Genomic DNA, 243793 nt, shown 5'->3' with positions numbered 1-243793 from the left:
CTACGCCTGCGCGTTGCGCGGTGGGGATTCGGTGCCCGTGGGGATAGCGCCAAGCTCCTGACGTGTAGGCCAAACCGAGTTCTTAGCGTAGAAATACATACATCAGAATAGGTGTGCGTGAGGTCCGAAAAAATTCAGGAGTTTTATTGGTCAGAACATTGATTCTTTCTCGATAGCTTCAACTCGTATTGGTCTACGCACAGCTTCGTAACGCACACTATTACGCTAAGAATAAACAACAGCCACTCGGCTTCTCGTTCTCGTTACCCCACCATACCCTTCGGGGGCCCAGCAACTTCAACTACCAATCTACGATCGTCAGGTGGTGGTGGCTGATTTCTCCTCGTGCGCTGCTCGTGAAACCGAACTCACCGGCCAATACATATGAAATTGACTTTAGGTGGTTGGATCAACTGCTGGTTCCGTACAATGGCATACTTTGATTCGCTCACCGCATCGGTACGAGAAGACTGTTAAATTTGGAACGGCTTACTCTCTCTTTCTCTCTGTGTCTCTGTGTGACCTGGAGGGGCCTGCGATACAAGATGTTGAAGCACAGGATACGTCGTGCGGTACACTTTTGTAAATGTCGGTATGAAAGGTGGATTTAAATAGTAAAACGCAAAATATAAGAACTAAACGAGAAATGGTTTAAATAAGTAGGATTTAAAAGAGTCTCTACGGGGACTGAGTCTTTTCCACGGTCCCTACACTCGATGGAACTCTCGCTCAACGACTATTTCACAATAGTTATGTCCCTCGGACGAATCGAACGAACGAACGCAGGGTAGGCACGAGCACTTGGGACTTTAGACAAAGAGCTTCAAATTGCTGAGCACGTATTTCATGCATACGGCCCACTCCGCCGTCGCTTCGGACCGTTTCCATCCTCTTAGTGCTTGAGTTTTCAAACCTTAACGCATCCGGTATTCTAGGAACATTGCACGGCGTTGCAAGATTGATGTCGACAATCCTACTTTGGAAAATATGCCGTAGTGTATCAGGCTTCAAGGAATTAATTATTACCGTAGAATTTCGGTTTGTAGACCATTGACAATTGATCGAGGGATATCCCGTAACATACTAGGTGGTTGGATCAATTTTCAATGTCTTAATAATCGAATTGCAGAAAACTTGAAAAAAAAAAGAGTGGTCGGCACGCAACATTAAAAAATATTGCTCGCATAAGTGTGTACCATGATCGGATGCGCAAGATTCCACTTCCCAGAATCGTTTAACACGTTGGTGCAGCTGGTCGTTAGTAACTAGATTGCAATGTAACTGTGACTCTGCTTCAACTACTGGGGGACTTAGTCTTTCTGCCACAACCCATGCCCCACTGGTCAGTCGGTTCTCCTAACATCTTAAGGACAAATAAGCTATTAATGGTGTCATCAAGTAATCATCGCAGTCCTAAAAACGATTCCTTTGTCAGAAGATAGGCTATGCCGATTCTGGATCAAGTGTTAGCGAGGGGGTGAGGCGGGGGAGGAGGGGGTACCGCACCGAATGAATGACGCCGGCCTAGCTCGTGGATGAGGGGGATGACGTTACAGAGGCGGAGGATTTCAAAATTTCATAATTTCCAAATGGCGTCGCGTGCGCAAGTCAAGTTCGTAGGGGAGGGGGGATAACGTCACAGGGGTGGATTTCAAAATTTCAAAATGACGTCGCGCGCATTTCCGATGGGGAGGGGGTACCGCACCGAGGGTGAATGCGATGACGTCACAGGGGAGGGGGTTTTCAAAATGGCGTCGCGCGCGCAAGCGTGGGCGGTTGTGGGGGTAATTGGCGCGTGCGGGGATCGGTGCGCAAGCGTGAAAGATAAGGCGCGAAAAGATGTAACGCGGACGCTGTGATTCAACACCCTCCACGCGATAACTATTCGATATCAATTAACCTACATAGCGCAACCGCCTCATGATCGCCACAAAAGAATGTAACGTCGCATTCGTATAAACATCTGCCGACGAAAACATAGAGCGACAATTATTCGGGTATCGCTCCGAATATTTCAAAGATTGGGACCACCGCGACGGGTGTATATTTCTGGAGGATCGACAAACGAAATCATTGGGTGGACAAACGTGTATTAGTCGTGGACAATCGTACCCCTCTTTTAAAAAATTGAAAAGAGTTGCTAGAGTTAATGACAAATTTTCTTAATTTCTTCATAACTTTTTTTTTAAGGGTGGCCAAATGAAAATGTTTGGTGTACAAACGTGAACTAACGATGGAGAATCGTTTTTCACTGTCAAATCATTGAAAAGTTTTCATGGGGGTGCTGGTGAAATATTTTTTTTCCATAACTTTTTGTGGACAAACGAAAATTTGTATTGGACAAACGTAGACAAACGATGGACAAACGAATGCCGTCGAGTTTTTCCAAAAATTCGAACTGGGGGTGCCAACTTCACAGACCTACATAGAAGCTATATAATATATATGTATATTATAGCTACTACTACGATTCTGCACACAAACGTGTCGGCGCGTTCCTCACAGATACATTATATACCGTTAAATCTATTTTTGGCCCTACTGGCCGATACGTTGTAGGATCATTGCCAGAATGTTGCAAAAATAACTCCTGCAATATTCCCGAAAGTTGCAGGAATATTTTCTGCAATATTGTACAGGGGCGGACATAGGAATGTTCCTGTAACGTCTCGGCAATATTTCGCGTAATATTCCAAATCTTGCACCGTAAGATTCTTGAGACATTCTTGCAATGTTATGTACTGTAGAGATAAAGGATCTTTTAATGAAAGGTCGGTGTCTTTGCCAATTCTTTTGATATTGGCGTAATATTTTAAAGGTATACCTTTGAAAACCTAATTGTAAAAATCACAAAACAAAATCAATTTTGTGTCCCGAAATACGAGGTACACCGTTCAAATTTTATACTACCCTTGCTGATGTAACAATACAGTCAAAAGAATTCTTTTTTATTTATTTCTTTGCGGGCGCGTCAACCAATGAAATAGGTTATCAGTGATTCACAATAAAAGAAAATACCTAGTACACGAGGATAAAGTGGTCCAAGTGGGTTTGGCTTATGATGTATATTAAATGCACTTACAGTAATAATGTTCAATAGTACAAAGATTATGATACTTTTCTCAAAAATAGTATATAAAAAATTGTAACAATCGTCCAACTACACCATACACTGTGGGTTATCCCGAAACCAGGATAGTTTTCTATGAAAAAATTAAATATACGTATTCATGTTTAACAAAACTGTGTGTTTATATTTATTGTGATAACAGTTTATCTTTTATTTGTAATTTTAGCCTTCTTGTTGCATCAGCTGCAATAATTTTTGTACCTTATACAGCTTTTAATGTAGCCAGCGTTCACAATCATCAGGTTTATCAGACTGTTTTCTTCTAATTAATATTGCTTTAGGAATGCCGAAAGTTTTTGCAGCTTTGTCCAAACCCATAGCCTTATTTTCTACAGCATCTATTCTATATCTGAATTGTTCTTCCGTCCAGTTACCTCTTAATGTGATATTCTTTCGTTTATATTTTGTTGGCATACTGAATAAGTCACTGTATATGGTGGTCCAATTAACCCCTTCTCATCGGGTTCAACTGTCGCATTTTAAGGGTGAAATGAACCAGCCTGTAGTTATTTACAGTTACTCGCAAAATTGAACGTACACATAGGTTTGTAATGAAAATTGACGAAAAAATGAATACAAACACACGTATTCAAAAATGAAAACACAATACATATTTTATTCATATATTTTACTAAATAATTCTTAAAAAATATCTAAATAAAATTGACTATTTGTCTATATTTAACAGAAATTGTAAAAGTATACGTATTTTAGTGACACAAAATTGAGCGTACACGTAGGAATTTTCACATTACGTAGGTCTGTATTGATTAAACGTTGGTACTATTGAAGAGGAAGTCCCGTGAAATGTCTTTCAAAGTCCGGTTGCTCAGGAACCAGCAACAAAAAACCATCTGTTATCCGTAGATTGACGATTATAGTAGCAGCATGGCTAATAAGAGGAAGCAGACTGACATTTCAATACGAAATCTTATTGTAAAATTATATTCGCAAGGTAAATCCTTTCGTCAAGTAAGGAAAATAGTCGGCAGAACACATTCTACCGTACAAAAAATTATGAACAAATTTCGGTGCGATGGAACAGTCCGAAATATACCTGGCCAAGGAAGAAAGAAAATATTGTCGAACACTGATGAACGATTCATTTGTCGACAAATTAAAACAAATCCGTGTACAAGTGTGCGGAAGTTAACGTTAGATGTTTCCTCACGTATAAATAAAGACATCTCGGTTGAAACAGTTCGTAGAACATTAAGAAAAGAGGGATATAATGGCCGAGTCTCTAAACCGTATATCTCCAAAGCAAATAGGCATAAACGCATAGAATTTGCGAAAACGTTTGTAAATTTTGACGAAAGTTTTCAGGAAAACGTTAGATTCTCTGACGAGACTAAAATCAATTTTTTTGGACGGGATGGAAGGAAGCAAATCGTATGGCGACAGCCAAATACTGAGCACCACCATAGAAATACATGTCCAACGGTTAAACACGGAGGAGGATCCGTTATGTTATGGGGATGTATACATAGATGGCATAATGGACAAAATTAAGTACTTAAATATCTTAAAAAAGAATCTAAAAGATTCAGCAGAAAAATTAAAAATGCCGCGGGTGTATTACTTTCAACAAGATAATGGCCCAAAACATTCATCATATATAGTTCAAGTATGGTTGCTGTATAACATCCCAAAGATGCTAAAAACACCTCCCCAGTCACCTGATCTCAATCCCATCGAGAATGTCTGGGGAGAAATAAAATCCAGGATGGCAAATAACAATTTTACAAATATAGAAGATTTCAAACGAAAGTTGAGAGAAGAATGGGAAAAAATTCCCCCTTCTTTAATAAAACTCCTAATTTATTCTATGCCACGTCGCTTACAAGCCGTAATTGATGGCAGGGGATATGCGACAAAGTATTAATAAATGAAACGATATAGTATAAGTTTGTAAATAGTATTTTAACAAGGTGTACGCTCAATTTTTCGTCACTAAAATACGTGTACTTTTACCATTTTTGTTAAATACAGACCAATAGTCCATTTTATTTAGAATATTTTTTTACGCATTATTTGGTAAAACATACGAATAAAATATATATTGTGTTTTCATTTTTGAATAACTGTGTTTGTATTCATTTTCCCGCCAATTTGCGTTACAAACCTAGGTGTACGCTCCATTTTCTGAGTAACTGTACATAACACAGTATACAACGACTTTTAGGTTAGAAATTAAAAATGCTTCAAATTAATATGCTGTACAGCCAAACTTAATATAACCTGTGTCCATTTTCACATATCGCAAAGACGAAATTATAACCAAAAAGTTTCTACATCCAAGTTAAATTAAATGGGCGAAATGCTTGCATTTTATGTAAATGCAACGCAATTAGGTAAACTTTTTGCGGGAAGTACCACGTATAGAGGTATATGGTAATGGTCGTAAACTCTAACCTGAATTTCAAAAGTTACGTAGGTGATCCATCTCACACATACAGTACCTGTTTATTGAATCGAAACATTTTTTAGACAGAAGTTACTCATCAGAAATGAAAACCCTCAGCATTCGAGTATAGTAAAATTCCGCCCCAAATAGAATATTGCAATACTTGGCAAATATATTCGTAACAGTCCCGTGAGTACTTATGAAATAGCTGACTATTGAATCATTCGAATAGTAGCAACCCTAGGCACTATGCGCGCAACGTAGGCCACCCCGTGCTGTGTTTCCACGAGTGGAGGCAAAGTTTGATTTCGCGGAGGGCGCACGCCCTGCGCCCAGCTGCACAACCGACACTGGCCTCTGAGCAGTCACGAACGAGTCCTCGTTCGTCGTAGCCGCAGGAAATGCAAGTATTTTTCGTCGCGACACCCTTTTTTTCTTTCCCCAGTGAGAAACGACAATTTCGGACTTGGCGCGATACAAATTACGCGTGTGTTACACTTGCTAATCAGTGCCAGTGATTCCATCTTCGCTGCATCTATCGACTCCACTGTGAACGAGATAATACTGGGAGTGGAAGGCCAGGGCTGTCTCATGTAAGTTCATCGCGAGTACACCCTTAGTTGCAAATGCGTTCCATGGGACATTTACAGTGGTTGGATATGCGCTGGCTTAATAGATTCATATAAAAGTGACTCTTTGATTGATGTGAACCTAAAGAAATGCAAATTTATTAAGAATTTTAGGATGTTAGATTCTCGAAGCTTAAGTGCTAACAGATTTAGGCGAGCTTATTGAATCCAGCTAGCAGAACGAAGATTCGCGAACGGGATATCGCGACAGGTTCGTGAATTAATGTTTTAAATATATGGAACACATTAAGGATTACGCAAATTTGGTGCTGAGGGGCTTGTTAATGCATCGATACATTTAATTGGAAAAATTTTAATAAGCACTAATAGATTTTCCTGGTGCTAGATGAAGCCTGTAAGCTTCAATTTAAAGTGTCGAAGATCAACTGTGTGAAAGATAAAGTTTACGATGTCGAAGTAAACTGTTACAATAGCTAATGCCAAATAGATAGTTCTGTTAAGTATTAATCGTGTTACTAAGCCTGTATTTCATTACCCATGCAACATGTTCTCTGCTTTAAATTGTATGTCGGTCACGGAAAAATGTCTGCGTACTGTGTATGGCATGGAATTATTATTTTCCAATTCTGCGTGATATACTTGGAATAATATCAGGCTAGTATAAAAATCATGTAAATTATATATTTCAAGGCAATGCAATTTGTATGTGCAAATGTCTGTCATCTAGTGGGGAATCAAAATTGCTGATAGAAGTGCAACGATAATGTATTTTTGCCCAAACTCAGACACTGTTCTTAAAAACTTTTAATTATAGAAAAATCTAATTTTACGAGGCGTACTTTAGCCTCAAAATAATAAAGCATACACATTTTTGTTTCATTCGTTAGTTAGGTAGATTCGGGTGTTAGTGTTAATATTGGAGGGAAAGTGTTGGCAAATTTTATACTTTTGGAATATTTTGCTGCGTTAAATATGTGAAATGGGGTATAGTAAACACATTTAGTTTAAAACAAAACAGTAGTATCATTAACAAGTTTTTGGCAATTGCATTGTTTAATAAATATACCTAGCTGGCACGTATATGTTCAATGTAGTACATATTTTCGTTGGCGTTTAACCTCCTGCGAAGCTTTATTTTCATTTAACCCGAAACGTTCATCAAGCTCACGCAGTTAAAGATAGATGCCACTTACTATCATCAGCGTCACTTGATTCCAAATTGCTTCTATTATTGGAATTATAATTTTCCTCTCTAGATGAAGGTACATACTATGACTGTCCACAACAATAATATAAAAGCATATTGTATCCATAATAAAGCAATATCCGAGCAGTAACGGGGAAACAACAAGATCGATATCACTTAATTGTGCTATTAATACTAATTTATTGAACACTAAAATCAATGTGTGCACCCTATTTTATAACTAATTTGAATTTTTTCTTCGTGTCCACTAGTAACTGGTATTATAAATTAAACGAAGCGTGATAGATGAAAAACAATTATCGAAAATGGGTTAATTACGGTCAGTTAAATCCCAAAAGGCCTTCAAATTTTTAATAAATTAGCAGTAAATTTGGACTCTTTACATTGATTTCGTAACTGACAAAACTGGTAAGACAAATCGATTTCCCTGAGAGATTTTTAAAAAGGAAACATTAAAATTTCTATAATTGGAATTTCACTGCTTCGATTGCACCTATCTAAAATTGAAATTACCTATGGTTTAGATCGAGGTTAAGCTGTTTTATATTTTCACTTTTACTGTATTTTGAAATATACATTTTAACATTGAAAATACGGCAAAATCAGTTATTCTACGATCTGCACAGTAACTTTTCTTTCAGCTTGCAATTTTAACAGCGTTAGATTCTTAAATTAGGCTCTTTGCAAGTTTATTTATTTTGAAAAATTTTAAATAAAAATGTTTTTAATAGGCAATCATGCTTGGTATAAGAATTGGTCTAGTGTAATTTATGGAACAGTTACAATTGAACGTTTTAATATTAAAATACAGTTTTGGCGGTGTGTATAAACATGTTATGCTACCATTAAGATATGATCTTCTAACTAGTTAAGGTTCTGCAACATAAATTGTGCAAAACTACTATGATGGAGAGCCATGTTATAAATAATTTTGCCTAGGAGTATATTCTTGACAGTTTAAGGTTTTTGTTAAACGACTCCATTTAATCTAATTGAAAATCTAATCATTCTATAAATAATTTAATTCTTCTAAGTGATGCAATAAAGTAATAAAACTAATTACTCGTGGTATACAATTATCTATTTGTCATAAAGACTAATATAAATATACTTTCCTTTATTTCCGTGCCAAAATTGAACAAGTAGCAGGCGAATATATATGTTGTTCATCTCAACATTAAAATAAAATAGAAAACGCATGTTCGGTATGTTATGCTGTTCAAGTTCGTAATAAAACAATACCATAAGTTTACTGTTAAATAATGGAATAGTATCTATTACTACCCAATAGAAAATATTAATGCACTTGAAAATACTCAACAACGAATAATTCATTCTTTTTTGCATGATCATGTGTTTGAATGAAGCAACGTTCATTTTTTAACAGTTCAGCTATAAAGGAATAGAAAAAAATAATATAGGTAGCTATATATTTATAAAAAAAATCATTACTTTCATTTGTGTACATAGGGTAAATCCGGGTGAGTCGGTGTGGTAGGAGAGTTAGTCGAGTCGCTGCTATATTCAGATTTTACACGTAAGAGCACGTTATGATATAGAACAATAGCTTCTTTAGGAACCAAACTACCTAGCGTTATTTCGCTTCCTACTATGTTTTTCTGGATTTATATGCTACAAAAGGTAAGTTGAGGTTACATTTAACATCTTTTATAAAACAGTAGTGTACAGAATCGTATTTAAAATATACTTCTATGTTAATTTTCGTTTAATGTTTTGGATAATAAAATAGTAGAGGTATTGAGGGACAATGCAGACCATATTAACCCATCCTTTCAAAGCTATCAAGGAGAGTATCTCTCCCTACAGAAAGGAGAGACGATCGGGTTATGATTCGGATAAATGGTTCACTTTTAAACTGTGGGTGAGAGATGACTCACTTTCTAAGCCTTTATTCAATCAGTTAAATTTACAATATGCTTCTCAATTTTTTATTTTTTCTTTTTATTATTTTTGTTTACTTATTATATATATTCACTTTTGTATTCATTTGCTTTGCTAATCGCCAGTAAGTAGTTCGCTTTCTGTTTGATATGTTTTTACTTGTTTAGCGTAAACAAATTAAATATCAATAAATCTGTCGTAGTGTTCACTCGTAAATAATTTTGCTTTTTGCTTTGTTATTTTTTCATGAATAATTATGTGAGTAGTCTCTCCCAACGACGAGGTGCCTGGGAAGATGGTCAGATGTCATGACTTCAGTTTTCAACTCGATTTTCAGCAAATATTGTCTGAAGCAAATATCGACCAGTTTTTCCGAATCAACAAAATTCTGAACGCATTAAGTTTATTCTGATAAAATAAGTAATATCAGTATTAGTTTTAACAGCCATTTTATGGTATAGTCACATGTATCGTGATGCATTTCATGCGAGAAATTTCGAAAAATGAATACATATTTGAACATGTATTTCATATGAATAAATCTTATCTAAGTACACTATAATTTACACAATTTGTTTACGTGTATTATGACGATGTTTTCCTTACATTTTCGTTAGCACGAATATAGTATCGCTGCACATGCACAAATAATAAACCTAAGACAAATAGTGTTTCTAATATTGAAAATAATATTATTCAAAATCCAATCACCTTACTTGAATAGAAAGACCCATAAATAATGCAGTTTCCCCACTGTGTATATAATTTCAGCTAGCCAAGCGCAACCGTAGTTGCTGAAGAACTGGCTCAGAAACTGAATGTGACTCATTCTATAAAACAGTTCATTAATTTTTATGGAGCACAGTTTTGTCTCGTTATAAGTCCGACTCTCGGGGGACAGGTCGAAACTCGAAGGAAACGGTACGCTAGGCATTTCACTCGCCTTTGTTCTTTGCTGTTTTCTTTCAGTTAGACCAGCGATGCCCCGATGGGCGGTCCGAGGGCGCGAGTATCCATAGCGTTTTCTACGAGCCGCGCGGAAGGGGGTGCTCGGAGCCAATAAAGCGGTGGGCATACAACGGATAGGGAAAACTCTAGTAGTGTGCCCTAGGCCCTAATGCTGAGTTTACACTTGACGAATGTTCGGCTGAGTGAGCCCACTGAGCCGAGCACTCGCCCAGTTTGAACGCATATTCTAGTACTCGGCCGAGTAATTCGGCAGGCAAGATTTTCACTCGGCCGAGGATCAGACCGATGACTCGGCCGAGTCACTCGTCAGGTGTAAACCTACCTTAAAGATGCAATTCCACGGCGCATGGCTCGTCGAGTCGGCTCGGCTCGCCCAGTCGGGTCGCGAGTCCGCTTGGGGAGCGCGAGTCGCCGAGCCACGCGCCGTGGAACTGCACCTTAAGGGGACTAGGCAGTCAGATCGCTCGAAAATCAAGTATTTTTTGCGAATTAATTACATGGAGATGAATACAAATTGTGACTAGTACTTTTGGGTAATGTTTGTTAATACTATAAACAGTAAAAAAATTATTTGAATAATATATACATATGTTTGACAGCGCTACAGTTGCCTGATATATAGGTTTTTTTTGGAGCCGCTGTAATTTTGCACTGATTCTGGCCGTAAGAAATTGAATTGTGAAATATCCTCTGAAATTGATACTTTGCCCTGACCCCCATTCTTCCCTGAACCTATTGGAAAAGAAAAAAAATCAAAATTATAAAAATGGCGGCTGTAAAACGGCAAATTTTAAAGAAACTTGATTTTTCGCTAGGGAAAAGAGCCATTTTAATTTTTTTTTGTCAAAACAGAAGTTTTCACAGACTTACGCTTAGGTTCAGGTCGTAACTAGACATGTTTCACATATGCTGAATTTTTTTCAAATCGACTTGTACCCCCATTTTTCCGCAATCACTGCAAAACGAAGAGGAAATATGATTCCGAGAAAAACACGAAAGAGGAATTAGTCTACCTGCATGCGCGCAGAAACTGTTTATGAAGCGCTCGACCTTTTCGGCTGTAAAATCCTTATTTTTGAGAATTTTAACATAAACCAAACGGCATTTTACTCGGGAAGGGTGGTACTTTCGAAAAATACAACAACAAAAAAGTCAAGTTTCTGACTGCCTAGTCTCCTTAAGGGTACGAGCCTACACGCACACTACTAGAGTTGTCCCTATCCGTTGCATGCCCGCCGCTTCGTTGGCTTCGAGCGCCCCCTTCCGCGCGACTCGTAGAAATGCTATGGATGCTTGCGTTCTCGGACCGCCCATCGCGGCATCGCTGAGTTAGACGATCCCGCCGCTATCTTAACCGAAATTTATAGCTTGTGGCTGCCGCATGCCTTCTCACTCATCCTCAGTCTGTTGGACTCGCTGCGGCAACTACAAAAGAAGCAATGAGGACAGAAATGTACTTCCAACGAAACAGCAGAGCCGGGATTATAACGGGACAACACTGTATATTGCAATGACTTTGAAACATGAACACTGGGCCTACTGCAGAAGTGTTCTGCAAACATGTGTATACAAATTGCACGGCATCGACGGGAACATAATATCGTGCGTTTCGTTTTCCCTACGAAAAACAGCACGTTTCAGTTTGCCACGTAAATAAGCACATTCTATAATTTCTGACGAATATTAGCACATTTGGTCTTCCGCCGCGAAAACTAACATAGGTATTTGACTGCTTAGCCACGGAGAGTAGCACATTTCGTACTTTGCGGCGAACACTAGCGCATTATCCTATTTCGCATCGAAGAATTCAACTTTTGAAAATATTGTTTAATTAATAATAATCCCATTTAATCTCCAAAAGGAAACACGTATGAAAAATTTAATCTACATAATTTAAGTACGGCATTTTAATGTTTAATAAATTACTGACCTAGTACTAAGTAAAAATCGCGTTGGAAGGTATTTAAGTTGACGCACACGTTGTTTCGTAGCCTACCACCGAAATGTGCTGCTTTTCGTCGCTACAAACGGAACATGCTACTTTTCGTGGCAAACCGCTCAAACATGCTACTTTTCACAGCGAAAACCGAAACGTGACACTTTTCGTAACAACGAAGACAAACGTGCTGTTTTTCGTAAGAAAATTGAAACGTGCTACTTTTCGTAACGCACGTCGATATGATGTTGAAATGCTTATTTTAAATAACCTATTTCTTTACGAGCTATGATTGTGACCTTTTTTTTAAATGGAATACGTACCTTCTTCTATCAAAATTTAAAAGAGCTGCGAATTTTCTACGAGGAAGTAGCATGCTTTATTTGTCCTAAACCTAATAATAGTAACAGTTACATGGATGTCAACGGAAATCACTTTGAGCCATTTACTGTAACTAAGGTAAGTAGTGAAACCATGAACAAGGTTTTTGCAAATATCTCGCTAATTTTTAGGTTAACAGTCATTAACATTATGAACTATTACCTCGAATTCGAATAATATTTAAGAAGGAGCTTCATTATAACAAGACCATTTTTAGTTAGCATTAGAAGAAAAATTAGTTTTGTAAATTAGTTTTTTGTAAAATAGTTTACAGAGTTTTGTAAATTACAAGATTCATAACTACAAGCACCTTACGACGTTGAACAAAATTTTAACACAACAATAAAGCAATTTAATAAAAATGGGATAACGACCTGTTATAACGGTGAGAAGTGTTGAAAATGTAGAAAACGAGGGAAATTATATACTGAATTAATCACCAAGGCAACATTGTTTATTCATTCCTCGAATTCCTATAAACACATGTTCATTACGTAAAGTATAACTGAATATGTGAGAATGTGTTTTGAATAGTATTCCAATCAGATGTTCTCGTAAACCAATTTAAACAATGTAACCAAATTGTGGATGTAAAAGAAATATGTAAGTTGTATTGTTTTAAATGAAAGATGCCTTTTTTTCTATTATTTTGCCATAATAAGCATGCATTAAGAAGTTTATACATATAATACATGCAATTTAATGTTTAAGATGTAACATGTAATTTAAAAGTCCAAGGATTTGAGTTAAATTGTTACCCACACATAATGATTAAAAGAAAGGCGTCAACTTTGGAATTTTATTTTAATAAACCTTTTGCTTCTATGTATTAATGCACCTTTTTTATTTAATCGTACGTAAGTGCTCTTCAGTAAAATTTGACTGAAAAATTTCTCAAAATGTTAAAGGTATAGTCAACACTGCCGATGTCCTCTTTTACAATAAAAATGTTTAGTTAGTATGGGTGGAAAAATGAACTGTTTCAGAATTCCAAACCATGTTCGGTTTGGTAATGCAAAAGAATATGGTTGCTTCCAATTATCGCACGCAGTAAGAACACGAAAAAGTATCTGATCATATTATTAGACTGGCGTTTCTACAATAAATTCTACCTGTTCTTCTTCCGTTACTAACCGATATTAACAGAATGGTACGCTTTAAACGATGTAATCATTAATTGCAAAGCCCAATTCGGTAAAAATTAGAATAATATTGTGGTAAGAAGCTGTAAACATCGCAAGTTGTACACTAACAAGCACATCACTTGAATTGAGGCAATGGGAGCAAAAACGGACAACATAACCCACATTTTTTGCGAAATTGAGTTAGTAGCAATAATATATTTCAATAGGCAGTACTAGTCATATAAAATAGAGAAAATTAATTTTTTTCCAATGTGAGTTATTCCGTTGTGGCTCAATTACAAAACTGTAAATCGCACGTAACTCTGAATGGGTTGATTTTCGAACACACGTTTGATCATTTTTTACAGTTTAGTAAGCATTATCTAACCTCTAGGTCCTGGCCATTTTTGTTAACACCTTGTATATTCTATTTTATCGTATATAATGATTCCTGATTTAACAAGCTACACGAAGATATGTATACCCACGTATAATAGCAAAAGAGAGTGAACTATCCAGGGGATGTAACAGGATTAAATATCCTGATAGGACTATTGACTTTTCACCTAAAGAGCGCGTGTGCCTTCAAGTGCTGATTCGTTTAAAAATTGATAACTTACCTAATTATGTATATTTTAATGTAATATTTTAGAAAATTGTTTAAAAAACTACGTATTATAAGAAAACGTAAAAATAGACATGTTTGATTTTTTCTTAACTCCATAATATATGATTCACGAGAAAATGAATCACTCATTGTCTATTTATTTCTTTTATTCACTTAGTTAACGATAATCTTATAGAACAACTGCAAAAGTTGATACTCAGTTTCTGAATAATTATCGGAGAATATTAGTGTCCTAATATTCATTTTAACACTGAGATAGTGTTATTGGTAATATAGAGGTAGAAGAATTAAATTTTAACATCACATAATACTTAGTTACAGAGGAACTATTATTTTCTTCAAATTTCTTTAAAGAATATTCACCTTAGAAAATGTTACAACGAACGTTATAACTAATGCTATAAATGCTATACATTTTATTACGAGAGTCCACATTGAAATGTTAATGTTCCTTTAGGTATATCTGTTACGTGTTATTTATTGGACTACACTTAAGTAAATAGGTACCCCAATGCGCATCACAGATCACAACTATAGTCCGACCCTGCAATCAGTTGGAATTGCCATCCTTAATTCACCCGGAATTCCCACCGCTCTTTTCATGGTCAATCATGGTCACGTGAACTGTCCAGAGTTCATGGTAGTACTAAGTTTTTTAGCCCCACAATTTGCCCCACAAATTACCGACATACCACCATTACACAGCCGATCCCATCAATAGAGCCCTGCGCGAGGCAAATCAATGTCTCGCTGACATTGTCGGGATCTCAGTCTCTCTCAATACCCTCCGAAATTTATTGCACAGTCGATTTGCCGTACGATTGACACCTGAGTAGGTGTGCTTAAGGGGCCATCGTACTTTGATCAGCCGAAAAATTAAGATATTTTTAATTTTTTTTTGAATAAATACAACATGTAATGACATAAATCTTTTTGGAATTTATTAAGCCACTCTTATATTATACAAAAAGAATTAAAAAGATTTTTATTAATTCGTTTTAAATGTGTTTTTATAGCGACAATATCGTATTTAAAAAAGGTGTGTTCTTGGCGTAGGTGATTTCCCGGCTCAGGCTTATCTGAAACAAAAAATTCGAAAGATTCTTAATTTGTATGGGTGTCGCTATCGCCCGTAGCTCAATTCGCAATTTTTGTCGATAAATAATCCAGATTCTTTTCAAGGAGCACCCGAGAGAACATTCTTTTGGGTGTTCTGTCAAACTTTTTTTTCAAACCGCTGCCATTTTGTTACATTTCAACAAAAATTGTTAAGTGAGTAACGGGCGATAACGACACTCATACAGTTTAAGAATCTTTTCGAATATTTTGTTTCAGATCTGCTTGAGCTGGGAAATTACCTGCACCAGTAACTCTTTTTTAGGTGCCATATTGACACTAAAAAAATCAATTAAAACAAATTAAAAAGTTCTTTTTAATTTTTTTTGTATAATATAAGAGTAGCTTAATAAAAACCAAAAACATTTTATTCATCGTATTTACTGAGGAAAAATCTTTATAAGTTGCTTAATGACAATGTTAAGGGTACTAGGCAGTCGTTTCTGTCTAGAATGAAGCATTTATGTTTCAATTAATTACAAAGGAACAAATTGAAACTGAGACTTGTTCTTTGACATGAAATTTATTAACATCATAAGCTTTAAAAAACTTGTTTGTTTAGTCAAAAATATGCATTGTATATGACGCTACAGATGGATCATTAAAGAGACTCATTAAAAAAAGGTTCTTTTGTTTTGCAGTGATAACTGGAAAACGGAGGTTCCAATCGATTCAAAACAAATTCGAGCATCTTCACAAAATGTGTAGTTTTGAACCAGACCTAAATTAAAGCTAATGAAAACTCTTATTCTTTATGAAAAGAAACTAAATCCCCATTGAATCCCCATTGATGAGGTTTTATCTCCCAATCCCCAAAGGTTAAGGTCTTAGTTTATTTTCATAAAGAATAAGAGTTTTCATTAAGTTTAACTTAAGTCTGGTCCGAAACTACACATTTTGTGGAGATGCTCGAATTTGTTTTGAATCGATTGGAACTTCCGTTTGTGAATTATCACTGCAAAACAAAAGAAACCTCTTTTAAAAAGCCTCTTTAATGATCCATCTATAGCGCCATATATAATGCATATTTTTTACTGAACAAACATATTTTTTAAAGCTTATGATGTTAATAAACTTCAAGCCAAAGAACAAGTCTGAGTTTCAATTGGTTACTTTGTAATTAATTGAAACAGAAATGCTTCATTTTAGACAGGAACGACTGCGTAGTACCCTTAAGTCCCAGAGGGGATTACCGACCTACGAGCGTACAGCAACTGTTATACAGCAATGGAAAGATTTCGCCAAGACCTCGAAAAATGTCTTTTAATTTCGAGATTTTGCGGTTTTGCACAAAAGAAACCGGTAGTAAAATCCCATCCGGCCCAAGGGACCGCGGGTAGACACCTGAAGAAAAACCGAGGGATATAAGCGATGTTCTAGCTGAATGGGGCGGCAAATGTGCCTCATGACCTTCATTTCAGGGCTGTGTTGGGCCTGCATTTGCCGCATGGACCTTTCCTAATGCTTAGTACGATATCGCCAATGGCTCAGTGATTCATGGGGTAAACGCAGGTCCATCACGGCCCTGAAATGCAGGTCATGAGACACATTTGCCGCCCAGCCTGCTAGAGTATTACATCCGCCGGTATTTCCTAAAAAACTATCAATGACCTTTAAAATAACCTTAAAAGATAACGTCAATCAAACGATCTGTTTATGTCATCATATTTGTCCCCTTGAACAGTACAAGTTTCCTCTCCGACATTTTCTCCTATCTTCAATCCTAACAGAGATATTTAGGTGCCCTGTTTCTCGTGACTCACCCGGTACGAACTATTAGTTATCGATAACCTGTTTGTGGACCATATTTCTCTTGTGAACTGTGTTATCGTAATATAATGTTCAATTATCATAGTTTCCATGTTTTATGTACTATAAGATTGAAATAAAAATGTCGAGTTTTATATAAAAAATGCAAAATAACCCCCCATTTTCCGTTAGATGCTACGTAGTCAGTTTTATCCGAAACATTTTTTGTCTACCGGACAAACTATCGGGCGTAGCTTCAAACATCGTACTAACCAATATATATGAGGATTATCCTCCATATACAGGGTGTTCAGCTACACGTGGGAATAAATTTAAGGGGTGATTCTAGACACCTGAGTAAGATGAAAATCAAGAATAACGATATTGCGGTTGAGGCTTCGTTTGTTAGTTATAAGCGTTTAATGATATATTCGAAAGGCGGCAATCCGCGTGCAGCGGTTCGCACGGGACTGGTTAGGCGAGGGGTCGAGCAGTGGTGATCAAAACCACTGTTGCATGGGGTCACTCACCTCAGAGAAGCTACGACCAAATTTACGACAATTGCCACGAAAACACGATTCTGCGACACTTCATCTAAAATTAAAGGTTATCGGTGAATTACACCAGACCTGCCTACACGCTAAAATACATTGTTTTCATTATATCCACCGTGGTCCATTGTGCTACCCAGACACACACGCGCAGAAATCACACAAGACATAGAATCGTACACCCCCCCCCCCCCCAAGAAAAAATAAAAGAAATACAGAATTGCCTGCTGTAAAGCGTGTAAAGTAACTTAAAAAATAACATCGATTGTTGTATATTTCGTTACAGCTGCTCTGAGATGTGTGACCCCGTGCGAAAGTGGCTTTGACAACCACTGTTCGACCTCTCGCCTGACTTGTCCCGCGTGCACCGCTGTACGCAGATTGCCTGCTTTTAGGCATATCGATCGTTAAACATTTATAACTAACAAACAAAGCCTCAACTGCAATATCGTTATTCTTGATTTTCATCTTATTCAGGTGTCTAGAATCACCCGTTAAATTTATTCCCACATGTAGCAACACCCTACATACAGGGTGTTCCACGTATATACACAGCCATTTATAAGTATTACAACTACTCTGCGTGAAACAGTTGTGAGAAACGTTGCAAATTTATTGATGAATTCTAACAAATTTTACTTTATTCATTAATTTATATTAAATCCAGAAAATAGAGTAGTGAAGAAGTATTCAATCTGTACCAAATATCACATTTTGTGCAAATACAGTACCTGGTCTAATACTTATAAACGGCAGTGGAAGCGTCGCCACGATATCTTGAATTTTACAAAAACTTATTTTATGTGAAAGTTGAATCATATTCGCGTGTGCATAACTTCCATAAATCAGAATTTCTTTGACTGTAGTTTTTCGGAGATATGGGTGTCACCTTCTATTAGTCAAATGAAACTATTGCATTTTTTAAATATTTTTTATTAGAACAAATCGTGATAAATCCAATGACTATACGTAAGTTATATAAAGACACACGTTACGTATAAAAAGACAACTGCACTTGTGCAGGGTCACGGTACCTCTGAACATACGATTAGAATGAAGTGTTCGAGTTGCAATCCATTTTGGTGTATGTAAACATGGGTCCGCTCGATGGACCGCATTTGTTACCGCCATGATGCTCTCACGGTGAACTTCTTTCATGCTATACGGATTCTTTTCTTTAAAACTTTTATATTTTTAATTGGAGTAGTATAGGCTATGGATTTGGACGTGTATCTTTCGTTTTTCTAGTGCCCCATCAAACGAAAAATTATATCGTTTCAGAAACGAATGCCTTGATAAGTACAAAGGTAAGTCCGGGTGAGATGGTCATACTTTCGTTTGGAGCCTCCTACAGCCAACCTATCTGAAATAAAGCAACGAAAGTGATGTAGAACAAACCTACAATCCTTTGTCTACATATCCGTTAATATCAATAAACGAAACATTATTACTTAATACACAAATAAAAAAAAAGGGTCATTGCCCATCTCTCCCTTAATGTCGGGGAGAGGTGGGCATATATACCTTTCAGGCTAACAAGTTGTGGATCTTACCTAGTTATCACAGATCCTTTCTAGTTTTTGTTCACTTTTGTTTCTGCCCGCTCAAAACTTCTTTGGCCTTTTGCTGTGAGTCGTCTAATCCGCATGTTTCACACATAGTGCCAAACGCTGTACAATTTTCATGGGCCCACTAACCACATAACTTACATCTTAGCCAGTCTTCCTTTTTTTTCGTTTCAAAATAATTTTCTCCGCATCCTCTGCAATTATTAATGTCAAAGGCAGACTCTTGAACGGAATCACATTTATTGCCAAATTTTATTTTCATAGAGGACTTTTGTTGTTTTAATTATTTTTCTGCCTTTGCCCTGTCTCATTTTTCGAGTGTTAATATGTGTTTGAGACGTGAATAATTTTCCCGGTTGTTTGACGCGATTCTGAGTAGGGAAGTTTTGAACGGCACAGGAACGATATCTTCCCAGACTTGGGTTGGTGTACATTCTTCATCAATTTCAACAGCAAGACCCGTGGTACTTGGTTGATTCAAATGTACATTCGGTTTCAAATTAGTAAAGAACATATTAGAGGGAGCAGGATCATTGCTAGGACCATTCTAGGCTATACCTACAAAAACAACCTTGAAAATATCTGAAATTACATCAAATACAGCTATGCCCATTTCTCCTGGAGAAAAATTGACCATCTCTCCCTTAAAGATGATAAAATGATCATTTCCATTTCACTGAGACTAACAAACGGAACTCTGAATACTTAACGGTTAAAAACACTGTAAACAATACACTATCGAAAATACATCTTGAGAACTAAAAATATTCAGTATAAATAACACAAGCAAGGTGACCAAAATATAGATCAAACATTTCGAAGCACTAGCTTAAATTTCACAGTGGATTTACAAACCTTTAAAAACGTTCTATTCCAACAGTTTTAACTAAGAATGTTGCTTGTCTATAACACTTTGTACCCGCGTGGACGCAGCGCCATCTGGCGTTTCGTTCTAAAAAATACTGTCCCTGCCTATCTCTCCCGCATGACCATCTCACCTTGACTCACCCTATATATATCCCGCGTGATTGCCCAACTTCGGTTGACTTTTTATGTAATTTGTGCTTTTTTGGTAACTTATGTATAGTCGTTGGATTTGTTATGAGTCGTTCTAATAAAATTAAAAAAATTATATACTTTCACTTTAAAAACCGATGGAAAAAATGCGAATAAAAAACTCTGGTTTACGGAAGTTATGAGCACTTAAATATACACTTATTTTATCTAAAACAATTTGTTGTAAAGTTCAAGAAAAGTCCTGAAACTTTGTGGCGACTCTTACGCGGGACACTCTGTACATATATAGAGCTTTCCGTAATACATAGAAAGAATTGTAATGTTGGCGTCAGGGCATAAACATATAAACATATGCCCGGCATAACCTTGTTCCTTAATTGCAATCTCCTTATGTTTCAATAAGTATTAGTCTATCTTCAAAGAAAATTCTCAAAATGTCCAAGATTAGTGTAAAGACTTGTGTAAAAACACCAGATAGTTTTCGGATTTGCTGGCCACCTTGTTTAATACACAGATGAAATATTTTGATATTATCAATAGGCCCGTTTACACGGCCGCTCCAATTTGTAGGTTTGGACATGTCGCTCCAGAATGACGCGCTGGAGCTCAAGTTAGGAGTGCACGCTCGTAGCGCGGGATGTATATATATTTAACACTCCAAACCTGCACGCCAGGTTGTAGGTCTGGAGTGTACAGTCCAAAATGTGCCAGTGTAAATAAAAAGCGACCAATAACACTTAAGCATCACATTACCACGGCACCTGTTCCGCAATGGCTTCCCCCACGGAGTGGTAGCTCTCCTCCCCCTTGGTCACAACCAGCAGGTTGGTTTAGCTGTGTAAATGCCTTGGAAAAACCAGGGCCTGCAATCCAAGCATGTGAGTGGGGAACGCGTTCCGTTAGGAAAAACTGCTGCAGTATATAACGCATGTGAATGATTTTGTAAAAAATTGAAATAGATAGTTCCTACGAATTTTTTACCAAGAGAAAAGGTCCTATGAAGTTGTTATCAGAAATACCTGCATGTACGGGGATATTAAAGTGTTTCAAAATAAAAAAACCTGTAACTCTGTTACTTTTTGTAGTTTGTATATATTATGTATGTACATATGCGTACGTTACCAGTAAAGCTATTCTTTTCGCCCGGGTACTCGGGTACCCGGTTACCCGATGAGACCCACGGGTAGACAAAATTACCCGGGTACCCGTGAGATACCCGGGTAGACAGAAATTACCCGACTACCCGGATACCCGTGAGACACCCGAGTAAATGAGATAGTTGAGAATTCCGATTTGACAGCCGATCGTCTTTCGACTTTCGATCATTTTCGGTTAACATCAGTAATGAACTTCAAGCAATTGAATGTGGTGTTGTGTGCGCGTTACAATTATGAAGGGCGCCTTTTATGAATAACTGTAAATTATGTGCAGTACACGAAATGCTGTATTTTAAATTCTCTAATAAATTTGCTGATGCATTCATGTTACTTGCATTGTCATGTACCACAGCAATTAATTTATTTGTAATCTTATAATCGGCATCCACCACGATGCAAACGAAAACCCAGAACGAGTGCATTTTTCAAGGATTTTCCGAGTTTTGCTTTGCATCGACTGAGTTGGTTGGTATTAGATAAAACTGACTGCTCTATTCTTAAGCTAAAAGGGGGCAGGCACTTTAATAGGGCGAACTTCCCTATTGTAAGTGCAAAGAACGTCGACAGTTCGCAATTTTCACATTCTGATCAGAAGGTATTCTAGGTATCATACCTAGTCATAATTTCATAATCATACGGCGCAGACAATATCACATTTAATTGCTTGAAGTTTATTCCGTTCATTAGTGATGTTAGCCGAAAATGATCGATAGTCGAAAGAGAATCGGTTGTCAAATCGGAATTCATAACTAACTCATTTACTCGGATATGTCATGCATACCCGGGTAGCCGGGTAATTTTTATCTACCCGGGTATGTCACGAGTACCTGAGCACCCGGCGGGTCGGGTTGTAACAGCTCTAGTTACCACGATGTAGAAGAATCTTTTAGATGTTATTCTCATGAGATTCAATGCCTACTATATTTCAACGTGCGTTACGAAAAGTAGAACGTTTCGTTTTTCCTACGAAAAACAGCACAAACAAATCAGTTTGCCACGTAAATAAGCACATTCTATATTTTCTGACGAATATTAGCACATTTGGTCTTCCGCCGCGAAAATTAACATAGGTATTTGACTGCTTAGCCACGAAGAGTAGCACATTTCGTACTTTGCGGCGGAAACTAGCACATTATCCTGTTTCGCCACGAAGAATAGCACGTTTTGGGTTCTACTGCAGAAACTATCACGTTTCGACGCGTGGTTAGTTTAAATTGTTGAAGTGCATTTCGCATCGAAGAATTCAACTTTTGAAAATATTGTTTAATAAATAATAACTCCATCTAATCTCCAAAATGAAACACGTATGAAAATGTTACTCTACATAATTTAAGTACGGTATTTTAATGTTTAATAAAATACCGACCTACTACTAAATAAAAATCGCGTTGGAAGGCATTTAAACGGAACATGCTACTTTTCGTGGCAAACCGCTCAAACATGCTACTTTTCGCAGCGAAAACCGAAACGTGCTACTTTTCGTAACAACGAAGACAAATGTTTTTCGTAAGTAAATTGAAACGTGCTACTTTTCGTAACGCACGTCGATTTTATGTACCCATAAGTGTATTTTTTAACATTGTATTACTTGTCAAAAGTTTTAAACCCACAAGTTAAAATGGAGCCAATTAGAGCTGCAAAATACTTAAAATTCAAACTATTTCAAACCAAGTTTTAACACTGTTTTTTTTTGCGAACCGAGCCAAGTACTGGATTATTCAAGTAATACTACAAATATCTTGAATATTGGAACAAGCTTCATGAAATTCGATCTTTTTAAATGATTTAAGGGGTTATACCTAGTCAGGCGACCGAAAAGAGGCGATGTTTGTGAATTTTTTTTGAGGAAGCGAAAACATATTTTTATAAAAGTTAAAAGAGCAATATTTAAAGAACATTTGGTAATTTTTTCGTGGAAAAATATTTAAGTTTATAATAAAGTAACGACCGACATCCAAGAAGCATTTTCAAAAATTTGGTTTTGCGGTGAGCACTGCCATTAATGTATCTTCCGATTAACTTAGGGAATTTCCGAAATATTAATTTAAAACAAAATGGTGACTATTTAAAGTTGAAATCATGATTTTTTCGTGCAAAAAATCCTGCGAAAAAAAACATCAGGATTTCGACTTTAAATAGTCTCCATTTTGTTTTAAATTAATATTTCAGAAATTCCTTCCGTTAATCGGAAGATACATTAATGTACTAACGAAATCATTTTTGTTTTTTGAATTTAGATGATCTGGTTACGAATGGCAGAGCTCACCGCAAAATCAAATTTTTAAAAATGCTTCTTGGATGTCGGTTGTTACTTAATAAAGTACCAACTCCCCCCACAAACATGGCTCATGTACGAAGGAAGCTACTTCCCTTCAAGGGGTTACACCTAGTGAGGCGGCCGAAAAGAGGCAAATGTTTGTGAATTTTTTTTTGAAAAAGCGGAAGCATATATTCTTACAGAACATTTTGCACATAAAAGAGCAACATTTAAAGAACATTTGGTAATTTTTTCGTAGAAAAATATTTACGTTTATTATTATAAATTATTATTATTATATTTTTTCATGACCTTAGAAAAGATCTGCAGTTTCAAATGAGATGCCAAATGAAAAGAGGAGGTATTATGGTTTAGGGAGCGATTGAGTATAAAGGAAAGGCGAATATTCGGTTTGTAAAAGGAGAAATGAAAAGCCCAGATTACATGAAACTTATAAACCAGGAAATAACGTTACATGCATGGCGAATAAGTGGGGAAAATTCATATTCCAGCAGGACAATGCAGCCGTGCATACTGCCAAAATTGTAAAAAATTATTTTGATACTCATGATATCAAAGTTTTACCATGGCCGGCAAGATCACCGGATTTAAATATTATCGAGAACGTATGGAGGCAATTAACTCGTTTTGTATATCGAGGTGGAAAAACAATTTAATTCCTTGGAGGATTTAAAAATCGCTAATGAGGAAGGCCGGGATTCCATTTCAACAAAATTTTTTAAAAAGTTATACAAAAGTTTGCCTAAGAGGCTGTTGGAGGTTATAGAACAAAGATGAAAATGTACCCATTATTAAAATTCAAATAAAACACTTGCTTCTGACTTACATTATCCTTTTTCTTCAACATGTCCTATCATTTTGTCGCACTCGTTTTTCTGGTAAATGATTATAATTCTTTAAAAATAACTTATACAGTTGCCGTTCTTTTGCACGTTGCTAAGAAAGGGGTGCTTTATATAGACCTATATACAAAATCTTTGCACACATCATTGGTTTTGAAAAACACGAAAAATCCAGGGGTGTCCTATCATTTTGTCGCGGACTGTATGCGAGAAGCGTAAGTTATAGAGGTAGGAAATAAAGAAATGTTTAAAGACAAGCTGCAATCAAAAAATAAGAGTAAAGTTAAACATAAGTGTTGAAGTAAACAACGGCTGTTGAGCCCGTTTCGACTACCTTGACCTTAAACGAAGATAATAAACAGAGTTTAAAAAAGGCTTGCCCACTTCTTCTATGCAACGCTTGATTGTCAACAGACCGATATCCATCGAGGGTCGTTCTATCCGGTCTATCGATTTTTCCTGAAATCCGTTGTTGACCTTAATAGCTGGCTGTCCTCGCTCGACGGCCCAGCTTACCTTCGAACTCTACCCATAAAGCACTTAATATTGCAGAAACATTGCTACAATATTGCAATTTCACAGATGCCATTGCAATATTTTTACAATATTATTCAAGTATTACCGTACAATGTTGCATTGAAAATATTGTATAAATATTGTAGCAATATTCTGAAGCAACTATGAGTTCGACAAATATGTACGTGACGTCGCGTGAGTTCTACAGTGTGTTTCTTTTAATTGGATACGCTAGAATATCTCGCAAGCAGTTGAAAATATAAAAAATTGTTATTATGAGAGTTCCTTGGTATGGAGGGGGACATTATGTTGTGTAAATATTTTTTGTGTATGAAATTGTCGAGGAGACTTGAGGATCAATTTAAGTTTCTTAAATGGAATACTATACATTATTATATACATATGTAGAATGACACTTGGTGGAAGTTGTAGTATGCACTTACTGTTGCAAAACTCTAATGGGGTTTTTCAAAATGCTTCTTCGTATTTGAAAGATTTAAGTTTAAAGTTTTTTTAAAGTAACACGTTAAATATTTCAAAACACATACCAGCTATTACCACAAATTTTGGATATATGATGAGAAATGACATTTGGCAATATGATGAAAAATCACATAAATGAAAATATACGACACCCATGTCCTAGCAGTATAGATACGCAATGGGCATGTATAGTGAACAAAATAACTTTTCGATACTGTAAGTAACTTTTTCTTACTGACTTAAAATTGTAATATAAACACTCCCTTTTCAGGCGTGGTTTTTCTTTCTTTTTATCTTTAATCTGATCTTTGTTAACGTCATACTGATCTTTACTTAGCACTTTTAAGCGTCTCGTTAGTCAAAATTTATAATTTAAGTTCAAAAGCATCCCTTCCGATAGCAGTAGGTAGGGGAGCCTGGGTTCAAAACTAACAGGGGCGAAATTAACATTGCAAATAGTTGAAAATCTATTATAGAATAATTTTACATATATATATATATATATATATATATATATATATATATATAAAATATAAAATTATTCTATAATAGATTTTCAACTATTATACATACAATTGAAGTACACAGATTCATGTCCCAACAATATAGATACGCAATTAATATATACATAGTGAACAAAATGACTTTTCGACACCCTACAGCAGGCCTGCCCTTTTACGGTGCAAATGCCTACTGAAGTTCTCGGACCCGGGCAACAGCCGGGCGCGTAACTGTTCAAATGCTACCCGTTGCGAGAGCTGTGAGAGAACTGCATGAGTGTGCGTCCATGTACGAGCCTGCATGGACGGCCGCACACCCATGCAGTTCTCCCGCAGCCCATGCTGTGGCTAGCAACGTAACAGTCCCGCGCTCGGCTGTTGCCCGAGTCCCAGAACTTCAGGAGGTATTTGCACCGTAAAGGGCAGGCCTGCCCTACAGTAACTTTTTCTTAGCGCGTTAAAATTGCGACATAAATGTTCATTTTACAAGCACCATTTTTATCTTTAATTTAACTCGTTCGAATGTAATACTCGAGTATGTAATCGAAAATGAAGGCTACTGTCAAGGCATTCTTCTATAATGAAATGTAATTTTCTACAAAAAATCTTTATTACCCTCTGAAAATACATATATTTAACTAATATCTTATGCTCCTAGATTGAACAAGTTTTGAGTAGTACGGCCACAGCATGCGATGACGTTAGGCTCTGCAAAAAAAATGTACATAACGGGCGGTCGTGTAACTTTCCAACGTGTGCTCTAAATTGAAAAATTCTGATGTTTTCTTAAAGTATATTTCAATACCTTCAGATAAGCGTATAGATTTAAAAATATATTATTTTTGAAGAAATGACGGACTTCGAAAGAAAAGGTGTAAAAAATCAGCATGTTTTTCAATGTTACGATTAAATGAACTAATCAATCAAAACACTTGTACGGTTAACTGAAGATAATTTATTACGAATATTCCCTGAAAATTTCAAGTAAATCCGATAAAAATTGATTGAGTTATTTATCCGCCCGGGTTGAAAAATGCCGTTTCGAGGTAATCGCGTTTAAAGTTTTGGCAGAAGTTCTTTCTGCAGCCCAAAGATCGCAGATGTATACAGTCTCCTCGTAGCCAGAAATTCTTTATCCAGTTCTAAACAATAGATAAGCGCATAATCCCTTTTAACAGATATATTTGGATGCTTAGACATAAACTTTTCGGGCGATTGACATCAAGTTACCGATGCATGTAGTAGCACAAAATATTGGTTAAATATTTTTTCCAAATATTAAAAAAATATTTTTTTAGCCATACTTTTTAATAAGAAAAAAATTTTGATTCCTAATATTATATACACGTACTGAAAATGTGAAATAAATGTTTAAGAAATATGAACTAAATATTCGTGGAATATAAAATAAATATTCAGAAAATATGAAGCAAATATTCTGGAAATGTGAAAATATTCAGAATTCCAAAAAACAATATTTAGGAAATGTAAACTAAATATTCAGGAAATGTAAAGTATATATTCAGGAAATGTAAAGTATATATTCAGGAAATGTGAAATAAATATTCAGGAAATGTAAAATTAATATTTAAAAAATGTAAAGTAAATATTCAGAAAATGTGAAATAAATATTCAGGAAATGTGAACTAAATATTTAGGAAATGTAAAGTAAATATTCAGAAAATGTGAAATAAGTATTCAGGAAATGTAAAATTAATATTTAAAAAATGTAAAGTAAATATACAGAAAATGTGAAATAAATATTCAGAATTGAAATTGTGAAATTAATATTTAAAAAATGTGATTTAAATATTCAGACAATATTGAGTAAACACTTGAAAAACATTTAACTGAACATTAATTTTACATTTATTTAAACACTTTAAGACCACTATTATACATAAATCTATATAGAAACACACAACACATTTGTTAAGTGGAGATAACATATATTTTATTTGACACTACGTGCTGTATTTTTGTATTCTTAAAAAAAGGTATAGATACATTAAGGTGGAATCAGACGGCGCGTGAATCGGCGAGCTTGCTCGGCTCGCCCAGGTTCGGCGATTCGGCTTGGCGAGCACGACTTGGCGATCCATGACCGATCAGATGGCGCGCGGATCGGCGAGCTTGTTCGGCTCGCTTAAGGTGCAATCAGACGGCGCGTGAATCGTCGAGCTCGCTCGGCTCGCCCAGATTCGACGAGTCGCCTTGGCGAGCGCGAGTCGACGAGCCATGAGCGATCTCACGGTGCGTGAATCGGCGATTCCCGCGCAAAGATCGCCGATTCACGCGCCATCTGATTCCACCTTTACATATTATGTTGATGCTTTAGCCTCGATGTGGCTGTTGTCAAAAATAAACTCACGGTATGCTTGATCTCCACCTCCTGATCATTGTGAACTTTAATTGTGAATTAACAGTTATTCAGAGCATGAAATAAATATATCGCATATGTAAAAGGACTTACCTTTTCTGCGAATGACAAAACGAGAGATAATCAATCTATTAATAATTGTTTCTTGGCTCACTATCTCACAGTATGATGACAATCTGGTGTCGAGATTGACGAAGCCACTACACAACCGTATTGTTTCTACACAATCAGTCGATTGTCAACTGTTCAGTCGCTAACGCGATATATTTTTCCATAATATAAAATAAATATGGGAGAGTCCTACAGTACCGGCCACTCAAAGTTTTTGTACCATAACTTTGGCTGTTGTTGGTAAAAATCAAATTTGATAAAAGGAATTTGTAGTATAAATTGTGCTTAATAAAAGAAGATAAACGTTTTTCTTTTTTGCTTTATAGTAGCATTTTCAAAGCCGCATTCACATCGTTCTGCGTCCATTCCCTTTTTTCTGTTTAATTTCGAATATTTTTCTGCAGAAAAACAAATAAGAGAAACCTAAGGACTTTAATTACAGGAAAAAATTAAAACAAATTTGGCCGGTACTGTAAAACTATAAGGTGGCCGGTACTGTAAGACTATATGGTGGCCAGTACTGTACGACAAGCACGTAAAAAAAGTTTTAGGTTTGATGCGTAATATACAAGCAAATTGCAAAACCGGGGCATTTATGTATACCTAACAATCTAAAAATAATGTACGTAATATGACAGAATTATTTAATTACCTGACAAATAAGATATCAGCTATGAAAAATAACTTTTGTCGTGCGGAGAACCAGCGTAAACGTTAAGTATCTTAGAACTCTGGTAATACTGATGAAAAAAGAATGTCACCGGAATACGTTGCTCAGGACTTTGGTATTTATTTATTTCTCTATCGATAGTGCAGTTCACTAACATTAGAAGCGAAATCTAGCTTTGGTACTGTAGGACTTCCCCTATTTCCTGAACATTCGGACAAAAATATTTCTTTTCTAACATTAAATAAATATTTACTTCATATTTGGAAAAAAATATTTTGTTTCTACCATTAAATAAATATTTACTTTATATTTGAATTTTTTTTTTATAATATAAAATATTTCCCGAACATTCAGAGAAAAATATTTTGCTTCTAATATTAAATAAATATTTTATTTATATTTGAACAAAAATATTTTTTTTCTAATATAAAATGAATATTTCCAGTATATTTGGAAAAAATATTTGCTTCGTAATCTAGAATAATTATTGTATGTATATTTAAATATCAAAAAGAGATTGAACCTCTTTTTAATATCGGAAGTATGTGTATTCAATATTTTGTGCTACTAGGGTCGGTTCTGAGCTTTGCGATACCTATACAAAATCTACCATAGCTCCCAGAGTTTTTCGAGATCGACTTTGAAACTGAGCAGGTATATTTTTGAGGGCCCAAACATTATGAAAAAGTATTAAAAAAAAATCAGAAAAAATTTTCACAGTATCTTCTCCCAGGAAAAATAGTTTTTCTCCGGAATTTATTTCTAAGAAATTATTTGTTTTATCAACTTAAAACCTTGTGTATTGTTTATATTATATTTGGATAATATTGCCTATCTTTTTAAATAAATATAAAAATTTTATTAAAAGTTGCAAATGAAGAATTTCAAAATTGGCGGCCATGATATCAGGTGTCCAAGTTGTCTTAAATCAAACACATTCAAAGAGATTATTAATCTATATAGATTATATGAGTCTGGTAATCGTGCGAACTAGAATAAAGACCTTATTTGCAAAATTCGAGTTTTGCAACACAGAAATGGTAACTTCAAATATAAAGGCCCCAGGAAAAAATTATACACTTTTTAAGCATATTTTTGAAAGGACATGGTACATCGAAATGTTAACCGAATCAAAAAAGCAAAAGATTCATCTTAAAGAGGAAAGACTGATCTTTCTACTGTTTTTTTATGGTGATTGCATCGCTTGCTAGAAGCAACTAAAGTAAAAAAAAAACGATTTTTGTTTCAAAGTTGAATAACTCGGCCACAAGAAATGAATTACTCTGTTTTTACACAGGAAATTGGTCGCTTTCAACTGGTGTAAATGGAATCTGTGTAAAAAATTTCAAACTCCCCGTGGAACATCGCAAAGTCACAGATTTTTTTTTTAAATTTACCAAATGCTCTTTATATCGCTATAACTTTGTCGAAAAGCAATTCAGCTAAAATCTGAAGAAAAAACAGCTGAAAGCAGAGATTCTACGCTTTGAACGATATTTCAAAAATATCGATTGTTACGTCTGAAACCGAGATGGTGATTAGTGATTGATTCCGGAACGTAAAGAGGGATATCTTGCCCCGTCGCCTCCGGCGTAACCGTAATCCCTCGGGCCGGTCACGCTTTTTGGAGTACTGTGCGGGGCAGGTGGATTGGCATTAAAGATCGAGGAGGAAAAGAAGAGAGATGATGTGCCGCCGTGTTTCGTCTTGGGACCGTCAACCAAACTCTCATCAGTAGGGTTATAGCTGACGGCTTTTGACCTAGACACCCGCGGACTAAAAGGAAATAAACTTGGAACTTGTATATGTACGAACGAGAGTGGACGATAGGACTTGCGAGAAGAGTAGACCTCTAGCGGCGCCGGCGGAGACTAACCAGCGTGACCCATGTGGTGGGGCCGGGACGTCACACGATACAACTTTTTTTGTCGGAGTTATGACCATGTGTACTTGCCCCTATTTTCGGGTTCCTAGAGGTAATCCTTTAATTGAGGCAGTGTGACCCACATTAAAAAATATTTGTTTCCATTTTTTTATATGATTAGTAGAGCCTATTGGAATACATTATTGTTACTAACATAATTTCGAAAAAATTTGGATTAGTCCGTTATTCTGTTGTGATAAAATAAACACACTAGAGATGATTAACAACGATTTAATGGAAATGAAATGAATGATATAATTATAAAGGTATAGTCCGCCTTGCACAACAGGCCACACTCTCATACTCTGCGCACTCTGCTTGCACACACCTCATGGGCTTCTCCAACCGCCGTACATACCCACGCGCATGCACAACCACACGTTTATGCTCACATACCCCCCTTTGGTTGCGCTTACAGCAGTATCTATATATTACATCAGTCGCTATCTTGTGAATCTATTACCCCTATTAGTATAATAATAGCCCACCACCTACTTGTACATTTTCCCCTTAATTTCTAATATTAAGCCTACGTAAACAATTCTTTATTCTGCCGCGCGTTAACGACTTGGTTAATATGTCTGCATCTAACTCCTCGGACTTTACATGGTTTAAGATTATTTTGTGTGTCCTTACTTCATCTTTAATAAAATACTATTTCCTATTTATATGCTTCGTTCGGTTTGTTCCCCTATCCTTTTTCACCCAGTCCATTGCCGCCTTGCCATCTGTGTTTAACACGATCGGTTGATCCTTACGATCTGTCTCGAGGCTTCCTAGGATTCTCTTTATCCATTGGTTCTCCTGTACTCCCTCATTTATTGCGATAAGCTCGGATTCGCAAGTTGACATGGCGACCAATCCTTGCTTTTTGCTGTTCCAACCTACTACGTTTTCTCCTATCTTAACTAAGTAGCCTCCGAACGATTTCGCGTCTATGGTAGTACACCAGCTTGCATCAGTACCTATTGAAACTCTACTGGAACTCCCTCCATACGCCAGTTTATAATCTCCTGGTACAGCTCCTTATCTCCTGGTTGCGACTCCTCATCGGCATCTAGGTTCTGTTGGGGGTCCATCGGGGTGTACGTCTCCCTACTCTCGTGGATGTTAAATTTATGCAATATGCTGTCAATATATTCAGTTTGTGACAGCTCTATCTTTCCGTTTCGCCCAGTCACTCGTATGTTTAGGAATTTCAACTCTCGGGATTCTGTCAATTCGAAATGTTTACTCACGCCATCCATGGTTTCAGTTATTATACGTGTGTCGGTGCCTACAACCAGAATATCATCGACGTACAATCCTAACCATAATCTTTTATTTCCCTTCTCGATCGTATATAGGCAGGGGTCTTCAGGTACTCTGTTCATCCCTATTGATTTTAAGACCTCGTTGATCTTTGCGTTCCAATCGTCCCCCGCCTGTGTTAATCCATATATGCTCCTTTTTAATTTGCATACTTTATTTTTGTCTTCTACAAAAACTTCTGGTTGCTCCATGTATACTATTTCCTTCAGCGTTCCATATAAGTACGCTGACTTCACGTCATATTGCCTGATTTTCATCTTGTGAATACTCGCGAGTACCAGCATAATCCTCACTGTCTCCAGTTTCAGATCGGGGGCAAACGATTCCTCGTAGTGGAATCCTTTCCATTGGTAACATCCTACTGCAACTAGTCGGGCCTTGTATTTCGGCGTGCTTTGTTTGTCTAACTGCTTCAAGTTATAAATCTATTTACTTTTCAGAGTCTTCATGCTTTCTTCTCTAGGGGCGAAATCCCATATTCCTCGGTCCTTCATCGTTTGTATCTCCGCCTTCATCGCTGTGGTCCATTCGTCCGAGTCACCCGAAATTCTGTGGTATGACTCGACCCGTTGTCATGTAATTCGTCTGTTCATGTTTTTCCTTGATCCTCCCTGATCGTTGCGCTCCTTGGCCTTGTAGCTGTTTCTCTCTGTCTTCTAATGCTCTTCGTTTCTCTTCTTCTATTTGTTTCAACGTCCTTCTTTGTTTCCGTCCACCTTTCCTCCTTAGTGTATCCTGGTTTCCGTCTGTTCCCCTGATTTCTTCCTCACTTCCTTCTGTTTTTTGCGTCTCTTTGTTATTATTGTAATCCAGTGTCTCTAAATTTACCTCATCTTCGCCTTCTGGTATAGAGTCTATTCGGTATTTTATCTCTTCTAATTTCTGCTATCCCTCTGATTTCTCGTGTATCAGTAGAGATCCTTTCTCTTCTTCATTAAATTTCGCGGTCCGGGTCGCGTATATTTTGCGTTTGGTGGGGTTATGTATTCTATATCCCCGAATTTCACGAGAATACCCCACGAATATTCGTTTTTCGGCCTTCGGCTTGAGTTTGTTTCTATCGACCTTAGATACATAATAATAAGCCATATATCCAAAAGCTTTTAGGTACGGTATCGTTGGCTTTCTTCCGCTCCATCTTTCTTGTGGTGTTTTCATATCTAGTGTTTTGACTACCGTCAAGTTTTTCACGTATGTAGCAGTCTTAATGGCCTCCCCCATAAATCTGCAGGAAGCGCTGCGTCAATCAGCAGTGTTCACGTCTTGCCCAAGATGGTCCGGTTGACTCGTTATGCTACGCCATTACTTTGTGGGTTGTGTGCCACTGCCCTCTGATGGTTAATACCACTTGCCTTAAATAACTCTTCAAATTTCTTATTCACAAACTCTCTGCCATTGTCTGATCGAACATTTCTTATTCTCTTTCGAAGCAAATTTTCGCTTTTATTTTTATATTCAAGGAAATAACAGTAGGTTTCCTCTTTGGTTTTCATTAAATATATTGAAGTATATCTACAGTATTCATCTATAACACAGTACAACAAAATGAAACTTTTTTTCTGTTCCGAAATATCCACTGGGTGATTCTTATAGAGTTTTTCGCCCTGAATACGAGTCTGCAAGCAGAATTGTTCTATCACCCTCAGTTTTTGAAAAACATGCGTTTTTGTAAAAACGCGCGATTTTGAGCAAAAGTGAGGTATTGCGTGAAAACTAAGAACGCCAGAAAGTTCAACTTAGTCTAAAAAAATAGAGAAGAGTTGCCTGAATATATCAGTGTATGTAGTTATTAAATTAGAATGTTTTGAATGGTTGTAAATGACCATCAAAGTTTGAAAAAGTGTGCATCGTTTCCAAGCAATATTTTTGCATTTTTACGAAAAATTGTTTACCTAGCCCAAAAACGCTACCCAGCATCGGATTCTGTAGACATTTTTGAAGAAGACACCATCCAGGAAAAGTGTTGGAACGGTTTTTAACTCGAACTGGTAGAGAAAATATCCATCGGCAACGCATTTACCGTGTTTTGCCGCCTGGTGTCCATTGCTCGCCTGGCGCGACTCGTCAGGGCCGTCGCTACTTCGCTGGTCTTCGGCCTTACTTGTGGGAATGCGCTTGAGTGCCTCCCATACCGCCCTCGCTTTATTCTCCGTCAGGAATTATCCTGCTTATGCATCCGATAGTTGTCGTGACTATTTAGGATCCCGAATGCTTCGTCGTTTTTCGTCTCCCATTTCAATCTCTTCTTAGCGGCTTCTGATTCCGGAGTTGGGCCTCGTGGGTGTTCCTCGCCCTCGATAACCTTTGCGAACAATTTCCTCGCGCAAAGCACTGCGCTCACTTTCAAAGCCCACAAATAGTATTTTTTATCATTCAGCGGTTCTATTTTCCTGAATAGTATTGCCGTACCTTCCGACATATTTGCCTCCAAGTTTTATCTCTTTTACCTTTTCTATTATTCTCCACATGCCTCCTGGCGCCACGTGGTTTTACTCCTAACCTAGCTTTTCCTTTTCTCAAAAGCGTTATATTATAAACTCTTCCCATAAACCACGCTCTGCTGCCATATTGTTGTGATAAAATAAATACACTAGAGATGATTAACAATGATTTAATGGAAATGAATTGAATGATATAATTATAAAGGAATAATCCCCCTTGCACAACAGGCCACACTCTCATACTCAGCGCACTCTGCTTGCACACACCTCGTGGGCTTCTCCAGCCGCCGTACATACCCACGCGCATGCGCAACCACGCGCCTATGCTCGCACATTCGAAGGCAGAGGAAATGGGAAAAGCAGACGATGGGGAAACAAAATTATAACAAATGGGGAATGTAAGGAGTGCAGGAACCGTGTGAAGCTCCAAGAAGATTGCATTACCTGAGTCGGAAGAAAGAAAATGTATAAATCGCATGGAATACGATTGAGAAAGAAAGTAGGTTAAATTGACTGGTGGAAACGTAGAAAGCATGAGCGAAATGCAATAGGTTGAGAGGAAAGGAGCAAAAGGGAGACCTCTGGGAAAAACATCTAAACCAGTCGTGACATGCTGTAGAATCATTAAGCCGGGTCTACATTTGTTACCGCATGGCGTTCCGTTACCACGACCTGTTACCTAGCTCAGGTTGGGTATTAAGTGCTCTTTTCGGCCGATTTTCAGAAGCAACGCTTTCTTTCTCTCACCGCGCGTCTTGGCCACCGCGACGGCCGTAATGCTCGAACCACCCAGTGATTGGATTGGGGACGGGTTTTCACGCGCATGCACGGCGTTTGCAGTAACGTATCTATGTTGGGGCGCAACTAATAGGTATAGTGTTATTGGCGGGAATGCAACAGGGTGATCAAGGTACCCCATATTATCGAAACTTGTACTATACTGATGCTAAAATCGCTGCGTATGCGCGAGAAGCCGTCCCCAATCCCATCACTGGAGCCACCTCAATCACATACCACGTGAACCGCGCGTGGCATGTTGACAAAACCAAAACGCATCGACAATCGCGCTCTCTGGGACGATGTGAAAACCTATTAATACGAATGTCGCCCTAATGCGCCACGCATGGTTTACGTGGTACGGGTTTGAGGAGCTCCGCGCATTACGACCGCCGCGGGGGCCAAATCGCGCGGCGGGAGAAAGAGGGCGTTGCTTCTGAAAATCGGCAGAAAAGAGCACTTAATTCCTAAGCCTAACCTAGCTAACTGGTCATGGTAACAAATGTAGACAATGTTCTGTTACTACATACTGTGATTCGTTACTTGGTTCGGCCGTTCCACTGAATGTCGATAAAATGACCCGCCGTGGAGCAACGCGTTACCTTTTGAATTTAGATTGGACGTCTTCGCGTGCCAAGACTCGTTACCATCCGCGCAAAACGCAAACATAATTACATCTGTGTACAAGTTTTTATATTGGCCGCTAATTATTGTTTGAAATTTTATATTCGATAATAACGTCGCACCACTAAAAACATTACTTGTAGCATATAATTGTGTTTGCCACTATCTGCGCGATTTCTTTTTATAAATATAAGTTTAGGCTGATGCAACCACTTTTAACTCCATGTTTCCACTTTGAAAGTCTACACATAACTGGAATGCAATGAAGTAAAATTGCAGAGTAATGGGTGCCGGTAATAGTAAACAGATTCGGAAAGTGGTCCTGCACCGAACCACGTTACAACTAAATACAGTAAAGCAGTAACAGAGCAAGATGCGGTAACAAATGTGGATGCGGCTTTAGAGAAAAAGGTGTATGAATATGAAGTCAACACAGAACTGTATACAAATAAAATAAGATGAAAAATAAAAAGATAATGGAGAATGATACGATTACAAAGCCACCTAAATCAACTAGCAGTACTAATTCTAATGAAAGTTAAAAAGAAAGTACTAGGTGACGGAGAAAAAAGATAAAATTAAACAAATGAAAAAGTATTGGAATATTGATATTAACCCGTACAGATCTCATAATTTAATAAAAAGTCAGAGGAAAAATATTTCCGATAATTTCTGATAAATTCTGAACTGAAATATTTAACAACGATGAACAAACAATTATTTAAGAAATAGCGAAGAAATGACAATAAGGGGCGGCATTTAACTTTGAACTAAAAATAAACCGAGATATTAAAGTGATAAACTACGGTGGGGAAAATGTATCGATGCAGTCAGATAAGCACATACAGGGTCATCGGTTAAAACTGCAATATACTAGCGCGCGAACAGACGAAAATGGCAACACCGCCTCACGGACGTATTCCAGTCCAACCATTCACCGGCCCGGCGCGGCGTTCGGACGGCTGCCAGCGACTGCTGGACTGCAGTGATGCCCGAGCTTCGAAAATTTTAGGATGGTCTCTTTCAAATTAACGTCGCAAAGAGCTATTTCACATTTGCCGGCCCGGGTTGAAGAATTTGGGGCCTTTTTCGTATAACTTTTGAGCTATAAAAGATATCGGAACGCAATTTGCGCCGAAAAATGAGGAAAAATTATTCCCTCTTAATGGGGGATAATTTAAAATATTTTACGTTTACTTAATTTTTCTTTTATCAATTTTTTAACCATAATTGTTGTGAAAAGCTTTTACAAACCGTTTATTTGAGACTGTATTTAATACTCTTTTTAAAATTCATGGTGTTGATAAACAATAGGCTAGTTGTTTCTGTATCATTACTTTCATAAATTGAGAAATTAAATTTTTATTCAATTATGTGATAATTCTGCAAACCTCAGAATGTATTGATCTGGTTTTCTTTTTTATAATTTTATCCTTAATGTAGTGCATGCATAGATCGGACGTAACGGGTAACTAATTGGACGTGACTTCGATTGTAGCGGTTTTTGAATTTTTTTCTACAATTTTTATGTCTGAATGTTTTAACCTTTTAGCTACTCAACGCAGCGCCTATACCGGCTTCCGTTAATGTCATTTTTTGGAACGACGCGCCATTATTGTGGCTTTTACATTCAGGTGACGAAAAATCTCTCTGTAGCTAAAATTGATGAAATTAAGACGGGTACGAGACCAGTCGACATTGTTTTCAAACCTCATTACAGTAATCTGGAGTGCGAGTGGTAAACCGATCATAAAAGCGGAGCGCGCGGCTCGCTTACCTGGGCCGGGAAATTCCGCACAGCTCTTTACGACGTTAATTTGAAAATTCTAAAATTTTCGAAGCTCAGGCATTACTGTTGCCCAGCGGTCGCTGGTAGTCCTCCAAACGCCAGGCCGGTAAATGGTTGTAGTGGAATGCGTCCGTGAGGCGGTGTTGCCATTTTGTCTGTTCTCGCGCGCGTAGGTTGCAGTTTTAACGGATGACCCTGTGTACAGGGTACTAATAGAAACGTGGGACATTTCTTCAGGATCGGTTCTACTCATTAAAATAATAAGATGAGTTGGTATATGCATATGTATGTCCGATAATGCTTAGTTTTGCAGTTATAAGCATTTTTATATTCCGTAAACCATCGGCCCGATATGCCTACTAAAGGGTAATCGGCAGAATGGCGCGTTCGTCAGTTAACCTGATCATTCATATCCATTCCTTCTCGCCTTTGGAAAACAAAGGCGAAATGATAATCAATATATCGATCCGCGGAAACGCAGCTAGGCTTCGTTAATGCCACTTTATTAGACGTTTCGGTCCCGCGTTTTACGAAATATAAAAATGCTTATACCTGCAGAATATAACATTTTGGACATCCGCATATACCAATTTTTTATACATATTATTCTGGCGAGTAGAACCTATCCTGGAAAAATGTCCCGCATATTTATAAACACTCTTCATAACGTGTAAGATAGTTTGTGGACAAAAGTACGAAAGGGAAGTAATGAAATTGACGTTGGGATTTGGTATGTATCTACAAAAAGTACATATATCTGTAAAATAACTGACTTAAAGTGCAGGGCAAGGAAAAAATGGGATATGCCTAGAATAGTGAAGAAAACGAAAAGAAAAATAAATATCAAACGGTTAATCAAGACGGAACGCATCGAGGAGAAGGAACCTAGCGAAGTGCGATCTGGGGGTGGCTGGTTTGCCGGTGGCTGCATCGATCGTCCCTACTGCGCTGTAGAGCTCCCCTCGCGCGCACGATGCGTCCTCTGTTCCTAGAAAAATATCATAATTCTCAATAACACATTACTCGAAGTAGTTCGCGTCCATTTTTACCGTTGCACTGTTAATATGCGGCATTTGCACGACTACAACGATCAAAACTAATGAGAACGTTAACAGTGAAACTCAATTACTTGCATAGTTGGAAATCTATGGATGATTGCAATCCCTTTTAATTCTCTCTGTTAGGTATATAACAAAATTTTTTATAGGTTTACTGTAGTGAATGTAACACTGCATACAGATATTATTATTAAACACACTGATAATATTACATCATTATAATCGTTTCATTTCTACATACGAAATATTCGGCGTCAAAATATATATAAAATTGTAAGATACAAGTGTGAAATTAGAAAAAGTAGGTAGAAAAGTACTCCAAACAAGTTTTGAGTACATGTTTGTCTTAGGTTACTTTTCAGTATTTGCGAGTTTAAAATCTGAGAACAATTTCGGTTCTTGTTAACTTCAATGTGTTGCAATTAATTGCCAAAACATTTGATTTAAATGTTTATCATGATTTCATTAATTATTAATAGTAATCTCTTAGAAAGAGATATATAGAACAATCAAAAGAATGAAGACTTAATATTTGTAGAAGAAATATTTGCAGCTTTTTTATTTTCAATAAATTTAATAGAAAACATTATGTTTATAAATAAATTTTGTTTATGAATAAAGCTATAGCTGTGTTCCATGGTACATACTCTAAATATGGTACTTTTATATGCCTCGAAAAACGGGTTTAGCATTTTGCGGCATGTGTTTGAAATGCATACGTTTTATAAAATTTATAACTTGCAAAACGATTTGTAAGGAATATGCGAAATTGCATCGCACATTTTAAAACTGCTCTCGCACTTGAGAGTGAGTTCAGTGGGTGCTGCTACTTACTCTAACAAATAGAAGGTGTCAAAACCAAACAGATACAGCACCGGTTTTCTAGAAGCCCGATTTTGATCCTTATATTCTTGGAAATACCACTTTTCCCCCCTCAAAGTCGGGATCTTCAAACTCCGACTGGTCGCTGCGGCCGGCCAGGGTCCCACTAGTGCAACGGAGAAACAGATGCATACTTTTCCACTGCACTACTGGGACCCAGGCCGGTTGCAGCGACCAGTCGCAGTTACCCCCCGGCAACTGGGAGTAATACAGTGTTCTTGAACTTCCGTATAAAATGGATTAGGCGATTCTAAGGGTAATTCTAAACCATAAATGTTATGTGACCGACATTGCTATATCGCAGTAGCTAAGTCTAGCCGATTTTGACGTGTCTTGGATCCTTTTAAAAATATTTACTCCCAGAACTACATATTAACCATGCTGATATGCTTCTTGTTCCGTTTTAATAAGGAAGTTTTGGGCTTTCTAAGGAATGTTCTCTTAAGAACTAAAGATATTTTTACAATGCGAAATTTTTAAATTAGTTCTTATTTTACAGATTTTAGTGCGGAATCCTATTTCCAAGAATCCGAAAGAATATCATCGTTAAATCGTTTTGTTTTCTCTGTAATACATTACTTTCGTTTATAAGGTTTATTTGAAAGTCACTATCATATATGTACAGGTTGTTTAAAAAATTGTGGAGCTCCTTGGAAGGGGTGACTCGTGAGGTGATTTGAAACAACTGTTTCCTTAGCGAAAATGTTCTCCGAGAGGAATACCTGCTGCGCTTGGGTTAGGTCGTATAACTAAGACCAGCTGTGTACTAGGCGCGTCCGTCGATAACCAGGATCGGTGCAGTGAGCTAGTGATACAGGGTTTCAAGCTGCAGGTGAATTGTTACGTCTGTTTCATTTGTTATTCTACGCAATCCGATGCATGCCGACTTACCGCGGAGCTCTTGGCAACTCCTTGGATACATGTTGCAGGCGATTGCTGCCCAGTTTATACGTAAGTACAAGCGTAGCGCGTAGCCACGCTACCGCGGGAGCTCGGTCGGCCAGCTCGCACTCTGATTGGTGGGTTTTTTTTGTTAGTGTCTCGTTAAGAAAGCCTCGGTGAACATTTTTACTAAGATTGTTTCAAATCATCCCACGAGTCACCCCTCTTAAGGAACTCCACTATTTATGGCTAACCCTGTTAGTGCCGACCCAAAGAAAAGGCTCACACGCCGGTTTCGAACGTTAGTCGTTCGCATCCCTCGTAAGCCGGTTTATTCGAATACTGAACCGGTAGACTTAAAAAATAAATCAACCAAATCGTGTTTTACAATCATAATAACTTTAGTTAACCATTTTTGTTCAATGGACATTTTCTATCTCTAGGGTCACTTTGACGGCCGAAGCCTCTACTTTCACGTCCGTATGTTGACTTTTTCCATATGATGCTTTTACACCAGAAGGTCAGGCAGGAAAGTCAGGATGTAAGTTTTCTAAAAAATTTAGAAAAATAAACACACTCTGCGGTGTTAAAAAATTAGATTTCGTGACTCAAATCATCACTAATTTAAAGATGGAAGCCTTCCCTTTACATTGATCCCTTAAAAGTTTATGTGTGATTTTTTTCGCTATTGTATTTCATTTTGAACGTAATATGTATCGCCGGCATTAGAATAATGCAAGGTACATCGCGGGGGATTGCACAGCGTAACAGGATTGAACAAGGATTCTTGCTTATGCAAGATAATGCTCGTCTTCACACGGCACAAAATACCCGTCGCTTTCTCCGGGCAAATAACATCTTCACCCTTGACCTCCCACCAATGAGCCCAGACCTCAAACTCATCGAACATGTATGGGATATTCTTGGTCAACGACTGCGAAGTATGGAATGACGTCCTGTAAAAGTGTATTCCCATGGCGCGTAACTCTGCGGGCCTAGTAGCTTTGCCAAATCTGTTTAGCGAGCGTGAGTTGGCAAGCCTTGAGCATTTTGACGGCACGGCTAGCCCAAACTGACCATTCCCACCTTAACATTGGATGCAATGAGAAATGCACTGCGACGGCTTTGAAATGGTATTTACCAACACTTAATGCTACGATACATCAATATGCTTGGACGATGCCAAGGAGTAATAAGCCAACGAGGTGGTACAAGGTCCACCGTGCAACCACATTATGGTGCACCTTAGGTTATTCTAATGCCGCCGGCATACTTTTCATTCAAAATACAATAAAACCGCGAAAAAGAACGCACATCAACTTTTAAGGGGTCGTTGTAAAGGGGAGGCTTTCATCTTCAAAATCATGGTGATTCGGGTCGCGAAAATAAATTTTCAAACTTCGTACAGTAGCTTGATTTTCTAAAATTCCTGAGAAAACATCTTGATTTTCCTGCCTGGCCTTCTAGTGTAAAAGCATCTTCGAGGAAAAACAACTTATGTTGGTACAAGTAGAGGCTCCGTCCATGAAAGTGACCCTAGGAGGATTATTTTATGATTTTCCTTCATAAAGTTATAACAGTTCAAAGATCGACCATCACGGGGCGAAAATTTTGTGATCCCTTAATTTTGACGTCGAGTATAAATATATTTATATACAGTGTGATGTTAGTTGTACTTTCTGTATAATGTTACTTGTATCTATCGGTTTGTGAAAAATAAGTTTTAGAGGTTAGGGAAGCAATCATAAGACATTTGCTTGATACAAGGAGTGTCTCCCAGGTGTCTGCCTCCGAATGTTTTGATTTTTGGATATGTTGTAGAGGACCGAAAAAGAAGTAACTGGTCTGTTTCTATTTCGGCCTGTTTGCATGTTTAGTCAGTGAAAGCACCCCTCAGAGTTATAAGATTTTCAGGTGTTGGTCTCCGATTGCTTTGGTTTTTGGATATGTTTTTGAGGACGGAAAAATAAGAAATACTTGTTTTTTATGTCTCTTTGCATGTTTAGGGGGTGAAACCACCCCTCAAAGTTATTAATTGTACCATAACTGGTACAAAATTGTGGTGAGTAAAACTTCATATGAGAATACATATCCAAAAACTAAAGCAATCAGAGGCGGGTACCATATATTCTTATGCAATTTGAGGGGTGGTTTCACCCTTCAAACATGCAAACAGGCCAAAATAAAAAGACACTTGTTCTTATTTTTCGGTCTTCTAAAACATATCCAAAACCCAAAACAATCGGAAATAAGCACCTGAAAATCTTACCCCCCCCCCCATAAACATGTCTCATGTAGGAAAGAAGCTAATTCCCTTTAATTCTCGAAAAAAATTAAAAAAATTCAGATGCAACGATTGTGAAATCAATTTTGCTAATTCCAATTGTATACAAATCAATTCAGTGCTCAGATTTTCAGCTTCGGTTTTAAGTAATTAGCGGGCCGTATGAAGATCATTTTACCATCGAAGATAATAAAAACTTGGTAGAGACTAATTTAAACGAATCAAAGTCAGTAGTGGATTAAGAGAGATGCGGATTTGTTTCTTATACAACAGCTCGCTAATTACTTAAAACCGAAGCTGAAAATCTGAGCACTGAAGTGATTTGTATACAATTGGAATTAGAAAAGTTGATTTCACAATTTTTGCATCTGAACTTTTTTTAATTTTTTTCGAAAATTAAAGGGAATTAGCTTCTTTCATACATGAGTCATGTTTATGGGGGGGATTTCATCACTTTTTTCATAATTTGTGAATTTTTCTTGTGATGTATTAGATAGGCATGTAGCTGTATTATTTAAAGTGGTTATCTGCAAGTGAAATTAATATGGGAAATAACTACATACAGGAAATAGAGTTAATGGAACGCACTAACTTCATTTGGCGCTATATTCGAATGTTACTTTAGCAAATTTTTCCATTAATTATTGCCACTATTGTGTATCGGCAATCATTGTTCGCTTTGCTGTATAAAATTTGCATATGTTCTTTCGATTCGTCTACTGGAATTATTGCATCTGGATATTGTAGTAAAAGTGTATCTATGGGTTCATAACCAAGAAATTGTCGCAGAATATTGTGAAAATGGTTTATATACGTGTCTTTTAACCACTCCTCTATCTAAATGATGTTTTCATCTTTTTCTGACAATTCCATTTTTCTCAATGTCATCGATCGTTGAATTGTTGTAGAGTTATTTGCTCTCGAAATCGAATGCTTACGAGAACGTCTCAAATCAGTTTTACTATTGCATAAATTATAAATTCATTATCATCGACATCATTATGTTTTCTTCTTTTTGCTATTATTATTTGTGAAAAATCAATTATATTCAGAGCATCATTATTCTCGGCATTGTTTTTTGTGAATCAGTTTGTAAAATTTGTTCCGCCATATTAGAAGAAGTCTTAATTAATTCGTTATCAAAGTTTCTTTGATCATTACCTATATTGAAGTACAGGAAAAATGTCTACAACATTATTTTTTAACATTTTGATCAAATGGTCACACTTTATTTATTCGGATTTTACATACAGATAAATCTAACGTAGAAGTACAAATAATACTCTTTTTTGTCCTCGACTTTTTCATGTACTTGAGGGGGGTAGAGCAGGGGAGTGAGATTATAAGATTTCTGGAAACAGGTTTTCGGAAAGGACGGTTTTCAGGAAAAAAGGAATTAGCTTCTTTCAATAATTAGTCAATAAATAGAATTAATGGTACGCACTAGCTTCATTTGGCGCTATATTTGAATGTTACTTTAGCATATCCTTGCATTAATTATCTTTCTTTCAAATTATTCTTTAGAATTCTACAAAGAATGAATCTAAATTTTATTGTATTCGAGTGCTAATCCATACTCTAATGTAGAGAAATACATATTTTTAACAGTAAATATGGCGTACCTTGGATTCTATGTTTATTAAATATTCTAATTAATCCTACATTTAACATTGATTAAGTATGTAAATTGTGTTATACGTATTCAGTGAATTGGTGGAATTGGTTTAAATTTGAATTTTCAGATATGAAGCAAATATACAAGAAGCAAACAGAGCATCGAAGCTGAATAAAATCGTTTAATAAAATCGGTTAATTAATATAATAGTATGTCTCAATTTATATTTTTTTCTCCTCTAAATTATACAATTTTCCACATTCGTAATAAAATTCGATTTTATACATACATATTTCTTAAAACTTTAAAATAAAATTATGCATGAAAATGTGCTTATTGCATTTGCTCGGGCAGCAGGGCTATTTTCTCTTTCTCTTCTGCTTTGGTTATCTGTAAATATATAAAAGCCACATTTTAGTTACAACTTAACGTAGAATTTATAGAAAAAGAGTGGCCTTTTGCTATAGTAAGTGTAGAGACTACATAATGTGTTCAAAGGAGATGACAGCGTATAGCGGAAGGTCTAGTTGCAGGAAATTTAAATGCTAATGGTAATTTAGCGAAAATGAACTTGGAGATCCCATATATTTTTAACGCACAATGACTATAATAAAATTAATAATATTAATAAAATTAGTAAAAAGATGCTTCTCCGTCGAACCTTCTCCGGACAAGTTCCAAGTCTGTGCATCCCCTTCGTTTCTATAAGCTCTACATAAAAAGTCTATTAAAAAAGTTGAGTTCTATAAGCTCTACATAAAAAGTCTATTAAAAAAATTGGGTTCTATAAGCTCTACATAAAAAGTCTATTAAAAAAATTTGGCGACTTACCTTCTTAATTGAGACAATAATTCAGTGTCCTATATGCTGTAAAAACTCGGGACATTTAACAAATTTTGACAACTTACCGTATTTGACACTTGGCAGGTTATGATTGATTGACACTGGTTAGGTGACATTTACTCGCGACCCGAACCGCGGCTTTTTGTCTTTTTCGTCAATTGCGCAACCGCATTATCATCAAAACCATTCCTAATTGGATAAATTCTTCTCTAGAATGGCGACATCTACTGGCGTCAAGTGTAGAAGTAAAACGTGACGTCACGAAAACTCTGACTGAAAAAAGTATCATTTTGATAACTATTAATTGAGAATAATTCTTTTATCTTTGAGAAAAACAGCTTGATACATTATGTAAAATGACAAATGGGTTAAAAAAAAAAATTATTCGCTTGATCATGTTAAAACACCGAAACTATGTTTAAGATAAGATAATAAGGCCAAAATAGCTGCGGAGTCGTACCCATTTCGCTAGCATTCCAGTATAGGGACATGGTCGCTCAGTGGGCCTATGAGTAGAGGGGGAAGGGGAATTAGCTTCCAGACGCGATCATCCTCTGTTGATAACTTTGAGGAGTGGTTTCATCCCCTAAATATGAAAATAGGCCGCTATAAAAAATACGTAAATCTTATTTCCCGGTACTTTAAAACATACCCAAAAATCAAAGCAATGGGAGGCGGACACCTGAAAGACTCTCCTTGTTAGTTTAATGCGCGACACAGAAATTAGAGCAGTTGTCACTGATGTTTGTGCGCGAGAGAACACAAAAGAAATATAGAATAGAACTGAAATAATTATTGTGACGGATATAAAGTAATACAGACCGTACAGACGCGTGTGTATACCGAAACAGAATAGAACGATCTAAAAGAGGAAACGGAAGAAGCGAGGGCACGCACCCCCACTTTCACTATAACTCAAGATGGTAAAAGGCGCCAAATTTGAAAACTTAACAATAAGTTTTAAGGAATAAATATTTTTACTTTAATGCAAGAATACCTACATCGTTTACGCAAACTTCTTATTTTTTTAACTGTGTCAGTGGAGGTCCGTTTTCATTTATTAAATGAATATGATGACGCATATTTATATAAGTGTAAGCAAATATATATTAACCTGTTAATAGTCAAGACTGAAAAGGGGTGTATTTTCTAAGGAAATAAATTGAAACTGTTATTAGAAATAGAACGTTTGATTGCCCATATATTATATTCTTTTAATGTTATAATGACGGGTATTATTATTTATTCCTGCAAAAATTGCTAACGTAATGCAATAAAACAATGCACAGATTGCGCTGCAACGTAGTCGCCAGAAAAAAAGAGCAGGTACATATATACTACCTTTCCACATGGATTGACGCCGTTTCATCGATTTCCATTATTTGCTAAAAACAAAAGCAGGTGTCGAGTCGGTATACAAAGGCAGTGGATACCGCGCAATTTTTTATGGTCGTGTAGTATCGTTTATTGCAGTTGTTACATGAAACTTGCCTCAGCAAAGTCAATAACTTTGGAATCAATTTATAATAAATGCAGAGTAGTTTCGGTATTTCTGTTAATAAATATAATATTTTATTTCTTTTTGATATTTAAATTTCTCATATAATAATTATAAAGCAGTTCTAGTTGTAAGAATGTACTACTGAGTACATTCGGTAATTATTTACTTCAGGGTTTCATCACTGATTTGGATGAAACTTAGATATGTTGTCGGGCGCATGATTCTGAACAACTTTTTCCTATACAGTATACATGTTACCGTCGCTCGGCCTTAGTTTCCGAGATATTTGCAAAACATATTGTTTACGAGGACACATGTGGTCACGTGAGTCGAAAATGTGTGAATTTACAGAAAATAAAAACGTACTGTCACGTGTGAAGATGGTGATGTGACCTGATACGCTCAAATCAACGATGACCCACCTCATCCGCCGCGGGTACGGGTGAATCGGATAAGCGCTCGGCGGCGTCGGGCGGGCATGGGCGGGTTAGCCGCAGTCATCGCGGGTTAGTGAAAGTTCGGGTCCGGGCGGTTCGGGCGCATCGAGATACAGTCGGGTGACGGGCGGATCAAACCTGCCCGTTGCCAGGCTCTGAACCATACACCATTTAGATTGTTGAAGAATTAAGCATACAATTTTCTATTTATGTAAAAAATTTTAAACTAGCAATACGGACCGAGACGTACCACGGTGAATACCATAATACGTGCGGTCATGAACAGGATTCCTGAGGGTATCGAAAGTAGTTCGAGGTTTTACGTTGATGAATCCAATAATTCTTTATAGTGAGAACCTTGGCTATTGATCTTTAATTTAGTATATTGTAGAACTACTCTCAATGCACATATAAAAAGGTAAAATAAAATTGAAGGTGGAATAAAGAGTAACGAGATTATAAAGAGAAGATAATCAGGTCGCCCGTTTGGAGTAATTTGAGTCTCATTTTCATTGTCTCATTCGCTTAGATAATACAATTAATTGTACGACATGTGATATCCACTACGAACCCACCCATACCATTTTTTTTTAAATATGGTCACCCCTTAGCTCGGGATGAATATGCGTGTGTCAGGGCGATTGGTGTCGGAAGAACCTGAGTCGTTCCGAGTCGCTTCGTCAGGCCCTTCGATATCGTGCGTTGAGTTAAAATCGATTTATATTATCCGTTCAGACACGGAACGTTATGGAACGTTTCGGTTCAGGCAAACATTGTTGTGGGTTATTGGATACGAATATTTATATGCAGCGTCGCGATCAGTTACAACATGTTACGCTTCGGGCATACGACGATCGACATTCTCGAAAAGAATGTTTTGACTGAAACGATACGTGACTGAAGTTGTTGGAATGTGTTTGAACGGAGACTCGTATGATATTGTTGCGCTGGGACGTTTCCACCGCAAGCCACCCCGATGCAAAAGGTACCGCTGGGAACCCGCTGATCCGCGAACTGCTCCCGGGCGTCCAGACTCCAGCGCTACCTCGTTTGCAGGCAGCCTCCTCCAGGAGGACGTCCGACGACGTCTCCGCGCTCCACGGCGACGTTACGACTTCCTCTGCACGTTCTCCGCCCAACGGTGCACATTCCGCCAGCGCCACACTCAGCATCATTCACCCTGACGTCCCTCTAGTCATTTCGCCAGCTTGGAACTCTCTTGTAAAAGAAGCAGAAACATTAACATTCTCTCTCATACGAGAGAATCCGTTGGAGCCGAAAGAACCGGGAAGACGGAAAGGCGAGACGGAACCGAAAGCAGAGGATCACACCTAAACAATGAACATGCTATCGGCCCGTTCCCCGATCAATCTGCCCAACGCTCCAAGCTCATCTGCATTTTCTTTCTTCTTGCCCTCTTCTCCCTCTCTCAAGCCAGCGCGTCAAGATGACTCCATTCTTCTTTTAAGCTTCTGGTGCTACTCCAGGGGACCGTCCTGTGCCACTCGTCAGCGGCTCAGTCTCCGCGATGCCTCCCCCCCCCCCCTCTGTGTGATCCGTGAAACTGCGTCGCACGTCCGTCCGGTGAATGGGGACACCATTTCCCGTTTGCTGTCCACTCCTTACATTTATTCTACCTGGGGATCCCATGGTATCCTCCATGCCGGAACTGGCCCCAGGAGGTTGTCACGTATGTCCGCGCTCCGCTGCGGACCACCACGCTATTGTGGCACATTCGGGGAATTCAGGGTCACATCCGAGTCGCGGGGGCAGTCCCCCGACACCTTGTCCCTCGTCGTGGGGTTTCGTGTTTCCTGAAACAACTAAAAAAAAGTGGCTGGGCTACGAAGGTAGCCTCCGCCGACCAGTCCACTGATTAGCTTACAACTAATCTTCAGATTCTTCGTTAAGATCTTCAACCAGTCCTCGAGCAAGAGACTTCCTTGATCTTCGGTCGACGAACGGCCCATCTCGATTAAATGACTCCACTTTTCGGGGCTCTCTCTCGGGGGTTTGGCGATCCTGCGACGGTATTCGACCTCGAATTCCTTCCGTCGCGACTTCGCACTGGGCCTTTCAGCGACGATGTTCGCCCTCGAACTCCCGTCGTCACAGCTCAGCAACTCCGCGCACTCCTGGCGCCTCCACGTTGCTTCGGTGCTGCCCGCGCTCCTGGGGACGACGCTCGCCAGTAACTCAACTGCATGGATCCCTGACTGCCACCCAGAGCTGTTCACCCACCAACCCTTGGTGTGGTCCGTGCACTCCCGGACGTCTCTGCGTCCCTGCAGGAGTCGCACCTCCACCACCAACACTCCGACGTTCCCTCTATAGCGTCCTATCTCGGCCTCTTCTGATGACGATTCCCCGAACCCGACGAGCCCCTCGATTCTTTTTGCAGCTCCAAGTCGAATCGGCATTGCTGAACGTTGTATCTGGATGGCGTTCGATGACTCACGCCGTCCTCACGGAAAACCGTTTCTTTCCGTCTCAGGATTGACGTCAAAACGTCAATGTGTCAAAATGTGAATCTTGCTCGATACTCGCGGGAGAGCCAACTTCAATGGGTACTCATTTCCATTTGACGTACGCTCGCATTACTCTTAATGGCAACCGTCCCTTGCCGTTTTCTACGTTATACAATGAGAACGATACAACCAGAATTAAGATTCCTTCTCGTAAGCCAGCATCTCGACCTTTCAGAGCCGACCCCGCAATGACCTCCTGAACTCCTCCTTTTTCGGCAGCATCCTCGCCAAAGCCTCGAAGTTGCTCCGATGTCGGCGGGCCCCGACCGCCGTCGCCGCTGCTCCTGTGGTTGTCCCTCGTTGCTGCCGCTGCTGCTGCTGCGGCTGCTTCCCTCGTTGGTCAGCTGCAGGCCGAATCCTCTTCTGTCCTCGAAGAGGGAATTGCGTGTCGCACGCAACGGCTCCTTGCGCATCGCACGCAACAGCTCCTTGCGCATCGCACGCAACAGCTCCTTGCGTCTCTTCGGGATCCGCGGCTACTTCTGGCTACGCGCATCCTACTTCTGACACCAGTGTTGCGCCGGGGCGTTTCCACCGCAGGCCACCCCCACGCAAAGTGTAGAATAATGATTAGACGAGCGCACAAACGACTGAACTATATTGTTACACAGACCAATAGTTTACAAAGGTGCGACCCGTACGTCCGAACGCACTGGCGTTCGGAGAAGACCATCTTCTTCTCCATAGCTGATCGTCCTCTTCGATAGGGCCGACCTTCTTCTATCTTCAGCTACAACCACCAGCAGGCAATGCGCGGGCCTATACCCGGTGCTCGCAACAATATGTATATATCATTCTGACGCCTGTCGCCTGTCGTTGCCGAATGTGAACTGATGATAAATACTACGTTGTTGTTGTCTGAACCGAAACGTTCCGTGTCTGAACGGATAATATAAATCGATCTTTAGTTGTGCATATTTGTTCCATATGTTTTTTCCCTAAATATATACCTATCGCATGTTTGCAAACTTCTTCTTTACCCAAATAAAAAGAGCTTCGGATGTTAAAATCGCTCTGATTGGGTCGACTTGTAAACCATAACGTGTTGCCTCCCTTTTTAAGGTTGCTCTACTACCGCCACATGCTCCTTTTCCATGTGTTGTAGCATGAAAGTGCCATTCTGCTTCAAGCAAATCCCAAATCGTCTTTATGCTTCATCAGATTACTCATTTGATATCTGTTTTTTAAGTGCTGCTTCGCACCATCAGAAATATAAATAATTTTCTTTATCGTCGAATAAGTTTATTTAATTTGAGGTATAACCATTTCTTGCAACGGGTAAATGCAGTAAAAAATCCGTAAAATATGGTCGACTATTTACCAGAAAACGAAAAGACGAAACGACAAGACTTATCTCATTAGGAATATGAGATCGGATTGTCAAGCATTAAACTGGCACATCCAATATGATGAATCCGCAAAGCAAAAGTCTTAAATATGTGGAAGATGTAGCCATCTACTTGATTTTATCTCCGCCTGCTTTCTTTTACGCTTCTAAAATCCCACGCATGCAAGAGCCCTTACATTCTCGGCCGACGCGTTGGTATCAGATCCGCTATTTTGAATTTTGAAAATCTGCCAGGGGGTTCGTAACGAACTACCAATGGAATCACTACATACAAATTTTTTTTATATATATATATATATATATATATATATATATGTATAATTATAAAATTGCATTTGTTCAGAACAAATGCAAAATAAATGGTCAAAATTTTTTTTTTTTTAAAGAGAAATAATTTTGATTAGGGACTCTTATGTCTCCACTGGAAGCTCCCAAAAACTCATTTTTATCAGTTTCTTAGTTCAACAGTAATAATTTATTGAAGAAAGGTCAACTCTATATCTCAACGAGCTGTACGATCCACGAGATACATTTATACAGGGTTATCCGTTAAAATTGCAACCTACGCGCGCGCGAACAGACGAAAATGGCAACATCGCCTCACGGTCGCATTCCACTACAACCATTCACCGGCCTGGCGCGGCGTTCGGAGGACTGCCAGCGACCGCTGCACAGCAGTGATGCCCGAGCTTCGAAAATTTTAGGATGGTCTCTTTCTGATTAACGTCTGCTGTCCAGCGGTCGCTGGCAGCCCTCCGAATGCGGGACCAGTGAATGGTTGTAGTAGAATACGTCCGTGAGGCGGTGTTGCAGTTTTAACGGAAGCCCTGTACATCACTAAAGACTACAATATATGCGAGTTTCACCCTACTCGCGAGAACCATTGTCGTACGATGGCTCGCAACGTCTTTGTACGCACGATAAGCGAAATCGAACGCTGTTCTTTCGCCGCGTTGATACTAGACGATGGGCCGGAAGCACTCGTCGCACCGATGCATCTAGTCTCGGAATTCCGCGACGGTACGCAAAAGTGCGGACATCCGAGACTGCATTCTGAACATCCTCGTGAACAGAGTTGCCAGGCTTTTCCCTACGTGTAGTGGAGGGGGAACACCTACAGGAATGGCAGTACACGTGTGTTGGTGACGCGGTGACGTACTAAAATTCATCGTACGAAGCATCGCGCATGGTGCGATTGCCGAGCACAAGTCGTATTAGTGTGTATAAGTCTATGTGACGTTACGCGTAGGGAATTTCCTGGCATCTTCGAGGTTTTCTGCTCCATACTTGCATCTGTCACACAGTGTTCTCGATCTTAACTTTGCGACGACTGGGAGAACTGTCTTATATACATATAAGATACCCTTACCGAGACACAAAGTATATCATATTGTGCATACTTTTGCAATGCAGTAGCGTGATCGGATCGCACGACCGGTGCGTCATTGCTGTACAATTCTTGACACGGCAAAATTACATTAGATGTAACTGAAACTCGGTTAGGTATCACTTACATCTCCGTTTTCGTTGGTGATTCGTGCAAACATTGCGGTATATTTTTTTTTAAATGATCAGGAAGGCTATGCGAATTACATTCAATCCAAATACTCGGAACGAGACCTCTGGTCATTATCGCTTCTATCTATATATTTCCATTGGCGGTTCGCACGAATGCTACCCCGATTTTTTTTCTCCCTCTCTTCCACCTTATTATACCGCTTCCACTTACCTACTATAAACACGTGAAATATGTAATTTAGCGTTCCCCTTATGCCGAGGTATCGAGGGTGTCGAATTACAGAACATCCGTGATAAGAAGAGCGCGTGCGAACGCGCCCGACGCGTACGTCATGTCGCGCACGGTGGTAGTATTATGCAATCTTTTGTAATGTTGTAGCAGTATTAAGGATATGTAGCAAATACGCGAGTAAGACCATCGTCAAACGGTGCGCGTAGTGGCGCGTATCGATTATGTAAGAAATCGATCAGCAGAAGCTCGATCGCCAGACGGCACTGGCTCAGTCACGACTGAGTCACGAATGAGTCATTGTTACATAAGAGCACTCTGGATACAACCGCGGTAACGCACGCGTCTATTAGTACCGCTGAACCATTATTTCGCACGCGCTTCAAACATTGTACAGTTAGGATTTAGAGTAGCATATTAGCGTTTAGTATTAGTTAATAGTTAGTGCGTTAGTTTAGGTTCGTGTGTAAGATAGCATATAATCAGTAGTTAAGGATGACACGTAGTCGTCATTATATCAAGACCACATCAGATAACGCAACAAAATCATGAGAAAAGTGGAGCGAGCGAGAGAGAGATGGAAGAAACAGAGCACACGCTTCCGTGCACCGAAAACGTATGCAAGCATATTCCTACTCCTGTCCGTGTGCATTGCCTGTTGGGCTGCTGAGCACACGGACAGGAGTAGGAATATGTTTGTTTGCAGTGCGATGGGAAGAAAGTGGGAGACGACGATAGGTCATAGTGGGGGTAAGCATTTGTCCCACGTCCCACGATTCTGGCATCGCTGGATACGAGTCTCAATTACATTCAGTACAATTGTTACCATTAGACTCATTGTAAATAAAAGTAAGAAAACGTATTTTTTTTTCATTTAGGCGGATCGTGTCCTCAAAATGAATGGTTGCTGAAGGTGGTAAATCATCGAAGGAAGTTCACAGGTCCATCAAGCGGAATGTCGAGAGTAATAGAGGGAGTGGATGAATGCCCCATCGACCCGGGGCTAAAATTCGGCACCACTTGAATGCGAAAGAAAAAGGTTGGTTCAAATCTGAGGAGCAACTCTTCATGCTTTTAACTAGTTACGTGTACAGAGTGTTACAAAGTTAAACGATCAAGCTTCACCAGTATACCCTATTAATTAAAATAAGAAAGAAATGTTATATACCCATACATCTGCAAACGCTCTAGGAAAAAGTTATGATAAAAATATGAAACCTAAAGGCAATAGCGGGTTTGCTGTTGATACAATACCATGTAAGAAAAGGCCGAATTTATGATGACACGTTGCTTGAACTTTATTTTTTACCGGAAAGACTGACTACATATTCGTTTCCAAACTTTTTATACAAAGCTTTACCAGTATTTTTAGAAGAAGTTCCGCGCCTTTATCGTATGTGCTGCCCAGCATATTACATGAAACCTGTTTGAGCATTCATGCACAACAGACGAGCTCCCGCTTCTCGGTAAACGGTCTCGTAGTGGGGTATCCTGTTAATTAGTGTACAGATCGTGGGCCGCTACAATTGTGTATTACATACACACTCTGTTGCCGAACTCGTTTGGCCTTGATCCTTGGACACGCCTGTAAAAAGTCCCTACGATCGCCCACGGACAGCCGCGCCCGCCAAGAGGACAGTTGAAGTTCTTACCTGACCTTGACATTTAAATTGGGTTGCATTCCATTTCGCACATTGAGTGCATAGACTGCAGTTAATGCGCTGCGCGCATTCATACCCTTCCGTTTCGTTATTGCGGTTCATGCGCTGTTGGAAACGGAACCTTTGTCGATGCGTTTGATGCTCATGAGGTTGCGCGGGAATGTTCAAACTTACTTACAATTAGCTATGTAGCTATGGATTACTTTAAATTTAATTCGAGACTTTTGGACCGTGGTTGAAGCACGTTTCCTAACTACATCGGTTACTTCGTCCTCAGGATCGGGGACCCACTTCTAACGAAATTTTATAGCTTTATTGGTTTCCGGATTTTCTCAACCCCAGTTTTTCGATTCTTATTGAACAGCGGCAATTATTGAAAGCGAAGACCATATGTTATGAGTTTTAGAGGAGCAATTGCTGCTTACTCAGCGAAATTTGGTAAGCAGATGTGTAAAGGAAAATGAAGTTATTTATTATTCGTGCCCGAGGTAAATTGCAGTTTTGAAGACTATTGAATACAATCGCAGGCTTTCGTACGTCTTTTGTATTATAATATAGCTGTAAAATTAGCATTATAAGAATACGTTCGACAAATTTAGGAGTACATGCCTTTGGAGGTCGTTGAGTGCAGTAGGTAAGGTAGAGGATCGGAAATGTGAGGAGTGCCTTTCATCCCGGGTCTGCTAGAGGACAGGCCAGTAAGGTTACCCAGCAGACCCTGTCTCAGACGCTGGGATGTTAAGTGCTGGGCGTAACGGGTATATATACGGAAGTGAGGTTGAGTGAGGACTTGCGAGAGGGAGTCGTGTTGAGTGCGCCTCTGACGGAGACATCCGGCCACGTCGCACGAGACCGCCACAAGCCTTTAAGACATAACAATGCGCGCCACGTATTTGCTTCCTTTCTCATGTTCCGTTTCGACTCTTCCTAAAACCTTCCAGATGTGCTATTCGCTGCAAGATTGGATTCGTTGCATTTCAGTGCATAGACTACATAACCTGATTCGTAGAATTCCGTAGAATCCCCCAACTTCTAGCGTATGATGCGTGCAGCAACTACTACAAATCGGACTAGAGGTATCCGATGCACATAACGTGCGCATGCGTATTTCTCCCTTTACGTGCGCTTCTGTATTTCGAATTCGAATACTGTAAATACGCGTGGTATCATGTTCTTACAGTACACCTGTACGTATCTACGAAGTACAGACAGTTTCTCCACAAACATAATCTTTCTACGTGTTTCGTTTATAATTAATCTATGAATATAAAAGAAGAAGTAGATAATACTTTTTAATTGGTATATTTCAACGTGCATCTTTCTCACGTGCGTCGGGACGAAAGCGAGCTCAGACCTAGGCAAAAATTCATTCGTTCTTTACGATCGATAATTTATTATTTTCCCAAGAACATTTCGACAACATCTGTTTGCCAGATGTTTAAAGGGCAATAAAAAACGTGCTGCCGTCTTTCAAAATTTTAGACATTGTTCGGTCTGACAAGGGGAACGCACACCTTTTGCAATCGGTCCTGGAGTGAGACTGGGTGGACATTGTAGTACACATCTAGTGTTATAAAACCGCAAAGGGTTTTTGCAAAGTGGGCCTTCGTTTTCAAGAAATTTGAGTTTGCTTGCGCGATACTAGTAGTTCAGTTGCGCAAACAATGATACCAAGCAAAGGTCGTAGCTGCGATGGTAAGGTGTTCGGGAGGTAGCGCAGAAGAGTAGCGTCGAGACGGTCAATTTCTCCATCAGTCTGTCCGTTTTTTGCGTTGGCGTCTGCTTTTTGGCGATTCGGTTCGTTTGTATCGGAGTTAATAGTGGGTGACAGTGTTTAGCCAGCAAAGGGCATTGAAATTATACCCCCGATCAATTGCAAGATCGGTTATCACGGTGGGGAAGGCCCCAACGACGCCTTGCTCGATGGCGTCGTCCCAGGGCTCGAAGCGGGGCTTCTCTCCAGAGGCCTCTGAGAATGGAAGAGCAACGGAAACATTCCTGAGATCAAGAGAAGCTAAAACACCGAAGCTACATTGGCTTCAGTTAGATAAATTATACAAAAGCTTCCTAAATGAACATGTGGCGAAGAAGACTACGAGTAGGTTGCCTCTGAACCTCCAAAGTGCACGTTCGCCAAAGACCCTAGCGCTCCACGCTGACGACGGCCAGGTGGCTACTTCTTCGCACGACTCTACCTTACCGACTGTGAAATGGGAAACGCCCAGGAGAACCTTTAAACCTCTAGACGGTCACTCGAACGTCGCAACTGAAAACCCTAGCGCGACGGTCAACAGATTTCTCCCCTTAACAGGAAAAGTGGACGACAGAATGGAAGACGGCTCCCCAATTCCAGAAATACCGTCCAAACAAGCCGAAAAATCGCCCAAGCTCCCGCCTATTTACACCTTGGGCACTTCATTTAGGACCGTAATTGAACTAGCTAGCACCTTAGTCATTCCTAAATCTAAATTCACCATTAAAGAGGCTGATCAGGAAGGCCATACTATTTACACTAGCTCACTTGAACACCACCAGTGCCTGGTTGCTAAACTGGCGGAATTGGGCAACCAAATTTATACGTTTACACCAAAGAGCCGCAAACCAAAATCCATTATTATCAAGGGCATCAAGAGCAACATTGACCTTGACTACATCTAAAAGGAAATCGCCGACCTGCGTATCCTCAATGTGGAAATCCTCAGCACCTCCGAGTTCTCTTTTGACAAAGCAAAACCCGACAAATTTCACCACCTGGTCCAGTTATCAGCGAAGAGTAAGCCTTCTGAGTTATTTAAGGTGAAGACCCTGGCTCACCAGCGTATTAAATGGGAACATCTACGTAAGCAAATACTGTTACAATGCAGGAAGTTCCTGAGGCTGGGGCATGCAAGCAAAAATTGCCACCTTCAATGTAGGTGTGTCAAATGCGCACATTCACACGAGCCTGGAAAGTGTGAGATCAGCCTCCAGGCTGAGAAAGAAGCCCTCAAATGTGCTAACTGCGGGTCTTCAGGGCACCCAGACTCGTATAAAGGGTGCCCCTTCATTAAATTCGCCCTCAGCAAAAAAAGGAACATAAAGCGAGACAATTGCACAACATTTTCCAAAGAATGTCCAACATCTCAACGCCGGTGAGAAACAACGTCTCGTTTGCGCAAGCTCTTTCTGGAAGATTACGAGCCAGCTTCCTGAAAACGGGAACGGGTCGATGCCGAGACCGGAACTAAGGAATTTCAGTGACCCACCTGCCTTCTGGTCCAACCCTGATCAGCACAGCAACCAATCCACCTCGAGCCCCCCTGTTGGGTTGGGGAGCTGAAGAACGAAATCGCAGCCCTTGTTAAGTTAATTACAAGTGGCAATAATAACTTGTATATCGGTAGCGTAAACGCTAAAAACGACAACAGGGACTTATTTATTAAGGAACTAAAAGTACTATTCGATGGCCTTAGGTTACAGAATTCTAATAATTATTATATAATAGCGGGCGATCTCAACGTGAGAAGTATGGCGTGGGGCGACAGGGCCGATAACCAGCGAGGGGTGTATTTGGGCTGGGAGTTAGGGCAGGGTTGCCAATTTAAACTAAAGATCATTACACCTTCAACTCCGACCTTGAAGCCGGCCCAAACTTATCTGGAAATATGCCTGGTGGGCGCAAGATTGCAACTCACCAAAGATGTCGCTGGCAGGACATGCACGCTCCCGTATGATAGTGATCATACCGCTATCTCACTCAGGTTTGCCCTTAATAATGATAGTATTAATATCTACCGCTCCTCCCCTGCATCTCATCGGCTTAACTTTAAAGCCACCAAATAGGAAAGGTTTGTAAAAGGGGTTACATCTCTTGATCGCATTGACATCCCTGATGATCATAATCTGTTTATTCTCGAGATTGATGAGAGTTTGCTGAAAATCAGTGCCGTCGCCATTGGAAAAGCAGTGCCAAAAATCTCTGCTAACAGCAAACTATGAGGTACGTCAATCATAGGATAAGAAGCCTCCATAAACGGAGAGGCCATTTAGTCTCCCTGCTGCACTACCTCCACATCGCGGACTCACACGCGAGACTCTCGGCTACTCGATTAGCCAAACTATCTCTCCAGTTTGTTAACAAGGAATTGCAGTCCGAATTCAAACTGGCGATTGAAAAATGTTGGACCAAACTAGTTAAGAAGATAGATCACCGAAGGCCCGATTCCCTTTTTCCAAAGATCAATGCCATGTTCCCAGCCAGGCAGAGGAATGGGGTAGAAGACCTTCACATTAGCCCCGATAACCGGACTATTATTTTGAGGAGCAAATACAACACCATTAACGCCATTGTTTCTGACAATAAGTACATCTTCTCTGACACTCGTGACAACATTTGCCCAGCAAAACTTGTGACGGACGTCACTCCGGAAATGAGGGTCAAGTCGGTACGCCAGGGTTCAGTAAAAACCTCCTTATACACGGTGAAACCGTTGTTTATTTATTATTTCGTTTATCACTCGTCAATTTATATACATCTATGTACAGTAGGTGCGGCGTTATCGTGCCGCGTAGGTTTCGCGGCGTCTACGGCACAATAACGGAAAAGACTTCGGGTTTCTCGTTAACGGAACAGCACCGTCGCCTTATCGAGGCGAGGTCGCGTCGTGTCGTCGTGCCCTGTATTGCGGCACGAACGTGATCGGTCGGCCGCCGCACAGTGGTACATAATCACACTTTTTGTTCAAATCACCGTACAGGTCGTAATTTTTGAGTAATCGTGACGATTTTTTTTTAAATTCTTTGCAATTAAATTCTCTATGGATCCCTCCGGCCGGAATTTTGAATTTCGTTGCTGTTTTTTTTTTTATATTTAGCGAAATATACAGCACTTTTAGAAAATCGATGTCTGTGGGACTTTTTGGACGCCGATTCCGAATTCAAATTCAAATTTTCTAAATTGTAGAGCTTTTTAACAATGACAACTTCAATATATCGAAGCGAAATTTCAGAAAATGATCTTTTTTGGAAAAACTTAGTGTGTATAGATTTTCGGGGTGCTATCTTATTTCATAATTAGGTTTTGTGCTTCTGCATGCAAATCTTTAATTTTATGTTTATGTACGTGTCTTAAACTCGAGATGTACGAATCGGAAGATATTAAAAGAAAATGTATTATGTCCTCGTTGGTATGGATAGGTGTCGATATATTATTTTCTCTACACCTCTTATGTCTTTGTTCCTCGCCTCTTGTGCCTCTTCCGATAACTGCCCAATAGGGATTAAAAATGTCTCTATTACATCCGACCCATGAATTAAAATCATATGGCACGAAGAAGGCATTGGGTACCACATATATTTATTCACATAAATTTTCGCCGTATCCATGCAATACTTTTTAACTTCATTTACATCGATCGGTTTTCCTGATGCCATTGCTTGCATAATTATGTACAGTCGTTTTATGAAATGTTGATCAATGCCAGTGATTTCAGCAACCTTATTATAATTTTGAAAAAACTTCCTTACCGTATTGCCGTCATTTGTATTTCCTGCACCTTGTTTTACTGCATCCACAAGTAAACCCAATTTATCGCGAATGCCTGTTTGAATCTGGTGTTTAGTATTCTCAACTACTTCTTTTTCTTCATCGCGATTCGCAGTTATCGGAAGAGGCACAAGAGGCGAGGAACAAAGACATTAAGAGGTGTAGAGAAAATAATACACGTAAATCGACACCTATCCATACCAACGAGGACATAATACATTTTCTTTTAATATCTTCCGATCCGTACATTTCGAGTTTAAGACACGTACATAAACATAAAATTAAAGATTTGCATCCAGAAGCACAAAACCTAATTCTGAAATAAGATAGCACCCCGAAAATCTTTCCAAAAAAGATCATTTTCTGAAATTTCGCTTCGATATATTGAAGTTGCCATTGTTAAAAAAAGCTCTACAATTTAGAAAATTTGAGTTTGAATTCGGAATCAGCGTCCAAAAAGTCCCACAGACATCGATTTTCTAAAAGTGCTGTATATTTCGCTAAATATAAAAAAAACAGCAAAGAAATTCAAAATTCCGGCCGGAGGGATCGATAAAGAATTTAATTGCGAAGAATTTAAAAAAAATTCGTCACGATTACTAAAAAATTACGACCTGTACGGTGATTTGAACAAAAAGTGCGATTATGTACCACTGTGCGCCGGGAGCCTTGGACATCTCTCTAACGGGACAGGAAGAGACCGGGCAACGTCCAGGCGTCTCTGTATGGAACGGTAGAGTTCCGCTCGCACCGGGCAGCATCCAAGCAGACAGGCTGGTGGTGGGGATCCGTAGCCCCACTTGACTGTCTTGCCTTTGCGGCGCTGGGCTTATGTCCCGATTCTCGGAAATTATCAGCTGCGAGAAATCGACGCGATCTAGCGGTGCGGTGGGGAGTGAGTGTCATCGAGGCCGGCGTTCTGACGCGTCGCGAGGCCGGCGTGATTTGATTCCGCTCGGTTCGGATCGGTTGCGGTCGCGCGGCCACTCGGCCTGTCGCTCACTCCCGGTCGCACCGCCGCGCGCTCGATTCCTCGCAGCTGGGACGCTACGTCATAAACTGTTAAGGACTTAACGATCTTGTTTAATAACGCCCTTAATCACAGCTACTTTCCCCAGGCCTGCAAAAAGGCAAAAGTGCTCCCCATTTTAAAAAAAAGACAAGGACCCCCACAACCCTTCAAGCCTATAAGCCTCACCCCCGCCTTAGCAAGGTGTACGAGTCTGTTATTAATCTCCACAAAATTACCTTTTTTAAAAAAGGTACAAAAAAGTGCGCCAAGTATACGCGCGCACGCAGCGAATGAAAAAAAACTGTCGTAAATTTATTGAAAGCTATATTTAGCTTTACAAAACTAATGATATACAAAAATTGCGCCAATTATAACAATTGATATTTATACAAACAAAAATGTATTAAATAATATTAAGCAGATATATTTTTATTTTATACAAATAAATATTGCAATACCAATAAAGATTGTATTCTAAATACTTGGCGCTGCGCCCCGAATTGGTGTTGCTAAACTGAATAAATATGTATAAATTGCATTAATCTTTTTCTTTCTTTCTTGTGTGTGTTGGCGCGTGTGCATGGGTGCGCGCGTGTGTGTGCATATGCTGCACGCTAAATGCATACATGTAGAATAAATATGACTGCATTTTTAACATGTATATGTATATGTTTATGTATTTTAGATTGTAAGGGAGTTATTGTAAATTAGTAATACTAACAAGGGGAAGACACCATGAGGTAGACTCCGATTTTGATGAGCCTTGGCACGCTGGACCTATGTCGAAAATAAGTAAATAGGTGTTCGAGCGTTTTTGCCAATGGGCCTTAATAATAGAAATATTTACATGGAAATTATTAAAAAAATCATAGTGGCCGTGGGGTTTTAATAGGTAAAAATCCCACACTACCTTGGCGGCCCCGGGAATTCCCCTCTGAAGGAGTCGGGGTTTTGTAGATTCCCCCAAGTTAAAAAAAATTATAGAAAATATTAATTTATAAAAAAAATTATACGGCCACTATGAATTTTTTAATAATTTACATGTAAATATCTTTATTATTAAGGTCCATTGGCAGAAACTCTGGGACACAAAGAAACAACAGCATTTTGTCGCATTTATATACATATAATATGGATTAGAGTTTACAATACCGACGTGACTTTTCACGTTTATCGTGAACTGCCGTTCATAAAGTGTACAACTCATCGTTTCTGAATTAGCCTTGTATCCTTCCAGGATAGGAATAAGGATAAATTCTGGACAGACAAGGTTTATTCGGATTAGGTCGGAAATGGTCTGGTTGATAGGACGGGGTTATAAATTTCGGAAGACAGACGTTGCGTTTAGCTGAGTTTATACAGTTTTACAAGATTCTACTGTGCCGACAGCACGTGACTTTATTCTATTGAGGCGTCCAGGAGTTACTCTGTACTCTCCCATTCGGTTGGCGTCCAGGTATTATCGCCGAACTCTCCACACCGAACGGGCGTCCAGGAATAGTGTCCCGTACTCTCCTCTCTAATTTTAACGAGGCGTCCAGGAGTTACTCTGTAATCTCTCGTTCGATTGGCGTCCAGATATGGTCGCCGAACTCTCCATATCGAACGGGCGTCCAGAAATATTCTCCCATACTCTCCTCTCTAATTTTAACGAGATGCTCTGTACTCTCTCGACCGATAGGCGTTCAGGTATTATCGCCGTACTCTCCATATCGGTCGAGCGTCCAGGAACAGACTTTAGTGCGTACTCTCTCCAGCAGGTGTCCAGGTATTATCGCCGAACTCTCCTGCCGGAGTCCCTAAGCTGTCCGAGAGCGGCCGTTGGTCTTACCTAGACCTCTCTCTAGGAGCAGCGAAGAAGGAAATGCCTTCGCGGGCCTCTAATTTATACCCAATCGTTGCTATCCGCGGCCGCAGAAATCAACAGACGCGTCGTCAAGCGCGGGCCTCGCGAGCCGCGGTTCCGCGCCCGCACGTCTCTGCTCACGGGCGGCCTATAAGCATGCTCGCGAAACTTCTCGATGGTCAGCGTTTCTCAATCTTCCTTTTCTGCATGCTACAGCCTGTTATAAAAGGAAAAACATTTAACTTATTGCTGAAATTCCCAGTATGATATATGTTTATTATATACAGTTATTACCCCTATGTACTTATTTCTTTAAAAAATATTGTCAAATAATAATTCTATACGTGGTGTATGTCAATATTTTTTAAACCTGTATCAGTGGCTCTGTAAATATGTTGAGGAAGTTAAAAAAAAACGTTCAGGAAATAGCAAAACAAATTTCTGTGCACATCATCATACATCTGAGCAAAGCTGGTTGCTAGCTTTAATGAATGGGCCTGAAACTCCTCACTCACGAACACTTCCCACCAGGGCACTGTTGCTCATGAAGGCGTGGTATAGCGCTTACGACGCTCTTTCCCCACCGCTGTCGAAAATTTTTGCCCGACGAGCATTCAGCCGTTCAGGACTGGTGTATTATGTCACTGCTACGTCCGAAACCGAGATGGTGATTGGTGATTGATTCCGGAACGTAAAGAGGGATATCTTGCCCCGTCGCCTCCGGCGTAACCGTAATCCCTCGGGCCGGTCACGCTTTTTGGAGTACTGTGCGGAGCAGGTGGATTGGCATTAAAGATCGAGGAGGAAAAGAAGAGATGTGCGTGTTCTGTTTTACGATCGTCAGCCAGCCAGCCACCAGACTCATCAGTAGGGCTATAGCTGACGGCCCCTGCCCTAGACACACGGAGACTAAGATGAAATAAACTTGGAATTTGTATATATACGAACGAGAGTGAACGATAGGACTTGCGAGAAGAGTAGACCTCTAGCGGCGCCGGCAGAGACTAACCGGAGTGACCCACGTGGTGGGGGTCGGGACGTCACAGTCACTAAAAATATTAATAGAATAAAAATATAACTAATTCAATAAAGGAAAAGAAACCAAAACGACAGTATTATAGTTTAACTATAACTATAAGTCTGCCTTATAACTATTAATTTCTTGTTAATTACAATACACACAAATCTTATTCATATACACACTAATCAAAAGTCTCTACTTTCCGTACATTGAACCTTTGTTGCGTGGAACGCCGTGGAACATATAGTAAAACACTGTTCTAATAGTGATGCAGAGAAAGCTAATTTCAAAAAAACTGGTTTTAAACTTAAAAACTCAGAAATTACAGGAATAGACATAATGTTATAATTGATAATTATAGTTAAAGTACAATACTGTCGTTTTGTTCTTTTTCCTTTATTGAATTAGTCATATTTTTATGTTATTGATACTTTTAGTAAAATAATAATCTGTGGTACAAATCAGGTTTGTTTTCTAACAATTTGAACCCCATATAAACCCAATACCGCGAAAAATAATTTTGTCCAGCTAGCATGTAGTATATTCGAACCACTGTGTGGGGTAGCGTACAGTAGGAGAAAATGCGATGGTCGCAGTAAAAAATCGATTCCCACGCCAAATCGAAATGAAAATCAACGAAACTTGGTATATTGGGGTATTAGGTATCGCTGATTACGAATCCGTTGCATTGTTTTTGAAAAAAAAATGGCGGATCCAATATGGGCGCCCAAACTCGGCAAAAACTAGTAAAATAGGGATCATGCGAACGAAAAACGTTGTTTATTGAAGTCCTAACTTTAACGTCCTAGCTATAACTTTATAGTTTATGAGTCTCAGAAGTTGCATTATACTGTACAGAATGCTATACTAAGGAATAATTGCTAAAAAAGTGGTGGATAACAATAAAAAAACCAACATTGTTTACTAATTTTATCATTTCCGCGGCAAATACTGCAAATGCATAATTAATCTAACCATTGAATATCTATCGGAGAGGAAAATAAAGATTATTGACATAAAGAAATGTTACTAAAATTGTTTATCAATAATTTGTTTAAACAATCTTTCAACGAAGTGACAGTGAAACCCATTTCATACAATCAAATTGATCATATTTTGTCGGAGACACACAGAAGCAGTAATATTCGATAACGATAGGGTGACCGTACCTAATATCGCCCATGTTCCTAATATCACCACTCGCAATATCTCGCAAAGTAAGCACTACAATTTATCGGTTATGCACTGAATTAGTACCTAAACCTATGTCGGAAGACATACTGTAATTGCAGCGTCATGTGATCAACAATTACAGAAAGAAAAGTATTTTAAAGAATCTTAATAGTGTACAAATTTATTGGACTTCCGCAATTTTACATCACATTCGGAGAAAGCAAGTCAAATAATTCTGTGAATGCAAGAATATCTACTAGAAACACCTAATTAATGATGTACTGAAGGAATGAAATCGATTCAAATAATTCTCGCAATGAAAATAACGTTTTTCTTTTAGCAGTGTGCGTGTTCTCAATACCGCCTACCGGAGAACAATGGTTTCGATGCAATGTTTGTTACAGGTGGGGTCATGAAATGTGCGGAGCAGCCGAAACAAACTTTATTTGTCCAATATGTACATCCGAACGTAAAAAATAAAATATTTTAAAAATCCTATTTCTATATTTTTTTTTAAATAAAAATAAAATCAAAGATAGATTAAAAACATTTATACAGCAAAAAATAATAAAAACATATGTGAAAATGACTTTAAAAACTCATATATACATGAATTAATCAATATTTCTTGAATAGGCGATATTAGGTACACATTTTCAGGACCGGATTTTTGCATGTCTTAGGTTTTTTAATTCCTAATTAAAAATTTACAGGTTTCAACGATTCTAAGTTATGCTACATGAAAGATGAATAATTACTCTTTACTTTGAAACGAATTGCATGCAAAAATATCAATTATTATTCAATTGACAGCGATTTAAATTTTGCTAGGCGATATTAGGTACGGTCACCCTAAGCGACATTTGAATGGTACATTGATTTTATGACGTAGGCACCCACTAAGCAAGGATTCATGGAAATTTCATCCCCAAGGGGGTGAAAAGGGGTAAAATGTATTGTCTCGAACTCCTTAATATTTCTTTGACCCGATTAGATATCACCTTGGTTTTCACTTACAACGGATGCCCACACAAATGCTTAAAACCCAATTTCAAAAATGTCTCCAAAATCAGGAGACACACAGAAGCAGTCGAAACAAATAATATACAAAGTGTATCCTTCTTTAAAGCCTTGCATGGAAGACACAGCGATATATTAAAGAGTGTAGTGAATACGCCACAGCTAACGACGGCAGAAGCATGTGGTGTTTCGGAAAGAACTGTTCGCCGAATTTGTGCAGAAGGAGATTACCAGGAGCCGCCGACGAGGATGCACCCAGCACATCATTTTCATCCTCCAAAAAGGGGGCATCGACGTTGTGCAACGACCCATATTGATGATGAAAAGAAGCAATTAATTCGACGCACCGTTTTGGAATTCGACGACAGAAAAGAATTCCCAATGACACAGAAAGTGCAGACCAAGTTACGCGAGTCCGGCGATTTTGAGGGCTCAGTATCTTCGCTAAGACGCGTTTTAAAGAATTTGGGATTCCAGTACAAAAAAGGGAACGATGGCAGAAAGTTTTTGATGGAACGAATGGACATTGTAGCAGCAAGGATATCGTTTTTGAGAAGAATGAACAGAATCCGGACATGTAAATACCCTCGTCCTGTTATATACTTGGATGAGACTTGGGTTAATAAGAACCATACGAGACAATATGCATGGATAGACTCGACGACCAACAGTGGAGGTTTACGCGTCTCAACAGAAAAAGGAAGACGCTTAATCATTTGCAACACAGAATCAGCGCAACACGGATTCTTGCCACAAGCGAAATTAGTTTTTCAATCTGGTAACACCGGCAACTTGATCGACAAGAGACTGGAAACCTTTGTTGTTCGCCGCGACCAAGTACGTATGAATTCATACATGTATATCCCCGTGTACCTCATGGTCGTCGGCAACTTGTCGCAAATGCGCAACGGGGCTAATGGTGGGATTTTTATATTTGTCAACTAGTACTCTTCAATTTGTCAAAACACATGTACGTTCGGCAATATTTATGTTCATATCTTAAATGTTTGTTAAGGAAAATTTATCCCAAAATTGGATCTTTCAAGTAAATCGAAGATTTCACCTTTTCCTATTTATCTACCCAAGAAGATATCAAGAAAGCAGCGCTCAAAGCTCAACAGTCAACAATACGGGTGAAGATTATGGAATGACGAGCTTATGAAAAATAAAGCTCTACGGATAAGAAAATGTATTTGATTTTTTTTTAAAGTAAATGATAAGTTGAAGTACTAGCGTCTCGCCTGGGGTGGTATGGTTTTCCCCTACTTAAGGGGTTACGCCACCCTGATGCGCTCGAAACAGCACTAAACTAGGCGAATTTGTTTTACTGATACTCTGAGATTGAAAATTATTTCTTTTCTTCTTATGTGTAGAACATGTATTAGTGCATATATTGTATAAATACTGTACAAAAATATTAAAGAATGGCTGAGTTAATTGTCGTCCCGCGAAGCTCGTCCGCCGTTACACGCGTGAGTGATGTACCAAATTATAACGCCCAGATTCATCTGAAATAAAAAACATGACGATTTTAGTGTTCCTTAATAAAATACCTACAATGTAGCTTATGGATTTGAGGAAAAAAAACTTTATTGCACAAATGACAGCAAGGTGAAGAAAATTATTCGTTTTTCACAAGACAAAACAAACTTAAAACATTTATTACATACGAATGGGTGATCGCATAAAAAAAAATGATATGCTACATTGAAGATAATACTATTAAAAATATATGTATATACTATTAAAAATATATGATAATACTATAAATAAATATATCATATGCATCATGTTCCAGCGCGATTTTCTTGTTCGCCTTGTTACGCTTCCAGTGATACAAAATCGGAACTTTGTGTTCGTTCTGCACCAGACCATGCTGGTCGCAGTAAGTAAAGGCTTGCGGGGCGACATAGCCGATAGCAATCTGGCGTTTAGAGACTTCGTCACGTTGCATGGAAGAGGACGGCGTTGTCAATGTCCGGGAGACCGCTAAAATAGTCACGAGTTAGCCCAGGGTAAACGAGTCAATCCTAGGGATCTCCGCCTTCTCGGAGGTTGTTTGGTTTCGTACATAATGCTGCCAGTCCGAATAGTGGGAACGGTATAACCCGAGGCAGGCCCTGAGGCATCTACGTTCGAGGCACCGGAGCTTCTCCATGACAGTATGGTTGCAGTTCCACCAGATAGGGTCTGCATATGTTAGGATGGGACGGACTAGCAGCATGTATAGGATGGCTTTGGCTCTGTTGGATATGTTTTTGTTGTGAAAAACTCGGCTGTTGGCTATGAATGTTACACACGCTTTATCTACTTGCGTATCGATATGCTTGTTACCCCTAAGGAGGTAATCTTACTGCACGCCTAAGTACCTGACCACCTTCTTGTGCGGAATGTTAACTCTACTGCTGGTACCAGAGCTGAGCGTCTAGATTTGTAATTTATCAGCCCTTGCTTTAGAGGAGAGAAATTCGACAGGCTTTCTAAACAAGATAGGTTCGCATTTACCGGAATTGAGTCTAAGGTTTCATGTCACATAGTATCTGTTCAGCTTGTCCACTAGGGATTTAAGATAGTTATGTACCGTCGCTACCCTGTTACCAACAGTATAAGTTATTACATCGTCAGCGAACGCCAATGCCGAGGATATGCCTGTATTTAGATCAATTAGTTATTCAGGTCACTCGTGAAAATGTTAAAAAGAATCGGTGAGTTGACCGTGCCCTGCTGCAACCCCTCCGCGATCATGAACTCCTCCGCAGAAATGTTAAGGTCGTTCCAGGTAACGAACGATTTATTCCTGATCATGTCCCAGATCGTAAGCACCAACCACTTCGGGAAATTCTTCTTCAGCAATCTGTATATTAGGCCATTGAGCCACACAGAATCAGAGGCCTTTTCCAGGTCGAGCAATGCCGCGCCGACGAGCTTGCTATTGCCCACCTGGGTGTTTAAATCAGCCAGCAACTTATGCACCGCATGGACCATCGAGTGTTGATTTTTAAAAACAAATTGGTAATTAGGGTTGACTTTGTTGTCTGAACGAAATGAAGCTATGTTGCCATTAATGATCGATTCATATACTTTGCTGAGGCTGGGGGTAAGACTAATTGGGCGGTAGCTAGATGGATCGTGAGGGTTTTTTCCTTTTTTCAGAATGGAGAGTACTTTAGCTTTCTTCCAGGCTATTGGCAAGTAGTTGTGATTGATGGGGTACATTATCCTGAGAAGCGAGGTTGCTGGCCTTATTGTTGCCATTAAACTGGGTGGTCGTAATGAGTTGCTCTCTCCTGGTACAGAATTCAGATTTAAGCTCTTCGGCTGCATTGTCAACGACCTGTTTGAGACGGGTACCAGAATTCAGGGGGTGGGGGAAATTTATTGTCTCATAAAATGCACCTATGATGTTTAGCTTATCTTGCGAGTCTGAGATTATGTAATCATTATCTAAGATAACTGACTGGGAGGTGTCACAGCTACTTCTCTGGGATAATGGCCCCATTGTCGCGGCAATGTGGTCTTTCACATCCTCCAGATGTTTTGGTCTAAACAGGGTATTGACCTTTTGGAAGGAAGATGCCGGGTTACGGTTGTCTAATTTTTTTATAAGGCGGTCCAAAATTTTTCGATGGCCGTTCCAAACTCCGACCTCAGCTCTTTGACGGTATAGTTAATTCTCTTTAGCTTGTCGCGAAGCCGGGAGTCTCAAACCTGGATCCATGATGTGGATGTAATAAAGCAGGGAGACTAGCTGACTTTTACGTTTCCGTAGCTTTCTGATCTTTCGGTTTATGTACCGTAAAGTATTATTATTGGACTTTTTTTCGGCACCACTATGGAGGCTGATTCAGAAATGAGTGTACTGATTTTTTGTACGTATTCATAAATTTCCGGGATTGCTAGATTGTATTCCCAATCGCCTTAGTATTCACTGAACTAAAGCAAGATACATATGAAATTCGGAGGGTGTTAAATTCAATCTCCCTACGATGTCAGGTTTCCATTCGAAACTGGGGATGGCATTTTGAAATGGAAACATAAATTAACTTTTTTGCAATGTATTGTGATAATAAAGCGTTTGCGGACCTATGTGGATAGACCACTTTTTTGTTATACTCATAGAACATACTGGTGGAGTTTCATCGTTTAACTTTATAACACCCTGTATATTTACACACCTCCGTTAAATCTTATGGTGGAACACTTACGTATATATATGTATATATATATATATATATATATATATAAGATTATATATATATATATATATGCGTAAGTGTTAATATATATATATACAGGGTGTCCCAAAAATGTCGGAGTTCCTTGAAAGGGGTGACTCAGGGGGTGATTTGAAACAACTTTTTCCTTAGCGAAAATATTGTCCGAAGCTTCGTTAACGAGATATTAACAAAAACCCCCGACCAATCAGAGCGCGCGCCTTCCGCCCGAGCTCCCGTTGTAGCGTTGGCTACGCGGCAGGCGGCTGCGCTTGTACTACGAAGGTATGAACAAGCAAGTCGGCATGCACCGAAGGAAATCGCGTTACACAGTTTTACTTTAAAGCGGAATCTTAAATAATAATTGTTTGAAGTGAGAGGATAAGAAATACGCAAATTTCGTTTTCAAATAAGGCATAAACGAAAAGGTAATGTAACAAAAAAGTGTGACAAGTGATCATAATTCGTTATTGAGGTAAAAATCCGTAGTTTAATCACGGCCAACATAACTAAATTTAAAAAATAATATTAGGTGTATGAATAAATTCTTTCAGACTGGATTTACATAATCGGTATAAAGCATCCAAATTTCTATCGCAGTGATATTCGTAAGCTATCAGAAATTTGGCAAAAGGTAATTAACAATAATGGAAATTATTTCGATGATTGAGTTGTTTTTATTTTATTTTTTTTAAATCAAACTGTTATTGAACCCTAAAATCGTACAGAATTTATTTCTACACCTAATAATCACTAATAAATTAAATAATACTCACCCCTATGGGCATTCCTTTCCTTCCTTTCCTTCCTTTCCTTCCTTTCCTTCCTTTCCTTCCTTTCCTTCCTTTACGGAAACCTGTGTCACTAAGTAGGTCACTGTGCCGATCCTGGTCATCGGTGGACGAAAAGATTTATGGTAGGGTTGCGCCCACTGCTCAGCTGATCGCAGGTATAACACCACCCGAAGGTAAGGATCGCAACGTCAAGTGCATCCGGGTTAATGTACCGAATATTCACTTCACTGCACGGCCACTAACACTGATCACTTAATTTACTTTTCATGGAACGTGTTGTTCCTACGTTATAAAATTGGTGGCCCCGAAAGGGGCCGATTACTGTTATTTGAGCAGTTGCTCGATGTGACCACCCTCAGCGTCTATGCACGCCTCAGCGCGTACAATCACTTGCCTTTGGACGGCCAGCAATGTTTGCGGCGTAATATTTGCTACTGCTGCGTGAATTCGAACAACTATGTCTTCCAGTGTATCCACTGGCTGACGGTACACCTCATCCTGAAATGATTGTTGTACAACAAATACAAAACGTAAGTAAAAAAAGAATACTTATAAGAAAAAGTAACAGCAATAATGAAATTACCTTCAGGTAGCCCCAGAAGAAAAAATCCAGCGGGGTCATATCCGGTGACCGTGGGGGCCACGCAACAGGACCGCCGCGGCCGATCCGATCCACCTGTCCTGGAAGGTTTGATTTAGGTAGTCGCGGGCAATTGTGGCGTAGTGAGGTCCAGCCCCGTCTTGCTGATAGAACATGTTCCGTCGGATCTCATTTGGAATATGGTTCATGAGATCCGGCAGAACATGCTCTAAAAACACTTTATACGCTGGGCCGTCCATCCTGTCTGGCAGCATGTACGGCCCAACGATGTACTCGCCACAAATGCCGGCCCATACATTAATCGACCAACGGACTTGTGCTGCGCGTGTCCGAAGCGCTAGTGGATTCTCGTCGCTCCACAAATGCCGATTGTGGGAATTGAAGCACCCTTCCCTATTGAAGAGTGCTTCGTCCGTCCACAATATGTATTTGCAGAACGACGGATTCCGCTGCACTTCTCCCAACAGCCACACTGAATACTCAACCCGCTGGTCGCCATCCCCGGGGTGCAAATGTTGCACCCGTGCATAGCTGTACGGATGCAACATGTTTTCCCTCAGAGTTCGGTGTACCGTCATTCTGCTGGCACTAGAAGAAAATGCAGAAACATCCATTATTAGATAACATTTGTTTTCCTCAATTAATAATTGCTGCAGTTATCTTGTACTGTGACTTACTCTAGGCGGCGGCTCAAGTCGCGCACGCTGAGGGTTGGATCATCATTTATGGCGTCCAACACGTTCTCTTCTACCGCAAGGTTCCGCGCGGCTCTGGGTCTACCCACGTTACTGCCTCGCGGCATCATCGACCCCGTCGAGTACAATCTTGACGCTAAACGTCGAATTGTACCCTCGCTGGGGGTTTGGATGTGCGGGTATTCCCGTGCAAATGCACGCACGGTAGCACTTGCGTCCCCGTTGTTCCGGGCGTACACCCAGAACATCGCGTAATATTCTTGGGCGGAGAACATTTCTAGGACGAGATTGCTAGCTGACTGATAGGATTTTTTCAAGCAACTTCCTCTACCCCCAAGTAGTTTCTCTCGTTCCATTATGAGTTAACTCCCACCAGGACAAGAGGCTTTAGGTAAAAAGAAGCCACCACATTTTCGAAACACACGTGCTTTGCAGAAGTGCAACGAACGAACCATCCTACACTTTCACAAAAGCCCGTGCTCCGTCCTTTTACTGCCAATGTACCCGTTGCTTCGAGATAGACAGCAGACACCACGTGTTTCGGTTCGAAAGGGTCCGAAGAGAGGAGAAGCAGAAAGTCTTCGAGTGGCTATAAAGAAGAAAATGCATACCATTCCTGTTTCCGTTTTCCGATACCTCGAGTTCACGTCTGCTACGAGGCGTAACCAATTATGTCATAAATTGTCCAAAACTGTAGGAAACAGTTCTCTACCGCCGACTAGCGGGACAATACGGTCATAAACCGCGACCCTGGCGAAATGCTCTGGCCGATCAGCCTGATTAGTTTTAAATACGCCTCGCGGAGTGGCACAGGAAGAAAGGGGGTAACTCGCTGACTGCGCGTAGTCCCACCTGCTTCGTCCTTCCTTCCAATTAAAGGCAGGACCCTTATCTCTCGAGTATAAGCACGCGCTCAAATTTCAAAACAAAAGCACGCGTTGACGTATTCCGTGCGAGAAAAGGTGGGCATGAATTCCGATTGGTCGTAACCTAACCAATCTGCCCTGCATCCCTCTCAAACGACCACTGACTTGAAGAGGCCCTCTTCACAGCTATGTCTCCTCCCTGAGGCCCACCTTCTCTCGCACGGCATACGTCGATGCGTGCTTTTGTTTTGAAATTCGAGTGCGTGTTTATACTGGTGGGTCTTATGGAGGAGACATGGCTGTGAAGAAGGCCTCTTCAAGTCAGTGGTCGTTTGAGAGGGATGCAGGGCAGATTGGTTAGGTTACGACCAATCGGAATTCATGCCCACCTTTTCTCGCACGGAATACGTCAACGCGTGCTTTTGTTTTGAAATTTGAGCGCGTGCTTATACTCGAGAGATAAGGGTCCTGCCTTTAATTGGAAGGAAGGACGAAGCAGGTGGGACTACGCGCAGTCAGCGAGTTACCCCCTTTCTTCCTGTGCCACTCCGCGAGGCGTATTTAAAACTAATCAGGCTGATCGGCCAGAGCATTTCGCCAGGGTCGCGGTTTATGACCGTATTGTCCCGCTAGTCGGCGGTAGAGAACTGTTTCCTACAGTTTTGGACAATTTATGACATAATTGGTTACGCCTCGTAGCAGACGTGAACTCGAGGTATCGGAAAACGGAAACAGGAATGGTATGCATTTTCTTCTTTATAGCCACTCGAAGACTTTCTGCTTCTCCTCTCTTCGGACCCTTTCGAACCGAAACACGTGGTGTCTGCTGTCTATCTCGAAGCAACGGGTACATTGGCAGTAAAAGGACGGAGCACGGGCTTTTGTGAAAGTGTAGGATGGTTCGTTCGTTGCACTTCTGCAAAGCACGTGTGTTTCGAAAATGTGGTGGCTTCTTTTTACCTAAAGCCTCTTGTCCTGGTGGGAGTTAACTCATAATGGAACGAGAGAAACTACTTGGGGGTAGAGGAAGTTGCTTGAAAAAATCCTATCAGTCAGCTAGCAATCTCGTCCTAGAAATGTTCTCCGCCCAAGAATATTACGCGATGTTCTGGGTGTACGCCCGGAACAACGGGGACGCAAGTGCTACCGTGCGTGCATTTGCACGGGAATACCCGCACATCCAAACCCCCAGCGAGGGTACAATTCGACGTTTAGCGTCAAGATTGTACTCGACGGGGTCGATGATGCCGCGAGGCAGTAACGTGGGTAGACCCAGAGCCGCGCGGAACCTTGCGGTAGAAGAGAACGTGTTGGACGCCATAAATGATGATCCAACCCTCAGCGTGCGCGACTTGAGCCGCCGCCTAGAGTAAGTCACAGTACAAGATAACTGCAGCAATTATTAATTGAGGAAAACAAATGTTATCTAATAATGGATGTTTCTGCATTTTCTTCTAGTGCCAGCAGAATGACGGTACACCGAACTCTGAGGGAAAACATGTTGCATCCGTACAGCTATGCACGGGTGCAACATTTGCACCCCGGGGATGGCGACCAGCGGGTTGAGTATTCAGTGTGGCTGTTGGGAGAAGTGCAGCGGAATCCGTCGTTCTGCAAATACATATTGTGGACGGACGAAGCACTCTTCAATAGGGAAGGGTGCTTCAATTCCCACAATCGGCATTTGTGGAGCGACGAGAATCCACTAGCGCTTCGGACACGCGCAGCACAAGTCCGTTGGTCGATTAATGTATGGGCCGGCATTTGTGGCGAGTACATCGTTGGGCCGTACATGCTGCCAGACAGGATGGACGGCCCAGCGTATAAAGTGTTTTTAGAGCATGTTCTGCCGGATCTCATGAACCATATTCCAAATGAGATCCGACGGAACATGTTCTATCAGCAAGACGGGGCTGGACCTCACTACGCCACAATTGCCCGCGACTACCTAAATCAAACCTTCCAGGACAGGTGGATCGGATCGGCCGCGGCGGTCCTGTTGCGTGGCCCCCACGGTCACCGGATATGACCCCGCTGGATTTTTTCTTCTGGGGCTACCTGAAGGTAATTTCATTATTGCTGTTACTTTTTCTTATAAGTATTCTTTTTTTACTTACGTTTTGTATTTGTTGTACAACAATCATTTCAGGATGAGGTGTACCGTCAGCCAGTGGATACACTGGAAGACATAGTTGTTCGAATTCACGCAGCAGTAGCAAATATTACGCCGCAAACATTGCTGGCCGTCCAAAGGCAAGTGATTGTACGCGCTGAGGCGTGCATAGACGCTGAGGGTGGTCACATCGAGCAACTGCTCAAATAACAGTAATCGGCCCCTTTCGGGGCCACCAATTTTATAACGTAGGAACAACACGTTCCATGAAAAGTAAATTAAGTGATCAGTGTTAGTGGCCGTGCAGTGAAGTGAATATTCGGTACATTAACCCGGATGCACTTGACGTTGCGATCCTTACCTTCGGGTGGTGTTATACCTGCGATCAGCTGAGCAGTGGGCGCAACCCTACCATAAATCTTTTCGTCCACCGATGACCAGGATCGGCACAGTGACCTACTTAGTGACACAGGTTTCCGTAAAGGAAGGAAAGGAAGGAAAGGAAGGAAAGGAAGGAAAGGAAGGAAAGGAAGGAAAGGAATGCCCATAGGGGTGAGTATTATTTAATTTATTAGTGATTATTAGGTGTAGAAATAAATTCTGTACGATTTTAGGGTTCAATAACAGTTTGATTTAAAAAAAATAAAATAAAAACAACTCAATCATCGAAATAATTTCCATTATTGTTAATTACCTTTTGCCAAATTTCTGATAGCTTACGAATATCACTGCGATAGAAATTCGGATGCTTTATACCGATTATGTAAATCCAGTCTGAAAGAATTTATTCATACACCTAATATTATTTTTTAAATTTAGTTATGTTGGCCGTGATTAAACTACGGATTTTTACCTCAATAACGAATTATGATCACTTGTCACACTTTTTTGTTACATTACCTTTTCGTTTATGCCTTATTTGAAAACGAAATTTGCGTATTTCTTATCCTCTCACTTCAAACAATTATTATTTAAGATTCCGCTTTAAAGTAAAACTGTGTAACGCGATTTCCTTCGGTGCATGCCGACTTGCTTGTTCATACCTTCGTAGTACAAGCGCAGCCGCCTGCCGCGTAGCCAACGCTACAACGGAAGCTCGGGCGGAAGGCGCGCGCTCTGATTGGTCGGGGGTTTTTGTTAATATCTCGTTAACGAAGCTTCGGACAATATTTTCGCTAAGGAAAAAGTTGTTTCAAATCACCCCCTGAGTCACCCCTTTCAAGGAACTCCGACATTTTTGGGACACCCTGTATATAAGATTATATATATATATATATGCGTAAGTGTTAATATATATATATATATATATATATATATATATATATATAAATATAAATAAAATATGGTTATATAGTAACTGATTTAGTTATATAGTATATAATTTTTCTTTTCTGTCGCCCAAGTAACGGAATAATAACAAGATAAATAATAAAGAGTATTTTGGGTTGTTTAGCAAAATCAAATGAAAATAGAACATTAAGTAGTTTGTTCTTTTTCCGTACAATTGAAAATATTCGGTTCTTTTATTTGGAATGGCATAAATTCTATGAATCAATAAAGATTAAACTAACGAGAATATATTTATTTGTAAGTACAAATGAGCAGGACGCGGGATGGGCAAATCTTGGCTTTTGGCCCTGTTTCCTGCGACGATGACGACAATGACCATGATGGCGTATTTCACCGTGACCACGGCTACTCCAACGTCGGCGTCGCCCCCTTCCAGCACTACCAGCAACGATGTTTTCCATACAAGAAGGGTAAATATTTGTTGGATCTGAAATCTATCCGACTTTTTCAAAATGTATACAGCGTGCCCGGTTATTCACTGGTCTCCTCGAAGGAGGTGATTATGGAGGTGAAATGAAGAAAAAAATGTGAATATATGGGAACTACAGTCTCATTAGTGAATTTTGCAACCGCGCTCGCGCGAACAGGTAAAACAGCAACAGTGCCTCACACACGCATTCCACTACAACCATGCGCCGATACTTCCGCCATCTATGAGCTGATGATGAAAGTGTACGATCTTTTTGATGCCAGAAGAAAGCGCAGGGTGCTTTTGGCTTTCCCCAGAGGATATTAAATTTGACGTAGCACACGGTGAAGAAACGGTACTCATTTTAAGAGTGCGATCGCACCAATCCCGTTCGGCGTGGAAATATCTACCTATGCTACGGTTCATCTCCGGTATTAGACCACGCAGACACGTTAGTGGCCCGGGTTGAAGAATGTGGGGCCTTTTTCGTATAACTTTTGAACTATAAAAGATATCGGTATGCAATTTGCGTCGAAAATGCGGAAAAATTATCCCCTCTTAATGATGGATAATTTAACATATTTTTGGTTTACTTAATTCTTCTTTTATCAATATTTTAACCGTTTAGGCCTCTTCGCGCCTCAGTTTTCATATTCATTTATTTGCGACTTCGGTCACACTCGATCCTCGTCGCGGGCAGACACCCGTTGCCTGATTTGCTCGCGCTTGGTATCCGGCCACGTTCGACACGCGTCGCGTCACTGACCGGAGCGCGTCGTTCCAGTGCAAACTTCTTCAAATAATAATAACATGAATAGAGACAAGAAGTGGGAACTGATTCTTCCATAATTGTTATGGAGAAAAATTTTAACATGTGAGCCATTCCACGCCAAATCGCTCACAATTCGCCACATAGTCACCATTAACCGTTAAATTCGAGATTCTTTGAAAGTAGTACGTGGTCGGGAAGAGTAGTTAAATCAACTACAAATAATACATATATTTTTATTTAAACGATATATGTTTTCATCGCTGGAAACATCGACGAAAACACAGTCAAAGTTGAAATGATAAATCTTTTGTGAACTTGCATTTTGTTAACTACAGTTACCAAAGGATTGATGCCTTATTTTAATTAATAAAAGAAAATTAATTTTGGAAGTATATGGAATAGAATTTTAGTCCCAGTAAGTCTCAATGACAGTTGAGGTAAGAACTCTACGAACGCGGGGCCGACGACGTGACCGGTCGTTGGGCTATCAGGCAGTTCGTAGCACTTGGTCACCGGAGGCTCATGAACCGGAGCTTCGGAACGGGTTGGAAAAATTCGGAAGGGGTCGGGCGAGATCTAGATACTCTCCAGATTCTCTTCGAATTCCGGACGAAAGTTTTGAATCGCTTCGACTGTTATACGAATTAGGATGTTCTGGGAAGTCTTATGGCAGGGTCCCACTAGTGTAACGGCGCGCCGCGCACGTTTTTTTCGACGCGCAAGGCCGATTTGTTGCAGAAAGACGTTCCCACTGATGCAACTGCGCGCCGCGCACGGGTTAGATTTACGAGTTCCTTGGATTTTCTAGCGGTTTGGAGCACTTGAAAGGGTCGACTTTTACGACGCCGCGCGCGTCAAAAGCGATCGTATGCGCGCAATACCGGGATTTCTCTGCCACGCACGCACGCGAATGCACGCCGCGCATCTCCAAAAACACTGAAAAAAATGTGTGTTCTTTAACGCAAATGTACTCTTTATTCCTACATATCACTTGCATATGTGTATTTATGGTCTATTATTTAGTTTATATGTATATTAAAGCAAGCAATAACATGTTAATTATTACTGTAAATAGCAACAATTATGCTGCTGCGATAGGTATACTTGTTTCTAGATATTGCATAATTGTAATACATTATACAGGGTCATCCGTTAAAACTCCAACCTACGCGCGCGCGAACAGGTAAAATGGCAACAGCGTCTCACGGACGCATTCCACTACAACCGTGCACCGGCCCCAGCGTTCAGTGACAGCAGTGATGCCCGAGCTTCGAGAATTTTAGGATGGTCTCTTTCAAATTAACGTCGAAAAGAGCTATTGGGAATTTCCCGACTCAGGTAATCGAGGCGCGCCCTCCGCTTTTACGATCAGTTTACTACTCGCACACCAGATTACTGCAATAAGGTTTGAATACAATGTCGATTGGTCTCGTACTGGTCTCAATTTAAAAATTTTTAGCTACGACAGGGTTGACCGCGGCGCTATACCCCTGTACGGGGAGATTTTTCGCCACCTGCGTGTAAAAACCGCAATAATGGCGCATCATTCCAAAAAATGACATTAACGAAAGCCGGTGAGGCGTGCCGTTGAGTAGCTAACGGGTTAAAACATTCAGAAACAAAAATTATAGAAAAATCCCATTAGTTACCCCTTATGTCCGCTCAATGCATGCACTACATTAAAGATAAAATCATAATCAAGAAAATCAGGACATTAGATTCTGAGGCCTGCATAACTAATATATAATTGAATAAAAATTTAATTTCTCAAATTATGAAAGTAATTGTACAGAAACAAGTACCCCATTGTTTATCAACACCATGAATTTCATAACCAGCATTAAATAATGTAACAAATAAACAGTTTGCAAAAGCTTGTTACAACTATTTTATTATGGTTAAAATATTGATAGTATAAAAATTAAGTAAACGTAAAATATGTCAAATTATCCATCATTATGAGGGGATAATTTTTCTCCATTTGCGGCGCATAATGCATTCTGATATATTTTATAGTTCAAAAGTTATACGAAAAAGGCCCCAAATTCTTCAACCCGGGGCACTAACGCGTCAGCGTGGTCTAATACCGCAGCTGGATCGTGGCATAGGTAGATATTTCCACGCAAAACGGGATCGGTGCGATCGCACTCTTAAAATGGCTACCTTTTTCTTCTCCATCTGCTACGTCAAATTGAATATCCTGTGGCGAAAGCCAAAAGTAGGGGAGACCAGGGCTAACGAGGTTAGTTGACTAATTCCATTTAATTGTAGTATTATGATATAAATTATGCTGCGATTCGCGATATTTAAGCATATGAATGACCAGCTTGCCATTTAATGTGTTACCGTGACAAAAACTTGCGTGTTCTATCAGTGAGAATGAAACATTTAAAAAGGTCGGCGGGAAGTAAATATTTCTGTTTCGAGTATTTATGAATTTTTGTCCACTAAGTATTGCTTGATGTTTTTTCATGAATATTTTGTGGAAACATGATACAGTGACTATAATTTAGGGTATTTTATTTTATCCGGTGCGTGGAGGTTTTGTACGTACGACCCTTAACATATTGGCAATGTCGGACGGGGTTACTTGACTAAGCTAAGGAATACCACTAAAAATTGCACTTTTTATCCTGAAGATGCAGTCGAGGCAATGGGTTTAGCTGCACAAATCCACTTCCCCCCCCCCATAAATCCCTCCAAACTCACCCCTACCAGTTTTAATCCCTATCCTCCCTTCAAACTCTCAGGCCTTCCAAATAGATCATAACAAACAAGTACAAAATAATTACAGTATCTAACACCATGGTACGTAATACAAAAAATAACAGTGTGAAGGACTGAAAACAAATAAAAAAAATTGATTTGGCTTAGGATATATATGTACGCCTTTCGTATACTATATTGATAGAATTGGCTGCGTATATATATACGCCTTTCGTATATATTGATGGAACTGTGACAGCGTATATATATACGCCATTCGCAGGCAAAGAGGTAAAACTGAAAAGTAAATGTCAAGTCAACTAACCCCATCATATTTGTTAACTAATCCCACAGCCGGGGTTTGTTGACTTATTCGTATCACCACTCTAAATATAATCCCCATAAAAAACTTCAAAAAAGTAAAAAAAAATACGCCAAATACATGAAAAAGTCGAGGACGAAAAAGAGTGTCACAAAAAAATAGAAGATAATAATAATTACAATATAAAAAAAGATGTGAAATCAAAATGAGCTGCAAATACATATTAATCATACATTCCATTTCTCATAACGCGGACATTTTAATCCCATCAAAAAGAATTCCTTTTAAAAACATTGTCATAAATTAATAGCTTTACAAAATTATTGATATACAAAAATTGCGCCAATTATAACAATGGCTATTTATACAAAGAAAAAAAATGTATTAAATAATATTAAGCAGATATATTTTTATACGAATAAATATTTTAATACGAATAAATATTTTATTCAAAATACTTGGCGCTGCGAAACCGAAAAAATGATACTTGATTTATATAGTATTAATAATTTACAATAACTCCCTTACAATCTAAAATACGTAATATACATATACATACTAGAAACGCAGTCAGATTTATTCTACATATATTTAATTCTAATATCATACGCAGCATATGCACACGCACACATATACACATTCACGAACGCACGCACAACAAAAAGAGGGAAAAAGATTAATGCAATTTATACATATTTATTCAGTTTAGCAACACCAATTCGGGGCGCAGCGCCAAGTATTTTGAATAAAATATTTATTCGTATTAAAATATTTATTTGTATAAAAATATATCTGCTTAATATTATTTAAGACATTTTTTTTCTTTGTATAAATAGCCATTGTTATAATTGGCGCAATTTTTGTATATCAATAACTTTGTAAGCTATTAATTTACAACAATGTTTTTAAATGGGACTCTTTTTTATGGGATTAAAATGTCCGCGTTATGAGTAATGGAATGTATGATTAATATGTACTTGCAGCTCATTTTGATTTCATATCTTTTTTTATATTGTAATTATTATTACCTTCTATTTTTTTGTGATCCTCTTTTTCGTCCTCGACTTTTTCATGTACTTGGCGTAATTTTTTTACTTTTTTGAAGTTTTTTATGGGGATCTCACTTCTTTTTACAAAGATAATTTGCATAGTAGGGAATGACTTCAGGTAATTTTTAATATTATATTTATTATTATCTTCTATCGTTTGTGATTTATTTGATTTGATTTTTTAAGGGGATTTCATTTGCTCGTGCAGCAGGGTTACTTTCTCTTTCAGCTGTTGAAATAATTCTCTTCGTCTGTATTGTTAACTGAAATAGGACATATTTACTAATTATTTATAAATTATCACACGTGCTCATATGTCAAGATCATTGAATGAATAATTACGTATGGAAAACCCTACCTGCAAATTTGTGCGTATAGTCTGACGTAGATTACACTGCATCATCTTCTGCTTCGATTATCTGTAAATATATATATAGAAAAAGCTACATTTTAGTTATATACAAATTAAGTTAGAACTTACTTATATAGAAGTTATATACAAATAGAGTGGTCTTTTATTATAGTGAGTGTAGAGACTACATAATGTGTCCGAAGGAGGTAAGAGCATATGGTAGAAAGTCTTGTTGCAGGAAATTTAAAAAATGGTAATGGTAATTTAGCGAAAATGAACGAAGAGATTCAATATTTTTATTGGTGAATTGTAATATTGTTAATGGGAAACTAATAAAATTAATGATAGCGTAGCAACTACTGTGGATTTTATTAAAGTATTACGAATGTCTTTCACAAAAGATTGAAAGCATCAAGGGTGATGTGTTTTCAGCGTACTTTCTTCACTAATGTGTCTTGCTCTACATTGCAACAAGCAGTCTACCATAATTTTCTTAATTCTTAATGCTATGTCTGTTAACAAATTTTGTTGATTTTCCTTATTTGACAAATTTCAAGAAACTTGTGCGAAACAAGATGCTCTGTCTATCTAATCTTTTCCGGACAACCTCCAAGCCTGTGCATCTCCTTCATTTCTATACAAGCCTGTGCTTCTTCTTCATTTTATCCAAATATTGTGCATCCCTCTTCATTTCTATAAGCTTTACATAAAAGCTGTAAAGTGCTGGTATAAAAATATCTGGTAATTTAAATGCAATGCAATTTGTTACAATATATTATTTTGTACATGCATGGAACAAATTTCCAGAAACTTATGCAAAAGGAGATGCTTCTCTGTCGAACCTTCTCCGGACAACTTCCAAGCAGAGATGGGCATTATCTAGATAAAAAATTATTAAAATAACGTGTCGAATAAAAGATACTTTATCTTTATGCGTCATTCAAATCTTCGAATAACACGGTTTACGTTTATTCGTTATTCGCAGCTTTGAATATCACGATTTATCTTCATTCGAAACATCACGGATAAATAAATTTATTCGAAGTGAATTTATTCGACGAGTGAAAGATAATTTTTTTATTCGAAGTGAATTTAGTCGAAAGATAATTTCTGTCTTCGAGGATCTTTTATTCGAACTGTCGAATAAGATTTTCATCTTTGTCCGTAGTTTGTTCGACTTTTATTCGAAGACTTCGAATAACTTTTGACGCGCGATCTCGCCTCGAGCTGAGGTCCTCAGCCTGAGGACTTGAGCTATTCGGCGGCGGCTTTTGATTTTGATTCGAGCCTCGGCTGGAGAGCCATACAATCTTGCTTGCGGTGGATTATATTTATATTAATAGGATGTATGTAACATCGTCATTTTTTCACAATCTATCTAAAGTTAACCAATAAATAAATTAATGTCCATCAAACTTCCAAAACCCTAGCTTTTTTATAATATTCGAAATTTTTCCGACGAAGACTTTACCGACTTTTAGAATTTATGGATTGTTAATAAAGTTGCGAGATCCATTCGATTGAAAAGAGTTAAAACACGGTATAAATTGGATTATTTCTAGAACTATAAATAATTAAATATGAATGTAACATTTCTAATGTAATAATGCTAAAAATAATCCGATTTATATCGTGTTTAAATTCAGTTCCATCTAAAAAATCTGAACAGTACCTATGTTACTGAAACGTTCATGCCGATACGATAGAAAATGTGAATGTGTTACATACATCCTATTAATATAAATATAATCCACCGCAAGCAAGATTGTATGGCTCTCCAGCCGAGGCTCGAATCAAAATCAAAAGCCGTCGCCGAATAGCTCAAGTCCTCAGCTCGAGGCGAGATCGCGCGTCAAAAGTTATTCGAAGTCTTCGAATAAAAGTCGAATAAACTACGGACAAAGATGAAAACCTTATTCGACAGTTCGAATAAAGGATCCTCGAAGATAGAAATTATCTTTCGACTAAATTCACTTCGAATTAAAAAATTATCTTTCACCCGTCGAATAAATTCACTTCGAATAAATTTATTTATCCGTGAGGTTTCGAATGAAGATAAATCGTGTTATTCAAAGCTGCGAATAACGAATAAACGTAAAGTATGTTTTATTCGAGTATATCTAGATATTATCTTTGCCCATCTCTGCTTCCAAGTCTGCGACTCTAAATAAAAAAATCTATTAAAAAATTTTGGCGACTTACCTTGTTAATTAAGACAATAATTCAGTCTCCTATGTATTGTAAAAACTCGTGACATAACAAATTTGGACAACTTACCTTATTTGACACTTGGCAGGTTATGATGGACTGGCACTTGTTATATATAGGTATGTGTACAACATGGACCTAAGAATTAAATGGACGGAGCAAAAAGCTGAGGGGCCTAAGCTCGTATAAGTAAAGGAGGTGCATGATACTGCGCATGCGGTTGTGGACGATCGGTGATTGGTTAATGAAAGTGACATATCATTGATAAGAGGCATTGCCTCTTTTATATTTTTTTATGGTTAAGTTTGTCGTTAAGTTTGAAATGTTAATACGTAATTGCAACATTATATTTTGGTGTCTTAAGACTTGGTAAAGCTTATGCCACTCGTCAATTGAGGGGCTCATATGTAAGTACATATAAATAAGTCATATATAAGTATACATATATATGTATAGTTTTATACATATAAGAATATTTTAATACACCCTACATAAGCATTCCGTTTCAAATAAAGCGCGACGCATGCGCACTACTCCGCTAATCACAAGTCGTCCACCATGACTTCTCTCTTCCTGATCGACTGGCTCGACCCCCTCGTCCATGTTGAGACTTCGTGCTCCGTCCATTTAATTCTTAGGTCCATGGTGTACAATGACGGGCGACTATCCCTGCCGAATAATCTTGAGAGTCGACGAACGAATAACGAAACATGTGTTAGTTTCGTTTTGGCTGAAGGTGTGCGTGTAACGCGTATATACGTATTATGTCGACGAAAAATTTCTTGGAGAAGAAGAATCAGACGAAAAATCTTACCGTTTCTGACAGACCCATGGGACAATATTACGATATCTCTGTCATGCGTTGACCGATTTTATTGAATTTGGTATTGATCGAAAGCTTATATGCGATTTACATCAGAAAAATGCCTTTAAATTTAGAAAATATTGCAGGCATGATTAGATATTAATGAAATAAGTTTCAGGTTAGGTTGGAATAGGCGTGCGACGAGTAAATGATAGCGGTAGCGACAGTCGACATATACAGGGTGTCTTTCATGTACTTGGCGTCGAGACTCTACCGCGTCTCTAGATAAAAACTACGACCTAGACTCAATTAAACAATTTTCAAAATTAAGCCTGTATACCTAATGAAATTTGTAAACTTTTGGTGCGCAACAAGTTAACAAAATACCCTACCATGCGCTCTCTACTGACATCTAAAAGACCGTACATATTCATCATCAGCTCATAGATGGCGGAACTATCGGCGCATGGTTGTACTGGAATGCGTGCGTGAGGCGCTGTTGCCGCTTTACTTGTTCGCGCGAGCGCGGGTTGCAAGATTAACTGACGGCCCTATATTACGTAGTACTGTAAAGAAGTTGAATGTATACTTATTTGTATTGCTCTGTTTTTTTTTACTCATTTTAATTCAAAGGCGGGCATCGAAGAAGCTCTAGATGTGATAGAAGCAGCATCGACCGGATCATTGGGTGAAGATTGTGCCGCGACAGCGGGATTTAAGTCCTTGCCGGTTGCTGCAGCACTGGATCCTCGACGTTACGACACGGCACGCCAGAAAGCTGACATGACCGCCCTGATGCTTCAAAATTTTGGCACTGTTGAGGCATCGAAGCAACATGGTAAGTTACGAATAATTATCACAATTTATATAGGAAATAGGTAGATTTTTTTACACATCTCTCGATTATATTGACAGCTTTTCAGTATTTACCACTTTTGCGCATTTGCTGCAGAAGTACTAACAAAAAATTGAACTAGACAGAAGCATCACTTTGAGTCACATGAACGTTACTCAATCACAAAACCATACACTGGAAATTTGGCTAATAACAATAATAGTTTATACATTTTTGAACATTCACTTCAGAATGGTTGGATTTAATAACGTTGCTGCACTTTTATGACTAACATCAAACAAGAGAGACAAAAGCTCGCTAAAAGCAAAGTATAACTTCATAATCGGTACTTCTTTGTACTCCGAACTGAAATAATGGAGATGAAACAATTTGTTCTTAATTAAATCACTAACAAAATTGAAAATCTTAGGAATTTTTACAAAGAAAAGCTACAAAGAGATTATTTCGGTTGTCATAAACACATTCAAAATATTGTGAAGATACAGGTGGTCATTCCGCGCCAAATCGATCACTTTTTGCGAATGATGTTGGAGATTTTGATGAAACTGAAATATGATGTAATCTATGTGTAATTAGGGTGGGGTGAGGTTTAGGTATTAGGTAAATAATTAATTATTTTGCTCGGTTCGAATTTGTTTAATAAATACAGACTATCAATGTTTCCATTTGTTGCTCATTATCGTGAAGTTGAAGTGTCATTCTTCTTTTATTTTAATCAGCAAAGATTGGTCTGTTACGTGTCACGCCCTCTAGTGTTCGAGCCGCACAATTTATACACGCAAATTCTGATTAGGGGAATCCCACAGTCGGATGACTATCAGAAATTGTTGTATTGGGTGTAATTTTAAGAAGAGCAATTAAGCTCGCCGCACTCGTAACAGTCAATTCTCTTAATGTTTAAAGATCTAAGCATCTTATCAGAAGGATAATGGGTAGGTTCTGGGATCGCTGGCGCTCTAGTCCCATACGGATCCTTTCAATGGAATCAGATGGGTAATGAACGAGTAGAATTTAATGATAAACAAAACTTTAATGTTGAATTATTGGATGGAAGCAAAAGATCACAACAGAATAAAATAGAGAAAAAATCAATCAACCGTTTCATAAAATATTCCCGTATAATCGCACATAACTCCTGACTAGGGGAATTCCACAGTCGATTGACTGTCAGAAATTATCGTTAAGTACGCATTAAAACATAACAGTGACAAATAAAATGAATAAGGTAAAGACACCAGTTGTTGACCAGTTAAGAGAAATTCTTCACGTAAACAATAGTAACTACTTTCTCTGTCATTAAATAGTGACAGTCGCTGCCTAAAGATACTCTTTAAGTTTTCTAAATTATGTAATGAGAACGATTTTTTAAAAAAGCTATGTTATACAAATTTTAGAACCATTTTTTAAAGTTCAGTAACTGCTTCGGAAGTTGACCATTCTTGAAAATGAATAAGGTTTTTGGGATAAATTGTCCTTACAATATGATAGCAAACAATCATTTCACACATTAACATTGGATATGTTGGTGAATAATTCCGTTTTCACGGCAAATTGAGCCAAGGCCGTTTATGGTAATTTCTACTCAAACCATTACGGTGTCACGTCCTGGGTGGTGGGGGGTAGGTAGGATAATGACGAGAAGGGAGTTTTTGCCCCGTCGCCTCCAACGTATCGTCGCGCCCTAAGGCCGGCCGGATTACGTCGCAGTGGAGTAAACTGTGCGGGGCAGGTGGATTGGCGATTTTTGAGGATCGAGGAGGAAAAGAAGAGGTGTGTTTCGTCTTGGAACCGCCAGCCAGACTCATCAGTAGGGCTATAGCTGGCGGCCCCTGCCCTGGACACGCACGGGGACACAGAGGATATGATTTTGGAACTTGTATATATACGAATGATATTGAGAGATAGGACTAGCGGGAAAGATTAGAGACCTCTGGTGACGCTCGTTGACACTAAGTCACGTGTGGTGGGCCGCGACTTGTCACAACGGAGCCCGCACACCCTTAATCAGTGACGTTTATATATTTTTCGTAAAATTACTCTCCAATTTGTCAATACATATGTGCGCTCGGCGATATATATGTTGACGTCTTATATGATTGTTTGCTATATTATGCTAAGGACAATTTATCCCAAAATTGGATCTTTCAAGTAATTCGAAGATTTCATATTTCCCTGTTTATCGACCTGAGAAGATATCAACAAAGCAGCGCTCAAAGCTCAAGAGTCATGAGGACGGGTGAAGAATGGGGCATGACTCTGATGGACTCTGAGGACGGGTGAAAAATGCGGTTGAAAAGTTTTTTTTTAAAATGTAATTGAAAAGTTGAAGTACCAGCGTCTCGACTGGGGTTTTGTGTAGTTTTTCCGTAAATAGGACTGTGGGCGAATGTCGAAACGTTTATTATTTAATTGACGCCACAAAAATTTAAAATTTTCGTTTCTTCTTTGCATTGCGTTTCCAGGCTTCACTGCGATCCAAGAATACAATTAAACAACAATAATAAAGAAATAAATAAAATTAAAGTGTAATTTACTGTTAAATTTTTCATTACAAATTATCTTCAGCAAAACAATGTCTATAAAGTATTTATTTGCAAGGAATTCTGACTCGCTCTCGTACCATCTCGCTCGCGCATTCGGCAAGAAAGAAGCGAGAAATGATCGCTTGATATTGATGGCGATACAGTACCTATCGATATAACGGAATATCGATACTTTCCAACCAATCTATCGATACTTTGTATCGCTACTTAATGTAAACATATATTGCTGTATCGATACTTAACACATGAATATCGATATCGTTATAACTGCAGCGCAGCACGGATGGGGACACTGGCGGATACCACGCCGACGCCATCGGCATTCGGCACGATTTTGTTAGCGTCGCGACGACGCGTCGTCCAGCCTCGTCTACACTGTATTCCATATAAGAGCATACCAACGCCCCTACCGATTTGCGACCAATCTGCGCAGCTCCCACTATTACCCACGGTTTGAACCGCACGCGATTGGTCGTGGTGGCTTCCAAGCTGTGATGCCAGATCGGGGACGGGTTCCCTCAAGAATTTCCCCTACCTCGCGCACACAACGCCGGAGCTGCGTGTCTGTGAGTTGGACTCCGAAGCGCCGAGCTCACGGACACGCTGCTGCGGCGTAGTATGCGCGAGGTGGGGGAAATTCTCGAGGGAACCCGTCCCCGATCTGGCATCACAGCTCAGGCGGTATCCTGGCGGTTCGGGTCGCTGGTAGTGGGGATCCGTGGCTCCACCCTTGTCCTAATTCTCGGATATTAACAGCGGCGAGAAATAGACGCGATCTAGCGGCGCGGTGGGGAGTGAGCGTCATCGCGCTGACGCGTCGCGAGACCGGCGCGATTGGGCCCGGTTCGGTTATGTTCGGTTGCAATCACCCGAGCGCTCGACCTCTCGCTGACTCCCGGCCACGCGGTCGTGTGCTCGACACCTCGCGCTGGGACGCTACGTCACACCCCCCCCCCCTTTCTTCGGAGGATGTGTATGTAATAAATCGCGTTTCGTTCGCATTTTCGATGTACGGTTTTGTTTTATTGGTACACTGAACCTTATGCTCCCTTTACCTATCTTATTCTATTATACCTTATGCTATCTTTTCCTATCTTATTCTATTGTACCTAATGCTACCTTAACCTACCTTATACTAATTTAAGTCTAATGTTGCCGCCGACGAGGCGACGGAGATGGATGTTGCGCTCGGGTCCGTGGGCACTGATCGCCGGACTGGGACTGGGTGAAACCGATCTCACCGGCCAATATATCTGAAAAGGACTTTAGTTCGTTTTGGCTGTGCGTGTAACGCGTATATCCATATTATATTGACGAAAATTTTCTTGGAAAAGGCGGAGCAGGACGAGAAGAAGAAGAATAAGAAAATCTTACCGTTTCCGACAGATCCATAAGACGATGTTACGATATCTCCGTCATGCGTGGACCGATTTTATTGAATTTGGTCTTATTCGAAAGCTTATATGCGGTTTACATAAGAAAAATGCCTTTAAATTTAGGAAATATTGCAGGCGTGATGAGATATTAATGAAATAACTTTCAGGTAAGGTTGGATTAGCCGGGCGACGTGTAAAGGATAGCGGTAGCGACAGTCGACATATACAGGGTGTCGAACATGTATTTGGTGTCGAGACGCTACCGCGTCTCTAGATAAGTACTGACAAAAGCGCGAAACAAAACAAAATGTAATAAGCGAGTAAAACGCGAAACATTAAGGAACGACTCACTGGGCATGCGCCAGCCCGCCAATATGCCAGTATAAAAGGAGGCGCACGCAGCACCGCGGCGCATTCAAACTACATTTGATAACACGCTCCTCAGTTGATGAATGTTCAGCCCTAGAGGAAGCTTAAGTTGCACCCAGTGAGATTCAGTTCACTCCGGAGACGGTAGCGGCGGATCTCTAGTGTATAAAAGATACTGGTGCACCTCTTTGGACTATCCATTTTAAAACTATAGAACCTCGCTTTCACAAAGGCATCGAGTTCGCTCCGGAGACGGTAGCGGCCGTACTCTGCAATATATATAGATACATAGCCACGTAGCATATATATATTATAATCATAGCTGTAGGAAACATTGAATTATTATTACTATTTTATCGGTATTGTTATTGTTATTAGAGTTAAGTGTTGTTAAATAAATAGCCATTGTTAAGTTAAAAGCTTGGATTTTAATCCTTAACTCTATTACCAGCGGATCCCCACCTCTCCTACACTCGAGGGGACGCCGCTCTCCTCTCAACGCCTGCGATATTCAGTTGCCTGTCGACAACGGAACGTTACAGCATAGCAATGAAGTACTTGCTGCGTTCTTCTTGTTATGTACGATCGAATCCACGACAGTGCAACGTCTGTTATACCCAGTTTATGTAGTTTGGCTAGCAGGAGGTCATGACCTATATTGTCGAATGCTTTCGAAAAATCTATTGTTTCTATAAATACATCGCAACGGTCAAAAACAAAATAAATGATGAAGCTAATGAAGTTTTCGAGATATTCCAAGTTTAACTACTGTTTTCTGCGAATACCTTGAAAACTAACGCAGAGAGGCGGTGACATGTACCTATAGGGAAAAAGTCAAATTGGCTCAATTTCTATTCCGTCATGGTTTTGAGCGTAGGACTATGATTTGCAGATCAAAGAGTTGATATGAGCTAGTCGAGTATGGTTTCAAAGTGTTTATTTAATTTGTTATAACCAACACAGGTCTATGATACGAAATGTAGCTCACATAATTTTTTAAAATAATGCTGGATGCATTTTTTAAAATCGTATTCGACTAGCACATTTCAACTGTCCGATCTCAAAGTCACAGTTCTATGCTAAAAACTGGCGGCTTAATCAAAATTGAGCCCATTTAACTTTTTATGCGTATTCTTAATATTTAATAAATCGGAAACAGAACCTCAAATGCAATTTCGCCATTATTGATTTTCGTCTTATATTGGCATGTAGAATCCCTCTTTAAAGTTTCTGACACCTGTTACCGAACATCCTGTATAGAAATACTGATCTTTCTGGTGCATCACGTACCTATTAAGAAACACCGTGTGCATATGTATGCACTCTCTTTCACGACTCTCTATTAATCCAATCGAACATTATACAGTGCTTTCAGATGCATTAGCGAAGTCTCTTCTAATGTCAGTGAGCGACGCCGTAGAGACAAGGATTATCGCGTTAAATGCCTCCACGGGTACAGTGATCAACGCGATCTGGTTAGAAAGGAGTCCAGGAAGCGTTGGTGAACCGAAGGTCGAGACCCACGGGCTACAACCAGGGTCAACGCCGAATCCAAATTTACCATGGTTTGAAAATTCTGGGGCCTCCACGGAATTAAGGTTCGGCTAATCTGTCGTATTGATTTCAAAGTCCACTACATTTGAATCCGTTTCATGCACCCTCTCATAAAGTTCTATATGCACCAATTGCTTGAAATCGTGTCACTTTGTGAAGTTTCATCAGTATAACAAAAACATTCTTTTTAGCACTCACAAAACAACAGTTACGTAATAGTCTTGAGATTTGAATATGACATTTGTCTCGCACATCTGATTTTCAAAGACAGAGGCTCATTCTTTAAATAATATTATTTCTTCATATGTTGATAATTGCGGCCACGACTTGCCAAATTAAAATATATTCTTTGCTTTAAATAGTTCCAAGGTAATTGCCAAATAATTGAGTCAAATGTCTCATTGAGGAGACTTCACAGATTTTAATAGGTACTTGAAAAAATTATATTTTCATTCTTGTCTGCATAAATGTACAACTGATTTTTTAAATCTGTTTCAACAGTTCTTACCTGAATTATGTTAATACAAAAGGTTTGTGGAACAATGAATACCGAAAGAAACAAATGCTGAAAGTAATTGTCAGGTACCTCTTCCACTAAAATTGTCAGGGTCCTTTTTCTCTCCAAATTCTTATTAGAAAAGGTGCAACTTTAAAAATACACGTATTAAATAATTTACTACCGTTATATAATCTTTGTCTTTGCAACAATTATTATTATGTTTTCTGAAAAGTTTTCTATAGTTTTTATTGAATTTTGCACGTGGAATTCACAAGCACGAGTCTTTGTGTAAATGTAAAGACAAATAAAAGGTTTATTCATAAATCTTATATAAAATATAGTTTTGTTTATAACACTAAAAAAAACTTTTTTGTAATTATACAGATGAGGAGCCACCGCATCGATTTCAATAATTTTTTAATAAGTTGTCAGGATCATGATTTTGGACAGTTTTTTCTGTACATATAACACCTGCTCGGCTTTAGTCTTCGAGATATTCGTGAAGAAACTTTTAAGAGGCTTAACAGACAGAGCTGCACAAACTAAAATCGGAGAACTCTACGATTCTGGGCGCCGGGTCAAAGCCGAGCGTGAAGTTGTTACGTTGCTAATCACGGCATTGGTGAGGAGAAATTGCAGTACTATGCGTGCAAGCTCGTACCACACACAAACTACTGCAGTTCCCCCACCCATGCTGTGCTTAACAACGTAAAAGCACCGCGCTCGGCTCTGATCCGAGCGGCGCCCAGAATCGCAAAGAGTTCTCCGGCTCCCAATTCGACTTTTTGTGCACCTCCGCGTTACGCGCTGACCGCCAGCCCCGATCCGTGAGCCCATAGGGAGAGGTTACTGTACAGGGTCAGCATTTTATGATGCAACCCGCCCTCACGCAAACAAGAAAAATGGCAACAGCGCCTCACAGACGCATTCCACTACAACCATGCACTGGCCCGGCGTTCGGATAGCTGCTAGCGACCGCTGGACAGCAGTGATGCCGAGCTTCGAGAATTTTAGGATGGTCTCTTTCAAATTAACGTCGCAAAGAGCTATTGGGAATTTCCCGGCCCAGATAATCGAGCCGCGCGTTCCCCTTTTATGATCGGTTTACCACTCGCACCCCAGATTACTGTAATGAGGTTTGAAAACAATGTCGACTTTAGAATTTTAGCTACGACAAAGTTGACCGCGGCGATATACCTCTGTATGGAGAGATTTTTCGTCACCTGCGTGTAAAGACACAATAATGGCGCATCGTTCCAAAAAATTACATTAACGGAAGCCGGTATAGGCGTGGCGTTGAGTAGCTAAAATGTTAAAACATTCAGACACAAAAATTGTAGAAAAGAATTCAAACACCGCTACAATCAAATACGCGTCCCATTAGTTACCCGTTACGTCCGATCTATGCATGCACTACATTAAGGATAAAATCATAATAAAGAAAATCAGAACATTAGATTCCGAGGTTTGCAGAACTAACACATAATTTAATAAAAATTTAATGTCTCAATTTATGAAAGTAATGATACAGAAACAACTAGCCTATTGTTTATCAACATCATGAATTTTAAAAAGAGCATTAAATACAATATCAAATAAACGGTTTGCAAAAGCTTTTCACAAAAATTATGGTTAAGAAATTGATAAAAGAAAAATTAAGTAAACGTAAAATGTGTTAAATTATCCAAAATTAAAAGGGAGTAATTTTTCCTAATTTTTCGTCGCAAATTGCATTCCGATATCTTTTATAGTTCAAAAGTTATACGAAAAAGGCCCCAAATTCTTCAAGCCGGGCCGGGAAATACCGCATAGCTCTTTGCGACGTTAATTTGAAAGAGACCACCCCAAATTTTTCGAAGCTCGGGCCGGTGCATGGTTGTAGTGGAATGCGTCCGTGAGGCGCTGTTGCCATCGGACCTGCTCGCGCGAGCGCGGGTTTCAAGATAAAATGCTGACTCTGTATTATCAATCTTATATAAATATTTTCCTAATACTATTTCTTAATTTATGGATTGGCAATTGTATAAAAAGAATCTAATACAGATGAATTTTTTTTAAACGCATTTTTACAAAAATGTAACTTATGATTACACTGTTCGACACGATTTTTGGTCCGCAATTCCTGCTGGGTGATTCTTGTTGATTTGTTCGCCCTGAATACGAATCCGCAAGCAGAATTGCTCTATCACCCTTAGTTTTTGAAAAAACAGGCGTTTTTGTAAAAACACACGATTTTAGGCAAAAGTGAGGTATTGCGTGAAAACTAAGAACGCTAGAAAGTTCAACTTAGTCTCAAAAGATAAAGGAGAGTTTCCTGAATCTATGCGTGTATATAGTTAATACATTTGAGTGTTTGAAATGGTTGTAAATAGCCATCAAGATTAGAAAACATGTCGATGTGCATGGTTTACACGCAATATTTTTGCATGTTTACGAAAAATTGTTTACATAGCCCGATAACGCTACTCAGCATCGGATTCTGTAGACATTTCTGAAGAAGAAACCATCCAGGGAAAGTGTCGGGACGGTTTTTAACTCGAACTGGTCGAGAAAATATCCATCGGCAACGCATTTACTGTGTTTTGCCGCCTGTTGTCCATTGCTCGCCTGGCGCGACTCACCAGGACCGTCTCTACGCGTAATCGACGTCGGTGGTATATGTATACCGTTCAGTGGGCACCAACTTTCCATATGTATCATCATTATTTTTTTCGTGTATTCATTATTTCATTATTCCCAGAATTGTATAGAACCTTCTAATCAATTTCAAATGGTGAAAATTCTGACTGACGCTCAGTTAGAAACATTTTTTAAATTTTGTTAAACTGCAGAAAAAATGAAAAATGACCTGTAGCATCGCTGACGCAAACGAGTTTAAAAGTGTTTACGTGCTGCTTTACGTTTATATGTCGCGTCCTTCTTGTCGTTCATAAGCGTCCAATAATTGTCCGAAAACATTGCAACCATTGTAACGTTCTCTAACGAGGCGTTGCCGTTAATTACAGGAAATTCCACGAATAGAGCGGTTACCCGTGGAATTGTGGGATTTGGTTCGGTTGGCGTGCGATTAAGAAATGAATTTCAAGAACCGAGAGTCCTCCGTTTAATAATAATAACAAAAATAGTTTATTCAAAAATAGGTTTTGACTCTAGGTCGAAATGGAACATAACAATACTACACTGAGTCTTGTGAACTATGATGATAAATTAATTGAACACAAGATAATTACGTAACGACGTATCGGTCGGTAATAAAGAATACCTTTTGATTTCGGTTTCGGCGCTAAGTCGGTAATAGAGAATATCGTTTGATGTTCGGTAACGACGCTAAATCGGTAATAAAGAATATCGTTTGATTTCTGTTACGACGCTAAATCGGTAATAAAGAATATATTTCGATTTCGGTTTCGAATAGTTAATTAATATTAATCTTAGTATAAGTGTACGATACCAAATCGCAAATTGAACAGAAATGTCTCGACATGAAGTTTGTATAATGTGTAATAGAAGAAATGACGCTTCGGTCGATTTAGAATGTTAAGTTGAGAAAATTGAGAGGATTCCTTCTCTCGGAGTTGTATTGGCTTCCTGTTGCCTATCAGCTGACCCACGCTTTCTAGGATTGTTGCCAAGGGGCTAATTAAAGGGGCCTCGTTATGCTGCTGGTTCGATGGCAGAACCAAGAAGTCTGCTCTTCACTGCTGGCGGGACTATATTTATACTCCTCGCTGGTACTTGGCCCACACCAATCACTCGTTGCGCGATTACGCGCACCAATTGGATTTTATATCCGGTTCGCGCCACTCGCGCACTATACAGTATTTCCTCGTTAGCGACTCGATTTTGTGTACACGATACCGACTCTTCGCTATCCCCACCACTTTTGTCTCACTCTTGCCCGGCGAAAGCTGGAGCGAGATGGAACGAGAGCGAGCGAGAGGCACTGAAAGCGAGCGAGGACGGTACGAGACCGACGACGCATTGATGTTTTGTCTCGCTCCGTCTTTCGGACGCCTGACATTCTGTCCTTTGCGCTTGCGCCCATCGCGCACGCTCGCCGCGCACGCAGTGTTCCATCTCGCTCCCCCCTCCGGCCAGAAAGAAGCGAGAAACGAACACTCGGAATTAGGGTTCTGTTCACGATACCGACTCAACGCCGGTCCCGACCAGCGAGTCGCTAACGAGACAATACTGTACTCAGTTTATTCGGCGTCCGGTTGTCGTATGTTCCGCGCACGCGCGCACTATCCGTTCGCGGCACACAATTTCACTTGTCGAGTGAATGGCACTGCGCATGCGTTCGCGTCACTCTGTTCGCAAGCTTCCGGGTGTTTAACTTATAGCTAACATTGAAAAGCTTAGGTATAATATAAAGATAATTAACAATTAATGTAATAAGAAAGGAAAAATTGACGGTGGTTCGTAACGGTACGTTACACCATATCCTTACCCTGGTATCACTTTTCCATTTTGTAAACATCTTGATGGAAATGTTCTCCTTGTTCGTCGCTCACATCACCAAGATTTGACGGGAAATTTTCAGATGGGAGTGTAAGAAGTGCATTTTAACGACATATTACAGCCCAGATTTTGACAGGATTTTAAAAGTTGATTTACAATAGAAACATAGTTCTTTTATTTCTGTTTACCGAGGAAATTATCTGTAGTTTTTTTAAAACAGCACCATACTTTTCTTTCCAAAGTATTTAATTTCGTTGGAAAATTTTCATCTTTCAGTAAAGTCCTGATCTGGGGTCCAACAAATATTCCTTCTTTTCTTTTTACATCAGGTACGGAGATTGTTTAAAATAGAGACTGATCGGGAAAAGTTTGTTTAAATCCGTGAATAGTATCCATGAATACATGAAAAAAATGAGGATGATACATATAGAAAGTCTGTGCCCACTGAACGGTACCGTTGGCGTCGATTATGCGTAGTGACGGCCCTGACGAGTCACGGCGGGCGAGCAATGGCCGCCAGGAGGCGAAACACCGGGAACACGTTGCCGATGGATATTTTCTTGACTAAGGTCGTGTTCAGACATATTGGCCGGTGAGTTTCGTGAGGGGTATTCTCCCATCACACCGCTTGCCTGCCTCGGTGCTCCTTTTCTCTACGTTCTCACTCTCTCTCGGGCTAGGCCTGCTCGTCGCGTGGTGGGGATTCGATGCCCGTTTCTTTTTTGCTCTCGTTCCATCTCGCTCTCGCCTTCGCAGAACAAGAGCGAGTCAGAAGTGGTGGGGATAGCGCCAAGCTCCTGACGTGTAGGCAAAACCGAGTTCTTAGCGTAGAAATACATACATCAGAATAGGTGTGCGTTAGCTCCGAACAAATTCAGGAGCATTATTGGTCAGAACATTGATTCCTTCTCGATAGTTTCATCTCGTATTGGTTTACGCATAGCTTCGTAACGCACACAACTACTACGCTAAGAATAAACAACAGCCACACGGCTTCCTTCAGGCGGATCCGAGCAGCGTTCCCGTTACCCCACCATACCCTTCGGGGGCCCGGCAACTTCAACTGCCAATCCACGATCGTCAGGTGGTGGTGGCTGATTTCTCGTCGCGCGCTGCTCGCGAAACCGAACTCACCGGCCAATATATCTGAACACGAGCTTAGTGTGGTCCTTACATGCAACTTTCGATTTTTTGTGTCTCATTCCTTAAAAATATAACACTTGGTAAGAAAATAGTTTCTACAAAGTTTCAAAGGGATTGGACAACTGGAAGCTGTGCCGCATTTGTGTTAAAATTCTGAAATTTTAGTGATTTCACGTCAATTTTGCACATCATTGTGTTCTGTTATTATACAGTATGTCCGCGAGAATACTAAACAACAGGATATCTCCTAACGTATTGGAGATAAAGGGGGGGGGTCAAGGGGTCAAATTTATTAGCGAAGGCGATTTTTTTTCTGATTATTATTTAAAAAGCTATGATGGTCAAGTTCGATTTTTTAAATGGAACTACTTTTTTTTTTAGAAAATCTATTGATAGTGCGTTCCAAGACAAATTCAATAACCTTTAATGTATGCACCTTATTTCCACTGGTTTCCGAGATATTGCGCTTGCAAATTTACTGATTTTCACTGGAAGAAAACCCGCTGGAATAGCAAGCACGGCGAGTGGTCTTGTTGGTGCCACGGATTGCACGCGTTGGGCATTGCCTGTTGAAACAGATACCTACCTGTCAAAGGTCTACGCCAGGAGTGGGAATGCGAATTTTTATAAAACAAACGTTTTTGTCCACGTTTGTCCAACAAATTTTTGGTTTGTCCACCCGTCAAAAAAAAGTTATAAAGAAAATAGAAAAAATGCACAGCACTGCCATGAAAACTTTTTTAATGATTTGTCAGTAGGAAATAACTGTCCACCAAAGTTTTCGTTTAGTGAAACAAGTTAACCTGTTCGGTTTTTACCCAAATATGCCAGATGTGAGAAAGAGGCCACCAATATAGCAATTGCACATCTACCACCAATACACCCCGCGGAGAGGCACAGGAAGAAAAGGTGTAGCCCATTGATTTCGCGTGATCCCGCCTGCAAATTACAGACGCATCCCTTATCTCCTAAGTATAAACACGCGCCCGAATTGCAAAACAAGAGCACGCGTTGACGTATTCCGTGCGAGAGAACGGTGGGCCGGAGAGTGGAGATATTGCCGTGAAGGGGGCCTCTTTAAGAGAGTGGCTGTTTGGGAGTGATGCAAGGCAGATTGGTTATGTATGGACCAGTCAGACGTCAAGCTTGCGGAATACGAGAATGTGTGCTTCTGTTTTGATATTCCAACGCGTGTTTATACTCGAGAAATAATGGCATGCGTCTTTAATTTGAAGTGAGGGCCATGCAGGCGGGACCACGCGCAGGCAGCGGACTAGCCCGTTTCTTCCTGTGTCTCACCGCGAGGCGTACTGTTGTACCAGTGTACATCTTCAGAGTAATTTCTTTTCCTACTCCATTGTCAGGGAAACATTTTTCGATCTACCATAAAAACATCTTATTTTGTTAGTGGAGGAAAATGCCACATCTGATTCTCACAAATTAATCAGGCTGATCGGCCAGAGCAGCGATGCCCTGATGGGCGGTCCGAGGACGCTAGCATCCATAGCGTGTTCTACGAGCCACGCGGAAAACGGCGCTCGAAGCCAATGAAGCTGTGGGCATGCAACGGATGGGGTAAACTCTAGTAGTGTACCCTTAGTCCCTAAGGGTGACGTTCCACGCCACGTAGCTCGGCGAGTCGGCGAGCCACGCGCCGTGGAACTTCACCTTAAGGTTACGAGCCTACACACGCTCTACTAGAGTTTTCCTTATCCGTTGCATGCCCGCCGCTTCGTTACCTTCGACCACCCGTTTCCGCGCGGCTCGTAGAAAAAGCTATGGATGCTCGTGTCTAACCCAGGCCGCCCATCGGGGCATCGCTGGGCCAGAGCGTCTCGCCAGGGTCACGGTTTATGACCATATTGTCCCGCGAGTCGGCGCGGAGGTTAACAACAGTACCTACGTGCTGGTCCGAAGCTATCGTACGTACTACCCACCGACACAGCAATATACGGATTAAGGGGTAGATACGGGTAATGCAGCGCGCTGTATACCGATACAATCTGGCCCGAAAAATGGGTTTGGCAAATTACGTTTTTCGTCCTTATGTGACCAGATTTTAGGCTGGGTGAGGTCTCATTGGATGAAGGAAGATTGAATTCAGTCCGCTCTGGTCATGGCTTAACGAGATTGTATTGATATCTAATAATACGAGTGCCCAAAGTAGAGAAAAAATCGACAAAATACACTCGCAGATTCCAAGTACTTATAGGTCACTAAACATCACTAAAAGAATTTTGTGATGCAAACGATGGCCAGAGCGGGCTGCATTGAACCTTCCTCTTTCGAATAAACCTTTATTCAGCTGAAAATCTTGTCATAAATGGTCGAAAAATTTAGTCAACGTGACAAATTTAGTTCAGGTAGTGGATACGAGATGGTGCCTACTCGGGAGAACTGCCAACATGGAATCAGCAAAACTGAAGTGTTAGCTGGATGCATGTGCCACATTAAACGCGTGATATAGACAATGTATGCATTTTCGTACAATTGTAGGTTAGGTTATATACATTTTAGGCATACAGTGACTAGGAATTGCTTGGAACTGTGTACATTTACTAAATTAACGCTTTTATTGTAACACATACGTCACTTGAAATCACTGTCGAATTTATGTTATAATTATATGGCCACATTTTTTAAAATAAAAAAAGGAGAGATTCGAACTTTTTTACTAATTCTGGTAAATATTGATTTACTGATATCATATTTTCAGAATGTGGAAGTTACAGCTATTAGTCGCAATTATTGCTCTTATTATTCTTCTTCCGACTATTGTATAAAACATATAACAAGGAAATGTCTACAAACCGGTCAACAGTTGACTCCCTGATTTTGTTTGTAATTCTTTATGGTCCTATGCAGAGATGGGCATTATTTAAATAAAAGGATATACTTCCGAATGGCCCCAGTGGCCGATCGACGCGAGTTTTGGGGGAGAGGTGGGGAAGGGATGTGTGCCCTAAATCTAAAATTCTACATAGCTTCGGGTATTTATTAGTTCCCTTTTGTTTATTCGAAGGCTTTTCATCTTGAGCTTCGAATAATTTTTCATCTCTCATTGTATCTTTATCGTAAGGTCGTATTCAGATATATTGACCGGTCGAGTCGTTTTCACAAACAGCGATCGAGAAGAAATCAGCCACCACCATCTGACGATCGTGGATTTGTTAGTGGATGAGTTGCGTGGCCCCCAAAGGGTAACGGGAATGCTGTTCAGCTCCGTCTGAACGTAGCCGTGTGGCTGTTATTTATTCTTATTGTTAGCGTAATAGATGTGTGCGTTACGAAGCTATGCGTAGACCAATACGAGTTGAAGCTATCGAGAAAGAATCAATATTCTGACCAATAAAGTTCCTGAATTTTTTCGAACGTAACGCACACCTATTCTGCTGTATGCATTTCTACGCTAAGAACTCGGTTTGGCCTACACGTCAGGAGCTTGGCGCTGTCCCTACCATTTCTGACTTGCTCTTGTTCTGCGAAGGCGTGAACGAGATGAAAGGGGAGCATGAAAGAAACGAGAAAGTGTTGGGGATGCTTTACTCTGTATATACGTACCTTACGGGCACTGAATCCCCACCGCGCAACGAGCAAGCCGAGCCCGAGAGAGAGAGAGTGAGAACGTTGAGAAAAGGAGCACCGAGCAGGCAAGCGGTGTGGTGGGAGACTACGCCTCACGAAACTCACCGGCCAATATATGTGAACACGACCTTTTGAGGTATCACCATCTATAACAGAGGTGCAAAAAGAGCCGCTCGGAACCGGAGGTCTCTTTGCGATTCTGGGCGTCTTGTCAGAGCCGAGCGCAGAGCGGTTAAGGTTTATATCGTCGTCGCGAGGATTGCACGCGAGGCACGCCTCGTTTCATTGGTAACCACAGCATGCATGGGAGAAACTGCAGTATTGTATGTGTGTGGTACGAGCCTGCATGCATATACCGTCGTGTAGAGCTGTGGAGTACTCGGAAAAAGCGAGCGGTTCGAAACAACCGAGTAGTTCGAAGAAAGCCGAGAACTCGAATTTTTTCGAGCGGCTCGAAGAGAACCGAGTGGGCCGAAAGAACCGAGCGAGCCGAAAAACCGAGCAGGCCCACAGTGCGTTGCTCAATGGACAAAAATCTAAAAATCAATATTTTATTGCGATGATTTTTAAGATGACCGTAATCCAAACTCTTTATTTGTATATGAACACTCGAAAGAAAACAAAATAAGAGCCCTCAACACTCAGAAAACACGTTAGTATTGAGAGAATCTATTTAACGTATTTCCATGATGTATTTAGTTTAGTTCTGGCTTATACCTCAAAGCCACCTACATTATTAACATTAAACATAAATAAAAATAATTTTCAATGGATCATTTAACTGAAGGTACTACATACTCGTTATTTTGATCGTGAAACGATTTTTTTTACTTACTTTAAATTCAGTTTTATTGTCTCGAAGTTACACATCTAATAAATTGCTGAATTATATGTTTCCAAACTTTAACCTTACTTTTCTCGAAAAAGGTAAAAGACGTCTTGGGGTTTATGTTGGAAAAAATTTCTGGAACAGTCCTTAATATTATCATACAAAAAAATTTGCACATGTTTGCACTTTGTTTAGTTATAGTATTTTTTTAGAAACACGTTCAATGAGGATAAACCAAGAAATTTTTGAAAAGTTGTTTTGTTCTGCACCAGCAGACAAACAAATGGAAGTTCTAAACATCCGATCTGTTTTTTTTTCAATTGTTTATATGATACCTATCATTTGACTTTTCCATCCTGGATACTGACTTCAGTTTTAAAATAACTGTCAAACGCGGTACACGTGAAACAAATAATTTGATACTAAAATGTTTCGAACAAAAGTTAGTCAGTATTCAGTTGACAACAAATTGCAAAAGTAAATATATTGATAAAAAAAACTTTTTATTCAAAAAAATCGAGATCACCTCAATTTTTTTTAATGCAACTGTATATTTTTTTCTACGCCAATCAATGCATCTATATATTCTGGTTAAAAAAGTATTGGGATATATAGGTCGAAAACTGATTAGTTCAGAAGTTATGATTCTTGTCCCGACTTCCCATTCATTCAACGCACTATGGGGCCGAAAGAACCGAGCGGGCCGAAAGTACCGAGTGGGCCGAAAGAACCGAGCATTCCGGGTATGTCGAATAGTTTGAAGCTTGAATATTTCGAATATTTTTATATAATATGTTTATCTACTGGATTATGGTTCGTAATTAAAATGTAAACTGCAAATGAAAATATTCTGTAACTATAGAAATTCATTTTTGCGTATGTATGATTTAATAATATTTCTTCTTGCGCTTTCCTTTATTTTTCTTTCTTTTTTGCCTTTTCCACATGGATTATATTTCTGTTGAGTCACAGTTAACAAAGGCTGTTACCCGTTAAAAAAATGAATAAGTATAAATAAATAAAGAATTCAAATAGTCAAAATTAAGATTATCAGTTTTTCCATATGGGTCTAGATGAAATCTGAATGTTTGCTAAATATGACAACTGCACGGCGTGTACTTTAGAAACAAAGCGAGGTGGCCATTCATGATGTGTCAAAGTTTTTGTTGGACATTGCCCACTACTGAAGACACTGCTGAATTCGACGGCCTGGACGACTTCGAGGATGACATTAATGAAAATTTTTAAAAAATTAATCTCCACACCTTTCCGTAGAAAAATAGTTACTATTATTAATTCCCTGTCTTAAGTTACCTACTATTTCCATATTCAATTATTATTTTGATTAAAGTTTCTTAGTGTGTAACTAAAGGAATGAAAATAAATTTTAATTTTGACTCTGTGAATTCTTTATTTATTTATACATATTCATTTTTTTAACGTGTAACAGCCTTTGTTAACAGTGACTCGACAGAAATATAATCCATACGGAAAAGAAAAAAGAGAAAGAAAAATAAAGGAAAGCGCAAGAAGAAATATTATTAAATCATACATACGCGAAAAATTATTTTCAATAGTTAGAGAATATTTTCATTTGCAGTTTACATTTTAATTACTCACATTATTACGAATCATTATCGCGTAGATAAACATATGTATTCTAAAATTTTCGAAACATTCAAGCTTCAAACTACACCGCATACTCGGACTGATCGGTTCTTCCGGCCCGCTCGGTTGTTTCGGCCCGTTCGGTTCTCTTCGAGCCGCTCGAAAAAATTCGAGTTCTAGGTAATATTCGAGCCGCTCGGTTTTCTTCGAGTCTCTCGAAAAAAATCGAGTTCTCGGTTTTCTTCGAGCCACTCGGTTCTTTCGAGCCGCTCGCTTTTTTCGACTACTCGGCTCGGCTCGGAATCCGAGTCTCGGCTCGGTTCGAATTTCAAGCTACTTGAATATTTTTTCTCTATCCCTGCTTCTAAATGTGCTGCCCGCTCTTCTATTCTCGTTCACCATCTGTAACTTCCCTTGTCTTTCGGTTCTCTCTCTCTCACTCCTCTGTTGTTGTCTGGCTGGCTTTATATCTGCCAGATAATGTTTTGTGGTTAGGTTGCAAAACAGCAGTTATGCTGAATCTCGCCCATTTGTCACTTAATTATCTATTCTCCCTGTCATTTAAGAAGGAACCTGCCGACCGTCGAGTTTAGACCGATTCTGCGCAGGATGACGTTCATTGGCGCCGGGAGAAGCCACTATTAGTTGTACCCCCACCATCGCTTTTTCGGAGCCAATGAGCTCATTCTACATGCGCGAAACGGGTTCCTTCTTAAATGACACGCAGAATATGTAATTTTGTGGTGAATAAAGACGAATTATTAGTATTATTATTATATCCGAGTACTCGAACAGCCCTGCCGTCTTGTAGTTATGCCCACCCTTTGCTGTGATTAGCAATGTAACAACTCCACTCTCGGCTCTGTCCCGGCGCTCAAAATCGCGAAGAGGTCTCCGGATCCGAGCGACTCTGTGTGCACCTCTGCATTAAAGAATACTACTTACAAGGGAAGAACCCGAACTCGAAAATTAAAAAGATTCTGAAACTTTATAAATATGTAGGGAATGTCCGCCTGATTGAACGCAATTTTTGTTTGCTGCCCAAATTTACTCGAAGGGGGTGAAATTAATCCCTGAAAATTCGGTTATTTTCCGATTTTGTGTTATAACTCGCAAACTCTAAGAGATAGAAAACAAGTTTCAAGACAAAACTTACTTCTTTTAATTAGATCTACCATTTGGTAAAAAATATATTTTGGAGTTCACGAGTTATAACACAAAATCGGAAAATATCCGGATTTTCAGGGGTCAAATATACCCTCTTAGAGCGAATTTGGGCAGCAAACAAAAATTGGGTTGTAATCAGGAGGAAATTCCCAACATATTCACAAAGTTTTAGAATTTTTTGAATTTCTTCCCTTGTTAGGCATTTGAAACGCGAACTAGCAGACAAATATCGAATGGCTTAAACCTACATAGGTAACAGCTGAATGTCAAGTTTAATCTTATTATACCTGGCTATTTTTAAAGATGACCATAAAGTAGATGATGTTACACGTTTAATAATTAGTGTGTTTATCTGTACATTGCTTATTGAAAGGCTGAATAATCTCATATGCACGCATACGCACTGAAAGTACCTTTCCGTTTTGCACCTCACCCTTCATACTTTACTTTAATTTTCTCTTCTCGGTAAAAGATACAATTAATGCAAGTAAAGATTTTGGATATCATAATTTCTAAACTCTTGTTACCACTTACAATTAGTAAACGGCACTTTGTTACGTTCCCCGTATTAGTTACTAGACGTTAAAATTGTATTTCATCTATCTTAAGATATGAACAAAACTAATTAGGTATTGCTTTTTCTACTAAATACTATGACTTTTACGCACATGTTGTGTGACTTCAATTCAAGACAGCAGCAGGTGCAAGCATTTTTCCGAGAAGAGAATTAACATCTTATAGGCGCTCCACGATCATTCATCATCCTTCATCATCCCGTATGAGCGTCAAGTCATAGAAACTCGATACGCGAAAATATAGAAATGGAATCGTTTTACTGGTTTAACCCTCTGGTTCCATCAAAATACCGTACTCACTATGAGTACCACACATTGTCTGAATGTTTCAATATTCAAAAATTGATATAGGGAATAATAAGATGACACGTATCTATAAACAGCACTTTATTGGAAAAGATGAATGTCATAAAAAAGAATGATACTACGAATATTTAACATAATAATAAGTTGTAATAATCGCAGGTACAAAGTAAAAAATGCAATGTTATTGTTTACTTAAAGATTATTCATTTTAATATTTATTTACTTTAAGTACACAAATCTAATGAAAATGTTTTTCAATAAAATGAGTATAAAGAATAATCAACTTTGTACTTACAAGACTATACAGATAACATGGTAGGAAGTATCAATAATGTTGATGAGTTTATTTAGAAAGAAGCAACAACATAGTGAATATTATTAATCAATTAAAAAACATATTACTTACGAATTTAAAAATACATTCCTTAATAATCATGTATCGTATTAGATATCACGATGACGAAAATTATCAATAATATTTGCTATATATAAAGGATGAACATGATTTTTATTTAGGAAGGGGATATAAACGCTTAAACAGATATCAAGGATAATCAATACGCTACCGGTACACCCTTAGAAGCGTTTTGCTCTATTTGTGCAACACGAGAGTATTTACAGCATGCATCGTAAAACTATTTAACTGTCAAATATAAAGTAGAAGAATTGTTTCAATTACTATATGCAAAATATACTCATGTATACGTGCAAAAAAAAAGGTTAAAACTTTTTAAGTGCATAAATACATAGTGAATATTTCAGACATGTCTTATAATTTTTGTGTCGTAGTGGATGGAAGGAACATAATGAGAAGGTGTTCTAGCATAATGAGACCACCTAAATATCTCCTCTGTTTTTAATACTTTATTTACTGGTCATATATTTGATGTTGCCACGCCCAAAATACCGACTCGGTTGACCGTGGATTCCAATCCAGTACCGGCCCGGGTTGGGCTATCGCGCGGGAGTGTATGTGCGTATTTGCCCGTTAGCAATTGAAAAGCCGATTAGTAGGCTATCGGCCGAGAAGCGTTGGTATTTGAAAAGCCTATCAATTGGTTTTCGGTAGGTAAAGAGTTAATAATATGAGAAATGTTTCAAGCATAATTTGAATGGTTTCGAAAGAGCAATACCATGGACCGAAATTTTTGATTGCAGACATTTTTTTCAATTTTTTTCCAAGTAGGTATGTACCGGATTTTTCCCAGGAAAGCATATATTTCTTTCTGTTGCATCTTGTAGCCGATGTTAAAATGCATTGAAGCATGTTTGATCGTGACTTATGAACTTAAGATGACCTTGAACATAAAAAAGGGAGCAAATTCCAAGATAGTGTTAGGATGGTATGTAAACTTACTGTTTATGCTATAAATGCTTCAAGTGATATCCATCGGCAGCGACGCACTTTCTAAAACGAGAAATTCAGTAAACGTCTTGGCCAAGTGGTACGCCCATTACGTCTAATCAAACGATATGGGAATTATGATTGAGTACTCGACTAGCTGCCCGTGAATATCGGTATATTTTTGGTGTTCAGGGTGACATCAAAGTCATGACAGAGAGAAAAAGATATATGCTTTCCTGCGAAAAAACTACTGGCGACCTTGAAAAAATTCGAACAAAGCGACTGTAAGAAAATTCCGCTCCACGATATTCCTCTTTCAGAACTATTCAAATTGTGGTTTAATCATTTTTATTATCATTAAAAAGAAAGGAGATATTTGGGTGTTCCGATTATTGTGGGACACCCTATACATACGTACATATACATGGTCATCCGTTAAAATTGCAACCTACGCGCGCGCGAACAGACGAAATGGCAACACCGCCTCACGGACGCATTCCACCACAACCATTCACCGGCTCGGCGTTCGGACGGCTGGCACCGACCGCTGGACAGCAGTGTTCGAAAATTTTAGGTTGGTCTCTTTCAAATTAACGTTGCAAAGAGCTATTTGAAATTTCCCGGCCTGGGATGAAGAATTCCGGGCCCTTTTCGTATAACTTTTGAATTATAAAAGATATTGGAATGCAATTTGCGCCGAAAAATTAGGACACATTATTCCCTCTTAATGATGAATAATTTAAAATATTTTACGTTTACTTAATTTTTCTTTTATCAATTTTTTAACCATAATTGTTGTGAAAAGCTTTTGCAAACCGTTTATTTAATATTGTATTTAATACTCTTTTTAAAATTAATGGTGTTGATAAACAATAGGCTAGTTGTTTCTGTATCATTACTTTCATAAATTGAGAAATTAAATTTTTATTCAATTATGTGTTAGTTCTGCAAAAATCAGAATCTATTGTTCTGTTTTTTTTTTTTATAATTTTATCCGTAATGCAGTTCATGCATAGATCGGACGTAACGGGTAACTAATAGAACGTGTCTTTGATCGTAGCGGTGTTTCAAATTTTTTCTACAATTTTTGTGTCTTAATGTTTGAACCTTTTGGCTACTCAACGCCACGCCTATACCGAGTTCCGTTAATGTAAAAAATCTCTCCGTACAGGGGTATAACTGGGCTGGCGGTGGGCCGGCGCTGAGCACGTCAATCGGAGTGTCGCTTGTTTTGCTATTTCACTGATTGGATGGTTTTGAAAGGTTAAATCAATTGAGATAAATAAAAATGGACAATAAAGCAGGGCCAATCATAAAAACAAAACACGCGTATGTTTGTTGTTGGCTGAACTGTCACATCACAGGCGGAGAGAGCTGAGTACACCTCTTGCCCCTGTAACACCGCTCTAGCCACCATCCCTTCTTTAAACAGTACACTCCCATCGCGGCGTTTTCGGCGTCGAGGAAAGCACCGCCAGATTTCATCGGCAGTCAACGTGTTAAGAGGGGTACGAAACCAGTCGACATTGTTTTCAAACCTCATTACAGTGATCTTAGGGTGCGAGTGGTAAACCGATCATAAAAACGGAGCTCGCTTACCTGGGCCGGGAAATTTCAAATAGTTCTTTGTAACGTTAATTTGAAAGAGACCATCCTAAAATTTTCGAAGGTGGCAGCCCTCCGAACGCCGGGTTGGTGAATGGTTGTAGTGGAATGCGTCCGTGAGGCGGTGTTGCCATTCCGTCTGTTCGCGCGTGCGCGTAGGTTGCAGTTTTAACGGATGACCCTATGTATATATGGATTTTCCAGAAGGAAATATCAATACATACACCGCGAGGGGGTTCTAGAACTAATTTTAACCATCAAATGCTGCATTAATATAGGTTTGAATCTTACAATCAGTAATTATCGAGATGTTGGTTTCTCAATTTATGTAATAAATATGAGTAATTCCAAGTCAACCGGATGGCATTCGAGATAGACAAACGTGTGAGAGCTTAAATTGTTCGTCTGCACATGTACTTTCGAAAGAAAGTTGGCATTTTGAATAATTCAATATGGTGGAACCAATATGGCGGCTACAATTTGCAAAACTGGGAGATAGGTTAATAATACTATTAATAAAAATCCGAAAATGGCTCAACCGGCTTTAAAATGAAGTGATTACGAATCGACACGAGTCGCTGATTACGAATCTGAAGTGAGAATTGACGAATTCAATATGGCGGTCATGCACCCAAGATCTTATTCCAAGGCACTGTAAGTTACCCGAAATGATTATGAAATCGGGTTTTTTGAAGCCACTGATCACGTATCTGAAGCCAGATTTTGAAAGTTCAAAATGGCGGATGGAACATGGCGGATCAAAATTCTGAAATTTTTTCTATTTTCATGAAAATTTGTATGGAGAGGTTCTTTGGATCGCTCGTTACGAATCCGCCATTTTGAATTTTAAGTTGCCTCAAAAACCCCGAGTAATTATTTTATAATCATTTCGGGTAACTTACAGTGCCATAAAACAAGATCTTGGGTGCATAGCCGCCATATTGAATCCGCCATTTTGAATTCGTAAATTCTCACTTCAAATTCGTAATCAGCGACTCGTGTCGATTCGTAATCACTTCATTTTAAAGCCGTTCGAGCCATTTTCGGATCTTTATTAATAGTATTACTAAACTATCTCCCAATTTTGGAGATTGTAGTCGCTATATTGAATTTTTCAAAAGGCCAACTTTCTTTCGAAAGTACATGTGCAGACGAACAATTTAAACCCTTACACGTTTGTCTACGTTTCGCCAAATTTTGGACTCGACGGTCATCCGTTTGACGTGGAATGACCCATATATTTAATAGTTAATCCGGTGTTAGATTTTGACGTGTGGTAATAATACCAACAATTTAGTAAATAAAACAAGGTATGGACCCGGCATTCGTAAGCTTTACAGTACTTGAAATTCCTATTTTTCAGGCACAAATTATTTTATTAAGTTCATTTTTCGATTAAAAAACAGTGTACTTAATATTCTTGAAGTACATGCCTGTTTTACAGACAACCCAAAATATATTAAACCCTTTAGATCTCTTCATATAAAATAGTTTGCAGAGTAGTATCTTAGTTATAACTTATGTTTATGCATCTGTTTAAAAAATAAATTTCCATAGATATCTTGGCAAAACTGGATGAATGAATATTTTCTAGCATGTTTTGAAGCATGGGATGTTGATTTCAAGAACATTTTAATACTATAATTAACAGTATATTATTGATTATTTTTTATTTCAAATGTTAAGCGGACTGGTATGTATTGAAAATCAGACCTGTGTTAGTACAACATTTTTTATCCACAGTTATTTACTTCCAGAATCCACTATGAAAGTATTTCCACTTCCTACCGTATCATCATGTTCATCATGTATTATGACTCTTGTATCTTAAAGATCATTTAAATCCTTAAAGATTATGTAGGTATTCTTTGCAACATTAAAATGAACAGCGAAATGTCTTCTTTGCATTGTTATTATTCTGTAATTATACTACGCGAAATTTACAATTTGAAGAGATCATAATAAATAGTGCATATATTGTTGTATTAGCCTTAGCCCCGTTACGCACTTGCGATAAGTTGCCGGCAACTTGGTCGACAAGAAACCAGAAACCCTTGTTGTTCGCCGCGACCAAGTGCGTACGAACTCATATATCCCCGTGTAACTTGTGGTTGTTGGGGACTTATTGTCATAATAAACAATACTTTGAGATCCAAATATTTTTATTCTATTCCAAAATTTAATATAATGGATGTGCTGAAATTCGTGGTGCACACGAGGCGTGGAGTAATTTTACGCCTTAAAATGACTTGGTATGATACAAAAAAAATTTGTTTCGTGCAGTGCTTTGTCTTATCGTTAGAAGAAAAGAAATTGGAAAATTAGTCAGATACACGTGCAGTGACTGAAAGACTCAACATTCATTTGTCTCCTTCTGTACATACTGCTCGGAACTTAACTGTATTATCTGACGCACGACAGGTATGAGCTCTCAATTCTAACATGATGGAGCTCCGAAACACTATTAGAAAATTATATACAGTATTTTCTAAACGAGTAGCACTATGTAATTTTGAATTGGCCGTACAAGAAATAAGATTAGATTACGAATAGGGTTCTTGATTTTATACATATGGATACAAATCCTATATAATAAGACGCTTAAGGTGGATGTTGGTTTGGTAGCAAAATCTGTCCAGTGCTTGTGCTGATGGAGAAGCGCTACTGCGCTCGCTGAAGGAGAAGCGCTGCTGTGTTTGCTGAAGGAGGCGCTTTGCCTGCATGTCGTTTCCTGTATTCAGTTGTTTTGACCTATCGTCCAGCGTCAGTCAAAATCAACCATCCCCGACTGTCTCAACATAACACCATATTGTGTCTATCTCGAACAATCATCTCCCGTTGACCCGGCGTAATACCCAGTACTGCCCAAAGATCAACCTGATCCAGAGTACCCAGTACGCAGAGATCAACCAGATCTAGAGTACCCAATACTCATTCTCGACCACTCCACCACGACCTAGGGCACCCAGTACTCATTATCGGTCACCTCAACTGCCATTTGAAGCACCCAGTGCTCTTTCGCAGTCGCTTATCCCCCATTGCGACATGATACCGTGACGTAACGTCCGATTTCCTCTCGTACGTCGCTCGCTGCATCCCCGACGAACGCCGAATCTGCCTCTCGTAGCGTCGCAACCCTCGATGGCTTACGAGCGGTCACCAACAACCATTCCGTTTTGTGTCTGTACATACATACACAAACACATATATAACGATGGAAATATGTTTACATACCTCCCTGTAGCTATGTAGCTACCAATTTACAGGGTGAAAGGATACGCAAACACGACACATGTTCGTGTTCTTTCAAACATCGGGCCACGTTTTGGATCGAATTCCAAAGTTGCTCCAATCCATTATTATCAGCATTCTCGTTCACTTCGCCCGTGTACAAGAATCCATTTCCTTGTACCGCACACGTATCGACGTCAGGTCTTCGGCTGTGCATTTCCTCGTTCGTTTATGGCTCCTTGCAGTCTCTGGCCCTATGTCCGACCCGCCCGCAATTATAGCAGGTAGCCTTGATACGGTTTTCATTCCTGTCCTTCTTTCGGCTGGTCGCTGCTATTGACGAGGATGATTGCTCCTGTTGCAAGGGCTCTGGCGTTGTCCCTCGTCGTCCATTTTGTGTCGGCATGTCGCCCATGCGTCGCATTAACAGGTATAGTTCGTCGACGTCCTTTATTTTGGCCGACCGTATGTCGCGAGCTATACCTGTATCGGGTATACCATCGATCACCACGTCGATTTGATGTTCATCCCGAATTTTATACACAAGCTTCCGCAATTTTTCCAACTTTCGAAAACAATAGTCTCCTAGTTTTTGTCCCGGCCACGCATTGTACGCACAGACCGTTTCTAAACGTTGGTTGAATGACATCGCGACGTGGAACTGTTTTTCTAAGGCGTCCCGAGTTTCACGCCAGGTAGCGGTAACGTCATGTCACGCGTCGTACCACTTTCGAGTGTGACCCTTCAACCGCGTTGCGATTAAGCGCATGATCGTGTCGTCACTCCACCGATATCTTTGCACCAACACGTCCACTTTTTGGTTCACTGTTCGATTGTCGGGTTGTCCTCGTCCGGATCGTAGATGGGAATCATTAATTCATTTCCCGCCCTAGCGTGGGACGATGTTCGCGACTTAGAACGAGAGCGTCGGTGACTCATTCTTTCCATCGGCCGCTCCAATCGGTCCAAACGATCCGTAACTGGGTTCTGTGTGGGCATGGGTGGAGTATATGCGCGTGAGCCCGAACGCGAGCGTAGACGCAAAGGAGAACGGGAGCGTGAACGCGATCTGCGGCTCAAGTTCTTTTCAATCAGTCGTTCTAAACGGCTGAGTCGCGCGTTCTGTTCTCTTACGCTCTCTTCGATGGTGGTATCGGAAGCGGAGTCATTTTGTCTCCCCTTCGGCTTCTCGACAGCGGCGTCTTTGCTTCAATGGGCATTGCGGCCCATGTCGTCAGTTTTCTTATGTCACTTAACTGTACACGACACTACAAGCTACTATATACACGATCCACTAAATGCTATTTATTTAAATATATATATACGTCTCGTAGCACAGTGGCGTCTGTATCACGTCACTATGAGATAAATGATCGGCAACCGGTTCACGGGAAACTCCGCGAACGCGTCATAGCACGTGGCTATATCCCACTTATGATTTGTAAGAAATGTCTTCCTTACGATGTGCAACAAATACGCGCAGTGTATACTATCGATATCTCACTATATTATAATTCACAAGAGTAAGGCGAATCGTACAAAAGAATGCGGAGGGCTTCTGAAGTAGCGACAAGTATGTCCCAAAGACCGTACAAGAGTGGCCGCGTCCCGGCGGCCAAGGCATGCGTCCTTCCCGCGACGCTTCCGTTGGGCCTGGATTTTTCCCAAGATCTCACACGCAAACGGTCCCAGCCGGTGTGTTCGGGCGTCCGGGCAGTAGACCGTGGTTCCGGGGTGCCATTTGAATATGCGTCCATCGGATTTTCTTACAATTTGTACTTTGTAAAACTCAATATGTCTTCGTTCATTTTCTTTCATACCACATCAGCAACCCTACAGCACACGTGACGTATTCTACCTTCTAAAGGTTTGCGGTCGTGGCTCTGACACAGCCCCCGTAGACTTTTTTCCGTACTTCCCGATGACCTACAAGGTTCAGATTCAACATTAAGTTTTCTCGGCACCCAAACATGCCGTAGAAAATCCAAAACCTGGAAAATTCGATAATGGGTAGTACCTCTGGCCTAAAACAGGTATTATGTACAATGTAGTAGACGCTCCCGCATTGTACATACATATAGGTCCGTACGCGGATCGAGCTCGAGTTCAAGCTGAAAGACGAAGCGAGACAAAGTATCATGCTTTCTCTCTTTCGTAGCCGAGGATAACTTCGTGTGGACTCTGTCGTCCTCTCTCGCTCGCTCACAAGTTCCATCACTCTCGACTGAAGGATTCCAAGAAGTGATGGAGATACAAACGCGCGCTCAACACAGAGTCGACATGCGCTCTTTATTTGGGCTCTCGTGGAGGCACGCGAAAAAGCACTGCAAGAGTGAATATGCTACACAGATTTCTTTGATTCGGGGGCTTTGTCACACATTAGTTGTGGTAATAATATCGACAATTATTTCGTTTCTAGGGGGGGGGGGGGTCTCAAATGTCCTCGGGCAGTGAGTCTGGGCACGTATGCGACTTCGGCCTCTCGAAATGCCTTCAGGTGACCAATGAGACACCCTTCTAGTACCCAAAAGTTATAAAATTTCATATTTCGCAGCAAAAATTATTTCTAGGCGGGTTTCCAACAAAAATTGTGGTTATCTTAAGCGTCTTATTATATAGGGTAGTAATGCCTGACGAAGAAAGGCTAAAAAACTAGTCTATCATAACCCTTGAATAGCTAAAAGGAAGAATTAGTAGAAGCACTTAATCATAATTTAATTCATGAGTGCAACTGTGTATATACCAAATAGTGAATATTTTCAACAATATCTAAATATAAAAACAATATTTTTAAAAATGGTTTCTCTACTTCATCTTAACATGTTGGATTTCATCGACGAGTATTCACGCCGATATTTTCTGGAAAGCGGTGAAAGTATTGCCTGACGGTAATTTTTCCTTAGAAAACAAATTTGAAGTTCGTTTTGTACTTTGCCGCCTCAGCGACTGTTGAGCCCTCAATGAGGCATGTAGTAATGAACATTTTAATTTCTATATTTTGCATTAGACTTTTGTGAAAATATTACCAATAGATTGGCGAGATTCTCCGATGAAAAGAATATATCTGCGCTGAAAAATACAAATTTTGCTCAGGCGTGCTAATACGCGGATGTGACGCTTACTTTGTCGTAAAAATTGACATTTTCAAGTAGTACGGAGTGATCGAAAAGACCCGCACACAGTTGCACCAGTGGGGCGGATTTTTGTGCCAAACCGGCTTCTGCACAGACACACAAGCCGGAACGTGCGCCGCACAGCGTCGCGGTCTAATATATAATAAAGAAGCCAATGCGGGGCAATATACATACAGTAGGGTGGAACGAAAAATCAAAATTGTGTGGCTGTTTTCTAATAATAAAAATAACTTGCCTTTAGTCTTCCAGATTAAGCCTGCGAAAGCTAGTTCCTGTTAAACAAAATTTGGAGGTGCCGCAATGTCTTTAAAGTTTTAATATTTTGTTTTTTAAACATATTTGTAAAATTTTGAATTTGTTAATTTTTTTATAGTCTTAACTCACTGTCCAAACCTCTACCGTAGCTGTCTCTGGTGCGTCAAGCAAAGCTACAGAACGCTTAGTTTCAACATTTGTCTCTTCATTTGCGTATATAATATATCGCCACTCATTTATCGTAGCTGCTTCCTTCTGTTGTTGAATACCAATCAGATATGATACACGGCTGGGAAACGTAACGAGTAAGTTTCTTTTAAATGACAATGCTATCGTATGATAAAATATTATTCATGAAATCAATAAAAATAATAATTTTTAAATGACATGCAGCACTTCAAACAATTTGTTGATCAGGTTCTGATTTTGACAGCTTAAGTACCATCTAAAAGGCACCCCTGGCAACTACAGGGTGATTCTATCGCAGCGCCTGTCAAAGAGATGTCGCCTGGTACCCCGTGACGAGGTCAACCCCCTGCGGGGCCTTACCAAGTTTTACGGCTTTTGACCCTGGAAGGGGTTCGAGTACCTACCTCTTAAGAAGTGCGAAATGTCCCGTTTCCGCATTTCTCATCAGATCTCTGCGAAAACGGTGGCAATCGATTCCTTACGTTTCGCCTATGAAAGTAACACCAAGAACGACGCAATTCGGGGCATAATGAAGGAAATTATATGAAAAATTGATTTATATCATTTCAAGCTAACTTCGTTGAAAATAGTCCGATTTACGTGACATTTGGTATGGTTTTCATCAGAAAACACACAAGGAATCAGTCCGTGTCACTTCCATATCGATACGATAAAGAATAAAGAATTTCTTAACACGCTGAAATAAATATTTCACATATTCACCCGGGACTACGGGGCGCCGACCTCAATTTGCTGCGGTCGGCCGAGGATTCATACCTGTTTCAGAAATAAAATAATTCTTTATTCTTTATCGTATCGATATGGAAGTCACACCGATGGATTCCTTGTGTTTTTCCCATGAAAACCATACCAAATGTCATGTAAATCGGACTATTTTCAACGAAGTTAGCTTGAAATGATATAAATCAATTTTTCATATAATTTCCTTCATTATGCCCCGAATTGCGTCGTTCTTGGTGTTACTTTCATAGGCGAAACGTAAGGAATCGATTGCCACCGTTTTCGCAGAGATCTGATGAGAAATGCGGAAACGGGACATTTCGCACTTCTTAAGAGGTAGGTACTCGAACCCCTTCGAGGGTCAAAGTCCATAAATTAGGAGAGACATCACGGGGGGGGGGGTGACCTCGTCACGGTTGACCAAGTGGCATCTCTTTGATCAGGCGCACCGAGAGAATCACCCTGTATTTCAATACATCCTAATATACAGAGTGTTCGGCAACAGATGTCAGAAACATTAGGGGTAATTCCGACTCGGAAACGAAGAAACAAACTCAATTTCCTTTTTTTAAATTATCGTCTTATTTTGGCATGTAGAGTCGCCTCCTAGAAGGATGACCATCAGTAAGACTACCTTGTATACTGAAATCTGTTACATGCAAGTGCAGATGTACGCGCTTAATTTTCAGTTCTTTTTCGAAAACTAACCACTGTACGAAAAATATTATTCCATTACTTCAACTTATTTTGAATCGTAAAATCAACACTTTCTCGTTGACTCTGAATGCCCCAGTCCCGTATTATCGAGTCTTTGAATATTGATGCATTCAGACGATAATCGGAAACGCGATTGAAATTCGATTAATCTTCGTATATCGGATGACCGTGAAGTGCCACAGGACCATGAAATTAAAGGAAAAGCAACATATATTGATGGGGTCATTGCACGAAACACGTGTGCACCAAAAGGTCGAAGTTTCTATGGCGGTTTCTGGCGTTTGCCTGTTATCTCAGGTCACCGAAATTCATGCTGTCACCGCCGATTGAATCCTACAGGGGTTGGTGGACCATCCCGTACTTCTCTTGCAAAAGTCATCGATGGTTGATCTCCTACAGTATTAACATACGACCACCAGACGCTCGACATGGGTAAGCAGATATTAAATTAATACTTTCATTAATAATTGTAATGGTCCAGATTTCACTAAATTTCTATCTCTTACCACGCAATACAGTGATTTAAATTTGGTTGTTTAATGGGAAAATCTTTCCTTCGCTTAGTTTTCAAAGTGATTCTAAACATTTGGCCGGTAGTATATGTTAAGTAGTGCGATTATTTTTAACCCAGCGATTCTATGTAGGTATGTAATATATTGCGTCCAGACGAATTCTTCCAGACAATCACATATACCGCAGACTATTTTCCAAGAGAGTGTGTGGGGGGGGGGCACTTGAGAAACAGTCAGGTTGACAGGCGAAGATTGGTTGCTCGTTTGAACCCATTTTGTAGCCAATTTAATTAAAATTTTAAACTTGAAATTTAAAAATATTCACTTTTTAGACAAACTTAATAAAGATAAGTTTTTAAAAATAAGCGATTTTTTCTCAAATCAGGGGGTGACCCCCAACCCTGTGGACGCCCATGCCCAGCAGAGGTGTTTTTTCTTAGGGTACGTTTATGTTGGAACTGCGATAAACGATCAGAGCGACGATAAGAGCGAGATGGCTATACAGGGTGTTCCATCTAAGACTGGACAGCGCGATATCTCGTAAAGTATTGAAGATAAAAAATATAAAAAAAAAATGTAATTGAATGGTTCGAGAGGGCCAATTTATTACCCGAGACGATTTTTTTTTATTATTATTTTAAAAGATACGATGGTCAAGTTCGGTTTTTCAAATGGAACCATTTTTTTGAACACCTGACTTGATAGTGCGTTCCAAGACAAATTGAATAAGCTTTAATGTATACACTTCATTTCCACTGGTTTTTAAGATATTGCGCTTGCAAAATTACTGATTTTCACTGAAAGAAAACCCTCTGGAATAGCAAGGACCGGGGTCGGTCTTACTGGCGCTACGGGTGGCGTTGCCTGTTGAAACTGATACCTACCTGCCAAAGGTCTACGACAGGGTTCGCAGGCCCAAAAGATGGACAATTCTTTTCCGTCAGTAATGCTACTTAGGTAGGTACATCTGCGGTATCGAGAAGCGCACCGTTACTTTTATTTCGCACTTGCATCTACGCTCGGATGGCCGGTTCTTTTGGGAGGGATGTAAGTTGGATTGGTTAGGTTAGGAGGAGTGAAAGTTGCTAGACTAAATTTCAACCATAGGGAGCAGATTGTATCAGAACAAATCGGATTTGCATCCCTCACAAGCGGCTGCTCTCTTGAAGAGGCCCGATGAGAAATTCGATTTACTTTAATTACAGTACATGTGTGTTTTGTAATAAAGTGTTTCTATCGTCTCCTGAATTCAACAACTGACATCCAGACATCTACGCTCCTACAATCCACCGGCAATACTCCTCGTGGAGAGACACAGGAAGAAAGGGGGTATAAACATGAGCTTCGATATCAAAACAGAAGCATGCGTTGACGTATTCCGTGCGGGAGAAGGTGGGCATTGGGAGGAGGTATTGCTGTGAAGCGGGCCTCTTCAAGAGAGCAGCCGTTTGTGAGGGATGCAAATCCGATTTCTGATACAATCTGCTCCCTATGGTTGAAATTTAGTCTAGCAACTTTCACTCCTCCTAACCCAACCAATCCAACTTACATCCCTCCCAAAAGAACCGGCCATCCGAGCGTAGATGCAAGTGCGAAATAAAAGAAACGGTGCGCTTCTCGGTACCGCAGTTGTACCTACCTAAATAGCATTTCTGACGGAAAAGAATTGTCCATCTTTTGGGCCTGCGAACCCTGTCGCAGACCTTTGGCAGGTAGGTATCAGTTTCAACAGGCACCGCCACCCGTGGCGCCAGTAAGACCGACCCCTGTCCTTGCTATTCCAAAGGGTTTTCTTCCAGTGAAAATCAGTAATTTTGCAAGTGCAATAACTTAAAAAGCAGTGGAAATAAAGTGTACACATTAAAGCTTATTCAATTTGTCTTGGAACGCACTATCAACTCAGGTTTTCAAAAAAATAGTTCCATTTGAAAAACCGAACTTGACCATCGTATCTTTTAAAATAATAATAAAAAAAAATCGTCTTCGCTAATAAATTGGCCCACTCGAACCATTCATTTACATATTTCGTAAAAAGTTTTATCTCCAATACTTTAGGAGATATCGCGCTGTCCAGTCTTAGGTGAGGCACCCTGTATATGTAGATGACCAACGATAAAAGCGTCGAGAAAGAAATATTTCTTTTTCTTCGCTATTATCGCAGCTCCAACATAAACGTACCCTTAGGCGTCTTCTAACTAGAGTAAAAGAGAGCATAAAAAGTACGGGAAAGTTATGTATCATCTGTAGTATGTGATTAGAAACGGCTAGAAGGGAGCACGTTCCGCATTGTGCATATGTGGTCAGCCAGAATAAATCAACGGGATACAGTTTACACACTGTACACTCAAAGTTTCCTGTATGCATCGCATAAAGTCTAGAGCTGTTCGAGTACTCGAATATTTGAGTAGCTCGAAATTTGATTCGAGCCGAGACTCGGTTTCCGATCCGATCCGAGTGACTCGAATGAAGCGAGCAGTTCGAACGTGGTTCGAGCGGTTTGAAACAATCTAGGGGCTCCAACTTTTCGAGCAGATCCGTACATACAATGTATGTACAATGTACATCTTTCGTGCAGACCGATATTATTGAACAGTTCGGTATATAGAGTATGATCAATGTTTCGGTTATTTTATCATATGTTTTTCTAATGGAATAGATATAATGATTACACTGTCCGACAAGGTTTTTTAACCTTAATGAAATATATCGTTTCCGATGAATTTTTGCTCACTGAAATTGCAGTGGGGCTGCTCAAAAGTTTTAATATTCCCGAAACAGATTCGAACTGCTCGGATCGTTCGAGCCACCCGATTGTTTCGAGCCGCTCGGTTTCTTCGAACCGCTCGCTTTATTCGAGTGGCTCGCTTCATTCGAGCCGCTCGGTTCTTTCGAGCGCTCGGCTCGGATTGGTTATTCGAACCGAGTATATCCCGGCTCGCTTTTTTCCGAGTACTCGAACAGCTCTAATAAGGTCCTCTGTTAGTTATTTTTGGTTGGCACTCTCTGCCTGCCGTTTAGCCTTTGTCCGTCCTTTTTTATACGATTCAGCAAATTATGTACCGGATGTTGGAAAACGATGGTCACTGCTTTCAGGGGTGACCAAAGAGGTACCAAAATTGTTTATAACATCGAGAATTAATGTTAATATCTTTATATTAGCATATTCTGCGCGTTGCAGGAGAAAAAGTTTGGAAGAAGCCACGTGCCGCAAACGAATCGCTTGATCAGGAAAAATTGTTAAACATTTCGCAATGATTTGATTGTGTACTCTGGAGTTGTTACATTGCTATCACAGCGAAGGGTGGGTTAGGTGCAAGACTGTATGTGCGTGCAGGCGCGTATCACGCATACTACTGCAGCCCCCCCACCCATGCCGTGGTTAGCATCGTAACAGCTCCATGCTCGGCTCCGACCCAGTGCCCAGAATCGCAAAGAGGTTTCTGGATCCGAGCGGCTCTTTGTGCACCTTTGACCAACTAAACCAGGCCTGCTCTACAACGTGTAGCCCTAAATAGATTCGCCCCTGAAAGCAGTGACATTTTTAGCACCCTGTACATCCGGCTTATTTCATTCTGGCCGCTTCAACACATATGCACGGCGGTATATGGCCTACTTCACATGGTTGGCATTCGCTTCGCGAACATTTCTATTACACTGCTTCATAAACACGATTTCGGATAAAGCCATGGTATAGGCGCACGTCTGGATCATTTTTTACGAAATATTATATAATTGCTATGACCTTATATGGGCCTTTAAATTCCTGCCCTAATTTTGGTGTGACTATTATTAACTTTTACAAGACATAGATCATTGCCGGCAAATGAATTGATTTACGTTGTTGTCAAAACTGTTTTTTTTTCATACACAGCATTTCGTTTAATATTACAGTCAGATTTGTCATGTATGAAGGCAAGGTCACATTAGTGCACCTATGCGCTGCGCACGATATGTTCGAGCATTTTAAAAGGCCGATTTTATGAGGCCACCCGCCCGAAAAGTGCCGACGCTCCGCCAGGTACCCACGCGAATGCTTGCGCGCGCGTCGAAAACAGTGGTTAAGCTATCTTGTACACGTCTAGATTTGCATTTGTACAGGGTGTTTAGCTACACTTGGTGTTGGATTTATGGTGTTGGAATTCGATTCGAAAAACATGGGATCGCTCATGATGGAAGACCGTAATACAAAAGTAACAGGTTACTGCTATACTATTCCGTATGCAATGGCATGTTTCCCGAATCGATTTAAAAGAGTGATCGTTTCTTGCTTCTTTCTTGTCGAAGGGGAGAGCCAGATGGAACATTTTGTGTGTGTGACGGACGCAAGCCTTCGGACGAAAACGGTTCCACATCACACGCATCGTGACTGCTCGACGCATGCACGCCACGGTCAGATAGCCAGACACGGCACGAGCCCTTTTGCGCCCAAAGCGGGCTTACCAAATTCCGCCATTTATTATAATACACTTAATCGAGCTTCTTGATAACCGTACTCTGAATTTTTACTCGCAGTTTTAAGCAGTTGTAGTACAATTTGTAATATTTCATTTAAAAATTTGTTTTCAACAATGCCAACAATGGAAATACCATTTTGCACCTCTTGTCAACCTTACGCCCTAGGCAATTGCCAAATTTTTTAGAGTAAAGTCATAAATAATTTCAAATAACTGTATTATAATAAAGGGCGCAATTTGGCACGTTCGCCTAGGGCGTACAAAAGGCTTGAGCCGGACCTACGTAAAGCTTCCGCGAGATCCGTTTTCGTTTTGATAATGAGAGCTCACGGCCATCGCGCACACCCGTCACGCACGCAAAGGATGGAGTGTCAGGCGTCCGAAAGACGGAGGGTGACAAGATATCAACGGCGTCGGTCTCGTACCGTTCTTCGCTCAGTTTCAGTCCCTTTGACTCGGTCTCGTTCCATCTCGCTTTCGCCCGTCGCCGGACAAGAGTAAGACAGAAGTGGTGGGGATAGCGAAAAGTATTCATCATGTAGCTCAACCGGAGCGTTCAAAGAGGAAGTACTGTAAACCGAGAATCGTTGAAATAGCGCATATTACGTTCACTTCATTTTTTTATATTAAATTTTCTAACCATAATTTTTAATAAACCCTTATAAAAACTGTTTATTTGATACTTTATATACTGCTCTTCTTAAAATTCATAATGTTGGCAAAAAAAGCTAGTTCTTTTTGTATCATTAGATACTTTCATAAATTGACAAATCAAATTTGTATTCAATTATTAGTTCCGCAGCTTCAGAATATAATGCTTTTGTTTTCTTTTTTGTGATTTTATCCATAATGTAGACATGCATAAATCGGACGCAAGGATACGTAAGAATAAAATTACAAAAAAGGAAACAAAAACATTAGATTCTGAGGCTGCGCAACTAATAACACAGTTCGACAAAATTTGACTTTTTCCCGACTTGTAAACTCGCAAACCGTTTGTCGCCATCGCCCTCAGTTTTTGAGAAATTCGATTTTGAAAAAGAAACTGCAAATTTTCAACTTTGAACATCTTTTGTGTCGAAACGGTAATACGTATTCGGTTGCTTGTTCCGTCAAATTATTCTATGAAACCTCCCGAATACAACGATATAAGTTATTAGTGCATTATGAACATTTAAATACGTTTAAACAACGATCAAAGGTCTAGGAGAAAATCTGACTACTCCACGCGATGCAGCAGACATTTTTCCTTCGAAAAGCATCAAAAGAAGTGGTAAGTAACGTTTTGTTTTCAATACCGAAACGAAATAGTTTCGCAAAACATGCGCCGTCTACAGTCGTAGTCAACGGCGGCTCTCGATCCATTGCCGCTCCGCGTCACACAATCGCTTAACGCGCGTGACTAGCACTGTCGGCACAACACGTTTTGCCCAGCTATATCGCTTCTGTATTGATAACAATTATGTTGGTGCTTCCCGAAGGAAAAATGTCTGCTGTATCGCGTGCAATAACCAGATTTTCTCCTAGACCCTTATTTTTGGAAATAAATTGAAAGATATCTGCAAAAGTGGGTGTATTTCGGGTATTCTTTTCCCTTTGGTCGATGTTTAAAGATATTTAAATGTTCACAATGAAATAATAACTAATATCGTTGCATTCGGGGGGGTTTATAGAATAATTTGACGGCACAACCAACCGAATAACTATTACTGTTCGAATACAAAAAGATTTTCAAAGTTGAAAATTTGCATTTTTTTTAAATAGAATTTGTTGAAAACTGAGGAGGATGGCGAAAAGCGGTTTGCGGATTCGTTTTCAGTGCATAGAAACCTATATTAAATTGTTATTGAATGTTACAAGTCCAGATGGCTGTCGAACTATGTAATTGAATAAATATTTAATTTCTCAATTTTTGAAAGTATCTAATGATACAAACAAACTAGCCTATTGTTTATCAACAACATGAATTTTAAAAAAAGCAATGAATAAAGTATCAAATAAACAGTTTTCGGAAGTATTTACAATAGTTATGGTTCAAAAAATAAAAAAATAAAATTTAAGTAATCGTAAATTGAAAGGCATAATTCTTTCCTGTTTTTCGGTACAAATTGCATTCCGATATCTTTTATAGTTCAAAAGTTATACAAAAATGGCACCAAATTCTTAAATCCGGACCACTAACGCACCAACGAGGTCTACCGCAGCTGAACCGTGGCATATTCCCACGTGGAACGGGATTGACGCGACCGCATTCTAAAAAATGACTATCGTGTTCTTCCTCGACTGCTACGTCAAACTTAAAGTCCTCTTACGACAGCCAATATCACCTTGTGCCCTTTACTGGAATCTATATGACCCTACCGCAGAACTGCCCTTTATGGTGCAAATACCTCCTCAATTTCTGGGAGCCGGACAACAGCCCAGCGCGAAACTGTTACGTTGCTAACCGTTGAGTGTATTTTGGGATAACTGCAAGAATGTGTGTGCACTCATACGCGTGAGGCCCAGCTATATAGACTCGTGGTACGAGCCAGTATGGACGCACGCACAGACTTGCAGTTCTCCCGCAGCCCATGCTGTGGTTACCAACGTAACAGTTCCGCGCTCGGCTATTGCCCAGGTCTCACAACTTGAGGAGGCATTTGCACCCTAAAGAGTAGGGCCTACGCTTTTAACAACAGCTCACAGATGGCGGATGTATCGACGTATGATTGTAGTAGTATGCATGCGTGAGGCGGTATTGCCGTGTTATCTGTTCTCGTGCGCATGGGTTCCGAGATAATTCTGTTCCCCCTCTGCTACGCCCTGCTATGTCACTGACTACCCTACGCGACTATTTTCCCTACTTCTTTCAACGCTGCAGCTAAAAACGTTCAGCCACACATGCGGCTTAATAATATCGATGAATTGGGTATACTATGTCAATAAATACCAGTCCAAACAGGAAGCAAATATTTGTAATTATGAAAACACGATTGGAAATGAAAAATTAAATGTTTATACACCCACCATAGATAAACGATTTCATTAGTTTTTACACATTAATTAGGGATTGACATACATGATAACAAATACGTATTCTTTCTAATGGTTTCGACGATGCGCGCAAGCATTCGCATATGCGGCTACATGCTGCAAGAGGTCTTTTGTTGCGCATCGACCAATACAATTGACCCTTTCCAGGGTGTCTGCAATGCGCGTCACACGTGTTTAACTCTGCCTTAATAGGCGATTCGGGCCCGTGTTCTATGGAATATATAAATGCTTGTAACTGCAAAACTAAGCATTGTCGGACATACGTGGCAAATGGCAAATCATCAATGTCCCTGTGTCAGTAGAAGTAGGCTATGGCGGTTCTGGATGCGGGCGGTGAAGGGGTGAGGCTGGGCGGGGGAACTGCATTTTGCGAGCGTGGAGGTAAGGCGTGGAGAGATGCCGAGTTCCTGGGTGAAGGGGTGAGGTGGGGTGATGGGACGGAGTTCGTTGGTGAGGGCATGATATCACGGGAGGGGGGTAGTGTGAGAAGGATTCCTAGATGGCGGTGCAGGAGTGGGGGTAATGCGTCATCTGTTGCAGCGAAAAGTCCCTAGATTTGATATAGTGATACCGCATGTCAACGTAAATTCACTAGGGTTCTCATAGATTCCGTATTAGCGTCACCTGTTGGACATTTAAAGTATTTTGGGAGCTTGTCGCGGCTGCGGAATCTCCGTACGCGTGCGAAAGTCGGTGCACAAGCGCGAGCGCGACCAATTTGCGGAAATTCGAATTACGTCTTCGGGGCGGAAGACTTTGCCTTGTTTCAGATGCGAATACATTTCAAAATATTGCGTAATACGGCTTGAAAGCCTCCCTAATCACAGGTGGTCCATGATTTATGAGAAAGAGAAGGAATGAGGCGCGACATGATGCAACCTGTCGGGGCGCGTACATGCACGCTCCGCGGATGCTGTAATTCGACGCCCATTGCGCGATGCGATAACTAGTCGAGGTCTAGTTCCAAGTATTTGGGGCAAATCTAAATTACGCAGCAGCCCTATGATCACCATGGTCACCATGAAAGAATTCGGCGTTGCGTTCATGTAAACATCTCCCGACGAAAACATAGAGCGATAATTATTCGGGTACCGGTCCGAGTATTTTGGAGATCGGGAGACCAGCGCGATGGCTCAAGCGGCCTTCACGCCGACAAGGTAATTCGATATTCGCGGTAACGCATCAGTCGCAAGCGATGGTACACGCACGTATAGGAGGAAGGGATATAGCGTGGGTGGAAGAGAGAGAGAAGAAAAGAATTCTATCGGGTGTACGCGTCAACCGCGTGAGGATAACATTCGAGGCGAAAAGTTGCGGGTTTTCCCACGCGTCGAGCGTCCGTCAACTCGCACCCCCGAACGCCACTTAAACCGTTGAAGACTAAGGAAACCTTAAAGACTCGCTGGCCTCTGATTTACAGCCGACCAGTGTCAAAACCTTCCATATTGCCTATCCTGAAACGCTATTGACATTCGCTAAGACCATGCCTCTAAGAAGTACCATCGAGGAATACGCGAGTGATTTACACCCCGATAAAGTATGCGTAATATAACGTACGTAAGTACTTCATAAAATGTAGAACAATAGTTGAATTTTTCTTATATCTTAGGGATAATTGCTATACACATATGAATATGTAAGAAAGGATATTATAAATGATACGTTACAGGTATTGATGTGAAAGTCATACAGATTTTATTAAAAACATCTATATATAAATGTATGCACGTACTACAGTGGTATATGGTTTACATCGCGCAAGATGGAATGCTAACAATTGACAATCGATCAAAGAATGCTGTTCGAAGTATCCGCTTTCGGAAATTGATTTCACATAGTTCAGTGGCGTGGTAGCATTAGCATATTTACCGCTTATGGCGTAGGGGAGACCGGGGCTAGTTGATACGTTTTTCAGTTTTCAATTTTTTTTTCATTTTTGTTTGAATTAATTAAATTTTGTTTTGGTTACGATATGACCAATATCTATTGCGGGAATTTTTTTGGTTATGGTATAACTATTGAACTATAGAATATCTGGAATGCGAACTGTGAGCATTAGGAGCCGCGGCGCGCTGTTGAAAAGAGATAGTTGCACAGCATGGGATGCTATTTCACGCTTACACACACGTATATACTTGCCTATACTCAAATTCACTACAGGATACAAGTACATTCACTACAGGGTGGTGTATAATACAGGATAGACGCCCATTCATTGCCACTATCTCTCTTGGCCTGGCCAGTCCGGGGTTTTCCGTACCATGACTATAACCAAAATCGATTGCTGGAATTCTGGGATATATTTCCGAATGGCCGCAGTGGCCGATCGACACGAGGCTTGAGGGGATGGGTGTGGACCCTAAATCTAAAATTGTAGCTTCGGGAATTTATTAGTTTCCGAAATATTAATAACAAAATTATTTTTAATTTACTAACCGGACGGGTGGGGTATAGAGTGGCCGAGTGAACAAGGCGGGTAAATTGGCTGAACGGGTTTTATTCAGTCGCGTGTATAACAGGAGCCCGGCCAGGTCTATGCTGGCTTACACGAGAGTAACGGCTTAATGCTAACACCTTAACCTACTACGCCTTAAGCTATCGCACCGACGCTGGATTGTTGCAAGTCGGAGGGGTGGTCGTTCTGGTGCCCTGGTGTGGTCTCCGCCAATGGCCGTGACCGGGAAAGTCTTGAGTCCGATCGCCCAGTGGGTAAAACCCGCGAGAGAAACGGAGACTGTAGCCTGTCCCTAAGATTGACGGCGGATATCGACTTCCGTCTAGGGGCCGTGGAGGTAGCGGAATCCAAAAAGACACAGTGATACAGCTTGTAGTACACAAGAGATCGCTGGGAGAGATCTAACGTTCGCCTGTAACGCTCGTAGTTGACTCTGCCTGACGGGCCCACCGCGCTGGCTTATATGTGGCGCCACGCAAACTTCGCGAGCGAGAGCGCCGCTCAGCGCGCAGACATCTCGCGGCCGCGCTTGGTAGCAGCGGGCCGCGCCAGGCGCGAGTGGTGGGGGGAAGATCAGCGTCCCACCGGTATAACTCGTTAAACCATATACGTAGCCGTAACGGGGTTTCATCGTTCCCTCCCCCAATTTGTCCTACGGACAGCTGGACGCGTTCCCCTTACCGTCCAAACACTCTCCTGACCCCTTCCCACAAATCTCGTTTCGATCGGCCACTGGAGCCATTTGGAAGTACAGCCGAATTCTGTTTTGGTTACCAGTAACCACTATCGATGGCGGAAGTTTTATGTTGGTCACTCTAGGACATCATCCATTTGTATTAATATTATTACGAATAATTTGTATTTATGAACGATATACAATGAATTATACAATTTATATGTTTTAATCAATAAAAACACATATGTAATAATTATATATATTATTAACTGCTTAAGGCATAAAATCGGTATTGAGTTATACAAATAATAATTTGTGTAAATTCTCTTCTGATAAATTACACCGCCGATCTTGCAAATGAAATGAATGCACTTGGCGGAAAAATACCGTCGTCCATGTTGATCACGAGGATCCTGTCGACACTTCGGCCAGCTTTTGGTCATTTTCACAGCACATGGGATTCGACGGAGGCGACAAAGCGGACGCTGAGTAATCTTACAACGAGATTGATGACCGAAGAGCTTCGGTTGCAGAAGAAAAAGAACGAGCCGGAAGAAACAACGGTGGCTTCAATGTCCCATCTGAAAGTGTAACCGAATTCTTCGAAAAAGATCGATTCTCTGAAGAAGAAGAAGAAGATACTAAGCTGTTTTACGTGCGGATCAAAGGAACATCTCAAGAAGAATTGTCCGAAGCAGCGGGAGCAGAAAAAAGACTGCAGCCAATCGGGCGTGCGGCAGGCGTATGTGGGCAATACTGGTCAAGGAAGCAGTGAAGACTGCTGGCTGATTGACTCCGATGCATCCGAACACATGACGAGTCAACACAGCTGGTTTACCGAGTTTCGACAGTTTTCAGTGCCTACTAAAATTCAAATAGGTAACGGTGAGCAGCTATCAGCGCTTGGACAAGGTAAGATTCTGATTGAAACGTATTTCGACGGAACGTGGATTCCAGGTATGCTGTATGATGTATTGTTTGTGCCAGACATGAAACAAAATCTGTTTTCCGTAAAGAGTGCCGCGAAAAGAGGTGTAGCTTTTGTAATAAGCGACAGAGGGCGCCGGTGTGAATTTCTGAGACACGGTGCACTAGTGGCGACTGGTGCGGAGGCGGTAGATTGTATAGTATCAATATGCGAGTTTTACCTTCAAAACCAATGTGTGTCGCGAATCAACTCGATACGTTACAGTTGTGGCATGAGCGCTTAGGTCATCAAAACCAAAGGCACGTCCAAATCTATTTTGAGCGGAATGGGGATCGAGGTGACCGAGGACCGCGAATTTTGCGACGGGTTTGTGTATGGTAAACATCATAGGTTAAGCTTTGGCGAGAGAAGGGATCGTGCGACAAGACCGAGAGAGCTAATACATTCGGATGTGTGCGGGCCGATGAATGTACAATCGCTTGGCAAACGAAGGTATTATGTGGTCTTTAAAGACGATTTCACTGGTTATCGCAAGGTTTATTTCTTATGCGAAAAGTCGGAAGTAAATAATAAGCTTGAACTTTTTTGCAACGAAATTAAAACGCAATTCGGAGAAAATATTAAAGAACTGCGTACGGATAACGGTGATGAATACGTCAATAAAGATGTACGGCTCCTTCACGGTAAGATAGGTGTAAGGTATACGGTCACTGTCCCATACACCCCTGAGCAGAATGGGAGCGCTAAGCGCGAAAATCGGACGATTGTGGAAGTGGCGCGGTCGATGTTGTATTCGAGATCGCATTTGCCTCAGCACTTATGGACAGAAACTATGAATTCTGCTGTCTATGTTTTAAATAGAACGGGTCCGACAAAAGTAGCAGGCAAAACGCCGTATGAATTGTGGTTCAGTAACGAGGCAAGTGTCGATCACCTAAAAGTTTTCGGTACTGAATGTTTCGTTCACATACCGAAAGAAAAGCAAAGGAAATTGGATAAAAAATCTTTTAAGGGATATCTATTTGGCTATCTTGTCGGTGTTCAAGGCTATCGTGTATGGGTTTCGGAATTTTGCGACGTAGTTGTAAGTAAGGATGTTCTGTTCAAGGAAGAAAGACACTCTACCACTTCAATGGAAATCGAAACAGGGCCGATATTAAATAAAGGTGTAGCGAAACCTGAAGCCAAAATGTCAAGGAGCGAGCCTCAAGAAGAAAGTAATCCGAAGGAAACTAACGACACTAATGACACCGACGGCGCCAACGGGAGGCGACTTCGAGATAGAGCGAAAGCTATGCAGAGGTGACAATCTCGGATGAAGCTGAAAATTGGAGAATGGCTATGATCGTGGAATTGCAGTCGTTGGAAGAAAACAACACATGGGTTCTAGTCGAAAAACCACAAGGAGAAAAGATTCTCAACAATCGATGGATATATCAGGCGTACGAAAAACGGAGCGAGACAAAGTATGTATCACGCGTCATCTGTCTCGTACCGTTCCTCGCTTGCTTTCAGTCCCTCTGACACGCTGTCGTTCCATCTCGCTCTCGCCTTCGCAGAACAAGAGCGAGTCAGAAGTGGTGGGGATAGCGCCCAACTCCAGACATGTAGGCCAAACCGAGTTCTTAGCGTAGAAATACATACATCAGAATAGGTGTGTTAGGTCGGAAAAAATTCATGAGTTTTATTGGTCAGAACATTGATTCTTTCTGGATAGCTTCAACTCGTATTGATCTACGCATAACTTCGTAACGCTCACAACTATACGCTAAGAATAAACAATAGCCACACGGCTACGTTCAGGCGGAGTCGAGCAGTGTCCTGTTACCCCACCATACCCTTCGTGGGCCCAGCAACTTCAACTGCCAATCCACGATCGTCAGGTGGTGGTGGCTGATTTCTCCTCGCGCGCTGCTGGCGAAACCGAACTCACTGACCAATATATATAAAATGGGTTTTAGAACTTTTCGCATCGAATGTTATCTTCACGCGGTTTATGCGTGCACCCAGCGAAGTATTTTCTTCCCTCTCTCTCTCTTACACGCACGCTATACCGCTTCCTCCTATAGGCGCGTGTAACGTCGTCTGTGCCCGATGCGTTACTACAAGTATCGAATTACCGTGTCGGCGTTAAGGACGCTCGAGCCATCACGCTGGTCCCTCGACGTCGAAAATACTCGGAACCATACCCGAATAAATATCGCTCTATGTTTTCGTCGGCGGATGTTTGCGTGAACGCCGAATTCGTTCATGGTGATCATGGTGATCATGGGGCTGGTGCGCAAGTTAGATGCGCCCCCAAATACTTGGAACTAAACGTCGAATAGTTATCGCTTCGCGTTATGTCAGCGTAAATTTAATTTGAAACTGAATAATGTATCCACCATTAAATCGGGAAGTACAATTGACACTGTATTTGTTAGATATTTAGATAAATTACAATCAAATACATTCATTTCATACTGTAGTTATCATAAGCCAATTATCTCTTTATTGGAGTATGAATCTAAGTATGGAAACCTTGCAATAATAAATTAAAATAATCAATAATCATTAAATATGTATATTCATTGAGAATTAACGCACAAACCTAGACGTAACTGTTTCTTATCCGGTGTGTATGTAGATTTGGCGGAAGTAAGTTTCACTTGTGTAGTGTAAAATACACACTGCTTTTTTACTATTTTAGTGAGTAGAACTGATCCTGAAAAAATATTCCACATTTTTATAAACATCCTATCTAATAATTGAATTATGTTACTGTTGAAAATAATTCTGCATATGCATATCAATATTTAAATATGATTCGTGACAAAGGACAATGTTAAATCCCACAGGCGATTACTGACCTACGAGCGTACAGCGATGGATATACACCTTCCAAAAGATCTCGCCAAGACGAATCGATTGATGCCATTTTTAACTTCGAAATCAGATGCGATAAAAATGGCCTCAAATTTTGAGATTTTGCGGTTTTGAACAAAAGAAACCGGTAGTAAAATCCCATCCGGCCCGAGGGACCTCGGATAGGTACCTGAGGGAAACCCGAGTGATGTAAGCGATACTCTAGCAGGTTAGGGCGGCAAATGTGCCCCATGGCCCTCATTTCAGGGCCACGTTGGGACTGCATTTATCGCATGGGCCCTATTCCTAATGCTCAGTACAAAATCGCCAATGGATCAGTGGCCCATGGAGTAAACGCAGGTCCATCTCAAGCCCTGATATGAAGGTCATGAAGCACATTTGCTGCTTCAACCTGCTAGAATATCCCTTACATCCCACTCGTTTTTCCGCAGGTGCCTACCCGAGGTCCCACAAGCCGGATCGGATTTTACTGCCAGTTTCTTTTGTTCAAAACCGCAAAATCTCGAAATTTGAGGCCATTTTTATCCCATCTGATTTCGAAGTTAAAAATGGCATCAATCGATTCGTCTTGGCGAGATTACTCCAATGGTGCATAGCAATCGCTGCACGCTCGTAGGTGAGTAATCCCCTTTGGGACTTAACATTGGCCTTACTGTATTATAACATATACCTACATATGTACCTTTTCAAATAAATACTTTACATATTTATATATGTTTTTCTTCTTCCTATAATTTGATTGATTTTTTAAAAAAATAATTACAAAATTACATTTCATTCAAGGGTTCGAGACTTTTTAAGTGTGGATATTGACATAAGCGGTTTAGAAGTAAACCAGTGCGATGCACCGCTGCAAAATAATGAGAAAGAAGTCCTGAGTAACCAGATAATATCTTTTAGAGGAACGCACAAGTGTCATAATGACACCACGCAGGTAATTAATACTTAATATGTAATAATTTAAATTAATACCAGCAAACTTTTAAAATTTTCCTCATCGATGAATAATTCCAACTTTATTTACTATTATTGAACAGGGTAAATCTAGACAATGCGCCGCACTTTTAAAGAAAAGTAAAAAAAATATATTTTTCAGAAATTCTTTATTTTATCGATGAAATCACATTCATTTTTAATTTTTCTTCACAACTACTCCTTTATTCATGATCAAAATGTAATAAAAAATAATTATCCTTTGTAACCTTAGGTAGAGCATTTTGTAACACATCCATGTGACATAACGCCCCTACATAAATAAGTTACTACTTTATATTATTCGTAATGAAATATTACAAAATTTTAAACCAAATCAACAATTAATAGAATTAGGAACACAAATGAAATAGTATAATTTCTAATATCATTTCTATTCATACTTAATTCGGAATTACTTCTTGAAAACCTATTTAATGAAACATTACCGGCTAACGTAAAGGTATTGGAGAACGGATGTTTCATTTTGAGTTTCTCAACAAATTTGTAGACCCTTTCTTTAACATCCCACGATCCGGAGCAAAACCCACTTTCTCTCATTCTTTTATTTGGACAACAAATATTTTCTCATGTTCTTTGCTAATCTGTCAAACAACATAGAGGAACTTCAGATTTTTCTGTGATAAGATGCCTTCTTGGTGTCCTTGAAGGTATATTGAATACTCTACAAGCTTCGTTAACCCCTATTTATTTGGTTTTCACCTTTGCCATTCGAAAATTTGATTTTTCGGGCCCACCCTAATATACAGGGTGCTTATAAAAATGTGGAACATTTTCGAGGATCAATTCTACTCACTAAAATAATAAAAAAAAGTTGATATATGCATACCTATGTCCGATAATGCTTAGTTTTGCAGGTACACCCATTTTTATATTTCGTAAAACACGGGCCCTATACACCTAATAAAGTGGCATTTAATGAAATTCCGGTGTGTTTACGCGAGTCGATGTATTGCTTATCATTTGGACTTTGTTTTTTTAAAGGCACGGTGGAAAGGATATGAATAATGTATTAGGCCAACTGACGAACGCGACAGTCTGTCGGTTTCCCTTTAACAGACACTTCGGATCGGTGTTTTACGGAATATAAAAAAGCTTATAACTGCAAAACTAAGCACTATGAGGCATATGCGTATACCAACTTTTCTTATTATTTTGGTAAATGTTTACTTTTGGGAGGGATTCTTCGGTTTCAATGAACATGACATATGTTGTCAAGGCCATCGTTCTGAACAACATTTCCCTCTAAACTTTTTGGCGCTCGGCTTTAGTTTACGAAATAATTGCAAAAAAATTCACTTAACACTAGAACCACCGACGAGTTCACAGCCGACGGTATTACTATTGGTTGGGGCACGGGAAGAGCGGGGGACGCGTGTCCGCTTGCGGGCGCGTAAAGCATGGTAGTGAACCGATGTGAGATTGGGGATGTTCAAAATGAGACTGCGGTTATAAGCATCGCGCTATGAGGTCAATATCGCTATTATTGTCAAGGTCATCATTCTGAACATTTCCCTTTAAACTTTGTGGCGGTTGGCTTTAGTTTACTCGATATTCTGAACAAACTGTAGTTAACACTAAAACTACCGAATATAGGGTAAGGGCAGGAGCTTCTGATTTCAAGAGCTTCTCAAAAGTAGGGGAATTTGTTTTTATTTTAATAAAACTGACATGCGGGGACGAATGAACTAATGCATAATCATATTTACACAATGAAATGTAACAAAAATCAATTGTTTTGTAATTATAGTAAAAAAACTGAAAAGAGTGAAAATCGGTCGTTCAAAAAAATGTGTCCTAATATGGAACACCTAAGAAATTTTTAAAGAAAACTCGAAAATCTTTACTTTTTTTTTTACTAAAAATGAAGATTTATTAAGTATAAGATACAACTAAATATATATACATCATTTTTGGAATTTATTTCTGCTTTCTGCGTTTCCTACACGTTGGGCACGTGAATAATACGTCGGAAGCCCCACATTCTTCATGTGCCCACTGAAAGCAGCGAATACATTGGATCTACTTTTCATTGTCATTATTTTTATAATTACCATCGCAAAATAAGCATTCCGCATCATCGTCGTCATCGTCATTATCAACTTCATTTATGTTACTCGGTATGTTTCATAGTAGGTTTCATATCAAAACTGCACAGTACAATGTTACACATGCAATTTAGCACACATCAGAATAGTGCACATACAATTTAGAACACATGCCATTTATAGTGCACCTACAATTTAGGACACATGCGATTTAGGATACAGAATATAGTGCACATACAATTTAGAACACAGGCAATTTAACGCACATTTTTTAAGTGCCCATCAGGATGCAAAAAACATAACTTAACATTAGAATTATCGAGTTTAACACATACCCACATCGGTTCGCTACCATGCTTTACGCCCCCCCCCCCCCGCCCTAATCTAGCCCCAACCAGTACTAATAGCGTCGGCTGTAGAACAGTCGACGGCAACGAGAAGATTGTTGTGTTAGTAACGTCTGTATAGGCCAGAGTTAGGAGCGATGGGGCCTAAGTGTGGAGGGGGAAACACCTACAGGAGCGGTGGTAATATGCGCAAGAACTGACGCCAGCGCCAAGCCAGTCAAGGGGCCCCAACGCGAAGCCAGCCACGGCCAACCGCGTCGACAATCTATTTCCCGGCAACGCTGGTTGACAGTGGCTGGCTTCGCATTGGGGCCACTTGACTGGCTTGGCGCTGGCGTCAGTTCGTACACACATTACCACCGCTCCTGTAGGTGTTTCCCCCTCCATCACTTAGGCCCCATCGCTCCTAACTCTAGTATAGGCAGATTTCAATGTACAATTATGCCAAGTTTTTTGCGAATATCTCGTAAACCAAAGCTGAGCGCCAGAAAGTTTAGAGGGAAATGTTGTTCAGAATAATGACCTTGACAACATATGAAGCTCAAAGTCATCGGAGAATCCTCTCCTAAAGTAAACATTTACCTTTATTTTAATGAGTAAAACCGGTCCTGAAAAAATGTTCCATCTTTTATGAACACCCTCTGTATACAGGGTGTTCGACTGCTGCTAGGAGAAACTTTATGGGGTTATTCCAGACAACAAAATAAGACGAAAATCAAGAATAACGATATTACGGTTAAGACTCCGCTTGTTAGTTATGAGTATTTAACGATATGCCTAAAAGCAGGCTACCCGCGTGCAACGGTGCACGCGGGGAAAGTCCGACGAGGGGTCGGGCTCTGTCGCACGGTGTCACTTACCTCAGAGAAGCTGCGACGAAGTTTACGACAATCGGCATGGCCACACGATCTGCGATACTTAAGGGGCTATAACCGTTTGGAAGTGTCAAAAATCGATTTCTTTTACATATTTTCATAGATTGATGTTTTAGGAATATTATAAGTAAAGTCCGATGTAAACATTCGGAGGATTGACGAAGTTACAAGCATTTGAGTGGAACATCCCAGGTAGCACGGGACGGCCCGACCGATCACAGCGGAAGTACATTTTTCATTACGGTGGCCCAAAAAGCTCGCGCTACGTTCGACCAATTCACTTCCAATTTTGCATGCAGAATCGTAATAAAATTCCACATCTATCTATGACGCCTCTTTTTATTCCGCTTCTCCATTTATTATTTATAAAGGAAAACGTGGACTTTTCTTTTAGAAAAATCTAATTGTATCCAGTGATCTCACCATGTCCGCATTTTTCACAATCCTCGTCGTAGATCGATAGCTATTAATATATTTTATAATTTTTTTTACTATTTTTGATTTCAGACACGACATACAGCTTTTTTCCACCCTGTAGCTGTCTAAAATCGAGGGAGTTTTTGATATGTATCCATAACTTTCGAAAAACAATTACTTTTTAACTGAAACTTTTTTAAAAGTAGTTTATAATACTTTGTAAACATATTACAAAAACGGATAGTCTTCATCAAACTGTTGACTTGTAAAAAAATCAACGAAATGTACACATTTCGCGAGCGTTCAAATGGGTATACCCCCTTAATCCAAAATTAGAGGGTATCGTTGAATTACACTAGATCTACCAACATGCTAGAATCCAATGCTTCCACTATATCCACTCTAGTCAATTACGTTATCGAGACACCCTACGCAGGAATCACAACACTCCCAAGACATAAAAAAAACAATCAGATCTCCTGCACTAAAACGTGTGAAAAAAATTAAAAACAAAACAAATTTACTGCACTGACACACGTCAAAGAATTAAAAAAATGTATATAAACAAAATTTATGTTAAACGATTTGATTAAAAATGCACAAAAAACTAAATTAAAATGCACTAAAAACTAAAAAATAATTGTTTTCTTGCACTTCAATTTTGATGGTGTTAATATCACTTTAAATAAACTCGTGGAGCAACATGTGCAACCAGAAGTTGAAGTTTCGGTTGGCAAGTGGAACATCAGCAAATACAGTTTATCAATTTTATATCACATCACAATCTGTATCCTGTAATTAAAACATTTTGTTTGTTATGAGCCGAGGCTGAGGGCAATGAGAGTGGCGGCTGCGAGGCCGAGGATTGAATTTGTTTGTTGGAGTTTGTTAGTAGCGGACGAACCGGGGTCTGGTATCCCCGGGAGCCGCTATAAGGAGGTTAGATGTCGTGGACGAACCGAGGTCTGGTATTCCCGGGAGCCACTAGGAAGGTAAATTTTCACGGTCGAACCAGGGTCTGGTATCCGCGGGAGCCGCTAGGAAGGTGGATATCGTGAACGAACCGGGGTCTGGTATCCCCGGGAGCCACTAGGAATGTTGGTTGTCGTGGACGAACCGGGGTCTGGTATCCCCGGGAGCCACTAGGAATGTTAGTTTAGCCTCGTAACTTTATAATGCGATACCCCTTGAGCGGTAAAGGGGTATCTTTGTGGGTTGGTCTCAAAGAGGAAATTCGGATGATGATTGAAGAGAACACTGAATTTATAATTAGTAATTATATTCTGTATATAATCTCAGTCTTTTACAAATGTTTAAGTGTTTTTGTCGCGGTACCTAGGCCCACCTCTCGGTTTTGACGCACTGGGAAATGCTGGGGTCTCAAAAAATAAGAGTTAACAGTCACAACACCTATCAGCAACTCTACGTACTGTATGGTAGAAGTTGGTACAATGCTCGAAGGAAAATACTACTTGGTCTCGCAAGCCTCTTTCGTCTACGCGTGTTAGTCTTGAAATGAGCCCCCGAGTATTGATTCGTGGCCCTTTTTATATCATGAAATTCGGTAAAAAAGTAGTGGGGATATGAATACCTTCATTGCCTTGATTACCTCAATAAATGGTGTATTTTCGGTAATCGCGGTGCAACTAGCATCCCGAAGTCCAAAAGCAGCGACTTTTTGTCGTTTTCGTAAAGAACGCGAGTGTCTGATTTCAAGTCGTTTGGATTTGTGGTTATGGGTTATATTTATTGATAACTGGGTGATTTTTTCACCCCCTCGGGGCTCATTTTTTTTTTTAAATATTGTATTGTCATCTAAACTACGCATGCTTGCAAAGTTTCAAGACAATTGGATAGTTGGAAGTTGGTTAAATATGAGTTGCGAGATTTGAACCATACATACAAACAAAGGATTGAAGCTGAATAAAATCGTTTAAAAAAATACATCAAATTTACCAGCACTAAAAGTCACCACGAAAAAAAAAACAAATTCGTTAATAACTCTTAATAAATAAACTTAAAGTAAGATTTTTCGACGTAAAATCGCGGGTCGACTGAATGTTTGTCTACTTCGCGATGTGTCAATGCTTGTTCACATAACTTAACATCGGCAGAGGCTGTGTTGACTATGCGAAGCACCAAAACGAAATGCGTGTCTATGAAATGCGGCGCGGTTAAACTGACCGAGCCGTACCGCGAGCAGGTAGGCCCAAATTCCTTTATAACCCCAAATGTGGCAGAAGTTTCGGAGTTGGTTTCTTTCCCGTTTATTGCAATTTGAAAATACTTGAACTTCCTCTGCATCAGTTTAGGGGAATTCGTTTGAGTTGATCGCAGAAGACGTCAGTCTCACCAAATTCTTCGAACGCAGTACATGAACCAAGCAAGCATGCAGATAAACTCATTCAACTGTTTTCTCTTGGTCGTGCTCATATTCAAACTAGCTCTGTCGATATTAACTTATTTCAATGAGTAACGAAACATTGCGAAGTAGACAATCATTATAAGAGTTTTCAGTTTCACTTGTCTGAGGGTATATAAACCTATTTTTTTTTTCGCGTGCAGTGCGGATAAATGTGTGTTCTGTTTTATTTTTGTCACACGTTTTAGTGCAGGAGATCTGATATTTTCTTCATTTCTTTGGAGTTGGCGTGACTGTGTGTCTTGTGTGATTTCTGCGCGTGTGTCTCGACAACAGAATTAACAGTGGACATAATGGAAATAGAGTAGACAGATCTGGTGTAATTCAACGATACCCTTTAATTTTGGATTAAGTATCGCAGAATTGTATAGCGCCTGACATATCTTGCGTGCATCTCTGCGCGCGGGTTGTCTGCTTTTAGGCTCGACCGCAATATCATTATTCTTGATATTCGTCTTATTTTGATGTCTAGAACAATCCCTTAAATTTTCTCCCAGCAGTAGTCGGACACCGTGTATGAAATATCGTTCCCATACAGGATGCGGCTGTCGAGTATTTCTAGATTGCGATATATGGCTCTTATCGTGACAAGGTTCGGTCACCACTGTTATTTATTATACTTGTGCAGCGTCTTCCAAAATAATGAGGCAATCCGAAACATGCAAATTGTTCATGCAAAGGAAATTAGAAAGTCTTTTACCGTGTTAGAATTCGGGGTTTCATTCTCAAGATATTAACAGTTGAATATTAGCGGTGAACCTTCCGGGCCGCGCAATTTATAGCCGAGTCAGTTGAGTGCGTGGTAGTGTACGCTAGCGCGCAGCGCGGGAGGCACGCATAGATACAGGTTTACACAGACAGTAGAGTCGACCGCTTCAATCCATTTTCACGGTTTGAACCAGCGCGGTCGGCTCGACTGTGTTTGTGGGTCTGTATCTACGGGTGCTTCCTGCATGTGCGTGCCAGCAGCCACTGCTCCGCGTTCAGTTGTTTTGACTATAAACTGCGTGGCCCGGAAGTTCCATCGCTAATATTCAGTTGTGTAGCTTTCGTGGATTGAAATCAAGGATACTTGCTGGACAGACAAGGTTTATTTGGATTTGGTGGAAATACATGGCTTGATTGATGAGCCAAGGCTACAATTTCAAGAATTCCGACGTTGTGTCTCGCTGCGATTATACAATTTACGGGACTCTAGTGTGCATGCGGCACTTGACTTTATTCTAACGAGGCGTCCAGGAGTTACTCTGTACTCTCCCGTTTGATTGGTGTCCAGGTATTGTCGCCGGACTCTCCATATCGAACGGGATTCCAGGAATATTCCCCCGTGCTCTCCTCTTTCAAAGCTTGGGCATCTAAGAAAATGCTCTGTACTCTCTAGACCAGGCCTGTGCGGGGATTTGCTCGCACGAACAGCCGCGAGTTGCTCTTCGCTCTCGGAGGCACCGAGCCAGGCCCAAGCTGTGATGCCAGATCGGGGACGGGTTCCCTCGAGAATTTCCCCCACCTCGCGCACACTACGCCGGAGCAGCGCGTCTGTGAGCTCAGCGCTTCGGAGTCCAACTCACGGACACGCAGCTCCGGCGTAGTGTGCGCGAGGTGGGGGAAATTCTCGAGAGAACCCGTCCCCGATCTGACATCACAGGGCCCAAGAGCGAAAGGTCTTCTTGGTGGGGAAATCTGTGAACGCCACTATCCCCACTCTTTTACGACTGCCGCTCTTGCCGTCGCTCTTGCCTTCGCTCACAACCACCCGCGGCTGCTCTTCGAGGGCAAGAGCAAAAGTTGGACAGGCCTGCTCTAGACTCTATTCTAATGAGGCGTCCAGGAGTTACTCTGTACTCTCCCGTTTGATTGGCGTGCAGGTATTGTCGCCGAACTCTCCATATCGAACGGGCGTCCAAGAATATTCTCCTGTACTTTCCTCTCTGAAAACTCGGGCGTCTAATGAGATGCTTTGTACTCTCTCGACCGACAGGCATCCAGATATTTCCGCCGACTTCTGCAAATCGGTCGAGCGTCCAGGAATAGACTCTAGTGCGCTTTCTCTCCTGCCGGAGTCCCTATCGCCTTCTCTCTCAGAACAGTGAAGAAGAAAACGCCCTTGATGATCTCTAATTTATACACGAGCATTGCTATCCGCAGCCACAGAAATCAACAGACACGTAGGACAGTGGGCCGGATTCATTTATTTGGTGCCATCTGGGCTTTTTTTAAGATATCGGAATGAAATTGACAACAAAAAATGGGATAAAATTATTCCTTTCTAATGTGGTATAATTTAATATTTTTTACATGTATTTATTTTTCAATTTTTTCCACTTAATTTTATTTAAAAAAAAATGAAAACTGTTCATTAGGTACTTTATTTAACGACCCTTTCAGTGGTTTAAATCGAATGCTCGGGAAACTTTTCGTTTCCAAGTTATAAGGAAAAGTCGAAAAATAAAGGATGCGGCTAAATACCGTTTTGTTTAAATTGAAGACCAATCTTTTGCGCTAAACATCATCTTCTATTAGTAATTAATGTAAATAATCTATTAAAAAATAAATCTGAATATAGTCGTGGAACTTGCGACATTTTGTGAAATTGATAAGGAATATCTTTCAAGTCCCAACGAGTCCCGTATTTTAAACGGATGGAATCTGTTTAGTGTACCTTCCTCTATACCAGGCATCGGATTTAAGTGAACGCAACGGCCGATTTTCGAAGGCAACGCCTCCTTTCTCCCGCCACGCGTCTCGGCCCCCGCGGCGGCCTAGGTTCGTGGAGCGCCTCAGGCCCATACTATATGAACCGCGCGTGGTGCATTGGGACGACACCGTATCAATAGGTTTCCACATCACCCATGGGGGTACTATCATCGATGCGTTTTTTTTTTGTCAGTGTAGACCTATTCCACTGTGTCGCGCGATAAAAAATGGATTGGAAAAACGCGTTTTACTATCAAAATTTTAAATATGTTTGGGAAAACTAGATTTTCACGCACGTGCTGGGCAAATCTAAAATATTAACGGGGAGGCTGGACGACGTTGTACGTATCAACGTTGAAAGCGAGGAATCGTTTAGCCGTGTGCGCTGTTCTGTCTTAATGCTACGTATTTTCGAGAACGAACATTCGCACAAATACGTTGATCCGCACATGGAGAAAATTCGGAGCGCGAAATTCCTAAGTTTGAGTTTCGGGTATGTCGATTCTTCAAGTGTTTTCAAGAATTCGGCTCCTTTTTCTTCCCTCGTTTTCAAAGAAATGTCGTGCTGAAGATCGCACAGTTCTTCTTGATGCTCGAGGGCTTGTTCCTCCATTTTTGCGGTGAGGGGATTCTCAAAGAGAATTAGATCATTTCTGAGCGAATCGAAGTCAGTCAATTTTTTATTACATTTAAGTGAAAAAATTGGAAAATAAATAAATAAATAAATATAAAAAATATTAAATTATACATAATTAGAAAGGAATAATTTTATCCTATTTTTCATGTTAATTTCATTCCATTATCTTAAAAAAAAATCGGGTGCGTTTGTGCCGGGGGTACGGACGGGTAACGTGAATACGTGTACAATGTCCCCCAAGAGAAGGTTTTCCTGTCGCCGTGGTCAGGAAGCAAATCACCCAAACAAATAATTACTCCATTATAATTTTATTGATCATAGGCCTGTGGTATGAGAAATATGATATAAATGGCATAGACGATACATCGAGATTTCTGGTGAATGTTAAATCAATACAGGTACTACCTAGAGTCGTTGGAGGAGTTTTGATATAAGAGAGGCTGAACTCGCTGTGCATAAAGTGGCACATCGTGCGGTCTTGCGACATTCTTGCGTTCCCCACAACGCTTAACTCGCTCATATGGGGTTTCACGGATATCACTGGATTTCCGGCGAGATGTTCTTTCCAACCGTGTAGGATTTCTATATTTCGACTTGGCTTTTTGTCGGGTATAGTCCGACATCGTGTTAACTTTTGTTAATTTTTAACTTCAACTCTATACAACTTCACCATAACTACTATTGCGAGATGAGAAGAAGCAAGACTACCACCAAGCTGAAATGTCACAGGGGCAAGGGGAATCGCCCGCACGCGTCAACGTATCCCTTCCAACACAGTTCGTCCCGTGACGAAGAACGCAAACGAAACCAATCGCAACAATCCGCGGATATGGACAGCCGCTACGAACCGAAAAGTAGGACTTCTTGGAGGGGATAAGGTGAAGCGAGCGGGCGATTCCCCTTGCCCCTGTAACATTTCAGCTTGTGGTACTCTTGCTTCTTCTCATCTCGCAATAGTACTCGTCACTAATGTTTTATGTAAGGAATTGATTCTATATCTTAACGATAGCTGTCGATTGAAATTAAAACGAGCGTCGTAGCTTCACTGAGACAAAAGTTATATTGCGCGGAAGTTTCCAGACGCGGCAAAATGAACCCAAAATGATGACGCGCCCCCCTCCGCCGCGCGCGATGCGTTACGATGCTCACTTAGCGCAACAAATTCTTTGATTCTTTGGCTATCGAGTGGTGTAATTGGATTTCGGATATATACCATAGATTCGGAGCTGCAATGCCAAACTGTATCCCCCGATTTTGTTATCATCGGATATTCTGGAATGCCCCCCGGTATGGAAGCAAATTTAAAGACGTATTCACATCAAAAGACCCAAATAGCGCTAAATAAATGAATCCGGCCCACTGTGCGTCGTTAAGCAACAAGCCTCGCGGGCCGCGGATCCGTGCCCACATGTCTCTGCTCACAGGCGGCCTACTACCTACTACTACCGAAGCTTCTTTTTCTGCATACTAAAGTTTTCAATATCTCGAGAACGAAGCCTCAGGTTCCAAAACGATAAAGGACTTTTTCATTTCTTTTTGTATGAACAATTTACATATTTCGGATTGTCCCATTATTTTGGGATACCCTCTATACTTACCTGAATTTATCGTTTGGTGTTTGATTGGGCGCGTCGAGCGTGCGCCTACATATGTGCCGTGTATGTTGGCCGGATATCGCACCATGGTATCGTGACACACCATCTGAAACTTTACGAAATAATCGCGTGAAATGATTAAAATTGGTCACCTTGTATATGGCAGGGAGCGGTTTGAATAATTTTCTAGAGAACTAAGAGGACGGTGACCTGAAAAAGTTTAAACAACACTGCTGTGACAGATAGTTCAATCCAAGAGGTGTTGATTCTGTGTGAAGAAATAAGTTATAAATGTAAAGTAACAATTTTGATTTGAGACTTTTTTGAGAAAAATGTCAAGGATATGGTTAGAGAAAGACTATATAGGCTTGTGTATAAGAAAACGCTTATAATTAGTATATTGATATAAAAGTGGATATGAATACAGTAACTTGCAAGGAAAGCACCAGACTTGGCTCGCAGCGATTTCCACGAAACTTGGTGGGGTGATACGTCTACAGGGTATCCAAAAAATGGCGGAGTTCCTTGAAATGGGTGACTCGGGGGGTGATTTGAAACAACTGTTTCCTTAGCGAAACTATTGTCCGAAGCATCGTTAACGAGATATTAACAAAAAAAAACCGCCAATCAGGGCGTGAGCTTTCCGCACGAGTTCCCGCGGTAGCGTTGGCTATGCGGTAGGTGGCTGTCCTGTACTATGAATAAGCAAATCGACATGCATAGAAGGAAACCGCGCAAAATAACGAACGAAAAAGACGTAACATACAAAATCGAACTTTTCATCATCTTTTGGTTGCCATTTAAAGTGAATATAATGATTAAAGGATAAATCGAGGAAAATCATGTCAAACGCAAGAAGACGAATACACGGTTTTTTTTAAAAGCAGAATCGAAAATGATAATTATGTGAAGTGAGAGGATAAGGAATAAACAAATTTCCTTTTGTTAATATCGTACGGATGAAAATGTAATGTAACAGGAAATGAACGAAAAGTGATTGTAATTCTTTATTGTGATAAAAATCCCTAATTCAATAACGGCCAACACTGTCGCTGATAATGAATAAGACTGTTAAAAAATTCCGAAGAAAAATTTATGTACGGAAATTTGGAGAACTATCGCCGGAAATTAGCCATAGCCTGCGTTAAATTTAAAAAATAATAATCACCAATAAAGAAACCCTTCCAGAAATTCATCTGCAGCTTGAAAACCTGGGTCACTAGGTCATTGAACCGATTGCGTCCGGGTTAATGTATTGAATATTCACTTCACTACACTTCTACTAACACTGATCACTTAACTTTTTTTCATGGAACGCGTTGTTCCTATGATATAAAAATTAGTGGAAATGAATTTTCACTTGGCGTTCGGATACAAGCCAAAAGAGGATCGCACTTTAGCAGCAAATCAAGCTTCGAAAATGCTTAGTAAATTAATAGTTTTTAAGCCTTTAGTCTGCTGAGAATATAGAAAGAGAAATTAGTGAATAATTAAAAAAAAAAGTAATATCCGCACCGGGATTTGAAGTCTTGATTTTTCGCTTGCGCGCCAAGCGCTTCGATGTCGGGAAAACGAATTCTCGCCGGAGAGCGGTGGCCAGGCAGCGCGTACGGCACACGGATGGAGGGACGGGTATGCTTGTGTGGTGCGGTACGGACGCTAGGAGGGGGTACGCTTGGTCGTGGAGTGGTGGTAGCGGCCGTGGGACAAAACCCACCGTTCTGGCATCACTGGTCCGAAGGGAAGAGAAACAGAAAGTTTTCGAATTGTTATAAAGAAAAAAATGCATACCATTCCCGTTTCGATGGTTCGTTCGTTGCACTTCTGCAAAGCATGTGTGTTTGGAAAATGAGCTGGGTTCTTTTTACCTAAAGCTGAGATTTCCAATGCGCGGCTCGCTGTGGCCGCCGCATTGGGAATCCCAGCTTTAGGCCTCATATCCTGGTTCGAGTTAACTCATAATGGAACGAGAGAAACTACTTGAGGATAGAGAAAGCTCCTTGGACAAAATCCTGTCAGTTTGTTAGCAATCACGTCAGAGAAATGTTTTCTACACAAGAGTATTACGCGATGTTCTGAGTTTATGCCCAGAACAACGGAGACGCCACCGCGATAGAAATTCGGTAGCTATGTACTGATTATATAAAGCCAGTCGGAAAGAATTTATTCATACACCTAATATTATTTTTTAAATTTAGTTGTGTTGGCCGTTATTAAACTACGGATTTTTACATCAATAACGAATTACGATCACTTGTCGTACATTTTCTGTTACATTACTGTTTCGTTTATGCGTTATTTGAAAACGAAATTTACGTATTTCTTGTCCTCTCGCTCCAAATAATTATTATTTAAGATTCTGTTTAAAAAAAAAAATTGTTGTAGCCCGGTTTCCTTCGATGCGTGCCGACTTGCTTGTTCGTACGTTCGTAGTACAAGCGCAGCCGCCTACCACGTAGCCAATGCTACTGCTGGAGCTGGGGCGGAAGGCGCGCGCTCTGATTGGTCGGGGTTGTTTGTTAATATCTCGTTAATAAAGCTATGGGCAATATTTTCGCTAAGGAACAAGTTGTTTTAAAATCACCCCCTGAGTCACCCCTTTCAAGGAACTCCACCATTTTTGGGACACTCTGTAAGATGAACTTGGCTTTGCGCTGGCGTCGAGTCGGTAATGTGTGCGTGAATTGACGCAGGCCCAGTTGATGCACACATAACCACCGCTCCACACAGGGTACGGCGGACTCCGGCTCTCGCTGATGGAGGGGAACACCTAGGCTGTGTTCCGAATCACGCATACTGCGCATAGACTGCAGGCAATGGTGATTGGTGGTTCATGCAGTGAGTGAATAGACTGCATAACCTAATTCGTAGAATTCCCTAGAATCCTCCAACTTCTAGCGCATGATGCGTGCAGCAACTACAGAAAATCAAACCATAGGGAGCCAATGCACATAATGCGCGCATGCGTAGTTGTTTGAATTCGAATACTCCAATCAGGTTATGCAGTCTATACGCTCACCTTATGTACCACCAATCACCATTGCCAGCAGTCTATGCAGTCAATGCGCGAAACGGAACACACCCCTACAGGAGCGGTGGTTATGTGTGCATGAACTGCGCCTGCGTCAATTCGCACACACATTGCCGAATGGACGCCAGCGCAAAGCCAAGCTCATCTTGGCGTTGATTGGTTTGACGTCACGGCGTCATCACGCGCATGCTCAGACGCCATCTTGAGCAATACGATCAGGGCGCCACCTTGACCGAGTTTCATTTGCAATATATTCTCATTATGAGAAAATTAGTTTCGCATACTTCGGTATGTACGAGTAATAAAGTGATTCATTCAAAACCACTGTTGGCATAGCGGGAAGCGTCGGAGACTTTAAATTTTGATCCGGGTTCGAATCCTGTCACACGGGTACATGTTTTTTTGTAATATTTTGTCACCAGACTATGCGATTCTTAGAAAGGTTATACCTTTTTCTCATAATTGGCTGAATATCTACGACTGAAAGTACAATGATGCTGTATTATAGATATAGACGTATCACCCCACCAAGTGTCGTTGAAATCGGTGCGAACCATGTCTGGTGCGTCCCTTGGTAGATCCTATCGTAATATTGTGAAACAACGACAGAAGACAAAAAAAGCATCGACGAGAAAGTAGTGCGCTTCATAAAAATCGCATTCCCACACGTTGATTGATCCGCGCATTATGAATGTATACTTAACAAAAAGTTTAATTTAATATCCATTAACTACGCATTTAACTAATAAATAATTGGTAGATGGATTAAGTAAATAAAATACAACTGTGAATAAAATGATTCCGTATGCAAACATGAGTAAATATTATAGAATAATTTTTCTCTGATTGGGGAAAAACAGTTTGGACGTTGTTTTGGTATTGTTTTCAGTGTGAATATCAAAGTCCATATAATGTTGGCGTCGGGTCTGGCTGGACAAAGGGTGCGTATGTATGTAAATGTCGGAAGGGCTATTATAGCATCAGTCAACATCGATCTGGATTTGACGGGATTCTTGTTGAAGGTCAGTGGAGGCTTTCTGATGGCTGACGTATGAAATTTATGTTTTAATTCATGTCAATTATCAATTTTCAGCTGCTTGGAAAGAAATGCAACGAAATGTAAGCGATTCTTACACAAAGGTGTTTCGCTGCGTACGTTGCGCACCAGGATGCGCTTCATGTAAGGGGCCCGAACCTTGCCTAGCTACTTACAACTGGCCATTTAGGTACGAATTTTATGAAGAAACCACTTACATTAACCACTAGTCGTAAAATTGCTGATTTCAAAAGTTTCTTTACTGTAAATACAGGATGTTTGACAATTTTCTAATTAAACATTGGCAGTATATCTTTTGGTTAAAAATAAAATAGCAGTTTTATATAAATATGCTTTAAAGGATTGTTTAGCAAAAATTGGAATATGGACATGTGGAACTCTTATGTTAGAAAAGATTCAACAAAATTCTCCGGCGGCTACTCGAAGGTTTTCATCACAAAAGCCACATACGAAACAAATATTTGCATATATTTAATTTCAAAATATTTTAAATAATTATTAGTCCACTAACAATTAGTGATCATACTCAATCTCTTCAAAACGTAAACACAACATGACTAGCAGTTTTATATGTCTCACTCTCTATATTCTTGATCTCTATGATACTAGCAGGTAGTCTGTTTATCATTTCTTTTACGTTTCATATTTCCGTCAAAATTGTTGTACAGGCTTCGTTTTTAGTTATTATTATTTAAATATTTGGATGAAAAATGCCCGATGCACAAAAAAAAAATAACGATGCATGAGTAATAACTTACCTCGCAGAAGTAGCGCTAGTGCTTTTTTAGGGCAACTATATGCGGCCTGACTGATCTATGCAACGTGAGCCGCTGATCTCCGAATTACCTTGCTTAAGACGTTTCTGACCTGAATTTTGAAACGTTAATAACGAGAAAACAAAGCCTCCACTGCAATTTCGTTACTCTTAATTTTGGTCTTATTTTATTACGTAGAATCGCCCGGTTTATTTTCTACTACCTGTTACCGAATAAAGTTTTGTCTCGTTATAAGTCTCTCCTTTGGAGAAGAGGCCGAATGTCTAAAGATGCGATTGCACGACGCGTGGCTCAACAAGTCGCGGGCGTTTTGACGACGCGGCTAGCCAAAGCTGATCGTCCCCACGCCGCATGGTTCGCCACGAAACTCATTCCGCATTATTTGCTATAAAATTAATAATAAAGTAATTAATCAAGAAAATACAATAATAACATTGTTCAACAGCTCATCAGCTTGTAACATTCAATAGCAGTTTCTTATAGATTTTTGTGCGCTGAATACGAATCCGCAAACCGCTTTTCGCCATCCTCCTCAGTTTTCAACAAATTCGATTTTAAAAAAATGCAAATTTCCAACATTGAAAATCTTTTTGTGTTCGAACAGTAATAGTTATTCGGTTGGTTGTGCCGTCAAATTATTCTATAACCCCCCCCCCCGAATGCAACGATATTAGTTATTATTTCATTGTGAACATTTAAATATCTTTAAACATCGACCAAAGGAAAATGGACATCCGAAATGCACAATTTTTGCAGATATCTTTCAATGTATTTCAAAAAATAAGGGGCTAGTAGAAAATTTGACTGCTCCATATGATGCAGCCGACATTTTTCCTCCAGAAAACATAAACAGAAGTGGATAGGCGCGTTGTGTTTTCAATACAGAAATGAAATAATTTAGCAAAACATGCGGCGCCGTCAGTAGTAGTCGCGTGCGACTGTTACAACTTGAGCGAAATGTACTTCACTTTCGAAGTATTGATCACGCTCGATTCAAATTAAAGAAATGGATGCCTTTGGATTAGCGGAAATGGGTTCGACACTCGTGTGAAGAAGAAAAGAATATATTTTAACTCCGATTCAGCTGACACAGAGTTCTTCCGCGAATCACAAAGAAATCGGGTCGAAGCCCGAGGCCGAAGTAGGAGCGTAATCGCGTAGAGTTCAACAACAGCAATTAGCGCATGTTTACAGTCTTGTCGCGCGGACAAGAAGGCAGCGCTACCTCGCGGATCGCCGGTAGAGAACGGTACCCGGCCCCCCACCGCGCCCGCGGCCCGAGCTACTCGGTCCACCCGAACCACGGGAACGCCAAGATCGGCCGGGCCGACCACCCATTGGTCGCGCCAGAGGTGCCAAATACAACTAGTCTAACGGTTTCACTATGTACATCTTACAAACTAAAATATGTATAATATATATATATATAAAAAACAGTTATAAAATTTACATTGAAAACACGTCTCCCATCATTATCACGTCATCGCGAACTACACACAGTTATAATTGTATTATAGTGCCTTACATATTTATTTCTATCGAGGGAATTATTTTTTTTAACGAAAAAACATAAGTTTATAGTAACATTTATATTTTATCCTATAAAATTATAATTATAATTATGATTTCAATTATGTGTTTATTTGTGTTTGTGTATAGAACGGCGGCAGACTAACAAAAACCAAACAATCAAACTTTGAAAATGCTTTGCAAATTAATAATTTTCATGATTTTGTTCTACTAAGAAGTTGGAAAGTGAAATTAAAGAATAAGTAAAGAAAAAAAATAAAACCACTGCACTGAGATTTGAACTCCCAACCTCCTAATTCCGACTGAAGTTCTGGTTTCGGCAACGTGGATTGTTGGAGAAAAGAGCAGAACAGGCAGTACACACGGACAGGAGGTCGGGTTCTACTGTGTGTGTGGGTATGTATCTACGCTTGCCCCCTGCGTGTGTGTGCTAGGGGTTACTGTTTCGCGGCAGCTGTTTCGGCTTTAAACATCACGAGGCCGAAATTCCACCACTAATATTCAACTGTTATTAACTTGAGAACGGAGTCTCGGATCCGAAAACGGTAAAGGACTTTTCGATGTCTCTTTGCATCGGAATATTGCATGTTCCGGATTGTCCCCCAATTCTACGACACCCTGTATATTTGCATATGGAATAGAACTGCACAATTCATTCTATGCATCTGAAAAACATTACAACTTAACGTTATTTTACAAACGAAGTCTATATACATCTATGCACGACAGCGACGCACTTCTCGTACCATTCACATCAAATCACGCGGGCGGTTTCGTGCTTAGCGTAAACTTGACCTTTTTTCGCGCGGACATCCTGAGGTCAGGACGCTGTGGTGTTTCCGCGTTTACAGGAATGCTCAATTGTAGGGCTGCGTCGACCACTGACGAATCATTACGGTCTTCCGATACAAAGTACTGTGCTTTGCCGAGATGCTGTCCGCCAGAACCACACAAGGGCAAGGAGGATGCTTTGCTCGCACCACATGTGTTCCGTTCGCTCTGCTCGTATTCATCGATATTGTCGCGTCTACCAATAGCGACCATACGTGTGCCCTACACGTTGTCCAATCCTTGCTCGTATGGAACATAATTGTGGCCTTAAATACGCGTTGCCAATGCGCTATCATTCCATTAGAGGTAGGATGATAGGGGCTGTGCAAATCCGCTCGCACCCAATCAACAGAAGCGCGGAATATAACCGGCACTCAAATTGGGACCCCTTGATCCGTGGTGAAAATCTTGGAAGCATCATAAAAAAAAATCCACGTATCATAAACAGCTCTAGCAACAGTCTGATTTGACGTTTCCATCAGAGGGATGGCCTCCACCCAACGAGTAACTCGATCTGTCATCGTCAGTCAGTACGTACAGCCGTTACACGACAGCAATGGACCAATGATGTCCATATTGACTTGGTCGAAACGACCGTCGAGAGCCACAAAATGCCGTGGGGTCCGCTTAACGTGTCGGAACACCTTTGTCTGTTAGCAATCGGTACACTGTTTGCACTAACGTGCAATATCGCGGTGCATGTCCGGCCAGTCATGTCGCTGCCATATTATGCGATCGGTTACCCTCGCTCCCGGGTGCGCTGTTCTATGAAACATATTGAATGTTGTTCGTGCAAACTTGACGGAATGTATGGGCGAATGCACTCGCCAGACATCTCGCAGAATATTGTCGTGTCGGCTGGAGGGCTTAGTCAATCGAGGGCACGAGCTCCGTCCCCCGCGAGCGCCTCGTCCGCTCTTCCGGGATGAGGACGGCTACCAGCCTAGCTGGTTCAAGACGCGAGTACGCTAGGGGGTGTGTCGGAATTCTGGTTATCTCGGTCGAAGTGAAGCACGGCGAAGGCATAGGCTACGAGAAACAGCGGGTTGGTACCGCTGGGACCAAAGAGGGAGGATCGCCCATCGTGCACTTCAAACCAATGAACAAACTCCGTAAAACCCCGGGCGATCACTAGGTACTCTAGCTCCTCTGTCAATGACGGTCCGCATCCCTAGTAAGGTCAACGTCCGCAAGCTAGCTGGCCTATAAAAAGCGAGTGACGCGAACGGGGAAGACACGTTAACAGGTTATTGCACGCCTTGCCGTCCCGGGCCTCTATGGACTTCACCCCGCATCCACGGCCGCGCGGGGGCGCTGGGGCAGTGAGGCAGATTAGCTCTGGAGGATACCATCTCGAGGCGGCACGAGCAAGAAAGCCAGGAGCAGCGATGGAGGTCAGCCGGCCAACTCTCTCGTGTCAGTCTCAACTAAATCGACTATTAAGAGTTATTAGTTTCAATTGTCTGAGAGTGTGTGTATCTGTATTTTTTTCGTAGCGAGTTTTAGTGGTGGTAAATTTGATATCATTTTTAATTCTGTGACGTGTGTCAATGCAGTAAATTTAATTCTTTTTAAACTTTTTCACACGTTTTAGTGCAGGAAATATGATTTTTTTTATCTGTCGGGAGTGGTGTGATTCCTTGCGCATGTGTGTGTCGATCACAGAGTTGATTATAGTGGATATAATGGAAAAATGCATTTTAGCGAGTTGACAGATCTGGCGTAATTCGATGATACCCCTTTAATTTTGGATTAAGTGTCGCAGAATTGTATGACCATGTTGAGTGTCATAAATTTTGTCACAGCTTCCCTGAGGTGAGCTAACCTTATGCGACAGTGGCTTTAACTACCACTGGTCGACCCCTCGCCTGATTTGTCCCGCGGGCCCCGCTGCATGCGAGTTCCCTGCTTTTAGGCAGATCTTTAACGCTTATAACTAACTAACGAAGTCTCAATCGAAGTATCGTTACTCTTGGTTTTCGTCCTATTTTGGTGTCTAGAATCACCCCTTAAATTTTCTCCCACCTGTACTTGAACACCCTGTACACATCATGGGCATGAACCACGGACACAGATCGCAATACAGGATGTCCCAGAATTGAGGGACAATTCAGAACATTATCCTGATGCAAAAAGACAAGGAAAAAAGTCCTTTATCGTTTTGGAATCCAATGCTTCCTTCTCAGTAATTAACAGATATATTGTCGTTGAGCGTGAAGGGTCCCCGACTAACCGCTCTGCCGAGCTAGAAGCTTTCGCTTATTGCGACAGGTGTTGGGGGCGAACAACCACTACGAAGGGAGGAAAATAGTTAAGGAAATTTGAAGACCACGCTTGACTCGATGGGATCACCGTAAGGAATTTTGATATAGGGTAGGCCTTGAGGTCACGAATTATATACGTTCGCAACCGAGGGAAACATACCCGTAAGGTGCCAGCAGCAAGCGGCGCACCGTGAGAAAAACGGTCACCCATCTCTCCCCAGTACCCACCCCCGTGATGCTTAACTTCGGTGATCGAACGAGAACCGGTGTTTCCGTCACGGCCACTGCCGCTGGCTCTCAGTAATTAACAGTTGAATATTAGCGGTGGAACTTACGGGCCGCGCAGTTTAAACGAAGTATGATCACTGACCAGCGTCACCTACACCGGACCGGCTACTCCACTGCTCAAGGGAAGCACAGAAGGCTTGCTTACCAGAACGCAGCCGTCGCTGCGCTGGCCATCGGACACGCTCGACGAAAACAATATTTGTATAGTGATTAGAGACCTAAATAATCTATTTTAATACTTATTCTTCCCACCTTGCCTTCTGTTATTAGTCACCCGCCAAATAACTATGCCAGTGATTCCTATTTACAGCTGGTTTATCCACAAGTTTATCTTTACCGGAAGAAAGCATTCAATTTTGAGGATAAAAGGGTTCACAAGGACAGACACTTTTCACTAGGATATCTTTATGCTATATTTATGTACACTCAAACTACACACTAACTTGCCGGGAAATAGGTTGTCGACGCTGGTTAGCCATGGCGTCACTTCGTGGTAGCTTCGCGTTGGGGTCACTTGGCTTGTCTCGAACGCTGGCGTCGCAACACGCACACATTACCACCACTCCTGTAGGTGTTCCCCCTTCATTGATAAGTTTGTCCATCAAATAATTTCCCAGCAACCGAACACTTTTAACGCGAGCGTAACCAGTTCGCAATCGTCAATTGTCATGGGAGGAGAAACCTCGTGCTGTACGCACCTCTAGCGTCTGGGTGCTTCTGTGCGGCAAACCGCCATAAAATAATACATACGATAATGATTATTATTTAATGTCCTCAATTAATTAATTTATTTTTATGATATTGTATAATTAAGTATTATATTGAGGAAATTATATGTACTATTATTGTATTATAGTAACTAATATACAACGTCCTGATGGTAAATTAATATGTGTTTAAGAATTGTAGAAAGTAGAAACCACTGTCCGAATCAGTCAGTGCGAAAAATAAAATTTTCCGTTTAATATTAAATTTCTTTAAAATCAGATCATAAGATATTGCCGAATTCGATTTACATAGCAAAAAAATATGGGCTTGAAAGTGTACTGTTTCATTTACGGTGACAACAGATGGATCTTGAATAAACACTAGAGATAAAAAAAATTTCATTTTTATTGCAATAAAAGCTATTTTCAATGCAGTATAAATTTCCCTTGTACCATTTTTCAATTCAGTCAATAGTTCGGGCACAAGTTCAAATGGCATTTACGTAATATGTTTCAGCACCCTGTATATTATTCTTAAATATTAGGATAATTATTATTTGTATTTGTAGTAATTAATATACCGTGTACAAAATTTTCTTCTTTAATTTGGTCATATAATATACATACATTGGTACTACCGAAGGTTGTGCGAAAAATTGTCAAACATTATGTACAAAGAAACTCAATCATGTAGAACTCTTGAAATTCAAATTTTTTTTTGTCATTAGGTAAAATGATTAAATAATTTTTTCATTTGATAAAGATGTTCATTTATCGTTTATAATGTATTGTTAAATTTGCGAAAGCAGAAATTGATAATCTGTTTTGAAGGCAACCAGCTAACTCAACGTATATTTTCAGAATCACACTTCTATCGTTTTCAATTTTTTGCGTGTTCGGCACCATCTTCCTGGTGGCCTATATGTATAAACACCGCAAGCTCAAAGTATTCAAGGTCGCTTCACCGATATTTCTGTCCATCACGCTTTTAGGTTGCGCTATTATGTATCTCGAGGTACGTACATGATTTCTTATAACTGTTTGTATAAAAATATTAAAAAATATCAAAATGTCATATTTCTAAATCGTTCTTAATTTTTTTCATATCTATTCAGATGGCTGCCATATTTCCTGTTTTGGATATGTACTCGTGTATCGCCACAAAATGGACAAGACATCTTGGTTTTTGCATTTCCTACACCGCATTGCTGATGAAAACTTGGCGGTAGTAAAAATAAAAATAATATAAGCTTAAGAATTTTAAAATATTGAATATATGTACAACGTGTGCACTCAAATCTCGAACACCAGCCGCACACACGCAGTGAAAGAGCCAATCAAATTGGGGGAGCGCTTACAGACCAATTTACACGGTTCACATTAGCTGGCTCTTTCACTGTGTGAGTGTGGGTAGTGTCCGAGATTTTAATGCACACGGTGTACACTGCCGAACAAAATATGTAACTGACCACCCTACTCCTGCCTCCCGAGCACGCTACGGAAAACAGCAATCCCATCTATGACACGAAGTTCTTTGGCGCGGACCGCAAAGCCACTGACAATGAGCGCCCCGCGGCCGTTGCTGTTTTGTTAGCAATCGACACCTTTGACTTTCTGACTTCTATTCTAACAAAATTTCTTCGACTTTTACACTGATAATAATGCTAGTGCAAAAATTATACTAATGCGAATATAATATTACGAACAATATTCATACATATACTACAAATAAATAGCGTTAGGGAATGTATTTTTCAACACGCAGAATGTGTTGCACAATTTCTTTTAGCCGATATCGCTATGGGAGAAGAAAGAGTGCAAAATTAGCGAATTTCAGCACACTTTCTCGTTCGGTTTATGGAAAAAGTGGGTAAAAATTTAGTTTTCGTTTTTTTTTTGGAGGAGGGGTACATCGACGAGAAGATATAATAAACTACATGTGTGCACAAGCGCAACTTAATTGGTTGAATAGTTTTTGAACTATCATTTAGACCCGGTTTTGTAAATGTGAAAAAAGTGTTTCCAAGAAAGACGTATTCAAAGTTTTCGCTCTTGTCGCGCGCGCGTACAACTTTTAGAGTTCGAATTTCGGTCGGATGCTCTATGAAGATGTTTTCCATATGTAATACTATCGATTAAGCGCAAAAAGAGATTGATTTTTTACGATTACAGAAGGTTCCCCCCTTAAGACGTCAAAATATGGTTATAAGACGTTCAGACCAAAAACGGACGCAAAGTGGACGTCTTTAAGACGTCGTGTGTTATCTGGGTATATACAGAGTGTCCCAAAATTCATGGACTTTCCGTAACATGCAATATCCTGATGTAAGAAGACATCGAAAAGTCCTGTACCGATTTCGGATCCGAGGCTTCGTTCTCAAGTTATTAGCTGATAAATATTAGCGGTCGAACTTCCGAGCCACGCAGTTTAAATCCGAGGGAATTGAGTGCGCGGTAACGTATGCTCGCACGCACACGCAGGACGCGCGTGTAGATACAGGTTCACAACCATAGTTGAGCCGATCGCGCTGGTTCATTTTCACGGTTTAAACCAGCGCGGTCGGCTCTGTGTGTGTGGGTCTGTATCTATGCGTGCCTCCTGCATTTGCGTGCTAGGAGTGGCTGTTCCGCGTCAGCTGTTTCGGCTGTAAACTGCGCGACCCGGAAGTTCCATCGCTAATATTCATCTCCAGAACGAAGCCTCAGATCCCAAAACGGTGAAGGACTTTTCCATGTCTTCTTGCATCGGGATATTGCATGTTTCGGAAAGTCCCTGAATTTTTGGGCACCTTTTATACATGACGACGGAGACGCTAACCTGTCATGATCGCCTGTTTAGCATCACGCGCATCCCTTACAACGCGACCGGGAGTGGGAGAAACCCACAGGGCGTACCACATTCTCCACAACTGAATGGAAAAACTGAAGCAATTAATCATGGTCACTGATATTTGATTCTGTCCTAAAAAGGAAATGTGGGGAGAAGCTCTGTTGACATCGCTATACTTCATAAATAGATGTCCCGCGGTGACAGTAGACACTACACCAGCAAAAAAATGGTTCTCTACAAGACCCGATTTATCCACACTTTAAATATTTGGCTGCAGTGCTCTCGCCAAAGTTTTGGGTCCATTAAAAAAATTAGACAATCGTGGCGGGGAAAGTGTTTTCTTAGGTTACGTTTCATATGGCTACCGGCTATGAGAACCATAACCAAGGAAGATTTTTTGTTAGGAAAAATAAAACACTCATTTACACCTTGGTCTAAGATAGTAATAATAATATACATTAGAGAAATTGAATACACGTGCGCAATAACATTCGCATGCCGACTATGATGCCGAAACAGGAAGAACACAAACTATATTAAAAAACACTAGATGGCATTCTACATAAAGGTGGAACCATCTTGTGGCGAGCCTCGCGACTGGTGTGCCAAGGGGGCGAATGGAGAACGGCCCGAGGTGACGGGCTTAAGGCGCGGTCGACGAGACGTTAGCGAACTAACGGGAGCGCGGCAGTACACAGTACTTACGACTATATTCTTATGACGACTCACCGGTTTTGTACGTGACTAATTTGTTCCCAGATACTTGCCAAATATATTATAACTGTTGGTGTTGTACAACGAGTGCAACAATGCAAATGCTCTACATTTTTGTGTCGAGGGATGCTGTATTTCAAAAGAATTTATAGAACCTTTTCGACAGGAGGATATTCAGTTGTTTTTTTTAAAAAAATTCACAAATATTCTCCTCTTTTTGGCCGCCTGACTAGGTATAACCCCTTAAAAAGCCTGAGATGAGTTCGATTTCTCCTACCTTTCGTAGTGATATAAGCGCAATTGCTGATCTGGTTGAGTTTAAGGTTCCGTAGTTAGCGCCATTTTTAAAACGCTGGTTTAAAAATTGTATATTATCTAGCGCTCCGGCACCAAAAACGTGTATATTCTTTTTGTACGCAAACTCAACCCATAATTTGAGCGAACTCTTGTATTGCTAGAGGGTTGACTCGCTGATCGAGTTTATCATGGTGTCTACTGAATCCTCGTCGATTCCTTTGTTCAGAAAAGCCCTCCGTATAAATTCCCTGCCATCAGCGAAAGTTTGGATGTTAATGGGTGTACTTTCTGTCTGCACGGAGATAATAAAGTGTTTTCATCTGGCTCAAATATCAACGGTGGTGACTTTAACAGTGAATTGAATAGAGGGTACCATGACTGGCTTGGCCATAGTGTTACGACCAGCACACCTTCTGCTTTGTTTATAATTATCTTTCGTAAGATCCTCGAAATGAGTGCGAAAGGAGAAAACGCATAAAATCTTTCACCTTTCCATGACATAGTAAATGCATCTACGCCAGCGGCGTCAAGATGAGGAAATCTGGGGCAGAATTTGTTACATTTTTTATTTAGTCTCGAAGCAAACAGATATATTGTAAATGGGCCGAATTTTTTATTTACTATCTTAAAAATTGGGTTATTTAATTCCCATTCCGTATCTAATTGTAAGTTGGAAAGTCTTGAAGCTGTATCGGCCTCGACGTTTTTTCCCGGAGCGATATACGACGTGAAAATCCAGAGTTTCCTCTCCTCACACCATTTCCAAATTTTCCTGGATAATTCACTTAGATGAGGAAATTGTATATCCCCTGCTTTATTTACATAAGCTATTGCGGAGGTGTTATCTATTCTCAATAGTATCTCCGAGTTATCCAGATGTGACGCAAAGCACTTGATTGCAAAAAATGTCGCTAATAGTTCCTGGTAGTTAATACTGAAGCGCTTCTCTTTTCCAGTCCAGAAACCGTGGGTACTTACACCATGGGAGACAGCTCCCCACTCAGTCAGAGAGGCGTCTGAAGATATTTCGATCACAAATTCGAGTGCTCTGATTGGATTTATCACAGTTATTCCATTTGTTTGCTACCATAGTGGATCTTTTCTCATGGTATGCTTTATAAGGATTTTTCCTTCATAGCCATTATCACTTAACATTAATGCCAAGGATTTTTGTCTTTCTAGTCTTTTGCAAAAGGGAGGGTTGTATGCTACAGCAGGGCATGTTGCTGTCAGCACTCCCAGTAGCTTAACAAAGCCGCGAATTTTATAAGGTTTGCCTTCTTGAAATGAATTTGCCATGTTTACTAGCATATATTTGCTGTTTTTTCGTATCCGTTAACTCTAAAGTGAAATCTTTTGAGTTCAGACAGAATCCTAGATACTTGCATCTCTGACTGGGCATTAGTGAGCTTTTATTGTAATTTATCAGCAGGCCAAGATGTTTTAACAGGTTTATCGTTTTCCCCACATGGCTCGTGCAATGCGTGTATGATTTGTTAGTGATTAAAATATCATGAATATAAATGATCGATAGGATTCCCTGACTTTTTAGAGTATTCATTACCGGTTTCATGACTTTTGTATAAACATAAGGGCTAGAGCACAAGCCAAATGACAAACAAGTATATTGGTAGAATTTCTTCTGAAGTATGAATCTTAAGAATTTCCTATAATCTCTGTGTATTGGGATTAAGAAAAAGGCGTCCTTTAAATTGACGGTGCACATTAATGCCTTTTTCGTTACTAGGTTTTTAGCAGCACGAATATCCTCCATTTTGAAATGGAGGTGGGTTAATAAATTTGTTTAAATTTTTTAAATTTATGATGAACCTGTTAGATCCATTTGGCATTGAAACTAAGAAGTAAGGGGAGACGAACTGCCCCTCACTATCCGTACATTCTTCAATGGCATTCTTTAATAGCAACAAATCAATTTCCTTTTTTATTCTGACTAACTCTGATTCCGACCAGCAAGGCTTACCTGAGAGGTTATGTTGGTATGGAATCTCCCTAAATAGGATCTTGTATCCCTTCAAACACTCGAGAACATTTCCATCTATAGTAATGTTCTTCCAATGTTCTATAAAATTCTTTAAACGATCTGCTGTAATATTTACCGTGTTTATTTCCGCGATGACTGATACGGCTTTCGATTATGAGGCTTCAAGACATTCTGGCTCGGTCTCTGGTACTTGGTCTTGAATTTTATCTGTGGCCTTTGTGTGTAATTCCCCACCTGTTTGTATTTGGCAGGTAGCTATTTCAAGTTTCCCTGATCCCGATACTTATAGGAAGTGGATTTTACAAGAGGCTTCTCTTGCGCTTTTAGGGAAGCGCACATCTTTTCTATTGACTTTACTTCCTTAACAAATTTTAAACCATACAACCACTCGTCTGCCTTAGTGGCTTCTAGTGTTGGTCTGATTGCTTGTTTCATGTTGGCGTAATGAACGATTCCCTAGCCACTGTTTGCTGGTAGAAAACATCAGACATTAGTTTCCCAGCGTCGCACAGATGTAATGTTGTTTCCTGGTCGACCCCTTCTTCTGAGTCATCCAGGATCAGAAAAACTGCAGTACCTAGAAACGCTGAGCCAACGCAGTTTTGCGCAGCCGCAAAGTGTTTATCACGCTTTACAGCAATCTCTGTCATTAGCGTTGTGATTTCTGGGTTGACTTTTGGTGCCTCAGTGTAGTAATCTCCTTTTTTAGGACATTTCTGCATTAGTGGCTTCTTGTTATTCATAGGAAAGCCATCCAGCATCCACTTTTTCCATCTGTTTTTGAGTTCGCTATTGAACTGTGTTTGTAGTTCGTTTGATGCATTGGGATCATCCCCCAAAATTTCCAGCAATTCTGGGCGTACACCAGTTTTTGGGTGGTCAGAGGATGAGGCAGCTTTTGGGCTCTTTGTACCAGGGCGGATCTCCTTTTGTGAAACCTCACTGGTATTACCTGATAGGTTTTCCTTGTTGCCTTGACATTCCTGGGATTCACCTACCAAAATGCAACGGGATCTATAAAGTACCACTTATTGTGGATAGTTCCTCTTTTAGTTTGTTACCAAGGATATTCTTGTTGAATAATTCCTGTTTTTGCCGTGTGGGCCTGTTAGCATCTTATTGATGCTAACAAACATGAGGTTCGTGTGGACCAAAATAAGGATGGGCTGAAGGTTTTAATTTGCTCACCCTGAACAGAATTTCCATCTTCATTCATATGCTCTGAAGACAATGTTGTTATCAAGGAGGTACTAGGTAGGGTGCTCTCCTTTTCCTTTGTCTGGGCCAGGTGTGCAACAACCTCAGTTAGGTTATGTAACTGTTCCTGCATTTTCTGCAGTTTTTTGTCGGTCTGACCACTGTCCCTTGACCTCGAACGAACTCTCCTTTTCTTCTTAGACTCTTTCATTGCAGCTGTACATTAACTTATTAAGTAAATCACAATAATAATACTAGTTTTACTCTGAGCGTCCGAAGTTCTTACATACAACGAAACAAATATGACAAAGAGGGCGCCAGAAGCCACCACCACGGGACCGCGAGCGGGGCCCTAGGACGCCGAATTTCAAGTCTTATACTCCGAACGTTGTGAAGTGCAGCATGGCAAGCATTACTACATGTTATTATCATCGAGAACGAGACGTGTAATATAATTATGCATAAACGGGTACACCTCACCGATTTTGATGAAGTTTGAACATGTTGCAAAATTCAACATTCTGAACAACTTTTTCCTTTCCATGTTATCGCCGCTCGGCCGTTGTTACTCCCGTATACCTACCTACAGTACCCGTCCGTGACAGCGTATGTGTCAGCATGGGACAAAAGAAATGATGAAGCTGACCTTCGTTTCCGAGATATTTGCGAAAAACTTCTTTTGACTTATTCTGACGGAACGCATTCCACTTTCCAATTTGTCCAGGGAATTAGTATTAGTTGGGGCTAAATTAGTGGGAGGGGGGGGGGGGCGCCCGCTCGCGAGTGCGTAAGGCATGGTAGCGAACCGATGTGAGTCGGGGTGTTGACGGGCAACCGCAAGTTTCTGGATTAAATCTCCAAACTCACATCGGTTCGCTAACATGCTTTACGCACCCGTGAGCGGAACCCCCTCCCGACTAAACAAACACAACCAATGCTAGGTAATACCCGGGACAAGTTGGAAAGCGATATATGTTGCATCGGAATAAATCCACGGAAGTTTTTCGCAAATATCTTGGAAACGAAGGTCGAGCGGCGGTAACATGTACAGGAAAAAGTTGTTCAGAATGTTGAGCTTTACAACATATTTCAAGGTCATCAAAATCGGTGAGATGTACTCCTTTATGCATAATTACTTTTTACCTCGCCCAGTTGTAGTCGTCTTTTTCACTTTCCCATTTTCCCGCCTACTTATACGAACTTTTTAAACTGTCGAGTTGCTTTTTACAATCTTCTATATTTATTTGCATCTCTTCGACAATTATACGCCATGCGACTTCGTTTTGTACAATATTATCGAAACATTTATGTTTCGAGTTCCATAATATTTCATTCTTCCGATATATTTCTATAAGTTTCAGCAAAATTTCTTCGGTCCACTCCATGATATCGTCCGAACGCGTGCTCGATCGGTCCGAGCAACTCAGCGAAAGCTCGGGTCGCACAGGACTCGATGCGTGTGGATATAATGTATCCCAATAAAAAACTTCAAAAAAGTAAAAAAGATACGCCAAGTATATGAAATCAAATAAATCACAACAGAATAGAAGATAATAATAATTAGAATATAAAAAAAGATGCGAAATCAAAATGAGCTGCAAGTACATAAAGGTGCTTTTCAAAATGCTGTGTTCATACATTCCATTACCCACATCGCGGACATTTTAATATATAATGTGAAGATAAAATGTAACATCTAGACATTTGCCTAGATGTCCGCGGCCTGGAAGTCAAATACTTGGCGTAGCCAGGCAAGGTATTCTCAGATCATCATTACACATACCTTCCCTCTCGCAGGCTTTCACATAATTTGTCAAGTTAAAACTCTGCCAATATGAATACACTTTCATTATTTTGCGTTTTTAAATAATTCTTATTCATCGCCACCTTGACCTTGCCTGGCCACGCCAAGTATTTGACTTAGAGGCCGCGGACATCTAGGCAAATGTCTAGATGTTACATTTTATCTTCACATTATTAAAATGTCCGCGATATGGGTAATGGAATGTATGAACACAGCATTTTAGCTGTGTATATGTAGTTGTGTCATCTTAAGCGCAGTTGGAAAGCATCTTTATGTACTTGCAGCTCATTTTGATTTCACATATTTTTTTATATTCTAATTATTATCTTCTATTCTGTTGTGATTTATTTGATTTCATGTACTTGGCTTATTTTTTTCCTTTTTAAGTTTTTTATGGGGATCTTACTTCTTTTTACAAGTATATTCTGCATAGGGAATGACTTCAGATAATTTTTAATATTATAACTTACAAATTATCACGGGACAGAATTAAGGATAAATCCAGTCACAGCATCATTTTACGCTTCGATTATCTATATATACATAAAATCCTCAGTTTAGTTACAAATAAAAAACCGTTTGATGATATTCAAACATGTCGCAATTCAAATTTTGCCAACTTACCTTGTGTTTGAGACTGCATTTTGGTTGCAATTCAATGGTAAAACGATACAATATTTGTAAAAACACGTTTATAAATTGATTATAACTTGACGGTAAACTGTCGAAATTTGGAGTAGATGAACGAAACATGTGTTAGTTTCTGTTGGCTGAAGATGTGCGTGTAACGCGTATACGTATTATGTTGACGAAAATTTTGACTGGAGAAGAAGAAGAAGAATTAGGAGAAAAATCTTACCGTTTCCAACCATGGACCTAAGAATTAAATGGACGGAGCACAAAGTCTCAACATGGACGAGGGGGTCCAGTCAGTCGATCGAGAGGGGAGAAGTCGTGGTGGACGGCTTGTGATTGGCGGAGTAGTACGCATGCGTCGCGCTTTATTTGAAATGGAATGCTGAATGCTTATACATATAGGGTGTATTACAATTACGTCCAAATTGTCCACGCGGTCGCGATGTGTAATGAAAACCGCGGACGTTGCGGGCGATACCATATTATCAACTAGTGATGGTAGGATGGTAAAGAACGTATATACAAATTCGATCTGTACAAGTAAACATATTTATTTTTAAATGTATAAAACTATACATATGTTATATATACACACAAATATACACATATATATTGCTCATATGTAGGACAGGCTTTACCAAGTCTTAAGAAACCAAAACATTCAGGAATGTACCTCACTGCAATCGTTCTTAAAGAATTCTTAATGGTTCTTAGTTTCTAATTTTATTGATTACAAGTCCTAATACTATAACTCTCAGTCTCATAATTTTCGTAGAAGTGATTAACTTAAAAATATTTTAAAACAATCTACCTAATGTCTGTTGAACTGAATTAAGTTGGTCAAATATTGTCTAGACGTACAAAGATTGCTGGTTACTGATTTCGCGATGTAAAAAAGTCTGGTTTTGATGTATTTCTGAATAATACGGGCTAGGTATGTGCTCCGTCCATTTAATTCTTAGGTCCATGTTTCTGACTGATCCATGAGACGATATTACGATATCTCTGTTATGCGTGGACCGATTTTATTGAAAGTGGTCTTATTCGAAAGCTTATATGCGGTTTACACAAGAAAATTGCCTTCAAATTTAGAAAATATTGCAGGCGTAATGAGATATTAATGAAATAAGTTTCAGGTTAGGTTGGATTAGCCGTGCGACGAGTAAATGATAGCGGTAGCGACAGTCGACATATACAGGGTGTCTTTCCTGTACTTTCTTTCCTGTACTTGGCGTCGAGACGCTACCGCGTCTGTAGATAGGCGAGTTCGGACGATACCATGATTAATAAATGACTTACCTTTACATAATGAATTAAACTCTCAATTATAGCTTCACACACTTCTGGTATAATTTTTTAAATAACTTGTTTAGATATTTTGATACGATATTGTAAGCTACTATAAGAATCACCGGTTGCAAGAAGTCTGAAAGTAATTGCCACTCTTTCTTCAGGTGTAATGGATTTTCTGACAGCAGTATATTGCTTTGCAACTTTATCCTGACTATAATTTAACATAACAAAAAAATATTCTGACGACATTCTCGTGAAGTTTTTGAATTGCTTACACCCTACTCCAGCATTCAAATCTCGTAGAAACATTTCATTTCAGCTATTAGTATATATTTTCTTCATCCACCAATGTTTCTTCTTTTTAGTTTCTTTGGAGCTATGTATAGGCTGACTTGTGCAGTGAATGAACGCTGCTCATATCATACGAAAAATTAACACCTCCACCCTCTTTTCATGTTAAAATTTACAGAGTACTTCTTTATTTAACTAAGTTCTTTTTAAGTTCTTCATTAAGTTCAAGGTACTTTTTATTGTTTTTGTTGTTGATTTTGTTAGGTGTTCAGTCATTAGCCATGCAACTTAAGTGTTCATTCACTCGACAGGTCACCTTACAACACAATAAAACTAGCACTAGCTGTTGCAATATTTTTATTCGTGACTTTTGTTCTCGTTCGGTTCGGTGCCTATGGGAACGAGCCCCGGGCCCCGAACGAGCATCGCACGAGCTAATCAGCGCTCGTGCGATCCTTATTCGGGTTGAATGCTCAGGTGAATGCGCGGGTTTAGGGAACGAAGAGAGAGGGGATGGAGAAACTTTTTAAAAACTCCTCTACATATCTCAACATTTTTACTTCTACCGAGACCGCACCAGAATTCGCATCATCTTTTAACATCTCATATCCAAACTTCCACACTACTGAAGTTCCAGATTCTAGAATAAATTCATTGAATGATTTGACCCAAAATATGGATATAGGGTTTCCAATTGGCGAAATTGGAACTCTTTTTCTGTCTTCCGATACTCCCAATATCAATGTGGCGGTTCACAACTTGTAACTAAATAAGTCTCCTGGCTTTATGAATTTACTGTTGAATTTCAAACTCACGTATTTGCTACAGGTTGTTTAAATAATTCAAAAAATACGAAATATCAATTGAGAAAATAATATGAGCTTGATATCTCTGAACAATAATGATTTTTAAAAACAGTTAAGTTCTTCATGGATGCTATGAAACCATTCAACTCCTTCTTTAGAATTTTTTACAACAAATACGAATTTGTTACATATTCTATTTATGGTGGAAAGACATAAAATCTTACAAATGCAGGCGTTTGTTTAAATGTTCGTAAGTTTGTTAAACAATATTCTTTCTTAATGCGGTTTTTATCGTTTTGAAGGAAAATGATCAAACTTTCTAATAGTATACGTCAAAATTGCAACAATTATTGCTTGCAGGTTGTAGCGTTTGTCAAATATCAAGAAATTTTTATAATTAGACAGCATCTTTTAAGAGGGGATTTTATCCCTTGGGCACTGACTTAAGGGGGTAGGTCACCCTCGCTAGCCTTAAAACAGGCCTTTTTCAAACGCAAATTGTAAGGTAATAAATAACAATAGAGACAACGTTTTTTTTTTAGTTTTATTCGTTGTTCTATGAGCTTTAACACATAAAACGAAAAGTCTAAATATCTCTATGTACATAAAACTTGTGAGTAAAAACGTAATGGCATGTACGCGGTGCACCGTTTGATGGTGTACATAAAATCTCGAAAACGGCTCCAAGGATTCGGATGAAAATTTATTGAGACATGCAGAAAACCATTCCCTAAGATGTGTTGGAAGCAGATTTTCGAGATAAATTCTTAAAAAAAAGATAAAAAATATTTTCCATACAAGAAATCACTAAAATCGTATTTTTCAACATATAAATTGTATTATTTTTTTTCGAAAATCTGCGTCCAACACATCTTAGGGGATGGTTTCCTGCATGTCTCATTAAATTTTCAACCAAATCATTGGAGCGGTTTTCGAGATTTTATGTACACCATCAAACGGTGCACCGCGTACATGCCATTACGTTTTTACTCACAAGTTTTATGTACATAGAGATATTTAGACTTTTCGTTTTATGTGTTAAAGCTCATAGAACAACGAATAAAACTAAAAAAAAACGTTGTCTCTATTGTTATTTATCACCTTACAATTTGCGTTTGAAGAAATTCCTGTTTTAAGGCTAGCGAGGGTGACCTACCCCCTTAAGTGAAATCGGCTGACGGAATAAAAAAGTAGAAGATTCGGGCTTTAATTTACTTTTCATGGCAGCATATTTCGATAAATTTTAACAATGTTATTGAACTTTGAAGTAATGCAATACATTTTTCCTGTGGTGTATATATATATTTATATGACAGATACGCTTGAAATGAAAGTTCAACTAAATTTTTTGTCCACAGAGTTTCTCTCACATACCGTGTCAAAAGTGCACACAAGGTGAAACTTACAGATAAGCAACTGTTGCAGTGGATGGTCCCAATACTATTAGTAATGTTAATTTATCTTGGTACATGGACGCTGAGTGCACCGCCATATGCCGAGGTGATAGCTGATAACTATGGTCTGAAATTCTATCAGTGTTCTTTCAACTGGTGGGACCATAGTTTAGCAATTGGTAATGATATGTTATAATTCTTAGAACAATATTAAAATGGAAAATCGTAACAAATACTTTCGTGATATTAAATTCGACTACGCATAATTTGTCACTTTTTAATGTCAATCGTAACTATAAATTCATCGAAACTGCAAGAAAATTAATTATTTACAAGTGAAGTGTATGTACAACAAACTGACCTTTTCTTATAGGAGAAATTATGTTCCTTGCATGGGGCATTAAAGTGTGTTACAACGTACGTAACGCAGAAAGTCTCTTCAACGAGGCCCGTTTGATAAGCTATGCGATTTACAACATAGCAGCTGTGAATATAAACATGATCGCCATTCAGTATGACCTTTCATTTCTGAAATATGCATTCGTAACATTATCAATTTGAAATGTAAGTTCTTCAATTCTTTCCAGCCTTTTCATTTTCCCTCACGCTGGGCCGGATATCAAATATTTACTGGGCTTTTTGCGCACGCAACTTTCTACTTCCGTAACCGTGTTCCTTGTATTTGCACCCAAGGTGACAGATATTACTCCACTTACTCTGCTTTTCCTTGCAGTACAGTAAATTTACAATTAAATATTTTCTTTATTTTTACTATAGTTACAACATAAAACTTTCGATTTCTTTAGATAATGTTATGCTTGTTAAATAAATTTTCAAATATTTTCGTATGTACACTTTTAGATGATTCGAGTTTTACGAGGTCAAGGAGATCAGTGGGATAGTCGTGCTAGAGCACGTGGCGTTACAGCGAGCTTCTCGTTGAACAGGACCGACCTGGTACCTGAGGAAGCAACAACCTTAATTCAAGAAAACGAGGAACTTATGGTAAACCATCTCTAAAGATGTTCTAAATCATATACGCGCTTGAAAATTTCCTAAATGGAATCTGTCAGTACAAAAAAATATGTAAGAGAAAAAACCGTGTATGTTGTAAAAATATTTATTTCATATATTTACACAAAAAAAAAAAATAATAATCGTAGATCAGAAACACAAATTTAAATTTTATTCGTTGTCGCTGCCAGTACTGTACTTCAAAGCGGTTAACATTTTCTTTTTAATTAGTTCAAAGTTGCTATCCTCATTATTAGAAATATTTGGCACATCTACTTCAGTTTCATATAATATAGATATATTTTGTGACCATGTAAAATGAGATCGCGTAAAATAGAGACGTATGTATGGGTGTACATACATAATATGTATTCAAGAGCACATATTTTGAATCAAAGTTCATTTTCGATCATACAGGAATGAGAACATAAAGATTTATCAAATACTTTCTCATTAATCTTCTTTCCTCGTACCTCAAAGGGTAGTGGCATTTTTATTATTATGTATACATGTACCAGCCCAGATTAAAACTATTCTTTTGGCCCGGGTACCCGATGAGACCCACGGTAGACAAAATTACCCGGATACCCGTGAGATACCCGGGTAGACAAAAATTACCAGACTACCCGGATACCCGTGATACACCCGAGTAAATGAGATAGTTGAGAATTCCGATTTGACAGCCGATCGTCTTTCGCCTTTCGATCATTTTCGGCTAACATCAGTAATGAATTTTAAGCAATTAAATGTGATATTGTCTGCGCGTTACGATTATGAAGGGCGCCTTTTATGAATAACTGTAAATTATGTGCAGTACACGAAATGCTGTATTTTAAATTCTCTAATAAATTTGCTGATGCATTCATGTTACTTGCATTCCCATGTACCACAGCAATTAATTTATTTGTAATGTTCCACCTTCCTACATTCCTATTTCCTATTATAACGGCTGTGACATTTTCGGCGGTATGTCGTCCCTGTATAACTATGTATATCATGCGTGGAAAATGTGAAATTTTTTAGCTCCCAATTATCTGTTATAAAATGCGCCGTTGGGGATAAATAGGAATCTTGCGATCGGGATGACCATTCATCGATGGTCACGGACATCGAGGACGCTGTAACAAGCTCCTGTTCAATTTTCTTCCGTTTCATAATCATAACGCGCAGACAATATCCGTTCATTAGTGATGTTAGTTGAAAATGATCAATAGTCGAAAGAGGATCGGCTGTCAAATCGGAATTCTCAACTAACTCATTTACTCGGGTATGTCATGCATACCCGGGTAGCCGGTTATGTCATGCATACCCGGGTAGCCGGTTATGTCATGCATACCCGGGTAGCCGGGTAATTTCTGTCTACCCGGGTAGCCGGGTAATTTCTGTCTACCCGGGTAGCCGGGTAATTTTTGTCTACCCGGGTATCTCACGGGTAATTTTTGTCTACCCGGGTATCTCACGGGTAATTTTTGTCTACCCGGGTATCTCACGGGTAATTTTTGTCTACCCGGGTATTTCACGGGTACCCGGGTACCCGACGGGTCGGGTAGTAACAGCTCTAGCCCAGATATGTAGCTCCGTACATCTCAAGGACGTCCGTTTCATGTTTAGAAACGTCCGTCTCGAAAATTCTACGCATGTCTTAAGACTTAAAGTTCGAATGTTCTAGGAACATCCGTCTCGTAAATCTTATTGATGTTCGAAATCGCTAAATTTCGGATGTTCCGAGAACATTCGTCTCGTAAGTCTTGTGAATGTTTAGGTTAGGTTGCAAAACAGTCTTACGACTGAACCTCGCCTTTCAGCTCTTTTTGGCATTTTATTTATTTCTCTTTCCTTCTTAGTCCTATTTTTGTATTGTGCAGCAAAATGGCTTAATTAATTCGATGAAATGTTCCCAGAGAGCACACGACATCTTAAAGACGTCTGTTCTAAAACGTCGTTAAAACATCTGCCTTAAAACGAATATGGAATTATAAGGAATGAGTCTAGACGTCGAATGATATTTTGTAGAATATTTCGTGTCAATTCGCATCTCTTATACATACTTAATAATAGTTGTATGCCTAGAAATTGAAAGTTTTTGTAAAGGCTTGTATTGGGTAGTTGCGAAAAGCGGTTGCATCGTAAGCTGGAAGTCTGGGTTCGATTCCCGTTCAGACGCCTTCTGGGCTTATTTGACTTTACTTTCGGACATTCGGAAAATGTTCTGAGGATGTTGACAGAGCACATCCTCAGGTTATCCCACTTTGTTAATAGGACCTTCCTACGACATACGGGGGGCATATGCGCCTTCTCGGGACATTCTCCGAAAGTACATAACACGTACATTAGGACGGAGCGATACTGGTTAATCTAAAAGACAACTATCCCGCACCCAGGCCAACTGCAAATTCAAATTTTCGTCAATATAGTATCGCTCCGCCCTAACGTACATCTTTAGACGTACATGAGATGTTTTTGTGCTATTTGGGGGATTAGTCATGTAACTTACATATTACAAGTCAATATCTAAATGGAATACTTCATCAAAACATTTGTGATTGCAAACTGCACATTGTCTGCATCTGCTTTTTTTGTTGAGTAAAGTAACTTCTTACAATAGAAGTCATCTTGCCATGTTTAACTGTAACACTACGTATTTATGTATTTGGATATTTTAATAGATACAAAAGAGACGATTTTAGCGATATTCTACCTATAGCACGATTGTTTGGTAACGCAGCACTAACGAATTTTACGTCAATGTCTGATGAGAAATGTTATTTTACACATTGTCTAACACAAACGATTATTTCTACTCGCAGCTAGAACTTTCGTTTTTACCCTTTTACCTTTTTACTTCTGAATCTACCACTTACGATACAGCTATATGAGAGATGTAACTCGAATCTATTTAATTCATTAGATAAACGTGATGTGCTTGGCATTCTTCACCTTTCGTATCGTTTCGTTGTACATTTTTCAGTTTATATTATACATACATGCCATGCAGGTAGAGGCTGTTCGAGTACTCGAGTATTCGAGTAGCTCGAAATTCGATTCGGAAGAACCGAGCGGCTCGAATGAAGCGAGCAGCTCGAAAGAACCGAGCATTTGGAACGTGTTTCGAGCGGTTTAAAACAATCTAGTGGCTCGAACGATCCGAGCAGGTCCGTACATACAATGTATGTACAATGTACATCTTTCGTGCAGATCGATATTATTGAACAGTTCGCGCTATCGAGTATGATAAATGTTCCGGATATTTTATCGTATTGTTATGTTTTGTGCTCGGCATAGCGAAACTTCAGTGTAATACGGCAAAAACGTGTAAGGTAATTCGACGCTGAGCGGAGAAGCTGGTCGAGGCATCATGGATCTGCTCGCGCTGCATGGCTGCGGCGACCGCACCAAAGCAGACAATTGCCAAATGTTTCTCAATGAGCGGTCGAGTCCGTGATTTCCACCGATGCGCAGTTACCACAACGTCTCGAAAACGAACGGACCCTTTTATTACATTCAGCACCGAATACAATATCGCACTTTTTACCAGTAGTGGTCTTGGGTTTCATTTAACTCCTCTACCTCTTATAAATCAGAAGTGGGATAGTAACACGTGCGATACGTAAATAGCGCCGTCACGCTATCGCTGGACGTTTTTCAACGCGATTGTGTTGGTGTTATCGTTAGCGTCATCCAAGTACTTTAGTGTGAGACTTTTTAGCCATGCGTAATAGTGAGTAGAGTGATGGGTGGTTCGCGAAATTCTTCACGGGAGCGCTCGATCGAACGTTCGCGAAATCGGTCACGGAATCATCCGCGAGATGATTCAAGGAGTCGTAACCGAAATCGTTCGGGGAGCTGTTCATCCGATCATTCACGCCGCCGGGGGCGATCTGGGTGTGACAGAGACAGGTCTCCATCGCAGGATTTGCAAGACCTCGTAGATTGACTAAAGCGGGAGATGTGGAACCTTTCGTATAGACAAGTGCACGATGAATACTTGGTGCCAAAGTTTGATCACGGACGCGACAGTGCTGACGTGGAACAGTGGGTGAAAGACGTCGACCGTCTTATTCGACGATATCGATGGAGCGACGATTGTGTAATGCGAATTATCGCCCTCAATCTGAAGGGACACGCGAGAAAATTGTACGACCAGGAGCAACGAAAAGATCCTACATGGGATAGTTTCAAAGAAGTACTGGTGAAGCAGTTCAGGAAGCCTGTGCCGTTCGGGCGGTTGCTTAAGGAAGCAGCTTTATATGAAGTAAAACCGGCGCAGCTGCAGGATGAACAGCAGACAATAAGGTATATCGACGTCTGGGCGATGGATGCAAGGCATGGCTCGTGCCGCGGTCGGCGCGTTTTCAAATCTGTCGGTTGTGCCACGACGATGCAGGGCATTTGGGACTCGAGAAAACGTTGCTACGTATTCAGGACAATTATTGGTTCGCGGAGATGTCAGCTTTTGTGAAGAAATACATTGGGGCGTGTTTACAATGTCTTTACTATAAACGGACGTCGAAAAAAAACAGGGCATGTTACACCCCATTGAAAAGACGCCAGTGCCGTTTCACACCGTACACGTTGACCACGTTGGGCCATTCGAGATAAGCCGAAAGAAGAATAATTACCTCTTTGTCATGGTGGATGAATTCACAAAGTTTACAATTATAGAACCGGTGAAGGATACTAAGGCGAAACGAGTAGTGAAAATATTACTTGACGTCATACATTTATTTGGGGTTGCACATCGAATAATCAGCGATAGGGGAACGGCGATTACCGCACGGACGTTTCGGATATTTTGTCAAACGTATGGCATCCGTCAAGTGTTGAACGCGGTAGCTACACCACGTGCTAACAGACAATGTGATCGATATAACCGAACTATCGTTGCATCCTTGGCGACGATGGCCGCGGGCGCAGATCCTGAACGGTGGGATGAAAACGTAAAATCCATATAGAGCGCGTTAAATACGACACACAATAAGGGTATAGGAATTACCCCTACGGAGGCGCTGATGGATTATAAGGCTAAGTCTACCGCGGAGGCGCGATGGCTACAAGAAGTGCAAACCGAAATTGAACGCATGGATCTGCAGGAGGGACGTGGTAGGATTGTCGACCATATCACGGATGATCAGTGGAAACAAAAGGGGAGATACGACAAGACCAGACAGGAAGCAACAAGATATCACCAAGGAGATATTGTCATGGTTGAAATTACTAGCGAACGAGCGACGGGAGAGAGCAGAAAACTTCGTTCCAGGTTCAAGGGACCGTTTAGAATCGTCAGAGTCCTAGTGAATGACCGGTATGAGGTCGAAGATTTACGGGAAGGAGGGCGACGGGCGAAGACAGTCGTCGCAGCTGAGAGACTAAAACCATGGATTGCGGTGGTATCCTGAAAGGGGTGTGGGTATAGGAACAGTAGTTAACGGAGTTCGGTTGTAAATAGAGTTATATTATGTATAGTCTTTCGTATCGTACTACAATGATGGCTGGATGCCGGATTTGTGTTGTGCATTTACTACAATGATGTTTATCGTTGTGTTGTATGGATTTCGGAGTTGTACTACAATGATGGCTGGATGCCGGATTTGTGTTGTGCATTTGCTGCAATGATGTTAATCGTTGTGGAGTGTGGAGGCTGGTATGATACTACAATGATGGTTGGGCGCCAGATTTGTGTTGTATACATTGAAGCAGACAGATTGGAGAACATCGACCCTGAATGTAGGTCAGATGTAACACGTCATTGGTGCTTAGGACAATCATGGAAAGTGGTTGTTGGTGAGTAAGAAATGCATCGAACCGGGAAAGGGGAGCGAAACAACGCACCGCTTGAGGACAAGAACGTTATCAGGATGGACGAGTGTAAGATAATTCGACGCTGAGCGGAGAAGCTGGTCGAGGCATCATGGATCTGCTCGCGCTGCCATGGCTGCGGCGACCGCACCGAAGCAGACGATTGTCAAATGTTTTTCAATGAGCGGTCGAGTCCGTAAGTTCCACCGACGCGCAGTTACCACAGCGTCTCGAAAACGAACGGACCCTTTTCTTACATTCAGCACCGAATACAATATCGTCCTTTTTACCAGTAGTGGTCTTGGGTTTCATTTAACTCCTCTACCTCTTATAAACGGAACATAAACAAGAACAGTAAGAACGGAATATAATCTCTAATATACAGCAATGGAACTATCGGTACGTCTGTTCGCAATGGCGGCTGACTCTCGAATGTCAGCTTGACAGGCGATCGACCCGATTGCCTTCTTCTCGTTTGTTTATTTTCGCGGCTGCGAGCACCAGCGGGCCATGGATTCCCATCTATAAGGTGCTCGCAACAGGGTATGCTGTTCTGATGGAATAGATATAATGATTACACTGTCCGACAAGGTTTTTAACCTTAATGAAATATATCGTTTCCGATGAATTTTTGCTCGCTGAAAACGAATTTGGAGGTGAAAATGGCGTAGCACGTCATGATACATCGAGGTTATGTTATGTATTCGATACATCGATGTTATGTTATGAATTCGATACATCGATGTTATGTTATGAATTCGATACATCGATATTGTGGCGGCTCGCCACACTAGTAACGGGTCTGGCCACCAGAGGCGCGAGCGATGCTGGGCCGACACTCGGTCGAGCGGCACGAAGCGCCAATCTCTGTTTCAGTTTCTTAATTCGTGATTCTGCGATGACCCGCGCTTGTCTGTCTGTGCTTGCAGTTTACCGTTTTCCTTACGAACTCGCTCGTGCCTGAAACTCTGTGTAGTTAGTGATAAGTGTATATATAAAATAGTAATAAATTAGGATAATTAGGTTAGCTAAAAAAGTGTCAAAGTCATTCCTCAACTCAACCAAAATGTTATGTATCCGATACATTGATGGTATGTTATGAATGCGATACATCGATGTTATGTTATGAATCCGATACATCGATAATCCGATGTTTAGTCCACTAAACAAACAATTTGTTTAAACAAATGATTGTAAAATTACATATTTTGGTATATATAGAATCGTGTTCTGTGGAGAAAATAACTCAACTTTTTTTACAATATAATTTGTTAAACAAATTGTTTAAACAAATTAATTTTACAAATCCTATCGTCAGATTCGGAATCAGTGAACTTATTACTTTACGCCTTTTCTTAGCCCTTTCGCTACAGTTCCCTCTGCCGGAAAATATACTCGTACTCATTATTATATTAAACTCAATATTCGAAATTATTTTTTCAAATTGACGGGTACTATCTATTTTATATTCACAAAAGGAGAGAATGACACTAGATAGAGAGTATAACCGCATACAGAAACAAGACAAAACATACTGAATAATACGTATCGATGGAAAACAAAATAATGACGGTAATTACTTAAGTCCTAAATGCCCGTCGCTATCGCTCTGTAAACACTTGCTTTCCATGGAAGAGATCAATCTCGTTCCGATGTAAATTGGTCAGATTGCATATCCGATGGAAAGGATCCGCGAGACCAAATCTGGAAGAGTAGAAGGGTAATGTAAATCGAATGTAAATAAAATAATTTTGTTATTAAAATTGTATTTGCAATGACCAGTTTTTTAGCGTAAATGTTTTTTGTTTGTAACTGTCATACGAAAATTTTCATTGTATGCTTGGTATTTTGAAATGTAAACGCTTTGCATTGGATATAGTCAGCCATAGTAGCGTAAGGGTTAATATAGCTTACTCATTGAGAATCTAGCAGTTGAGCGCGTTGTATGCCGGAGAGCTTATGTTCGACGGTGAAAAGGTCACACAACACAGCACTTAAAATGAGTAGCGTCGATTTATTTAAAATGAACAAATACAGTGAGAGTGAGTCGATGAGAAAGCAGAATGAGTTCCAGCGTCTCGGGATTGTATGGATGCACGAAGATGATGGAATCAGTGCACGTTGCACGACCACGTACGCGTCACCCGCGGCGATCTGCAATTGATTCTGAGCATGAGAAGATACGAGCGTGTTCTGAGTTCTATTCACTTAGAAAATTCACGATGATTGATGAGACTTCAGAAGGTGAGAAAACTTGATTCGACACGTGACACGTCGTTATCTACACATTGTGCGAACAAGCGTGATTGCAACATGGATGCTGGTTTCCGTTTTTCATCGATTGTAGATCCGCCGCGACTTCCGCTCTCCGGAAGGTGCTGCGGTGAGAGTGAGTGTGGTGGCGAGCGGAACTACCACATTCCCAAGCCCAATATTCTAAGCATTCATATTCAATGCAGCAACTGCATTGCAGTGGGGCAGCTCGAAAGTTTTTATATTCCCGATTCAGATTCGAACTGCTCGGATCGTTCGAGCCATCCAATTGTTTCAAGCCGCTCGGTTTTTTCGAGCCGCTCGGCTCGGTTCGGTTATTCGAACCGAGTATATCCCGGCTCGCTTTTTCCGAGTACTCGAACAGCTCTATATGCAGGTATGAGCAAATATCAGGTGTATCATTTAAAGGTCATACCAGGTTTGGTCGCCAAATTTGTCATAATATTGTTAGTACTATTACAGGAAAACTAAGTCATATGACGTTGAAATTTCGAAAAAAATGACTGCAGCAGGCGCACTACCAATCATATAAAAATAGGGTGTTCGACTACTGTTGGGAGAGAATTTAAGGCGTTTCTAGCCACCAAAATAAGACGAAAATCAAGAATAACGATATTGCGGTTGAAGTTTCGTTTGTTAGTTATAAGCGTTAAATGATATCCCTAAAAGTAGGAAATCCGCGTGCAGCGGTGCACAGGTCAGGGTAACACAGTGTACGACTCATTTGAGAATATATGTTCAACGAAATTATACTCTTTGTATCACACTCGCTCCTTTTCAATAAACTACGAGAACGTCGCGGTGATGGCGCAGGCGTATGTACCGGTGAGCCGTGATGATCTCCCCTTACGCCTCGCGGAATTCACGGGTGGACCGAATAGCTCGGGGCCCGCGGGCTGCGGGGGGGGGGGGGGGGCGTTCGTTCGGCCCATCTCGCCGCTGCCGATTCTTGCGATCGGGCTCTCTTCCGTTTCAATCATGAAATCGGGTGCACCTCGTGATTCCTCGAGTGATCTCCCTTTTTCATCCACATCACAGAAGTTGCTCCGATTTTCGCATAAAACCATGCCCTGTTCGCGATTTCGACTTGTAAGTGTTGGAATAAATAAGTTCGATTTATTTCAAATCTACTCTTATACAATACGTGTCATATGTGTTGCAACACCAAAATATTTCGCTCGAGTCCGGGGAAATTCTTAGACAATGTACGCTGAGTTTTGTTCATGTTCGCGGCAATGTGGACACGGCAAGAACAGACGAAAACGTTCGCGAACAATGTTTTTGTTCGTGTTTGTCGTGGTGTGGACCCGGGATAAGGATACATCTTATAAAACGTTCATATACGTACATATATGTACGGAAACTTTAAACCTTCATAAGTTTTGAACCACGACCATCCCATGCTTCGATCAAAGTGCACATTACTCGGCATCTTCCCCTCTACAACACATCTGAAATTTAACAAAATTAAAGTTACGGCCCCCTTTTATTCATATTTATCTTAAAGGATACTTACTTACCCACCAAAATCCATTGTTTCTACTACAGGGTGATTCTCTCGCAGCGCCTGTCAAAGAGATGCCGCCTGCTACCCCGTGGCGAGTTCAACCACCCGTAGTATCTCACCGAATTTTATGACTTTCGACTCTCGAAAAGGTTGGAATACCATTAAGAAGTAAGAAATGTGTCAGGATTTCCGCGTTTCTCACCAGATCTTTGCGAAAACAACACCAATCGATTCCTTATGTTTCGCTGATGATACTTACACCCAGAACGACGTAATTCGGACCATAATGAAGGAAATTACATGCCCAATTTATTTGCATAATTTCAAGCTCTTTCACGGGCGTAGATGGGGAATCACCCTGTATATCCAATGTTGTAGTCCATTGTTGTATCGAGATACACGCGCAGAAATCAGCGAAAACACAGAATCACAGTATCCCCCAAAAATAAAAAAATTATTAGATCTCCTACACTAAAACATGTACAAAGAACAAATTAAAAAAGAACAAATTTACCCGCACTGAATACGAACAAAAAATCAGATTTGTACGCACTCAAACCATTGAAACTGGAAACTCTTATAATGATTGTCTACTTCATGTACTGCGTTCAAAGAATTTGATGAGACTGACGTGTTCGTCGGTCATCCCAAAAGTGTTCCCCTAAACTGATGCAGAGAAAGTTCAAGTAATTTCAAATTGCAGTAAATGAAAAAGAATCCAGGTCCCGCATACCTGCTCCCGGCACGGTGCGTTCAGGTTAGCTGCGCTCACTTCATAAACGTGCATTTCGTTTTGGTACTCCTCATAGTCAACACAGTTCCGCCGATGTTAAATTATTTGAATGAGCATCGATACATCCCGAAGTAGACAAACATTCAATTGGCCGCGAATTTACGTCGAAAAACTTACTTTCAGTTTATTTGTTAAGAGTTATTAATTTCAATTGCTGAGTGCATGTGAACCTGTTTTTTCCGTGGCAAGTTTTAATGCGGATAATAATGTATTATTTTTAATTCTTCTGTGTGTTTCAGTGCGGGTAAATTTGTGTTCGTGTTTAATTTTTTTCACATGTTTTAGTGCGAGATCTGATATTTGGGGGGGGGGGGGGTGATTCTGTGTTTGTGTGATTTCTGCGCGTGTGTATCTCGATAATAGAATTCACTACAGTGGATATAATGGAAACAATGCATTTTTAGCGAGTAGACAGGTCTGGTGTGGTCCAACGAACCCTTCAATTTTGGATAAAGTGATAAACAGGAGGAGATAAATTTCTTCGCAGCTATTCTTAGGTGCGGGACCCCGTGCGACAGTAACATTGAATAGAAATACAGTAAACCCTGCTATAACACGTTATGTCCTCCTATAACGCGATACTCTACGACGCGGTTTCCATATAACGCGGTACGATTTAAGGTCGATCAAGAGACACAGAGTGTCTATACAGTATTTCCTCGTTAGCGACTCGATTTTGTGTACACGATACCGACTCTTCGCTATCCCCACCACTTTTGTCTCACTCTTGCCCGGCGAAAGCTGAAGCGAGATGGAACGAGAGCGAGCGAGAGGCACTGAAAGCGAGCGAGGACGGTACGAGACCGACGACGCGTTGATGTTTTGTCTCGCTCCGTCTTTCGGACGCCTGACATTCTGTCCTTTGCGCTTGCGACCATCGCGCACGCTCGCCGCGCACGCAGTGTTCCATCTCGCTCCCCCCTCCGGCCAGAAAGAAGCGAGAAACGAACACTCGGAATTAGGGTTCTGTTCACGATACCGACTCAAAGCCGGTCCCGACCAGCGAGTCGCTAACGAGACAATACTGTATTACGCCACGACCCACTATCAAGAACCCTTCGATTATCGACTCTCAATAATGGTTGATCGGATTAGATTTTGAACGGTCTTAATGGATAGCTTGGGTTTGATTTACATAAGAAAAGTGTCTTCGTTTTGTTCCTACGTGCCTTATGAGCTGAGATATTTCAATGCAAAGTTGCAATCTGGCGAATTTTATGTTCTTGAAATTAAGCATCGTCGTCGCCAAGTGTAGGTAAGAGGAGAACAAGAAAGGGTGAAGAAATGTCTCTCAGGCACGGCGTTCATTCGATGAAGGTTTCGGCCAATCGCGTAACAAATTGTTGTCACGTGACAGCCAGACAGAGGGTGTGTTCCGATTCTTCGAGACTGCAGAGAAAATCGTTCCGTTTCAGCCTATGCGTGCATTGGTGGCGTTGGTGGCACATAGGATTCCCTAGAATTCTTCCACTTCTAGCGCATGAAGCGTGCAGTTCACGCGCGCATGCGTATTTGTCTCTTTACGTACGCTTTGAAAAACATACACCAAATTATGTGGTTCCCTATGACAATAAAACATTTAGCGTATATGTAGCGTATATGTAAGTTATATTTTCTGTCACTTCGAGGAGGGAACCACATAATTTGGTGTATGTTTTTCAAAGCGTACGTAAAGAGACAAATACGCATGCGCGCGTGAACTGCACACTACATGCGCTAGAAGTGGAAGAATTCTAGGGAATCCTATGTGCCACCAACGCCACCAATGCACGCATAGGCTGAAACGGAACGATTTTGTTGGATATTTCGTTTAGTATTTTGAATAAAATATTTATTGGTATTGAAATATTTATTTGTATAATATAAAAATATATCTGCTTAATATTATTTAATACATTTTTTTCTTTATATAAATAGCCATTGTTATAATTGCCGCAATGTTTGTATATCATTAGTTTTGTAAAGCTAAATATAGCACATTAATAAATTTACGACAGTTTTTTTCGTTCGTCTGCGCGTGCGCGTATACTTGGCGCACCTTTTTGTACCTTTCTTCAAAAAAGGTAATTTTGTGGAGATTTACACTATACAGCACGGACCGACACGTACCGGCACCGGCGCGGTCCGTCACCGTCACGACAAAACATTATAACATGCGTTTTAAATGGGACTGTTTACTATTGCGAGATGAGAAGAAACAAGACTACCCCCAAGCTGAAATGTCACAGGGGCAAGGGGAATCGCCTGCTCGCTCCACCTTATCCCCTCCAAGAAGTCCTACTTTTCAGTTCTTAGCGGCTGTCCATATCCGCGGATTGTTGCGATTGGTTTCGTTCGCGTTCTTCGTCACGGGACTGACTGTGTTGGAGGGGATAGGTTGACGCGAGCGGGCGATTCCCCTTGCCCCTGTGACATTTCAGCTTTATGGTAGTCTTGTTTCTTCTCATCTCGCAATAGTACACTATCCGGCACCGACCTGCAACGTTCCGTCTACGGCACGAACCGACGCCGGTCGACATGGCCGCGAAGAATGTTTTGCCGGTACATGACGGTCCGTGTCGAGACGTGCCGTCGCTGGTCTGCCAGTGCAAATCAGTAAACGGCAGAGGATGAATTCCGAAAAATTGATAGAGTATGTTAAATTATGCGTGCCATTGTATGCAACGGACCATCCTAAATACAGGAATAGTGGGTTCAATCCATTTTAACAATTCAAAAAAAAAATACATTGCGGCATTCTAAAGTATTAATAAAACTTATCGTCGTATTTTAGTAAATCTTTGAATAAAGTCCAATACACCCCTTCGACTTTTCTCTTTTTTAATAATGGATGTACCCAAATTCTATGTCGCTTTGTCGCTCTTTTGGCTGCGGTATCCTCTTCGTCTAAAAGTAAGACTAGAAGATCCAATTCCTTGTCCCTGGGTGATCCGCTCATTTCGACTGCTAAACGTGAACTGCCGGATTGTTGCTGGAGTAGCGTAGATGCATGCATAACATTGCCGTGCCGGTGACGGACTATACCGTTGCCGGTACGTGTCGGTCCGTGCTGCATAGTGTAAATCGACCTTTAAGCGCGTTATAGGAGGGTTACCTGTACTTGACACCTCGCCTCAGTTGTCCCGCATGCACCGCTGCTACGCGGATTGCCTGCATTAAGGCATATCTTTAAACGCGTATAAATAATAAACGAAGCCACAACCAACATATCGTTATTCTCGATTTTCGTCTCCTTTTGGTGGCTAGAATCACCGCTTATATTTTCTCCCAACAATAGTCGCACACCCTTTATGTGCCCTTTTCAAAATGAATAATTCCTCTCTAAGATATTCTAGTATATCTTTAAAAATGACAAAGATATTTTAGGTGATAAAAATAACTGGGCTGTATTAGAAAACTTTTTTTTGGTTGATATAAGTCATGACATTATTTCGCTGTTCATAACTGTTTCGTCAAGAGGATTTAAACAACATTTTGAAATAATTACTCTTGGAAAAATTTCAGATTAATGCACTGCAATTGTTTCTATAAATAATATTTTTCTATAAATAACATTTCCTGATTTCCAAATTTTCTTCGTCTATGAGTGTTTAGTTCAATAGCAGCATGTAATTCATTTTCTTTGCATTATTTAGTCAACAATATTTTTACATGTTTCAAAAATCTAGTGATCCACTATTAACTGATATGAGTTGAACGTAAATATTAATGTATTTGCCTTCAGGCAGATACTGTTGTATACTAACACCACACGTTTATGTCCGACAATCAGTTTAAACATAAACGAAGGATCTCTATAACAATACTAAAATCAAATAGCGTTCAAATCGTTCAACAACTGGGTTGACATTTATATTATTATTATTATTATTACTATTATTATTATTATTATTATTATTATTATTATTATTATTATTATTTCAACTTCATTACTCGTTAACAGAAACTATAGTGTATAAGCAGAAAGTAAGATGAATTTTATATTGTTTTTCAACAATTACTATGGCATTGATTATTAGTGACCACGGTGCTTAATATAGGAGGAGATTCAGAAATTGGCAGCGCAGATCGAGTACATGAAAATCGTGCACATGCAGATGTACAACCGTCACATTAAACCGAAAGCAGGCGGGTATTTTAGTACCCACGGCCACGGACATGGTCATCCATCCTCGGCACAAAGTCCTATTGGCAAAAATTCAACAGCCAGCTTTATACTGAAAGTATGTACCTAAGTCGCTGTATTGATTTCTTACACGTCTATTTCTAATGTACGTAGGTCAAGCCGAGAACATAATGAAAAATACAGTAAAATAAATTTTTGAGCAGACAGCTGTGGAGCGAGGAGCCAGTGCGGCCGCGGCTGCAGCGGTCGAAGACTCGACTTTCCCCTCTGGTAGTTTGCACAGAGCTCGCAGGACAGAGCTCCTGAGGGAGCGGAAAGCAGAAAGAGAACGGGAGCGAGAGAAAGAACGGGAAAAGGAAAGAGGAAAAGAAATGGAGAGGGAACAGGAAGGAGAGAGGCAAAAGGAAAAAGAGAGACAACAGGAAAAGGACAGGGAAATGGAGAGAGAGAGGGAGAAGGAGAGGGAGAGGGAGAGGGAGCGGGAGAGGGAGAGGGAGAGGGAGAGGGAGAGGGAGAGGGAGAAGGTGAAGGAGAAGGAGAAGGAGAGGGAGAAGGAGAAGGAGAAGGAGAAGGAGAAGGAGAAGGAGAGGCAGAAGGAGAAGGAGAAGAAGGAAAAGGAAAAGGAAAGGGAAAGGGAAAGGGAAAGGGAAAGGGAGAGAGAAAAGGAAAAGGAAAAGGAAAAGGAAAAGGAAAGGGAGAGAGAAAGGGAGATGCAGAATGAAAGGGAAAAAGAGAGAGAAAGGGAGAAGCAAAAGGAAAAGGAGAGGGAAAGGGAGAAGCAAAAGGAAAAGGATAGGGAAAGGGAGAAGCAAAAGGAAAAGGAGAGGGAAAGGGAGAAGGAGAAAGAAAATGAGAGGGAAAGGGAGAAGGAAAAGGAAAAAGAGAGAGAACGGGAGACGAAAACGGAGAGGGAAAGGGAGAAGGAAAAGGAGAGGGAAAGAGAGAAAGAAAAGGAAAAGGAAAAGGGAAAAGAGAGAGAAAGAGGGGAAGAATGCGAAAATGAAAAGGAAAAGAACAAGGAAAGAGAGAGAAGGGCGGAAAAGGAGAGTGACGGAGAAATGGAAAAAAGTAGGAGAAAGGTAAAGGAAACCGAGATCGGGGAGGATAAGCGAAACGATTACGAAATGGAAACGGAGACCGAGCAGAAGAAGGACCAGGACAAGGACAAGGATAAGGATAAGGAGAAGGAGAATGAGATGGAGAAGGAGATGGAAAATGGAAAGGAAAAGAAGAAAGAAAAAGAAAAGGAGAACGGACAAGAGAAGGAACAAGAGAAGGAAAAGGGAAGGGAGAACAAAAAGGAGATGGAACCAGAGAAGGAAAAGGAAAATGAGAAGGAGAACGAGAAGGAAAAGAAGAAAGGGGAAGAGGATGAGCAGGGGGAAGGGAAGGAGATGCAAAAGGAAAAAGAAAAGGAGGAGAGTGGAAAACAGAAAGAGAAAGGAAAAGAAGTGGAAAACCAAGAAGTGCAACAAAGAAGAGCAGAAATGAGTGCAGAAAATGTCTGACTAGTATTACATAGTGACGAGGTATGATATTCGCGAATATAATATGTATGTACAGGATGTTAAAAGTGATCGCCACTGTTTTTAGGGGTGAATCTGCACCTCTGAATTGGTGGATATTTGTAAAAAAAAACTTGTCACAAAATTGTGTGTAACATTGAAAATTACAGTTAATTTCTTTTTTACATCAACATATTCTACTCGTTGAAAGGAGAACAAGTTTGTAAGGTATCATATGTCGCAAACGCACCGTTGTTTAAAAACAAGTTGGTAAGGTTTTGGCATAGATCAACTAATCCATGTATTGGATGTAACCTTTTTTCACGTCCTCCAGAAAACAATGCATTTGCGACATATGGTTCCCTTTAAACTTCTTCTGTATTTAACAAGCAGAATATGTTGATGGAAAAAAATTAAGTTTTTTTTTACAAATGTGCACCGATCCAGAGGAGTACATTCGCCACAGAAAACAGTGATCATCTCATTTTTAACACCCTGTACATATAGGTAACGCGAACGTGTCGCGGACTCCTAAGCGCATGCCCCGAGAAAGAAGTGGGGAAACCGGTGGTGTCGGAAAGATCTCAATTGGGCCATTGGGGCCCCCTTCACTCTTCGCTATTCAACGAAAGTTGACAGTCTCACTGTTTCTTGTGCGCTGGTATGAAAGACGTTTGTCGCTTTTGAGCGCCAGTCAGAAGCTAAGAAGAGAATAGAGTAAACTCTCGCTATGGGCGCCCACTCGGGGCTGGCGGCGAACGCTTAACGCATAGCGTCGACGATTTCGAGCCACCAATGGCGTGAGAGAGGGACAATGCGTAGTCACGTGAAAGACGGAGCAAGGCAGAGTATCGTGCTTTCTCTCTTTTGTAGCAGATGGTAACGTCGCATCGAGTCTTTCATCCCCTCTCGCTCGCTGTCGGGTTGTCTCACTCTTGATCGAAGGATTCCAAGAAATGGTCGGTACAGCAACGAACGCTTAACGCATAGTTGACGTGCACCCATAGCGAGACTTTGCTATAGCGGCGAAATCAAATTGGGTAGTTGGGAACCAAACATTTTCCAGGATTTCTTTCTCTCTGATCCCTCTTTTCGACTCCACCTAAGCCCTAGGCGGTCTGCATCTCGTTCGCGTTACCTATAAGTATAAGTAGATAAGTACACTTATCAATACAGGTTGTAACTGAAATATGTGGCTAATCTTTCGGAGTATGTTTTACTCATTTGACGGATGAAAAACGGTCACACATAGGCCAACAATTCTATCTTTCCGAGATGGAAACAGTTTTGATTTGCTTATATCGTTAAATAAATTGCTGAAAATATCTTTCCGCAGTAATACGTCATCTCATTGCCAGTCGAACACACTAAGGCCCGGTGCAGACGAGCGGTTTGCGGCAATTTGCCGCTGCGTTCATTCGCGGTAAAGCAATACATGCGTTCGTCGAAACGAACGCAAACATACCACCTAGTAGCCGCAAAACTTTGCATCCCGTGTGAACTGCTTCATATAAAGGGTCCAGCAGGGTAAGCATGGGCAATCGGCGCTCATGCCGATTCTTGTAGTTATTATTTTTTAAACAATGCTTCTTGCCTGAAACACCATTATGTAAAGTTTTAGGTCGCTACCCCCCTGTTTAAGGGTAATAACGCCCTTAACGTTATTATTTTTTTTTCTCTATTACTACACTCCTCACATTAATTAAGGGGACTAGGCAGTCGAAAAATCGATTTTTATTGCATTTTCCGAAAGTACTATCTTTTCTGAATAAAATGCCGCTTGGTTTACAGTAAAATTCGGTAAATTGTAGATTTGGCAGCTAAAAACGTCAAGCGGCAACCTATAGCGTCACCTTTGCCCAGAAACTTTAAACGCGTTTTCCTCGAATATTTTTTTCTCTTCATTTTTTCCTGACTGCGAACGAATTGAGGTTCAGATCGACTTGGAAAAAATTACAGGATGTGTAAAACATGTGCCATTTCGGGGCAAACCTCTTATAGGGTCCGTAAAAATTCGAGATTTTCATAAAAAAAATTAAGAAGTCACCGAATTTTTTTAATCCAGACCATCATTGTTTGTGCGCTACAAAAATCCGGTGACTTCTTAATTTTTTTTATGAAAATCTCGTATTTTTACGGACACTATAAGAGGTTTGCCCCGAAATGGCACATGTTTTACACATCCCGCAATTTTTCCCAAGTCGATCTGAACCTCAATTCGTTAGCAATCAGGAAAAAATGAAGAGTAACAAATATTCGAGGAAAACGCGTTTAAAGTTTCTGGGTAAAGGCGACGCTATAGGTTGCCGCTTGACGTTTTTAGCTGCCAAATCTACAATTTAGCGAATTTTACTGTAAACCAAGCAGCATTTTATTCAGAAAAGATAGTACTTTCGGAAAATGCAATAAAATAATCCATTTTTCGACTGCCTAGTCCCCTTAAAGGATCACCTCTAGGAGCCCGAAAAATAGGGGCATGTTCACATGGTCGTAACTCTGGTAAAAATTATCGTATCGATATTTTGAAAATATGGTTTGAAAGAGTGGAATCTCTGCTTTCAGCTGCTTTTTTTTTAAATTTTAGATGCATTGCTTTTCGGCACAGTTATACCAATATAAAGAGTACTTGGTCAATTTCAAAAATTTTCTTCAACTTTGCAATGTTCCACGGGGAGTATGAATTTTTTTACACAAATTCCATTTGCACCAGTCGAAAGCGGCTACTTTCCTGTGTAAGAAGAGAGTAACAAATTTCTTATGCAATTTTTGTTGGCCGAGTTATTCAACTTTGAAGTAAAAACCGTTTTTTTTTTAAATTTAATTGCTTCTAGTAAGCGAACGAATCATCGTAGAACGTTAATGAAAAAAGCAATAGAAAGATCAGTCTTTTCTCTTTAAGACGCATCTTCGACTTTTTCAATTCGGTTAAAATTTCGGTCTCTGCTGTTCTTTCCAAAATATGCTTAAAAATTGCACAAATTCCATTTTCTCTTCATCTCGCTGTATCTTCGCGAGGGATGATCGGAACATCAATGTCTTAAGCTCATTTTAAAGAGGAGAGTCTGCTGATTCCCGATCCCCGTGGAACATTGCAAAGTTGAAGAAAATTTTTTAAATTGACCAAGTGCTCTTTATATTGGTATAACTTTGCCGAAAAGCAATGCATCTAAAATTAAAAAAGCAGCTGAAAGTAGAGATTCCACTCTTTCAAACCATATTTTCAAAATATCGATACGGCTATTTTTACCGGAGTTATGACCATGTGAATATGCCTCTATTTTTCGGGCTCCTAGAGGTGATCCTTTAAGTAATGTAAGGAGTGTAGTTAAGATATTTTAACTTTAAAAAAAATAGCTACACACTAACTGTATTGCATATATATTTTTCTAAATTGTAAATCAATTATTAAGGGTAGAAAAAAAATTAATTTTTTAGGGTGGTTTTTGGAAACAACCTCTTGAGTGACCACCTCCAAAAGAATCAAGAAAAATGCTCTGTTAGCAAGCTATTATATAAAAAAAACCTGAAGTTTAAGAACGACAACTCCAGGAATCGGCATGGAGGCCGTTTGCCCATGCTTACCCTTTATGTTGTGCTAAAAGGCGCGCGGCAAGCTGCCGCAAACCGCTCGTTTGCACCGGGCCTAAGAAATTCCCGAAATATTTAAAATTTCGATATACCTACATATGAAGTGATAACACGATTTTGATAAATTTGCATATTAGAAACAGGAGTAACACAAACAAAAGTCTCGAAATGTCCCAAGAAATAAAAATCCAAAGGTCTTATCTTTCCACTGCCAGTGCACCGATCTGTGTAATTATTATTGCAGTAAGAATAGAGTATTTCTATTTTGGAAAGAAAAAAATTTCCGCTTATCTTCATGTTTTTTTTTTCATTTTTCAAGTAAACAAAATACACTCCTTATCTTTAGCTTCCTATTGCGATTAAACCCTGTTTGTACATATAATAGTTTGTGGTGCTTATGTTTTGATATATTTTTTACTTGTACACATTTAACCACCAAAAGCTATACATATGCTTTGATTTATTGCTTTGGTCTGTATACATTCATAATTTTGATATTACATTCGCAGATATGGTTGTGATAAATCCAGTGCACCAAAAAGAACAAAAAACCAACACGGCGGAGGTGTGTTGTCGTGTATATAAACAGCAAAAGAGAAATGAGAATATACGTAGTACCCTTTAATGGATACATGGTACCCAGTGTTCGTAATAAATCAAAGAAATCCAATCAGTAAATACTAAACACTGTATCAATAAGTTTGCGCCATTTGTTTGTGATGGTCACATTTTCTCATGACTTTGCCGTAAATCAGCGCTGTCCGACTTGCCTCCTGGGAGGCAAATGCCGTCCCCACCATCGTCCGCCGTTGCCATGGCGCACAGACGCGGCCGATTCAAAGTAACAGTGAACGTCGGCGTCGCGCGTGGCGGCTGAGCTTCCTTGTCTACGGAAATGTCACGGTTTCCTTTTCAGCGTTGCGAGGTTTCCTTGACGACAAGTCACGCTGCTCGAAAGGAAGGTTGGAAGGGGAAGCAGACGCGTGAGGGGCCCCTAAGCTGGACAGCGCTGCCGTAAATCGTGTATGTTACCACCAAACGATATCTTCATCTGCGATGAAAAAGTATTACATTTAGAAGTAATAGAAACTATTGTTAATGATATATAGTTAGAGAAACGGAAGTTTTGTTGTTAATTTTTATGTTCGTCGCGTTACCATAACGTTGTACTTTGGTAAGCATTACATTAAGAAATCCATGAATTAGAGATCACAAAGATTGCTATTAAAGTGACCGCCTTTGTGACTCACATTGACGAAATCATAAATTAAACAACAATTATTTTGATAATACATAATGTGGTGTCTTTAAAAAAAAGCAATTGGTTGACAGCAGAAAAGCGGCTGTTAAATATAATTGTAACGTCCATTATGTTACAATAAATGTTTTAGTAATATGTGCGATTTCTTTACCTACTCGGACAAATGGGTATGAAAGAAACCAGATGGAAATACAAATTAAATATATATGTCTTTCGAAGAAATTACTACATATGTATGTATGTTAGAAATCATTCGATAGGTGTGGTAAAGAATTTAGGGAACCTCGCTCCAGGACAGTTATGAGGTAAGTGCCGTCTGGCTCATCACAGTCCTCTTCCCAGAAGGCACCCTCGTCTTCCCCACTCTGTGGCCAGATCCTCCAGGAACAGAGTCCCTATTCTTTAGCAACGTTTAGTGATGGGCGTTCGAATCTTAGTTTCGAAACGATTTGAAGTTATTCAATGCTGTAAAGATTCGAATTGCTTCGAATCACGAGCGAATGTTTCGAATTGCTACAACTGTTAGGTATTCGAAATAAGAATTTCTTGAAAATGTTGATAGGTATAGAAAGTCTTGATAGGTCTTGAATAGGAGGCTCAGGAACCTGAGCTTCGGAACGGGTTGGAAAAGTTCGGACGGGAAAGGGCGAGATCTCGATACTCTCGAGATTCTCCCCAAATTCCGGACGAAAGTTTCGAATCGCTTCGACTGTTATTTGAAATAGGTAGATCGAGATCTCGCCCTTTCCCGTCCGAATTTTTCCGATCCGTTCCAAAGCTCGGGTTCCCCAGGCTCCAGACTCGAGATGATCCGCACCAGCGTTGCCAGAAGTAGGCAGAAAATGGCCGCGTAAGGAGCCGAGTTCAGCTGACAATGAGTGACATAGTAGGGGGTAGTAGAGGAGGAACAGTTATTAGAAGTAAGGTTACTGATTTGGGCCGGATATCTGAGATAAGTACCCAGGTGCCCGTGAGATACCCGTGAAGAGTAGGTACCGTCCCATGATACCAGACATGCTGTTAACAATAGGTAATAGACAGAGCGAATTTGAATTCGAGCACTACTGGAATATGCTATTATGATCTCATATAAAATGTATAATCTTTTTAATGTGTAATAATTATAAATTTGTATTTACATATTTAAAAGAAAGAACATAAATAACAGCTGAGCGCGGAGCAGTGACCCCTAGCACGCACATGCAGGAAGTACGCGTACATACAGACCTACACACATAGTAAAGCCGACCACGCTGGTTCAAACCGTGAAAATAAACTAGCGCGGTTGGCTCAACTGTGCGTGCGACCGTACGCTTTAACCCTCGGAAGACGAATGGTGGATATAGTCGCGTAAGACGAATGCAGGGTCAGTTTGACCTATAGCAACATTTCTATGGTAAACGGGTTTCACGAAAAAATTGAATATAAAATGAAATAACACCCACATAAATAGGTAATAAAAAAATACATAAAAAAAATTCACGTACATTTGATACATAAAATAAGTGTATCTCCTGTATGATTTTTATGCATGTTATACTATATTTTGCCATTGCGGTTACAAATGTTAACATCGTGATCGACTTTGTCAGAGTTGGATCAAAATGACCCTGCATTCGTTGGACGAGGGTTAAACTGCGCAGGTCAGTAGTTCAACCGCTAATATTCAACTATAAATATCCCAAGAACGAAACCTATATAGCTCTCCGTGAGACACTTTCTCCCTACGATAGGGATTTCTCCCGGCAACGCTGATCCGCACTTTTATTCAAGACCTATCAAGACTTTCAAGAAATTCTTGTTTCGAATAACAGTCTAAATGATTCGAAACTTCTGTCCAGGATTTCGATTTGCTTGGCAACCATAAATATAATGAAATTCGAAGCAATTCGAAATTTACGTCACAGACTCGAAGCGATTCGATCGGTCTCAAAGCAGCGTATTCACCTGAGCATTCGTCCCGAATAAGCATCCCACGAGCGCCGATTTGTTCGTGCGATGTTCGTTCGGGACTCATTCGGTTTGTTCACAACAGTCCCCATGGGCACCGATTCGAACGAAAACAAAAATCATGAATAAAAATATTGCAGCAGCTAGTGTTAGTTTTATTGTGTTGTAGGTATACATTGCTCCAAAACAGAATAAAAAGAAGAAACGTTAATGCATGAAGAAAATATACATTAACAGGTGTGATGAAATTGTATACGAGATTTGAATGTTGAAGTAGGAAGTAATCAATTTAAGGGAAATTTTTTTACAAGAAGAGGTTGTAACATATCCTAAATTTTTTTTCGGCTATTATTAATGCACTTGTTAGGGTACAAAAAATGTTTGGTTCAAACATGAAATCGAAACTTTTATTTGATAATCCTAAACAAAGTAAGTCTCAACGGCCGTTGAAAACCGTTGCATACTGTACAATGTTTATGCCGCGTATCAGTCGAAAGTAAAAAAGAACCGATATTAAATACGACACGAAAAAAAATCAACATATAAGAAAAAATTCCGTTATCGATTGTATTTAATTATTTCAAGAAAAGCACTTATATTAAAGAACACTTTTCATGTTACAAAATAATGGTATACATAATTATTTAAGTTTTTTTGTTTGTTTTTCATAATGATTTTGTAAAGGGTATGTTTATGCTTATATAGAATAATCTGCAACCGTAATACTAGTGATCTCAATTACTGTAAAATCGATTGCAGAACTGTCTTGGAACCTATATAGAACCGAAAAAATAACGGTTCTACAATCGATACAATATCGGTTCTAGAACCGTAACTGAAACCAATATAGTCAGAATATTGGTTCCTTATAACAGTTATTCAGAATATCGGTTCTTCATAACTGTTTCAAGAACCGAAACCGATATAATAACTGTTTTCAACCCCTATTTGAAAGCCTTCGAAAAAGGCTGTTTATAAGGTGGGACGTAGTTATAGTGCCTATCCGAGATATAGTGACTTAGATGTGAAGTCCCTCAGCGGGGTCTTACCGGACACCCTGCTGGGTACTGGCCGCTAACCGTACCCACCTACTACCCCCTGCTACCTCAATTAAGCTTTGCTACTGGCTATTAAAAATTGTCTCATATTAAATACAAATACATTTTAGTAATGTATATGTACTGCATTAGAACAGTAGTGGAGAATTTATGAATCAATATAATAATTAATCAAAGCTTAATTGATGTCTTTTAATAATGATAACCCGTATCTTCAATTTCTGTTTTATTTTCTGTTAGGGCCACGGTTTTGTCCTGGTATTCTCTAAACACAGTCCTGCAAGAGGTAGTAGGGGGGGCACGTTTAGCGGCCAGTACCCAGCAGGGTGTCAGGTAAGACCCCGCTGAGGGACTTCACACCTAAGTCACTATACCTCGGATAAGCACTATACCCGTTGGTATAGCACAAAACAGTAAATGTGTGCAGGTTCAAAATTTGCAATAAATCACATATTTGTTATCGGATTTGCATCAAACTAGCGCCGAATTATGTAGATTTTTTTACAAATATCACACGTCATAACTTAAAAACTGTCAAAAGTGGAGTTGCACCCCTCTTGTTGTAAGGTCTTCAATTTTTCAATACCTTCAGTCGAAACAGGACACACTGTACAATATAGGTACTACAGAAAGAACAACTATCATTTTATTTCATACAATTGAATATTATGAAATACTCAAATGTGGAAACATTTACGTAATTATTCCGATTCTAGTTGTTGCAATATTTCAATTCTCTACATTTGTTTCATCAAGTTCAATTTCTTGGAGGGTTCCGAGACACTTAGCAAATACAAAAAATGTCGAGCGTTTATGACCTACTTGTCTTGCTCCTTCTAACTACTTAACACTTTCAATGGCAAGGCCAACAGTAGCTCGTGCGCCATTTATTTGATGCGACGGGACTTTGCCGATATCGGTTGGGAACAGCCCGAACATCGCGGCGAGCCTGACTTTCCTTTGGTCGGGGGTCCCGAGGTCCCTTCCTCGGTGTCATACGGCAGGCAAACCTTTAGTCTGCACTATTCTAAACACTCTCTATGTCCTTCAATCCTTGGCTGTCGCGAGTCGTGAGACTCTGTCTAAACTGGCGAAGATCGCTAGAAATATACGTTCCACGCGTAGGAACTAGGGATGCAAATCGGGATAGCAATAGGGATCGTAAATCGCAAGAAATTCCCTCAAATTTTTATCGGGAATTCGCCAAATTTTTACCGGTAATTCGATAAATGACGTATAGCAATATAGCGCATATATGCGTTCAATTAGTTCCATCGACATCTACTACGTTATCAGTGAAAAAACACTTCAATTACTAGTAAAGACGAAAACTGAAGTATCTCATGAAGAACCAACTATGATCCAAAAGAAAACTAAAAATCAGAATCTTTTTTGTGCGCTTATTTGTTAAAAAGAATTGTTAAATAAAAAATATTTAATTATGTATGTAAGTTAAGATTCTTTTCATTGTTTTCATGGTGACGATCCATATTAATAAGTATTGTCAATAGTTATACAAATATATCTATTTTATGTTATACCTATCATTTTATATTTTAAGTTCAGAATAGTTTTATTTTCCTATATTTTTAATAATGCTCGATTAGAGTTCAAAAAAAGTTTTTTGCAATGTTTACTCTTATATTTTCAATATCTTAAAAAAATACCGGTAGTTTACCGGTAAACCGGTTTTGATTGAAAATTGTACTGAATTACTGAAAAAGTCGGTAATTTTGCAATCCCTAGTAGGAACGTGGCATTAGGTAGACTCAAGTAGCGTTCGGTTCGGGGTTCGGTTCAGGACTGGACGCGGCCAAAGGCAAACCATGATCGGTAAATTTCGTCGCGTCCTAAAATAATACAGTAAACCCTCCTATAATGCGGTACTCTCATAACGCGGAGCAAAAATTGCGACACTCCTCGTATAACGCGGTACGAATTAATATGATTTCTACTATGTAATTCTGAGTTTCTCATATCGCGGTTTCCATATAACGCAGTATGAATTAACCGCGTTATAGGAGGGTTAACTGTATATATTGGAATGTCTTCTTTTCTCTTTTATGTAGAAGTGTTTAATATTGTGTAGGTACGTATTTACCTCGTCCAGTTGTAATAGTTTTTTTTCACTTTCCCTTTTTCCCGCCTACTTATACGACCTTTTTAAACTCTCGAGTTGTTTCTTACAACCTTCTACAGGGTGTCCCAAAAATGGTGGAGTTCCTCGACAGGGGTGACACAGGGAGTGATGTGACACAACTTTTTCCTTGGCGAAAATATTGACGAAGTTTCATTAACGAGATATTAACAAAAAATCCCGACCAATCAGAGCGCGCGCCTTCCGCCCAAGCTCCCGCGGTAGCGTTCGCTACGCGGTAACCAGCTGCGCTTGTACTACGAACGTACGAACAAGCAAGCCGGCATGCATCGAAGGAAACCGCGTTACACAGTTTTTTTTAAAGCAGAATCTTAAATAATAAGTATTTGAAGTGAGAGGACAAGAAATACGCAAATTTCGTTTCCAAATAACGCATAAACGAAAAGGTAATGTAACACAGAGCTGAGCAACTTGTTCGCCGCCGCGGGCCGCACAGTCCCCACTACCAGTCAGCCGGTTCCCCCACCATCAGCAGATTATGCGCCACTCCATGTCCCTTCCTTTTACGCTTACGACTGCGGTCATATATAGATACGGCGTACACTGTAGGAGTTAAAAGAGTACGGTGGGGGTCGCTCTCCTGCGGCCCAGCAGAGTAGGCAAGTCGGGGAACGGGCCGCATGCGGCCCATGGGCCGCGGGTTGTCAAGCCCGGATGTAACAGAAATCGTACGACAAGTTATCGTAGTTTGTTATTGAGGTAAACATCTGTAGTTTAATAACCAGAGAGGTAACAGGCGGTAAGACGGAGACCAAGACGGACCAATCAGCACCCTCTCAGAATCATCCCTGCGCGGAAAAAGTTGTTCTTAGGATGGATACAGTATAGTAGCCGTGCAGTGAAGTGGATATTCGATACATGAACACGGACGCAATTGATGTTACGACCGTCAACTCTGGGTGGTGTCGAAAGCTGGAACCAGCTGTACACTGGGCGCGTCCGTCGATGAGCAGGATCGGTTCAGTCACCTAGTGACACAGGTTTTCAAGCTGAAGGTGAACTTCCGAAAGGGTGAGTTTTAGTTACTTTATTGGTGATTATTATTTTTTAAATTTAACGCAGGCTATGGCTAACTTCCGGCGATAATTCTCCAAATTTCCGTACATAAATTTTTCTCGGGGATTTTTAAACAGGCTTATTCATTATCAGCAACAGTGTTGGCTGGTATTGAATCAGGGATTTTTATCACAATAACAGAACTACGATCACTTTTCGTTAATTTCCTGTTACATTACATTTCGTTTGTACGATATTAACAAAAGGAAATTTGCGTATTCCATATCCTCTCACTTCAAATACTTGTTATTTTCGATTCTGCTTTAAAAAAACTGGGTATTCGCCTTTTCGCCTTTATTCATTATTCACTTTAAATTACAACCACAAGATGACGAAAAGTTCGATTTTGTATGTTACGTCTTTTTCATTTGGTATTTTGCGCGGTTTCCTTCGATGCATTCCGATTTGCTTGTTCGCACTATAAGCGCAGCCGCCTACCGCATAGCCAACGCTACCGCGGGAGCTCGCGCAAAAGGTTCGCGTTCTGGTTGACCGGGGTTTTCTGTTAATATCTCGTTAACGATGCTGCGGACAATATTTTCGCTACAGAAAAAGTTGTTTCAACTTACCCCGTGAGTAACCCCTTTCATGGAACTCAACCATTTTTGGGACACCCTGTATATTTCTTTCCATCTCTTCCTCAACTATACGCCATGCGACTTCGGTTTGTACAATATTATAGAAACATTTGTTTCGAGTTCCATAATATTTCATTCTTTCGGTACATTTCAATATGTTTCAGCAAAAGTTCCTTGGTCCACTCCATGGTATCGTCCGAACGCGTGCTCATTTTGATAGACCAACAGCGGACGGATCGGCCCGAGCAGCTCAGTGAACGCTTGGTTCGCACGCGGCTCGACGCGTGTGGATAGATACAATGTATAGACGTGTTCGGACGATACCATGTTTAATAAATGACTTACCTTTACATAATGAATTAAACTCTCAATTATGGCTTCACACACTTATGGTATAATTTTTTAAATATCTTGTTTAGATCAGCGCTGTTCAGCATAGGGGCCCCTCACGCGCCTGCTTCCCCTTCCAATCTTTCTCTCGCACAGCGTGCCTTCCGTTGTCAAGGAGACCACGCGACGCTAAGAAGGCTGCCATGACGGGCTAGCCGGGCTAGCGTCTTCGCTGTTAGCGTCGCGCGGTATCCCTGACAACGCGGACGAGAGTGGGAGAACCTTAAGCTCCCGCGGGAGCGACCTTGGACAGCGCTGGTTTAGATATTTTGAGAAGATATTGTAAGCTACTATAAGAATCACCGGTTGCAAGAAATCAGAAAGTAATTGCCAATCTATCTTCAGGTGTAATGGATTTTCTGACGGCAGTATCTTTCTTTGTAAATTTATCCTAAATATAATTTAATACAACAAAGAAATATTCTGTCGACATTCTCGTGATGTTTTTAAATTGATTACACCCTACTCCAGCGTTGCCCCGATGGGCGGTCCGAGAGCACGAGCATCCATCGCGTTTTCCAAAGCTCGCGTAGAAGGGAGCGCTCAAAACCAATGAAGTTGCGGGCATGTAACGGATGGGGAAAACTCTAGTGCTGATTTCATGTCGATTAAATTGATTTGATTTGTGGTTATTGGCTGATTTCAAGTCGTTTAGATTTGTGGTTATGGGATATATTAAAGTTATTGATGACTGGGTAATTTTTTAAACCCCTGGGGGGGGGGGGTTCTTTTTCTTCATAATTTTGTATTGTCATTCAAATTACGTATGCCTGTAAAGTTTCAAGTCTATTGGATAGTTGGAAGTGAGTTGAAATTGAGTTTATAAATTTTAACTAAACAAACATAATACAAACAAACAAATAAACAGGATTGAAGCTGAATAAAAATCGTTTAATAAGTAACTTTTTGTTAATCAGAGGTGTAAGTGGGACTGTTCAAGTTTATTCCGTCCAATTATATAATAATATTGTTTAATCATTAGTCAATTCCTGTTTATTTTCTCAATTCCTAAAATGTAGAACACTAGGGCTCCAAGAGTTATATAAGCCTACGGGTACGAGCCTACACGCACACTACTAGAATCTTCCTCATCCGTTACATGCCTTCAACTTCATTGGTTTCGAGCGCCCCACGCGAACTTTGGAAAACACGATGGATGCTCGTGCTCTCGGACCGCCCATCGGGGCAACGCTGCCCTACTCCAACATTCAAATCTCGTAGAAATACTTAATTTCAGCTGTTAGTATATATTTCCTTCATCCACCAACCTTTCTTCTTTTTATTCTTTTTTTGGACCAATGTTTAGTCTGACTTATCCAGTGACTGAACACCCCCCAGTGAATGAACACTGCTCATATCATACGAAAAATTAACACCTCTCACGCTTTTTTTCACGTTAAAATTTACACAGTACTTCTTTATTGAACTAAGTTCTTTTTAAGCTCTTCATTAAATACAAAGTAAGTTTTATTGTTGTTATTGTTGATTTTGTTAGGTTTTCGTCCTTTGGCTATGCAACTTAAGTGTTGATTCACTGGACAGGTCACTTTTCAACACAATAAACCTAGTAAATAAACCTGCTGCAATATTTTTATTCGGCGATCGTGCGATTCTCATTCGGGGCGAATGCTCAGGTGAATACTTACGCAGCTTAAGCCCAACACTAGCATTACGGGTTCGGGCCGCTTACCATCTCTAAACTCTCTCTCTCCATTCATACCATCAATCCTTCAAAACGCGATAGCTGGGAGACCAGTGTCAGTGGTCACCAACTATCGCCCCTCGCCAGGACTGTTTAGTCTCATGCACCCCCATTCAAAGGCCACACACAGTCTAAGTCCCAGTCATAAACCCTCGAAGGTAGGACAGCATGAGGCTATCCGCCCTCGATTACACACATAAACATGTTGACGCTAACATGTATGTATATGGATGAACGTTTCTAAGGCTATTTGTTACGACATTCCTTTGGTTCATTTACAAACCTTTGTAATATAATTAAAGCTTAATGGCTACGTTATAATTTTACTTTCATGCAGTGCTGTCTGCGTGTGCGTGAGTCACAAAAAAATTGTGTCAACAAATGAAATCATATCACAATACATACCAAGTACGAATTGAAGTTATTAATTATACACTCTAATCGATAGCGTTACGTAACTCATTACTTGGCAGCTGTCTAAACAGGTAATATCATAACAGCGGATACTGAGGAAATACTGAAAAGCGTGAAAAATATTTCTACGTCAAAAATAGCTGGTGGAGCAAGTAACGATTAATATCGATACGGTTACACTTGGATGGGTCGTGTCAAATAAACCGAAACATTTCAAACGTTTGTTTTCTAAGCTGATGAAAAATTAACCGATTTTTCGTAACATTATGTACTAAAAATGAAATGAACTGAAAACAAATTTGAAAGTATGCGTTTTGATTAATAAGCAGCAGAAACTTGTTGTGAAATTCATGTTATTTAGAAGCAATATTACTAAATAACTAAAGGATCAAATATTATACATCCACTACGAAATGGAGAGAAACTGAAGAATGATTGTGACAGTGTTGTCGACGTATCTGCCAATATATCGAAAATGTGTTTAAATTCAGGGAGTGAGAGATTGTTTCAGGAGTGATCATCTTTTTTTTTTGTATCAGTGCACATTTTCAAGCCAACCAACTTCATTAACACTTATAACAAATACTTTTAATTTGGATTTCAAAATTCTCGGATTACAAATAGTCACATTTATTATAACTTTATAATTATTTCCTTTCTCTGTTGTATTTTTGCCTGGTGATCCAACTTTGCAAAAAGTATTCGTGTTGCCACATGAGGATATTTTATTAAATATTGACGCTGAAAGTATGTACATAATTTAATTCGTTATCGGTTTACTCAATTAATTTCTACATTCCAATTTATATGTATACTTTATGACAATGTAAATTAAGCGAAACGGTAGAGGCATGAGTCAGTTGAAAGTACATAAAATCTAAGAAATCGTTGTATCGCACAAAGTATCGATAAGTAACGAGCACGTGAAGCATTTTATTATATGATTGGGGTGTACAATTAAATTGAAAATATGTCAAAAGGTAATGCATTTTATACGACAATAAGATACAATCTAAGATATTTTCTCGTTACTAATCAAGAAGCTCAGAATTTGTCATTGCTACAATAATTTGTTGAAGACGTTTACGTTTTGATTGTTGAAAGTTTCGGATGTTGTTTAAATAAGAGTGCATCTGTCAAGAAAATTTTAATAGATACCCTTATGTGTGGCAACTTTGTACACCAACTTAAAGAAACTATTTGCAAAAGTTCAGTGAAAATAAATACACATTATCTGCACACTATATAAACATGAAACTACAATACATGCACGAAGCAATGAAATTTATTTTATATAAGCGTCGGCAATGGGAAACGAACGTGTTGTAAGAGTAATGAAAAATCGATAAGCTATACAATCATACAATAAAGTTGCTACACAAAGTGGTTGATCGTTAAATAATTATAAATAGCAATCATACATCGCGTTTTAAGATATGGCGAAATCTTGGAATGTTCTACGGCAACGTCATTCGTAGGAGCCTGCTGAGCTTAAAAAAATGTGTAGATAAGGAGCAGAGACCATGGATGCGATTATGGTGTCGCAGATCAATTTTAGACACAGATTACTCGTCATTTTTTTACAAGTTTACATTTTCATTATGAATATCTTTGCAAATACATGACCGATTGCAACCAACAAATATCGCTATTTATGTCTAAGATACTTATCATATGTATCATTATTGTTGAATATACATCTGAGTCGCTCAAAACTAAAGTGACTAACTCCATTTTTTGCAATTTCTTCATTTTTAATACCAAAGCACGTGATTGATGCTTATCTGTTCATATATATAATAAATTCCCTTAATAATTCTATTTAACACTACGAGATGCCAACATTTTTTTTGCACGCTAAATAATATCTTACTTATTTCAAAAGCCATTGTCATGAGCTACATTTAAACATAATTTCTGTATTTCCAAAGCATGAAGCACTTGTGAATTATTAAACAAAAAGTATCCGATTAATTATCTATTGATTATAAAAGTACCGTGATTTATAAAAAAAAAACAAAATTTATAGTCGTTAAATAATGATGCTAAAGATCAATTATTTTGACATGGAAATGTGATGGATCAGATATTAGTGATTCTCCAATACTGAATAATTGTGAGAAATTATTTAAGAAGTATTTAACACATTGTAACATAAAAGCTACATGCTTAATAATATATTCTACAATATTTGTTTCTTTGCTTCTGTATATAAATCAAGCGAAAATTTAAATAGCAGTGTAAATAAAAATGTACAAAAATTTAAATTAAAATGCAATAAAAACTAAAAAATAATTATTTTCTTATACTACATTTTCGATGGTGTTTTTTTTTTCACTTTAAATAAAATCGTGGGGGACCATGTGTAACCAGAAGTTGAAGTGTCGGTTTGGCAAGTGGACCATCATCAACTACATTTGATCAATTTTATGTCACATTGCAATCTGTATCCTGTAATTAAAACATTTTGTTTCATTAATGCGAATGAAAACATTCTCACAAGCAATTCATTTCGACGCTTGCTTCTGTATTTAAAGTGATTCGTATCCTGTTGTGAAATAGCGTGCCCCACGATTTTACTTAAAGTGAATTATTTAAAGTGAAAAAACTCCATCGAAATTGTAGTGCAAGAAAAGAATTATTTCTTAGTATTTACAGTAAATCCTCGTTAGCAGCCCGTTTCTGCAATGCGTTAGGAGCCCGGCGACTATCCCCACCATTTCATGGAATCCTTCGACGAGAGTGAGAAGACCCAATGAGTGAGCGAGAGGAAACGAAAGAGTCGACGGCAACTTCGCGGCAACTGTTTCGTTTCCTCTCGCTCGCTCATTGGGTTTTCTCACTCGCGCCATTGGCCGCGCGGAATAGCGTCCACAACACGTTAAGAGCCCGCCGCCAGTCCCGTTCGTCGGGCTGGTAACGAGGATTTACTGTAGTGCATTTTAATTTCGTTTTTGTGGTGCATTTTTAATAAAATTGTTTAACATAATTTTTTTATATCTTTTTTATTTTCTAATTTGTAGTATTTATGGATTTACATTTCACAGCTCAGATTTCTTTACAAATATCTTTTTATTGCTGTATACAATTTAACAGTTTGTTTAAGGGGTTAGACTACTGTAAAACGGTCGAAAAATCGTAATATTTTTTTTTCGCTTAAAATTTTTATTAGTTTAAAATCTTTAGAATGACATGCAAAACGTTGGAAATATAAATAAAGCTTAGTTTTGGAGATACAGAGCCGAATGCAGACTCGAATATCTGCGCACCGAAGATACTTTTCAAAACGGTGTAGATACATGATTTCTCAATCTGTATTGATGTAATGATGACCAAATTTTGCAGACATCTTTGTTGCTACATTCTCTAAGCATTAACAGAACATTTTTTTTAAATTCTTTTTCCTTCAAATGCGATTTCTTTAGAACATATTTTTTAAAACGGTGTTCATGATTCCTTAATCTGTATTGATGCAATTGTGACCAAATTTTGCAGAAACCTTTGTTGCTACATTCTCTAAACATTAACGGACCATTTTTTGAAAATTCGTTTTTTTAACAGGAATTACAGACGAATCGTCGCGAAAATCGGCATTCTTTTCTTCAACACGCTGTTATTCAGCAAATTTTCAAAATATTAAAAAAGCGGGTCCGTTAATGCTTAGGAATAACATTATACTTAATAGACAACTTTTGTTTCTTTTATTTAGACAATCCAAATTTGAGTTGGGAGGTACACCGTTTAAGGAGTCATGCCTAGTTGGCAGGCGAAAAAAACGTGATTTTCACGAATTTTTTGTGGAAAATCTAATGTATATTTTTTACAACTGTTTGCTTATTTTAAAAGTTCATATATTCAGCAACTCTCAGTCATTTTGTTATAGGAAAATATTAAAAAATGAACGAATAATAGCCATTCTTGCGGAAGCTATGTTGATATCGGTGAGCAATATATTTCGGAAACCGCTGTATCGATTGGCCTAAACTTTTGCAGACTTCTTTTATATACCAAAAACTAGTAGATGAACAAAAGATACTTTATTTTAACCATAACTCTATTTTTAATTAACGAAAAACGAACAATTCAGACATCGAAAAATAGTGATTTTGCGTTAAACGGCCGCCATTTTGTCAGAAATCAATTTTTTGAAAAACCCTTCGTTCATCTACTGAATTCAACCATAATTAACAGAATCTTTTTGAATTTTTAATTTTAGATGATCCGGCACAGAGAAATCGTGCTCACCGCACAGTGCCTTTATCAAAACAGCTTCCACACGAATGGCTGTTATTCGTTCATTTTTTAATATTTTTCTATAAAAAAAATTACTGAAAGTTGCTGCATATATGTACTTTGGAAAGAAGTGAATAGTTGTGAAAAAATATACCGTAGATATTCCACAAAAAAATCTTAACGCTGTGGTGCTAAAGTCACTAAAAAATAATTATTTTCTTGTATTACAATTTCGATGGTGATATACTACGAACACCTGCAAAGTTTTAGTTTTACTATTCGTACATAAGTACGTGACGTATTTTCGGTGATCGCGATGCAACTGCGTTCCGAACGCAGCGGCTTTTTGTCGTTTTCGTAAAGAACGCGAGTGGCTGATTTCAAGTCATTTGGATTTGTGGTTATGGGTTCTATTTACTGATGACTGGGTAATATTTTCACCCCCTCGAGGTTATTTTTTTTTTAAATATTGTAGTGTCATCCAAACTACGCACATCTGCAAAGTTTCAAGACAATTGGATTGGTGAAAGTGGGTTAAATTTGAGCTACGAGATTTGAACCATTTGTATGAAACGGAACAAACAAACATACATACATGTAGGATCAAGGAAAAAAAGCTAGCCTCGGACGCGGGATTCGAACCCGCGATCTGCAGTTTCGTTGCGCGCTGGTCAGCCGCCTTAGCCACCACGGCTACCGCCGACTCCCCCCGGTCTTTCGTTACTCCATGTCCTCTTATAGTGGTGGGGGTTCCTGATCCCACATACATTCAAGAAACAGAGGATCGAAGCTGAATAAAATCGTTTAAAGACATATAACTTTATCAACTTTCTCTACTGTTCTCTACTTTTCTCTACATTTCTCTACTTCGTTTCATGGAGTTATGTAGTCACTTTGTCTTCTGAGCCGCTCATATGACTAAATAACGCACATATATGTATACTTGCGATTAAGACGTTTCTGTTTAAGTCAATCAATGTAATGGAAAAATTGATTTCCTGTTTTCTTTCGTCGAACTGAAATTGAAAATATATACATGATCAAAATATATATATGACAAATAGGGGCGCATTTACACTTTTAGAGGCCCCAGGCGCAATATCATTATGAGGCCTCAAAAGAATGAGTCTATTTTTACGGTTGTGTGAAATATGTAGATATAGGGAATAGCTAATACCCCGATAGTTTTTGCCTCGTTGGTGATACGCTCACGTAATGAATTTTATGCAAAACAGCCCTTCCTGTTAGTTTAATATTCTGAGGAAAGAACGATGTATTTCAAATGGAGGCGGGAGACCTCATCAATTTTTCAGATGCCTCTAGTTTTTATATTATGAAATTAATATTTAACAAGAAATATTTTATTTTGCGTCTATAACTAGGCTGTTTCTTATTTTGATGTTTGTGGGGGGGGGGGTAAGGTTTTAAAATGTGGCCCCATAGAGAGTGAGGCTCTAGCTTGCGCCTAGTGCGACGCCTTGTGGTAAATGTGTCCCTGCTGACAAAATACTATATTACAACTTAAACTTCAAAACACTATAAAATTATGAATGAGCGCATAGAGGATATTTGCTATAATAAAGTTGAAGGATCCGTCACAGTGTGAACATTTATTAGTATTTGTAAATTTTACATAATTCCATACATACCAGTTCGACGGAAGAAAATAATAATACGAAACATAGCGTTGATGTAAAGCGATTCTAATGATAGAGAGACTTTGAAACGTAAAAGCAGGAAAGTTAAAAGGAAAAAAAGATCAATGTTGGGATCGTCTAGATCGACTTTGTCTCGAGATATAGAAATAACGTGCTATATAAATGCAGTTTGCATTTGAAAGCAAACTTAAAGTAGTTTAATACTAAGGAGGCGTTAATTAAAAATAACCAAGTTATTATTGCTTAAGAAACTTAGGGTAAACTTAACGCTAAAGGATAGTTGGTTGAATCGGTGGAATCTTTCAGATGTAAAAAAAAACAATTATTACGAAATTGTAATTAGTTTAATTAATGAATAATTAATTTAACAAAAATAATAATCATTATTGTGGTACACTTGGCACGTTTAAACATAAATGATACTTCACAAAAAAACTCTTCTCAAAAAACTTCTTCTCAAGAAAAACATTTTTTTTTCAGATACCCTACGAACTCTGCTATATAATAAAATTATTTCATACAGGAGGTAGTATTACGTTTCAGACAGTTGTAACTTGCAACTATCATCGATTCTTCCATAGAAAAATACAATCGGTGTGTGGTAATGTTTAGGCGATAATATTGAGTTTTGAAGGAAAAGCAAAGTTGACATAAATTTAAGTGAAAATATTTAATAAACTTTGTTGAATGGAATGTTTGCCAAAGTTATGATGTCGCCTCTTGTTTGGTGCGTAGATTGTAATCATTAGGGACAGAAGGAGAGATGGGAAAAAAATATGCTTTTGGTGTCGTTGTTATAACATGACTTAATGTTAGATAAGAAAGAAAAACACATTAAAGCGAATTGATGTTTAAGAAACACATACAGAATCACGGAGAATTGTTTAGTGATTGACTATTGTAATCGTGAATCGTGATATCCCTCGAGACAGATTTCGATCTCATACGATTCCTTGATAATGACACCGTAGTATTAGCATCAAAAGTGTCGAATCCAAAACACATTTTCACGTTATAAACAGTATAGACAATGCTAAACTGGAAAATAAATTAAAAAATTTTCCATTTGGCCCCTGGAAAAGTCTGTGTATAAGCGATAACTTATTTGTAAAAATATGAAATATATGTAATTTGTAAAGATATTATGTATACATAATGTAATATATAATGTCGATGAATACAATATAATTGGGGTTAAGAGAAAAAGAATCCATTTTTTGTCACTAATATCCAGTACCTTTCCTACTTATTTATTCGAGTAGGGTCATTCGGGGGAATATGCCACAGTTAACTTTGAAACGCGATATCTCCCAAGTATAAGTAGATACAGGGAAAAAGATAAAATCTTATGAATGTGTAACTAATTCTGTGTATTGACAAATAAGTAGAGATATATAATTTTTATAGTTGAATGAGAAACGTGCAAATACAAACGACCTCGAAAGTGGCATATTACCCAAGTGGTGGGTAAATATGCCACAAGGTCTGTGGTAATATGCCACAAGTTATGAAGTGCGAAATAATCACTTAAATTTTCGAGAATCAACAGTATTTTAAACCATTTAAGCTATTAGTAACTAATAACAAATATTGGAACTCGATGAAACGTAAAATATATTTGAAAAAATAGCTATTACAAACTAAACACTCTCCAATCTCTACGCAGTCTTCATGGACCCACATTTTGCAACAAGTAGTTTTTACCCAGTCACATTTAAGTCCTTTTTTATCGTAATAATATAGTGCACATATTGCAAAGTCGAATATATCTGCATCAGTCGAATCATCATAAGAAATATCTACATTCTCAAAATTTGTTCTATATTGTAGTACGAGCCACCTTCACCATACGAATGGCTTCCTTTAAACTTTCTTCTGACTTAGCAGCACGGTTTAAAGTTCGTACATACTTCTTAGGCATGGTTCCAATTAAAAAAACAACTCGATGGCATTAAATAGAAAGAGTTATAAAGATATGAGTGGTGGCACTTGTGGCATATTATACCGACAAACATGTGGCATATTACTCGACACGGCCATAAGAAGAAGGATTGACAATCTCTCCGCAAAGTACATAGTTTTCAGGGATGTGTGAGAGATTATAAAATTCGTTTGTTAGTATACTTTATCATAATCCAGGCTTGGGAATTAAGTGAACTTTTCGGCCGAGTTTCAGAAGCAATGCCCTCTTTCTCCTGCTCGAGCCACCTCAGGCGCGTACCACGTGAACCTAGTGATCCTCTAGGGAGTGATCGTTACAACGTGTATCGTCGCTGATTGGTTGTCGCGATTTTGGAGCAAAAGCGAAAGTAGACAGAGAAAGAAACTGTAAAAAAGGAAGAGACAGAAATACTGATAGAAAGAGACAGAAATACTGACAGAAAGAGAGAGAGAAATACTGATAGAAAGAGATAGATATGTTTATTTCCGGTTTTGCTCCAAGACGGATACCGTTATACCGATCACTGCCTAGAGGATCACTACGTGAACTGCGCGTGGCGCATTGACAAAACAAAAACGCATCGACAATGTCGCCCTAATGCACCACGCGCGGTTCATATGGTACGGGCTCAGGCCTCAGGGCGCTTCAAGCTAGAGCTGTACGAGTACTTGAATATTCGGGTAGTTTGAAATCCGAACCAATCCGGGACTCGGTTTCCAAGCCGAGCCAGGTACCCGAAAGAACCGAGCGACTCGGATAGAACCAAGTACTTGAATGTTTTTCAAGCGGTCCGAAAGAACCGGGCGGATTGGATGAAACCGAGCGGCTCGGATAGAACCAAGTACTTGATGTTTTCCAAGCGGCCCGAAAGAAACCGGGCGGATTGGATAGAACGAAGAGGATTGAATTTTTCCAAGCGGCCCGAAAGAAACCGGGCGGATTGGATAGAACGAAGAGGATTGAATTTTTCCAAGCGGCCCGAAAGAAACCGGGTGGCTTGGAAAGAAACGAGCGGTCCGCTCGACCTTCATTCGGACCGTTCGTTTCTTTCCAAGCCACCCGGTTTCTTAGGGCCCGCCCGCTTACTTTCCAAGCCGCCTGGTTTCTTTCGGGCCGCTTGGAAAAATTCAATCCGCTCGGTTCCATCCAATCCGCCCGGTTTCTTTCGGGCCGCTTGGAAAAATTCAATCCGCTCGGTTCCATACAATCCGTCCGGTTTCTTTCGGGCCGCTTGAAAAAAAATCAATTACTATCTGAGCCGCTCGCTTCTTTCGAGTACCCGGCTCGGCTCGGTTTTTCAAGCCGAGCCAGGCTCGGCTTGCTTTTTCCGGGTACTTGATCAGCTCTACTTCAAGCAGCTAGGCCGCCGCGGGGACCAACACGCGCGTCGGGAGAAAGAGGGGGTTGCTTCTGAAACTTGGCCGTAAGGTTCACTTAATTCCCAAGCCTGTCATAATCTATTGATTTTTTATAGAACTGTTCACACAAATGTATAATCTTCATTCTAGTTACAGTGTGAAATTAGATCAAAACGATACTTTTATAACTTACCAGGTTTTACTGAAAATAAAAGAAAGTAAACGCCAAAATCTATTGTCGTCATAGCAGTTACACTAAATTGAACGGAATTAGTGCATATGTGACGCCACCTGTGCATTATTCAAAAAATTATTGAGAAGTGGCATATTATTTAAGGTGTAATATTACCCCGAGTTACCTATAAATGTTTCATATTTCTTCTCTTTCTTACGTACGAAGACTCCTGTTACCGTTTACTTTGGCCCTCTTGGGGGGTGCTGAAATGCACACACCTGGATGCAGCTGTCGCCTCCGCGACGACGCCACAAAATCAGATCTTTCCGACGAAAAAGTTTTTCACGAAAAACCGACATCATGCGTATCCCTACAACTTTTGAGACTGATTTTCTAATATACAAGGGGTACGCATGTGTGCTCGGGGTTTCAGTCTTAGCCTAAAGTTCATAGATGACAAAAATCATAGCAAGATCGGGTTACGTTCCCTTTCGAGCTTTATTCGTAACAATCAAAACCATACACTACGTAAATGTACCGTTGGGCAGTATACAGTTTTCATTCTTTAAAACAGTGGCGATCAGCAGTTGCTCGTACAGGCAGGGATGGTCTGGAGTTTCTAAATTAAATCTTACTCGTAGTGGACGGAGATTCCAGAGGAAGAAAACCAGAAACTAATATATATATATATTACTTTCTTGTTATATATATTAAAAAAAAAATTAGATCTCGAAGCTGAGAAATTAATAAATAATTAAATAACATAAAATATGTAATAATCATATATAAAACTGTACGGACTAACCGAACGTTGATAACTTCAAACACTAATAATTTAAGGAGTCATTCTGGTTAGACACTTTGAAAAAATCGATTTTTTTTAAACATTTTTCGAAAGTACATATCCCCAAGAATGTACTCTTAAATTTTCATGGAAAATTCAAATTATTTTAGCTTCTACATAGGCATTTTATAGGAAGCGCAGAGGCTCGGCCTCTATAGATGAAAAGTTTAAAAGCGTTTTCCTCGAAACGTCATTTTTTCACATGGTGCAGGGAAAATCTGAAAATCTATCGAACCGATTGCTTTATAAATTGAACTGTTTATTCTGCACACCTATGCTTCTGGCCGGGACTACAATCAAGTATTTCTGTTGTGTCTAACCTACTTTTAAAATCGAAAATAGTACAGAAAACACAAACGAAATACATTGATTCTTGTATTTTGCCCGACATTTGGTTAATTTTAAGGATAAATCATTTATTCTAGCTCGGGCCATAGCGACAGTCATATTGATCAAGAATATGTTTGTATTTTTGGTTTGAGATAAGTCCAACTGTTGAAATTACCTGCAAGAGCCAGGCATGAATTTTTAAACATGTCATCAAAATCGCCTTCAAAACCAATTTAACAGCAATAATTTTATTACTTTTATATTTTTTATTTGCTGTAGAAATGTAGTTTAATCCATAGAAAAAAGTTTTATTCCATTACTATAATTCCTGTTTTTGGAATAAATTCCTGAAAATCGCTGAATATATTGACGCGCTAACTAGAGTGACCCCTTAAAGAGTGCCACGAGAAGGGAAGTGATTCTTGCGTGATTATTTAGAGGAGGGTGTGCTGAAAATATTCCAATTGCTCAGAATGTGAAACTGTTTGTTGTTTGGAAGATATTCCTTGTCAATTTTAACAAATGCCGCTATTTTCGTTACTGCACTTAGAATTGTTTTTTAATAGATTTGAGGTGGTATGAGGTGAAATAATATCGACTCCGACTTACCAAACACTCAATTTATTTTTTAATCAAAGAAAAACGACAATGTTACTGGATGATTCGCGTGTAGACGTCTGGGTGTTCACGCAGGAACTGCCTAGATCCAACTGCTCTCTTCACCGACCGTACCCTTGACCAGGGGTAGAAAAGGTGAAGGAAGGAAATAGAAAAAGAGAAAGACAGAAAACTGAAGAAAAACTGAGATGAAGATAAAAGAGAAAGCTACTCGAGAAGCGACTTCGCTCGGCTCGCGCGGACCTGGTCGCCACATGTTCTCAACGAACACCAGGCCCAGACGAAACCCTCGGGAAACGAATTGAACAAAGAATAGGAAGGAAGTTGTAAATAGCAAGGGAATTTAGAAAAGTGAAAGTTAGAAACGTAGGGAAAGAAAAGTACCGAAGAGAAAGAACGTGGTCACCAAGACGTAACTGCTACAGATTATTCACATTAGTTACTGATAAGAGAAGATTTTTGTCGCAAAAGCCTGATCTTTAATTTAAACAAGACGATATGTTACCACTTTCCTTTATAATTTGGAAACGAAAAGTTTCCCAAACATTCAACTCAAACTACTTAAGATCGGTTTATACAGCCATCGAGGACGGGCCGAGGATGGCCCGAGCCTATAGTTTGCTTATGGCCAAGGTCCCCGCGCAACATTTAGTTGCTGTCGAAACTGGGTGGAGGAGGAACACCTAATGGAGTGGTGGTGGTAATGTGTGCGTGTGGCGACGCCAGCGCCAACCCAAGCCAAGTGACGCCAACGCGAAGCCAACCACGACCAACCAATGTCGACAATCTATTTCCCGGCGACGCTGGCTGGTCGTGGTTGGCTTCGCGTTGGCGTCACTTGGTTTGGCTTGGCGCTGGCGTCGCCTCACGCACGCCAGAGTTGTGCAGAATTACAATTGAATTACTCCATGAATTATAATTACAGAATAATTGAATTACATTGTAATTCGTAATTCAGATCTCTCATTCAATTAAATTGCATCGCAATTCGTAATTGCAATTGAAGTATAATTGCAAAGTACAATGTAATTACGAATTAAGAATTAACAGGTAACCAAATTAAGAGGTAATAAGAGGTGAGAAAAAAATTATTATGAGTGATGAATATGGTATTATTCAAAAATTTATAATATGTAAGGAGAAATAAACTTATTTGTTAAATTTTTTCCACATTCAAACATAAATGAAAAAAAAGAAACATGTACCTGCTCTACCTAACTTACAATATATATTAAAGGGAAAATAACGGCAATCACCTAATGCGTCTTATGTAAAAAAAATTAATACAGAAATACAGTGAAATACATCACCTAATAGGAAAAAATTCGATGGAAAACAAATTTTCCATGCAAGAATATCGAAAGTGGATCTCCTTTCTGTTTTTTTTTTCTTTTTCACCATCTTCTTGATGAATTGCGTCTTCTTCATCAGAAACCATAAGTGCAGATACGCCCAAGCTGTCCATACTACTATCACCTTCTAGCATATCACTCATTTTGCACCGCGAAAAGATATGAATGTTGTTTCTAGTCCACGGGAAACATTGACACTGACGACTGACAATGAGTCGCGTATGAACGAGAAACGAAGGATTCGAAGTATAGACATGAAACGAGGATAGACCAAAAAGATAAACATGGTATGATCGGTATGATAGGTATGATCGGTATGAACGGGAACGGGATACGTCGCGTCGTAATCATTTATCTCACTTCTTCAGAGTTCTGAACTGTAATTTAATTATGTACATTGTATTTCAATTACACGCATGATTGTAGTAATTTGGAATTGAATTAATTGAAAAGTTTGAATTATGTAATTCAATTAGCATAACTGTGACGCACACATTACCACCACTCCTGTAGGTGCTTCCCCTCCACCGAGTTTCGACAGCAACAAAATGTTGCTCGGGGACCCTGCTTATGGCCATTGGCTGATGAGCGGCCGACGAGCGCTCGTCATCCGCCCGTCGCGTCGGCCGCTAGTTAATCGCTGGTTGGCACGACCAGTGATGGGTTTCGGACGGATGTCGTCAGTTCTTTACCGTAGACCAGCGATGTCTCTTTGGGCGGTCAGAGAGTGCGAGCATCCATAGGGTCTGTTCCGTTTCACGCATAGCGTTGCATAGCGTGCATAGACCGCAGCGCAGTTGCTGCGCGCATTCATAGCGTTCCGTTTCGTTAATGCGACTCATGCGCTGTTGGAAATGGAACGGTTTTCGATACGTTTGATGCTCGTGAAGTTGGACGGTGGTCCAAGCACGCTTCCTAACTACATCGTGTAAATGGTTCTTATTACGAAGTCACTGCAATGACTACGCTTGTGGAAGAATGAAATGGATATATGTGTATTTGAAAAAAAAAAAAACAGTTCTGCTGGTCACACAACAGCGGCCAGGCGACGAGTGTCGTCTCGAAGTTTCTGTTGCCAGGCCGTCCCTACGGTCGACGCGGCGTACGCTTCGCGACGTTGCCGCGTTGCTGATGGGATTCGCAGAATCCCATCGTTGTCGTCTCTTACAATCGGTTACTTCGTCCTTAGGATCGGGGACCGACTCCTAACGAAATTTGATGGCTTTATTGGTTCCTGGATTTTCTCAACCCGAGTTTTTCTATTTTTCTTGAACAGCAGCAAATATTGAAAACGAAGATCATATTTTATGAGTTTTACAGGACGAACTGCTGCTTACTCAGCGAAATTTGGTAAGCAGATGTGTAATGGAGATTGAAGTTATTTATTATCCACGCCCGGGATAAATTGCAGTTTTGAAGGCTAATGAATACAATTGCAGGCTTTCGTACGTCTTATGGATTAGAGTACAGCTGTAAAGTTAGCATTATAAGAATACGTTTACAAAACTTAACAGTAAAAGTCTTTAAGAAATAACACTGTGTGCCACATATTTGCTTCCTTTCTCATCTTCCGTTTCGACCCTACCTAAAACCTTCTAGATGCTCGCTTCGAAATTGGGTCCGTTGCGTTGGTTGCGTTTCATGCAGTGAGTGCATAGACGGCATAACCTAATTCGTAGAATTCCCTAGAATCCTCCAACGTCACTAGAACTTGACTAGAAGCAGCCAATACACATAATGCGCGCATGCGGATTTGTCGCTTTACGTGTGCTTCTGTATTTCGAATTCGAATACTGCAAACAGGAGAAAGCGGGGTAATTCCGGCTATATAAGCAAGAAACGCTAACAAATTTGAGCAACTTGCACATTTGCTAGTTTTTTACATGAATTGATAGTTTGAAGTGTCTAGTTTGTATTAATATGGCCGAGAAAGCATAAATTTACGTTGTAACAAAATTGAAAGCAATAACACAAAAATGGTCATTTGACGGAATTAACGTAAGGTAATTCCGGCCATGATTTTTCTGTATAATAGAAGTGGGAAAACTGTTAAATTAATAAAAAACACAATTTTTTGTTTTAAAAGTAGTTACTATATGAATCACAAATGTATTCTTCAGGGGTATTCCATCCTGAACATTCTTTACATACCCATGGACCACATGCTCGATTCAAAATTTAGTTTTTTCTTTCTCAGTTTCCTTTTACATCCCTTTTGTGTTTTTATATGGAAGCGTGTCAAGAAATATTTCTAGCTCCATTCTGCCTTATTCGTAATTCTTTTATGTCAGTTGCATTTAAGCTAGATAAAAGTAATGTTAAAAGCTGGCTGGAATTACCTCTCAATTTTGACCACTCTTACCCCTCAATTTTGGCCGGTCTTACCCTACAACACATGTTTAAATAGTTGAAGTATTATATTGCATTGAATTTTCATATCACCAAAAGCCAAATGTGAGTTCAAAAGTACATTGCTCTACTTAATGAGATTAAAATTAATAGTTTATATCTATTTCAAGTACTAATTTGCCTTGCTTAAACCTTTAGCGCCTAGTGTGACGTATACGTCTGTCCCGTCCCGCGAAGTGGAGTCTAATATTAATTAACCTTCAAATCATTTATATTTACTATTCCGTACTCTGAAGTATTATAACTACCTCGAATGAAAATATTATACACAGCATTATGCAAAGTATCACCCATAAGGCACTATCTCCGTAAACTACGATAAGAAGAGATCGAGCCGAGAATACACGGACGGGAGCAGCGAGCAGGACAGCCAGCATCAAGGAGGTAGCGGTCCGCCAGCTGCACACCAGCTAGCCGACAGCACGCACACCAAGAAGACCCCAGTGAACACCAGCTGATGCGTCATAGGCCCATCCCCCAGCGGAGTCGACGCCACCTTCGCAGAGTTGCGCCCCTGGTCCTCGCCAGAAGATTGCAATCCCGTTATTTCCCGTAAATCGAGCTCTAATGCGTGGCTCAACATATTTAACTTCGGCCCCTAGTACGTAAGCTGTACGGAACGGATCGTATAGAGAATATTGTAAACGATTAATGTAAAAGTCTAGCTATCGACGCTGTTGGGAGTCAAGTAAAATAATGTGCAACCGGATTTGCATCCCTCCCAAAAGAACCGGCCATCCGAGCGTAGAAGCAAGTGCGAACTAAAATACTATTGAAGTTGAAAATTGAGTCATATTTTCCTACTTCTCTTTACGGACAAACTCTAAGAGATTTTATCTTTTGATCATTTTGAATTTTTTAATGATCGTTTTTATGATCGTTTTGAAACATTGACGTGCGCTTCTCGATACCGCAGATATACCTACCTAGCATTTCTGACGAAAAAGAATTGTCCAGCCTTTGGGCCTGCCAATCCTGGCGTAGACCTTTGGCAGGTACGTATCTGTCTCAACAGGTAATTCCATCCGTGGCGCCAGCAAGCCTGCCCCCGGTGCTTACTATTCCAGCGGGTTTTCTTCTAGAGAAAATCAGTAAATTTGCAAGCGCAATATCTCAAAAACCAGAGGAAATAAAGTGTATACATTAAAGCTTATTGAATTTGTCGTGGAACGTACTATCAACTGATCTCTTAAAAAAAAATAGTTCCATTTAAAAACCCGAACTTGACCATCGTATCTTTTAAAATAATGATCGAAGAAAAAAATTGTCTGCGCTAATAAATTGGCCCTCTCGAACCATGCAATTTCATGTAAAAAAAAATTTTATCTCCAATACTTTAGAAGATATCCAGCTGTCCAGTATTCTCGCGGACACCCTGTATGGTTTGGGTGGCGATGGCTTCTGCCACTACTGCAGATGTCTCCGCACATCCTTTCGACGTCTTCGCCGCTATCCTGCTCATTGCCGAAGTTATTTCCCCTTCGCCCGCCGCCACGAACTCGTAGGCCGCCGATAGGCTATTCTTGAGCTCCTAGACAGGAGCCCCGCCACCTTGGCCGCTGGGGACTCACGGCCCGCAAGAGGGTGGGTGGGTGCATAACCAGCGCGACAAACGTCGTTTCTCCCACGACCTGCTTATTCCCCACAGTTCTCTTCTCATGGTCCACAACCCTCGTCGCAGAGCTGGACCTTATCCGCGGCTTATTCTTATTAGGGGTGATCGACACCTTTGGGTAGCGTCTAAACACCTGCTCGGTTCTCAGAACACCCTCCGTTCTAGCTTCCCGGCGTTCCTCGGCCTTTATGGCAGATGGGGGTGAGGGGGTCGCTGGTGGTGGGGTTACGGGATAATTCTTGTCCTGGTCTAAATCGATTAACATCGACTCTATTCGGCCACCAGGGCAGGTGGGTGTTGCCGAGTTTTTGTCTCCGCCCGTCACATCCCCCAGATTCTTGCTGAAGAACTCCCCCAGTATTCCTCCTTAGTATGGTAGTTGGGTCCCTCGGGGAGTACCTGTTCCGCTCTTTTTCCGGCGCTATTGAGTGAAGCAGGGACCTTACCGCCGCATACCTTCTTGCTACCACTACCAGTGCCTTTCGCCGTATTAATCCATTCCGTGTCCACTTCATCATTATCCTTGTTCGTGTTGCCAGGTCCTGCTGCTGAAGCTTCATTTACCCCACCATGGTTGGCAGGCGCAGTGACGACGCCCGCTGCATCAGATCGCCGTCATCAGTCTGATTCCATACTTCACCGCTGTTCCTAACAGGGCAGGGATGAGTTGAGTTTCCTCTCAAAAGTAGCGATGTATCCGAGGCTTTACTTTCGATTGTACTTGTCATGGTGGTTTGTGCCACCTTGCGCCTATGGTGGCTGCCAACTCCCAAACTTTTCTAGTCCTCCCTTACCGGCACTCACCGTTTAGGGGGTGTGATAATGCATCGGCCGCGTACCCGCGAGAGGTATATCCGCCGGTGGGTAACTGCTGACGGGTCGACCCTTCACCAACTGGTATTCTGCCGGTTGTTACTCCTTTGCTATCTTTATCTGCTCCTTCATGTGCCCCTCCTCTCCTGCTACTCTTCGCAGCCTCCTCCTCCAGTAGTGTGCCCGCTGTTACGTCCCGATATAGGACTTCCTGTAAATCACCCCGAGCGGTTGGAGTGATTTACCGGGTTCTTGCTCTATCGAAGGGCTAAGGCCCACCTTGACTATACTTACCGGGGATAAGGAAGTGAAAAGGGGTTGAAAGAATAAAGTTCAGGGGATAAGGTGGAGAAACGATAAGGCTACATATATTGTTACAGAAGTTAAATGACTCTACCTCGAGACAGCGCTTCGCCTCGGCTGTCGCTCGCAGTGTCGCTGACCCACGGGTAGGTCGTGGTCGCTCGCTGTGCTCTCGGATGTCGGTGGCCTAGAGCCCGTCGTACCGCACTGTCTCTAACGTACTTCTACGCGGTCCTACGTCGGTCTCGATTGACGCGCAAGGGCTCTCCCGGCTAGGCCGTTTCCTGTGTGTCGGACGGAGTTACCCTTCTTACGAATTACTATCGGCCGAGCGCGCTTCGCGGAATCTGCGCGGAGACGTGGTCGCGGTATCTAGATGGTCCTCTGGTCCGTCGCGACTTCCTAGCTCGAGCACTCGAATAAGAATGATGTTTTTTGCGGCTCCCGATCGCGGGCCGAACCTCGAACGATCCCTACGAATGGGGGAAACTGCCCCGTCGGAATAATTGGGGAATTGGGCCGAGCGCGGTCGCTGTCCCCATCGCTGTTGCTACGGGCTCAGCACCACTCGATTGCTACACACGAGGCGATTCCGCTGGATCGCCTTTGCGAAACAAAAGCGACGCGTGGACACCAAACACGGGATGGACCTGAAGGGCCCATGTAACACCGCCGTACCGTCCTCTTCTTCACCAGATCTTCATTAATTAGTTCGTTAATTAATTAATTCTTCTCTCCGTTTCAGGCACGAGGGCACAGGGCACCGCCGCCATACCACTGCCAGTTAGTGAAGAAAAATCTTCTCTCCTCTCTCTCTTTAGTCAGGATCCGGGTCCGGGCCAAAGAGCCCCACCGGGCGCCGCGAAACCTTGAGGCGCGCGACGCACGGTGGAAACCACCGATCCGGCTCCTGGCCCACCCCTACCATGCACTCGTTCGCATCTAACTCGGATTATTCTTCTTCTCCATAGGAAGGTCCGAACATTCGGAATAGATCCCCGGTCCTACCGCACGGAGGTGTGTGTCATGGAATTTCCCCCCGAGGCCAGCCAACTTCACCGAAGTAAAACCAGGTAAACCCAGCGACCAGTGGCCCCTTCGGAGGGATCATCAGTTCCATCAGAGTTTTTGACGGGGCTCACGGAAGGGTCACGAAAGCCTCTGAGGGGTAGGACTAGATGGAAGCGTCATATGAGGACCGTGCACAACTCTGCCTATAACCAATGTGTGCGTGAGTATGAAGAGCTCTCGCATATGTCTAAAGTCCGTTGTTCTGGGCCCATGGACGGGAGGAAGGGGGGGTTCAATGCTTCCTTTCCGACCGGTACGGGGAAGTCACTGAACGACACCCTGATGGTAGGACCAAATTTGCTGCCGGGTCTGCCACAGGTGTTGCTGCGCTGGTGAGGTCATCGGATCTGCTTGACGGGGAACGTCAAGGAAATGTTTCGCCAGACTCTTGTCTACCCCGAAGATCGATGCTTCCAATGCATCCTCTGGTGAAAACACAACGACAGGTAAGTATAAGCTGAACACCGTCACCTACGGCCTAGACTGCGCACCGTATCCGGCCATTCGGATGCTGCAACGGGACATCTACATGGAGGATGACCTGGGACAGATTCTGAGGTAGGGCGACGCGATCTGCAAGCGGAACTCCGCCTACCATGCAAGGCGGGCGGTTTCAATCTCCGCAAGTGGGCTTCCAACGTATCGGCCGTGATAGACGAGCCACCAACTGGGGAGGTCACGTCAGCGATTAGGTGGCAGGACAGCTGCAGACCGTGCTAGGGGAGCACTGGAGCGTCCAGGTGCAGCCGGGAGAACCCGAGTGTCGGGTGACTCAACGTACGGTGCTGTCCCGAATCGCTCGAATTTTCAATCCACTAGGTCCCTGGCTCCAGTCACCGTTTCAGACACGATCTTTCTCCAATCGCTCTATCTGCTGAAAATCGACTGGGATTCACTTCTACTCTTGACGGATGAGAGAATGGACGAACTTTCTAGATGACCTACCTCTTTTAAATGCCGTGAGGTTGCCACGCTGGCTGGGCTTACATCCGACTATCAAATACCGCGAGCTTTACGGGTTTTCTGACGCATCAGAGCGGGCCTTCGCTGCTGTCCTTTATCTACGGATCGTGGATGATAACGATATGATGCAGACACATTTGGTCACGGCTAGGACCATGGTGGCCCCGCTGCAATGGGTTACGCTCCCGCGCTTGGACCTCTGCGCCGCAGCCTTACTAACCCGTCTGGACCCGGAGGGCCTTGGAGCTCGAAGCCGTAGATATACATCTCAGGACCGATTCCAGAATAGTGCTGGATTGGTTTCGATGTCACACATCCCGCTGGAAAACCTACGTGGCGAATTGAGTAGCGGAGATTCGGCGAACGCTACCAGACGCTCGCTAGCACCACGCATCTAGACCCGAGAATTCCGCCGACTGTGCCTCTCGGGGTTTGCCACCGCACCAGCTACCGAACTTCTCGCTCTGGTGGACAAGGCCAGCCTGGTTGAGCGAATCTTCCAACTGAATCCGACTGAATCTACGGGAGAAGAGGAGTCAACCAACCTTGAGGCTCAAGGAGTGTCAACCTTGGTCGCGACTAGGGAAGGGCAGCACAAAATTAGCTGCTGACTAATTACACAGTTCGACAAAATTTGACTTTTTTCGGGCTTGTAATATTCAATAGCTGTTTCTTATAGGTTTTCGTCCCCTGAAAACGAATCCGCAAACCGTTTGTCGCCATCACCCTCAGTTTTTGAAAAATTCGATTTTGAAAAAAAACTGCAAATTTTCAACTTTGAAACTCTTTTGTGTCGAAACGCTAATACTTATTCGGTTGCTCATTGCGTCAAATTATTCTATGAACCCTCGTGAACACAACGATATAAGTTATTGGTGCATTATGAACATTTAAATAGGTTTAAACAACGATGAAATGGAAAAGGACACCCGAAATGCACCCATTTTTGAAGATATCTTTCAATTTATTTCCAAAACTAAAGGTCTAGAAGGAACTCTGACTATTCCACGAGATGCAGTAGACATATTTCCATCGGAAAGCATCAACAGAAGTGATAAGTCACGTTTTGTTTTCAACACAGAAGCGAAATAGTTTGGCAAAACGCGCGGTGCCGACAGTGGTAGTCACGCGCGTTAAGCGATTGTGTTACGCTGAGCTCCAGTGGATCGCGCGTCGTGGATGACTCGCCCCCTTCGTGGACAGCCAGGGCCTGCTGCGAGTTGGAGGACGCTTAAATAAAGCAGTCCCTGCTGCCCAAGCTTGTTGATCAACGAGGCCCACCGTAGGTGTGTCTCCTTTTGAAGATTAGACGGAGTTATTATTTATTAAACAACACTTTCAATACTTGAATTCTTCGATGTAAAATCAATCACTTCAATAATTTAAACTAACTCGGCGCCGAAACGTTTCTGCCGTATAATCCAAAATGTGCTATTCTTCGGGGCGAAGCACTGAAATATGCTAGTTTTCGCGGCGTGCTAATATTCGTCGGAAACAATGAAATCATCTTTGCGTAGCAAATTAAAATGTACTGTTTTTCGTAAAAAAAATAATGAAACGTACTACTTTTCGTAACGCACGTCGTTATGTCGTCCCAATGAAAATGACGATCATGAAAATTATATTTGCATAATATGAAGTTAACTACAGTGTTTCCTCGTTAGCGGCTCGCTGGTCGGGACCGGCGTTGAGTCCGTATCGTGAACAGAGCCCTAATTGCTAGTGTTCATTTCTCTCTTCTTTCTGGCCGAAGGGGGGAGCGAGATGGAACACTGCGTGCGCAGCGAGCGTGCGCGGTTATTGTGAGCACGAAAACCGCTTCACAATGTCTTGACGCAAGCCTGGCTCACTGTAAGCGCTTGCGACCATCGCGCACGCCCGTCGCGCACGCAAAGGACAGAGGGTTAGGCGTCCGGAGCGAGGAAAAACATCAACGCGTCGTCTGTCTCGTACCGTCCTCGCTCGCTTTCAGTGCCTCTCGTTCGCTCTCATTCCATCTCGCTTTAGCCTTCGCCGGACAAGAGTGAGACAGAACTGGTGGGGATAGCGAGAAGTCCGTATCGTGTACACCAAACGGAGTCCGTAACGAGGAAATACTGTACGCTATAGTCAAGGCATTTTTGATCAAGTCAAATAAAATCGTTTAACTTAATTTTTTTTTCATTTCCAGATGCAAGAAGGGTTGAAGGATATGCCGATTGTGGACATGACAGGGCCAAGCGGATCTACGACTCAAGGCGACGAACGGGTGAATGAAGCCGGAAGCTGGGAAATCCCGCCGAGGCGAATGAAAAGGAGAAAACGGAGGAAATCATAAGACAGGTAATTATGTGGAATGTGGTACTATGTCTTACTTCCTACTAAACTATTTTGGGCGAAACGTTGCAATTGTCAGAATATTATTCCGTTTTAAGAATTGTACGAATTTTTTTTTTATAATTCACTATATGTATGGGTAGAAGTAGAAAACATAATTTTTATGTTTCTGTTTCAGTTATACAAAAAAGTTAGGCGCCTCACATATCAACGATGAGGGCGTGGAGGCCGTGGATGGTGTCGAGGTCGCGGAGAGAATTCCGGAGGATGGGATCTTTCCTCTTGGCGAAAGCTTTTGGGAAGGGGCGCCACAATATAATTTTTATAATATGTAGATTCAATTTTAATTATAATAAATTCCTTTTTACAATCTTTTTATTTCATGGGTTTAATTTTTAAACGATGTTATTCAGCTCCGCTCCTCTGTTTGCGTCTAGTATGTTTGGTTCAACTCTAGAAACTCAATTTTAACCCACTTCTACCCATCGAATTGTCTTGAAATTTCGCAGGCGTACGTAATTATGACAATAAAAATTATGAAAATAAAACCCCAAGGGGGTGACAAAATTACCCAGCCGTCAATAAATATAACCCTTAACCACAAATCCAAACGACTTTAAATCAGCCTATAAAAAACCGAATAAAAAAAACACAAATCAATTCAATCGACATGAAATCAGCATATAACGACAAATCCAAACGTAGGCACTAGAAAGTAAATAATAAACAAATGTATTAAAAAATATTTTTAAGTTAAACGATTTTATTTAAAATGCTCTAAAAACTAAAAAATAATTTTCTTGTACTACCATTTCGATGTTTTTTTGTCAATTTAATTACAAATGATGGACGAGCACGGCGCCTTTTTTCTCTGCCCAATTGTATTAGATAATGCCCAAAAAGTCTAAAAATTCCTGTCGATCTAATTTCAACGATGACTTTTGAGTTACTTGAGTATGATATAAATTGCTTTGATCGATTATATGATCAATTATTTCATAACTAAAAAAAAAACTCAGAAATATTGTAGAGGTATATCAGTTAATTATTCTGCATTTATATTATTTTTATTTTCAAATTCTGGAGGATTCAAGTCATCAGATGTCCAAACACGGTGTGGTTTTTTGTTTTTCTTTCGATCTAGTAGTTTCTTTTTCCTTGCTGGCTGTCCCACATGATCTTCCTCTTCATCTTCATCTGATTTATCAATAAGCCAATCTTCAAAATTACCATGATCATCATTTAGAAATGGATGACGATTGATGGCTTCGGTTTCATCATCTGAATTATCAGATACATCAGAAATATATGGATTTGGTGGTTTCACGGCTTGATACGAATTCTTCTTTATACGTGTAAGCATTTTTGCTAACGGAAAAATAATGAATTGTACAGCATAACAAAATATTTTGTTTGACTACTACCGCTCAGTGTTGCACCGATGCAACATGCATTTTCAAATATAAAATACTCACATATATTTGACTTGAAATAACTTCACAACACTATTGTGCACATACTTTAGCTTTCCACTAAATGTAACGATGCAAATTTTCATGAAAAAAAGAAGAACTTACCTCTATTTTTCACTGATTTATTTGAGAAATATAAGGAAACACAAGATGCCATCTGAAGTAATAATTTACAATCAATTTTTGAAGAAATTGTTTGATTTCCTCAACCGAAAACATTGAAATCTACTTTACCATCAGGAAAACTATGGATGGTTGCTAACAAAACTTAAATATAAACAAGTGACAGAACTTTATACACTTTTAAAATGAGTGTTGCACCGGTGTAACTCTGGGAGTTAGAGGGTTAACACAGAATCAAACGGCGAAATGAATTTGTTGTGACACATCCCATTCCACGATTTTATTTGAAATGAGAAAACAACATCGAAATGGTAGTACAAGAAAATAATTATTTTTTAGTTTTTAACTTTGCCACAGCATCATTCCGTCATTGTCTCGGTTCAGTAATTAAAAGTTGCTCTACAACTGCTAACCTAGTCTTTTCTTTTACTGTCCTCTTCCTTTCATGCGGTATTCCCGAATTATCAACTGTGTGTATTCTTAGGGGTTATGCCTACCTGAAAGGTCTGAAAACGCAAGTATTTTCGAGTTTTTTTTTAAATTTGAAGACGTTTTTAAACAAAACGGTTCTATATTCGAAAATATATATTTTAAAGTTCTTGTAGTTTTTTTGCAATGCGATATCTAAATAAACAATGAAATTATAAGCGATCTCCCGGCCGCGATGTTTTATTACAGTGATCACTGTAGCTTTGACCTCGTTCATCAGAAATAAAAAATTCGATCAAATTTAGTTAGTATATTAGATTATCTTGTCCTAAATCGTGGCTTTTTCATTTCCGTTGCGTAGCTTTTATTTTACAGATGATAAATGATGAAACATGAGCGCGATTCTGTAGTGAAAAGTAGTTGTGTCAGGCCGATTCTGGATTAACGCAGAGCGAGGGGGTGAAGCGGGGCGGGGGTACCGCACCGTTGGCGAGGCGGGGGAGGGGGAAACGCGACTTGTGGACATGGGGAGGGGGTATCGCCGATGACTTATCACGCGTTGTCGGGGGCGCGAAAATTCAAAGCGATCCGCAACCCTCTTTCGCCTCAAGGTCAGATCGCGTCCGCGAGAGCCGCGTACGACTCGTAACATTTGAATTTGGAGCGCGAGAGAGAGGTACGATATACATGTAACGAAAGTATACTTTCGTTAAACTGAATCTTGCCGCGCTTCTCATGCTCCGCGCGCCATTTAAGGGGATAGACACGGGTAATGCAGCGCGCTGTATACCGACACAATCTGGCCCGAAACATGGGTTCGGGATTTTTCATTTTTCGTCCTTATATGAGCAGATTTGGGGCTGGGCGAGATCTCATTCGAAAGAGGAAGGTTCAATGCGGAGCGCTCTGCTCATGGTTCAACGAGATTGTGTTGATATGTAATAATATCAGTGTCCAAAGTAAAGCAAAAGTCGACAAAATATACCCGCAAAATCCAAGCATTTTTAGGTCACTAAAAGAGTTTTATGACTCAAACGGTGAGCAGAGCGCGTTGCATTGAATCTTCTTCTTTCCAATGAGACCTCTTCCAGGCCAAAATCTGCTCATATAAGAACGAAAAACGAAAAATCGTGACTACATTCCCAAATCAGAGTTCCGCCATATTGGCGATAATACATAGCAAGTCTCGTGACAAATTTAGTTGAGGTAGTAGATACGAGATGGCGCATACTCGGGAGGACTGCCAACGTGGATTCATAGCAAAACTGAAGCGATAGCTGGATATACGAGCCACAATAAAAGCATGATGGAGTCAATGTATGCATTTTCGGACGATTGTAGGTTAGGTTATATTCATTTTAGGCATACACTGACATAGGAACTGCTGGGAATTGTATACATTTACTAAATTAACGCTTTTATCGTTACATATACATCACTTGAAATCGCTGTCGTATTTATGTCATAGTAATTCAGGCAGTTAGAACAACAACGGACTAACCTACATTAAAAAAAAATTTCCTATTGTACATCGATGGCTTACAATTAGTGCTTACAATTACAATGCACAAAACTGGGCTTTGTAACAGAAGAACATGCCGTCGAAAGAGATGGCACAAAGTAACGTCTCCGGAGATCAAATCAAAGAGCGAGAAGTGGCGCAGATGTTTCGAGACAGTGACTGTTTAACGAAGAGACGCAGAATTTTTGAACGCCTCTTGAAAGGCCTGCGCCTCTTATTTGCAACTTTAAGGCGATGCCTTTGAAGCTGAAATTTAGTATACCTCTTTCCACTTCATGTTCTCCTGATATATTGGCCAAAGTCTGGCGAAAATTTTCAGAATACGAGATGGCGCCTACTCGGAAGGACTGTCAACGTGGATTCATAGCAAAACTGAAGCGATAGCTGGATATACGAGCCACAATAAAAGCATGATGGAGTCAATGTATGCATTTTCGGACGATTGTAGGTTAGGTTATATTCATTTTAGGCATACATTGACATAGGAACTGCTGGGAATTGTATACATTTACTAAATTAACGCTTTTATCGTTACATATACATCACTTGAAATCGCTGTCGTATTTATGTCATAGTAATTCAGGCGGTTAGAACAACAACGGACTAACCTACATTAAAAAAAAATTTCCTATTGTACATCGATGGCTTACAATTAGTGCACACATATTGTATGTCCACTTTTAGCGTTTTTGAGAAAAACAGGTTCAAACATTCAATGTTACTTTATAATTACATAAATACTTTTTGCATTATTGTAATATAGGAATCTGCAAAATTATAATAATAACTCGACAATAATGCTTGGAAGTTGGACATGCTATTGTAACCAAGTACAGAGGAGGACATACTATATTGAATGATATTATATAAAAATGAATGAAAGGAATAATACTAGAAATAATCTCATTTCAATATTATATTTATTTTTAAAGTAACAGGAATAAAAAAGTAATTCGCGGTAGATATAGGAAGACTTTCTTTCCTTATTCAGAATAGAATACAGAAATAGCAAACAGCTCCCTCTTGCGTTCACCGGGTAATCGTCGATCTATCAGTATTACCATTTCTGTGCAGAAAAAAATGCTGTAATACCGACCTGCCGAATCGGTCAGGTCACGTGACGTGTCTATCCCCTTAATTTGGATGAACGTATGCTTTTGAACAAGCACGTTGACATCCAGCTTGTAAAGGCAAGAAAAGCATTCCGCACTGATAGCAGAATTTTCTATTTAAACTATTTAAATTCTAGGATCAAAATCATTTGCTACATGTTTTTAGTACGCCCGATTCTCACCTATGATTGTCCCATATGGTACAACTTTAGCCTCCATATGATGGAGAAGATTAGAAAGTTTGAGAGAAAATGTCTGAGAGCATGCACGAAAGTATACCGGAGCGAAAGAACCAACTTCAAATGGTTTGAAAATTGCAAAAACCAGTACAAAGCAGCGGAAATACCTAGGATCGATAGCCATATTATCAAGTTAGTCAGGGATTACTTTGCAAATATTCCTGGGATTTGCAACAACGATCTCATCAGTGGCGCTACTTATCCATATGATGAATACTATAAGAACTTCCTTTTGACGGGTGTTGAAGACAGAGTGAGGGGAAGGGACGTCGGCGTCCCGAGCGAGGCGACGCGTGTTTCTAGCGCTCGGCCGCGAAGCGATCCGCACCGGCTAATGTGTACAAAGGAACTGAGTGGGCCATCTCTGGGTATCACCATCTAATTACGATGGTTTCTACCGTTTCCGGAGCGGGCTCGTACTCTTTGGCAACGTCTGCTGTAAGAACGGCCGCTACCGTCTCCGGAGCGGGCTGGTAACTCTTGGCTGAGTTTTATTCTATGCTCTTCGAAATCTTGCTTTTACCAAGTGCTTCGGCCGCTACCATCTCCGGAGTGGTCTCGATGCCTTTGTGGAAGCGAGGTTCTATAGCCTTCGAATGTTCAGTCCCAAGAGGAGCACCAGTATCTTTTCTACTCTGAAAATCCGTCGCTACTGCTGCCGGAGCGGGTTGGACTTTGCTGGTTGGTACTTAGCTACCTCTAGATGTGAGCAGCCGCTAGCTGTACTGAGCCTTGACTGACTGACTGTGCTACGTGCACCTCCTTTTATACTCGGGAATTGATAACGTGGCGCACGCGCAATGAATTGATGATTTACAAATTACTTGCTTATTACATTGTATTTTATCTTATATCCTTACTAGTACTTATAATTTAATTATTTCTAATATTTTTATAATACTTATTTCTTTAGTATTTGCTTAGATCATAAATTATATACATAGCATGTACAGAAGGTTTGTGTGATGATACATAATGGTTCTGTATTATCGACGGTCGGTAACGCCGGGTTTGAGTCCGCGTGGGACGTTACAGTGTCAAAAACAAATACCAGTCAAATACGAAAACATACTGGTGGTTGAAAATGGAACCCCCGCCATGAGTAGAGTAGGTACACATGGATCCTAAGAAGGAGCTATTGCGATCTGACATCCGTCACCATGACATCTGGTGGCGAAAGTAGGAGCGCTTGTTGGGTACACATCAATCCCTGTCCGTTCTCGTGCCGTTGCATAAAATTCCGCTGGGCAGGATATGAACCTGCCCAATCACATATACTTTGCATAGAAAGGAACATTTTCGCAAAAAACTACATTATTCCATATACAACAAATTTATCTTGAACCCATATCGGCGCCATCTTGGCTAGGCCCCGCCCCCATTTCAGATCCCAATTGAAAAACCGATCTTATATCCCTGAAACTAAATATATAGCAACCAGTTCTGTTGCCGTTATTGCTCATTTTTGTAAATCTGTAAACATGTATATATATTAGATATAAGACGAATTCTTATTATTTTATAAGTGTGAATGCCTTTTAAATTTCCATAAGTATGAGACAAGAAGTATACTACCGGTTTTTAGGGCGACTTCGTTTTTTTTCGGTTAGGTTTATTAAAATGTTACCTATCTCAGTGGAGCAAAAAGCAATCAAGAAGAAACTATTTTATGTATAATTTTATTAAACAAACAGTACAAACTAGGTTGTGAGCGTCGCCGATGCAATTAGGCAATCACGCGTATAGGATTAAGTTGTAGATTATTCACTACATGTGATGACGATGTGATATGTAGGCATTGTAATGTTGAATAAAAACTTTTAAAGAAAAAAAAAAGTGCGGTCTACTGTGTGCGCGGGTGTGTATCTACGCGTGCCTCCTGTGTGCGCATGTGAGGGGTCACTGCTCCGCGCCCACTATCACGGCTTTAAACTACGCGGCCTTGAAGTTCCACTGCTAATATTGAACTGTTAATACCTCGAGGACGAAACCGCGGGTTCCAAAACGGTAAAGGACTTTTCGATGTCTTTCTTCATCATGTTTCGGATTGTCCCGCAATTTGGTATGTATAATATGTATAGTATTATTAGAGAAAAAATAAATATTTTTCGAAAAAAGTAGAATAATTATTTAATAGCCTTTAAATGCCTCTATGCATCAATCAATTTAAATAACTGAAACCGCAGAATCTGCTCGATTTCTGCTGCCTATCTGTGCGCAGACTGCTTAGTTTCTGCCGCTTCATCTGCCCTCAGCCATGGTAGCCGCACTTTGCTTACAGAACCAGAGCTTAATGCGGACACAGATGGTGCCGGTTCTGTCGCAGTACTTTACACGAATCAGCTGCCAATCTGTTAGCATCCTGCAGACAGTTTGCTAACGGCGGTTATTAATATATAGAGTTTATGAAGATACAAGTAATTTCTTCATTAAGTCATAATCAAACGAAAGACATGGTGTAGGTGTAGGGGATTGTAGGAGGAAACGCAAGAAAGATTTCGGTTCTCATTTTCTATGTAAAGTCTGAAAATATCACTGAAAATATTGTTTTCTAAGTTTTATCAAGATTAGCTCAAGTTCACTTACTTTTTTAACTCAGATATTATATTTTTATTTCAAATTAAATAACTAATTATTTAAATTTATACGTCACCAGTTTTTTTTATAATAAGTAACGTCAGGTTGATTATACTAAAAAATGGCTGTACTTGCGAATGGCCCCAGTGGCCGATCGACATATGGTTTGAGGGGAGGGTTGGGGAGCGCATGTGAACCCTAAATCTAAAATTGTTGCTTCGGGAATTTATTAGTTTCCGAGATATTAATAAAAATCTTTTAACATTTCTGTTTACTTATTCCGACACGACGCATTCCACTTTCCAATTTGTTCTGGATATTAGTATTGGTTGGGGCTAGATGAGTGCGGGGGGCGCGTAAAGCATGGTAGCGAACCGATGTGTTTGAAGATTTGAACCAGAAACTTGCGGATAAGATCCATCCTATTATTCAGGGTGAATACCTATTACTCTATTGATAGTCAATACTCTAGAGGGGTGATTCTACAGGCCAAAATAAGACGAAAATATAAGATACAATTTTTTGATATCGCATATCGTTTTCAAGAAAATTGGCTTTGAATTTCATCTATATGCGCGTGTCATTTAGGCGCCTGAGGGGCGCGGTGGTAAGAAGACCGCGTCCAGGTGTCCGTAGAACAAATTCGGGGTCAGGATGGATCCCCGTTAGGGCTACGTGTATGCAGTTCAAAAAAATAATTTGTAAACAAAACTTAATAATGATTTAATATTAATATTTCGGAAACTAATAAATACCCGCAGTTACAATTTTAGATTTAGGGTCCACACCCCCTCCCTTTCTCCTCAAACCTCATGTCGTTCGGCCACTGGGCCATTCGGAAGTATATCCTAAAAAATATATATTTATGCAATCCATCGATTATTTCGCGTGAAATTACTCAAGTCTAAAAAATTTATTTCAAGGTCATGTTATCTAACGTACTTAAAACGGGACCGTTGATTTTTTTTAAATGTAGCATTATACATTAAAAGGAACCCAGAGATAGTGATCTTCAGACGTCCTTGAAAAACTTGGAAGATTTTTCCTTAAGTTCGTCTGATCCTATATAAAAAGTGACTATGCTAAACACTTAGTTAATAAATATTACACGTGACGCTCATCCGGAGACATTCTGTATGCAGGAAATATCAGTACGTGCCAATGGTAATCAGTATATTGTATCAGTTTTAAACCGCAATAGAATTTAACGTAGTGGGGACCGCTTTTGCAAGAGCAAATGGTTCCACTATCGATACACATATACTCACTTTGAGAAAAGTTGATCACTTCCCCATGATCGAAGGCCAACAGCTATCACTTTGGTGTTACAATGGCCCTCATATCAACGAGTTGTTGCGAAGTACATACACGTTTATATCGTTAAATTTCTTTATTGTCTTTTCATCCAATCTAGGAATTATTCTGTAGATTCGATACAAACATTTTGTTGATTGTGTTGATACCTATTATTTACGCATATCACATTACAGTCAATTTTTTGTCGAATTTTCTAGATTTACCAGAGGGCAATTAAGCATACCCAGTAAGTAAACTATCCGCAGAAAGCCAGTAGATTGGCAACAGATTCGGTACCGTCTATGCCTGCATTAAGCTGCTCTAGTTCTGCGGGCACAGCTTGCTGACATGATCTGAGAGCAAATCGGCGACAAGAACCGAGCAGATCCTGCCGACATAACTTGACACCAGGTTGGCAGCAGAAATTGAGCAGATTCTGCCGTTTCATATTTAAATCGATCAATGCATATACACATTAAAAGGCTTTTAAATAATTTTTTTACTTTCTTCCAAACATATATTTTTTTAATAGTATACCTACACATTCACAATATACTTTCAATTTTCAATTTCATTTGTGTTTACAATTTTTACAACATAGTATAAATAGTACATATAAATTGGAAAAAGAACTTTTAACACAGCGAGATTTTCTTCTTTTGAGGTACTCCAATTCAAACTCGCAAAAGTTAGACACAGCGCACAGTGGGGTGGGAAACCCTAAAAGTTGACGAAAAATCTAAATACAAAAGAATCTTTGCATATCTGATTTTTTATCCCTGGTATAGTTGAAATATGTCCGCACAATAAAACGTATATCCACAGCCTGCTACAACTCTTCCTTCCCTACCCGAGTCAGTCAAAAACAGTTAGCTGTAGGAACTCCATTGCATGTTTATTCCAAGCGATTTATCAAACGATTTTGTGTAGCTATTTTTTGTGTTTTCTGTGTTATAAACTTCTATTTCGCGATGAAGACGTCAATTTCAGGTGTTTATTTAATTACTTTTTGTTGTTATACGTTTGCGGCAAGCAATAATAACTTCATAAAGTATAATTCAAAATTGCCTCGTATAACCTTAATTACCACAGCTGATCTACACAAACAATTAAACATTCAGTATACTTCCAAGTCTGATGAAGCATTGTTGTTTGCACAGTTAACATCTCTGATTATCAAAGAACTGAGATTAGTTTTCAGATTCTGCTCGTTTTTGCTCGAATCCCTACAATTTCAAGTTATGCAAAAAGGTTCCGACTTCATGAAAATAATGTCTTCTTGCAATCAGAATATTTTTAATCACTTTTTATTAAGTTCAGATCCCGTAATAACCAGGAAGAGACGATTACCCCCGAAAAATCGTCAATCTCTGCCCAAAGAAGCTTTAAACTTATTATTGTCTCCAGTTACAAGTCGTGCTAATCATACTACACCGTTGCAGTCTGATAATGAATATGACGACAGTGATACTAGTTCATATGATCATTGACATGATCACTGCATTGCCATATAAAAAAAAAATAAATAGCTTTCACAGGTTGTGTTATTAAATACGTACAAAAACGTATTAAATAAGTTTAAAAGAGCAATCTTTTGTTTTATTTACTTTAAAATAATCGTGTTTGATTAAGTTATTTAATTAATACAAGTTTTCATGACGCTTAGGAATTGATGACAACTTTTAGGGCCTTTCACCCCACTGTGCTGCGTGTAACTAGCGACACTTCTTTTCGATACAGGATTGTTCACCCCCTTTTAACTCACTCTCTCTCTCTCTCTCTCTCTCTCTCTCTCTCTCTCTCTCTCACTCTCCCTCTCTCTCTCTCTCTCTCTTCTCGCTGTCACAGAGCGTGCTTCTCTCTTCTCTCTCTCTCTTCTGTCTCTTTAATGTGGTCGCTTATGCCCCCCCCCCCTCCAGACCGCCGTCCAACTTCTGACGCCACTTGTAGAAGCCCCAGAAAAATAGTGTGCGGGATTCAAAACTCACGATCTTCGGTAGTGCCGGCTTGTGTCAGCCTGCTCTAATCAACGTCGCCAGCGTTGATTCTCCAAATTTTTGCTCCTCTCTTATGTATTCCATGGAGGCCCCGATCCTATATTCACTGGCCGATCGAGATGACATTTCAGGTGTGTTTTGAAGAATGTGAGATGACCCCAAGTATAAAATTTTAGCTTCAGGAATTCACCCGTTTGGAAGATACAGTTACTTTAGGGCAGAGTTGTGCAGAATTACAATTGAATTACTCCATGAATTATAATTACAAAATAATTCAATTACGTCGTATTCAATTACATTGTAATCCGTAATTCAGATCTCGCATTCAATTAAATTGCATCGCAATTCGTAATTGCAATTGAAGTATAATTGCAAAGTACAATGTAATTACGAATTAAGAATTAACAGGTAACCAAATTAAGAGGTAATAAGAGGTGAGAAAAAAATTATTATGAGTGATGAATATGGTATTATTCATAAATTTATAATGTATAAAGAGAAATAAACTACTTTGTTACATTTTTTCCACTTTTCTTCGCACTTCTTCAGAGCTTTGAGCTGTAATTTAATTACACTGTATTTCAATTACTTTGTAATTCAATTACTTTGTAATTCAATTACATTGTAATTCAAATACATTGTATTTCAATTACATTGTATTTCAATTACATTGTAATTCAATTACATTGTATTTCAATTACATTGTAATTCAATTACACGCACAATTACAGTAATTAGGAATTGAATTAATTGAACAGTTTGAATTATGTAATTGAGTTACAATGTAATTGAATTACTATGTAATTGAAATACAATGCAATTAAATTACGTAATTAAATTACAGTGTAATTCAATTGGCACAACTGTGCTTTAGGGGAGGCTGTTCATGATCGTTCCATCGCATGACGGTGTGTAAAGGTAGGGCCCATTAGTGCAACGGCGCGCCGCGCACGTTTTTTCGACGCGTAAGGCCGATTTGTTGCAGAAAGACGTTCTCACTAGTGCAATTGCGCGCCGCGCACGGGTCAGATTTACGAGTTTCTCGGATTTTCGAGCGATTTGGAGCACTTGAAAGGGTCGACTTTTACGACGACGCGCGCGTCAAAAGCGATCGTGTGTGCGCTATGGTGGGATTTCTCTGCCATGCGCGGAAAAAATGTATTCTTTAACGCAAAAGTACTCTTTACTCCTACATATCACTTGCACGTGTGTTTTATGGTCTATTATTTACTTTATATGTATATTAAAGCAAGCAATAATATGATAATTATTACTGTAAATTGCAACAATTATGCTGCTGCGATAGGTAAACTTGTTTCTAGATATTGCATAATTGTAATACACTATATATGCAGATAGGTGACACTGAATTCTAGTTGTCCATCTTTATCAGTTTCAAATTATTCTATTTCTCATAAACAATTAAGTTATTGCTTTGATTTACCCTACACGAAAATCGTAGGTGTAAAAAATATCATTTTTCCGTGACTTCTATATGTTTTAAAAAGTTCATACGTCTGAAAAAGTAAACTATTTAATAGTGCAATGGTGCATTTACTATTTGAGATTACTCGTATTGACATTATGTTCCTACTTACTGTCAAAGCGTTGGCCGTCGGTGACTGTCACAGTAGGGTGGTCCTTATTTTTCGACTTCCTTTTTTTTTTGGTCGCACCCCCCTAAATTGTGACACTTGGTGAGAAAATGATATGTGCGAAATTTTAAAGTGATTGGACCAAGGGAACCCGTGTCACATTTGCGTTAAAGTTTTGAAATTCTAGTGATTTCACGTTAATTTCGCACATCATTGTGTTCCGCTATTATAGAGGTATTAGTGATTGTTTTTTAATAAAAGTCCAATTTCTTAGGTGTATAATAGTATCATTTCTGTGTGACTTCAAACAGTATTCTCAAAATCTCTGAATTTTACCATTAAAATTAGCGTACAACAGCTTCGGAGCCATTATGCGCGGCTACGTGAAGTCTCATTTCATGACTTCCGATTTTTTTCGTTGCACCATCCAAAATTGTAACACTAGACGGAAAAATGATCCCTGAAAAATTTCAAATTGATTGGATGTCGGCAACCCGTGTCGCACTTTAATTAAAGTCTTGAAGTTTTAGAGATTTTATGTCAGTTTTTTTAAATAATTTGATACTGCCCTATTATAAAGGAACACTTAATAGTTCGTTAAAAACTATTGTTTTTTCTGATATGTATAATAATGATATTTAAACAAAAGTTTAAATAATTTACTCAAAAACTTGTGTCGTAGAATCCCACGACCACGTGGATCTGGAAGTTAAACTTGACATATAACGCTGCGGTTTAGTTACTGTATGCAACTACGTGAAAATTCCAGGCTTTTTCCTATGAAAATGCTTCTAATGAAAGAACTTTCTAATATCATAGAAAAAATATCGTTACCTGACAATCGTGAATATTACCGCGTTTTACTTGGTTAAGGCGGATTGTTTGGTTTTTCCAAACCAAATTTTGTAATAGGTACAATATACTTACAGACATTTTAGGAAAGGACCATTCATTGTGGAAGAACGACATGTTATATCAGAAAAGTTTACAAAGTGCAACGCATTTATAAGTGGTAAATGATACCACTGAACGTTATATCAAACTTATATCAGAATATAATAATCTGCTGACAAAAAGTGAGGCAGAAGAACAATGTATTTTACAAATAATTGAACATTATAGGAGACTTTACTCTAATGAAAGCAAATTTACAAACACAGAATATATATTGAAAAATACATAGAATTTAATAATATGCTAATTTATTACCTTCAATCTATAATGTATAACTTAAATTTCAATAGAGAGTATTTCGTTTGCAACTATGTAAAAAAAATTATTCCTAAGTACTAATACTATAATCATTATTACAAAAACAAATAATAAACTTTCTGTGCATCAAAAGAACTATAATTTGATTCGAACAACCACCCGACTGCGTACAGTAGTTTATACGCTGCGTTATATACTAATTTTAAGAGATAAAACTCAAAGATTTCGTATATATTTCTGTAAGTAACATACATATTATTATTATACATCTAATAAATTGTGCTTTTATTAAAAAAATATTCACTGATACTTCAAAAATAGCTGAAAACAATTGTGTTCGAAACTGACAAGAAGTCACTAAAATTTCAAAACTTTAACTCAAATGTGGCACGGATTGCCATTATCCAATCACTTTGAAATTTTGCACATATCATTTTCTCATCAAGTGTCACAATTTAGGGGGGTGCGATAAAAAAAAACTCATAAAAAATGTTGACCCCTATAACTAAGGACCACCCTACTGTCACAGCAGTGAATGTGAAATATCTCGACATTTGTGGATATACGGAAGTCATGTTTTATTCTTTTTTTTAAGTCATAAAACATTTTTAGTACCTTCAGCTAAACTAAATGTTGGTAGCTACTTAAAAAGAGATGTTTCAGTATGCAATAAAGTAACAGCATTTATGACATCCTCTTAAACCAGGTATTTCGGGACTTTCAGCACGCATACCAGGCTATACTTGCCTATCCATTTCAGAAATGCGAATTAATCAGAGGAAATAATACACGTGTATTTCCTGTGCAGGGGTAGAAAGTTGGCGTCTGGGAGGAATGCTGATCCAATTGGTCATGATATACCTAATCTCCTCCCTATGGCCCACCTTTTTCCACACTATTTATACACAGGGCGTTCGTATTTTCACAATTGTCGCAAAGGTAACTATCCACAATCTCATATCGTGTGAGAAAAAAACGAACAGGACGCCGAGATAGCGAATGACTGGGCGATGTCAAAAGTGATGGCGGAACTGTGGAAGGGAAGCCACGGCAGAGAACTTCCTTCATTTCATTTTAAACACAGTTTCCAGCAATCGGTGATCGCGACGTAGTAAACCCATTCAAACATCTCAAGTGGTATGAACTGTGAAGGCGTTGTTTCGGCTAATGACCCAACCGCCGGCGTTAGCTTTACGTAGATAAAGAAAGCAAGATGTAGAAAAGGAGGATAGTATTTCCATTCCACAATGGAAATTCCACTGTCTTCGACGTGCGCGCCAAGCATCCGCGTGCGCGCCTGGCAGAGCGTCGGCCCATTTCGCGCGCGCGGCCTCATAAATTAGACCCTTCCAAGTGAAAGAAAACGTCGTGCGCGGCGCGCCGGTGCACTAGAGCTGATCAAGTACCCGGAAAAAGCAAGCCGAGCCTGGCTCGGCTTGAAAAACCGAGCCGAGCCGGGTACCCGAAAGAACCGAGCGGCTCGGACAGAACCAAGTACTGGAATTTTTTTCAAGCGGCCCGAAAGAAACCGAGCGGATTGAATTTTTCCAAGCGGCCCGAAAGAAACCGGGCGGATTGGATGGAACCGAGCGGATTGAATTTTTCCAAGCGGCCCGAAAGAAACCAGGCGGCTTGGAAAGTAAGCGGGCGGGCCCTAAGAAACCGGGTGGCTTGGAAAAATTCAATCCTCTTCGTTCTATCCAATCCGCCCGGTTTCTTTCGGGCCGCTTGGAAAAATTCAATCCGCTCGGTTCCATCCAATCCGCTCGGTTTCTTTCGGGCCGCTTGAAAAAAATTCAAGTACTTGGTTCTGTCCGAGCCGCTCGGTTCTTTCGGGTACCCGGCTCGGCTTGGAAACCGAGTCCCGGATTGGTTCGGATTTCAAGCTACCCGAATATTCAAGTACTCGTACAGCTCTACGGTGCACTAGTGGGACCCTGCCTTAACATTTATGTTTGTTTTCGACGAAGACAGGAAAAAACAATTCTTTCATATCAATGCATGTAACCACAGTCTTATTTTTAGCATTCCCAAACTCACATCGGTTCGGTACCATGCTTTACGAGCCTGCAGGCGGGGATGCGCTCCCCGCGCACATCTAGTCCCAACCAATACTAATACCCAGGACAAGTTGGAAAGTGTTGTGTCGGAATAAGTCAACAGAAGGACCGAAAGTTTTTTTATTAATATCTCGGAAACTAATAAATACCTAAAGCTACACCTAAAGCTCTCACCACCTCCCTCCCCAAACCTCGGGTCGTTCGGCTACTACGTCCATTCGGAACTGCAGCCAAAAGGATGGACAATAAAGAGCAGTAATAGCATTTCGGATGTAACCTGTTTGCAATGCAAAAACAAGGAGACGTTGAGTTTTTTAAGGGATTATGCCTACCTGCAGGGTCTGAAAACGCAAGTAATTTCGGGATTTTTTTTTAAATTTGAAGACTTTTTCAACTAAGCGGTTGTATATTCGAAAGTATACATATATTTTAAAGTTCTTGTAGTTTTTTTTTGCAATGCGATATCTAAATAAATACTGGAATTATAAGCGATCTCCCAACAACGTTTTTTTATTAAAGTGACCACTGTAGCCTTCACCTGGTTCATCAGAAATAAAAAATTCGACCAAAGTTAGTTAGTATATTAGATTATTTTGTCCTTAATCGCTACTTTTTCATTTCCGTTGCGTAGTTTTAATTTTACAGATGAAAAATGATGAAACATGAGCGCGATTCTGTGGTGAAAATCGATATTTTTGCTATGAGAAGCCGCCATTTCGTAGCAAATTCAATATACTAACTAAATTCCCGCGAATTTTTTATTTCAGATGAACCAGGTCAGAATTAGAGTGGTCACCGCAAACTACTGAAAAAAAATCACTGCCGGGAGATCGCTGATATTTTTTTTATTTATTTATATTTTCCATCGCACAAATGACCACAAGTAGTTCAACATGTCCATTTTCGGATACATACGGGTTTATTTAAAAAAGTCTTCAAGTTTAAAAAAAAAATCCCGAACATACTTGTGTTTTCAGACCTTGCAGGTAGGCATAACCCCTTAAGTGGAACCATATGATTTTGTTCCGTAATATGATTCCCATAATATTAAATTTACAGCAGCAAATGTAACTGCGTTCAAGTCAGATGACTTCAAATACATTGGTTTCGATATCTTTTTATGGGGATATTTGCAATCCATTGTATACGACTCACCCGTTCCACGTAGCATGTACATCTGTGAATCCAGCCAGTACAAAATAAAGGCTGCAACACATTAAAATTTCTACAAAAAAAAACTGAATATTGCATCGCGGTAGGTGGCATGTATGTAATTCGAACATATACTAAAATAAAACATCTTTAGCATATTATGCGAATAAAAGTATGTATTACATTTTATACTTGTTGAATTCGATTTAATATCCCCCTATACAGTAATCCCCCGTTATGAGTCCGTTTCTTCCTCCCGTTGACAGTCCGGCGACTATCCCCACCATTTCTTGGAAGCCTGCGGACAAGAGTGAGAGAACCAGATAACGAGCGAGAGAAAACGAAAGGGTCGACACAGCCACTGGCCACGCGGAACCATGTCCGCAAGCCACTATAAGTCCGCCGCCAGCCCCGTTCGTCGGACTCATAACGGGGGATTACTGTAATATGGAAACAAACCATATGGTTTTGAGAGATTTAAGATAAAAACTGGCGTTTCAGAAATAGGTGGTCATGGGGATTTCAACCAGCAACTCGTGGATAGTGCGCATCCGCAAGCTGCCGGTGTGCTGTCTACCAACTTACTGATCTCCAAGGATCATGTTGCTTGTCGGGATGCTATTCTGCAGGGAGAGTATGTTTCTGAAACACATTTTTTTTATCTTAAATCACTCGACACGGACTATATACTACTGAAGGAATATAATACAATATATTTCAACACATTGTTTTCTGCTTGTGTTGTGCAATAAAGACGTTTAATAATAATAATAATAATAATAATCACCGAAGTTAAGGATTGCGTGGCGGGTGCTGGGAAAAGATGGGTGACTGGCCGTTTTTCTCCTGGTGCGCCGCTTGCTGCTGGCACCTTAAGCCGGATCCAGACCTGAATGCGCATACGTTGAGCAGGCTGAGTGTCTTTCTGTGTCTTTCTTCACCAACTTCTGTGCTTAGCTTAGCCCAATTCGCAGTCGTAAAGATGCCATCCAAGGAACTCTCCCTCGTGGAGAGACACAGGAAGAAAAGGAGTAGTCCGCTGACTATACGCGTTGTTCCGCTTGCGTCGTCCTTTCGGCACATTAAACACGGATCCCTTATCTCTCGAGTATAAACACGCGCTCGAATTTCAAAACAAAGTCCCGCGTTGACGTATTCCGTGCCAGAAAAGGTGGGCCCCGGGGAGGAGATATTGCTGTGAAGAGAGCCTCTTCCAGCGAGTGACCGTTTGGGACGGATGCAGGGCAGATTGGTGGTTAGGTTAGGACCAATCGGACTTGAAGCCCACCTTCTCTCGCACGGAATACGTTAACGCGTGCTTTTGTTTTGAAATTCGAGCGTATATATCTCCAATTTGAAGGGAAGAAGACGCAGGCGGGGTCACATGCAGTGAGCGGACTACCCTTTTTCTTCCTGCATCCCTCCACGAAGAGTATTGCCGTTCCCCAAGAGTGATCACGTGTGATTTGTTAATACAACAGCGGTCAGGATGTATGAATTGAGAACAGGGTGTAGTGAAGACAAGAAAGACAAATTATTCCTTAAAATTCTTTACAGTCTATCATATGGTAAATGCATTATATTGTTAAAAATGTAATTTTATTATTTTTCATTAACTGTTTATGACAATATTAGCAATTGAGTAAATTCATTTACATAGATCCATCTTCCATAATTAAAAAAAAAGACGCCAGTTCATGTCTTCAATAATATAGGTCAATAATTTAGGTCATTAAAATTCATTTCTGAAGGCGGGTTTCGTAAAACTCACCGACAGCAGGGAACGTCGCAGATTTGTATTTTTTTTAAATATTTTCGAAACTAGAAAAATGAGTACTTAGCCCTTCCTAATTTCGGTAATTATTTAGAAGTTTCCCATCCTCACCGATTTCAATAATTTTTGGATATGTTGTCGGGGACACGATTCAGAACAACTTTTTCCTATATATATTACTGCCGCTCGACCTTCGTTTCCGAGATATTCGCGAAAAACTGCTGCTCTACACAATGTATTCTGCCGTATACCTACCTACAGTACGCATCCGTGGCAGCGTATGCGCCAGCATGGGACAAAACAAATGATGAAGCTGACCTTCGTTTCCGAGATATTTGCGAAAAACTTCTTTTGACTTATTCCGACGCAACGCATACCACTTTCCAACTTGTCCCGGGTATTAGTATTGGGTGGGGCTAGAATAATGCGGGGGGCGCGCGCCCGTTTGCGGGCGCGTAAAGCATGATAGCGAACCGATATGAGTCGGGGTGTTGACGGGCATGCGCAAGTTTCTAGTTCAAATCTCTAAACTCACATCAGTTCGCTATCAGGCTTTACGCCCCCCCCCCCTCCCCGCACTAATCTAGCCCCAACCAATACTAATACCCGGGACAAGTTGGAAAGGGGAATGCGTTGCGCCGGAATAAATCGACAGAAGTTTTTCGCAAATATCTGGAAAACGAAGGTCGTGCGGCGGTAACATGTATAGGAAAAAGTTGTTCAGAATCTTGATCTTGATAACATATCCAAAAATCATTGAAATCGGTGAGGATGGAAAACTTTTAAATAATTACCCTTAATTTCATATGGACCACAATATATTTCAATATCATGAAAATTCGAGACGTCGAGAATTTCAGTGAAGTATCTCATCTGCTTCTATCATCCCCGCTGAGCGCAATGCACTCCAAACTTCCTTTGATGTGTGGAAGAAAAACGACAACGGTTGGCTCAGGCCATGTGTCTTCGTCGCAACTCGCGAGTCAAGCCACATGCGTCGAGTGACCACGAATGACACGTCCACACTAGCATATGCGTTCACGCTCACCCTATCTTACGCAGAAGCATGCAGCCCTGGCTGCGTTTCACCCGTCCATATCAGAATATTCGTGCGCCTTCAGCCTTGCTCAACGCATACTCATTCAGGTCAGCATCCGGCTTTTCGGGTATGGTTCCCTCGGTTGCGAACGTATATAATTCGTGACCTCAAGGCCTACCCTGTATTAAAATTCCTTACGGAGATCCCATCGAGTCAAGCCTGGTCTTCAAACTTCCTTACTGCTTTTCGCCCTTCGCCTGGTTCTTCGATGGGAGTCAATTCACACCATCTTGCTTGGTTTAAATTGCTGCTATGGAGGAAACTCTGAGGTGCTAGCGCGTCAGTTGGACTTGTATAGACCGACACTCTCTGTCTGCACCTGACTCAAAGAGTCGCGCGCGGCTCAAACAAAGGATTTTGTAGCCGCATGACATTCATGATCAGTCGCGCACGACTAGGTAGTCGCAAGTGGAAATAAGGGCTAACGGTTGCACGCGACTGCAAGATGAAGCGCGACTCTTCAACACCTATTGTGATACTCATTTATGGGAAAATTTGGCGTCGCACGCGGTTCAATCGCGTTATTTCAAGGTGCGTATCGTGCGCGGCGCACGTTCGTGCCCGGTTAGTCGTAAGTGGAAATAAGCGCTTAGTTTCCGTGTCTGCCTGATATGAGTGAAACTACGCGGACCCTAGTAGCTTTCACTCAGAAAGGTATTCCTGTATTTGTGATCTGGTGGGTAATCATATATCTTCGATATTTTGGCGAATTTCGGTCCCCAATTTTCAGGAAATATTTATGACATATCAAACACTAAAGATATGCATAATAAATCGATCTTTTTGGCATATCTCGGTATATGCCCCCACTTAAATGTTTAAAAAACAGTTCTTGAGAAGGGTTTGAACTTTGAAAATTTGAAAAAAAATTGTTTTTTATTTCAGTTTTACCGACTTTTTTCTAAAACCGTCTGTCACTCGAGAAAAAAGTAGCAGAACATAAAAATGCTCCTTGTCTGGATCTACAATTTTTATTTGACATGTTTTTTTATGTAATCAATAACTTGGAGAATATTATATAGAATAGACTTTGTGAGCTGTTAAATAATTATATAAAAAACTTTAAAAGAAGTAAAGAAATTACGCCAAGTACATGAAATCAAATAAATCACAAAAGAATAGAAGATAATAATAATTAGAATATAAAGAAAAGGTGTGAAATCAAAATGAGCTGCAAGTACATAAAGGTGCTTGAATGTATGAACACAGCATTTCAGCTGTGTATATGTAGTTGTGTCATCTTAAGCGCAGTTGGAAAGCACCTTTATGTACTTGCAGCTCATTTTGATTTCACACCCTTTCTTTATATTCTATTTATTATTATCTTCTATTCTTTTGTGATTTATTTGATTTCATGTACTTGGGGTATTTTTTTTACTTTTTTAAAGTTTTTTATAGGGATCTCACTTCTTTTTACAAAGATAATTTGCATAGGGAATGACTTCAGGTAATTTTTAATATTATATTTATTATTATCTTCTATTTATTGTGATTTATTTGATAATACTCTTTTTAGTCCTCGACTTTTTTATGTATGTACTTGGCGTAATTTATTTACTTTTTTTAAGTTTTTTATAGGGATCTCACTTCTTTTCACAAAAATAATTTGCATAGGGAATGACTTCAGGTAATTTTTAATATTATATTTATTATTATCTTCTATTTTTTGTGATTTATTTGATAATACTCTTTTTCGCCCTCGACTCTTTTATGTATGTACTTGGCGTAATTTTTTTACTTTTTTTAAAGTTTTTTTATGGGGATCTCACTTCTTTTTACGAAGATAATTTGCATAGGGAATGACTTCAGGTATTTTTTAATATTATATTTATTATTATCTTCTATTTTTTGTGATTTATTTGATAATACTCTTTTTCGCCCTCGACTCTTTTATGTATGTACTTGGCGTAATTTTTTTACTTTTTTTAAGTGTTTTATGGGGATCTCACTTCTTTTTACCAAGATAATTTGCATAGGGAATGACTTCAGATAATTTTTAATATTATAACTTACAAATTACCACGGGACAGAATTAAGGATAAATCTAATAATCTAATAATTTCGGCAACTTACCTTGTGTTTGAGACTGCATTTTGGTTGCAATTCAATGGTACATCGATACATATTTGTAAAAACACGTTTATAACTTGGTTATAACTTGACGGTAAGCTGTCAAAATTTGGAGTAGATTGCATAGTGAAGATAGCAATTGACGAACGAAACATGTGTTAGTTTCTTTTTGGCCGAAGGTTGTGCGTGTAACGCGTATACGTATTATGTTGTCGAAAATTTGGCTTGAAGAATCAGCAGAAAAATCGTACCCTTTCCAACTAATCGATGACACGATATTTCGATATCTCTGTCATGCGTGGACCGATTTTTTTTAATTTGGTCTTATTCGAAAGCTTATATGCGGTTTACATAAGAAAAATACCATTAAATTTAGGAAATATTGCAG

The 243793-nt window shown here is 40.0% G+C and overlaps 1 protein-coding gene and 2 long non-coding RNA genes across 4 annotated transcripts; all 3 read left to right on the top strand.

Moving 5' to 3' along the window:
• The first annotated feature begins 5753 nt into the window (after positions 1-5753).
• On the top strand, positions 5754-193375 carry LOC143378482 (putative G-protein coupled receptor CG31760). 2 transcript variants are annotated; one of them, XM_076830256.1, is made up of 18 exons: positions 5754-6130; positions 54082-54242; positions 77349-77503; positions 86350-86554; positions 92227-92458; positions 118102-118236; positions 133514-133664; positions 148679-148811; positions 148883-149015; positions 156104-156257; positions 156358-156467; positions 168471-168685; positions 168880-169018; positions 169094-169199; positions 169368-169511; positions 183931-184113; positions 184220-185545; positions 189619-193375. In XM_076830256.1, the coding sequence occupies exons 2-17, from the start codon at positions 54188-54190 to the stop codon at positions 185522-185524; spliced, it is 3555 nt and encodes a 1184-aa protein (XP_076686371.1). In that variant the 5' UTR covers positions 5754-6130; positions 54082-54187; the 3' UTR covers positions 185525-185545; positions 189619-193375. The 2 variants fall into 2 exon arrangements, with proteins under 2 accessions (XP_076686371.1, XP_076686372.1); XM_076830257.1 differs by lacking the exon at positions 5754-6130 and having other exon boundaries at positions 54100-54242; positions 77336-77503; positions 184217-185545; positions 189619-193374.
• On the top strand, positions 65424-65935 carry LOC143378854 (uncharacterized). Its single transcript, XR_013088373.1, has 2 exons — positions 65424-65484; positions 65560-65935. It is a non-coding gene; the product is annotated as an uncharacterized LOC143378854 (long non-coding RNA).
• A 26202-nt stretch (positions 193376-219577) lies between the features above and the next one.
• LOC143378565 (uncharacterized) lies at positions 219578-222054 on the top strand. The gene is made up of 3 exons (XR_013088295.1): positions 219578-220646; positions 221531-221682; positions 221855-222054. It is a non-coding gene; the product is annotated as an uncharacterized LOC143378565 (long non-coding RNA).
• Positions 222055-243793: the final 21739 nt, after the last annotated feature.

This window comes from Andrena cerasifolii, chromosome 2 (assembly GCF_050908995.1).
Source record: "Andrena cerasifolii isolate SP2316 chromosome 2, iyAndCera1_principal, whole genome shotgun sequence".
NCBI classification, from domain to species: Eukaryota; Metazoa; Arthropoda; class Insecta; order Hymenoptera; family Andrenidae; genus Andrena; species Andrena cerasifolii.
Note: the sequence above shows the minus strand (reverse complement) of the source record. Positions and strands in the feature narration are given on the sequence as shown.

What these genes read in the sequence shown, in the direction of transcription:
- LOC143378482 (XM_076830256.1), top strand. Translation starts at nt 54,188, where the DNA reads ATGCCCCATCGACCCGGGGCTAAAATTCGGCACCACTTGAATGCGAAA. An exon ending in TGAGGCATCGAAGCAACATG is followed by an intron (nt 86,555 to 92,226) that starts GTAAGTTACGAA and finishes AACATTATACAG; the next exon opens with TGCTTTCAGATGCATTAGCG. An exon ending in GTCATAATGACACCACGCAG is followed by an intron (nt 133,665 to 148,678) that starts GTAATTAATACT and finishes TATTGTTTTCAG; the next exon opens with TGTGAATATCAAAGTCCATA.